The sequence below is a fragment of the Cydia amplana genome, chromosome 11 (assembly GCF_948474715.1).
Source record: "Cydia amplana chromosome 11, ilCydAmpl1.1, whole genome shotgun sequence".
Lineage (NCBI taxonomy): Eukaryota > Metazoa > Arthropoda > Insecta > Lepidoptera > Tortricidae > Cydia > Cydia amplana.
The window spans coordinates 9,165,479-9,453,836 of NC_086079.1; the positions used below are offsets into that span (position 1 = coordinate 9,165,479).

The 288,358-nt window shown below is 36.8% G+C and overlaps 12 protein-coding genes across 14 annotated transcripts; 5 read left to right on the forward strand and 7 right to left on the reverse strand.

Moving 5' to 3' along the window:
• The first annotated feature begins 2,001 nt into the window (after nucleotides 1-2,001).
• LOC134652323 (uncharacterized) lies at nucleotides 2,002-7,371 on the forward strand. Its single transcript, XM_063507495.1, has 4 exons — nucleotides 2,002-2,413; nucleotides 3,855-4,043; nucleotides 6,787-7,036; nucleotides 7,224-7,371. The coding sequence occupies exons 1-4, from the start codon at nucleotides 2,365-2,367 to the stop codon at nucleotides 7,369-7,371; spliced, it is 636 nt and encodes a 211-aa protein (XP_063363565.1). The 5' UTR covers nucleotides 2,002-2,364.
• A 1,924-nt stretch (nucleotides 7,372-9,295) lies between these two features.
• LOC134652449 (RNA exonuclease 5) lies at nucleotides 9,296-11,292 on the reverse strand. Of its 2 annotated transcripts, none has more exons than XM_063507637.1 (2): nucleotides 11,150-11,292; nucleotides 9,296-11,078 (listed from the first exon to the last, which is right to left on the reverse strand). In XM_063507637.1, the coding sequence occupies exons 1-2, from the start codon at nucleotides 11,202-11,204 to the stop codon at nucleotides 9,400-9,402; spliced, it is 1,734 nt and encodes a 577-aa protein (XP_063363707.1). In that variant the 5' UTR covers nucleotides 11,205-11,292; the 3' UTR covers nucleotides 9,296-9,399. The 2 variants fall into 2 exon arrangements, with proteins under 2 accessions (XP_063363707.1, XP_063363708.1); XM_063507638.1 differs by having other exon boundaries at nucleotides 9,296-11,072; nucleotides 11,150-11,291.
• Nucleotides 11,293-14,557: 3,265 nt separating this feature from the next.
• On the reverse strand, nucleotides 14,558-20,560 carry LOC134651989 (acyl-protein thioesterase 1). The gene is made up of 5 exons (XM_063507139.1): nucleotides 20,403-20,560; nucleotides 20,286-20,317; nucleotides 19,990-20,203; nucleotides 19,026-19,199; nucleotides 14,558-14,842 (listed from the first exon to the last, which is right to left on the reverse strand). Exons 1-5 carry the CDS (start codon nucleotides 20,451-20,453, stop codon nucleotides 14,651-14,653), a joined length of 663 nt encoding a protein of 220 aa, XP_063363209.1. The 5' UTR covers nucleotides 20,454-20,560; the 3' UTR covers nucleotides 14,558-14,650.
• Nucleotides 20,561-21,199: 639 nt separating this feature from the next.
• Nucleotides 21,200-22,669, forward strand: LOC134652450 (uncharacterized). 2 transcript variants are annotated; one of them, XM_063507640.1, is made up of 2 exons: nucleotides 21,200-21,264; nucleotides 21,825-22,669. In XM_063507640.1, the coding sequence occupies exon 2, from the start codon at nucleotides 21,833-21,835 to the stop codon at nucleotides 22,472-22,474; it is 642 nt and encodes a 213-aa protein (XP_063363710.1). In that variant the 5' UTR covers nucleotides 21,200-21,264; nucleotides 21,825-21,832; the 3' UTR covers nucleotides 22,475-22,669. The 2 variants fall into 2 exon arrangements, with proteins under 2 accessions (XP_063363710.1, XP_063363709.1); XM_063507639.1 differs by having other exon boundaries at nucleotides 21,208-21,358; nucleotides 21,825-22,668.
• Nucleotides 22,670-27,515: 4,846 nt separating this feature from the next.
• LOC134652451 (UBA-like domain-containing protein 1) lies at nucleotides 27,516-34,423 on the reverse strand. Its single transcript, XM_063507641.1, has 4 exons — nucleotides 34,233-34,423; nucleotides 33,133-33,207; nucleotides 31,004-31,246; nucleotides 27,516-28,586 (listed from the first exon to the last, which is right to left on the reverse strand). The coding sequence occupies exons 1-4, from the start codon at nucleotides 34,341-34,343 to the stop codon at nucleotides 28,560-28,562; spliced, it is 456 nt and encodes a 151-aa protein (XP_063363711.1). The 5' UTR covers nucleotides 34,344-34,423; the 3' UTR covers nucleotides 27,516-28,559.
• Nucleotides 34,424-34,725: 302 nt separating this feature from the next.
• Nucleotides 34,726-42,732, forward strand: LOC134651925 (sodium/hydrogen exchanger 8). The gene is made up of 7 exons (XM_063507038.1): nucleotides 34,726-36,032; nucleotides 36,118-36,274; nucleotides 37,461-37,615; nucleotides 38,446-38,597; nucleotides 39,431-39,559; nucleotides 40,987-41,079; nucleotides 42,459-42,732. The coding sequence occupies exons 1-7, from the start codon at nucleotides 34,814-34,816 to the stop codon at nucleotides 42,609-42,611; spliced, it is 2,058 nt and encodes a 685-aa protein (XP_063363108.1). The 5' UTR covers nucleotides 34,726-34,813; the 3' UTR covers nucleotides 42,612-42,732.
• Nucleotides 42,733-44,994: 2,262 nt separating this feature from the next.
• LOC134652196 (probable prefoldin subunit 4) lies at nucleotides 44,995-45,929 on the reverse strand. Its single transcript, XM_063507363.1, has 3 exons — nucleotides 45,801-45,929; nucleotides 45,481-45,702; nucleotides 44,995-45,179 (listed from the first exon to the last, which is right to left on the reverse strand). The coding sequence occupies exons 1-3, from the start codon at nucleotides 45,831-45,833 to the stop codon at nucleotides 45,027-45,029; spliced, it is 408 nt and encodes a 135-aa protein (XP_063363433.1). The 5' UTR covers nucleotides 45,834-45,929; the 3' UTR covers nucleotides 44,995-45,026.
• A 5,747-nt stretch (nucleotides 45,930-51,676) lies between these two features.
• On the forward strand, nucleotides 51,677-138,196 carry LOC134651944 (uncharacterized). Its single transcript, XM_063507072.1, has 11 exons — nucleotides 51,677-51,856; nucleotides 59,615-59,827; nucleotides 73,684-73,851; nucleotides 97,061-97,242; nucleotides 97,749-97,892; nucleotides 104,417-104,582; nucleotides 129,104-129,259; nucleotides 132,504-132,569; nucleotides 135,915-136,064; nucleotides 137,250-137,436; nucleotides 137,603-138,196. The coding sequence occupies exons 1-11, from the start codon at nucleotides 51,764-51,766 to the stop codon at nucleotides 137,686-137,688; spliced, it is 1,611 nt and encodes a 536-aa protein (XP_063363142.1). The 5' UTR covers nucleotides 51,677-51,763; the 3' UTR covers nucleotides 137,689-138,196.
• On the reverse strand, nucleotides 120,476-121,517 carry LOC134652453 (uncharacterized). The gene has a single exon (XM_063507642.1). The coding sequence runs from the start codon at nucleotides 121,187-121,189 to the stop codon at nucleotides 120,788-120,790; it is 402 nt and encodes a 133-aa protein (XP_063363712.1). The 5' UTR covers nucleotides 121,190-121,517; the 3' UTR covers nucleotides 120,476-120,787.
• A 2,245-nt stretch (nucleotides 138,197-140,441) lies between the features above and the next one.
• On the reverse strand, nucleotides 140,442-141,806 carry LOC134652197 (uncharacterized). The gene has a single exon (XM_063507364.1). It carries the CDS (start codon nucleotides 141,494-141,496, stop codon nucleotides 140,459-140,461), a length of 1,038 nt encoding a protein of 345 aa, XP_063363434.1. The 5' UTR covers nucleotides 141,497-141,806; the 3' UTR covers nucleotides 140,442-140,458.
• A 2,239-nt stretch (nucleotides 141,807-144,045) lies between these two features.
• Nucleotides 144,046-144,559, reverse strand: LOC134652198 (uncharacterized). Its single transcript, XM_063507365.1, has 2 exons — nucleotides 144,471-144,559; nucleotides 144,046-144,337 (listed from the first exon to the last, which is right to left on the reverse strand). The coding sequence occupies exons 1-2, from the start codon at nucleotides 144,480-144,482 to the stop codon at nucleotides 144,077-144,079; spliced, it is 273 nt and encodes a 90-aa protein (XP_063363435.1). The 5' UTR covers nucleotides 144,483-144,559; the 3' UTR covers nucleotides 144,046-144,076.
• Nucleotides 144,560-166,335: 21,776 nt separating this feature from the next.
• Nucleotides 166,336-283,776, forward strand: LOC134652022 (BAI1-associated protein 3). Its single transcript, XM_063507174.1, has 25 exons — nucleotides 166,336-166,449; nucleotides 182,820-183,114; nucleotides 186,255-186,459; nucleotides 201,717-201,909; nucleotides 203,076-203,295; nucleotides 208,048-208,273; nucleotides 216,378-216,556; nucleotides 233,803-233,966; nucleotides 238,445-238,683; nucleotides 238,843-239,064; nucleotides 243,227-243,310; nucleotides 248,799-248,963; nucleotides 249,234-249,285; nucleotides 249,871-249,967; nucleotides 250,475-250,613; nucleotides 257,649-257,731; nucleotides 268,280-268,343; nucleotides 271,600-271,760; nucleotides 273,416-273,506; nucleotides 279,911-280,073; nucleotides 280,511-280,736; nucleotides 280,954-281,119; nucleotides 281,380-281,539; nucleotides 282,298-282,532; nucleotides 283,425-283,776. Exons 2-25 carry the CDS (start codon nucleotides 182,958-182,960, stop codon nucleotides 283,517-283,519), a joined length of 3,786 nt encoding a protein of 1,261 aa, XP_063363244.1. The 5' UTR covers nucleotides 166,336-166,449; nucleotides 182,820-182,957; the 3' UTR covers nucleotides 283,520-283,776.
• The last annotated feature ends 4,582 nt before the right edge of the window (nucleotides 283,777-288,358 follow it).

The window sequence follows — 288,358 nt, forward strand, 5'->3', positions numbered from 1 at the left end:
GTCTGTGCTCTAGCTGAGCTTATCCTGAAACACGGCTTTGACCTCGCATGGAAGCACACCTCACTGGGGAACTTCGGATTTTTAGGCCCCGCCCGGCCTTTTTAACACGCTTTCACAATTATTTCACAAAAAAATTCGCGCTCGCTGCGCTCGCGTTTTTTGCTGCTTTTCAGGTTGACTCTGTACCTACATGCTAGATTCACTGGCGAATGAAGTGTCATTTAAACATGGAAAGTCTATTCGCTAGGTGAACGACTGGTGCTGCCCTCATTTTGGCAGACTTTCTACGTTAAATCTTATGGAATAAAATTAGTTCAAGCGGCTGCCGCTAGTACTAATGGCGGACATTCCATAAGATTACCTGTGTTTGTGACGATCAGCGCCACTTCCCCCTCCACCGACCTCGCACCTTGCCAATATTATTAGGTTAATTTTAATCATGTGGTTCGGCGTATGGTCTTATGGTCGGACAATCGCTGTTCAGCCTGGCAAGATATTTAACTACCTATTGAGAAAAAAAAAGGGCTCTCCCCACACTTGACACAAAAAGGAATCGGCAAAAACTGATAGAAAAAAGCTTTATGTCCACGCAATAAGAGCGAAAAAGACATCGCTCGGCATATTCGGATCGGCTCAACTGACACCTGAAGATTGAAATTAAAATCGCAAACTTACATCCTTGTACTGAACAACTGAACATTATGTATGTAGAATTGACTGTAAGGGGACCCCGAGCATTGCACTGCCTAGGGGCCCCGACATGCTTAATCCGGCCCTGACTCCCGGGATTTTCGGGACTAAAATTTCCGGTATAATATTTCCCTTTGACTGCTTTCTGTTACTTAGCATGAAATATCATGTTTTATAAAGAAAATAAATATATTTTATCAATCTAAGGCTGATGGTAATACTTTTACGGCTGACCACTACATTAAAATAAATTTAAAAAAGTCAATGGGTATGACAATGCCGACAATATAAAATTGCGTAATTTGATACTTTAAGGGCATAAATGTTAGTACGATAAATAATTTTATACGAACAATTAGTTATTTCATATTTATATACTAACTAGAAGCAAAAATAGAGACAATTTTGTAATTAATAAAATACTACTTTTAATTCAAATTCAAACACGGTATAAGAAACTCACATATGATAATGATATTTTAAATGAATTAATAATTCTGGCTGAATAATTTCTTGATTTGTCGTATTGATAGTTCTGTTATTAGGTATATGTTCGAATTCGAAGGTCCACAGCCCATTTTGAACGCATGCGAAAATTATCAATTTTTTTATCCTTTTTCACAAAACGTCTTGCATATTTAAAAAAAAATGATGATATTATTGAGCCATAATTCAGTTTTTGCCAATCAACAAAGATAGTAAAAATATCATGTAGTTTAGGAAAAAAAAACAAAATATATTAATGATTGTGTGACTTAAAGACACATATTATGGTACAAAAGAAGTGTGTACCTTCACTGTGCTACTTTTTTATTGTTTTAAGAAAGATTCGTGGTCGTTTTACGCTTTTTTTTTACTGAAAATTGATGTGAAAACTGATTTTTGAAGGCAGTCCCGAAAGTACCGAAAATACCGGGAAATCCCGGTTCCATTTTTGCCCGGTACCGAAAATCCCGGTTCTTTTAAACAGTACCGGTTCTGCAATCCCTACCATGCAGGAGTCCCAAACTAGTCCCTCAGTGGTGCAAAAGGCAAGGGCAAAGGGTACTAGAAAGTGAGGGTGAGATAAATTTCTGCCACGCAAAGTACCTATTATACATATTCAGTATTAATTTTGGGGAGGTTCAGCAAGAAGCTAACTCAAATGGACGCTTTGTATTTTTAGGGGTATCACAATGCGCTCTACTTGAAATGTGTAGCCTAAAAATAGGGACCCATAATTGGTGGTGTAGAAACATTTGTAGGCAGTTGGGGTGTTAATCTTTCTTAGAAGCGGGGAGGGCACAATAGGAATACGACGTCACAATTTATGAATAAGTTCATCATGTAGAGAAGCACAAAGCCTTCACATTGAAATTCCGCCCGTGGGAGGAAAGGTCTCGCTAAATATGCGCGTCAAAGTAAAGGAATGTATTACGTTGGTTTAATTGGAAAAACGCGATGGGGGTGCGAGGTCAGTTGAGTGGGCTCCCTCCTCCCATAATAGGCAGTTACGATACGATCTCAGGGCGCGCAGTCGAGCTGGGTGCTCGGTGCTCGGCAGTGCCGCGCCACTCACCCCAGCGGTCGCGAACCACCAGTTCGCCGATTGTCACCAAACATTGGCAATATCCGAGTGTAAAATACAGAAACAACTCTACGTATGGAGGTCGGCTAGTACTGGACCCATGAATCATGGGCTGCACGAGCAGCGCTCCAAGTATGGCTCCACCGAATGCCACAGGTTTGCATTGGGGTGTTCTATTTTTGTTTGTTTTGTTTGGGGTTGACCTTTGAGAAGAAAGTCTTAATCCCTTTGTATTGAATATTCAAGGCTAAAAAGGGTTTACAGTAGCAGAAAGGAATTTAAGCTATTTAATTAATAATTTGTAAATACTTAAAAAAAAGTACCTATAATTTGTTAATTAAATTACTTTTCTCGGTTAGATAATCAGTGTTAAACTATTTCTTGTAGACTGCAGGTTCTTAAATTAAAATTACCTACTAATTCACAAATACATACCTATAACATTCACATATATCCAATAAAAATTAATAATGCTAGGTAATCTTAAAATAAAATACTAAAAACCATCCCCCTGCTGGTGCTTTATAATAAAATTTACCCACTTTGCAATAAAATAATACATTACAAAAAGTACATGAACGCAGTAGTAGCTCTAGCTAATATGTAAGCCCTTGAATTGTAATTCTTTGTTTGTTTTGGTAATCAATGTATTTTTGTCGCTCTTGAGTTGCTAATTGTAGCAATATTAAATGAAGTTGGCCCTTTCCGCCACTTTAATTACGTCCTGTAGTTCTGTATGTATTTACATATCTGATATCTGATTAGGTACTTGATTAGCTACCTTAGTAATTTCTTTATGTTATGAGTTTGTCCTTGATTGCGCGTAAAGAAACTATATAACATTTGAATTTTATATAAGTTGTTATACCTATAATGGTCAATTAACCCGAGGTTATTTTTACTTCTCCTATTCTATTAGGTACTTAACGCATTCACTGCCAGCAACCCGTCAGGCGGGTGCATTATCCATAGTCGCTTTTCGCTACATACGGTTTTTCCCATGTTATCGGCTACGCTCGTAGCGCGTAGCAAGCGAAGCAAGCTGAATGTGCTAAGCCTGTGTGCTAAGCTTATCTCGTAGCGCTACGCCGTAGCAGGTAGATATTACCCGCTTTGTAGCAGAGGCGTAACACGTAGCCGTCGTAGTGAGAATGAGAACGTAAGCGCCACTTGCACCATCCCAGGAACCCGGGATTAAGCGGTTAAACCGTTAACCCAGTGTCAAATTGTACTGGTAACTATGGTAACCCCAGGTTTACCCGGTTAACCCCGGGTTAGTGGAATGGTGCAAGTGGCGCTAAGTGTAATAGTTTTACGTATTTACGATGCAAGTTCGAAAAATAAGAAAATTCGCAACGAGTGGCGAATTTTAAAACACGACCGAAGGGAGCGTTTTAATTTAAATCGACACAAGCTGCGAATCGCACGTGTATCGAGTATCAACGTTTTACAGTAGGTACATAAATATGGTAATAATAGTATGGTATTACATATAGGTACATTTTCGACGTAGTTACGTAATGTGGTTATTATAGCACAGGGAGTCGTAAATGGAGCATCATTGAAGATATTAATTACTAATAATTCCGTTTTTCAGAAAGAAATATATCATTTGCAGACGAAGAAGAAAAGCCAACGGAGGAGTTAAAGAAAATGGAAACTGAAACACGAGCCATTATTGAAAATAAGGTGCTTCCTAATATGTGTGATAATTTAGATGAATCAATACTATTATCTCAAACCGGCAAATCTATATTAGACACTGCAAGTCAGCGAATAGATAAAGGTGAGTTTGTGATAGGTGCCATCTAATCTACGAGTAAGTTGCAACTGGTGAGACAGTAAGCAAAATTTTGGTAGGCACTTTTGATTAAACCTTACAAAAACACAAAAACTTGAAAAAAAAAATACTTTCGAGGCTTTAGATAAACTTTGAAAAGTTCGAACAATTTTAATAATATACTTATTATTGTAAAAACAAGCGCCGAGAAAATACGAAACATATTATTAGGTATTATATTTTCGATCGGACCGTTCCAATGTATTTTTAAATAGAATGGATCTAATATATAAATCGTCGAATCTACTCCATTATAACATGAACATTTGTAATTGAATTTAAAAAATGCCGCAGAACACCAATTCTACAGTTAGACCAAGATAAGTCTGCAGCGATTTTATAGCCCAAACTGTGCAATATTGTCAAAATTGTATTAAATTATAACGTATAAATAACACTTACAGTCTGTGCTGTTAAAATCGTTGCATAATTATCTTGGTCTAACTCTATTCCAATTCAATTCCAATACCTTTGCGCGTTCTGGAATAACAGGTGACGATGAGAACTAATTGGTGCCAACAACATTCTACCTATAGGTACCTACCTAAATTCCTTACTAAACCACAAGCACGAAATCCGTTCGTAGGTATAGGAACTACCGCTACTTGTTAAAATATTACAGGCATTTAATATTGCAAGGAGCACGAACACTATTACGAACAGCGATCTTTCGCGATAGCTCGCCCTCTTCTCCATTAAGCATTAGGTCAAATTATTTATGAGTGTATTTAGATTTAGGCACATTAGCACGCTACACGTTAGTAACTAAGTTAGCTTGTAGACTTGTACTAGGTACTACAACATCTAAGAACAATTATGCTTAAATGCTACGCCTGACAATACCAGATAAGTAGTCTAACAAGATACAGTCATAAACCAAGCTCCTTAAATAACCTTCATGTCGCGTCGATCGTCATGCGATTTCGTTTAGAAACTGACATATACGCTAAATGTCTACGTAATTTACTTTACGTAACCCTAGGCCCCTAAGCGGGACTTTTTCCCCGCTACGCGAGGAGAAAATCTCACTTCCTGGCCAAGGCAAGACGTAAAACTTTATACAAACCACGGGCGGTAATTCGTAAAGCCCCAGATCGCATATTTATGGCCCTCACCTTCGGTTCGGGCCACAAACACCTGCGATCTGGAGCATTCAGGAATTGACCTCCCTAGGTATGTATTATGTAATGTACTATTCATACATCACATAGCGTTTATGTCAGTGCCAAACTGGTGGTAGCCACATAATAGGTATACTATACATATGTATACCTACCACACTTATACTATACCTACTTCTTTCTTCCCCTCTGAACACATTTCCTAATGGGAAAATACTTAATAGACAGTACTTTAAGTTTACATTTTACCATTAAATGAAGTAAGTTACTAAACTTACTAAGTGCGAAAATGGAAAACGACGACAAATACGAAGACAAATATGATAGTGGCCCTTAAGAGCTGCCGATTTAACCCCATGGAAATTCAGCAAAAAAAAAATCAATGCAAAAATTATAATAGAGTTTGTGTTCCTGCTGAACCGCGTTAATCTAACTTTTGTAACGAGCGTTTGCATTTAAAAATATATGAATTAAAAAAATGGTCGGGAGACTACCGCGAAAACCGAAATTCAATTTTCGCGGTTATAACCCAGGGCCCACTCAATATTCACTCGCGACCCAGAGTTTAGGAAATGCTGCCGTAGACAATCAAGTCAATCAACCAAGTTTCAAAAACGTTGAATTTTACATATATCAACTTTCTTATGTATAGGTATCACATTAGTCTGGAATATTTTCACGACCTCGTTAACCAGACTACGTCTAGCCCTCGCACTTGTTTTATTTCATTCATTTTATTTCGGTATGACGTGACGGTATATTTTTAAACTTCGCCACCGTAAACCCAGCAAAGAGCTGAACAATTATATGCAAATTTGCCTAACGCCTGCGAACCGGGTCGACTTTTACAGTATCTGTTTTTACTCTACATTTTTTCTTTCGCTGTTATTTAGTTTCCCCCGTCTCACGGCGTCCGTTTTTAATTGAAAGTTTAATTTGGCACGTTTTCCTCTGGTGTTCGGTTGAGCTGTAGTATTGCAGAGGTTCTGCAATTACCAGCAATAATATTTTTCACATCGCAGCGCGCAAAATGTATGGCGTGCTCTTACGTCTCTACGAATACGACTATACATATATGTGTGGGCCCTTCGTTGTGCAAGAAATTATTGTAGATGGTGTACAACAAATAAAGAACTGCTCTAATCTAATGATCTGATAAAAGCCCAAGGTTAGATATCTAATATGGATTCACATCCCTGTAATAATAAATAAAGCAACTTAACCCCATCGAGTATGGGACCTTAGGCACAGTATAATAAAGAGTACTAGCGTACAGTATGGACACTCCCTGCCTCCCGTTGAAAGTGCCGCCCAACCGCTCTCGGTTACCTCACAGTTACCCTACAATGTGTGATCTCACTCACACAAGCATGGTACGCGTTCACCTACACGAGCTTAGGCTGTGTGCGTAGGAACGCGTTTGTTTCATACATTTGATCGCCAGTGTCCGAGGTGTGCCTTAGGTGCAACACAAGTCTTGCAGTGGCAGAACACAATTAATAACAACGTATATTTATTAAAATTTAAAAGTGACCTTATCTTTTTGACCAATATGTTTCTTTTTTTAGATGTACAGACGGATAGTTTTAGGATAGATAACCAAAACGCCTGGGATGAAAGTTTTAGATTAATGCAGGAAGAAAAAGAGCACACTCCAAAATTAGAAGAAGTGGTCGAGCAAGTGGTGGAGATGTTGCATTCAGGCAACAACACTGAGAGTGCGAGGAGTACTCCCGAGGAGCCTGACGCTCCCCCCGAGGTCGCGGAGGCTAGCGAACAAGTCGACGCTGCGAACACTGCAGAACAACTAGATAACAAGTAAGAATAAGTATATCGTTCTTACGAATTTATTACAATCATCATACCTACGTTAAGCATTAAAAAAACAAGTACCTACGGTAACCTAAGTACCTATACAGTTGGTTCTAATGGTCGAAAATGAGCGTCGAACGTCGGAAATATTATTGTCCTATACAAATGTAACATGACACAAACCTTTTTCCAGTTGCGAGCATTTAGAAGCAATGGTCAGCCCGAGTCAGTCGGAGAGCAGTCGGGCCACGCGCTGGGAAGCGCTAGCGGACATCGCGGCAGAGCTTCCACCATCACTCGCCGTCGACCCTCTTACCGGACAAATCTACACCTTAAAGTGAATAATGCTCAAGCGCTGGTTGACTTCAGGGCCTAGCTAACGCGGGCAACCTTATTAAAACTCTAATTCAATCTACCTATAATATATTCAAGTGATAGTTTGGTAGGTATATACCTACTGCGTCTTACGATGTCACTCCGGCCAGTCTGAGGAGTAGTTTTGAGACCCCAATTTAATACCATGCTCAACAACAAAAGCTGACATCAACGACTCCTTTTCAAAAGTTAATTCGATCAATAGCTGGCTATATTTTAGTAAACTTAGGCTCTTCCGAACTTCTCGGTGCAGAACCAGTGCAATAGATATGCATTAATTCTACCCGATTGGCGCGGAACGCAGGAACGGTGTGTAACATTTTCAATTAGGCACAATCACACAGGCACTGGATCTCGGTCTCAACTTCTCAAGCTATACTTACCTGGGATGCAATCACACATGTAAATTTGAATTGGATATATAAGAGTAGATAGGTTTTTAAAAAGAATGATTTATCTGTGTACCTACCAACGCATTCACTGCCAGGGGGCGTGGCCTAGGAACAAACTTGTATGATGGTGAAAACATAGGTATATGCGTTGCTGGCAAACATCTATGATGTGCCGAAATTCACTTCGTAGTTTTTTATCGATTTGCTTTTGTTGTAAGATTTATGGACTTAAGAAAGGTAGTACTTAAGGTTTGCACGACGGATCCGAAATGTATGGGAAGATCCGCGGATCCGGATCCGGATAATTTCATACCATTCGGATCCGGATTGCAAACCCTAGTAGTACTCCATAAAAACGTAGTCCTCATTTTCCCCCCAGGATTATGTGTATATTAAATTGATGTATATGTCACCGTAAAATTGTAAACACTCGTCATATTATAATCTCGCTAGTTACATTATAAACTGACGGTAGGGAGATTATAATCTAACCTAACCTAACCTACGTTAGATTATAAACTAACGGGTTCACAATCTTACGGTGTCATATACAGGTTGTAACAAAAACAGTGGGGATCCGTTTAAGGGCATATTCGGTATCGTGTTCCGATGCCCTTAAACGGATCCCCACTATTTTTGTTACACTTTGTATTAACCACCGCTAAGCCCCTTTATTTGTTTTTATTTTTCAATTATTTTATTGTTAAGAGATGTTAATTTGTATGGAATTTGTTTTTTGCTCCTAACTCTTATAATAACCAAAAAATCTAAAAAAATAATATCTAGGGAGGAAAATGGGGACCTTGTATGGAGAAGCGATACGATAGTGGACGTATCGTATTAAGGTAATTAAGGCCGATCTGTTAAACTTTCCTAAACATACAAAACGAATAACAAAAGTAGGTTGCTTCACTGAAATGCAACGCAATACAGTAGAAACACGAAGTGAGTTGCGGCAAAAGGATAGCAGTCTACGCAAAGGTAGTAAAATTTTTAATATGTACAATGATGAAAATATCTATGTACATTTTTATGTAACCTAACCAGGAAATTATGTATTACTTAGTGTTGCTGTTGCAAAAATAAAAAGATTTAAACTTTAAAGATGTTAGGATAAAACCACTAGGTCAATATACATTCTCGTTCCATACTGTGTGTTTTATTCTACCAATCTAATAGTTCATTTTACATTGAAGGGCCTTGTTACCTAAGTACTTTATGAATAGATACTAGGTATAAATGAGATAGATTGAGGGTGTATATTACGTATTGTCTGTATAGAGTGATTTTGAAATCGACACATTTCCTTTAAGGTACTAATACTAAAGTTAATTTGCGACATTTAAGTTAGATTATAATATATTTAATTAAACATTATTTTCTAATTTGCCGTCGAAAATTGAAAGGGCCATGTCAAAAGTTGTAGAAGAAGAAATAAACTCTAATATTAGCCTTCAAAAGTTATCTATCCTAGAAGAGAATTTTAAATAATGAAATTCTTCAAATGTTTTAATACCAAATATATATTTTGGTACATAGATACATGTTTCATTGACATAAATCAAATGTGTTCATTACGCTTAATCTATCATATTAGGAAAGCTACAAACTACTTTTGATCTTTATCATAGCAAGTCCATTATCATCAGAGGTCCCACCAAACACCACGGCACACAGAGCAGCATGTGGCAGACTGCTCCACACAGTTTGTATCCAATTATCTATTTGCTCTATTTGTTTACTCTCATTTTCACTATCTATGTCTAGTTTTAAATGCGCCATAGAAAAGTTGTACTCCTTTACAGATTCTGCTAATGATGAAATCACTTCATCAACCCCGTCAACAGTTTTCAGTTTAACCCTTTTTGGTTTAACTTTTTTAAATTGTGAACTTAAACTTTCTTTAGCTTGGGTCAGGTATGTGTAATAATCACCTGTTATGTTGTCACAGCCAACAACTAAAGAAGTTTTCTTTTGCTCTATCATATGGTTAAAGATTGATAAAGCATATTCTTTTGCAATTGCCAATTTAAAATTCTCTTTGTATTTTTCCCTGTTGGTATGCACAGCATCTCCAAATTCTATGCTTTTACTAAGTTTAAGCTGTACTAATTTGAGTGATGCCAGGGAGTCTTCTACAGAGCAATGGCCATTCTTACCTGATTGGATATCCAGTTTCAATAATTCTCTCGCTAATGCTTTGAGCTTAGGTTTGCGAGTTCTTTCTCCAGTAAAATTGAAAATTACACTGGTATCTATTACATATGGATGCATCATCCTCAAAGCATGTAAATCTAAGTTCAAGGATTGTCCAACTAATATTGCGTCTGCCGGCAACAGTTCTCTGATATCCTTTTGGACATCTTCAAGCCGCTTGGTCACTTCACTCAATAGGCTCTTTGTTATCCCCGAATACCTAGTTAAATAGTCTGTAATATCATTATATGGCTTTACAAGAGAATCATAGATCATGTTGTGCTTTTCATCTACCAAGGACACGCGAGTCAACTCGGAGCCTGCATCGGTAATGCACATTTCACAATCTAGACCAAACATGGGTGATTTATCTGTAACTGGCATATACTGATCTTTTGTCATGACATAATCTGAGTAAGCACTCTCCAGCTTGCCTTTTAAAGGAACCGGGTAAGATTCCTCTATCAGTTGCCATGCTGATAGCATTAGTTGTGTTCTTGGGAATTTATCTTCTGAACTGATTTCAAGTGGCTCATTGACTTCACCTGTGATGGGAAACACTGCCCTCATCATAATCATCAAGTCTTTTCTTGCTTCTAGAGCCAAGTTCATACTTCCATACTTTTGTATCAGAATTTCTTTTTCATTTTCTGACAGAGGAACTAATGCTAGTTCTTGCACTAGAGAGCCTTCATACACCGATGGTGTTAAGACTTCCACATAATCTTCAAAGATTTTTTTAGTTTTAGAGAATTTATCTTGTAATTTATCCCAATGCTGTATAGAAATGCCCTCCAGAACGAGACATGTAGTTTGTTTGATATTATTGCATTTGTCAAGCACATACCACCGGGGTGGTTGCGCTAAGTTTAGATTCCCCAGCAATGAGTGCAGTAGCACGTACTGTATATCAGTCAGGGTCAACGGGATTCTTTCGCTACTAGGAGTAGACAAGGAAGAGGTCTCACCTGCAGTTTTTAGCCTAAACTTAGGCATATGCTTTGGACGGGCCCGTTTATTCTCATTTACGTCTACGGCGGAGTCACCGGTTCCATTTTGAGTTTCTTTTCTTGAAACATCTTGCTCTGAAAGGTTAGAAATGTTTAGAACGTTTACAAATTTCTTAACAAATTCAGACTAGCCTATGATTACTTACGTTGGTTATTAACGTTGCCTTTACGGCGTTTTTTTGGTGTTGGACAGTCTACCATTTTTCAAGAAATCAATGTAGAATGCCCTCAGAATATATTTTGCTGTACTTTATTTTATACTAATTCGTAAGTATCGTAAACATTCAAACCAAGATCAAGAGAACACGACATGCGGTCAAGCTGCCAGTGTCAACTGTCACTGTCAAGTCAGCACATTCAGCATGCCACAGACTACATAACATGTGTTAACTCACGGTCGAACCGAACGCGAACTTGGTCCGGTCCGGGGCGTGTTCGATCCTGTGTAGTGGTCCACCGTACGTCCGACGCTGCTATAAGTGAGAGCGAGAAAGATACATTATGTACAGCCCATTCCGTGGAGTGAAGTTCGCAGATCTGCGAAATGGACGCCACACTCGCGTTCGCGGCTTCGCACCGCGATTCGCGCAATGACGTATAAAAGAGTGGACTCGGCATATTGTTCTATACATGCAATCAGTTATACAAATACCAAGCATTTCGATGCAGAATAAGTAAACATTATGTTGTCACTTTCTAACCAATATATTTTCTCTTATGTGGAAAAGGATAACAATACTTCAGTGCGTTCTGCTATGGCAACATTTTTCATTTGATGGTCACGTGACATGCCTACTGTGGCCGGTCCGCCATATTCAGTTCACGTTTTCCATGGTACATGAAGCGTCAAAGTGTTCTGTTATTAAAATAAAATATTGGATATTTGGAAATTTTGCGAATATTTCTGTTTAATAATGTGGTGTAGTGGTTAAGGACAAGAAAGGACATAATGCCTAAGTGCAGTTTTGTTGGATGTGGCTCAAGAAAAAAGGAAAACCGGAAAAGTTTGTCGTTGCACCGGTATGTTTACATTTTAACTAAAATATTTGTTATTTCATAGATGACTGCCTTCTTATGGTGTGTATTTAGTTAATAACTAGCCAATAAATACTATTTGCGATATACTGGAATAAATTAAGGATTTATTTTCGATATTTTCGTACTATAGAAATTAGTACATTTGACAGCTAGTGATGTGCTTTTATATCGAATTTAAGAAAAGTTTGGGGAAGAATCTTAACATGTATTTGAAAGATTTTGTATGTACATTTATATTTTCAATTAATTAGCAAAAATTGGACCAATCTCATTTTACGACGGACGATATCCCTTCGCGCCTACATTTTTCAAATTTGCCGCCTTTTTCTACTGAAAAGATCTGGTTGACCAAGTATATATGTATGTATATACTTAAAACCTGTATCCTGAAAGCGGTTGTACTGAGGGAAAGTAAGTAATCATATATTATATAATATTTTTGTTTTTTCAGGTTACCGAAATCTGAACTGAATGTACGAGAAAAAAATGGTTAGAAACCATTGGAACAGAAAATATAAGGCAAAACACAAACTCTTGCTGATGAAAAGTGTAAGTAATTCAAACTTACCTTGATGTACGTTTCCAATATTATAGAAAAAACAAACGGAAAAAGAATCTTTCTGGAACTACCTGAACAAAGTTGTATTATTCCGAATCAGAAATGAATAAAGAATATTTTTGTGTATGAATGTTGTTTTATTCTACATAGGAAGAATAATCTTCTTATGTTATATTTAACTAATAACGGTACCCTAGTTCACAATACCGCTAATTATAAATGGTCAAGCAGATCTTGTCAGTAAAAAAAGACGGCAAATTTCAAAAATGTAGGCGCGAAGGGATATCGTCCCATAGAAAATTTGAATTTTGCGCGTTTTTCTACCGACAAGACTTGCCTGACCATCTATGCATTTATATTAATAATTAAATTGCAACTTTGTGATATCTGCACTATCGTCTTAATTAATCGTAATTAGTACGATTATGAACTAGAGTAGGTATCGATAATGCAAACGGCCGTCATAAAGACTCATAAGCCAACAAATAGCGTTCTCTCAATTATATGTTATCTTAAGTTACAGGCCAACATCAACATTTTTTCTGCTTTGCGTTAAGGTGGACTGGTAGAGAATATCATAAGACGTATAAACTCCGCCTTTTGTACACTATGTTTTTCTTGTCTTTAAGTGGATCTAATAGGTTTATGTGTTTAAAATGATGACAACTTAGTTTATCGATATCCTTGTCAAATATCAACTTGTCTTACAGCACTACAGACCGCCATGTTCAGTTCTCGGCAATATGGCGTCGGCCACACTTTTTTTGTAGGTATGTCGCTTCCATATGATTCTTTTTTCATTGGATTCGCGCACGAATGTGGAGGAGGCTTACGGTACGCCCATCTGCTTATAAGCTCCCTCCAGACTATGTGCGTGAATCGCGCACGAGTGTGGAGGGGGCTATATAACCAAATAGAATAGATAGTATAGAGGGGGTAAATTTTGTAGTCACCAATGTCACCATGTATTACTGAATCGCGATTAGAAAGGGCACAGACTTGTCATTTTCGCGCTCGCGCTGAAAGGGATTGAGATAGCTGTCAATCCATATTGATTTTGACGTAAGTGTATGGAAATCTGTTATTTCTAATCACTTTCTGATCGCGGCATGATAATAGTCACATGGTATCCCCGGGTTTGTGACGTCATCTATGTCTATCCCTTACGGGGGCACGCGGTAGGCCACATCTATAGAAATACTACCATCTATGTAGTCACAGTAAATTTACTGCCATCTATCGACACACGATTAAAACTCAAAATGAAAATGTATAATACTATAAAAAAATATATATATTAATATAACCAAACGGCCAGTAACGGAGTAGGCGTTCCCCTCTGACGAAAATAGGCGGCCAATGATCAAAAGCCCCCTCCGCACTCGTGCGCGAATCGCGGCTTCGTGCCGCCACAAAAAAATGTGAGACTGTGACAAGGAGTCAAGGACAAACAATAATAACATTAATAACGCTTTCTCTGCTACTCTTACTGCCAACCATTCGAAGGCCGCAAAAATATAATCAAACAGACAGACAGACATGACGAATCTATAAGGGTTCCGTTTTTTGCCATTTGGCTACGGAACCCTAAATAGGCCAAATATATGATCACATGATTTCTTGGCGACCCCTTATCTTATTGGAATTCATTGGTTTGGAGCTGGGGTTCGAACCTGCGACCTCCTCACAGGAGTCACAGGCCTATTACCATTTGAATAGGTACTAAATAGATTAAAAAAAAAACATTCATTTAGATGTAATCCTTGAACTTTATTTTGTACTAACTTCACGTAACTCAAAGATATCTAATAATTACATGTACTCATCATACTCATAGATATAATCATATAATATACTATATTTGGTAAGTCGCGTCGCGTCGCGTCGCGTTCGTTTAGACCAATTGGATCTCGATTAATGGATTTAAGAATGTGCTAATACATTTGGTTACATGCTATTTCATTTTTGTAGGTCAATTTTATTTCATAAGGATAAAAATAATTAACTTTCTTGAAGCCAATGCTTCGAAAAATAGTATACTTAGTATTGTTTATTTAGAGGCAGGTATCGTCCTTTCAATGAATGCCCGCATGTCTTTAAGTTCGGCCTCTGATGAGGAGTGTGTCAGTCCCTGATATGTGGTGAACTCGATATTCTTCATGAAGGTCTTGAGAAAGGAGGCGGTCATTTGACCCCACTTGAAGGGGACTACTGGGTCGCAGTCACCGTGGGCTTGGAATATCTGAAATAAGAATGTTCATATTCAACAACTGGCTATACAAGTGTACAGGATTAAATCCTGAGGATTTCGTTCCATAACCTCCACAGGTAAGTGTACCTTATGGCGGTTGGCCCTTACGCTATTATAGGGAATATTACGCGAAACTCTGCGTAGAGGGCGCCACTTCCACAGTCCATCACATAGAAGGTAGGATCCTATAGAAGTGGTATACGCGTGCCTCCGTGAGGGACAAAACATAGGCAATGCGACACTATGATTGGTTGAATTTATTTGTTGCCCACCATAATCCATACTAATTTATGGTGGGGAATAAAAAAAATATGAGACTGTTACAAGGACAAACAATAATAGCGCTTTCGCTGCTACTCCTACTGAAAGATACATAAGATTATCCCGTTCGATCATTTTCCCCCACCCCTCATGCCTGATCCAGTTAAAATACTAGATTCATGGTCCATCACAATCTAAGGGTCTACCGCAAAAAAGAGAGTAGAAATTTTGCTATTCAACCTCTCTATCACTCTTACATATTCGAGCGATAAAGAGGCAGATACTCGTAGCTGAGATTCGCGTTTCCCGGTAGGCCCTTTGTAAATAAACCGCCTTGATGTAGTATCAATGTAATAGCCGGTTTAGACTCTCGGGTCGCGGCGCGTCTCGTGGCTCGCCTCGACACACTCGCGTTCGGCTTGTCATTCGGTTATAAACCTTATGCCGTGCCGTTAGTGTTTAAATTATATTAGCTCGACGAGCTTGCGAGCCACGAGACGAGCCGCGAGCCCACCGGTTACACTCGCGTCTCGTGGCAGTCGTGGCGCGGTTCGCGGCTTGTCTCGTGGCTCGCGCGAGAGTATAAACGGCTATAATATTTTATTGTCTGTGAAAACTTGTCAAAAAACAGTTTAAGGTACAGTATGTATAAGTTACTCCATGGTTTACGAATGTTTACGATGGGTGCTAGTGCTACTCTGGCGGCAGAACATTGCACTAAGGCCTCCTACTAACGAGCGCTTTTTCAATGCGCATTAAAAAAGCGCTTGAATCCGTCCACACGCTAAATTCGATTTAACGACCAACGCTTAACGTCGAAAATCCAACAATGCTTGATAAAAAGCGCCACCGCTGTCGTGTGAATAAATACACATGTATCCATTTGTGTCAATGAAACGCTTTTTTAACGCGCGTTGAAAAAGCTCCCGTCCGAATGGGGGCTAATACCCCCTATTGATGACGTTCCAATACTAATGCAGTGTTAGGGCTCCCATACACGATGGGCCAGCGCTGGCCACTCCAAGGGACGCAGCCATGCGGTAGAATGAGATAGCAAAATCACTCTCCCTCTAACGCATGAATGCGTCCCTTGGAGTGGCCGGCGCTGGCCCATCGTGTAGAGGAGCCATTACACGACGTATGCGTCGACCGCCATAAGGTACCTTTAGCAGTTGAATGTCACACATAAACTTAAAGATATTCCTAACATAAGAGGATCGCTTTTTGAAAGGACTGTATGCAATATTTGCTTCTAATCTAATTACTTTTTTACAAACTCTTTCCCGAGAAGTGATTCTTTATGGGATATCAGCATTTGTCCAAAGGCTAAGGTCACGTTGTATAGGTAGGTACCTAGGTACATAAAATAGAATATTTGCATAATTAATAATTCAATACGCCAGGTCTTAGGTCTTGGTTGACTGCACTAACTTGGCCTTGGAGGCAAGTGCATTTGAATGCGTACAATAGAATTTCAATAAGTAGGTACGTAAGGAAATTGAGCACGAAGAATTTCGTGCATTAACCAACCTGTTCCTATCTTTATCTCACGCGTATAATTATAATATATAGCTATCACGCTGGCACACGCACACTCGCACAGCGGCATTGACCGCCGGTATCATCGGGGGATCGCAATATAATTATGCGCGTGCGATAGAGATAGAAACAACCGGAACAATGTACGAAATTCTTCCAAAGCCGCTCAAATGGCGCTCTCGACTATTATGGTACAGTACATTTTGTGTATGGAATTTGGCAATGCCATTGGATCCTCCTCAAATTTCTTTTACTTCCTGTATTGCGGAGCTTGAATGATTAATTGCTTCCAAATCCTGAGGGTGCATTATGATATTGATTCGTGCTTGTAAAACAATAAAATAATATTTAATAGGTTAACTTTGTCTTTGTCAAATTCCCAAAGCTTCCCGAATCCCAAGAACGTGCGCAGGCGCTTTTTTCGATTTCAGTAGCTTTTTAGGGTTCCGTACCCAAAGGGTAAAAACGGGACCCTATTACCACAGAATAAATAATAGTACTAAGTACAGAAGACTCACTCTCTAACAAAACGCGTCTGTTACGATCAGCACAGATGTGGCCGCTAGGTGGCGACAGCGCCACGCGCGGCTTATGGCTTTCCCCAAAATTGGGGCCGAACGAATGTACTTTTAGCTACCTGTAGCAAAGCGACGAAATCGCGGAGTGAGACACGCCTGCTATTACTAAGACTCCGCTGTCCGTCTGTCTGGCACTAGGCTGTAACTCATGAACCGTAATAGCTAGGTAGTTGAAATTTTCACAAATGTTGTATTTCTGTAGCCGCTATAACACCAAATACTAAAAACAAAATAAAATAAATATTTAAATGAGGCTCCCATACAACAAACGTATTTTTTTTTGCCGTTTTTTGCGTAATGGTACGGTACGAAACCCTTCGTGCGCGAGTCCGACTCGCACTTGCCGGTTTTTAGGGTTCGGTACCCAAAGGGTAAAAACGGGACCCTATTACTAAGACTCCGCTGTCCGTCCGTCCGTCCGTCCGTCCGTCTGTCACCAGGCTGTATCTCACGAACCGTGATAGCTAGACAGTTGAAATTTTCACAGATGATGTATTTCTGTTGCCGCTATAACAACAAATACTAAAAACAGAATAAAATAAAGATTTAAGTGGGTCTCCCATACAACAAACGTGATTTTTGACCGAAGTTAAGCAACGTCGGGCGGGGTCAGTACTTGGATGGGTGACCGTTTTTTTGCTTGTTTTGCTCTATTTTTTGTTGATGGTGCGGAACCCTCCGTGCGCGAGTCCGACTCGCACTTGGCCGGTTTTTTTTGTTATCATATCTATAAATCTTATAAATCCTCCCACAACGTCTGCCTGTCTATGTTCGCGATAAACTCAAAAAGTACTGAACGCATTTTCATACGGTTTTCACCTATCAATAGAGTGATTCTTGAGGAAGGTTTACGTGCATAATTTATTTTATTATTTTTATAATTTGTTAAGGTTTACCCGTGCGAAGCCGGGGCGGGTCGCTAGTTTAGGTACATACAAATTTCACAGGCGAATTTAGGCCTTTTTTTGTATGGCTGGCCTTCAGGAGGATAGTCGATTTTCAGCACAACAAGTGTTAGTTTTTGCTTATCTGTTGTAGTTGCAGGTGTCCATAGGCTATGTGTCCATAGTGTTGCATTTAGTTGCCTAAGAATCAGCTTGCCCTAGGTATATGTTTAATTAATTAATTTAAAAATTTACTTTAAATAGTTCAAATGTCACTATTATGTCACCTGTCCTAATACAATGCATATTACATATTTAGCTATCAACAGTTAAAACTGTGAGATTCAATTCAATTATCATTTTAATTAACATCCCAGAAATGGAACAATAACCATAAACAAAATTAATGACATGGCCGTAAGTAACTACTAAACACTTAAAAGATTAATTACAATAAGTACGTAATTAAAATGTCATACAAAGATTTCTTTCAAAATCAATGATTGAAAAATAATAATTAGATATGTGCATTGGGGTAAATGTGAAGGCGGGGTAATTTCGAAACTGGCAAATATCTACTAAACTAGAAACACTTTCTACTGTAGCAACAGTACGCAAGATGCCATGTAAGCGTTGCAGTGGCGTAAGTGTTGCTAAAGTATGAAGTGTTTCTAGTTTAGTAGATATTTGCCAGTTTCAAAATTACCCCGCCCTCGCATTTACCCAAATGCACCCTAGTGTGTCAATAATACTAAAATTTTCGTATATGTTCAATTATTACAAAGACCTAGACTAGCTATTTAGTTGTCCATAGTAAAACACACAATATGTTAAAATGTTTTCAGCCAGAAACTGTTTTACTATGGATCTCTGGCTAGAGCCTCTGTGACCAAGATAATAAAAAAATCATACCGGTAAGTCCAAAGGAGCCTTGACCGCGTCAGGGAAGTAAGCATGCCGCGGAAGCCAGCAAGACAGAGAGATTACTCCGGCGAGTGGTTCAGGGTAAGTCAGCGCAGAATGTAAAGCTAAAGCACCACCTTGGGAGAATCCACCGAGTAGCACCCTGTTTGCAGGAATGCCAGCCTGTAAAAAATAGTATTGATTATTAAGTACCTATGTCCTTAATCAAAAATTATTATCGTAGTTTAGGTTTAGGCAGTTCATGTTAATGTTTCCCCAACCTGTGGGTCGTGACCCAACAACCCATTGGTGTGTCGCGAGCGAAAATTGAGGGACCTGAATCATAAGACAACATGCCAACCAATCAGATGAACAGCCGGTAATAATAAAAATTTCATGCTCCCTATTTAAGACAGCAAAAACAAGATGGGTAAAAGGCCTAATAGAAATAATAGGAAAAGACTGGAAAGAAATGGCAATAGATAGACAAGAATAGAAGAAAATGTTGGACAAATACTTAAATATATTAGAAAAAGGCGATTCGGAAGAGGCCTGGGTCAAAATGACCTTACGAACATGCATAAAGAACTATACATACACATATAATTGTTAAATGAAATGTTAACAGTTCGTATAAGAAAGGCTTTAATAATAATCATAATAATAATTTAAGATGGCCAAGAGGTGGGTTCGAATTTGGCAGTTTATTAAGGGTGGGTCAGAGCCCAGTCAACTTTTGGAACCACTGCATTAACATGTAGTTATTTAGTCATCTTTGTATTAGCATTATAAACATTTCATTGGAGTATGTAACAATTCTCAGGATTCATTGTTTTATTCCGTAGTTTTTTAGCACACACAAAAACACTTTACTTATAATATTATTTTACGGTAAAAACAAAAAATATAATAAACTATTTGTAAAAGACAAATCTTTTGTGTAATAATAACAATGACTTTCTATAGTACTTACTTTAATCTCATCCGAAATCAAACCATGAATTAGGCCCGTTGCCCTCATGATTCCATCTTCATCTTCAGGGGCAGTTGCGTCCAGCGTCCGCAGGTCGAACCACGACGGCATCCGGAACCCAGCGTTCAGTGTCACTGGGATTGTGGCAGCCGTCGGGCAAATTACTTTTACGTGAGGCCCCCTTATTGCGGCGATCGTGCTCGCCCATCCGTGGCTAAAAAGTACTTTCCGATTACATCTTGTTATTCACGAAACTTGATCTATGATATAATATCAAATCATTATACAATACTAACCCAGTATCACCAAGTCCGTGTAAAAAAATAAGCTGAAACATAACACACCATAAAAACAGGACTTTAGTCTCGCTAATTTTATCTCATATCACTAAAGTAGTATTTCATGGGACTTACGGATGCTGTCTGTTTTACAGTCGCTGCAATAATCACAGGATTTGGTTCCATTTCGTAATGAAATTATCGAATTTGTGATAATCAATACAGTTTTCCGCTACTGCAAGTACTTCAGACTACACTGGCTAGACAGCGGACGCGGACCAGCGGAGGTGCACTGCGCTGTGAACTCTGTCTGAAAGGAACTGTCAGTTTTGACTTTCATGTGTAGTCATAGACCTAGTATTATATAGACGAGCTATACGCCTGCGCCCGTGAGACCTCGGTGCGTCGAACCAATGAGAGCGAGAAAGAGATATAGTAGTGCGGTAGTGTGTTATGGCTTTTACGGCGGGGAATAAAAGTGAGACTGTGCCAATGAAAACGATAATAGCGCTTTCTCTGCTACTCCTACTAAAAGTTCTATAAGTGCATCTCGTTCGGTCATCTGGCCTCTCCCCCATTTCATCTCTCGTTCCTCTATGTTTGTAGTCGGGGCTCAGGGCCTACCGCGAACCACGTTTGACGTGTTGCCTCCCTGTCACACTTACGTACGACTTTACAAGAGCGACAGAGAGGCAACACATCGAATGTGGTTCGGCGACGCATTTGACCACAGAGTGAAAAAATCAAAGTTGGAAACAAAGAGAATATACTACGTTTTGTTGGAAATACGATACGACCAACTAATGAATAGAATTTATCACTCTGTTGGTATACCTGATTGGCCGTCCAAGATATGCGTCCAAGCGACAGATTCATCCACTTCGTGATATGCATTTTATCAATCTTCAATGAATGTTGCTAGCTTGCTTTGTAAGTTTGTATGTAATGTACGTAACAACAACAACGATTCTTCATCTGTGGGAGTGATAAACAAAGCGTACGATATTGCATTTCCTTAATTATTCACTGATTTTGTGGTTATTTATAATTATAATTAGCGCTGGCAGATTATACGACCTTTTAATTAAGCGGTAAGTGACCGGACAAATATAATATCACGATAAGAAAACGGATCCGTATGATTTGTTCTAGAAGTTGACAGATATTCGTAGAGTCGTATTTGCTTCCTCAATACTTATAAACTATTTTTATCTTGCATGCTATTCAAAATTAAGTGTCATTTGTATGAATCATTATATGCAAATGTTTACAAAATTACCTGCCATAATCCTGACAAATAGTACGCGGGAAACAATGATGTCTATGTGTCTATTTCTTACGTGTTGTTTGTCCCAATTGACAGACATATTCATTCATTTATTTCACATACCTACTCGACCTACAACACTTTCACAAATCATGTCATGTTTAGTGTTTACTAGATTAGCGAAACCCGCCATGCTGACTAAATTAAACTGTTTATAAATTTGAAATGTTTCATCACATAACCAATGTGTTTTTTATACGTGGTATTTTACCTTAAGTTTTTATTTGCAGTTTGTATAATGGCTAAAGAAGACATATCACTACCAGTGGAAATGGAGAAACTTGAAATTGAACCTGTGAAAAGCAAAAACAATACTGACGCTAACCCATTTTTTCACTCACAGCCACAGCAAAGAAGACATTTGCTCCCAAGAGGCACTCAAACATTAAGGTGCCATTGCTCGACCCAAAGAAACAAAAGTTCCATGTCAATCTGCAAAAAGAAAAATACTAACAACAAAATTCTTAAAAAACCAGTCTTGAAATTGCTACAAAACTATTGTAAAGATACTGAAGAATCTCACAACTGCTGTTCATATCCTAATAAAATAGTGACTCCACTAGAAGGTGTAAATTCGGAAAATTCTGTCTTGTGTGCACTAGTGCAAAACTGCAATCAATTGAGAATATCTTCTGAACGGGACAATGCTGCAATTGCATCGTCAAGCAATGATACAAAATGGTGGAAAAAAGAGTTACCTTGCAACAGTATTCAGAGCAGAGAATCAGTAACAGACAAAGGTAGAGCCGGCCCCTCTTGTTCCCAGCAGGCTCTGAATCCACCATGTGATGTCACTATTGATGAATTAGCTAGTTACTTTGAAACATTTGTCCACATACCTAAAAAAATGTCTTCTATGGCTGAAATGATGTATATTTGAACTAGGTTTACTCACAGTTAGACCTTGTGTTAAATTAGTGGTCCATTTTTACAGGCCATTTTCTTCAGTTTTATTACTTGAAAAACAAACACTTGTTTGTTTATTAAAATTAATTCATATGTGGTATTATTAATGATGGTATTTATTATTTCACATTTATGTAGAGTCTGTCAAAGCTAACTGTGCTCCAATTTGAATAGATTAAAGTGAGGGAGTGTCATTATAAACATCATATTTTCACAGAAATTTGACATTATGATGACATTGCCACACATTGCAAATTCTATGCAGAATTAGCTTGGTCTGACTATGTTACTCTTTATGTAAAGCAATATGAATTTTAATCTAACATAGTTCAATAGAATCTGATACTTTGATGCATGTAGATTTTGCAAGTAGGAAAAAAAGATGACTATTTTTCTATTGAAGAATATTTTGGCTGCTACACTAAAAAAGTTCTAATCATCAAGCATAATAAGGTTCGATTAGGTAATCAGTCTGAGCAGTCCCAATAATGTGTGTAGTTACTTTGTTTCAATTTGGTGCCACCTATGATAAAAGTGGCTTATGAAAAATTAAACACTAAATTTGTAAGTAGATAATCCATTATGCAAGTAATTATTTTCTCTCTGTCTGGTTCCTTTCCTTGGCTAGACAACTGAATCAATTTTGATTATTCGATGAAGATTAGCATTTAGAAAGCTTAAGCCCTAGGATGACATGGGCAACTTTATATTATGAAATACAAGGACAAGGAAGGGGAAAATTGACAGATAGTTTTAAAATATTAATTATGCAGATGAACACTGAAAATGTTAAGTGCAGTCAGTTGACTGCCAGTTTTATAATTGAATCAAACCATTATTAATTGAATTGAATGTGTAAATATATAGGTACCAATTGTTGAACAATAAAATATTTTATACAAAAGAAATACAATTATTTTATTCAAATGGCCTTGAAAAGGAGAAATTGCAATACTTATATAGATATAAATAATTCCTGGAATTAAAATGCAGCAGATGAAGCAGGTATAGCTCTTCGACTTTTTATACATATAAGTGAGCATATAAGCAGCTTATGCTATTTTAATCTTTTCAACGCCAAGAACACCTAAAATCGTCGTTACTAGTCGTGCCCACCCCGCCATGAGGACAAACTATAGGTGTTATCTAATTACGTACGCTGTCAAAGTAACCTTCACACTTTCAAGTAAGGTTTACATTAGCTCGCATGCACCCGGGACCTTGGCGTGTCAGTGACGTTTTTGTTTATAACGTAAAAAGCGTTAAGCCGGCCACACACACTAGGTTATAACCGATGGTTATGCCTGCACAGTTAACTTGTGCAGGCATAACTGAACGTGTGTATGACATGACTCCTTGCCTGCGCAAGCAAACTCCTTGCCTGCGCAAGCAAAATTGAAAATATCAAAATTTATATTTTTTGCCTGTCGGTTTTGCTTGCGCAGGCAAAACTGAACGTGTGTGGCTGGCAGGCTTCAGTAATCCAGTGATTGCCGAGGGGATAGGTCGCACGTCACTGTGCAACAATGTCGTCTCGCAAACGAAATGCAATTGTACAGGATTTTTAGTAGATATTTAGGGTTCCGTACCCAAAGGGTAAAACGGAACCCTATTACTAAGACTCCACTGTCCGTCCGTCCGTCTGTCACTAGGCTGTATCTCATGAACTATGCTAGTTAGACAGTTGAAATGTTCACAGATGATCTATTTCTGTTGCCTCTAGTACAACAAATACTAAAAAACCGGCCAAGTGCGAGTCGGAGTGGGGCTCCCATGATTTTTTTTCCGTTTTTATAGATAATGGTACGGTACCCTTCGTGCGCGAGTCCCACTCGCACTTGGCCAGTTTTATTATTTTTTAAGTGTGGAGTGGATTCATGGTTTGTATGCGTGTATGGCTGACGAAATATAAACCTAACAGCGTTATTGCGTCGACGTCAACCACCACTACCGGTGCCATGATGGTTTGAACTGAGAGTTTGTGCAGGTTTGTCGTTACGTGTGTGTGCCCTATGGAACTCGGTCGTGCCTGTTGGTTTTGCTTGCACAAGCAAAACCGACACGCAAAACCTAGTGTGTGTGGCCAGCTTTAGGGTTAAGGATTTCATAACTTGCTAACGCGAGTTATCATCTTAGCAATAGGTACTGCTATCAAATACTTGTCCTTACTACCAGCTTTTTAGTCAGTGCATTGATTCTTCTTTCTGAACAAGTTTAGATTCTACATGGCCTTGTAGCAATTCGTTTGATTCGCGTTGTTCACAACTTTCTTTAGCTTCACTTTGGCCTGTAGTTGCCATTTCATCACTCTCCACGCGTCTTGAACTACTCGAGTGTATGCTCAGTTTAAAAATAAGCTAGAATAAAAAAATAGACGTGAGAATGAGGAGAGGCGGAACTATCTGTAGGTCTACCACTTATTTCAGGCGGTAGGTAAAGAAGTTGCACTGTGAGGATATTTCTATAATAGTAGAAGGTAGTTTGGGACAAAATCTAGTAAGTTGCTACTTAATCTTCTTATTACCAGCCGCCTCAGTTAACGGTAGACCGCGTGTCTCACTCCGCGATTTTGTCGCTTTGCGAGTGCGGCAAGTGCGAGTCGGACTCGCGCACGAAGGGTTTCGTACCGTACCATTACGCAAAAAAAATACGTTTGTTGTATGGGAGCCTCATTTAAATATTTATTTTATTTTGTTTTTAGTATTTGGTGTTATAGCGGCTACAGAAATACAACATTTGTGAAAATTTCAACTACCTAGCTATTACGGTTCATGAGTTACAGCCTAGTGCCAGACAGACGGACAGCGGAGTCTTAGTAATAGCAGGCGTGTCTCACTCCGCGATTTCGTCGCTTTGCTACAGGTAGCTAAAAGTACATCCGTTCGGCCCCAATTTTGGGGAAAGCCATAAGCCGCGCGTGGCGCTGTCGCCACCTAGCGGCCATATCTGTGCTGATCGTAACACGCGTTTTGGTAGAGAGTGAGTCTTTGTACTTAGTACTATTATTTATTCTGTGGGTAGACTTAGAAACATATATTTCCTTTACAACTCTGCTCAAACGTCCAAAAACAGGCAAGCCGATGGGAGTCGGCTTTTATAGACGCGCCGCCACTGGTAGGTAGGTACCTATGGCCAAGCTTGCCGGCCACTTAAGTGCTGGAAACCTATCATAACGTCTTGCTTGAGCTTGGCACATAGAGAGCGATTGAAATTAGTGATAGGAGCTAGACGCACGGGGGTAGGTACTTTTGATGTGGGGTAGGTGTAGGTACCTATTCCTATTCTCTCAGATTACATCCTATCGGGCATTAGGAAGCCATCATACCTACTTCAGCTAAGTTCGCGTTCATCTTACACGCCGCGAGCAGCACTATTATAGAACAACTCATTATTTTTCATTTCTCATGCTCTGAAAGCAGGTCATTGTTGTTCTAAAAGTATTTAACTTTCCAAGTACGATTATTTAAATATTTTTAAAATAAACAATTTAAATTTGGTTTTAAATGGATTTGTTATACATTTTCCAATTAGATTTTTAACTCCCTATTCCATAAATAACGATTATTTTACCTAAATTGTTAATTGAAAGTACCCTCGAGAAACAGTATAAAAATGTATACTCAGTCATATTTTTAAAAATAAGTACATTCATTTTACTTTCCTTGTATTCAAAATGAAAACACTGCGTTCGAGCACCAACTACCTCGGCAGAAATGAGTGCCTTTCACCCCTTGGTTATCAATCTACTATATCGGTGCGATTCAATTTTTTCTAGGGCCGGAAATCTTGACGCTATTGAACAGCATTCTACTTAATTATGTATTATCAAAAAGTCGATTGAGAAGTAAGAAAAATAAAGCAATTTCTTTACTTATAGGTACCTTGTAAAATCTGGGTTTCTCGTATAACCATAACAATAAAACAGAGGCAATCACGATACTAATTGTAAAAATTAAATAATTAGTTGAATAACTATATGCATCAAGAAACAAATCGCGAAAGCTATTATTGTTTTTCATTTCATTTTACTTCACATTGCACGTAACTCATACGTAACTGATATGACAGAAGAAGTCCAACTGACTGATCACTTGCTATCATAGAGGTACAATAGATAATAATTACCTACCTATATGAAGATAAAAAAAAAACAATCACAAATCGGTTTCCGAGTGTATTCTATTAAGCAAAGTGACAACCCTAGTTGAGAACAGTTGGCAACCTTTGTTGGCAACTAAAGATAACGTCTATTTATCATTTGTTCGACATACAAATGAACTAATAGGAAATTTAAATGTTCAGGTAGGTATATTTATTTTTCACCTCAGCAGCTCGAACAAGGGTACTTTGCTACTTAAAAACAGTGAGCAAAATCGCGTTTTGCTCACTGAGTGAGACAAAATGAGCAAAATGCGATTTTGCTCACTGTTTTTAAGTAGCAAAGTACCCTTGTTCGAGCTGCTGAAGTGAAAACTTAATTGTTGGTATATCTTAAGAAAACATGAGTGAATAGAGGTAAGTGATGAAGAAGGAATACATTTTTCGGGTTCTCTTATATGTTCTCACTGCTGAGGTGAAAAGTTTTGTGAACTACACGAGATCAAAGTTATTTACATCTCGTGCGCTTTTGAGTCCCTTACTACGCTCAAGATTCTAAATTATAGTATAGAATCTTTCGCTTGCACGGGACTCAAAATAAGCACTCGAAGAAATATCAAACTTTGATCTCTTATTGTACAAATAACTATTGTTAACAAAACAAAGTTACTTTGTCTTAGGACCGGGTGACGTTGTTGTTTACTCCTCGTTCTTATATTGCGACCCGAACACGAGAAGATTCCAAAATTGTATCACGAGCGAATCGAAGTCGGTAGATCGGTCTTGGTCGTGGGAGCGACATATACTACCTATACATGGAAAAATTAAAAGTTGCCACTTCAACTAGCGAACAGGTTACTATAATAGTCAGTGTAAATACATATAGACACGTTTTGGAACTGGATAACAAGTAAAACTTCTTTTTACATAGGTACCTTTTATAATCGATAAAAGAAAATATTGATAATTTTAGGTTTTTTACACTCATGATCTTCAACACATTGACTAATTTAGAATGAATCTTATAAACATAAGATATCAAAATATATAAATTAACAGGAAGTACCTATTTAATTATAAGATCTGTTTCAAAGCTATGATCTAAAACATTTACAAGTATAACTACGTTACGTAGTATAGTATAGTACATTATACAATCGCCAAAACGAATATTAATTGAGCATAACAATTTGAAATTAGAAGTCAAAGATGAACTGGTAAGGTAACCTATCTGTTAATGTTAAATTTATTATCAATATGTAAAATTGTAATATTTGTAATGAATGCATATAAATTGCTAATAAGAAACCTAAAATTGTACAGGCTACCTATAACTTAAAATTGTACAATGCTACTTATAAAATTATTTCAAATCTGAGAATTATGCAGATATTAAACATTAACTGTGTAGGTGGTTGTAAGCGAGTATTAACATCCCATCAGTTTCTTGATATTGCATTGATTTTGATTACAGCATTTAGTATTGTCTTTTGCGAATCTTTTGCAGCTAAATCCATACACTCTGTTGCACCCAATGTTTTCTAAACAGTGTTTACACTTGTGTAAAAAATTTTCGACAGTATAACACTTACCAAATAAAATATTAACATTGATTTCAAACGTTTTACCTATTATACAGTAATTAATTATAATATGATTTCATATATTGTACAATACCAAAATATTAGGATCACAGGTATAAATTTTGATTACCAAAAACTGTAACACAATAATTAAATAGGATGTTCTTGTGCATATTGTTTCTGAAACAACTGTATATAATAAAGATACAATATTTTATAATATATTTAACATGATTGACTACAACACCCCGATAGTGCGCGAGCGCACCGCCGCAGGAAGTCTCGTAAAGTAAACATTTTCGTACACAATTCCACAGCTCACAATGCGCACCATTAGAAAAATAAATTATAGATGCTCCTAAACTACTACTTTCAAATTTATCTTGGCATGTGTTCACTGCAGACCTGAAACATAACAGTATTATTCATTAAATGGATTGCTTCTGCATCTTTAGCTTTCCATTACAGGTACCCATTCCCAAAGATTTTCATAACTGCCTGTAATATGCACTAGGGATAAAAACTGTATACTGTGTCAATTGTATGTATATGTGACGTCCCACGAGTAAAGGTACCTTATGGCCGTTGGCGCTTACGCTATTATTAACGCCGCTCCGCCGCCGCGCGCTATTATTATTGCGGCGCTATGCGACGTAAGCGCCAAGTGCCATAAGGTACCTTTTGCCATGGAACGTCACATATTTGTAGGTATGTATAATGACTATAATTGTAGGTATTTATTAGAAAATTCAAGATGCAAATTGTGAATCCATCATCAGCCAACACTAGCTTAATGCAAATTAGGGTTATTCGAGATGTTACTATCTTTGTTTCCAGTTATAACAAGTGTGATTTTTTTTTCTGTGAACAGTGCTACCGACTCAGAAAAAGATTCCCAGTAGTGGTGCCAAGCAATGTGAAATAATGTTCATATTCAATGTTAAATTCTCAGTGGGAAACCATAGTAGGATAGAAAAAAAATCAACACTAAAATATTTTCCTAATAATAAAATCAAACTGATCGACTTTTCGCCTTACAGTTTTCGAGAAATGATTCACAAATTTATAAACAATAACTACGAGGGGTATTCAAAATATTCTCGGTATGAGAATGAAAACAAACAAGTACGAAAAGTTTGATATTTTTATTTTTCAATATACTCCCCCCCTATGTTCATACACTTAAAAGATCGATCAATTATTTTTTTTAATCCCTCGTAAAAATATTTTTTATCTTTCGTGTAAAAATGCTCCTCCACTGCCGCCTTCAATGCTTCATCGTCAGAAAATTTATTTCCACGCAGATCCTTTTTAAGATTGGGGAGCAAAAAGAAGTCGCTGGGGGCTAAGTCCGGACTATACGGTGGGTGAGTAACAGTTTTAAACCCACGTTCAACAATAGCTGCCTTGGCAATATGAGCAGTATGGACGGGGGCGTTGTCATGCAGAAGCAGAATACCTTTGGTTAACTTTCCTCGCCTCTTTTCTTTAATTACATCCTTTAATTGACGTAGAATGTTAGCGTAGTACTGTCCTGTGATATTTACACCTTTTTCTTTATAATCGATTAGTAATACTCCTTCACAATCCCAAAATATCGTGGCCATGACCTTGCCAGCTGAAGGGATGACCTTCAACTTCTTGGGATGAGCTGAACCCTTAATGTGCCACTGCATGGACTCTTGTTTACTCTCTGGGTCATAATGATGAACCCAGGTTTCATCTCCAGTAACTATTCTTTGCAGCACCTCATCAGGATTTTCACCGCACAGGTCAATAAAATCGGAACAACAAGCTACACGCATGTCTTTTTGAAGCCGAGTCAGCATTCGCGGAACCCATCTTGCACTTACTTTTGACATATTAAGATGGTCATGTATAATATCATGTACGGTACCAATAGAGAGATTGGTTACTTGTGCTATAGATTTTACCTTCACTCGACCATCTTCCAATATAAGTTTTTCCACTTTATCAATATTTTCTTGTGAAGTAGCTACTACAGGCCGGCCAGGTCTAGGGTCATCTTCAATACTCTCCCTTCCGCGTTTAAACTCGCTTGACCACTTTTGAATGGTAGATAAAGAAGGAGCAGACTCACGGTAAACACAATCCATTTCCTCTTTTATGGTTTTTTGATTTTTACCCTGTTTTGTCAAGAATTTTATCACGCATCGATGTTCTAATTTAGTTAACATTGTCAATTCGCACAGGATGTTCATGTTTGTTCAGCAATTGCAGAAAAACAAAAGACTATCTCGGTTCGAATTATACTTTTTTTTAATGTCAATGAATAAACCTTAGCGGCCAGTAACGAAAGAAATTTTAGAAGAGGTCGTAAGATATCAATACCGAGAATATTTTGAACGCCCCTCGTAAATAGCTTATGGTAGACTAATATTTACTACTGCAAAACTACCTATTGGCTACTAGAAAATGAGAGAAAATGGTCGCGAATCATCAAATAAAATTGTAGAAATGAAAATGAATCAAAATGTACAGTACCCGAATTTATTTAATCTGTAAAGTAAAAGATGAATTAAAGAGGAAATCGACATACAATGATGTAAAACCTATAGGTACTTAGTTCGTTTTTTTAGCATTAGAAAAAAGGTAAGATTTATTGAAAAACACTTTTAAAAATTAGGCACGGCAAATATGTAACAATTATGAATCATATATGATTATTTACATTCTTTTGCTTTCATAAGTAATACACTGCTTTTTTTAAACCGTTTTTCAATAAAAAAGACACGTCAAGATCGCGTAGTCTTTTTCTAATGCTAATAAACAAACTATAAAACTTATCTGAGATTACTTACTGCGGTGGAGCAGGAAAGTGGTGCATAATTGTTCTGCGAGTTGGGTGAACCGGGGAACGCGTTCATCTGCACCTGCACCTGCGGCGGGGGCGGCGGGTGCGTGGCCAGCGGCGACACGGGCGGCGCGGCGGCCGGCCCGGCGCCGCCCGCCGGGCTGCCCGTCGTCGACAGCCGCGAGAACGCGGCCAGCGCGTCCGGGAAGTTGGGAGGCGTCGCTGGGGTATTGCAGGGCGTCATCAGTTGCTGGAACGGTTCGTTTTTTTGCAATTCAAATACAGTATAGTTTGTAGCTTTCTAATACACCCCGAAGGCTAATCCTATTGTTCAGTAAAACCGCACGTGCTACTTACCTGCAAAAAAGGGTCCTAATTATTCTAATTGGCACCTGAGCGCGGGCTAGTCCAACGCTCAAAAAACCAGTGTAAGTGCGATAACGTGCCTTTGTTACGCATCTCGATGACACATTTTAGACTGGTTCTGTAGCGTCCGACTCGCCGGCACTCAGTAACCGAAGTACCGATTTTTTATGCAGGTGGTTGTGGCACGTGGCACGAGCGGTTTTTCTTAACAATAGACAATAGGATTAGCCTTCGGGGTCTATTAGAAAGCTACAAACTATACCCGAAGATGTGTTAGGTCAGGGGTTCCCAAAGTGGGGGGCGCGGGGCCTCGGGAAATTTGAACAAAATTGCCTAATAGTTCTCCGTTTCCTTGCATCGAAGCGAAAAGGGGGGCGTGGGACTTCATTTTAGGCAGCAGGGGGGCGTGCCTAAAAAATGTTTGGGAACCCCTGTGTTAGGTTTTATAATCGGAAAATGAAACTGACCCTAGTAACTAGTAATAATTAAGTAAGTAAGTAAATTTGATAGGAATTTATACACTGAGGGCCAACATTTTCATACAAAAAGTGCCTGAGGAAAAATGGGCCGTGTATTTTTCAGGTTGATGTCGTTGTAAAGAAAATTTGTATGAATTGTCAGAAAGAAGAAGAGCGATTTTTTATTATATTGGGATATGGGGCAAATGGGAACTGAATTCTGTTTTGTTCACTTAAAAAATAGAAAATATGAGTTATAATCGCTGTTGACCACAAAGTTTTTATAACTGGTAATAGATACGACTTTTTTTTACAACGGTATTATTTTACTCAGCGTTTACCAGTGGTAGGTACTACGAAATTTGATTCCCAGTAGTTAACACAAAAGTGAATTGTATAGGTATTAAAAAAAATCTCGGTTGTTAATATTCCAGTGGTACTTAATAGTTGGGGAAAAAATCCTGGCTTTTGGCAGTGGTGACATCTATCAATAACCCAAAATGAATAGTGGAAGGGGCTCAGACGTATTATCCGGAGGTATTAAGAGATATAACAAGACAACAGTGAATTATGGCAATTAAATAGATAAGGCAGTTAAATAAAGTTTATTTCAACTTAGTTTACAAACAACAACTTTCTGATTCACTCAGTCAGTTTTGTATTTTAAAAAATTTGCATTTCTCTGAATCTTGAGTATATTTTAATAAAAAACTTTGTTATAAAGCTTCCTTTATATTAAATTTTTGTCTTTAACAACTAATTATTTTTCACCTGCTGGAACCTCATATGTGACGTTATCTATGAAAAGGGACCTTATTGTCGATGGCGGTTACGCCATTATTAACGATGCTCCGATATAAATACAATGCCGCGCGACGCTGTGCGGCGTAAGCGCCATCGACAATAAGGTCCCTTTTCATAGATAATGCCCCATATTATCTTTTTTAGACATTTTAACTTTTATATTATATTAACTTCAGCAATGTATGTACACTCACCTGCAATAATATCTTACACTATGAAGCTGTATAATTATATCTAAGCAATCAGTGTATACCACTTTATTGATCTCTCCCTTGAGTAGGGAACTATGTAAGCACCCATGAGGCTGACATGTTCACCTAGAGTGTCCAAAGCCTCAATAAAAATTAGATAAAAAATAAATAATAATAATTATATCTGTATGATGATACAAATAGTAGAGCCATAAAACATAACATATATTACTCTATATGTGACTATACATAGAGAGTAATATATGTATGACATGACATGGGGCCTCTCAAGGTTAAAACAATTAAGATGTATATACCTGACGAAAAGGTGCAGCAATGCCATTGGCCCCAGCTGGTAATGCAACCTCTTGGAAGAATATTGATAGTGCCGTCTGTAAGCAAAACAACAGAGATTAGTATGCAATATTTCACTTGATCTTACCATACCTCTCCTTGTCTCTTTTCATACCTAATTTATTATTTTATTTTATTCCAAAGTTATTTTAGAAGTCTCTTGACACTTAACATATTTTCTTTAGGTTGGTAGACAAAACAATGATGTTTTCTAGGGTACCTATAGTTGAAATTATCTTGATTGAAGAACAACTTTTACTGAACATTCAAATATACCCAGATTTCATAAAAATTGATTAAAATAGTAATGTTGTTTTTTTTTTAATTATGAAAGTTTTTACCATAATTTTTATTGCTATATGTTGAAAAGTGTCCCTCGGCACTAGGCAGGAAGCCAGATATAATTCATGACCTTGGTGAAATAGTACAACTGAGAGCACTATTTGAATAAGATTGAGAACTGCAACAATTATACTTTTCTGTTCATGTCTAATGTTTATATATTGTACATACATTTACATACCAATGTAAAATGTGCCTAATAACGAATAATGGATAAGTATATGTAATCTTTTGTGTTAACTCTTATTCAAATGAAATTAACTGCAATGTTTTTTAACCTACAAAGCAGATAAATAGAGAGATAAGTGCATTTTATAATTATGACCTCGAAATTATTATCAGGGGATTAGTAAACAGAGTAGTATAATTTTGGTTCAAAGAAAACTTCATATTAAAAAATGCATGATAAACATTTTACAGATTTGTTATCAAACATAACATTGTCAGTCGCCATGAATACACCTACCTACATACCTACTTATTGCGTATCATTTCATTCATCAACATAAATATATACAGATTGAGTAATGCAGGTGTGATTAGAGGAATTTTCCTATTGGGTTAATGCTCTATTTTCGCTGTTAAGTGAATTACAAAAATAAACAATCCAGGCGATACCATTAATACAACTATATCAAATCAAGGTTGTTGCAACACTTCGTCAAATTATGTAGCAGCCATTTCATGATTACTGTTTGTTTACATATACTAGGAAATTTACCTCAAATTGCCAATGTGCAGCTTGAAGTAGTTGTTTTGCTTGTTCTCGGGCACATCCTGCTGCTAAAACGAATTGATTTATCATAACTTGCTCACGTAAAGCTGAATCCATTGTACTAAAAATCAAATAATAAGTCCACCACAGCCGGAGTAGGAAATAAATAGTAAGCAAATGATGTCAATTTCTGTTGTACTGTGAGTAAGTGTGTAGGCGTACTATTTGAAATAATTGGCGCTAGTGAGATAGATAGAGTAACCTGGTGTAAAAGAGAGATCCGATTAGTACTAACTTTTGCCACTTTTCCGCAGCACAGACTAAACAAGGAATAATAAATGTCATTAAAAAAAATCTAGTGCGATTTAGCTGTAGAATTATCAGCAATATTAGTGTCTTTATGAGTAGGTGAAACAGCTTCCGTTATCACAAGACAGCTGTCGCTGTCACCTGCGTCATATATCTATCCCTCAAATCCCCCCACTAAAAAATGTAATCCCACTTGCTGGGCTATCAAGGCAAAATCAGTTATATTATCTTGCAGTAATTGTAAATAATACGATCGAGTAAATTCTACAACATTCAAAATGATCCAGTTTAAGTTTACAGTGATATTCATAAGCTTTTTTCTTGTGTTCAAGTTAACCTACGCAAAAGATACTAGTCAAGTGCCTACAAATGAGAGGAAAAACCGTGGATCGATATCCGAAGAGACATTACAGTCGCAATTGATAAATACTTACGGCAGCAAGTATGACCGTATGTTACAGAAACTTTCAAGGTCGAAAAGACTAAGTGAGGGTAATTCTAGCGAATCAAGTAGTATTGCCAGTGAAAATGGAAACTCGTCGAGCAGTTCATCTACAGAAAGCCCGCCCGTCATTTATGAATTCGGCGCCTCCAATACTTCCTTATTCGCGGTGGTGCCAGTTAACGCTTCGCCATCCGCACCACCCAATGCGTCATCCGTCGGGCCTTCTGACGCCGCGCCACTGCCGGAAAAGAGTTCTGCCGAGGATGAACACAATAGTTCCATGGCTATATTCTTTGTGTTGTGTATTTTGGCGCTTGGAATCCTCTTGATACACCTTATGCTACAAACTGGCTTCTCCTATCTGCCTGAGAGTGTTGTTATTGTTTTCCTTGGAGCCTTAATTGGAATGATCATTAACATGATGTCAATTCGTAACATCGCCAATTGGCGTAAAGAAGAAGCATTCTCTCCAACGGCTTTCTTTTTGGTGCTTTTACCACCTATTATATTTGAGTCTGGATACAATTTACACAAGGGCAACTTTTTCCAAAATATCGGTTCAATATTACTATTTGCTATTGTTGGTACAGCTATATCTGCATTTGTTATCGGAGCGGGGATTTATTTGTTGGGGTTAGCGCAGGTGGTGTACAAGTTGAGTTTTGTGGAATCCTTTGCCTTTGGTTCCCTTATATCTGCCGTAGACCCCGTGGCTACAGTGGCTATATTTCATGCCCTAGATGTGGACCCTGTGTTGAACATGTTGGTATTTGGAGAGAGTATACTGAATGATGCTGTGGCTATTGTTTTGACGACTGCTGTGCTCGACTCCAATGATCCATTTATGTCCACTGGAGAGGCCATTCTCTCTGCAATTAACAGGTTTTGGTTAATGTTCTTTGCATCAGCTGGTATTGGTGTCCTCTTTGCACTGGTTAGTGCTCTTCTATTAAAGCATGTTGATTTACGCAAAAATCCTTCCCTAGAGTTTGGTATGATGCTGGTCTTCACTTACGCACCTTATGTCCTGGCTGAGGGTATACATCTTTCAGGTAAATTATATTTTACTTTTATTTATGACTTATCAATAAACAAGCTATTATGTATGTAACTACAAATGCCGCTTCAATGTTCCAGGTATTATGGCAATTCTGTTCTGTGGTATTGTGATGTCCCACTACACCCACTTCAACCTGTCTACTGTGACACAAGTGACCATGCAGCAGACAATGAGAACATTGGCATTTATTGCTGAGACTTGTGTCTTTGCCTATTTGGGATTAGCTATTTTCAGGTAATTATACAGGGTGTTTGGCACATGTACCGACAACATTTTTTGGGGGATTTGTGGTGTCATTTCCTTCCCTTTCTTCCTTGGAACCTTGGTCCTAGGAGCCACGGATCTGGAGATACGATTTTTTATTTTTTTCATAGTAGGTACTCTTCGTTAGTGTAGTTAGGCATGACAATAGCAAAGTTAAAACAACAGTAACAAAAGTCAAAAATAGCAACGTAGCAAACAACGTACGTAGTTAACAATTGACCGACGCAGCACAACCACATGCACTTCCGTGACGCCACTTAAAATTTGACTACCCTCAGATTTCAACTAAACCTAGACTTTCCGTGTGTGCGACTTGGAGCGTTTCCATGTGTGCGTAACTTTTTAGAGCAACGATTAAACGATTACAAAGCGGATAATCGATTTTTGAACGAAACAATTAGGTACACGACGAAGCTACCAGTATCAGCTAAATTAAAATTAGTTTAAATTTAAATTCAGTTTATTTGTAATAAAAAAAAAGCCCATGGTTCGTTTTATGCTGAAATTTGTAACAAAAAACTAGTATTTGAAAGCAGACAGGCCTAATGTAAGACTAACAAACAAAGTATGCATTTAAGACCATAAAAAAAAGTTATGGGGCTTCGAAAATCAGATTTTGGATGATTTATGAAAAAAAATAAAAAAATCGTATCTCCAGATCCGTGGCTCCTAGGACCAAGGTTCCAAGGAAGAAAGGGAAGGAAATGACACCACAAACCCCCCAAAAAATTTTGTCGGTACATGTGCCAAACACCCTGTATAGTAGGTATCTTTGGAAGGTATATCAATCATATACCAAACTGTGTTAGTTTTGGTCTGTAAAATAAATGAAAAATTCATTGTATAATGTAATGCTGATTTCTATGGGTTATATTTTACTAACCAAGATATGAGTGTAACTTACTTGAAATAAATGATTTATTATTATTATATTATATATGTACATAATTGAAGGGATGTTTACAAAAACAACATAACTGACTACACTGGTTGACACCTAAAACGATTGACAATGTTCTTAAAAAACTGTCAACCGCTCTAAGCAGTTATGTTGTTTTTTGTTTGTAATTGAAGGGATGTTCCCTTCAATTACATACAACAAAAACAAAAAGACACCTACAAAAAAAATAGATTATTGTTATTATAATATTTTCAGTTTCAAGCACCGTGTGGAACCGGCTCTGGTGGTTTGGAGTTTGGTGATGTGTCTCCTCGGCAGAGCTGCAAACATATTCCCACTTGCACTACTGTGCAACAAGTTCAGAGAGCACAAGATCACTAAGAAAATGATGTTCATTATGTGGTTCAGTGGTATGTACTATTACTATTATAGATAGATACAGGATTGGACCTTAAAGTACCATCATTGGTCCATACTCCCCATCAAAACTCTTTCTTTTTAAGCTTGCTGTAAAGCTAGTTTCATTTGTGTAAGATTGTCCTATAATGTTTATTTATTTTATAATCTGATTACCACATATTTTCTAGCACTTATTTTGTATTCTATCAAAGTTAAAATCTTCTGTCTGATGGGACGGTTAAAGTTACTAGTTTCTACATACATATCTACATACATTTAGCGTAGGTACTTGACAACATAATTTTAATAGCTATATATCCTTTCCTCATAGTCATGTCATAAGACCCATGGCAAGCAACCTGTAGTACTAATTATGGGGTTGGCAACTGTCGAAAGGTTTTTAGACAGCATGGGTAGCATAAATATGTTTTGGCTGTCTCTAATTTTCTTTTATGAGATTTGGCTTAAAGCAGTGGTTCCTAACCTTTTCAGTCCGGTCACCCCTATGACTAACTAGAGAACCGGATTTTACCCCTCCTCCCAATGGTAATAAAAAATAAAACGTGTACGTTTGTTGTATTGTTAAATTTGGTTAGCTTATTACCCCCGTAAAATACCAGTTTTACCCCTACGGGGGTAATTACCCCCAGGTTAGGAACCACTGGCTTAAAGGTATGCTAGATCCAGGCCATAACATGAATTTGACACTATTCGTAAACCCTATGCTGTAAAATACTTTGGCCGGCCAACGCCATTGGAACAGCATTGTATTTATTTTGTGTTCACGATAGCTGCGTGCTGTGTACGCATAGCTCGGTCTTCACAAATGTTTTCTTGCCAGGACTCCGAGGCGCCATATCGTACGCGCTGTCCCTCCATCTCGGATTCTCCGACGAGACTCGCCACGTGATTATAACGACCACTCTTATTATCGTCCTGTTCACCACGCTGATCTTTGGTGGATCAACTATGCCCCTGTTGAAGTTTTTACGGGTAATTGCTATATAAGCAGTTTTTTTTACACTGTAGTAGCGTATCTCATAATCTTTTTACAATATTTCAATGAATTAAGGCTGAGAATTGTATACATATTTATGGCCTTGACTGTACGTTTTCTTTCCTGAGTATGGTAGATGCCTAGACGCATATCATAAATTAATTATTAAAATATCTAAGAGCTCAGAACCTAGTTGTATGCCAGAAATGCGCCACTGCCAATTTGCCATTCATTTAAGCCATGGACTTTTATCGAATAGTCAATAGCAGAAGTAGTTAAGCGGGCGAGTTGTTCGTAATGATCTGAGTACGAGTTTGTAGTTCAAAGAATAAGAATTTGTGCAGATTATTTTGAATACCTTGCCCTCTTAGCTAATTCTGCTGCTGTTTGTATCTTGTAGTAGTAGCCGTACCACGAGTTGACACTTGACATTAACATTAGAGAATAATCGTAAACTCGATCGCTGTCCCATCTCGCTCGCACTGATGAATTGGTGCAATAAAGAGGGAATGAGATCGATTTCACGCAGTCGCTAACGTAAAATGTCAAATGCTAACTCGTGGTAGCGTGAAGCTCTATTTTCGAAACAAAAATATGTACATGACCGTATAGTGAGACAATAAGTCGTGTATACATTAGGTAGTATATAAACTGATAGACTATAGGTACCGCAAAAATTGCAACCTCTTATATGCCTGGCTATCACTTGGTCGAATCGGTGTTTCAAAACTCGGATAACGTATATAAATTTCGAATCCAGGTATTATTGAATCACTCGTAATGGTTCCTTATACCATTTAAATGTTAATGTTTTATTTCAACATTTTAGGCAAACAAGAAAACAAAGAAATCGCGGTCATTGCGTAAGCAGAAGGAAGTAAGCTTGTCCAAGACAAAGGAGTGGGGCCAGGCCATCGACTCCGAGCACCTCTCCGAGATAACTGAGGAGGAACTGGAGGTAACCGACCACTAAGGGCTTATTTGAACGGCGCAGCAACTCGTATGCGATTTTAGTTACATTGCGGACCATTGAGGTTACATCAATTCAGCCGACCGATCAAATGACGCAATGTAATGAAACTCGCATGCGAGTTCTCGCACCGTCAAAATGCGCCCTAAGTCTAGTTGATAAGATAAGATAAGATAAAAGATAGTTTATTCAAGTAGGCATAATTACAATGCGCTTATGAACGTCAAATAAAGCTAGGTAGACCGGCTCCAACCCTACACCTTTGCCCGAGAAGATTTAAATCCCCCCTCAATTGGAGGAGGGTATCCCAATATGGGACCGGCAAGAAACTCGGCGGGACACATCTTTTAAAAAAAAAAAATCATATTCAACACATTTGTGGGTTCCCATGCGTCAACGCGCTAAGTATTTAGCTAAAGCGGGAACAGATGGGAAAAATCCTTTATATTTTTTTAATTTTGCTCGATTTGCGGTTAGTCCCATCAGAGAGTTATTGTAGATGTGTAAAGTCCACGAGTTTGACAGCTGAACTAGATGGCACTATTCGGCGCCATATGTATTATGGTTGTAGGCTGTAGATGACACACTGTTGCGGCGCTCCTGTGCTAAGCCTAATACTGAATTGTCAAACATCAACTTTTGACATTCACCGCACAATGTACCTACTCTGTAATGTACTCTGATATTGCAGGTGTCCAATGGGGGGTTGGTCTCGGACTGTCTAGAACACAAAATGACTAGTGTAATATTTTGCCTATATCCCTTTTAGTCTACATCGCAAACGGTCTAGGACACAAAATGACTACAATTATTTAGACCTTTATTTACCTACATTTCGTCGGTTTATCTTTACGTTAGCGATGTCGACGGAGCCCCGCTGCCGCGGGGCTCCTATTTCTGTGCGGTTTGGCTTTCGGCCATTTGAAGATACCTAACGAACCTAACCTACCTATATGTGGTCATTTTGTGTTCTAGACCGTTTGCGATGTAGACTAAAAGAGATATAGGCAAAATATTACACTAGTCATTTTGTGTTCTAGACAGTCCGAGATCAAAGCTCCATGGGCGACGGTAATCGCTTACCATCAGGCGATTCGTCTGCTCGTTTGCCTTCTATGTCCTTAAAAAATGTACGGGATTGTACAGCGACATCTAGCAAGTGTAATAAAAAGATATGTGTTCGGTGGATATCACACAAATGCGGTTTTCGGGTGCAGCACGAGTGTAATATGCGCCTTATTAGGGCAGAAATATATTTTTTAAGTCGACTTTATCCTAGAAGTAGAAATTATATGTTTTTGCATCGCTATTACATAATATCCATACATTAAACCGTTTGGTCATGCGCACGAAAACAAGCGTAACGTGACCGGAAACAAATTCAAGTGACGTCAGGTAAAAATTGCCATTTTCAGGTAAATTACTCGCATGCGACCCGCCTGCGCGGCTTCGTGAGACTGGACATTAAATACCTGATCCCGTTCTTCACTAGGAGGTTCACGCATCAGGTAATACGGGAAATGATGTCTAAACAAAGGTTTAAACTTGAGGTTTAGCAGTCACTTTTCGTTGTTTATTAATTAATTAGTTGTAATTGACCATTATATATAACTAGCGACCCGCCCCGGCTTCGCACGGGTAGTTCAACGAATTTACACAAAACCTTTACAAATTATACACCAAAACCTTCCTCAAGAATCACTCTATTAATAGGTGAAAACCGCATGGAAATCCGTACAGTAGTTTTTGAGTTTATCGCGAACAGACAGACGCGGCAGGGGACTTTGTTTTATAATATGTATTGATTGATATAACCGATAAAGGTACAGTTAAATGATAAAGGGTGATCATAAGGTTGGACTGTAGCAAAGGGGGGGCTGGGACTTAGATTTTTTTTTGACAAAGTGGTGTCATTATGACATTGATATTGTAATGTGTATATCACGTCAAAATAAGCATCTTTTATTGGAAAAACTTTTCTCTAAAATAAAAAATGGCCGAGTTAGACACCTCCAAAGATTGATATTTTTAAAGGGAGCTGGGACTTAGAAAATTTTCATTGAGAGTGGTGTCATTATGACATATATTTTAAATGATTTTAATGTATAGAACACATCGAAATAAGCAACTATTACTTGGAAAACTTTTTACTAAAACTGAAAATGGCGGAGATAGAGCTTAAGGCAGGCCAGGCTTTTAAGGCAGGTCGGAGTAGGTACGACGACGAGCGAAGCGAGGAGGAGTGTTAGGTAGAACTGCGACCATACAGCGCGCGAGCCGAGCGAGCGAAGCGAGCGTGCCGTGGCAGCGGCCGGCGAAGCGCCAGAACCGACGTTTTTATAATAATACAATTTTACAAGTCCCAGCTCCCTTTAAAAACATCAATCTTTGGTCGCGTCTAACTCGGCCATTTTTTATTTTAGAGAAAAGTTTTTCCAATAAAAGATGCTTATTTTGACGTGATCTACACATTACAATCATTTAAAAATAGTGTCATAATGATACCACTTTGTCAAAAAAAATTCTAAGTCCCAGCCCCCCCTTTCGTACAGTCTGACCGATCATAATAAACCATCTGAAATGACCTCCTGAGGTTTACAGTCCTACCTATAGTACTAATTATATTTACCTATCGTATTAATTCAAAGTTGTAATTTAAAACATTTTCAATTGATACAGAGAACATTTCTTTATTAGGTATATTTATTTCGTTCGGTTTCAAAATAAAACAATATTAACTTCAAATTCAACTCTAAATTATTTAGTACGATGGGCTTTAGCCCTGAAAATACATAATACCCGAGATCCATTTGGTATATAACACATAACAGATTTTACCAGTATATTATAATTTGGTAAAAAAACTAAATTTTCTTTTTTAAACCAGGAACTGAAGGACTGTAAAAGCCAGATGACCGACCTGACCAACCAGTGGTACCAGGCTATACGAATAACGAACGATCGCGAGACAGATGAAGAGGAAATCTTGCCGCAAAGCTCCCTTTCTAACTCCAACAGTAGTCTCCAGAGGGGTGTCTAAAATATGTGTCTGTAGCCGTGTAGCGCAATCCAGTAAGCTATGATGTAAGTAAATGCACAGATGAATAATGAAGACTACTAATCTCCATATGAACTCACTGAGATATTTTTACCAGGTGACAGAATACAGGGATTGCTTATCCCAGTTTCATGTAATATTTATGGATTATGGAACTAAGACCTGTGACGCCATCTATTGGAACTCTTTATTTATATTGAAATTGGGGAGTTTTTATCATTCACTCATCTGTTGGTACCTAAATATTAAAAGTATTGATTAAATCAATGTTGATTGTCTGCGCTTCTAATGTTGAACTTATATTTGTGATTTCTGGATTATTATAGAAATTATAATTTGTTATTATTGTATTTATAATTGAGTATTGTGACAAAGTCAGTGATTGTGATAGCATATTATTAGATTTTTTGAATAGGTTGTATATTGGAATTAAAACAGTGCAATGATAGCTTTATGTTTAGTAGAGGGCTGTAGGTTCAGAACTCTATAAGGGTTTAGTAAGAGTCATTGCATTATTTTCATATTATTTTATAGGTACCTAAAAGCTTTTTTCTTTTGGGTTTGTAGTTTTGTACATATTTGTACTTAATAATTGTAATTTATTTTGTATGTAACTTAATGTAATAAGATAGTTTTATAGTCATTGTGAGTACACAAATGTGATATAAGTTATTCTTTAAACAAGTGACAACCATTGTATTGCAAATACGTTCCTAATATTTATATTATATTAATTTATAAAAAATAGGCGGATATCTTAGTCCTAAACTGGACCATTTTATTTTGGAAGTGTGAGTGCAACAACATTGCATATTTGTAGAGTTACCATTGTTTATTATTTTAATGATGATGGCGACTTTTTTATATTTAATAAACCCAACAGGATTTGCACTCAATAAGCACTCTTTTCTGTTCTTGAATATCCCTGTTATATCATCATCATCATGGTTATAGGTACCTACCTACATAATATGATTTGTTTATGATTATTTATATCTATGAGGCTAAAAATCATTCTATCCACTTAAAACTATTGAAAAATTTTTAAAATATTCCTTATTTTAAAATTAGGATTAATAGAGTAATTCTGTTATTTTAATTTATAATTTTTTTTAGTCATGTAGTAATCAGATACACAGATACACTTGTAAAATCTGTATACTTGACTTTCAAATTAACAATTCTAAGAATTGGGTTATTTCCAAATAATATGATTTGACGATTTGATGCGTGCAATGCACTGAGATTAGATAGTAGCTATAATATAATTAAATATAGCTATAATTAAAATTCCCAGTGAATACAATTTTAACTTATGATTCGTTATCTGTCCCACGTTGCTACTACCCTACTTTCCTACTTATGCAGGCAGAGAGCTTATAATAAAACCCCAATTGCCCCCTTATTCATGTAACTTAGCATGCCTCTTTTATTTAAAACAAGTTTTGTCTCTTCATGACAAACACAAATTGCATAGATTATCGTATAAAGACTAACATATTATTACAGCAGTTTTCCTAAATATATTTGTCCACTGTAACTACAACTAAACAATTTTACATCTTAGGTACCTGCACGTAAGAAGGCTTATCATTATTTTTAATTTAATATGAAGCAGTTTTGTATAATGGTACTAGCCAACATGGACGCAACATTTGAACCCATTAACACTTATAAATTTCGAAAGTAGGCAAGCTTAAAAACTGGATCAACTTAGGCACAAGTACTTTTTTTTTCATATTATCAAAGAGTATAGATTTTATAGAGTTACTGTCATGGTCAATTATGTAGCCACAGTAAATTCACCGCCATCTTTTGACAGAAGATTAAAACTGTTAGAACGCCATTTGACTTTGATCCTTATTCTCTCACGGATGTGTAAATTTGTAAATATTGAAATTAACGCCATCTAGGCGAGAATAGGCCAAAGGTATGGTGCAATATTTTCGACAGTAACTCTATAAAATCTATTATACTCTTTGATATTATAAAGTATGTTTGAACAGCTTTTAAAATGTATCATTCATATAAGAACAATTTAATATAGTTTATATTTTTAGTGTCCATTTAGAATCCTGAATAAAATTGAGTAATAGGTTTCACTGGCACAAAGAGTTTGGGGGATAATAAAACAAAAAGTATTTGAAACTTATATTATTTAAGCATTAAGAAATTGGTTATTTAAATAGGTATCTTAGCAAATTTACAACATGTTGAATTGTTGATTCATATCTTGCTGTTATTGAGGCTGCAGTGGACATATGGCATTTCATACAACTTGTAAGAACATTGATACTAGTTATTGTTGTACAAGTCATAATAAAATGTATCTCATTAAATAAAAATTGTGACACTGCTGTGTTAGTGTTTCATTATCTGAATATTGCATTTGATGTGTCATTCCTCCTCATTTTCCAAATTAATATGGCTTCCGAACTTTCCGTAAAGGTGTGCCTTCAGTTCAGCCATTTGAGACTTGAGTTCCTCACATTTTGCTTCTAATTCAGCTATTTCATTTTCTTTTTTCTGTTTTGATTCTTCTAATGATTTCTGCAAAAAACATTCCTCGTTAGAATTAATTTATTTTTATTAATAAAATTACATGTGAAGAATGAAAGAATAAGAATATTGCACATTAGGTGACTTGACTATAGTCACAGTCAGTGCCGGCCCGAGTCCTTGATCACGGTAGAGCGAAATCGGCCTTTTTCGGTCGGTCTTTTAAAACTCTTTTAAGTCTTTTTTCTCATTTGCCATTTTGGCGCCCCCCTTGCCATCCGGCGCGTAGAGTGGCCGCTCCACTCGCTCTACCCTAGATCCGGCCCTGACTATAGGTAACAATAATATTTACCATGGTGTCTTCAAGACTCTGGCAAATGAATACTTCTCCAACAAGGTAAGGAATCTTCTCGCTGTCGTCAGCAAGCGCCAGCTCTTCGACTGCTTCTTCCAAATTCTTCATGTCGTTTTGTATTACTTTCAGCTCATCTTTGAAATCGTCAACTTTAGCGTTCAGCCGCGCAAATTTGTTAATCTTTTGTTGGTCTTCAAAGGATATATGGACGTCAGAGTCCTGAAATTACATAAATATTGTTAAATCAAACAAAAATGAGGACAGGTGTAGCAATGTTGAGGAAACAGGATTTAGTGGAATTGCTATGTAATACTAACCGGTCGAAATGTTCCTTTTCCTGAATTAGCCATGGTGCTTAATAAAGTATTGATCTGACCGACCGAGGTTCTTCTAAATTAAATTTCCACAGGATTTTCTCGTTTCGAATATCAAAAGTAACCTCTGAGTGATGTAAAGTTTGACGTCTGGCAATTTGACAGTTTCATTTTTTTAAACAATTATAGCCTGGATGCGAGTTCTTTAAGCCAAAGGCAATTTGTCATTTCTTTTGTTTCTTTTAAAGATAATTATGACCTTGATGAGAGTTCTTTAAGCCGAAGGCAATGGCAATCTATACTTGGTTAAGCAGATCTTGTCAGTAGAAAAAGGCGGCAAATTTGAAAAATGTAGGCGCGAAGCGATTTCGTCCTATAAAAAAATTGAATTTCGCGCCTTTTTTACTGACTAGATTCGCTTGACCAGCTATAATAGCTTTAAGGCGTTTTAACAAGCGACCGGCACGTGATAATGTAAGTGCACTGCATAGATAAGATAAGATAAGATAAGATAAGATAAGATAATCGTTTATTTGATAAAACACGAGTTATACATAAGATGTCAATATAATACAAATTCAGTTCTTTACATGTCTGGCTGGAATTTCAGCATTCAAATATTTATTACAAAATTAAATTACAAATATTCATGAAGTTATATTTTTTAAACTGGAGCGAGTTGTCACTTTTTTTGCCATACTAATTTGAACCTTATCACCGAGACAGAAAGTTGTTCGTACCAGACTAGAGAAAACGGTCCACTTGAGATAGAAAAACCCGAGCCCTGTGTCTCACTCGCACATGTTGCCAATGTTAAAAAGATACCATTATGGTAGAAATTATATCAATAAACTACTGAATTTAATTACCTTCTTATACAATTTTAGTGCTATATTCAGACTACAGTTCTGATATCTTTTAAGTAATTTGTAAATAATTATGATGCCAATATTATTAACTGATTAAACCAAGCGCATACACAGCAAAAAAAACTAAATTTTAGTATGGTAGAAGTTGTAGTAACTTTAAATATTAATTGGTATCCCCAACTTGATGACATTTCTTCAAAACACGTGAATGCGAAATTTCTTAAAAATTGTGAAGAAATGTTGTGTTAAAGGTTGTTGGAGTGAAATAATTGCTAATTGTGGAATATTGTTTCACAAGAAAGCCACAATTATTACATTTTACTATAAAAATACAAGACAACATTGTCAAACTCATTAGGGTGACTATGATGTCGGCACGTTTTGAATCGGTCTCACAGAATTCTTATTAGTTATTATTAACGTAGGTAATGTAAAAGTAAGTTTAACATAATAGGTACCTTATGTCTTTATTTCGGCATGTTTAATTTAAGATTTGTTGTAGAACAATTGAAGGGATGTTTACAAAAACAACATAACTGCTTAGACCGGTTGACACTTTTTTAAGAACATTGTTAATCGTTTCAGGTGTCAACCAGTGTAGTCAGGTATGTTGTTTTTGTAAACATCCCTTCAATTGCCAAAATTTAAAACCAAAGTGCTTAACTCCTTAAACATTAGAGACTCTCATTTATACATAATATTTTGTTAGGTGTGTTAAACTGTTTATATATGACATCGATTCTTTATAGGTAGGACACATTTCCGTCAATAGAAAAAAGGCACCAACTTTAAAAAAAACGTCATATTTGCTAAACAGATCTTCAATGACGCTTATACTTAAAAAAAACTGAAGTGGACAAAAGGGAAGCCTACCTTTATGAACATACCATGAGTGAGTGCGAAAGAGGCCGACTACATATGAAAAAAAAAACCTGACCACTTAAAATTTCACTTTATTTAGAAAATGACACACCCTACTGATATATTCCATGTTATCCTAATATCCCACATACAGATGTCTTATGGTCACCCTAATTAGAACGAGATGCAGGGCTCTAGTTTGACTTCTCATGTGGACACACTTTTTGGTCAATGTACTCGATCCAGTTTATTAACTCTAAATCCGTGCAAATATTAAATAAGCAGTATAGAATCATGTTGAAGAGAAAAAAAATGTCAATGTGTATCAATGTCAAATTACTGAACTAAATTATCTAAATATTGTTAATTATAAATAGTTGTATTAACGGACATACCTTTACATACGGAGCATGTTATTGTTACATGCGCAGGTTATGGGCTATCAACCTCACCTATACGGCTTGTGAACGTTGATACAATGCTACATTTTGATCGATCGATTGAATTCGCCACACTTTAGTGGTTGGCAATGTATTTATCGAAAGTGGTGTGCAATTAATAATGGGTGATGTCTGTAGAGTCCATTGCTTGGGCACGACTTGGGCACGACACGATTTATCGACAAGATAAGTAGAAAGATTTTTTGCGACAAATATAGGTAGGTAGTCTTGGTTTATCAAATGTATCGTTAGAAAAAAAGGCGTGGTTAAGTATATTACTTCCTACCTATCTGCTTTTCCACGTGATTGTAATGTATTGTTTTTTTTTATTTAAGATAAATTTATAAACAATGATCTATTTATGATGCAACTCTATAGTAGTACCTATTGTCTTTGTAATCAACAGGTGACTGGATAACTATAATGACATACGAGGGGTGTTCAAAATATTCTCGGTATGAGAATGAAAACAAACAAGTACGAAAAGTTTGATATTTTTATTTTTCAATATACTCCCCCCCTATGTTCATACACTTAAAAGATCGATCAATTATTTTTTTTAATCCCTCGTAAAAATATTTTTTATCTTTCGTGTAAAAATGCTCCTCCACTGCCGCCTTCAATGCTTCATCGTCAGAAAATTTATTTCCACGCAGATCCTTTTTAAGATTGGGGAGCAAAAAGAAGTCGCTGGGGGCTAAGTCCGGACTATACGGTGGGTGAGTAACAGTTTTAAACCCACATTCAACAATAGCTGCCTTGGCAATATGAGCAGTATGGACGGGGGCGTTGTCATGCAGAAACAGAATACCTTTGGTTAACTTTCCTCGCCTCTTTTCTTTAATTACATCCTTTAATTGACGTAGAATGTTAGCGTAGTACTGTCCTGTGATATTTACACCTTTTTCTTTATAATCGATTAGTAATACTCCTTCACAATCCCAAAATATCGTGGCCATGACCTTGCCAGCTGAAGGGATGACCTTGAACTTCTTGGGATGAGCTGAACCCTTAATGTGCCACTGCATGGACTCTTGTTTACTCTCTGGGTCATAATGATGAACCCAGGTTTCATCTCCAGTAACTATTCTTTGCAGCACCTCATCAGGAATTTCACCGCACAGGTCAATAAAATCGGAACAACAAGCTACACGCATGTCTTTTTGAAGCCCGAGTCAGCATTCGCGGAACCCATCTTGCACTTACTTTTGACATATTAAGATGGTCATGTATAATATCATGTACGGTACCAATAGAGAGATTGGTTACTTGTGCTATAGATTTTACCTTCACTCGATCATCTTCCAATATAAGTTTTTCCACTTTATCAATATTTTCTTGTGAAGTAGCTACTACAGGCCGGCCAGGTCTAGGGTCATCTTCAATACTCTCCCTTCCGCGTTTAAACTCGCTTGACCACTTTTGAATGGTAGATAAAGAAGGAGCAGACTCACGGTAAACACAATCCATTTCCTCTTTTATGGTTTTTTGATTTTTACCCTGTTTTGTCAAGAATTTTATCACGCATCGATGTTCTAATTTAGTTAACATTGTCAATTCGCACATGATGTTCATGTTTGTTCAGCAATTGCAGAAAAACAAAAGACTATCTCGGTTCGAATTATACTTTTTTTTAATGTCAATGAATAAACCTTAGCGGCCAGTAACGAAAGAAATTTTAGAAGAGGTCGTAAGATATCAATACCGAGAATATTTTGAACGCCCCTCGTATGTTATTGTTACGTAACCGAACGCCTGATACGAAATAAAAAAAATATCATACATTTCAATTTCGCAATACATTTTTAAAGTACGTGCCTTTACTTTTAAAGCACTTTACGTGCCTATGTCGAAAATTATAAGGCCACAAATGAATAAAATAAAAATAAATAAATATGTAACATATTTGAACCGTACTAGGTAGGTCCCTAAGAATAACAAATCAAGTTGTGATTAAACTTCAAATAGGTGTGCGTGGGAAGATGAAGATGATTGATGAAAACTATCATATGTCCTTCCTCGGGACTTGAACTATCTTCATACCAAATTTCATATAAATTGGTAAAGCGGTTTAAATGTGAAGGGGTAACAGACAGACAGAGTTATTTTTGCACTTTTTGCAGAGCCCGCGATTTCGTCTGCGTGGAACTAATTATGTAGACATCACACTAAGTATGTGACAATCACCATGATTCGAATGTCGAAGTGCAGTCACATTTATCAGAGGCACGAGAATAAAGTTGATGTCATTTGTTCTATAGACTGAGTGTCGTATAGTAATTAAATGCATATATATTATAGTTTTCTAAATTGTTGCATAATGAGTAAGTAGGTATAATAAAATAAAAATAATTATAATAATTTGAGCCTATATACGTCCCACTGCTGGCCACAGGCCTCCTCTCATGTGCGAGAGAGCTTGGGCTATAGTCCCCACGCTAGCCCAATGCGGATTGGGGACTTCACATACACCTTTGAATTTCTTCGCAGATGTATGCAGGTTTCCTCACGATGTTGTCCTTCACCGAAAAGCTAGTGGTAAATATCAAATGATATTTCGTACATAAGTTCCGAAAACCCGAGTAGGTATAATAAGTTAACAAAATCGATGTATAATAATTTTTAAATTCTGTTAGACGTGGTGTAAAAGTACCTACACTTAAAAGTTTTCTATTGATATTAAATTTGAAGCTTTAATTAAAAGATAGAAATAAAGTTTATATAAATGTTTATATTCATGGAACTAAGTGGTAAAATCAATCTAGAAAAAAATTAGGGAGGGAAAGGCTCTTACCCTTAAAATACGTGTAAGGGTAAGAGACTTTCTATCTTAAATTTTTACGGGGTGGGGATTTAATACACTAAACGTAATTTGCTTAAGGCTTAAGGTAAGGAAAATCACAAGTCTCAGGGGACACGCAGAATACGGATGGCAGCTGTAGCTACCTAGTACCTACTGTCGAAGCTCTGTCGTTGTGCAAGTCTCTAAGGTTTACCCTCAAGCAGTCGGAACATCAACGTCGCTCATAACTTATAATTTGATTTACGACATTTCTACACTGAAATTGAATATTTAAAATGTTTTGCGCGTTTTGTCTACTTTCGACTTTGTCGAAAACATGTTTTCATCTCAACAGCTCGAACAAGGGTAGGTACTCGTGCGCTTTTGAGTCCCTTACTACGCTCAAGATTCTAAATTATAGAATCTAGAATCTATAGAAATAATACTATATAGGTAATCTTTCGCTTCCACGGGACTCAAAATAAGCACTCGAAGAAATATCAAACGTTGATCTCTTGTTGTACAAATAACTAATGTCGGTACCTACGCATTATAACTATCCTAAATATTATTCCTAATCGAATGTAGGTATGTTTCCCCAGTCGTGTGTCTGATTGATATCGGATCGATGCTATATTTATGTCATCATAATTATATTAACTTACCTTCATAACAGATTTTAAAATTTACGCATTGGTGGAAACCGTTTTACCTACCTACTTAATTATTACTTGAAAGTAGGTATTTTTACCTACACAGACCATATGAAAACTGACGGTTCACAGAATATGATTTTGACTGAATCACAAATAGCATGATGAGCCTAGGAGCTGTCGATGACGGCCTATGTGACATCGGCAGCTAGGGAAGTGGGCGCGGGCGCCAGCGGCCCCACCACGGCGCTGCGCCTACGCTGCTCCGCAACATTCACCCGCGCGCACTTCTACTTCGAACGTCCAACATCGCGCGCGCATACAAACATTTACCTTTAAACGTGATCAGTATTAAATTGTGATGGAGAAAGAGCATCAGCCGGACTCGATGGCTACGATCACCATGAAGCCGGAGTACCCGCCGTCGGAGTATAGCGCCTCAGAACCGCCACCGGTATGAATTTACCCGTTACCCGCTTTGATTTATGTTAAGCACGTAACGCTCACGGATCTACTTATTGTCATCCAGTTTTTTGGGTTGTGACACTGTTCTAAGACGAAGGTTTGTCATAGAGTTGCAGGTTGAATAGACTCGGGATAAAGGAGTGAGACGTCGGTTGCGAAGTAAAACGGTTCGATGCGGGAAAGCGCCTTTCTCTTGCGCTGTGCGGAGCTGACGTGTTAGTGGCTACTTGTTTGTAAACAAGGGTTTAATTGCCCTTGATATACCTACACACATTCTAGTAGCAAAACTGTTTGCATCACTTCAGTATTACAAAAAAAAACCTTGCATTAATAAGTCCATGTTTAATGTAACTTAATTAACTCACTTAGACAATGTTAAACAGTTTTAGTAGGGTACCTATTCAATTCAAAGTATGTAGAGCTGTAGGAAATAAATCTAAATAGACATTCACGACATTGATTATTGGTATAATATTTTATATTATATATACGTTATTAAATTTAATAGGTACAATAATTTCGATTAATATTGCTTAGGTATATCTATCCTATGGTCATTTGAAAGAAGTACTCAACATACTTTTGCCGAGAAGGCGCAATAACATTAACCATTATGGTACTCGTACGTGTTTCATAATAGCTCTTAAGTCTATTGACTCCATATTTAGAGTCGTCAGGGTTTTCCTGCGAAAGGTAGCGGCAGCCACGGCCAAGTCAGGTATTATTTTATTTGTCTGCGTTAAACAAAAAATAAATAATAACATTCATTGTCAACGCATTGTACCTGCACAGAATTTCTATAAACAGTTTAATTTATCTAGGTAAGCTGACATTAAATAGTATTTAGACATAGGTCAGCTTAATGGGCAATGGCTGTTCGTGACAGATTTTATCCATTACTTCGTAACAAGTGGGATGTTTAGCCATTCACAACAAAGGCCGGTAATAACTATGACAGTAAAATTCAAGGTTGACGACTGACGTGTTACAAAACTATAGGGTATTATGAAAACTAACCTTTGATGTTTTCCTTTTCTAGACAATGTCTACAGTTATACCGGAGTTATACTTACTTTACTCTTTGTTCTACAGTCTATTCGTTTCCATTAGGCGTTTGGGTGATTTATGACATTTAGTAAGTAGTCTAAGTATGAAATCGATTAAAATCTAAAAATATTGCTAGCAATATTATAGCTAGGAATTATGGCAGAATAGTTTCAACTAGATAAATGAATCTAGCATGTTTACTACCTAACCGTTGTTCGGTCATATATAAATATAAGTAATATACAATCACATAAATGATCAAATGGTACCTATTAATAAAATTTAAGTATCGAAGTATTTTTTTTTCAGAATAGAACTAACTATCTTCGGATAGGAATAGAGTAACGGTTTTATTATGGTGAATATATACATATTTAAATTGGGTATTATAACTAAAATAATAAACATATGACGTTTATGAGCAAGAATAGCAAAAACGAGTTTACTCGGCATACTTACTTAAATTATTTATGATCAAGTTTGTCTGTTTGGATGTTTATTGTTCTTGTATTTCTTAATCGTGAATGTAAGCAAATACTTCAGGAATTATGATAGCGGCTCCCGTCCCGGTCATGCAAATGCGTTTGACGTAGCCCCGTAAATGAATTCTTAAGCGTTCCTTTCCGAGAATTGCGTCGCGTATGAATGTGGGAATATCATTGTTCTATTGTCCATGGCCATCCATTAACATTGCCACTTATCACGCTTCTGCAGCTCACGTATTTATCCAGCCATTATATTCCTGAAACTTCGTCTTACTTAAAAATCATTACCCTCACTTAACATATAGTTATGTTATAGGTAGTTTCTAAACAGATATGGTACTTACCAAAAAGTCGGTAAAGCGTCTCGAATTGATATATATCATTCATTCAGTTTTGTATTTAAGGTTGTTAACCAAATACCCACAATATTACATACTTGCGATGTTATTTAAGGACCTATTTAATGTATCCAAACATAAAGGAAAAAGATAGGTAAGTACCTGTCTGCTTAACTAAACATGTTTGAGCAACTATTAGCCAAATTATTCTCCAATTCAGAGGTGTGAATTTTAGCACTTATTGAAAACGGGTTCGCTTGCAGCAGTGGAGATAAACACACAATAAAAGCAATTGCAGTGAAATCGTTACTAGGACAGTTGACCGAACGTGGCCGCAGAGCTGCCGCGGTCTTGCGTCACGTCCGACTGGCCAGCTATCCACACCACAGCCTGCTCAATGTAGGTGTACAAACAAGTAGTTGTTTAGGGGATTCCGAAATATTCCAATTTTATATTAGGGCGTTTTCTAAAATAAATATTGAAAACCCGATTCTCACGAATCCTGGCGTTTTTGGGTTCTTTTAACTCAGAATCACTAGCATATTCAATCCTGATGATAAAAAAAATGGCCCAAAAATTTGTATGAAAATTGTACATTCCACATGCATTCCACGTCCATACAAGTGAAAAATTTTCTCATAATACCTAAAACGTGACGTAATGGAATGGACATTTTGGGACATCTTTTTTTAATGGGAGGGTGGAGAATGCTGTCGATTCTGAGTAGAATGAGCCCAAGAATGGTCAGGTTTGAAAGAATCAGGTTTTCGATATTTATTTTAGAAAACGCCCATTAATGCCAGTCGCAATTATTACAATTAATACTTTTCCGTGTTGTAATTTCAAACGCTCAAAAAATACAGACGCTTCGCTTTAAATGAATGGATATGGATAATTTAACTTTATGCAAATCATACACATTTCTATTAGGAAGCTACCTGGTCTATTAGTCGAACAAAAATAATATTTTTAAGCAGAACCAATTTCCACAGCTTGTTGTCCACAGATATATCTACCTAAACAGGTACCTGTTTGGTTTTCGTGACGCTAATATATTGCTGGTTTTTACACCGTCAACGTGATATAAACATATTACCTACAGTACATATTAATTCGATCGTTGTAGGTACATTGAACAATCATTATGAATATCAATAAGGCTGTTTATTCTACACCGAAGCGCACAGACAATGGTCGAGAGACGTATTCATATTTTACAAATAAGATGTTAGGTACTTCGATATTTACCTATATCATTTCGTTTAATACGAATATATTTGAGTGCGAGCGACAGCTGAGATAAATATAAAATCAAAATCAAATTACAAGTCTTAATACGCCGTCGGCTCTATACTTAGTGCGTTGGACATGTACAATATGCACATATTGCACATAATGCTAGTCACCCAACACTCCAACGTCTCCAACCAATTACAAAGATAATATACTGACACCTACCGACCACTGTCACTACTGTCAGGGTACCATTATAAGTCTGACCTCCGATTATTGAGGCTTGTTAAGATTGGTGAGGTCAAGTTACACTAGTTTCGAGTAGAGACAAAATGTTTTGAGAACAGCTTGAGTAGAAAGTGGCTATTCTTAATATGGCTGTTGTTATGATGCACGTGATGGCTTTATACTATGTTAGATAAGCCTCTACTGGGAGCGATCTTTATTCAAATATTACTTTAATATGATACCGAGACCAATTGTTTATTTTTTCACCACACCAGCTCGTAAAGGCTCTCTTTATTCTTCAATAACTATGAGAAAGTTGCAATACACGGGAGTGGCAAAGTATTTAATATCATGCTAATTTCGAGTTGTTTTCTTGTGTTAACTAGTAGAATTGACCTGAAGTCATGATTTTGAATGATACATATTAAACAGGTTTGGTGAAAAATTATGCTTTTCACTCGATGGCAAAGTTTGTTCAACCCTCGTGCCTTGAAACCCTCGCAACGCTCAAGATTCCTCTTTTCGAAGATTCAAATTTTGGAATCTTTCATGCAAATTTTCAAATATTGTCATGTAGGCAACTTCTTAATGCAAGTGTACCCTTCTTAATCACTTATTTTAAATATATTTTCGATCTCTGTCACAATACAGAGGGGCTACCGCAAAAACCGAATTTCGCAAATTGCGGGCATTTTTCTCTGTCACTCTAATTACGCCTTCATTGGAGTAAAAGAGCATTTTGCGAAATTCGGTTTTCGCGGTAGCCCCTCAGAAGGCCTTTACCTACCTAATCCCTTCGAAATGTCAGGGTCCTTTTTGTTTTGACCTCCTCCCCATTATCACTCTCTCAGCTAGGCAACAAGGCAACCCTTCACGATGCAGTCGCGTGTTCTTTCGCTGAGAAATATAACTTCGTTTTTTCACAATACAGTCAGCAACAGAAGTTGCTAAGCGGGTGAGCTGTTCAAAATTACCTTGACACGCTCTTATTATCTGAACAATAAAATCGCGTCAAGATCATTTTGAACACCTCGCCCGCTTAGCAACTTCTGGTACTGACTGTACCTACATTAACCGGCGTATTCGGAGTTTAATAATTACATCTGGATCAGTTATGGATCTGATCCAGATCTAATTATTAAATTTTGAATACGCCTGTATGCAAGTCGATGTTCGACAGTGATTTTTGTCTTTTCGTGCATTAAAATATTATGTGTTCTGCGTTTCTACTCTTATGGAGTTGGACCAAGATAAGTCTGCAACGATTTTGATAGTACACCCAGTTCAAGTGTTATTTATACGTACCTAATAATTTCATAAAAGTTTGACGTTTAAAATAACACTTGCACTGCGTGTGCTCAAAATCGTTTGCAGACTTTTCTTGGTCGAACTCTATCTACTTACATAATTTAGTTTTCGATACGTGCAGTTTGATAATATTCATCGCCCGTCCGTGCGTGTGTGTTTTAAGTCCAGTTAAACATGCATAAAATGCACAGCCACCTCAATGAATATTTCTCTTTCGTCATTCAATTTAATGAACAATTATTTCGCGATTTCTCTTTGCTAAAAATAAAGGCCTGTTATGTAAAAAACAAATAACTGACTGTCATGGAAATAATTACCGTCTAAATGTGACGGTGATAATGTTTACCTACTTAGGTATAGGTATTTACAGATGAGAATATTTAACGAGCTTCCATAATAATACATATTATCAATGTATTTTGTTTAACTATACGGAAATTCATTAGCAGTTTCTGGTTTCCTACATCGTAAGGAAATATTGCACATAAGCTTAACGTTTTATATAAGTTAAGCACTTTTGTAACCGTTAAACAACTGCGAACGCATGGTTGAACGCATAACTTAACATGAATTCTTTAATTTACAAAACATCACATTTATGATAATAAAATATACAATATAATATGACTGATTCGCACTAGTTGCAAGGCAGTTTAGCAGAGCAAATTGTGAAGATCGAAATCGACGCCGTTTGCACTCACGAAAGATGTTGATGGATTTCTCGAATGCAATCGTGGAAGTACTTTCACTGGCCCCTCTGCCCCCCCCCCCGAGGCCGGCGCGACTTCGTCCCTGCAGTACGCAAGTTATGTAACACTGCAATTCTGTGGAAACCGATTCGGAGTTGTTAGTAAACCGTCACTTCATTAACTTTGCCCCGCTAAAATAACCATGGCGTTCGAAGTGCGAATTGGTTCTTTTGTGATGAGCTCCGTGGGTATTCAAGAAAAGTGAAATACTTCGCGTGTTTTCGAACGTAATTAATGAGAATTGCTTACATAAAACTATTATGTAATCTTTAGAGCTTTTAAGTTTCGATTAAAACAACTACGGGTCTCTGACCTACGACCTTATCCACATCAGTACCTAGTCGTTTTGTCTTTAGAAAGTACTTTTTACTTTATTACTATTTGTCTACCACTTGAATGCAACAATAATTATTAACGCAAAGTACTCCGCATTGGAATCAGCTTATGACTTTGTGCCGGTGGCTATTGAGACGGCGGGGCCTTGGGGTTTAGAGGCTCGCTCCTTCTTCAGGGAATTAGGGCGTCGTCGTTTGCGTGAGAGGGGCTGCGATCCTCGTTCTGGGTCGTATCTGGTTCAACAGGTATCCATTGCAGTTCAGCGGGGAAACGCTGCGGAAATAATGGGTACCTTTGAGCCAGGTACTATCCGACGGGTTATTTTAGATTTAATTTTATCAATGTTGATGGATGAAATTTTATGTACATTGTATTTTATTCTTTTAGAATTTGTTGCTTATTTAGTTTTTAGGTATTTATTTATTATTAATTGTATAATTTTTGACTTTGTAATTGTACTTGGTTGCAACGAATAAAGATTATATATATTAAAAATTATTTGAGATAACTCACAACTTGATATTTTTAAATAAATAGAAGCCTTAGATACATAGCATACTATACACTACATTATTTTGCAGTGATGTGGTAGGTACGCCTACCTCATATTTGATTTTAGGCTTTGTTGTACTTACGTTATCGTTAGTTACCAAACTAATTAATCGAAATCATCGAGGTACAACGGAACTACGTAGTCATATTTATATCGTAGAAGAATTAGAAAAGATAATTATTTCAGTTTATTTCAGAATCGCAATCAAGCCAAAGCTAGCTGAACTGAGTGTTAGCGATCGGAAAGTGTTGCTACGGCCAAAACTAATCGATTTTAAACAATGTTTTTTTATTAAATTGTTATTTTATGATTTCTACATTAGGTATCGGTTTTGATTAAAATTGCACATTCGTAGAGTCGTAACATAATTATTATGTGTATGTATTTTGTATGTGTATGCGTTTTTGGCGCGATTAACATATTATACTCATGAAAAATTTCAGCTTTCTATTACTATCACAGAGCTAAACCGCGGACGGGTATAGGTACAGACATGGCGAAACTATAAGGGTTCCTAATTGACTACGGAACCCTAAAAAGATGTGTTAATAAAAAAACCTTTCTAAATAGTAGTAGGTAATTAATTTCGTTTATCGTCTTCGTGCCACTCATATTTCGTGCATACATTGCTATACATAAGTGTTCGTCTTTTTTATGTCGGCAATAAATGATATTATACTAGCCCCGCCTAAAAAAAATCAAGATAATATGTACCTACCTACATATTATTTTGTATTTAGAGTGACACAGTAATATAGTTACTTTATAGGATATGGACTAAATAACCCAACTGACCATTTATAATATAAGTAGGTATGCCGACACAAGTACCTACAACCAAATTAATGTTAGGAACAAGCAACAATGACTTTGATATTATGTACATTATTTGATTATGCTTAGAAATAAAGGAAAAGTGGAAAATTTCACTGTCTCTGGCGAGACTCGGACTCGGGACTCGTTTTAATAAGTTTAATACTCTTACGGTAGATGTCGCTAGGTGCCTGGTCCCTAAGGCGCAAATGAAGAATATGGAGGAAATATTCGCTACATCGGGTAAGTCTCGGTAGATCAGTTGGCAGAGCGATGGGGTAGTGATTATGAGCCGCGAGTTCGAGTCTTGCCTGAGAAAGTGAATTTTCCACGTTTTCTTTATTTCTAAGCATTGTGTTATCGTTCGCAGACGTTTCTGCTTAATACATAATTAATTTAAGAATAAACTTAAAAGTGGAAAAATTACTGTCTTGGGTGAGACTTGAACTCACGGCCTCTGGATCGATATTCCAGCGCTCTGCCATCTGAGCCACCAAGACCTCATCTATAGCCAGCAAATAATAAATAATAGCATCGGTCGCAGACGTTTCTGCTTGTAAAAAAAAAAACAAAATTAATTGTTTGATTATTCTTCAGATATTAGGTAATTTTGTTTAGAGAAATCGAATAGCGTTTAACATTTGTGCGTGTTTGTAGGCATACCGACAGCGGCATTCGTCCTCGGTGCAGATCGCGAGGATCGCGGCGCTGACGGTGGTGGCTGCCTCCTTCATCCTGGGCTCGTTCATCCTGGCCTCGAGCTGGATCGCCGCCCGCGCCTCTTGCCACCAGCTGGAGCAGCTCGACGCCATGCTCGACAAGGAACTTGCCCTTGAAGGCAGAGCATACGGAAATGATGCTCTTGTGGCGGTGAGTACTTACTTAGTCATTATTTTAGGGTAAGGGTGGTAACACCTGCAATAAGTCGTGTCTGATGATAAAAATTCCCGTATGGACGCTACCAACTCCAAAATAGGTTGATCAAGGCAACTATCTCCTTTCTCGACAAATCGCGTGCTATATAATCGTAAACCTGGAGAAAGCTAGACCTTGCAGAGCATTCAAGGATAACTTCTCTAAAACCCACTTTTCCATTCAGTTACTGGAGTTAATTTCTTTTAAAATTCTTAGGATTGTGGCAAGTATTGCTACAAGTACATATACATATGTTAATATGTGTTATCAATGGTCTTTGACGTAACTTCTTACCTGAAGTTACCTATCGGTAATTTAGGTACTGCACATTGTGAAAGAAATTTTAATGTTTTCATTTGCAAAATAAGTAAAAGCTTTTTAAATAACTTCAGTTGATGCAAGACATTTACATACGTTGAAGGACTCGTATAATTCCGGCTTCTAGGCACATGATTGTATAAAAAAATACTAGGTATAGCCGTGACTAATTCGTGCATCTCGTCTTTATTGTGTTTGTACACAAAAGTAGGATGTGCCGGCAAACACAGACAAGCAATCTCGTTTAGCTTAGTCGTCAGCCTTGAAAGTCGCCGCTTACGAGCTTTTTAGGACGCCTCATATCGCATTATCCACAGACACTACTGACGGAATTGCAGAGATTCATTCTGTGTCAACGAATCTTGTTATTGTAAGAGGGATTATTTACTTTTTATGCTGGTAATGTTATGTTTGCCGGAGTCATTATGTAATAGTTGCGAGTCTGTCACAGTCGTACATATGTCAGAAGGTATACATTAAACTATTTAGCGTTGTGATTGCTACACGGAGATGTTCACTCGTAGCACATTCGACGACGCAGCGACTAGTTCACCTTGAATATATTCTCGAGTGTTACGCAAAGATGCGATGCGAAACATAGTTTTTTGATTTAACTCCATTGATGGTGCAAAACGATAAAAGGTTAGTTATTTAAATAAGCGCTACCTACACGACCATTAACGATAATAGGCTCATTGTTTACATGCAAAATTTAATAAAGACTATGCAGAGTTGTATGTGTTCTATATTCAGTAAGTTTTTGCCTTAAGTGCGCCGGGTCTGCATAATGTATTACCTATGTGAATTGTCCGACATTGTCGTTTTTCTGGCGAGCGATTAGAAGTCACTGTTAGATTGCACACAAACAAGTCGAATGACTGTGCGTGAGAATAGAGGCAGACTAAAGATTTAACGATGTTAAGTTTCGAAACTTAAAATTTGGGCATCACACTACTTTCATTTCCAGATTTGGTATCCAAAATAGTCATAGCCCAATAGTAAACAAATGCAACCACTTATTTCCGCTTTGTTAACTTGCAAACACGGCACTATATTTAAGACAAACATTAGGTATATATTTATTAAATGTGCATCAGAGTTAAAAGGCACGTACCTACTCGTACCAATACCTGTAAGATTGCATCATCAGTGCCGGGTACAGTGAAGTGAAGTTAGTCAAAGGTCATGTCAACCACTAATGAGCTTTTATGGGATTAATGGCTACGGGTTATTATTATGTCTGACTTCATGCTGGCGACATTGCAGCGAAAGTTGCGCCGACTGGCCATTGAACCCAGGTCGCCAATCGCGGATGCATCTTCGTCTCCGGTACACAATTTCTTGTGCATTTCGAATATAGCACTTGCGTGTAAAACTCCGCGTGAAAGTGTAATTATTTAAGTATATTTATCACATACGTTTATTTGAAAGGAGACGAACGAGGGAGCGCATAATACAATACCTTCTATATAAGATGTCAAGAGGATTGTTGACATTTTACCTATTGTATTTGTACAGCAAATTGAATTTAAACTGAAGAACATGTCATAACATATCTTCTCAGTGATTGTTATCATTATATTTCTCTGAAAAGCGGATAATATAATGATTGTCTACAACTTCTACAAGGGACAGTTATCCACCTAACTAGAACTGTGCTCATTCACGCCTTTTGTAAAACCAGTTATGGCCCGCATTGACTAGCATAGTGTCTATGTCGTTACAGTTATCCGTGCATAGATTAATATTGTTTTCCTATTTTAAAAGAGTGGACATACTTTCTTTTCCTCGTTTATTGTTCGTAAGTCGGCTACGATGTAAGCGCTTACACTTATTGTCATGCTAAGATTGCTAAGTGGCTGGCCAGTGGCGGATTTGCAGTCTTTGCCGCCCTAGGCTCAGACCCTGTAGCCGCCCCTTCAGCATCAGCAGCCATCATATTGACTACATTTAGGTCAGGCAACGAAAAGGTATAGAGGGTGGCTTGGGACACATTTTTAACTTATTAACTTTGTTTGGACTCTGTTCTTGCTCTTGAATGTCTATAATTTTGCATTAAATTTCCATCAATAATATTCACGATGCTCACGAGAAAAGGAACCCGAAAGATTTTAACAGTGTAGCAGATCTGCGAAATCGACTCCACACTCGCGTTCGCGGCGATTCGCGCACGAGTGTGGAGGGCCCTATACAAGCCCCCCTCCAGACTATTGTGCGTGAATCGCGGCGCGACTTCGCCGAGCGAACATATCGCGACGTTGACGTATGACTCCACACTCGCAAACTTCTCGGTGATTTCGCAGTTTAGTTCAGGCCAAGATGGCTGAAAAGCATCAGCTTATCGAGTTTAACTGTCATTTATCTAAGGCATCATACTTGCTGTAGCTATTTTTCCATTTTGTTTTGTTGTAAAACCGTATAATATAGCCGCTATGTATAATAGAATTAATATTTATCTTGCAACTGATGAGCCAAAATAGTGTGTATTGTGGAGTCTTGCAAGTTCGCGCTTCGCGCCTCCTTTGACGCTGGCCGAAAAACCGACAAAAAACGGGGAACAAGGCGCGAAGGCGTGAACAATCTGTGAAATCGACGCCACACTCGCGTTCGCGGCTTCGCGCCGCGATTCGCGTACAACTGTGGAGGGCCCTCAAGATATCGATAAACTGTACTAAATAAAACTTGTAGCAAAATTATTCAGCTTTCATTTTGTACAATGATGAGTCGTTAGAACGCATAGTTTCCGAGGGTTGTCTATTGTTTGTCCGAAAATTGTATAAAATAATACTCATATGCCCGAATTTTATTTGCCCGAATTCTTTGTTTACCATAAAAATGATGTGACATACTCTTTGTTTACCCGATTATTAGATTTCAGAACGTACGAGTGCCATACGTGTTGTTGTCCATATTATTAATTGTAATAATACTATTTAATAGAATATTTAAACGCCATACTAAATAATGGTTTTTCCCCGAATCTATCTAGTCACTATAATTCTGGCATACGATTACGCAGTCCGCCCTCAGAGCCGGAGCAAGGCGCGCAAAAAAAAAGACCTAACATCGACTTCTGAACCTAACCTATCCGAGTCGGAGTGCCCCGGAAAGTCTTGCTCGCTCCCTTCGCTCGCTCGCTTGTTCGCAGTTCTAACCTAATCTAACCTACTTTCTGGTAGCCGTTTTATTTTGTAGAAGGTCACAGTTCTAACCTAACCTAACCTACTTTCTGGGAAGCAATTTGAATGGCAAATTTTATCATGGCTACAAAACAAACAAAGTTTCTGGCACGTGACTAATATCGTAAACAATAAGTATTGCATATGTAATTATGGGAAACAATATAATGGCTGTTGACTATTATGACAGATGAAATTATGGCAAATGAAATTCTGGCAAGTGGGTGTATACCGTTTCCGAGCGAAAAACCGAAAAATAGGACCTTCAAACCTCCCTCTTCCCCCGGCTCAAGTGCTACGGCCGGGGACTTTTGATATGTTCTCCTCCTAACTAGTTCAAACAAAGTTACGAAGTCAAAAATTGTGTTCCAAGCATTTCTCTCTATACCTTTTTTTGAGAATTCGTTGCCTGGCCTAATTTTGTGTTATTTCTTGTTATCATCAGCGATTTTTTTGCCACAATTTGCCGCCCCTAATATCTCGCCGCCCTAGGCTCGAGCCTACTGTGCCTTATGGGAAATCCGCCACTGTGGCTGGCTAATACAAGAGCGATTGTCACGCCACTGCTTTTCGTTAATTTCAGTTAATTTTGGCACCTGACGTCAATATTATGGATGGGAATTTAAGAAAAAGCGGTTTTAATTTAATTATGAGGAATTCTGCCTATCAAGATGTCAAGTCTGCTTGTTTAGATTCAGGATCAGATAAACCAAACTTTTTGCAAATAAGGCATTTCACTTTTGCAGCAATTTTTAACTATTTAAAGATTTTATTAGGTACATTAAGTAAAATACGAAACGTAAAATAATAAAATAATTACGTACCAAGGTACTTACAAAAATATATTGTATGTACCTACGTAACACCATGTTTAATAGTTGTACAGTTAAAAATGTGGCAAACCCATAACATTATAATACATTGTATATAAACATTATTAGACAACCGTGAAGTCCTTGATTTACCCATCGTGAATATCAAATGCGTATAGTATATTCTGCTATCAGCATTGGATTGCTATGAATGTACATATGTACATCACGTAATTTTTTGCCTATTTTCTTGAAAAACTGTTAAACTATTTATCCTAAGATTAAAAAATATATATATATATATATATACATATTTGAGATTCTTACAATGAGCTTTCATTTGATATGTAACACGATATAGTTTGAAAAACTTTATTTTTTATTTTTTTCATTTACCTCCCAAAAATGGCCTCCATATTTAGAATTAATTTACTTATTTATATTACACGTCCATCTTTGGGTCACAAACCTACATATGTGTGCCAAATTTCAACTTAATTGGTCCAGTACTTAGTTTCGGAGAAAATAGACTGTGACAGACGGACAGCCAGACGCACGACAAACAAATTAATTTTAAACATAGGTGCCACTATTGGTGGGTAAATCAGAAAATTTAAAAAGAAAGTTTTTCAAACTGTATCTTGTTACATATCAAATAAAAAAAACCGGCCAAGTGCGAGTCGGACGGGTTCCGTACATTACACAATTTTAACAATATGTTTTTTTAATGAAAAGTGAGTAAAATGTCTTTAAAAAACCCGTAGGGGTCGGATAAAAAATAAATAAATAATGAGCCTATAATATTTCCCACTGCTGGGCACAGGCCTCCTCTCATGCGCGAGAGGGCTTGGGCTATAGTCCCCACGCTAGCCCAATGCGGATTGGGGACTTCGCATACATCTTTGAATTTCTTCGCAGATGTATGCAGGTTTCCTCACGATGTTTTCCTTCACCGAAAAGCTACTAGTAAATATCAAATGATATTTCGTAATTTTATTTAAAAAAAAATTGATTTTGATATTTCGTACATAAATTCCGAAAAACTCATTGATACGAGCCAGGATTTGAACCCGCGATCTCCGGATTGAAAGTCGGACGTCATATCCACTCGGCCACTAGCGCTTCAAAAACCACCACCACCAGATCAAAAACTAAGTACTGTCCGACTCACGCTTGACTGCACATTTCTAATAGGTTTTCCTGTCATCTATAGGTAAATAACTATTTAGTGTGTTTTTTTTTCAAAATTTTAGACCCAGTAGTTTCAGAGATAAAGGAGGGGGGGGGGGGGAATGGTCATTTTTTGCCTATTTTCTTGAAAAACTGCTGAACTATTTATCTTAAAATTATAAAATATATATATTTGAGATTCTCAAAATGAGCTCTTTCATTTGATATGTAACACGATATAGTTTGAAAAACTTTATTTTTTAATTTGCTCTTTTACGCCCTAAACCCCTCCATATTTAAAATTAATTTGTTTACGTTACATGTATTTTTAACAATATGTTCTTTTTAATGAAAAGTGAGTAAAATGTCTTTAAAAAAACCCGTAGGGGTCGGATCAAAAACTAAGTACTTAAGTCCGACTCACGCTTGACTGCACATTTCTAATAGGTTTCCTGTCATCTACAGCTAAAGGACTATTAAGTGTATTTTTTTCACAATTTTAGACCCAGTAGTTTCAGAGATAAAGGGGGGGGGGGGGAATGGTCAGTTTTTGCCTATTTTCTTGAATAACTGCTAAACTATTTATCTTAAAATTATAAAAAAAATATTTGAGAATTTCAAAATGAGCTCCTTCATTTGATATGTAACACGATATAGTTTGAAAAACTTTATTTTTTAATTTGCTCTTTTACCCCCTAAACGTGGCCTCCATATTTAAAATTAATTTGTTTACGTTACATGTATTTTTAACATGTTCTTTTTAATGAAAAGTGAGTAAAATGTCTTTAAAAAAACCCGTAGGGGTCGGATCAAAAACTAGGTACTTAAGTCCGACTCACGCTTGACTGCACATTTCTAATAGGTTTCCTGTCATCTACAGCTAAAGGACTGTTTAGTGTATTTTTTTCACAATTTTAGACCCAGTAGTTTCAGAGATAAAGGGGGGGGGGGGGAATGGTCATTTTTTGCCTATTTTCTTGAATAACTGCTAAACTATAAAAAATATTTGAGAATTTCAAAATGAGCTCCTTCATTTGATATGTAACACGATATAGTTTGAAAAACTTTATTTTTTTATTTGCTCTTTTACCCCCCAAAAGTGGCCTCCATATTTAAAATTCATTTGTTTACGTTACATATATTTTTAATAATATGTTTTTTTAATGAAAAGTGAGTAAAATGTCTTTAAAAAAACCCGTAGGGGTCGGATCAAAAACTAAGTACTTAAGTCCGACTCACGCTTGACTGCACATTTATAATAGGTTTTCCTGTCATCTACAGTTAAAGACCTATTTAGTGTATTTTTTTCAAAATTTTAGACCCAGTAGTTTCAGAGATAAAGGGGGGGGGGAATGGTCATTTTTTGCCTATTTTCTTGGATAACTGCTAAACAATTTGTCGTAAAATTATAAAAAAAATATATTAGAGATTTTCAAAATGAGCTCTTTAATTTGATATGTAACACGATATAGTTTAAAAAGAATTTTTCTAATTTGCTCTTTTACCCCCCAAAAGTGGCCTCCATATTTAAAATTAATTTGTTTACGTTACATGTATTTTTAACAATATGTTCTTTTTAATGAAAACGTTACATCTCCGTCTTTGGGTTACAAACTTACATATGTGTGCCAAATTTCAACTTAATTGGTCCAGTAGTTTCGGAGAAAATAGGCTGTGACAGACGGACAGACGGACGGACGGACAGACGCACGAGTGATCCCCTCAAAAAGAAAAAACGGAACCCTTATAGGATTCCGTTTTTTTCCTTTTGTGGTACGGAACCCTAATAAAAGAGCTCATTGTGAGAATTTGAAATATTTTTTATTATTATTTTAGAATAAACGCGGATTTATATTGGGCTAGCGTGGGGACTATAGCCCAAGCCCTCTCGCGCATGAGAGGAGGCCTGTGCCCAGCAGTGGGACGTATAAAGGCTGAATTATTATTATTATTTGTATGTCGTTTCCATATCACGACACCATGGGGTCCCGGACCTTTGGGAGGCGTACGTGGGGCCGAAGCCAACAGCGCAGAGGCCCTTTAAGACACTTTAATCTAAAAGCAAGAGATACACGATATACGTGGCGGATTAGGATAAACAGTTAAGAAGTTATTCAAGAAATTAGGCAAAAAATATCCATTCCCTCCGACACTACTCGGTCTAAAATTTAAAAAAAAAAAAATTACACAAAATAGTTCTTTACCTGTATATGACAGGAAAATCTAGAAATGTGCAGTCAAGCGTGAGTCGGACTTAACGTACGGTACCCTTGGAACGCGAGTCCGACTCGCACTTGGCCGGTTTTTGTACTTATTTAATCCCCGTGGAGCGCCCTAACAAGACACGTGTGCTAGTAACTAGTATAGGAGTTCCATACTACGGTAATTCTGGGGCGCTCCAGGGGTTAATGGCAAAATATTTATGCATCCAGGCATCCTCTACGAATCAAACATTCGTAGAGGATGCCTGGATTAGTTGGGTGCAAATTCGAAGGATGTAAACAATACGCAGATTTTTCACGGCGGATCGATTGTTCAGTTGAATTTACACAAGCAACGAATGTTGTCATGTTTAGAATATACCTACTGCGTATATGCAGCGCGTTTAACAATTCCATCTTGCCAAAAACAATGTACGAATTGGAATGTCACCATATTATTAGCGTGCGTAGGTAGGATTGCCAGCGGAAGCAGTCGATTTTCCGCGCCCGCGCACTACAATGATCTTCAGTCACATCCGTCCACGTCCCATCGAGATGCAGTCATCTGACTAATTAATGACTTGCTCCGAGCACTAACCGTTGGTCAAATGATGGAGTAGCCCGCAATGATACGATCACGGAACGCCACGTTAAACTTGTGCGTTGTAGGTAATTAAAAATAGAAGAATCATGCTCTGTGACCGTGTGCAAATGGCGTTTCATGTTAATGTTTTTAACCATGTCGCCGATTATTGAAAGACTGCAGTAAAGAGACACCGGGAAATAAATAAAAAACTACTTTGAGATAAACAATTTTTTTTGGGTTCCGTAGTCAAAAACGGGGTTAAAACGACTTTAAGACTCCACTGTCCGTCTGTCTGTCACCAGGCTGTATCTCATGAACCGTGATAGCTAGACAGTTGAAATTTTCACTGATGATGTATTTCTGTTGCCGCTATAACAACAAATAACAACAAATATAACAACAAATACTAAAAACATAATAAAATAAATATTTAAGTGGGGCTCCCATACAACAAACGTGATTTTTTTTGCCGCTTTTTGCGTAGGTCCGACTCGCACTTCGCCGTTTTTAGGGTTCCGTAGCCAAATGGCAAAAAACGGAACCCTTATAGATTCGTCATGTCTGTCTGTCTGTCTGTCTGTCCGTCTGTCTGTCCGTCTGTCTGTCCGTCCGTATGTCACAGCCACTTTTCTCCGAAACTATAAGAACTATACTGTTGAAACTTGGTAAGTAGATGTATTCTGTAAACCGCATTAAGATTTTCACACAAAAATAGAAAAAAAACAATAAATTTTTGGGGTTCCCCATACTTCGAACTGAAACTCAAAAATTTTTTTTTCATCGAACCCATACATGTGGGGTATCTAGGGATAGGTCTTCAAAAATGATATTGAGGTTTCTAATATCATTTTTTTCTAAACTGAATAGTTTGCGCGAGAGACACTTCCAAAGTGGTAAAATGTGTGTCCCCCCCCCTGTAACTTCTAAAATAAGAGAATAATAAAACTAAAAAAAATATATGATGTACATTAAACTTCCACCGAAAATTGGTTTGAACGAGATCTAGTAAGTAGTTTTTTTTTATACGTCATAAATCGGCTAAATACGGAACCCTTCATGGGCGAGTCCGACTCGCACTTGGCCGCTTTTTATAATTATAAGAATTAGAACATGGCTTACAATTAGTTGTATACCTAGGTGCCTATTTTTGAACATCCATTTTTATCTTTTGTCTTGAAGCTTGGTCACGCTTGTTATAAATGATTGTAAGTAATTATTACCTATCATCCTATTATATAGTCCGTCAACCAAATCTTGTCAGTAGCAATGTAAAGCAAACTAAAGTAGGGCAACACTCAAAGAGCAGTATTGCGCTAAGAAAAGCAGCAATGTACGTCGAACCAAAAGAATTTTTTTTTCCGCTGAGCGCGCCCTGCGTACGTCAATTCAAATTGTCACTCGCGGTTTATTGAAAAAATTTGAAACGGACGGACAATTTAAAAGCGATGTTAAAACAATGTTAATCAAAATGATGAACAAATTTGAAGATATCAAAAACAACTCCCTATCGTAGTGCTTATATTCTCTTTGTTCCCTATCTATGTCTTCTAAGTTTACTAAAATAAAATCATATCAAAATGCAGATAATTAGATAGTGCATATATTTGTTATTTACAATATAATATGCCACTTGTTAATGTAAATTAGTGTACTCTTCTGGTTGAATATGACATACCTGTGTAATTTTTTTGATTGGTATATATTGTAAAATAGGATTACATATTGAAAATAAAACAACTGATATTTGGGTGTTTATTTAATTTAAAGGTAAATAAGATAAGGGTCACTTTAGCTTACACTATAATTCAGGTCATTATTTGAAAAAATATAATGAAGTTACCAATGTTACCGGGTCACTTCAACCAAGCATAATACTCTGTAGTATTCTATTGCATCTTAGTCACAACTGATTGCTGAAAATATTAGACATGTGGGCCTATGGACGGTTTCCAGGACACAATTTATGGTCTTGTTGGATAGATTTAGGCATACGTTTTAATTTTATTTATGCCTTTTAACCCTAAAACAAAAAAACTGAACATAATCTTAAAAGTTCGAAAGAGTTCTTCCATGTACTTGTCATAACCTCAATTTTTAGTAATGTTTACCATCAACGAGCATGATTGTACATTGTAGGCCCCTTAGCTTTGCTTATTCTCATTTAATGTATGGTGACAGCAGAAATATCTCTTGAAACAGAAACGATTTAGAATGAAAACCAAATGAAAACAAATAAGGTGACGGCTGTCGTTCACGAATTTCACGATCCACATTCCACAGATAAAACACAGATGACACGCATTTTGGAATTATTCGAACACAGTGTTGCTAACCCGCGATTTTTCAAATTTGCCGCCTTTCACTACTGACAAGATTTGGTTGACGGACTTTAGTTTCAACATAATACTGTGACATTTCAAAAAGGTCGCTATAAACTATAGAGTCTGTTCGGAAAGAGAAGAGTCGTGGAATGTATTAAGCCCCATACATTCCACGACTCTTCTCTTTCCGCACAGACTCTACCTAGTTTGTCAAAGGACTGTCTCATTTCAAACATAGACAGAGAGAATCATTATATCTTTGTCTTACACTAGTACTAGCACCCAAAAGAAAAGGATGAGTATGGTTTTCTTAGTTCTTACTGACTGACAAATTGGTTTGACCAACTATATTTAATTATTTTGTTGTATGACTTTAGTTCTCCTTTATATTTTTAGTTTTGTCCAAACTTCTCCATTTCTACGAAATTTGGCAATAACCTTTGAAATTCTTCTTGATTGCCGTCAACTTTTAACTGTGGGTGTAAATAGTTAGAGTGGTAATTAATTAGTTTTACAGTCCCTCTTCCAGTTATGATTGACTTGCGGCTCTAGCTTGTGAAATGGGTTGGTAATAGGTACAAAGACTACAAAGTCAACTGTACAGTTGGCAGGTACAAACGGTCAAAGCAAAGAACATACTCGTAATTTTAAGTTGGAAACCAAGAGTCTAGTGCGTGGTACACGAATCACAAGATTCATGCACTGATATTAAACAAGCGTACTTACATTCACACAACACAATCAAGTAGGTATTATGTAGGTACCTTAAATTAACTAAAAACATACACTTGTGCAGTTATTTTTTAGCCACCGTGTATACATATACATATATTATATATTTATAGCTGACTGTACATTGCATGTATAAGATTTTTGCAACGTGGTTACAACTGTTGGTAAACTTACGTCTGAGAAAACATAGACGGTATCTTAAAGTTTCTCTCCAACAGTGCAATTTCCTCGTTACCACGCAACTCAAGGCAGACGACAGCAGCTAAACGCCTTAAATGTTTCGCAAATCCAGTAAAAGTGTTGTGGGCGTAGTGCACAATGCGACAATAGTGCCAGCAACGTAATCGCTGTTTTCTATCGGTTCGGTTGCGGTGCGGTGTCGCGCTCGGCTGCGTCCCCGTCAACGCTCGTCACTTCATTTTCACACTGTTTAGCTTATTCTACGAACAGAAAGTTAGGTACTTAAGTATTTTTGTAACGTTTTATGATAGACCCAGACAGCAAATTGCGTCGACGTCAGTGAGACGAAGTTGACGCCTTTGTGAGGATTGATGGGAGACTGCTGAAGGTCAAGATAGCAGGTGGAATAAGGAATGAGAGGGCCATAAAGAAGCATGCATAGTCGATGTTCGCAGATCCTCAGTGGGATCTTTTATCCCCCGAGTTCCCACAACGACAATATGATTTTTCACATTGTTTTTCGATCACAATTATAAAGTTTATAACTAATGAAACCGACGACTGACGAGGCCGCGCGACCTTGCACTTTTCCTACGGATGTTTTTTAAATGCTTTGCATGATTGCGTTGTTGGTTCCAGTGATTACCAGTGAGAACAAGCAATTGTCATAAACAATGACTAAGCTCCATAGGCAGATAAATATTTCTCTGTGCGCATTGAGCCACTACTATGTACCTACCTACCTAACTACAACTGCATAAAATGCGTGTTGGTAGGTATATACATACCAATTTAAGTACCTACTTGCGGGTTATCATGCAAAAGGAACCGCCATCTTACAACGACCATTTTGATGTTTATTGCGCTAAAAGTGAACGGGCTTGCGGCCAATGCTTTGTAATATTGGCAAAGGTTCATTAGGTATTTGAGAAAAACTTGGTTATGGTTTCGTAAATCAATTGTTGGTTATCAATCAGTCGCGTTCAGTTTGCACAAAAAGTGTTTAAATGAATGTATTTGTTTGACAAGGTGTCTAGTTTTATTTAATGTATTTAAGGGTACCTTATTATTATTTAAAATAATTTTATAGTTTCACCCTGTCTGTCTCTCTGTCCGTCTTTGCTCTTGAATCGTTAGTAATACTGGTACTTACTAGAAAAAGGAAATATGGCAGGGGTATTTATTTCAATCACACGTGAGTTAAACCTTTTATTAGCTTAAATTTAATGACTCACGGCAGTTTAAATTCGATTACCTTATCAAAGGAACTTGATAAATGTGAAATCTGACATTGCATAGTCTGAAAATAGTAGGTACCTACTTAATCGAATTAATCGATGTAGAGACGAGTTGTTAGGTACCCGCTCCAATTAAGGTCCCACTCAGATGAGCAGATTCCGTAATATTCCCTCCGAAATCGCGCCAAACCTGTTAACTGGCAAAAAGATATTCGCATGAGTTGTTTCGACATTTGGATTTGGACTCTGTTGGTACGAACAAGATGAAATATCAAACTCAAGGTTTTAATGGTCTGGTCTCGGTAGAAGTAAGTACGTATTTTATTTCTTAAAGATCTTTTGGTTTACAAAGCGGTCTCTTTTTGACTATCAAATTTGAATCATTCACTTGTTTAAGGATTCATAATATTATTAATTTATTATACACTCCATAAAATAAATTAATAAAATAGAAACAACAATTATACATAATTACCTTGTGTAATACCTACCTAGTCTACATAATTATCTAACTTTAGAAAACACTAGTACTTAAACGAAAGGAATGTAAGAAACGAAAACACGAGGCGAGAATGACGAGATAAACTTTTTGTCTGTGACTCCAGGAATGTATGTTACCGGCGCTGGACATTTTTATGTTGGCACATTAAAGATTTAATGAAATAACAAAAGGTTTAAGATACGAACGAGATAGAAACATTGAGAATGTTTTATTGTTCTAGTAACAGGAGGTATTATTTACAGCTTAACTAAAGCTGTTTTTGACATATGAAATAGTTTAGTCTTTCAGTCTTCATTTTCTTGCTGCAATCAGCCAGACGTCTTTCTGGTTGTGATTATCAATCTACTTAGTACTTACCGATCTATACAAAAATATACATATTTTCTTGAGTCAGAAAATCTCCATGCGGCGTTAATTGTTGGATGGAATTCATGGAATACGTACCTACTGCAACTAGTGCAACGTGCATCATGGTCTGCAGTCTTCAAAGATTTAGATTAGTATTAAGTACTTATATATGGTTATTTATGCTATAAATATATTTAACTTAAATATTTATTCGTTTGTTGTAGGATGAGCCGCTGCCGATCGCCAATGCGCACGCGTTGCATGGTGTTCCGCCCCCGGCCGTGTCAACGGCTGAGGCGCCGGCGCGCACGCCCGCCGAGTCCGCCGCCAGCCACACCAAGGAGGATGCGCTCAACCAAGCCGAGTCTAAAGTAGACGAGGACAAGTTGCAGGTATTTATCTTTCAATGTTGTTGTTTATGTCAATTACGACAGCCATCGATCGCCAAGCGCGGGCGCTGCACGGCATCCTGCCGCCAACCTCGACCGCCACCGAGGGCACCGAGGCTTTGCTTTTCCTTCGTCCGCCAATTGAAGAGAGGATCCAATATACAACGATCTTCATCTCTGCCAATAATAATCATCAAGGCAATAAAATCTAATCGAATTACGACGACTATAACTTGGACAAAGTATTTTTCACCTCAGCAGCTCGAACAAGGGTACTTTGCTACTTAAAAACAGTGAGCAAAATCGCATTTTGCTCACTGAGTGAGACAAAATGAGCAAAATGCGATTTTGCTCACTCAGTGAGCAAAATTCGATTTTGCTCACTGTTTTTAAGTAGCAAAGTACCCTTGTTCGAGATGCTGAGGTGAAATAGTTATTTGTACAACAAGAGATCAAAGTTTGATATTTCTTCGAGTGCTTATTTTGAGTCCCGTGCAAGCGAAAGATTCTATAATAGATTCACGAGCGTAGCGAGTGAATCTAATTTAGAATCTTGAGCGTAGTAAGGGACTCAAAAGCGCACGAGATGTAAATAACTTTGATCTCGTGTAGTTCACAAAACTTTTCACCTCAGCAGTGAGAACATATTAGAGAACCCGAAAAATGTATTCCTTCTTCATCACTTACCTCTATTCACTCATGTTTTCTTAAGATATGCCAACAATTAAATTTTTACTACGGACGTCTGAAGTTACCTTCTACGGTTTTGAATTTAACCTTTATGATTTAATTGTAAATTGATTAAGAACAGCTCTTAAGCTGAATTAGAAACGTTCGGGTGCCGTAAAATGGGGTGAGTAGGGTCAAAACTGAAATTCAAACCTCGATAACATTTTATTTTTACATATGAAAACTGAATGGTGTATATAATAAGTGTTCCGGACGTTTGTATTATAGTTTTTATTTTATTTTGGGTAGTTCCATTTCATAACTTTGACGATAAAGAGGAAAACCCACCCCGTAGTGCCTCGTATTTCGGGTGAGAGGGGTTTTATACAAAGGTGATTTTGGAAGATTGTTGGATCGACTTTTTTTTATTATGCGTATTACTATAGCTCCATTTTAAATTGGAATACATTATTTTTGTAGCAGTAGCCTTAAAATCCCTTCTCACCCCGCTCTCAAGCCTTCTCTCCCCATTCATAACCCACAGGTTGCCCATTCAAAACCTCATAGGTACAAGTCGAGTTTTACCTTTGGTTTGGGGGGTTTTGGCGTTATTCATAAACGTACTACAAGCCTCAATTATAGCTACTAATCGCTTGTCTTAATCAGTCATTTTGGCTTAGGTACGTATTTGTAAGAAAGGGATAAAACATAAATTAACAAATTCAGGTCTGTAACGTTTAATTAATAATAAGGGGGTTAATCGTCAGTCGCTTCTAGAAAAACTAGTGATACCGCCACCAAAGGGATATTGTATTTAATTACTAATAATATATTTTTAATTAGTTGAATAATTATAACATTATATAGGCTTCTAAGTAGGTTTGTAGTTAGATATTAAAATTATTTCTTACTATTTATTTACATAAAATGACAAATCATTTTTAATTGTGTATTTAAATAAAAAAAATCAAATGTTTTTAGTTTGTTCCCAAAAATGTACAGAATTCTTTCGTTTGCAGAATGCAGAATTTCGAAGACTCGATAACGTTGATGTTTTGTTTTTCTTGTCTTGTTATATTAATATTATATCTGTTGGTTGGTATTTACCAACCAACACATATCGATCGCCTCGTAAGTCTGGTACTTGTACGAATGCCTAAACATTTGATAAATCTTTCAATATCATCAATTGCCTGCGGCAATTGGAAATCGTGAATACTTATCGTGTAATAAATATTGCGAGTAGACGTTCATATTAAACTTCGAAATTAAGCTATCAGTAACTTATCTCATTAACACCGTTTTAGGCAACTAAATAACCCAAGTTATTAAATTGAACCGATATCCAAACGGCAACATACTTAGATTACTTAGCAAGTATGATTGTCTCTAAGTACCTACCTAAATTGTACAGCGTATAAGGTCGGGTCATGTTCAGTGTAGGGTTCCGTGTCCGTTGATGTTCGTCCATACCTATATCCTTAAAGAAAATATTAACTAAGTATTACATAATTATATTAAACAATATTTTTGCAGACCCATTCTATTTTTTAAGACCTATTATTTTAGATATACCTATGCGTAAATTCCAATACACGAGTAACAGGTCAGACTATCTAACGCAAACTAAAACATAAGTGTGGCGTTATTTAATAAACCCCCGCGTAAGAAGCCAAGTGAAGGGCGTTTAATCTCGGCAAAAGGAAAGTCTGTTTGAAGCACTTAATAGCCCGAGCCGAGTGGGCCTAGTTTCCACAAGGGAGCAGACGCGTACCTATGGGCGAAGCCCGATTAAAAATAGTCACTTTGAGGATTGTTTTTTTTATTTTTTATTTTCTTTATTGGAGAAACAACAGAAGTAAGTACAGTAAAAGTTAATGATAAGATATACAGTTCAGAAGATGTGCAGTATGTGCACCTACCTCCTAAAACGCTCTCACTAAGAACTTATGCATAATATAGGTAAGGTAATGCTACAGTAAACTTAACTAAACTTAACGCACACGTTATAAAGGATAGTTTGTTATTTATTAGCGTTTAAGCCGACTATAATCCTCATAAAATTGGTTGGTTATTGGAATATTAGTCTACCTAGGCCTAGCCTACCTATATATTTTTTGGTCTAATGTGGAATTTCACATGAAATCACACAATTACACAATATAGGTACATATGTGTTTTTCGAGGATATTTATTATATTTGTAGTTTACTTACTGGATTTTTCAGATAAAATGTCCTGAGATAAGAAGCTTATAAATATGTCAAAAGTACCTTTATTTTTATTAGGTATATATTGAAAAAAAAAAAGGTAAAAGTATCTCATTTCGACGATATATCTCATTTATTCATGTTTTTAAAAGCGTTCCAAGAATAATAAAAAGTGAGTGAAACAAATGATAATATTATGCATATTCATATTTCAACGCGTTGCCAAAAATATTAGTTACCAACTCATTACACTTTGTAAAAGTTACAAATTAATATATGTAAAAGTATATTATTTAATACTAGGTATATTGTATTGTGCTAATTCAGAGTAACACTGCATGAATGTATCACTGTATCTGTATTTAGAATTGTAATTGTGAAGCCAGCTGTCGATATTAACGATCATATTGTGAATAACAATAACCATACCTATTATCGGAATTCGATTACGCGCAGATGTTCATGTAACAAGGCGGCTAAGTAAATCCTTGGTAACTTCTGCATTGTAGTTAGCTGTTTGTATGTGCAATGAAGCGCAGTGATGTGTGATGTCACAGTCACAGCTTTCACTCGCCGGGCGGGAGTCAGTTTTATTGCTTTGTCATTTTTATCGCTTTGCGACTGCATCAGTTACTTTCGGAGAATTAGTAGCCTGTCTGTAGCCTACATACACTCTACAGGCTTATGTTGTGAGAGTCTAGATGACGATAGGTATATCTTATAAGTTCCTTTAAACGAGCAATTCTTGTTTATATATATATTTCGGGGACCTCGGAATTGGCTCTAACGATTTCGATGAAACTTGCTATACCGGGGGTTTTCAGGGGCGAGAAATCGATCTAGCAAGGTCTTATCTCTAGGAAAACGCGCATTTTATATGTTTTCCGACCAAAGCTCGATCTCTAAGATATTATAATTTATAGATAAATACTTTAACACATAGAAAACATGCATAACTCTACAACAAATATTCGTGACAAACATGCCAATAAAGGCAGTTAAGTACCATGATTCGACCAGGACCAGGCCCTCCAGGCTCCTCCGTATCCTTTCTTCCTTCGTAGGCAGAGTCACTACTAGCTAGGCTAGGAAGCCGTTAGATAACAACTACTTATACATTCGTTCATACCTACCTATTCAGGCTTATACGTTTAGTAAGCGAGGAGAATAGCCCAACCCGCACCGCAGTTGCACTGCGTGAAAGCTACTATCGTTTTATTGCTTACCTACCGAGCCAAAATTGACCAATTTCAAGAAATGTCTATACGATTTCATATTTACTTAATGCGGATTGACACTAAACTTGTCACGCAAGTAGCATAATGGAAAGAAAGTGGCTATTTCAATTTTATATATGTATTGTTTTACCACATATAAGTATTGCTGTATAAATGCTAAAAGTCTTAACTAAAAAAACTCGGTTAAATCAGGTTGCATTGCAATTATGTAGATTGTAGAAGTATTTGTAGGTATTGTTTCTTTGCCCACTCTATATTTATAACTACTATATCCATATAAGTAGATAGAACCTGTAGGAGAACTATTGAATACTGACATCAGTTGAAAAATAAAAATTGAAAATCCCATTTTTATATGTAGGTACTTATTTATACTACTTCCTACTGAAAACTGGCATGATCAAGCACCTAATTACTGAAAAGGTTTAATAGTAAATGTTTTTTGCATGTTTTGAATATAACTCTTATTCTAGGACAGGTATGTTAAATACATAAAAACATGTTTTATATAGGTATTTGCATAGGTTAGGTTAGATAATAACATCACCGAATAGTTTTATTGTTGTGGGCTCAATTTTGCTTCCGTCTGTATTATCTTTAAAAACAAGGTTTTTTTTATTCGTAGTATTTAGATATGATGTTATTTATTTAAACTTTATTGCACACTAAAAATAAGTGCAAAATGGTTGACTTAATAATGTCTTAAGGCATTCTTCTACTGTTATTAAAGTTTCAGATTTCTGTGATTCAGAATCGCGTTTTTAGGTGTGGTCTGGTAGGCTTTCGATTAGACAACAATTTCGGTAGACAACAATCGATTATTTTACAACATAAAACACTCGGTTACTATGTAATAGTTAGTGGTTAATTTCGGGCATTACACTGGTGACCGGGTGAGTGGAGCAGCAATATTTCGGCATAAACAATATTCCCCGATACAAAGCCAGGCTAGCCTGTGTTGGTACTGTTGGTAGTCAAAGCCCCTTTCAACAACAGATGTTAGTTCGGCGAAACATCACTTGTAGCATCCGACGGGTTTGCTTTAGTCATTTATTATCAGCTCGAAGCAAACGTGATTGCCCGTACGTTGTAATTGTAAGAGCGGTTCCGCACTACGTCCGATCCGAATCCGATCCGAACCCGTGAAAATATGGTACCAAAGAATAGTCTACGGCTACTTCGGACCATATTTTCACGGGTTCGGATCGGATTCGGATCGGACGTAGTGCGAAATCGCTCTAACTCGTCATAAGTTTCGTAACAAACTAGACTTGTTCGTTATAAACTTGAAAATGGCAAGTTGCAGCGTTAATGCAGTACATAAATGGTACTTAATACTATGCTATATGACTGATTGTTGTAGGTGAAGTCCAGATCGGTGTGTTACTTAATTAAAATTCATTGACTAAAGTAATTGATTTATTTTTGCAGTCGAAAGTATTTATGGATCGCATTTACTTGGCTGCTAAATATTAATTAAATATTGTTTAATACTGTCGTACCTAGTTTCGTTTTATCATATATTTGATCGAAATATGATTTGGTAGGTACCTAACAACCCATATTTCTCTTATTGGTCTGGAAAATTGGTATAATTCGTTTTGTAATGTTCTAATTTATTAAAGCCTTTCTTGGGTTCGTGTAGGTACATGCTTTTTTGAGACCTATATAGGATTTTTTTATAGAGAATTGATATTTTAAGCGGAATCCTAGAACGTCCAGAAGTTTCAAAAATATACTCTATCGCTACTCTAATTAACGTTTAAAACTTATATCTTTGAATTATTCCGTAAAAACGCTGCACCTTATTTAAACGATAGTATTAACCTCCCCCTGGTAATTAGTCAGATAGGAGAGCCGTTACTAAGACTTACAGTAACGACGTACTAAAGCACTAAAGTTTTCATGGGGTCACTGACCGAATAAAATTTTAAATGCCGAACCAAAATTATGACTCGTTTGGTGGTCCGGTTTAAACAGTGAAATCTGGATAATGGATTCCCTGAAGTCCAGCCGTTCAGTTGAATTTAATAGAAATAGAAAAACTTTATTTGGTGTAAAACATAAAACTTAACCTATAATACATCTTATTCTAATATATTTTAACACCAAAATGGATGCCACTCAGCATATGCTGATGTCTAAGATACTTAGCCATGGCGCTGGTTTTCAGGGCAACCAGGATTTAAAGGGACTTCGCTATGTGCACTCGGGTAATAACAATTAACAGTCTAGCTTACCTGTATATGAAACAACGAGCATTTCCACTTTATAAATTATAGCATTATACCTATTTAAACTGAAGGTAGTTAATAGTTAAGTACCTATTAACTATCATAGACAATGCATATTTACGCGCGGTTATGTTCTCTCATTATTTAGAGACTTGAGTAATGAATGGTTGGAAGGCTTGCGTCATTATTTACATAATTAGCCAATTCGTGGTGCATGCTGCAAGCGGTTTAACTGTCAATAAATAACCTGACATATTTATTTTATAATGGTTATGTATTCAAGCCACTTTTCAATCTTCATATCTCTAGCACCAGCACGCGACTTCGTAATAGTACTTCATACGCGTGGATGTCGTTAAAATACAACTCATAATTATAGTCGGATTATTCCTATTTGCATTATTTGACACATGTCACTCACAACAGCAATACAACGTAAAATGTCTTGCAAATCGCAATCACAAAGGAAGACAATTGCACTGCGAACGTTTACGTTCTACGTCTTTTTTTTTAATTTAGGGTTGGCCGGACACCACCGTTATGAATCGGTAGTCGTCTGAGTAAATCGATATAATTTTTTTATTTTAGGTCGCAACAAAGCATTAATTAAATTTATTATAATTTCTTATTATTATTTATTAACTATATAATTCTAGCTTTATTTAAATCTCAAATAAAAAATCATTAAACGTCACAATTCGATACCTCAGTCTAGCTAGGTGCCATCCAATCGTAATCGCTTGCTGTGACAATCGATTTGGGTTACTTACATCTTTATAAACGTCAGTCATAATGTGTCAAATAATGCAAATAGGAATAATCCGACTTCTCATAATTAACACTAATAGCCACATGCATAAAACTCTAGTTCGTAGTTTATTAAAACTGGATGACAGCCGCCGGCGTCATACTTAAGATGAAAGGGGACTGCCGTTTCTACATATACCAACTTAAAAGTTCCCATTTTCCTCTCTGAATATTGTCATTATGGAAAATGTTTTTACATAATTTGCTGTATATTAACCATAGCTATGCCTCTAAATTCATTCAATAGAACTTTGATAACTATGTAAACAAAAGTTACTAGTAAATTGACATTCAGTGTCAATTTTAGTATGGAGGTTTGTGTTCATATTTAGCAAGTTGTATTGAATGACACTTACGTTTGACTTCTTTTAAGCGAAAAACATTATTTATTCAAATAATTAAATGCTAGGAGCTCTTATATTAGTAGCTAAAAATTCGAAAACAAACAAACGTAGGGGCAATGAGTCATAGCTGTCAAATTGTATTACAATATTTTCAATAATGTTAATATCAGTGTTTCGATTTGCACATGATGCATCTCGCCGTAACACTGCATCTAAGTAAGTTTAAAGGCTTCGGTTTTCAAGTTTCAGGTTATTTTAATAGGGAATGTATCGAAAATAAACTGAAATTTTGAACTTTTTGTGAAACGTGAGTTACCGTAAAACGGGGTGAGTAGGTTTCGCGGGGAGACGTGGGTTATGAATGGGGAGAGAAGGTTTGAGAGGGGGGTGAGAAGGGATTTTAAGGCTACTGCTACAAAAATAATGTATTCCGATTTAAAATGGAGCTATAGTAATACGCATAATAAAAAAAATCGATCCAACAATCTTCCAAAATCACCTTTGTATGAAAACCCCTCTTACCCCAAATACGAGGCACTACGGGGTGAGGTGGGTTTTCCTCTTTATCGTCAAAGTTATGAAATGAAATAAAAACTAAAATACAAACGTCCGGAACACTTATTATATACACCATTCAGTTTTCATATGTAAAAATAAAATGTTATCAAGGTTTGAATTTCAGTTTTGACCCTACTCACCCCATTTTACGGTACTGTTATGAAAACGCAGCCTCATCATTGTTGTAAATAGAGTTACCTATTTATAACTATATTTATATTATATTAGCATTTTAACTTGGTAATTTGAACAATTTCAAGAAATCCCTTTAGCAGGCAGACGAAGCCGTGGGCGAAACCTATATAAACTGGTCGTGCAAAGTAGGATAGTGTTTATACTTGAACATAGGAAAACTCCGTTCTGCCATTTTGCGTGGTTATCCTTATTTTGCGGTTTTGTAATTAACAGAAAAAGGAAAATGTTTTTGCCTTGTACGAGTAAATAGTAGGTATAGATAAAAAATAAGATTAGAAAAAACGGCCAAGTGCGAGTCGGACTCGCGCACGGAGGGTTCCGCACCATCAACAAAAAATAGAGCAAAACAAGCAAAAAACTGCAAAAAACGGTCACCCATCCAAGTACTGACCCCGCCCGACGTTGCTTAACTTCGGTCAAAAATCACGTTTGTTGTATGGGAGCCCCACTTAAATCTTTATTTTATACTGTTTTTAGTATTTGTTGTTATAGCGGCAACAGAAATACATCATCTGTGAAAATTTCAACTGTCTAGCTATCACGGTTCGTGAGATACAGCCTGGTGACAGACGGACGGACAGCGGAGTCTTAGACAAAATTCCTGATTTCCGTATTGGGGGGGGGGGGGGTCTCTAGCCGTTAGCGATGGCCATCATCCGATTTGAGCCGAGCCGCGCGCGTCATGTATATGTATGCTTGATTAAAGATTTACAATGTTTTTGATTAATTGATTAATTTAAAAATAAAAAGGTACTTTATAATAAAGTCTATCAATTCAAAAAATTCCTGACATTTTCGTATTCCATCCCCATTCCTGACAAAAGGCCAAAATTCCTGACATGTCAGGAAAATTCCTGTCATCTGGTAACCCTATACGGAACCCTAAAAAACGGCCGTTAAGAGGCTGTCCTTAAATGGCAGGTAAATATACATTTTCCTGTTTTGGTTTTAAAACGATTTTAGAGGTATAAATATGATGGCTATCTGGACCAATTATGTCACTAGAGAGTCGTTGACCTAACGATATTCCTAAGTATAATTGGAAATTAAACGAACTTACCTGTAAGTGAAGTTCATTTCAATTATATTAGCTGCACAAACTTCGAAATGATATATAACTATGTAGTACGCGCTTATCATTTTAGCCTATTCCATGAATGTTACAGAGAGGCAAAGCCAAAATTAAAAATATGTATCTGATTTATGAACGTAACTCCTACGTTGAACGGTTCCCGCGCTGTCAACTGTCAATGTCATTTAGTTTAGAGTAACAAGCCAAGACATAACACTTTCACTGCCAGTAGCCCGCTAGGGTTCTCTATTCTTAGGTACTTATCGCTACAAAGCGGAAAAAACATATAGTATCCGCTATGCTTGTAGCTCACGCTGGCAGTGAATATGCCAATAGATGGAACAACTTGGCCCCCAATTCAGCAAAGCCAATATTACCATAACTTTGACAGGGATTATAGGTACACGAATCCCTGGTTGTCTCAGGACAACGTGGGTACTGGGTGGGATGGGTTATCATTTCGAAGTTTGTGCAGCTAATATAATTGAAATGAACTTCACTTACAGGTAAGTTCGTTTAATTTCCAATTATTATTACGCTGCACAAACTTCTTCAATGATATATAACTATGTAGATGTTTAGAGATAAGTATTCAAAGTTTGTTTTGGCTTTGTATTATAACAATGAAATCGTTGATTAACAATGATTTATTATTTCATTTTAAATTGGGTACCTTTTTAGTTATCTGTAACTATTTCCAAAATATAGGTAGGTATGTATATTTAGTTTACAACATTATTTAGAGATCTAGTGATATCATTTCATCAAACTGTCTATCGTATAGTATATAGATAGTTGAAACAAAAATAATTTGATCCTTATTTAGTAATAGGTAAGTATTTTCATTTATACCACCAAATACCACATAAAAACTTAATTATTATAGGAATATCAAAGAAATCAAAGGATAGCATGAGATGCAATTATTGGCGAATACAACAACTAAGTATAAGCAACTCTTGGCAGTGTGTTGCTGGTTACACCTTTAAGTAACACTTATTTTCTCATTTATCATAGTAAGGATTTACCAAAATTATTGGATGGAACCATGATTATGAAATTGAGAAATATCATTAAGTACAAGAATCACTCCACCTTGATGTTTTTCTTCCACTAATATTAACTCCTAAACGATTTACGGTTGACACCAACACATAACAGGTTAAATAGGTGGTGAAAATAAAAATAAATCTTTTAAGAATTGACTTAATCCCTCTACAAATCGTTTGGGAAGTGATTTTTTCATGATTTTGAGGGCAATAAATAATCACTAACAAGTTAATAACTACCATCACGAATATTATTGTTCATTATTTATATATAGGTAATCAATGTTTTACACCTCATTCAATTTAAAATTAGTGTTTTCCCTGAAAAAAATAATGCTATGGATAGCATGGGTTGCTGAAATTTATCAATCAGAATAACAGTAAAGTTTGATGTTTTATCAAGGACAGGGTTTTGCACGTTGTGTACAATCACAACAGCTAATAAAAGTGATAAAGTAATTTCTTACTTTTTCTTAATACTGTAATGAATAATTGGAAATTAAACGAACTTACCTGTAAGTGAAGTTCATTTCAATTATATTAGCTGCACAAACTTCGAAATGATATATAACTATGTAGTACGCGCTTATCATTTTAGCCTATTCCATGAATGTTACAGAGAGGCAAAGCCAAAATTAAAAATATGTATCTGATTTATGAACGTAACTCCTACGTTGAACGGTTCCCGCGCTGTCAACTGTCAATGTCATTTAGTTTAGAGTAACAAGCCAAGACATAACACTTTCACTGCCAGTAGCCCGCTAGGGTTCTCTATTCTTAGGTACTTATCGCTACAAAGCGGAAAAAACATATAGTATCCGCTATGCTTGTAGCTCACGCTGGCAGTGAATATGCCAATAGATGGAACAACTTGGCCCCCAATTCAGCAAAGCCAATATTACCATAACTTTGACAGGGATTATAGGTACACGAATCCCTGGTTGTCTCAGGACAACGTGGGTACTGGGTGGGATGGGTTATCATTTCGAAGTTTGTGCAGCTAATATAATTGAAATGAACTTCACTTACAGGTAAGTTCGTTTAATTTCCAATTATTATTACGCTGCACAAACTTCTTCAATGATATATAACTATGTAGATGTTTAGAGATAAGTATTCAAAGTTTGTTTTGGCTTTGTATTATAACAATGAAATCGTTGATTAACAATGATTTATTATTTCATTTTAAATTGGGTACCTTTTTAGTTATCTGTAACTATTTCCAAAATATAGGTAGGTATGTATATTTAGTTTACAACATTATTTAGAGATCTAGTGATATCATTTCATCAAACTGTCTATCGTATAGTATATAGATAGTTGAAACAAAAATAATTTGATCCTTATTTAGTAATAGGTAAGTATTTTCATTTATACCACCAAATACCACATAAAAACTTAATTATTATAGGAATATCAAAGAAATCAAAGGATAGCATGAGATGCAATTATTGGCGAATACAACAACTAAGTATAAGCAACTCTTGGCAGTGTGTTGCTGGTTACACCTTTAAGTAACACTTATTTTCTCATTTATCATAGTAAGGATTTACCAAAATTATTGGATGGAACCATGATTATGAAATTGAGAAATATCATTAAGTACAAGAATCACTCCACCTTGATGTTTTTCTTCCACTAATATTAACTCCTAAACGATTTACGGTTGACACCAACACATAACAGGTTAAATAGGTGGTGAAAATAAAAATAAATCTTTTAAGAATTGACTTAATCCCTCTACAAATCGTTTGGGAAGTGATTTTTTCATGATTTTGAGGGCAATAAATAATCACTAACAAGTTAATAACTACCATCACGAATATTATTGTTCATTATTTATATATAGGTAATCAATGTTTTACACCTCATTCAATTTAAAATTAGTGTTTTCCCTGAAAAAAATAATGCTATGGATAGCATGGGTTGCTGAAATTTATCAATCAGAATAACAGTAAAGTTTGATGTTTTATCAAGGACAGGGTTTTGCACGTTGTGTACAATCACAACAGCTAATAAAAGTGATAAAGTAATTTCTTACTTTTTCTTAATACTGTAATGAATAATTTTCATTAGTTGGTGACATTGTTAATCAATAATTTAAGACCGATTAAGGGTACTAGGTCACACTTTAAGGTTGAGTTTTGTGTAATCGAAAAAACGTTCTTCATAAAGTGTTCAATTCTATCATTTGAGGAGAGCCTATTCTCCAATAAAAGCACAAGAGCAGATTTACAATTATTTACACATCTATACCTAGCTCCCTCATTACATAAGTAATGCTATTAAAACGGCAAGCACTTCTGAAACAGATGCCATAAAATAATTAATGTAATTATTTTTACATAACATACACCAGTATTTCAAGTGTGTGTGTGTGTGTGTGCTTGACGGTGTAGGGCGCAAGGGATTACACTGTACTGTACTCCTTTCTCCTCTTCCTCTTCTCCTTCAGTGATGGCTGATGGCACTTCCTGGATAACACTAGGGTAACCAGGATAAAACGCTGTTGAAACTTGAAACCAGTTAATAAAATATGCTTTTATATATGAGAGCTGGGGCGCAAATCTATACAATTATATGTAAGTACATAGGTATGCATATAAATATTTCGTAAACTGAGTAGTTACAATGACCGTGCCTTGATGCCTTCTACTTTTCCTAAATTTTAATACCTTAGATTTCGTTTCAGTTGGAAGGAAAACATAGATAAAATATTTTTTGCAAAAGCATCTAAGTACTTATGTAGAAAAAACATCTGGGTTACTTCACCAGGATATTTGTATAATATCCAATAACTCGGTAGGTATATGGATTTCCAAAATGTTGTAAGAAATTTCAAATTTAATTTTCGTTAAATCTGAAATCTTACATTATTTTCTCTCAATCAGCTTATGACACTTGAAGCACATATAGCATTTAAGTAGAATATTGTAATGTCTCTTTTCACACCACTGCTAATGTTCCTAGACATAAAAATACTGTATTTCATTTCACCGGTTTATAAATAATTGCGATAGCTGTGTTGTCTTCTCTCAGATGTATCTCAGTGTGGTAAACCGGAAAAGAGGGTCTTTAAACATAAACAAGACCACCATAACCTGAACAAAATTAATGTACCTAATGCATTCTATTAGGCTCATTTAATAATTTCCACACGGGTGTAAGTGTTACTGTAAGTAATTAAATATCTGCAAAAAATATATATTTATAACCCTTTATTTTAATTAGCCATCAATATACGAAATTCAGTATAGGTACTTTTATCTATTCAGCTCTTTAAATACACACATAACCATATTCATTGGCCAAACTTGTAGCTATAGGTACAACAACCCATTTATATGAGCAAAGTTCATTAAAACTAATAACAATGCGACCAATATATAAAGGACTTTATCTGTTGTTTAAGTTTGTATTTGTCCTTATCGGCTAAAGAAATAATTCTAGTATTACCCAGCTTTCTGAGGTAAGTACTAAGGAGCTAGTTTCATTTGATTATAGCTGCATATAGGTAATGGTATCAAGACTAATTAAGTGTATTTTGTATATGTATGCACCTACATAGTATAAAAAACATTTATAATAATGAGCTTCAACAATAGATATATAATCTAAACAATTGCTCATTATTTGACCTCTAGATCTTAGACACTTCATGAAAGGTCTGACACATATCGACACCTAGTCTAATAGTCTAATAATTGGACTTATGTTGTCATTACTTCATTAGTTTCATAACAGTTCCAATTCCCTGTTGACAACCTGTCAGATCCCACGGCTCAGATTTGAGCCAGAACGCTTATGGGTGACGTCACACCTGGGAGTTGACGGGTTAAACTGCTTAGTTGCAATAAATTGACTTCTTAAATATATAGGTATCTGTATTTATTTCTCTTAGGATTTGGTAGAGAAAATATTAAAGTCAATATTAAACTGTATAAAGTGTACATTATTTTATAAGAACATCATAGGCATATACACACAGTATATATCACAGTCACATAGTTTTCTAGTATTTGACTATCAATTTCACAGAATTGATCATATTTCGGAATTGTAACCTTCGGTATTGGCACTGACAAAAATTTAATTTTGTATGACAAAATCCTTGTAAATATTGAATATGATGTCACTGCAATTAAAGAAGTGTATTTAAATAAACCACAGCTTTTGAGAATTTGTTCTAAATGAACACAGGCTGTTGTAATGTCACTTGAGTGCGACCACATTGTGACTGCAGAGAGGAAAGTGTTGCTCCGCTTCTTTATCGCTGCTTTTGACCAGGGTTTTTGTATGTTGTAATGTTAAATGAATACTTTATTATATGAAACAAATACAAGTAACAGCAAAACATACATTGGAAAATATGATTGATAATTGAGCCCTTGAAGTTGAAGTACCGGGCCGTAAGCCATTCGTTTTTCTGCTAGATTTTCTTATAATATCACTTGTCGACAGCATGTTTAAAAATAAAATAAAAAATCTCTAATGCCATTTATTGTGCTTTAGTATTTAAAGGACCACTGCCTTAGCGAAGATTCTCAGTGATGATAATCACACAAAAGACGGTCAGTCACTTAAAAGCGACACCAGCTTGTCATAGCCGGTTTCAGCACAAAATTGATTGAGAGCTAAATCATCACAGTTAGCAAACAAATACTTAGCCTTGTTCCTTACTGACAAGCATCTCACCAATAGAGCACCAATAAAATTTTTACAGCGCAGATTATTTTGCATAATCTTGTTTGGGTCATACTGGTTTTGTAATGTTCTTAATTGTACATCTGAAAACAAACAACGAGGTTGTCCTATTAGGATTTTTCCATATCCAAATTTCTGGTGCCTCCGTCCCATGATGTCAAGATTTACTCGCTTAATTCCTTGCTTGCTGAAATAAGAATAAATGTTTTAATTCACCTACTTGAAGTCATAGTACATACCAAGAGACGGCCTAATTTTGCATACCACATTGATTGACTCATGGGGTTAAGAGCCGTGTCTAGTCTACAAAACCCAGTTCTAGCAAGACTTGTGGCCTTCCACTGCCATTGGCAGGTAGGATATGAGCCATATCTCAGTGCTGTTAGTAAGGAATAAGTGACAACACCACAATGCCCCAAAGATACTGGCATTGAATGCACCTAGTATTAGTATGTGAAAGATTGCCAAGTCCAAATATCATCAGAGATACCTAGGTTAGTACTCCAAAAAGCTTAGTATAGCTATTTTGCAAACAGATGCACCTAGAATAGTGCTCCAGAATGCAGTGCACAGCTCAGTCACCATGTGCAGTTAGCAGACAGACACACCTATAATAGTGGCCCAGAATGCACAGTGCACAGCACAACCACCGTGTGCAGGTAGCAGACAGATGCACCTAGAATAGTGCTCCAGAATGCACAGTGCACAGCACAACCACCGTGTGCGGTTAGCAGACAGATGCACCTAGAATAGTGCTCCAGAATGCACAGTGCACAGCACAACCACCGTGTGCAGTTAGCAGACAGATGCACCTAGAATAGTGCTCCAGAATGCAGTGCACAGCTCAGTCACCATGTGCAGTTAGCGGACAGATATACACCTAGCTAGAATAGTGTTCCAAAAAATCCAGAATGCACAGGTTAGCACAAACGTCGAAAATCATGAACAAATATTTCTTACCTTGCGTTTATTTTCTTTCGGAATTTTAGATATGTACATTCGGTCGCTGGCGAGCGAGGAGGGCACAGATTGCTTTTTATACGCCACGCGAAAATCGCTTTTTTCTCTACGCCGCTGGCGGAGATGGAGATGATGATGCTGCTAGATTCTTATTTTGATATGCAACATGTCCGGGTGGATAGTCATGCTATCCACGAAACGACGCCGCCTTTGACCTTGGTCGCGAAAGTAGCATTTTCTTCTTCAATCTTCTTGTATTTTCTTCCAATTTTGTAATTGGTCGGACTGTCGTACACTAATATTTTATTTTTTCACATATTTATTATATATTTACTATTATTTCCTATTAAAAAAGTTATATTTTATTAAGCCCTAATGGTCTAGGCTAACATGAATAAACACAATGACATTGACAGTTGACAGCGCGGGAACCGTTCAACGTAGGAGTTACGTTCATAAATCAGATACATATTTTTAATTTTGGCTTTGCCTCTCTGTAACATTCATGGAATAGGCTAAAATGATAAGCGCGTACTACATAGTTATATATCATTGAAGAAGTTTGTGCAGCGTAATAATAATTTTCATTAGTTGGTGACATTGTTAATCAATAATTTAAGACCGATTAAGGGTACTAGGTCACACTTTAAGGTTGAGTTTTGTGTAATCGAAAAAACGTTCTTCATAAAGTGTTCAATTCTATCATTTGAGGAGAGCCTATTCTCCAATAAAAGCACAAGAGCAGATTTACAATTATTTACACATCTATACCTAGCTCCCTCATTACATAAGTAATGCTATTAAAACGGCAAGCACTTCTGAAACAGATGCCATAAAATAATTAATGTAATTATTTTTACATAACATACACCAGTATTTCAAGTGTGTGTGTGTGTGTGTGCTTGACGGTGTAGGGCGCAAGGGATTACACTGTACTGTACTCCTTTCTCCTCTTCCTCTTCTCCTTCAGTGATGGCTGATGGCACTTCCTGGATAACACTAGGGTAACCAGGATAAAACGCTGTTGAAACTTGAAACCAGTTAATAAAATATGCTTTTATATATGAGAGCTGGGGCGCAAATCTATACAATTATATGTAAGTACATAGGTATGCATATAAATATTTCGTAAACTGAGTAGTTACAATGACCGTGCCTTGATGCCTTCTACTTTTCCTAAATTTTAATACCTTAGATTTCGTTTCAGTTGGAAGGAAAACATAGATAAAATATTTTTTGCAAAAGCATCTAAGTACTTATGTAGAAAAAACATCTGGGTTACTTCACCAGGATATTTGTATAATATCCAATAACTCGGTAGGTATATGGATTTCCAAAATGTTGTAAGAAATTTCAAATTTAATTTTCGTTAAATCTGAAATCTTACATTATTTTCTCTCAATCAGCTTATGACACTTGAAGCACATATAGCATTTAAGTAGAATATTGTAATGTCTCTTTTCACACCACTGCTAATGTTCCTAGACATAAAAATACTGTATTTCATTTCACCGGTTTATAAATAATTGCGATAGCTGTGTTGTCTTCTCTCAGATGTATCTCAGTGTGGTAAACCGGAAAAGAGGGTCTTTAAACATAAACAAGACCACCATAACCTGAACAAAATTAATGTACCTAATGCATTCTATTAGGCTCATTTAATAATTTCCACACGGGTGTAAGTGTTACTGTAAGTAATTAAATATCTGCAAAAAATATATATTTATAACCCTTTATTTTAATTAGCCATCAATATACGAAATTCAGTATAGGTACTTTTATCTATTCAGCTCTTTAAATACACACATAACCATATTCATTGGCCAAACTTGTAGCTATAGGTACAACAACCCATTTATATGAGCAAAGTTCATTAAAACTAATAACAATGCGACCAATATATAAAGGACTTTATCTGTTGTTTAAGTTTGTATTTGTCCTTATCGGCTAAAGAAATAATTCTAGTATTACCCAGCTTTCTGAGGTAAGTACTAAGGAGCTAGTTTCATTTGATTATAGCTGCATATAGGTAATGGTATCAAGACTAATTAAGTGTATTTTGTATATGTATGCACCTACATAGTATAAAAAACATTTATAATAATGAGCTTCAACAATAGATATATAATCTAAACAATTGCTCATTATTTGACCTCTAGATCTTAGACACTTCATGAAAGGTCTGACACATATCGACACCTAGTCTAATAGTCTAATAATTGGACTTATGTTGTCATTACTTCATTAGTTTCATAACAGTTCCAATTCCCTGTTGACAACCTGTCAGATCCCACGGCTCAGATTTGAGCCAGAACGCTTATGGGTGACGTCACACCTGGGAGTTGACGGGTTAAACTGCTTAGTTGCAATAAATTGACTTCTTAAATATATAGGTATCTGTATTTATTTCTCTTAGGATTTGGTAGAGAAAATATTAAAGTCAATATTAAACTGTATAAAGTGTACATTATTTTATAAGAACATCATAGGCATATACACACAGTATATATCACAGTCACATAGTTTTCTAGTATTTGACTATCAATTTCACAGAATTGATCATATTTCGGAATTGTAACCTTCGGTATTGGCACTGACAAAAATTTAATTTTGTATGACAAAATCCTTGTAAATATTGAATATGATGTCACTGCAATTAAAGAAGTGTATTTAAATAAACCACAGCTTTTGAGAATTTGTTCTAAATGAACACAGGCTGTTGTAATGTCACTTGAGTGCGACCACATTGTGACTGCAGAGAGGAAAGTGTTGCTCCGCTTCTTTATCGCTGCTTTTGACCAGGGTTTTTGTATGTTGTAATGTTAAATGAATACTTTATTATATGAAACAAATACAAGTAACAGCAAAACATACATTGGAAAATATGATTGATAATTGAGCCCTTGAAGTTGAAGTACCGGGCCGTAAGCCATTCGTTTTTCTGCTAGATTTTCTTATAATATCACTTGTCGACAGCATGTTTAAAAATAAAATAAAAAATCTCTAATGCCATTTATTGTGCTTTAGTATTTAAAGGACCACTGCCTTAGCGAAGATTCTCAGTGATGATAATCACACAAAAGACGGTCAGTCACTTAAAAGCGACACCAGCTTGTCATAGCCGGTTTCAGCACAAAATTGATTGAGAGCTAAATCATCACAGTTAGCAAACAAATACTTAGCCTTGTTCCTTACTGACAAGCATCTCACCAATAGAGCACCAATAAAATTTTTACAGCGCAGATTATTTTGCATAATCTTGTTTGGGTCATACTGGTTTTGTAATGTTCTTAATTGTACATCTGAAAACAAACAACGAGGTTGTCCTATTAGGATTTTTCCATATCCAAATTTCTGGTGCCTCCGTCCCATGATGTCAAGATTTACTCGCTTAATTCCTTGCTTGCTGAAATAAGAATAAATGTTTTAATTCACCTACTTGAAGTCATAGTACATACCAAGAGACGGCCTAATTTTGCATACCACATTGATTGACTCATGGGGTTAAGAGCCGTGTCTAGTCTACAAAACCCAGTTCTAGCAAGACTTGTGGCCTTCCACTGCCATTGGCAGGTAGGATATGAGCCATATCTCAGTGCTGTTAGTAAGGAATAAGTGACAACACCACAATGCCCCAAAGATACTGGCATTGAATGCACCTAGTATTAGTATGTGAAAGATTGCCAAGTCCAAATATCATCAGAGATACCTAGGTTAGTACTCCAAAAAGCTTAGTATAGCTATTTTGCAAACAGATGCACCTAGAATAGTGCTCCAGAATGCAGTGCACAGCTCAGTCACCATGTGCAGTTAGCAGACAGACACACCTATAATAGTGGCCCAGAATGCACAGTGCACAGCACAACCACCGTGTGCAGGTAGCAGACAGATGCACCTAGAATAGTGCTCCAGAATGCACAGTGCACAGCACAACCACCGTGTGCGGTTAGCAGACAGATGCACCTAGAATAGTGCTCCAGAATGCACAGTGCACAGCACAACCACCGTGTGCAGTTAGCAGACAGATGCACCTAGAATAGTGCTCCAGAATGCAGTGCACAGCTCAGTCACCATGTGCAGTTAGCGGACAGATATACACCTAGCTAGAATAGTGTTCCAAAAAATCCAGAATGCACAGGTTAGCACAAACGTCGAAAATCATGAACAAATATTTCTTACCTTGCGTTTATTTTCTTTCGGAATTTTAGATATGTACATTCGGTCGCTGGCGAGCGAGGAGGGCACAGATTGCTTTTTATACGCCACGCGAAAATCGCTTTTTTCTCTACGCCGCTGGCGGAGATGGAGATGATGATGCTGCTAGATTCTTATTTTGATATGCAACATGTCCGGGTGGATAGTCATGCTATCCACGAAACGACGCCGCCTTTGACCTTGGTCGCGAAAGTAGCATTTTCTTCTTCAATCTTCTTGTATTTTCTTCCAATTTTGTAATTGGTCGGACTGTCGTACACTAATATTTTATTTTTTCACATATTTATTATATATTTACTATTATTTCCTATTAAAAAAGTTATATTTTATTAAGCCCTAATGGTCTAGGCTAACATGAATAAACACAATGACATTGACAGTTGACAGCGCGGGAACCGTTCAACGTAGGAGTTACGTTCATAAATCAGATACATATTTTTAATTTTGGCTTTGCCTCTCTGTAACATTCATGGAATAGGCTAAAATGATAAGCGCGTACTACATAGTTATATATCATTGAAGAAGTTTGTGCAGCGTAATAATAATACCTATTTTGGTCTGGTGACCGAATATTTAATATATTGTTAGGCCAAAAATCAGCTTTCTAGTATTTTCAGGATTAAATTTAAAATTAGCGTTATGGTGCTCCCAAATTGGCTGTTATAAAACATTATACAACAGCGTGTGATAGGGACAACATAATAAAACTCTATCAATACTATCATGTTGTCCCTGTCAAACGATGTCAGAATTTATATACCATTTGGCGACCGGTCTGGCCTAGTGGGTAGTGACCCTGCCTGCTAAGCCGATGGTCCTGGGTTCGAATCCTGGTAAGGGCATTTATTTGTGTGATGAACACTAATGTGTTCATCACACAAAAATAAAAATAAAAAATAAATAAAAATAAAAATAAATAAATATTAATTTGTTCTGTGTAAGATGTCCCCCAATATTTATTTATTTATTTATTTTATAACAGCCAATGTGGAAACACCATTAGGTTAGCGACACGCTGATGGAACGCTTCGCCAACGCGTTTAATACGCGCTGAGGGCCTACCGCGAACCACGTTCGACGTGTTGCCTCTCTGTCGCACTTGTGAATTCGTACGTAAGTGTGACAGGGAGGCAACACGTCGAACGTGGTTCGCGGTAGGCCCTCTGTTCATTCTGTACCTAGCTTTTTTCCCATTCTTCAACCTCCTCAATTTCCGGCTACTCACTTGCTTGGTGTGGATACCTGTCCATGTGTCGATATAGCGCCCAACACGTGACCAAGAACACCATAATTATCGTTTGATAGCCTCGTATTACCGGTCCATTTGCGTTCGCTACATAAGTACCTACAGTTATTACGAGTACGACGTACATCTATCGATGTAGTTAAAAGAAAATTCCTAATTGGATTATTAATGTAGTAGCCTGTTTGCTTCCTTATTTTTATCGATCGTGTAGATATTTATTAGAAAGCGGTGGTAGCTGCTAGCAGTATTGAAGTATACTAATATACTAGCCTCTGCCCGCGACTTCGTCCGTGTATAGAAGTCGTGAAAGTCATCAACTAGGAACGTCACTACTTACTGCGTGCTACTGCAACATTTGATTGTTGTAATTTCTAAAAAATAGTCTTTGCCATAATTAATAATAATATTCATTCATGGTATTAGATTATGTAAACCTTAGTGTTATGTAATGTCTCCAAAGAAATTAAACTACCTAATAATATATAAAACAGAGGCTTTCCTTTTCGTCATTCAAGTGTTATTTAAACGTCATAATTTCATAGAAGTTTGACGTTTAAAATAACACTCGCACAGTCTCTAGGCTGGGCTATCAAAATCGCTGCCAACTTAGCTTTGTCTAACTCTAAAAATGATATGTATGACTTCACAGCATATTGACTCCACCCAGTCACCCATCCATGTTTTGATAAGTGATAAGAGTCGGTGTCAATTTAATTGCGGGTGATATTTAGGAGCGAGGGAACAATGGTGCGCGGGCGCATTGTTCGGACAGGATGTCCGAGCCATTGTGGCCGGCAAACAGCACAGAACGAGATCTAGCGTTCACGTTTCATGCTGTTTCATTGACTGTTTAATGCAATTTGATGCATGTTTTTTTTATGTAGAGATGTTTGTTTACGCTCATTGTATTTCGATTTTAAGTGTTTGCAACCGAGAGCAATGGAGCAAGCGAAATATGAATTTGTTACATCTTGTAGGCATATCAACTTTCAAAGTACGGCAAATTTTAATAACTTACATTTACGATGCTTGACTTTACAAGAATTCGGAAACGCGCCACCTAAATCTAAACTGTTTGACCATAAAACACCACCACCATGAGCGTGACAGCGATATGCACGTATATAGCAATATGTCCCGGTCGCACACCGGCGCGACGTGCGAATTTGCATCTAATGTGATGCGGCCTAGCCTAGCCAAGGTGACAATCGCTTGCGCTTCGCCATCGAATCACTTTTTGTCTCTCTATCACTCTTCCACATTAGTGTGACAGTGACAATTGTGTTTCGTTCACTACGGAGGGGGCCAGTCCGAAGAAGACTTCCTTGATATCTTGCAACTTTTCTTATTATTATATCAAATATGTAGATAATTTACTTCGTAGTTACGAATTTTATGTTCACCCGGTATCAAGTAAAATCATTTTCGTAAAACCAAGAAATGTTTATTGTTAAAATTAGCTAATGTTATAATAATGAGCAAATAAAGCACCAATGCACGACTTTAAAATTGCAGTCGTGAATCAGATAGAGGTACCTTACCTACCTGCTGAGACTTTGTACTCAAGCTACGTGGTTTTACAATACAATGCAGTCGTATTTATACTTTTATTATACTTACGCCTGACGTACGTGTTAATCGAGACTGGTTTTTCCACCTTCTGGGTCCTTGGCATTCGTTCGAGTAAATAATTGATGTCATTTGTTTTTCAGAAAATTGACGATGTCAATCCGAAGTTTGATGCTCCGAACTCTGAGGGAGGTGAGGACAGCTCCGAGTCGGACAGCTCGGCTGAAGACGACGAGGATTTGGATGCTGTGCGACCCATGTTCAAGCTGCCCATCCAGTTCGACCTCGACGAGCTCGCTGGCGCCTTCCTGGCCAACAACCAGAAGTAAGTACATACCTACCCGTCAAATTAGATTGTTTTGATTTCCAGAAAAACGTGTTAGAGTACTTAGAGTCTGCGGAAAGGGCCCCATACACTCCACGACTTACCCCCATACACTTCTCTTTCCGCACAGGCTCTATTCTATTTAGAGATTGCAGAAATTGGTACCTATCTAGGTACATTAAAATATATTAATTAGTTTCCAACATTAGCCATTGGTACCTAGGTTTTCTTAACATTGAGTAGGGACTTTACTTATCTAAATAATAAATGTAAACAAACAAAAATATCCCAATCAAACCATTTATTTACATTATACTACATATCTCTAGGCTTTAGTAACTATTTCAAATGAGCACAAGTTCAGAGCAATTTAATTAGTTGAATAGAGAATTCTTAGACTCCGAAAATTTCATATTTTCTTAAGCTCAACAGGTAACAATGCTGGACTGCCACCCGAATTGCCTCGGTTATCCAGCCTTAATAAAAAAGGAATGTTTATATTTCAGGGGCCGCATGAACTGCGTGGTGGAGCGCCGCCGCGACGACCCCATGGAGAGGCGCTTCCCATTCAACATCCTCGGAGCCTTCGCCCCCCGCGCCGCGCAGGCCGAGCGCATCGCCATCATCTGCCATGGCGGAGATGAACCCAGGTACATATTACAAAGAGGTTCTAATTAGGGTGTTTGGTACCATTCGTTGTCCATACAAAATCAGTCCCGGAATGAGGAATTCCCGGTTCTCGCCATACACTTTTACTTAGCCTGTAAAAAAAGGCAGACAATATCTTTTGGTTGGGGAGCCGAATAGGGGATTTTTGTAATTACTCGAGCGCGTCAGGTTAAATACAGAAAAAAACTACTATTACATACTTATATACTGTTAACTAAACTACTCATATCAGTCTAAAAATGAGCTCAAGGAGTGGCACACGGCAGCTGGCGGGTGGCTGGGCGATCTCTGCGTAATGAATGAGGTAGGTAATGTTAAAAGCAATGCATGAGTATATAAAAACTTTCTTTCCATTTTCACAGTGCTTTTACATACAGATTTGTAGGTACGCATATCTATGAGATGAGCCATTGTATCGAGTTACAATGAAGTCCAAATAAGGTCAAATTTGCGTTTCTCCTCTAGACGGTTGGTCCCCAATGATATTCGGTATAACCTTCGATAAGTATATTATTATTGGAGATAAAGGCATTGACCGGGAGAGTAAAGCTTGAGCTGGGCCCTTTGTTATCCGACTGGCGAGGAGGGAGGAGTTTTAGAATGTCTAAATAGATATACACAATGCATGTCTCCATTCTGTGATGTTAACCGATAGGTAATTAATTAGGGGTAAGCAGGGGTCTACAACCCTACAGTGTAGAATCTATGTTTGTCCGAATATTGTAGTTTAAATAGGCCGATTGTAACCAATGGATGGTTGCAATAAACGCTAACTCCTAATGAAACCAATGACTTTCTAGTGCTGTAAGCTGTAACCAAATTAATGTTATATATATAGCTTACCAAACTCCTCTCTTAACGCTATTTCTACTTTCACCTTACCTACTCAAGCAGATAAAAAAAACTAAAGATTGAAAATACAATTACCGCAAAAAATATGTTTACCGGGGGCAAACATGAAGGTTTTTAAGGATTTGACTGAAATGTTTACATAGGTATAATATTTTTCGAGGTCAAATATCTTTCAACCTCAAGTTATTATTAACCGCAATTCACGGTGCACTTGCATTACGGAGCGTATGGCTGACCGCTACGCGTTCGGCGTCGTCTATCCTACAATTCCTACAAAACGGTTGAGGATCTGAAAAAATGCCCGGAACATGACTTGTCGCTAATTGTATGCTCTACAATATTCATTCATATGTAAACGTCATTGGAGCTATGGAAACCTTGATATTCGTGATAAAGCAATTTTTGGGACCTTTGACCTTGAATAAACTCCGGCGCGAACACGAGGTTTTCAGTGACTTTTAATACGACACAATCGTACCAACCCTAGTGTTGTGAATAACGCTAATTTAATTCGAGGTTTAATACTCGAACCCTTAAGACTCTCGAGGCTTAACGCCTCAAAGGCGGCAAAGACGATTTCTTAAATCCATAGGCGTAAAATAAATAAATGTGAAGTTATCTATGAAAAGGGACCTTATTGTCGATGGCGCTTACGCCATTATTAACGATGCTCCGATATAAATACAATGCCGCTCGACGCTGTGCGGCGTATGCGCCATCGACAATAATTCCTTTTTCATAGATAATGCCCCAAATACAATTCTCAAATATAGTCGAGTCTTCAAGACTTACGTCTCAAGGACTCAGGACTCTTGAGGACTCAAGTCTTTAAGCCTAAAAATAGGCGTTGTTCACAACACTGACCCACCCGCATAGATAGACTGCTAAAATCATAAAGCTTTCCGTAATCGGGAAAATATAAAGATAGGTAATTCGAAGTATTAAGATTCAAAGTAAGCTTTTCATTTCAGAAAACGGTCAGCAATCGAATACTTATCTAGAGGAACGTACCTCGCCTCCTTTTTAGGGTTCCGTACCCAAAGGGTAAAAAACGGGACCCCTATTACTAAGACTTCGCTGTCCGTCCGTCCGTCCATCCGTCCGTCCATCCGTCCGTCCGTCCGTCCGTCCGTCCGTCTGTCACCAGGCTGTATCTCATGAACCGCGATAGCTAGACAGTTGAAATTTTCCCAAATGATGTATCTCGGTTGCCGCTATAACAACAAATACTAAAAATAAAATATAATAAATATTTAAGGGGGGCTCCCATACAACAAACACGATTTTTTTGCTCTATTTTTTGTTGATGGTGCGGAACCCTCCGTGCGCGAGTCCGACTCGCACTTGGCCGGTTTTTTTTTGATAATCGGTTAAAAAGGTCGGGTCCGAAATAATCATTACTTGAGATTAATGTACCTAATGTCTAGGGGGCAATGAATTACTAAGATATTAAAAAGGCAAGAAATTATATTAGAAAAGAAAAGGGCCACTTTACAAAATTTTAAGTAAGTAAGCGCACTTATTGAAAACACTAAAACCTAAACTAGACGTAGTAAGCTGATTTTATAATAATCTTTTTTTATTTCAGTTATTGTTTAGTTCTGAGTTCTGAAGCAAAAACATTTCCACTATACATATATTATAAAACAAAGTTCCCCACCGCGTCTGTCTGTGTGTATGTTCGCGATAAACTCAAAAACTACTCAACGGATTTTCATGCGGTTTTCATCTACCTATCAATAAGTGATTATTGACAAAGGTTTAATGGGTGTATAATTTACTAGCTGTTGCCCGCGACTTCGTACGCGTGGATTTGTCTATTGGTGGTTACATATTCTACATTAGCTTAGAACAATGATGCAGCAAAAGATAGCAGTAGGGACTGTTAATCATTTGTTAATTATTATTTATTATACACAACCTCTGGCTACGAAGTTTCAAGCCCCTAACTGAATAAAATTGTTCTCGATATTCGCTAGGTGCACGACTGGTGCTGCCCTCATTTTGGCAGACTTTCTACGTTAAATCTTATGGAGTAAAATTAGTTCAAGCGGCTGCCGCTAGTACTAATGGCGGCCATTCCATAAGATTACCTGTGTTTGTGACGATCAGCGCCACTTCCCCCTCCACCGACTTCGCACCTTGCCAATAATCCCTCTCAACCTCCAGCATATTTTCAAGTCCACTATTTAGTAAAACCTACTACCTAACTACCTATTTACGAAGTTTGAAGTTCCTAGCTTACAATAAAATTTGAACCCCAAGACAACCTTTCATCCCCTTTTTAACCCCATTAGGGGTTGAATTTTTAATAATGTTCAATTAATGTTATTTTATTATTTAATGTTACGCGTTTATAAGAAGTTTCAAAGAATTCGTAATGGATTCCATCTTTCAACCCCGTTTTAACCCTGTTAGGGGATGAATTTTTAAAAACACTGAAATTACTTTTCTTGTATTTTAATAATATGCCCATATACAAAGTTTGAAGTCCCGCATTCGAAAAAAATTTCGATCTCCATACAAACTTTCTCCCCCTTTTTCACCACCTTAGGGGATGAATTTTCAAAAACGCTGAAATTAGTTTTCTTGTATTTTAATAATATATTTTTTAACGAAGTTTAAGTTTCCTAGCTCAAAATAAAACTTGAACCCCATACAAACTTTGGACCCCCATTTCACCCCTTTAGGGGATGAATTTTGAAAAATCCTTTCTTAGTGGACCCCTAGACCTTATAATACTTGCCAAATTTGGACTTTCTAGTCCCAGCGTCAGTCAGTCAGTCAGTCAGTCAGTCAGGCCTTTCACGTTTATAATATATAGATAACAGCCGCTTAGTCTTAATAGTCGTTGGTGACCATACCAACGAAGATGGTGCCTAGGTTCGGATCCTGGCAAAGGATTTTATTGGTATGATATGACGTTATGGCACTTATAAATATTTTCTGTGTGTTTAAGTACCAATATCTGGGATACCGAGCTTTGCTTGGAAAACATTAACCCTTAAATGCATAGTGATGCATTTATACACACAACATAAACATCAAATGTTATGCATTATTAAACAAATTCTATTTGTTCTTGTATATTATTTCAATAGTAAAACTAATAAATTTTCCGAATTATTACATAAATTTACGCAGTATTTTAATTTATAAAAGTTACATTTGTTTATAGACGAAATGTCGGAACTTGGAAAAACCTGGAAGTTGATGATTTTTAGTATGTGATTTTGGGCAGATTTTTCGGGGTTTGTAATTATTTTATATTTACAAATTTTATCATAGGAACATCACAAATAGTGTACCTTTCTGTTGGCAGTTAAGATTTTTCCTATACCCCTTACTAATAGCTATATATTTCCAAAAATATGATTTAGAGTATGCAACTTTTAACACTGATTTCCCAGTGAAAATCGATGATATAATTTTTTTTACTATTTTTCCTAGAAACGGCAAAGAATTATGTGATATATATATTAATTTCGGGCAAAACGAAAAAATCATGTATTTAAGGGTTAAAACCCCCATATAGCAAATTTCATCGAAATCGTGCCCCCGCCAAGACGAGCAAAGCGAAGCGCAAACCTACCTTTTCTCGAAGCTCTTCGTCGTTTTTTCGAATTTCTCTAATTTAATCCCGTAAATCATCCAGGAAAAGACAAAATTACACTTTAGTCTAGTCACTTAGGCATGCATGTGTTAGTTCAGTTATTACCACGTACCTATCTCAATTTTGCTCCTAAGAAGGTGACACAGTTCGAGGTTTCTACATCGGTAGTTTCTCATATTTCCGCTAAAACTCTGAGCAAACTGTAAACCTATCTTGTTATAGACGCATTACAGTTTTCAAGGATAAATCGCACGTCTCTATATAAACTAAGTTCTCCGTAACTACCTTACGATTTTATGCTAATACCTAAGTCAGCGTTTTTCAACCTGTAGCTCGTGGCTCCTCGGGGGTCCCGACGCCATTAGGGGGTCACGGGTGTGACGAGTGTTGCAAAAAAAAAGTTTATACAAAGGGGATCAAATCATGAAAATGGTAAAAAAAACTGGTCTATGTTAATTTACAATGGGCCAGTGAGCCGGCAGTTTGATAGTAGGTACTTAAACTATAAGATCTTTGGATAAGTAATTGTCTTTGAATCCATCATCATTTGTTATTAAGTATCGTTCGTTGTCTTGTTTTATAAGGTAAGCTAATAAAATGTTCAAGTATTTTGCAATAGCGCAGAGTGATATAATAGGTACCTACCCAAATAGACACATACAATCAAGCTGCAAGAATGGTAGACAAGTAACACAACATGGCATGGAAGAAACCGGACATGTAGTGCGTTAATGGATTTCTAATGTCAATTGTAAAACATCCATTTGTTTCGGTATGAGTACTTACACATAGTAAGTAATTTGATAGCAAATAAATATTTTGATCACGGCATGATAGAATGTCCATTACCGAATGTTACAATTTGACTTTCATAAACCTGTGGTTTGCTGTTAAAATGTTTTTAAGCAGATCAAGGACCAACTGCAATTAGCATAATATTAGTTATTTTAGTATCTGGGATGTAAAAACAGAGTTTACTATTAAAGTAGGAACGGAGGCTCAAAGTTTGACAATCCCAGTCAGTGTATAATATAAAACCATTCATTTATTTATTCGTATGAAAATTGAAAATACAAATAACACATTATCTTGGTGACGGGAATAATTATTTTATATTAACATATTTTACGTGAAGAATAAACAAGTAGGTACTCTTACCTAGGTATAAATTGTTTTTGAAGTGAAAACTTCTTTAGCGGCGCTGTGCACTTTTTAAGTTGGGGAAAAAATGGTAAACTCGAGACAGCGTAAGACGATCACGTGACCGTAAGATTTAGATGGCCACTCATTTAGATGGCATTTAAATCAATAAAGAAAAACTCAATGACATTAGGTACATGAAAAACTGTTACATGTAATGTCATTGAGTTTTTCTTTATTGATTTAAATGCCATCTAGTGAGTTTAGCTCTAACTGGTATTAATATAACTCGAGTACTAACAGTAATGTGCTTTAGGGGGTTCAAGTAATTAACGCTAACGCTAGATGGCGTTAACCTCAATTATAGGCAGTGGCGGATTTCCCATAAGGCACAGTAGGCACGAGCCTAGGGCGGCGAGATATTAGGGGCGGCAAATTGTGACAAAATATTTTCACCTCCTAACGAGTCCAAACAAAGTTACTAAGTTAAAAATGTGTCCCAAGCATTTCCCTCTATACCTTTTCGTTGCCTGATCTAAATGTAGTCAATATGATGGGTGCTGATGCTGAAGGGGCGGCTACAGGGTCTGAGCCTAGGGCGGCAAAGACTGCAAATCCGCCACTGATTATAGGTACATAGTGCTTTTTGCACTAGACATTGAGTTTTCACTTTTGCTGGCACTTCCTGAGTGCAACCCGTTGTTTTTTTTATAAATTATTAGCCATTCAATTTATTAATCGTTAAAATGCAAGGATATCATGGTAGCTTGAAATTTACTTTGGATAGGCAATAAAATAAATACAATAATTAAATTGGATCAGTACTTATATCAATTTTCTATTTTCTTTCTTGTATCTAAAAAGTGGAACTTCTCAACTGACGTAACTGTTTTGTTCCAGGGCGATGAACTTCCCAGACCCGCAGTCGCAGGTGTTCGCGTTCCCGCTGTCCGGGCCCGTGAGGCTGCCGCTGCGGCCGCAGTCCGAGCGCCCCATGCCCGCGCCGGAGCCCCGCATGCCCTTCGCCCCCATGAGCCCGCAGCACCGCGGACCCTTCCCCCTCCCGGTAAGTACACTTTGCTTTTATGAGTTTCATGACACGCTGTACCTATTGGTTTAAGAGTATTTATGTACCTACCTGCTATGGTGAACGAAAAAAAATCGACATCAACTTCATCTTGCTATCCTTTTCTAAGAATTACGTGCATTTCGTACCTACCTCCTGAATAGGATTTTTTAATAAACTAGCAAACTAACTCCTCAAAAACAAAAACAGCTTAAGTGCTTAAATCCCAATCCAAATAATGAAAATGGAGTACTTATTGCATTACACATAATGAGCCGAGATAGGACTGACTGCAAAGAGTCTTTAATTTTCCTTTAAATTACTTTTACGTAAATATCAAAATATCATTTTTTCTGTATTGTGTAAAAGAATAATGGTCCAGTCGCGTGGCATATAGCCGGAGCGCTCGTCACATGTCACATGCGCCCCTGAAAAGGAAAATAAAAAGGTAATAGGATTTCACGACGTTTTCCTTCGTCGTAAATCAAGTGATATACTCGAGCATCTCGCAGGGTTGTTAGCTCGACCCATACACGAGAAGTACTTAGCTGCTTAGGTATATTAACTTGTCACTTACCTAAGAAATCGGGAAAATATTTCACAACGCGTGTATTGGGGAAATCAACTTTTGTCGCTCGTGTTTCGGAACGTAAGTGATCATTCTTTAAAATCGCAAAAAAAAAACAAATAAGGACAATGCAATATTTCAGCGCAAATGTTCATATTAATAAGTATGAGTGTGGTCTATATGCACCTGTAGGGTCTATATTATATACACCGACTGCCACTGGATTTAATTTTCATCACAGTGATTTTGAATACAACAATTTTAAATTGCAAACGTATTATTTCATTCGTCAGTGGCTCTTGTATACCAATCCACGTTGAGATTCTATGTGTACCGGTATGAATAACTAGTGGTTGTGAGTACAATGACGTTATGATGGTCCCATCATGTATATCCGGATCAACAAGTTTAGTTCCATCCATTGTTTCGAGTGTTCATTATATGATCACAACAGCAACTATAATTAAATTGATTAAAGTACTCATATGAACTTAAATATGTGTGTATTTTTATGACTGAAATTTTGTTAAATGCAATGACGATATACCTATTAATCCAAACTGCTTGTGTAGTTTGGATTAATAGGTATATCGTCATTGCATTCTACTTTACTAACATTGAGGTCTCATAAAACGGATAGGTAAAGGTACTACGCAGGCAAGCAAGTAAACTGTGTGAGGTGTGTAGGTATTGTGCAATAAAGAGCATTTTATTGTATTGTAAAGGTTTTTAATACAGTTTCACTGTATCTTCTATAGTTTTGGATTTCCCCTCAGTATCCCATTTAAGAAAACGCTCTGTAAGTAGGTATATATTATTTAAATCTTTCAAACAAATATAATCTACTTTAATAAGTTGAGTATTTTGAGTAACTCTACTGGATGATTTTGGGGTCGTGATCCCAAATGTCAAACATGTATTAAGATGGTCAAGTGAACAAGGTTTCCTATGGGACCGATATGAAAATCGTGAATAAATAAGTATACTCCTGGGCCCATACATTTCGTTCGTCTACTTTGGGTCGCCTAGGGTGTAGATTTATTTTCGCGATTTTGTGGTTAGTCCCAAGGGGAAATTTGTTTATTAAGACCATTTTTCTGACTGTACAACGCGGCCTTGTCCTTTCAATTGTTAACCAATGATGTTAATATAATGATACAATATTTGCTCATGAGATATTTACTGATTTTTAAACTCATGTTATCATTATCACTCACGAATAATAAATATTGTACTATTGTCGGTATTTGCTCCCAAATCTATTTTTAAAATATCTAACTACATACATCTATAAGCGCCACTTGCACCATCCCACTTACCCGAGGTTAACCGGTTAAACCGTTAAGCCAGTGTCAAATTGTACTGGTAACCATGGTAACTCCAAATTATGAGCAAAAGATCCCTGTTGCAGGCATGAGGTGCAGGGTATAAAGGAACTTTTGTTACCCTCAAAAGAAAAACATAGTCCAAACGATCGAGTCTCAGGTATACCTACATATAAGTATACAGCGTTTCTATATGAATACAGCTTGCTTGCTTTGAATCGTAAGTCATAAGTCACAACCATAAGCATCCACCACGTGTATAGTATCTTTCAACTATTTATTTAACTCTTTCTAATACTTATCAATAAGCACTTTGCATAATGTTAATAGTCATTAATTTTCTTCAACCATGAATCACACACCTTCGTAGCTTCGCCACATTTAATGATAAAAGTTACGGACAACTTGGAAAACTTCGAGAATTCAGAAGAGATAAGATAATTTTCATAATTAATTAACCGCGAAGCTGTGACTTGGCGTAAAGGAAAATAATTTTATATGTATCTACTTATTCGTAATTATGTACCTAAGAAAAGTATTTTAATATAATTATTAATTTAAAGTTAGATGTGCATTGTAATTGTTGAGCTAAATATTATATAAATTTTATTACTTTAGCTTGTATTTATTAAGTATTTACATTACAAACATAAAGCTATAAAAAACAGAAATAATACTTACTAAAATCTAAGGAGATAATAATAATATAGTCTTGTGTTCATTTAACTGTCGTAGTTTAAAACGTTCCATAGATGATATCAGGCGAATATGTTCTTTTGCGGATGTGATAGCCTTACAGGAGACATGGCTCTTGCCACATGACCTATCATTTTTGAATAGTATAAGTGACGAGTTTGCCAGCACCGGTACGTCAGCTGTGAGTACGTCGGAAGGAATGCTCCGAGGGAGGCCCTATGGAGGGACCGCGCTTTTGTGGCGAAAGAAAACGTTTCCGTGTGTCTCTGTAATTTTGTGCGATAACGCCAGAATCAGTGCTATTAAGATATCATCCGGGAATAAAGATATATTAGTATTTAGTGCGTATATGCCGACCAACTGTGTCGATAATTTACCTGAATTCGTGCAATGTGTTAGTGCAATGAATGCTATAGTTACGGAAAGCGGCATCGAAACTGTATATATGTTAGGGGACTATAACGCGCATCCCGGTGAGTTATTTAGTGACGAATTGTTAAGTTTCTGTACCGAGCAAGGTTGGATTTGTGCCGATTTAGCTAAACTTAACATTGAATCTGACACATTTACGTACCTTAGTGACTCACACGGAAGTAAGCGCTGGTTAGACCATTGCATAACTACTGCCGCGGGATGGAACTCGATAGTTGATGTTTTTGTTGATTGTGGCGTTTATTGTTCCGACCATTTTCCTCTAGTCATTAAGTGTAATTTAAATCTAGTGGTACCTAAATTGTGTAATGTGAATTTGCCACCACAACGTAAACAAATAGTATGGGGTGACAGGAAACCGTGTGAAATTGATAAATACACCGATAAATGTAACGAGTTGTTAAAATCGATCGAGTTTCCTGCCGAACTACGAGACTGTTGTGGCAAGTGTTGTACAAACAGTTCATTTCACATTAATATTCTTGATGACATGTATATAAATATTATTAATGCATTGAGTGAGGCGTCTGTATACAGTAAGGACATTGCAGGTGGTACTGGAAAGAGAAAAATTGTAGGATGGAATAAGCATGTCAGTGAGGCCCACAGGGAGGCCAGACTTCACTTTCAAAACTGGATATTATGTGGTAAACCAAATACGGGTCATATTTTTGCCGCGATGCGTATTAGTCGGAAAGTTTTTAAATCAAGGCTGCGTTGGGTCCAAGATCACCAAGATCAAATAAAGATGGACATGCTCGCGACCCATCATAAAAAGTGTGACTTTCGTAACTTCTGGAAGCTTACGAAGAAAATGGAAGTGAAGACTGGACTCTCAGTTAGTGTCAACGGCATTTCAGATACCAAGGGTATCGCTGACATGTTTAAGAACCATTTTAATAATAAGGTGTCGTCTGTTGTAGGGTTGGAAGGGTTGCGGGTGCATGACGATGAGGTGGGGAGTGACCTGCAGATACGTTATAGTGCAAAAGATATAACTAAAACATTGCGGGATATGAAAAGGGGAAAGTCTCCTGGTCACGACTCCCTAAGCGTCGAGCACTTGCAATTTGCTGGCCCTCACTTGCCTAGAATCCTAGCAATGTTCTTTAACCTGTGCATCGGACACTCATATTTACCTAAGCATATGACGAAAACCATAGTGGTACCTATTGTTAAAAACAAAACGGGCGATATATCTGATTTGACAAATTACAGACCTATTTCTCTGGCAACAATCGTAGCCAGAGTACTTGACAGCCTACTTAACGTGGAATTGGACAAATGCTTGCAATTACACGACGCACAGTTCGGCTTCCGAGCCGGCCTGTCGACGGAGAGTGCGATCATTTGTCTAAAGAACACTGTTGAGTACTATACTCGGCGTAATACACCTATTTATGCGTGTTTTCTAGATCTCTCGAAGGCTTTTGACCTTGTAAATTACGATTTACTTTGGCAAAAGCTTGACGAGACAAATTTTCCTAGAGAGCTAACACGCATATTTAGATACTGGTACGCCAGCCAGAGAAATAGTGTCCGATGGGGAAACTTTTTGTCTGATGAGTACGGATTGGATTGTGGCGTCAGGCAAGGCGGACTAAGTTCGCCAAAATTATTTAATCTGTATGTTAACGAGCTTATCGGTGAGCTCAGCAGCACGCATGTCGGATGCCACGTGAACAGGGTAGCATTCAACAACATAAGCTATGCAGATGACATGGTGCTGTTGAGCCCATCGGTTGGCGGACTGCGAACCCTCATCAATATTTGTGAGTCATATGCTTTAAAACATAATTTAAAGTATAATGTGTCGAAAAGCGAGTATATGGTTTTCAAGGCGGGAACCAAGTGCCCATCCCATGTCCCACCCATTCGCTTGAATGGCGAGCAGCTTACGAGGGTTAATTCGTTTAAATACCTTGGGCACTTGGTAACCGACGACTTGCGCGACGATTCGGATATCGAGAGGGAGCGAAGAGCTCTGGCGATCAGAGCTAACATGATAGCTCGCAGGTTCAGTCGGTGTACAGCGCAAGTTAAAATTACACTATTCCGTGCGTACTGTACATCGCTGTATACCTGCAGCTCGTGGGCTAGATATACGCAACGCTCGATCAATAAATTGCGGGTGCAATATAATGACGCGTTCAGGGTGCTGTTGCGGCTGCCGCGGCATTGCAGCGCGTCTGGCATGTTCGCGGACGCTCACGTTGACAGTTTTTATGCGACGCTGCGCAAGCGCTGCGCCGCGACGCTCCGCAGAGTCCGTGACAGCCGCCACAGCCTCCTGAGCGTAGTAGCGGAGAGGTGGGACAGTGGCCTAATCAGGCACTGGTCCTCGCTTCACTTAGGTTTAGGTACTAATATAGTTGTTTAAGTATTTTTTAGTTTTTTTGTTGTTACTAACAAACTATGGACACTTATAAGTCTGAAATAAATGCATTTTATTTTTATTTTTTTATTTATTTTTTTTTTTTTTTTATTAATAAATTATATAAATTAATTAGCAAAAACAAAAATAATATAGGTAGGTACCTACTTATCTACATACGATTCTACTCGATCGTATATAATTCGTTAAAGTTGCGATCAACAATGTGGTCAACTTGCACATATATTAAATTTTCTTTACCTCGTGTGATTGTAGAAAAATAAAGTTGAAATGCCAGTTGGTTCGCCCGAGGCATTTAAAGCGAGTCAATATTATTCCGATCGACATTGCCAGTGACCAACGGGCCGTTTGTGAACTTATAACTAAGTACTTAGTTGTTGAAACTCTCGGCACAGTGATTTAAATCCAATAATAAGCATCTTTTTCACTGGAAACTTAATATATTCTTATCAATCATGTTTTTTTTCAATAGATATCTCTCATAATTTAACTACCTATAGAGTCTAACTTACAAATCACGAATGTAAACAAAATGTAAATAAAAAAACAGGAGGTAGGTATTAAATCAGCTCTCAGGCAATTTAGCGTAGTAAGACGGTTAAGAAAACAACAACATTTATCGAATGCTATGGTGATTGTTTTCAATTTTATTGTCGGAACCGTGTTCTTTGATAAATGTAATTTAATAGATAATTTTAGAGGTTTCGTTTTTTGCGATGTCGGCTCCGGGGCTCGTACGTGCTGTAACGTCAAACCGAGTTGCGGTGTAATTAGTGGCTGCCAGGACGTGCCGCATTGTGGCTCTTGTATAACTTACTACTTCAATTAAGTTATGAGCTGAGTATTAGAACTCCAGCTATAATATTCATTGCTTGTAGATCTCGTTATTAAGAAAGTAAGTAAGCGTTCATGAGTTAGTAGGAGAACAATGGGTATAAACCGACTGGGAATAATGAAATAAAACTGAGTTACCTTTTATAGGTAACTTACTATGAAGTTCATAATATCAATATCCGTAATCGTTTAAACTTCTTTAAAGCTACGGGTATCTCAAACGATGTTTACCTACCTACAAGAGGTGTAAGATACAGTATAATTATTTTAAGTCCAAGATATGTTAAAGTCAATGTCCTCAATAAAATATTACTTAAATATTTATCCACAACCATCTGGCATCACGTGAAAATTTCAAAGTCATTGCGCCTTCACCAGGAACTATAGGTAGGTAATACTTTATGTCCGTACCTGAGTAATTCTCAAAACAGTGGCATCTACAGGTTAAAGTTAAAGTATTTTTTTTGTTTTTATTTTAGTTTTAAGAATGAAAAATGTGTTTTAATACTTCAAGTAACCCAAATTTCTAAAAGGGAACGAAGTTATGATGAGTTGATGTTTTGAGATTTTCACTACACAGGTTAGGAGGGAAATGTATCATGTGAAAGTGAATTTTAATATAAAATAATCTATAGTCATATTGAAAGTCTGAAATCACGTTCTGCGTTTCCTGTGTCTGAACATCCAGATGGCCTGCACGAGCTGACGTTAATAATGCTTCTAATAGCGGTAATATATAGACTGAAAGGTCTTGTAAATATATGTATCGGGATAGAAGTCACAATCACCTGCCAAGACTTACGTTAACCTGTACATTGATCACAGGTTAAAGGTAAGCAGGTTACAGTGAAAAATACATTCTTTTAAATTTTTTATCTTAAATGGATAATAATACGAATGTCGCACTTTTAGCATAGATGAATATACCTTAATACAATATTAATATAACATTATTACATGCCCCTTGCCAATTTCGTAAAATAATCAAGACAAGTTAAAGTTAACATTTTGTTATAAACTCCAGATTCCTGCCTTTAATCACTTGTATCTCTGAAACTACGGCACTTGGGTCATAATGGTTCCCTACGGTGGTTAGTTTGATACTTACCTAATATTTTGCCATAGTAATGATCTTAATATAATTTTCTGTGTTTGAGTGAGATGCAATACCGCGGATGTACAGGTTACAGTAAAAATATCCTTGGACAAACTTCGAGCATGAATATTGTTGTACAAAAATTATGAGCCCGATTCGGATTTTGAAATAGATATCTATAAGATATCTTTTAAACATTACCAAGATACGATAACGATATTTTTAGGATCTAACCTGTCAAATTTGACATTTCCGTGATTCTGGAGATACTCCTAAACGATTTCCACAAGATATGGCTTAGAGATCCAATTCACATCTAATAGATATCTAACTCTATCTAACGTAAAAGTGACATTGGCTGCTGAATTGCGCTGTAAAAGAGAACTAGTTGAAATCTAAACTATAACGTATCTAGAATGGATCTAGTACGTATCGTCTCTTGTGAATATCTTGAAGTTCGAATACGGCAGTGCAACGACCAGTGCAACGTACATTTTAAAAGAGTTTGTTTATGTTATTAGATAGCATGCTATTTTATTAACATCAATAATAGGTGCTTATAAAATCTTTAGAACTAAAACTAGAAGAGCGATGCATTTGGACAAGACAGGTTACAGTGAAAAGTGGTACTCTTAATTTTTTTTAATATAAGTATTATATAAAAATTTAAATAATGACTTGGCCTCATATAACATAATTTATCAATAAACATTTTTGTTCCATATGAAAAAGAGCAATTAAGCATATTACATTCAATCCAAAAACTCGATGACAGATTAAAATGCCACTTTTTTGAGAATATGTCTATATTTTATTGCAGTTAGGTACCTATGTGTCCAATGTATCCTTTCACTGTTTTGCCCGTTTTCGACCCACGTATATACTCAGCAAATTGTTCCGTTATGTGAAGGGCGTTGTCGTGATTCTTTTTGCAAGTTTTTAATTTTAATTTACAAAAATCAGCGGTATGCGGTCGATGCACCCAATCCGGTCTTACAGACTGGTTGCAATGAAATTATATAATGTACCTACTCATCCGGTTTGGGACAGCATTATTATAAAGTTATCGTTTGGTTATTGTGGTAAACAAGCAGAGTTTTTTTTATTTTATTTTTATTGAAACCATAATATATATTTACAATATTTACACAGGTATTACATACATTTTAGACGAAACCTAATGTCACCTGGGGCATAGTCCCCAGGACACTGGCCGCATTTCCCCGCTGTATTGTTAAACTCAGCCTTTGGGCAAAGTGGACAGAGTGGACGACAAAGATAATAGAATAACCTATGGTGCTCCGTGACAGCAATCAAAGTTTATAATTCCAATTATCGCAGTTGCTCTAGGAGTTTGCCTTCGGGGCTTCAGGCGGCAGAAGTGCATTTGTATTGTCGGCATAGATCCATACATTTGCAGTGTTTCCCCGTATGTACCTACTTAAGTGCTTGTCTATTATTCTAGGCAAATATCTCAATTTGATTACTTACTAAGAAGCGTTTGCGCTACCGTAAAAGTATAAAACGTTGCTCTTTAACATCCTTCACTACGTTCTGATCAAAGTGAAGATAGTGTATCTGTAACTACTTTTAAGTTATTTCGCTTTTATTGAACTGTGACGCGGTGGGCAAAATTATGTTAAAGGGCAAAGTTTTATACTATTACGGTATGTATGTAGATACATGAATATGAATAAATCAGCTAGTGTTTGGCCCCTTATTTTAAAAAACGAAGTTTAAGATTGTTGCAGATGTAAAATTCTGCTCTGTATAATTTTGAATAAAAAGCTTACGTATAAATTTAAGTACATTTCGGATATTCAAAATCGTGAATAAATCGTAATTTACAAGCAATAATTACAAAAAATAAATACAACGTGTATGCATTATCGAGCAAATATTATATTAGGTGACCTTTGTCTTTCTACCAGCCCAAGCCGAGAAATTCTCATTTTATTGAATATTTGACGCCACATATTATAGTAAAATAAGGAATGATTATGAAACCTTGGTATACTACGTAGCGTAAAGTTGATTACAGTAAATATTTCTAATGATAGATGTTTTATATTTGTTACCAAAATATATTTTCTCATATGTAGTTATCTATGCTTAGATGATACAATCTTAAACAAAAACAAGGACCGAATCTACGAATCGAGTAGAATAAGGAAGGCAAAACATACAAATGATTCATTTACGTTTTACGGATTTAAGAAAAAATAATGAACAGGTACTAACTAATTCAAAGTACTTACCTACGCAATAAAACTCAACTGGACTGTCCGAGGTGTTCAATATAGATACTTGCATATTGTAGCATCTTGAACTTAGAAATCCGCTAATCCGCCATCCATCGAAAGTCGGGTATCTTTTCATTTTCACTTAGTAAAGTGTACGTAATGATTATAATTGCCTCTCGAATTTCGTCCCACAAAGTTTAATAAATTAACGTCTTGTGGCAGGGTGCGGTAAAAATGAAGGCGTCTGAAATTGGAAAGCGTAGCATAAATTAATGTAAACGTTCTCTTCCATAGCAAACACGCGTGCCTCGGCCGTAGCGGGAGGAATTTTTACACTTATTGGTTAGGAGTTTGGGTTCTTAAACATTTTTGCGTCGAGCCCCCTTTGTGCAGAAATATATTAAAAACGCATTGGCTGATCGTGCTCACTCGCCCTTTATCCTATTGAATTTGATGTATCTAACGATGTATTGAATGCTAACCGATATTAAAAAGGAAAACTGGATGTGTAAAAAAAAATAGATATTTATAAGTATCGGTAACTCAACATACGGCACTCTGAATGACACATATGGCGGTATATGCGACGACTGTTTCGATATAGGTACTCGTACCTTCTGTTCAATAATACTTGGCCCTAGGTATATTATATAATCGTACTTCATAGGTGCGTGATTGTTAGGCCTTGGTTTCATGGACGCATGACTCGCGTCATATCAAGTTCTAGACGTTGCTGACCGGAGCGTTGTCGCTAGCGTAGCAACGCAGACGCTGGACACGGCGTCGTGCGTTTACAGGCGAACCTTACGACTTCTGTGTGAATTTAGAGTAAAGCTTGAAGAAAATTATTTCTTTACATAAGTCTCTGTTCAAAAGCAACACCTTTAATTAAATAGTGCTTAAGTGAAATTCAGTACGGTTAGTAAGAACCCAGCTCCGCTCGGGTAAAATTCAAAAAGTCGCGTTAATATTTGCCTCACGACACTAGCGACGGCATATCTTGTCGACAGTTTTTGAGCGATCCCTTAAAATTCTTAAGTTTATACTTATGGGCTCTACAGAGGTCACTGAAAGTTGCATACGATTTTAGAAACGATGCCGACTACTGAGGTGCAGCGAATTCATCAATCGATCAAATGCCACAATTTATCAAAACACGCATGCGATTTGGTGAGGTTTGCCCTTTAGCGCGTGAATCACGCTCCAGATCGATGCTGGCCGTCATAATTACTAGGTTGGATATTAGTATTCCAAAATATAATTAAATCCTGAATAATGTAGTACCTACATCTCAAGACTTTCTCTCAAAGCCGTAACCAACTCGCGTACCTACTGCACGTACTCTCGGCCCTGCAAGTACCTACCCAATTCCTGTGTTCATCAAGATCGTATTGATGCCGCGTGGGTTCGTTAACGAGTCGACAAGCAATAAAAACATATCGGAACATATCGGTCCAAATATTGGCGCGGGGACGCCGCGGTGTACGTGATCTCGTTATTAGAGGCTGTGGGCTCGTTCTCATCGGTTTCTAAGCATTTGTCTCAGGAGAACCAGTCTAAGTATGATCTGTTCCAGATCTCGAAACAACTCTTAGCTACTCTAGCTTGCCTGAAGTAATATTCTCGCCTGTGTTCGCTAAGAGACGACAATATAAAATCGTGTTCTGGTACTTGTAATAAAAACAGTACCTACCTACTATACTGATTTACAGTTATATATATGATGAACAGAATTTTATCTCATCGTATTTCGTTACATAACCACTGGGGTATGACTCATCAGTCATATATGAATGAAAAAAGTGTCGTTATTAAATATAAGATCATTAACATAATGATGGATCGCTTAGTGATTGCCATCAAGATGTCATGTTGGTGCGCATTTGAGGCACCGCTATCGCGACGCTGTATCAACTTTTTCGTCGTAAAATATATGTCTTCGATTTGCACAGGTTTTTCTGTGGGTATAATTTAAGCATTATACACTATTATTAAGTACGAGTATTAATTTTTTTTAATTGTCTTGTCATCGATATAAAAAAAATGAATACTTACATTCGTTGTTAAATTCGAAGCGCGAATTTGTCTCAAAACTTTACATATCTAATACAATCAACAAATCTTTTATAATACGCATGTACGTACTACCATAAGTTGGGTGGAAAAATCTTCAGTCCCATCATAGGCGGAAAGCTTTTTTAATTGACACGACTAACTTTCCGAATTTGTTTCGTTTAAAAAAAATATTAATCAAATAGGTTACATATTCTCATCTTAAAATGAAATATGTTTTACTATCCATATATCCTCATTGTCGGAATAAAGTAAATACTTAGTGTTTAACTCGGGTGAAAGTATTACGACGGTCGCTTTTTATCCTCCATAATATTTGTGGTTTTAATAATGTTATCTTTCAATATCAAACTGCGTAGGTATAAACATTTTTCGCAACGTTAATTGTAGTGCCTAACTAACCAAGATAATTTAGTATAGTAAGCAACTATAAATTATATATGTGTAGTGTACCTATTACGCAGTGTTTTTTTAACGGTTAAGCCTGCGCCTTTCAAACGAAGTGTCCTGGTTTCGAAGTAGAGGCTTGTGCTAATGACTTTCAGAACGAGTCATATACGAGTTTTATTTTATACCTATATGTACCTTCATAAAGATCTCGTTGAAGATTTCGTGTATTCGTATGTTCGTTCTCCGAACTTTCACCAAGTGTTTTCGATGCGTCTTTGAATTCGTGATAAATAGTTTGCATTTACGAGTAGTAAGCCTTCCCCGGAACGCAAAACTTTTATGAAGTTGCATGTATACTTGCGAGTATGTACGTACCTACTCTTCGTTTTCTGCGAAGAAGAGATGGTAACAGTTATTCAAACCCAAATGTTGTTATCTAATTATATCCCTACATATAAAACAGTTCCGTTATATAGATTTAGATAGGTACCGATAGACAACGCACAGTCTAAACCGTAAAGGTAGGATCTTGAAACATACCTGATACATAAAATAACCTTTAAATGTTGTCGAGCTAAACGAACTAAGAAGTAAAAAATGTTTAACGCAAAGGGTGAAAATTGGGATAAAAGTTTTTTATTATCATCGGTGTGGGCGAATGTAGGTATTATATTAAGTCTTTTGCACAAACATGGATGGTAGGTGTGCTCAATTTAATTCTTCAACAACCTGCCCCAAAATGTCTGCCCCCTTTATTAGTTTAATGCCTGCATTATTATTGTAAACGGTATGTTAAGTATAATATGTAATTTTAGTACCCTAGTTCAATGCAAGTGGTGTTTACCTATAAGTAATTGTTACGCTTAGCATAATTACTCAAAACGTTTGTTGTTGTACTTTATATAGTGTAAACTATTGTTGGTGAACCAATAAATAAATAAAAATATATATATATATAAAAAAATGACTGTTTATAGGTACGTAGTGTAAATATGTAACTGTTACTGACACTTCGAATTATTTGTAAAGCATTTCGTAATTGTAGCCTTCACTTCACTGGGTCACACAAACAATTGGCAGCGGAAGCCATGCCTGAAAGCTGATAGTATTGAACAATTAAACATTGAAATAAACAAACAAAAGAGTACGTAGACTGGACCCACTTACCTTATTAACGTAGCTATGATTTAGTGAATTTTTGTTTGAACAGTTGATCTGCCACATAAAATATGTTGCTTTATTGAATATCGCGCGAGTACTTGTATTTTTATCGGATTCAAATATTTGTATCTTATAATTTATTTTGCACAAGATTAGGTACTCTTCAGGTAACAGTTACTTGCTGTAGGTATATTTGAGTATCTATAAGTTCATAAATGTAAGCAATCAGTAAAAGCTTTTAGTGTAAACCGGATATGGAGACTGTCAAATATGAATAATATTATAGCAGAAGGATATACTGATTGTTTGTCGCCACCAGTTGATATGCTTGTATGACTATGGCTTAACACGTGAGAGTAGCGGTACCGGGTCGTGAGTGAACATTAAACAATTACCTAGGTGTCAGTGGAGCAGCTCAAATGATTGCTCATCTACAGTTGGTTAACTGTACATGACGTTGATTTTCTCAACAGCTCAATAGTTTTGGCTATCGAGGCCTGTATTAGAAATTAGTCTGTGATCATGATAACAGTTTGCGTCTGGGTCATGATAATCAAAATTAATAAAAAGTACCTGCGTCAAACAGCCGTAGGACTTATTTGAATAATGTGGTATAATAATCAATTTATTTATTTAGTAAATAGTATTGGTATTATATTTATTAAGTTAATACGATACGATATTTATTTAAAATATTATAACATTTATAACATAAAATGAATGATGGAGATTTTAATATCGTGTTCATATATGTATCGCAGGGTTATATTCCGTGCGGTTGAAATCGAAAATGAAACCCATGAATACCTGATCAATGTACAAATATGTACTGATATATAATGAATTACATAATCAATTATAAATATAATCAACATATGCACGAGACAAGTCACGTACTCGTATCTATAACAACATTAACCACTAATAGGCATCAGATCAGTTAGCATTACTTTGCGCATCGCGATTTTTTTTAAGAAGCTACTGGCATTGGGTACACGAAGGGTGGGTATAATGCTATAGTTCATCTTATATAGAGCAGGATAGGGCATTGCCATGAAGAAAACATTATTATGACAAAGTGAGGCGAGTGGCATCAGGTAAATGGTTCGGTCAGCGATCCCGAGTGCTCACTTAGCGACTTACAACATGTGCCTTATTTTCAAAAGACGTAAGCCTTATCAAAATCCTAGGTATATACGACTTTATGCTGTTATTTGAGAACGCAGATTCCATCTAAAATGTGCAAGTTTTATCTTAGTTCTGATGTACATACTATCTTTTATTGTTATCCTGCTAATGCCGGGAGCGATCCTCAGACTGCATGTCTGTCATTCTGCCAAGGTGTATTAAAAGAACACGGGATCATTGTCTCTTAGAATAAACAGTACACGTGAAATTGCTATGGCATATTTTCATCGCGAGGCTTTCTTAGCAATTCTACAATAAAGCATTGTAGCTCCGGAAATGGTCTTAAAATTCAAACTAGGTACAAACATGCCTTACCTAATAGATTCCTTTATGTACTAAATACTTTTGACTTGTATATTATGTATTGTATGTACTCGTAGTTAGGTACCCATAAAAAATCTGAACGATTAAAATCTTAATTTAATATATTAGTCGCGGTTTTATGGGATTAGTGTCGAGTAATGCGCGGAACTCTTATGTTTTTAACTGGTTCGGTTCCAATCACATTGGTTAGTGAAATCTGAACGGGTCTAGCACGGAAATGGGCAGTGTTTCGTTGCTGTTCCATGACCGACGTACCAAGTAGACCCCAGAAACAATTGAACTGTGTCTGATTGTTGCACCGTTTACGACATTTCAAACAACAAATTGACAGGGCAACTGCTGCGCGCTGGCTGGGTTTTATGCGTGAATTTATCTATGCATGCAGCAATAAAAAACCAAGACGCAAAGTATTATTCCTGGTTAATTTATCGAAGGATGACAAATTTCTGTCTTGTCGGGGTAGGGATTAAATTCCTAGGATATTACAGCGCCTTTGTTATTCCTTTTACATAGTAGGTACAGTGGTAGCACCCCAGTGCTGGCTCGGCTTTAGATCGCTAATGTATTATTAAAAGTACCTACCTATTGTTCCCATTGCAACACGATAGACTCTAATTACTGTAATGTTCTCTAAGTACCAATCTGCTGCACTTATATGCAATACGAATAATATTATGCATATTACTTGTAGGCGCTTATTGAATTGAAAATAATTTAGTACTCTATGAAATTTATTATGTCTGACTGAGCATATATTACTGTAAATATAACATGTATACAAATTGCCTATGTGCAGCGTGTATATATGTATCTTAATTACTAAATGTATGTGTACAGGGCACTGCACATAAAGTTGCTTAATTTTGTCATTAATTTATATAAATGTTTTGATTATTATGTCAGGCAGCCTAGATTTTAACTCTATAAGTAATAACAAGATTCCATTTTTTAATGCAGAACAAATTGGTAAATATTAGTCGCTATCAGCATCATACCAGGATATAATATTATCCAAGTATAACTCAACAACTTTACTTACGTTAAATTTTTTGTTTAACCTTCGATATAAATGAAAAAAGTTATCAATTCTTGGCAAGAAACGTTTTGTTTATTTATACTTAAGTCGAAAAACGTGTTTGACCAGTCGGTGTAGAAACATAAACAAAAGTAACATCTTAAAATACTTTATAATACCATTATTGTTTACAGAATTAATTTATTTGTATACCTAACTTAAAAATATTTCTAATTAACGTTATAATGTTCTCTATCTATCGTTATTTCCAAACCACTCGAGGAATGGCAGAACGGAGCGTCAGAACACAGCCACTTCATAATTAATATAAATAACAGTCTATGAGTGTCACTCGCCCGCGCAGGGAAGATGCGCTCGAGCGCACAGGAGGCGGGCTCGCCGCCGGCGAGTATAGCATCAGCGCGGCCTTGACATTTGAGGCGCGGGCGACGCGGGCGCAGGCCACTAGCCCCAGCGGCGGACGCGGTAGAAGCGCGCCACCGGCAGGTACGGGTACCGCGCGGGCACCTGCACGTTCTCCAGATTGTACCCACGCCGCCGCCTCACCAGCTCCTCGCTCACATCGTTCCCAAGATCCCTTTTCGCCGGCCTCACGATTTTCACCACATTCGATTCTAACAACACGTCATCTGCGATCACCGCCTCCTCGGGTCTATGTTTCGTCACGAGCTTCGCTCTGTTCTTTTGGGCCGCCAGGTACTCGTCGTTGAGCACGTAGTCCAAAAGCTTTGGCACTTGGTTGTATCGCGTGGCATCGATCTCCCGCTCGTAGCCGAGCCGGTCCCGGGGAACCGCCGCGGCGAGCGCGACGATGAGCGCGGACGCGAGCGCTAGGTATGCGTGCATTTTACGTTGTGTGCGTCGACTGTTTGAGCCGCGCGCGATCAACACACACTTTATATATGCGAGTGATCGACACCATTCGTTCCAAATTTGAGTGTGTATTTTTTGTGATCGACATAAGCCGGGGGCGCTCTTGAACTTGATATCGGATGAGGCTGAGATGCAGGTGCGCTACGTCTAGCGGGATTTCGTGTCCATTGGAGCGGTCGGGTCGTGTCCAAGCTCGAGTAGGTACTGCAATTACTTGTATAATTTGATGCACCGCAGCGCACCGGTGGCTACAAACCTACGAACGCTCATGAACCTTGTTCCACATACATTAGCCGACATTACCCGACGTGGCTCTCGACTTTACAAGGTGACCACCACGGCGTATAACATGCTTATCATTATCATGTTGTTTACTCCTTGCCCTGTCTTTAATATTGCCTTTGAACACATAACAGTAAAAAATTATGATATAGCAAATTACACCTTAATCAACTTGTACCTAATACCATAGCAGAATTATTTGACATCAGTTGGGCGTAGGCTATTAGGTACCAGCTTATAATGATCAGCAGAACATGTCTTGCTTTAAATACTGTTAAAAAGTAGGAAGAGTTTACTAGATAGGTAGGTAAAAAAACCGAACTAAACAAAACTAAACTGAAGGGGCTTTAACGTTAATTTGTTCGCTTTACTGGGGAGATAATCAGCACAAATTGCCCATTTACATAGTACACGACTCGTTCAAGGATATCTGTCGTCTTATTTAAAACATTTATGGATGAATACTTATTACGTTAGAACAGCGTTATTATGATGGGTTACCACAAAAAATACGTAGCACTTATTAAAGCTGACGTCACGAATATGCAGGTTTCGATCACTATACCATGTTGTACCGTTAAGTTATTATCTGCTAATTGGTCAATAATGATCAATAATTGAGCAATGTTGATTTACTTGCTGACTACTTCCATTGTAGCTTTAATATGCTCTATTTGCATTTTAATGACGCTATGAATACTTCCTTCCGAATTAATAAATGTAGTAGCAACTTAAATTAAAATACGAATGTCTTGTAAGTTGCGTTTTATTTCTAGCTTTACTAGTGAGCATGGCGCGTTGGTCGCCGATGGTGTCAAAGACAGAGATGGTATAATTTATAAATTTCTCTAAAATAGTTTCTTGAATTTATAAAGGAACTTAATAAAGCACTTTCAATGCGATTTTTTCTGTCTTTTATGCGCGTTTAAGAGATTTTAAGAGAGAGCTTTATTTATTAACATAGGCGATAAGATTTCGTGTCAGGTATTATGCATCGTTTTCAAATGCCCAGATTCATTTATATGTATATCGAAATTGAAATTGTGTTTGAATGATAGGTAGAAATAGAAAGCCAAACAGACGAGTTTATCCGGAACCAAAATTCGAGGTCATCTTCGAATACATGTACTTAATATAGAAAACCAGAATAAATAGCGGAAGCCATGAGTTACCAACCTTCTGAGATTTGTTGGTCAGGTAATGATCTGTGTTTATTACAGTAATAACATGTAACTTGAATAAGTAACCGCTAAAAATTAAATTTTAAAATTGTAACAATTCTTGTTGATAAAGTCTATTTAAAAAAAGTGCAAATAGTTAAGTTATGTAAGCAATTTTACAGATTTAGGCATTACGTCTATAAGTATAAGTGAATAAAACTCAGGAGGTTGTGTTGTTTCAAGTTCAGGAAAAACCCTATTGAAGAAAGTCCATCTCTATCACTCGTGGAGCATTCCAGTGATAAGGATGCAGATAGTCAATTTTCCAATTTTGATGTTTTGATGTTGTTGAGCTGGGCGTCCTAAATAAGGTGAAGCGATACTTCACACCTGGACAGCTTCTAACACTTTATAAAGCTCAAGTCCGATCGTGTATGGAGTATTGCAGCCACCTGTGGGACGGCTCAGCTAAATATCAACTCGCCGCTTTAGACTCAGTGGATGTTCCCGGTAGCCCCCCAGATCTAGCAAACGCAAACAGGGCTATAACCGCGAAAATTTAATTCGCAAATTGCGGGCATCTTTTTCTGTCACTCTAATTACGATATGACAGCCTTCCATGAGATGTGCCAATTAGGCGCCCAATCTGAGGGCCTACCGAGAACACCGACGTTTGCATCTTTCATCTTTGTCTTTGTCTTTGGCATCTTTGTCTTTTATTCCAATTAAGCCGTAATTAGAGTTACAGAGAAAGATGCCCGCAATTTGTAAACTTTGGTGTTCGCGGTAGATCATCTGAAGCAAACATGCGTTGTTGTATGTTGTATGTCAGGACATGCACAGTCGTAACCTGCATGACATGTAAGTAACATAAAAACTTGTAGTCAAGGGAATTATAATAAACCATAGCATATTTAAACCTAACATTAAGCAAATTAAGTGATATCAAGCACGTGTTCTTAATTTAATTGCGTTTAGGCCTTGCTATACTAATATCATTATAAATCAAGTCTAAAACTGGTTTCGATTATTTATATGCACATTTAATTAAATGAGGCGTGAGAGATTTACTTCTACGAGATGCGCTGTCAGTATTAGCCGAAACAAAATTATATTGAATAGGTAATACCTACTCTTAATTTTTTGAGATGGCTTCTTCTCCAATTTTGTTTTAATTTTATACAAGTGATCCTCGTAAACAGAATACTAAGAGCAAATCAAGATTACCTTAAAACAATATTCAGGGCCAAGTACATGTACAATGATATTTCCAAAATGTTACATAATGTGTCATTTGTTTTAATAATACCTATATGTATCACATAAAAAATATTTGCAGAATTAAATTAAATTCCCTTTGTTATTGTTGAAGACCTATTAAAATTATATGTAATTCACAAATCACAAGTCCATGTGTGTATTTTGTAACTTTTTCAGTGGCTTACCACGGTTCGAACTCTAACTTATATAATTATGAAAATTAAGGCCGAGCATATTATAAATGTATCAAAATAGTTACCACTTTAGTACGATTGTATTTACATAGTAATGAGGTTTATCATGTAGTAAAACCGCGGAAATAACTTGGAAGTAAACGGAAGTTGCTCGATCTGAAACTCAATGTAAGTAGGTAGGTACTAGAGGCGTATTTGCGTCTCTCAAGGCAAATCTGAATACCCGCGCAGCTGTATTTATTCGGCTACGGCTTCTGAAATGAGGCAACATTTAGCGACACCCAATGAATTTCGAATTTGGTTCAAATTTAATCTGAACATGAGTGCGCTACGTGTTTTACGCATTTGTTTTTATGTGCGGGCATTATAACAGCTATAAAATAGCGAAATTGGAGTTAAGGTTTTTTTATTTATATAAATCATGCGTTTTCTTGAGACAGAATACTTAGAATTTTCGCTTTTTCCGCAAAATAATACCTAGCAGCATTTTTGTTTATTTACTGTAGATATTTAAAATCTTTATAAAATTTATCAGACTCCCCGTGAAGCTTCTCAATTGTGTTTAATTTGTAAATTAATCTCAGACTCGACGATTTGAAGTGATCGTTTTTGCGTCTCAGTCAACGATTCAAATTGACTTCGATAGTCAAGGAAATGCAAATTTGAAGACCCTGTCGCTTAATCAGAATTAATCTAAAGGAAACTCTTTCGCAGATTTATATCTTTTCTAAATATGTCTTAAATTGAATACAAAATTTAAATATATAAAAAACAATTTAAATACAGTTAATAAACGGTTTTCTATAAAATTCCCTCCAATAACTAAACGCATAGTTCATGAGCTAAGTACCTACAGCTAAAAATAAATCTGGCAAAAATCTGTTACGTGTAGATACTTTAGATTATGCAGGTAATCTACGCAGTACATGACTGTATTCGCTAGGTGCACGACTGGTGCTGCCCTCATTTTGGCAGACTTTCTACGTTAAATCTTATGGAGTAAAATTAGTTCAAGCGGCTGCCGCTAGTACTAATGTCAGACATTCCATAAGATTACCTGTGTTTGTGACGATCAGCGCCACTTCCCCCTCCACCGACTGCGCACCTTGCCAATAAGATAATATTAAAATAATTAATAAATGATTGACTTCTTCTTCTTCTTCTTCCTCGCGTTGTCCCGGCATTTTGGCCACGGCTCATGGGAGCCTGGGGTCCGCTTGGCAACTAATCCCAGGAATTGGCGTAGGCACTCGTTTTTACAAAAGCGACTGCCATCTGACCTTCCAACCCAGAGGGTAAACTAGGCCTTATTAGGATTATGCCGGTTTCCTCACGATGTTTTCCTTCACTGAAAAGCGTCTGGTAAATATCAAATGATATTTCGTACATAAGTTCCGAAAAACTCATTGGTACGATCCGGGGTTTGAACCCGCGACCTCCGGATTGCAAGTCACATGCTCTTACCGCTAGGCCACCAGCGCTTCAACTGATTGACTATATTCCAGAAAAAAGTCCTAGTCGGTTAACAGTGAGCGTTAGAAACTCATTCCAGTACTTAAAAATACTTATCATTATTATACACACCGCCGAGTACACTTAAACCGAAAGTAGACCATTTGGACTAAGTGCTAAGATGTTAGTGGCTCAATAGAACTTGAGCGGATTATGAGCGATCTCTTGCTGACTTATACACATTCCTACTACACTAGCACTAGTACAGTCGGCAGCAATAGTTGCTAAGCGGGCGAGGTGTTAAAAATGATCTTGACGCGACTTTATTGTTAAGAGAATAAGAGCGCGTCAAGGTAATTTTGAACACCTCGCCCGCTTAGCAACTTCTGCTGCTGACTGTAGCACTGTTCATTTGATAGTGATAATATTGATAATATTTACCAAATACGCACTTACGTTGCCGACACATTTTCATGGATTGCAACGTGTCGAGCTTCCGAATTTCAAGCATACACATATAGGGATGCATAAGACCGCTCATGTTCCGTGATTTCATACATAAGTGGTAAGCTGTCGTGTACATCAACGGAGCCTTGCAGGCCAATTCGAGTTTTAGTTATTAGATCTGATTCCAATAATGATACTGATCTGTCAAAGTGACATTTCTTCAACCAAAAACGTTACTTTTGACACTATAAGATCAGTATCATATCAGAATGAGACCTAATAACTAAAACTCGAATGACCCGTTAGACTGATGCGTAATATTAGCGGTGGCAAGATGTTTCTGTACAATGCTCACCAAACGACACCCGCGCAAGGACCCGCGGACAATGCGTGTAACGATAACGTCCCTCTTCCGCGTTAGCTCGTTCCGCATTTAATCACACCAGCATCGTTCAGAATATTAATATTCTTCAACCAAATTCGATTAACTCAATACACATTACCTTTGTATATTGAACGTGCCGTGGTCGTGGTGTCTTCAAATTCAGTATACTTTAGAACTGTCATACTAACATTATAAAAGTAAAATATAGAGTCCGTCTTAAGAAGCTACATTTTCATCGATTTGAATAGAAACAAGTTAAGTGGTGTCATTATAAACGTCATATTATCATTTGACTTTAATAATGACATGGCCACACTTTGTCATTGCAAATGCAATGCAGAGTTAACTTGGTCCGCCTCTAGTAAGGCTGTTTTTCGTCAATAGTTAAATACGGCTTAGAAACTATTATAACACATACCCTAAGAGGGTATATGTATTGGCATTGGGGTGTGAAAATTTGTGCCATGAACGAGTTTCATACGAACTATTTCCCTCGAAATATTTTCTTTCGGAGTCAACTAAAACTTGATTTACGTTATACGACGAATACAAAAATGATTTACGTTTTTAGGGGTCCGTAGCCAAATGGCAAAAAACGGAACCCTTATGGATTCGTCATATCTGTCTGTCTGTCTGTCTGTCTGTCTGTCCGTCTGTCTGTCCGTCCGTATGTCACAGCCACTTTTTTCCGAAACTATAAGAACTATACTGTTGAAACTTGGTAAGTAGATGTATTCTGTGAACCGCATTAAGATTTTCACACAAAAATAGAAAAAAAAAACAATAAATTTTGGGGGTTCCCGATACTTAGAACTGAAACTTAAAATTTTTTTTTCATCAAACCCATACGTGTGGGGTATCTATGGATAGGTTTCAAACATGATATTGAGGTTTCTAATAAAAAAAATTTCTAAACTGAATAGTTTGCGCGAAAGACACTTCCAAAGTGGTAAAATGTGTGTCCCTGTAACTTCTAAAATAAGAGAATGATAAAACTAAAAAAAATATAATTATGATGTACATTACCATGCAAACTTCCACCGAAAATTGGTTTGAACGAGATCTAGTAAGTAGTTTTTTTTTAATACGTCATAAATCCCCTAAATACGGAACCCTTCATGGGCGAGTCCGACTCGCACTTGGCCGCTTTTTACTTAGGTGCTTTTGCTCGCTCAAGTGTTTTTGATGGGTTAATACTTACCTACCGAAATTTGTCAGCTTTCGGTACTTTGTAAATATAATAATAGAAACCTTAAATGGTATTTATCCGACCCATTAGTGAACACATTCAAAACCTCGCGCTTTGATCTTTATATGACGATAATTTGAGTAGGTATATTATGTTTAACAATTTTATAAAATACTTAAATGAATAATCGATGAGTTTGTTTGATGTTCAAGTTATTTATAGTGTCTTGTTTAATTATTGTATTTTAGGAAATATTGATATTACTTGAATTCATTATTAATAGATTTCACTTCGCAGTCGCTAAAGGAAAGTGATCAAGTGGTCCGGTGGTCGAGGAAATTGAACCAGAAATCCTACATAGGGGCTTATTTGATTAATGATGTTATATTGCACTGACAGTGGGCTGAAGGTCGATATTGATAAGAACTATGCGAAATAAATAAAATAATATCGTACTCATAGTTCGAGCACTCCTAGTTTCTTTGGAATCGAATCGCCTTGAGCAGTTTATTGTGCAACGAAAACCCACTATAATTTTATGCCCCTAAAAATTTAATCCGACTAAATTTCTTAGAAATATTCGTCTCAAATAATAACTACGAGTATACACATTGGGCTAGCGTGGGGACTATAGCCCAAGCCCTCTCGCGCATGAGAGGAGGCCTGTGCCCAGCAGTGGGACGTATATGTATAGGCTCAAATTATTATTTATTAATTATTATATCTACTATGGGTAACCGCTTTGGTTGGACGGGTTGGGTTGGTGCTCGGCTGCTTGTCCTCGAGTGTCACCGGCACCGGTCATTGCTTCCTGATCAGCGGCCTGATGATGTCTCACTGCGTTTGCGTAACGTCACCATGCATTATTCATCACATAACCGGCACGATGCCGCTATTATCCTTTGTTCTCCAGTAATTTCATCTCACAATGCTAATACGCTTATCATCGTTTTGTTGCGTGCCGTCGGTGTATTTATTCTATTACAATTGTTCTGTTAAAAGTTGACGCTCGCGTCAACTTTTTATTGGAGTAATTTATATTTTTTTATAAGTAAACATTTTAATGTGGATCTGACTTACAAATTTACTAAGTTTGAATTTCTCTACCTACACTATAGCGAAGGGCGCTTAAGTACTTCTGAGTAAGAAAGCCATGAAAATAAAAATATATGATAATAAATAAAATAAAATATATGATATTTATGATTCATAATTATAAGATATTTTTTAATTTTCTGAGGTAGGTCCGTGGCTTCCTTGAATCCAAATGGATAAATCAACTCAGTGCCTTTTTCGAATAGATAGCTCGTTGTTGTTTGAGGTACCCATGCGTCCTAATGTCAGATAGTCGATCCATAGTTAATCGATGTCTCTTTGTTTTTATAGTTTTATATCTGAAAGATTTCGACTGTATTTCAATTATGGTTCTATTTACAAAATCTTTACCAGAGTCCACAGTTCCTTATAATGCTGCTTTACGTCTGATTCTTCTAGAAGTCTAAACGTAAGTTGTTGCAGATGCCATGGGATTCGTCTGAGGAGCAGACTGGCGCCCCTCACATGCGCATCCACGTGCAGCGCGTGTTCGCCATCCCCGCGCCGCACAACATGCCGCAGGACAACATGGGCCCCTTCGCGCCGCCGCCGCCACCCCAGCAACAGGACCACAATGAGGTAAAACTTTTCTCTTCTTCCTCACCTACTGCTTTGGAGCGCAGAATCCGTTAACGAGTTTGTTGTTATTTCGTTTGTACTAATTGTCTGATTGCCGCTTCTATCTTAAAAATATATTTTGTTTTATATTACTATCTGTGAAACTCTATCGAACTTATATATTGGTGCAAGCGAAATTACAAAAAGTGAAAAGCGTCCACGGGTTTTGTCCTTTACAGTAGGTACCGAATTCCGATATTATTTTAAAATCAATGGAAAAATCCTGCTACTACGGCTACCGACTGCAGGAGGAAATTAATCTAAAATCATACCAACAGGCGGTGCGTAATCGTTGTGTGGTTGAACGCCCTGCAAACTGCGAAAGTTGTTATGGTAAGCCGTGGGAGTCATTTTTAGGGTTCCATTACCCGAATTCGACTTAGAATTAATATGATAATCACTTGAACGCCGTTATCATTGAGGCTTATCTTTAAGCCAATCACAAATAATCATAATGTATCTCTTAGTTACTTAAAGGTTAGCTGGAAGAGATCCCTTAACGGGATAAGTTCGCCTTTGTACACATTTACTGGATTATCTCTGTGTTATGTACTTGTTTTGTGCAATAAAGTGTTTACTACTACTACTACTACTACTACAAATAATCAAGGTTTAGATCAGTTCCTCATACAATTTCAAGATTGCAAAAACGGATAGGAACATTAATACTGTGCATCCGGTTATTTGTGACAAAACTTTATAAAGACTAGAATAATATAAGTCATTAAACTATTCCAACAAAGGCTTGTTAATAAGAATTAAATTTAATGCATCATTCAGGACGTATAAGTGCCTACCTACTTGTAATCTACTTATTTACTTGAATTCGCCTTGTCAAAAATAAATTTAAATTCCGTCGCAGGCTTCGTGTTGACTTATTTTAGCACCCTTTCTTCTACTTCATAAAGTGGCATCCAAGGCTTACAAACTATAGAAAGGGGAAAACTATTCTTTGAAGTTTCTTAAATTTACTTTTTTCTGTTTTTAAAACATTTATTCAGGACATTAAGATGAAGGAGGTCAAATCTTTTCGCTGAGAATATTTAGCGCGTAGAGCCGTAGACACAAAACGTTAGGTTAGGCTAGTTAAGTAAATATTTCGTCCTTACAATGCATGCTCAATGCATTCTTGGTATTTTTATGTCATTCCGGTGTACTCAATTTTAATTTTAGATATTATTTTAGAAATTGCTGCGTATCTTCCTTTCATATGTTTTTTAGCCGTAATATTCAGATATGGAAGGAGTAAACTGCCATTTGCGTGCGTGTGTACTTAACATTTTTTTTTTCATAGTACAATCTACATTTTATTTTATTTTATATAAAGTAGGTATATATTAAATTACCCTATTACTTAGGTACATGTTATCTTACATTTTTAAAGCAAATAAATGGAAGTAAATGAAATGCCAGTGAGTAGTTAAGAACCGTTATACCGAGACGCTTCTTCATTCCCCGGTGACTTCTACCAATTTTTTTTCCATAAGAAAGTTGATTTTGGGTTTAGGCTTGGGCACAGTGGGTCACCTTGTGTTTAAGCTCAAACCTTGGGGCTTTTAGCCAGGCCATATGCTACCTAATTATGTGACTAATCGTTGATTTCTTTACTGATATAAACGTTTATTTTCAAGTATGTAATTGTGTATTTTTCATTGTTAGATTAGAGATATCTGTGTGTTGTTGTATTCATTATGCATTTTACACGGTAGTTGCCTAATATGCCTACTAATCTTCAATATTTCAAGTTCCAACTTAGGGCGATTGTGCACTACAATGAATTTTACTGTCCGGCAGTCCGAGTTTTTACGGTCCGATATGGCACGCCGTTAAATATATATAGTAGCTTGTGCACTAGACGTAATTTTACCGTCCGACATTTTACTTTTCCCCATTCCGGACAGTTTTTTTCCGGTCCGAGATGACAGCCATGAAAAACGTATTTATGCTTGTGCACTGCGTCTGGAATTAGTATAATTCATGACTTGGCCGAGCGGGGGCGGGCCTCTCTTTTAGTAAAAAGACGGACAAGTGCACAAGCCAATCATCCGTTTTTTTCATGACACTGCGCCGCACCTGCGAGTAAAACGACGGACAAGTGCACAAGCCAATCATCCGTTTTTTTCATGCCATATCGGACCATGAAAACTCGGACTGCCGGACAGTAAAATTCATTGTAGTGCACAATCGCCCTTACGTACACAGTCCGTAGTTTGACCTTTACTTAATACTAGGAATGTATGAAATTATCCGGATCTGGATCCGTATCCACTGATCTTCCTATACATTTCGGATCCGTCGTGCAAAGCCTACTTAATACATATCTACTCTGTATTCATTTTAAAAGAAGCTTTTCATAAACGTGTCGCAGCGTACAACTAAGTTTACACGTCATATCTATTATTGTGATTATGTTCTTAAGTCTGCCAATGCTAATTTATTAAAATAATCTTGTTTGCTTAAGAATTGAATGATTGGTAGATGTATCTTGGTAGGTATTTAAAACTTGTATTTTTTTGGAAATGTACTTACATTGCGATAGATTGAGTAAATTTATTAGCTAAACATTATAATATTTTTAACAGATTAGTACTAACTTTGGGGGGCGAAAAATCGATCTAGCTAGGTCTTATCTCTGGAAAAACGCGCATTTTTGATGTTTATATGTTTCCGAGATTTCTCCCAGATATTATTATATTAATTAATTGCGTAATTTAAACGTCTCGACAATGACCGATGTCTTCGATAATCTCGTCTTTTATTTTAGTAATTGCAAATAAATTGTTAATAAAGACGAAGGATTTCCCCTTTATAAATGTAATAATGAAATTAGTTTTACCGGAATATAATCGTTATAAAAGATAATAAGTATTAAGTACATCGAAGTCAGTGAAGCGTTTTCTCTCTGGAGGTTAAAGAACTCTCGACACTTGTTAGCATACGAATGCCGTGAATATTTACGTTCATTTACAAGCGCATTATATCAACGTACTTTCACAGACTCGTATCTCTCATTTATTTCATTGTGAATTGTGTTATATATTTCTCATGGTAAAGTTCATTGTACAGCTAACTTTTCATCGAGATACGAATGTGTCAGTGAGCTGACGATTAGAAGCTCGAGTGTTTTCAAGCATTATGTGCTCGCAATGAATGGTCTTTTACGATTAATAAAGTGTGTAATTATTCTGTGTCTCTGTCTCCGCAGCAACCCACCGTCCTTCACCAGTTCGTGCCGCAGTCCGCTCCTACGCAAGAATTAGAACAGCCTGAGGTAACAATATTAATTCGAGCCCTTTCAAAGAAGGTCGTTTGTAATTGATAACACGTGCATGTTAACATCGCTACTTCGCTACGCTTTATTTTACATTAGGCAGCCCCAAAAGAATAAAAAATACAGGATAAACATCCTAAACTATTATTAAAAAGTAAATATGTAAATAGGAAAATGTTATAATACCCTTTTAATTAACACATACATTTTAACAAAATGTTTAACTGGCTACTATCATAGCCAGCATTTGAGTATTTTACTTGTATAATGTTGTATTATTATTTTAATAATTTTTTTATTAAATTGTCAATGTGTAGTATACTATCCATCGCTTAAAAACACATTTTTCTACTGTAATACAAGCTTGTTTCCATACTTTTAGCCGGGAGTGTATGTATAAACTTTTTTGTTCAAGATATTGGGTACGGAATTATATTTTTCATGAGAAAAAATTAATTGCCAATAGTTACTAGCTCATATCTTAGACATGTGTTGCTGTCTGTTGATAACCCAGAGCTAGGTCGATTTATCGCCTTTGTAAACTTCTACATCAGATATTGTCATATTATCAAATTCATTACAGCCGCGTTTTCGTGAGCTCATACGACAAATTAATAAATATACATAGTTCATATTATTATGACATTATTATTTCCAGAGTATTTTGTGGCATTCCAATAACTAATCAAGAATGGTCTTTTTTCAACTATTTCCTATGGGCAGTAGACACCATAATTATTTTTAATGTTTGACCTCAGATGAAGTCCTCACTCCAGTTTGGACAAATCGGTCCGTAATCGACCAACTGATCAATAACATCAAATAACACTATTTAATTCATATTGAAATCTACCGTTCGTTTCATCACAAACACTTTAGAAAACACAGTCCACTGCCGCGTATGTCTGTTTGTGTGTATGTATGTTCGGGATAAACTGAAAAACGACTGAACGGATTGTCATACGGTTTACGTATACAATTTGTTAAGGTTTTGTGTAACCCGTGCGAAGCCGGGGTGGGTCGTTACTTCGTTAGTATATTCTATAAGTACCTATAAGTAGTAGGGTGGGTCACTTGTGTATGGAGAAAAAAAAAGTATTAGTTATCCTTCGGGCATAGTTACAAAAAGTTGCGTAATAATGCCAATAAACAGTGTTTCAAATTATTCTGTAATCGAAATTCATTTTCTGCCTCCGGATCCATTTCAAAGTTTTCATATAAATATTGTTATATTTTGTATGGTCAGCGGAGTACATTTATGTATCGTCTCTTTATTCAAACTTTAGCTAAAAAGTTATACCATTATTAGCTCGAAATAGCATGGTAAAGGTTCAGAGCCATAAATAAATAAAAAAAGTACTCAAAAAGAAACATTTCTTTTTCACAATGTCCCTACATTTAACAAAAATTTTAACTAAAATCCGGAGGCAGTAAAATTAAAGCTAAAAATAAAATAAAAATACGTGCAATAATTAATTACCAAATGGCACCTTTTTTAACTGTGCCCCCTAATAAATAAAAAAAAAGTAAAAATGACCCACCCTAATAAGTAGATACTTGTACTTACTAAGTATCTATAATTAATTTATTACCTAAGTAAGATAATCTTAACATCTTCAATTCAAGGTGATATCCATTAAAAACTTACCGTCTAGTCAACTCGTCATTAGCCTTTCGATAAATGAACTAATGCTTCCATTGTTTCCCTTAATGTTTTGTTAAATTGCATGTCAGAAAATCGCTCTATCATGTTGTTGAGTTCGTGCTAACTTGTGAATTATTAACGCTTCCAATTAATCTTAACCCTTTCGATGTCAAGAAAACTTAAGTTGTTGCGAGTTGTCTGACCCTTAGTGCCAAATTCGAGTGTTGTCTCGTAGTATAAACTTATCAAAGTACTCTCATGCTTACAAGTACTGGTACAGACTAGTATTAAGCCCCATAAAAGCCATAACAGAAATATCATTCTATTTTTTATACAAGCAAAAATAAATTAATGAAGGTCAAATGCTGTCTATAAAATAATTCATGAACCTAAGCGATCCTAAAAGTAGTTCTCAACATATGTAGAAAGTTTATGTTTGAATAAGCTGTCTTTTGTGATATTAAATACATCAAATAACTAGGAGTTTGCAGTAGGTATTGGAAAACTACCTTTATCAAAGCTATCTCTTTTGCATGCCAAAGGACTTGAAGGTTAAAAAGGCATTTTCGATAGAAATAATTAAATTAGGTACTTTTAAGCCTTGTTCGCCTTTAAGTGACCTAATTCTATTCAATGATATCATCATCCCGGTCATCTACTAGCCTACAGCAATAAGTATTTACTCAGTATTATACAAGTTGTTAAAGTAAACGTAACTATGGAATAACTGATAAAGCATTCCGTCCAATATTAGGTACGATTACATATTTATTTGTTGATGCAGAATAATAACATCAAACATAAACTGCTGAAGTCAAACAATTAATAAATTCCATTAAAACTTATTCATTCAGAAACGGTTTTCCTGTTTTAGATATATCGGAAGTTGGGAGACTTTATAAGTTTGGTTTTAGAATATGGAGAGAACTAAATGAACGAACAATTTAATATTTGTGGTTTGTGGAAGATAATTGAATTGAGTATAAAACAGTTGACGACTGAAGTTATTATCTACGATTTGACAAATTCCTAATTTCATAGAGGCCTGATCTGGTTTTCGATTTTGTTTATTTTCTTCACTACATAGTATAAAACAAAGTCGCTTCCCGCTGTCTGTATTGATGCGGTTTTTTTTAAATAGATAGAGTGATTCAAGAGGAAGGTTTATGTATAATTTGTTAACCTGTGCGAAGCCGGGGCGGGTCGCTAGTGTTAAATATAATAATAGCTAAACATGGACACGCTGTACATCACACATTCACGAGAAATTCTGCGTGTCAGAAAAATAAATAGGAGGCATTAATGGGACATTGTTACAGCACAGTTACTTGACATACATATTACATAATATGTAGGAAAGTTAGGACTAGGGTCGCTAATGGACGAGAAGAAATGGGTTACATCTGTCCGGTAATCGGAGATAACGGTCCCAGTGTAACTAAATATAGTCAGCATTCTGCAACACATTTTTACTTTACATCTACATAATAAGTATACCTTCTACCACTAAATACAACCTATACTGAGGCTGTATTTAGTGGTAGAAGGATTACTGAGCAACACACTAAGTAATAAGTAGATCTCATGATCGATATAGTAAGCTAACTATAGTCTTTCAAGCAATTTCCGTCAGTAAAAAAGAGCGGCAAAAAATGTAGGCGCCAAGTGACAAGGTTGTTTAACCGGATATATGTATTCAGGTCCAGAAGGTGAATATGGAGGGCAGCCCGGTGCAGATGAACCTGCCGTGGGGTCTGACGCCTGAAGACATCCACGTGATCCACCGCACCGCCGAGGACGCCGCCGCTAACCAGCGCCACGAGACTCAGATGGACAATGATATGCAAGAGGTGAGCTAATACAATTTATTCATCCGTCTTATTCCTGCGAAGCGAAATTCAATTTTAGCTTTATAGAAATAGAGTACATTTTATTAAAGTCTTTTGAATGACTCCCCTCGTATAAAAAAAAGTAACTGAGAAAGAACACCCAACATATTTAACTATGTGTTTAATATTCCCAATATTTATACCCTCGGCTACTCTCTACTACGAGTATTCCGATTGTTTTGGAAAACTCTGTCATAAAGTCCATGGCGTCACCTTTATAATTCAAAGTGATTCAAGTAAACATGACTTAACATTAAAAATTTTACTCATAGTTAGTAGTAAAATAGCGCGTGCTGACTATGAATTTGAGTCATGGTTTTCATAAACACAAATGTACAATCATTTCTTGGGGAAAATAGTTTTCATAAATCGATTCTGTCATATATCCTTTTATCTTGCTGCGTGACAGCAAAAACCGAGGGACTGCAAAGGAGTTATATCCTGCAGGTAGCTTTATTTTTCATGTATCAAGATGTTAGGAATTTTAGGATCCACGAGGGAATTCTATAGGGATAGGCACATAGGTACCTATACTGGTGATTTAAATATTTTTGATAGCAACTTATGCATGACTGATAAATGATAATATCTACTATAATAACGACTATATAACAATTAAAGAACCGAATAAATGAAAGGAAGAGCTTAATTTGTAAAAGTAATAATATATGTATATATATTATACATAGAATGTTTATCTTTGAATAAGCTGTCTGTTTTAGTATTACGTCAAAGAAAAATAACTAGGAGTTTGCCGTACCGACCGAGACTACCTACTTGGTATTGGAAAACTACCTTAATCAAAGCTATCTATTTTGCGTGTCAAAGGCTACGAAGGCTAAAAAGGTATTTTAGACAGAAATAATGAAATTACTTTTCATCCTTGTTAGCGTTTAAGTTACCTAACTCGAGTCAATGAAATCCCGGTCAGCTAGTGGAATGCAATTAAGTGTTTACTCCATGTTTACTCAGTATTTATAATCAATAATCATCCTAGTTAATCAATTAGTGTATGATTATTGCTTTCATAGGTACATTTTACAAGATGGTACATTTTATTTGTTCAGTAGGGCGTATGTTTGATACTCACTTCACACGAAGTTAAAATTGCATTGACATTGAATTCATAAATGCTCATATTTTCAGGTGAAAACGATCGTGAACACGTTGGCTGCGGCAGCGGAAGCTGAAGCTGAAGCGGAGGCGCAAGAGGAACAACGCCGGCAGGCCGAGGCGCAAGCCACCCCCGCACAGGACGCGCCCGCGCTTCCCCCCCGCGCGCCGCGCACTCTGCTGCTGCCACAAGAAATGCCAATGGAGGAGAGACCGCATTGTAAGTAACACATGCAAATAAGGTCACTTATTTATTACTAGCATCTCTTATAAAATAAATATTTAATGGGTTTGACTTGTGATAATGTTACCCTTATGATTTATTGCCAATAATCTATTTTGCCTAACTAGGTAATATGAATTATATTTCCCTGTTTGTATTTCAGACATGCAGCCTCGCTCAGTGCGCAGTGTGGACGCGCTTTTGCAGCCTGAGAAGCGCGTGAAGCGTTGCGCTTGTAACTGCGCTTAAGCGTTCGCGCTCGCGTCCGCGTCTGCGACCGCGCTTACTCGTACTGTGTGCGAAGCTCAGCGCGCCCCATCCGTCCATCTCATCACCGTGACATTAACCCATCCTCGGCTATTCGTACAGATGTAAATAAAATGTCTCAGTTCCGAAAAGTCGTTATCAAATACAAAGGTGGTTGGTTGTATAAATACGAATTTTAATTATTGTTAAATAATTCATATATTTATAATTCGTTTTCTTAGTAAATATCGTTCTGTACAGTTTTATGATGAGACAGAAATTTGGCATTGACGTGAATCTATGCACTTATCGTGTATCTGACTAATGCTGGCATTCTAAGATAGTGAAATATCATATTAAGTAGGGCTGACGTGCATTTCTCGATGATAAATATGTAGTATTAAAACGATTGTTCGCGCCAAACCACAAACGGCTTTTAAATTATGATAGTTTTAATCTTAAAAAAACATATGTTCCCTTGTGATCCTACATTAAATTTTTATTTTATTCCCACAGTTGTTTATTTTGACTAGAACAACCTTAACTCAACCTTATTTTGTCCGACTACCCATAAGTAACATCAGCACAGCACAGCTGACTTACTTGCACTAAACTCCATATATATGGACCACAATTGGTACTTATATAAGGAGCGAATCATGGGAAGGTTACCTGACATTACCCTATTCCATTAGCGTTTTTCTCGAACAACGAACAAAATTAATAAATTCATCGACAAAGCAGCGATTGCTCTTACTTTCAGGCAATCAAAAGCAAATGGTTTTTTTCCTACGATTGAAAATCTAAGAAATATACTTCGGTGGACGGAATAGTCTCTACGACGGAATTAGCCTTTCTCGAATCTTTGTCGAAAGGTTGTGAGTTGTAATCCCAAGTTTGAAATTTGATGTAGGTACGTGCGGTACCGTATAGGTATGTCGAGCTTACTTTGATTTGTGGGGTAATATTGATTATTGAAAACGCGAATGTACCTACTGATGTAGGTCCAACCTTAACAGAATTTATGAAAGGTGCCCAAAAAAAAAATCCTTGTATAGATGGCCAAGCAAATCTTGTCAGTAGAAAAAGGCGCGAAATTCAAATTTTCTATGGGACGATATCCCTTTGCGCCTACATTTTTCAAATTTGCCTTTTTCTACTGACAAGGTTTGCTTGACCATCTATAGTTTAAAAATGCCACGATTACCTTACGAGCTACAGTAACCCTTAGTCTACGATACTAATGAAACGCAGCTTTATGATATTTTATTAATTAATTATATGAACCAGGAAAACAATAACCTAACTAATCTGTACTTTAAGGGAAATATAAATACTTAGCCAATAAGTTCTTTGAAATATTTAATTAATGGTGACGTACAATCGTAATAAATACCTACTAGACATTGACGCACGTAACTGCGGTTGGGGTATTTGCCATAGCGAGATGGTTGAAAATACGTAAGTACTTTACTCAATTAAATTTTTGTTTTTTGTATTCATAAGAATACAGGGGGCCGATTATTGGAATTTCGAGCGCTTGCATTTCGAAAATTGGCCCCCAAGGATGCTTGTGAGATGGTTAAGATATATTTTTTCTACTCCCGTACTTTTATTTGTCATTAAAAGGGTCGTGGTTGTCAAGACAAGTCTTTAGTCTATTCCCCATAAAAGTATTTGTGCATACACGCAGTATCTTTTTGGCACTTTTACGATACTTCGTGTAATCACCACTTAAAAAATATTGTATGAAATAAATTGTTACCAACCTAATTTTAATTGTCATCTCTGACAGATGAGGAAACCATAGGCATGTTTTTTTTATGAAAAGGAATGAATGAAAAAAAAAACATGTCTATGGTTCACTTATTTGTCAGAGATGACATTTAATATAAGGTTGGCAACAATTCATTCAATATTTTTTAAGTGGTCATTACACGAAGTATCGAAAAAGTGCCAAAAAGATACTGCGTGTATGCACTAATTATTTTTTGGGGAATAGACTAAAGACTGGTCTTCACAACTGTAAGGTAGGGTTTTAAAGTTGTGTGCACGACCCTTTAAATGATAAATAAAAGTACGGGAGTAGAAAAAATAATTATTAACGCCACTTGAAGAGCGAAGTCGTGTTATTGTCATCTACTCAACGATATTTAAATCTTATCCTATCTCCTGTGACTTCAATTAGGAAATAAATAGATACAATTATTATAACCGAATACTAATGTTTAGAATAACTTAAAAATGGAAAAATTCAATGTCTCGGACGAGCCTCGAACTCGCGACTCTGGAACACTAGCCCATCGCTCTGCCAACTGAGCTACCGAGACTTCATTCGAAAACAGCGAATATTTATAAGGAATATTACAGAATGTATTTATTTATACAACACAAGCCTTTCTATTTTGTTTTACAGTAGTTCTAATGCAGCACTTCTCATCTTATCCCAACGTACCTTACAGGATCTTTAAATGAAATACAACCACCTCTTAAAACAAACACAAAAAATATACTTATCTACAGTTATTTTTATTGCTGCACTTAAATACACAATACAATACCTACATCTAGGGATAAGTAACAATAAATGACATTCAGAATTACATAAATAGGCATTTTTTAAAATATGTGTAAATATTTTTAGACGTAACCTAATAAGTATGAAAAATAAAACGTAATTTATTATTACATACATACTCTGTTACTGTATGCAATTCTGAACATGATTGGAGTTGTAATATTAAAAATGCCACGATCACAGTCTTATAACTTTTTACTTAAAATTAACATCGAGCATTATTTGTGACTCAAGTTTCACAGAGTATCTCTCCACACCTGGTTGGATCTCTTTGTTTATAACACCCACGCTGTAGTTCGAAATGGCGTCAGAATGTTTAATACGATGCTTAAAATTAGATGATATAAGTGCTATGTACAAACATAAGACAAGACTATTTAAAATGAAGCCAGTTATATGTTTAATAACCAAAATTAAATAACACCGAATTAATCTGGAAATATCTGTTGTTATCGCATACATATTGATTATTAAACATAACAAAAATGTAATGATCGTCAAACTTCTTGCAAACTGTCTACATTTATCTTTCAAGATCTTGCGTAAAATACAAATGTAGAGAATAGTCCCCATTAAAGTAAATGTCCATTTCAATAAAGTACAAAATATCACGTCCACCAAAAACTTGTCGAAAACATCATAAACAACGAATGCGACCCAAGTGGTAGTAAGAGGAATAGGAAATAGCCATGCAAATATCGATACTTTATAGAAACGGTTTTTGCTGATTTTAACAAATATCACTATTAAAGAATCATACATGTGTTTAATAAGAAAGAATACAAGAAATATTATAACAAAATTGAAATAAGTAATCAAGGTAAGATACGCTAGACAAGGTTGCTTACTATTATCGAAAATATTTGGCTTCTTTTCCAAAAAGATGGCGTAGCTCAAGATGCGTTGTAAAAGCCGCGCCAAGCTAATTTGTGTCAACATCAGGTTCCTGTAATTTCTTCTCCATTGTTTTAGTTTTGCAATTGCTAGAAGTGTCAATAGCAGTTCTGCAAACATCATAATTATTGCCACTATGTTTAACACTTCGAATGTTAGTTGTAAGTCCGGTTCTTCAGGAGAAGCAAATATGGTATCGTTATAACCGCTTTCTGGTGATGTACCATTTTCTCCTGGGTCTAACTCTAATCCTTCAAACGGCGGAGTTGAAAGCGTTGTTATTGTGGCATCTTTTGGTAGGTTATTGGTTTCACTGTAGTTTTCGGTTGTAATATTCATTGTCCGTTTAGTTTACTCTTCCTTGTCATCACAAATGTCTGTTTTCACTTAATAACTTATTAATAATTAAGTCAACACTGAACAGGTTTCAGAATTAGGTAATTATTTCATGAACACGTCTAACGTCTTAAGCTTTCAACCTGCAACTGGTGATTTTGCTCCAGACTGCTTGACTGTGGTATAACAGGAAATAAACAGTGAATACTTACTAACATTACTCATTTATTATGACTGTTCGTTGTTTATGTTATGAGAAATCTTGAAGTCGGTTAAAAAGTAAGAATGGATAAAAAATAAAAGCAAGAACATTCATGGTTTACGAGATTGAAGTTTTATCAGTTGCTGTTGTCTTATTAAGTTATTAGCTAATGATTATGTTCCTTTTGAGGATTATATGTATATCTTAAATATCTTAAAGATGAGACGCTTTTTAAATTTTATTTGCGTTTGAGTGACTGTGCGAGGGAAAACGATGGGCAAAGTCGAGAGCATAATAGTGTTCTTATCTCATTGGATCCCAGCTGTGGGAATTGCCTGGAAGTGGGACAATCTACTTCGTGGTTTTCGTATCGGTTTTCTAGAATACGTAACTCTAAGGATATAAAAGGTATACTTTGGGATCCACATAACATGATAGCTTCAGCTTGTTTATGCATCTGAACTATGTTATCCAGTACTCTGGATACTGGATTGGTACTCCTAAAGAAATCCGAAGTAAAAAAGAAGATATAAACGGGCTTCTCTGTTTAGATTTCGTGCAGTACCTACCTAATGTATGCGATATAGGTAAGTATATGAAAAGTTACACGTTTAAATAGTCTGCTAATTAAATAAATTTCTTAGTCACTGGAATATTTACCATAATGAGTTGCATGTTTACATGAATAAGTACCTAGGTATAGCTACGCATATAAAATGATGTCACTGCCTTCAAAGAATTTGTAACTACCTACGTCATATTTGAAACATGTAGGTAGGTTTCTGATTGAGTCGACGTATTTTTGATGCATTTTTTTCAATTTAAACAAAATATTAAGGGTTTTCCTAATAAGATAAGGTATATAAGAGCTATTAATGCTCTCCTCGTTCCATGGGGGAGTTTCAAATTCAGTTATAATTTAAAAGTAGCTTTGTATCATTGAAATAAGAATGTAAATAGTTATCTACTTATTACCTATAATGTAATAGTGGCTAGCAGCTGGCACATTGAGACGATACTTTGTAGGCGACCGCTCTCCACACAGACGTAGTCACCATTGACTTCCCTGGATATTGACATTATGGAAAATATTATTATTATTAACCATATAGGTACATAGCCCTTCGACTTTTATCGATTTTGTGCAAAATTATAAGACTTCCGAAAAAGAAATACACACATTTTTTAAAAAGCTTCTGACTTTTAAATAAATATCTGGGAGACCGAGCTTTGCTCGGAAAAAATATAGAGACTCAAAATTGTGCGTGTTGCCAGAAATAAGACCTAGCTAGATCGATTTTTCACCTCCGAAAACCCCCATTTAGCAAATTTCCTCCTCCTCCTCGCAAAAATCCTCGAAATATATTAATATGTATATATACTCGTACCTACATATATACAAGAATTGCTCGTTTAAAGGTATAAGATAAAAAAAATCATAGCAGTAGTTAGTAGTTAAGCGGTGGTGGCCGAGTGGATATGACGTCCGACTTTCAATCTGGAGGTCGCGGGTTCAAAATGTTCAAATCCTGGCTCGTACCAATGAGTTTTTCGGAACTTATGTACGAAATATCATTTGATATTTACCGCTAGCTTTTCGGTGTAGGAAAACATCGCGAGGAAACCTGCATACATCTGCGAAGAAATTCAAAGGTGTATGTGAAGTCCCCAATCCGCATTGGGCTAGCCCAATAGTCCCCACGCTAGCGTGGGGACTATAGCCCAAGCCCTCTCGCCTGTGCCCAGCAGTGGGACGTATATAGGCTCACATTATTATTATAGTTATTACTCGTAAAATGGGGTGAGTAGGGTCAAAACTGACATTCAAAACTCGATAACATTTTATTTTTACATATGCAAACTGAATGGTGTATATAATAAGTGTTCCGGACTTTGTATTTTAGTTTTTATTTTATTTTGGGTAGTTCCATTTCATAACTTTGACGATATACAGGAAAACCCACATCACCCCGTAGTCCCTCGTAATTGGGGTGAGATGGGATTTCATACAAAGGTGATTTTTTTTGGAAGATTGTTGGATCGATTTTTTTTATGAGTATTACTATACCTATAGCTTCATTTTAAATTGGAATACATTATTAGCCCTTCACTCCCCATTCATAACCCAACTCTCCCCGCGAACCCTAATACTCACCCCATTTTACGGTAGTAGCTGTGTGTGACACACAGATGTACACAGGAACAATATTTTCTCATTCTGTTCAGTTTGCTTCAGGGTTGTCTTCATTGTTGTTTTATCTAATCCAATAAGGAAGCATACCTACTAATTTTGACATGAGTATTTTTAAAACAAAATTCCGGGGTAAGCAAACTTTATTCCAATTTCCAAATATCACAAATGAGTCATCGCTAAGTTCAATTTAAACGGCGACAATGGGAGCGGAGTAAGGATAAGCCGCAGCAACGTAGGGCGCCGCGACGTACGGAGCCGAGGCCGCCACGTAGGGCGCGGACGCGACATATGCAGCCGGCGCGGCCACGTATGCGGCCAGCCCGTTGTTGAAGCGGTGGTAGTACTGCGAGCTGGAGGCCGTGACCACGGGGGCCGCCACCAGCGGCGCAGCTGCCAACACGCCCGGCTTAGCCGCGGCGATGGCGACCAGGGCAGAGACGATAACGATCTGAGAAATTACAAAAAAAAAATGCCATTTTCTAAAAATATTGTAAGAAAATTTTGGTTTTTAAAAATCCCATTTAGTAGAAAGACCCCCGATTATACATAAATGTAACTTATACTTATACATATGCACTTACAATCTTCATCATTTTGTTGGTTTTGTTTTGGTATTGCTTGGTCGTTGATGATAAAGCAAAGGACTGATACTCTAAGATCGGCAGCGCCGGGTTTTATAAGAGCTGCGCTACACATGGCGCAACGTGTGCCCGTCTGCGGCGAAGACTCTGGCATTGGCCGGGGCGTGATCAGAATCCTACAGCGTTTGGAGCTTTAGAAGACTAATGTCACATTTTCCACTATGTTTCTTAACCCATGTGACATTTATACTGTTCTGTGACACGAGATCTGGCTAGTAACTAAGGATAAATTACTATCGGTTTTATTACAGAATACTGTTACAATTTAAGGATTACGATATCCCATAAATTTATGTCCCTATCTAAAATACACTTAAGAGCAAAGAAAACGTTTGCTTTATACATATGGATAGTTCCATGCAAAGTGGCCCGTACTCTTTGGTTCTGAATGCTTCGAAATATTTTCTTCCAGGTAGACCTACTAAACGTTCCTGTGCCGTTAGTATAATACTCAACTACTTATAGCTACATACAATTCCTGTTATTTTCAGCTCTCAGTTGCAAGGAAATGTGCTTTGTTCGTCGTAAACAAAACCTAGGAAAACCCAGATACGTGAATTGCTCGGAGCACAAGGGTTACGATCTCTCTTCGTTTCAATTCGAATTGAACGGGGGAAAATGCTTGGAAATGTTGTATCTATATCTATAGGTACTTTTCTTGAAACTCTTCAGTTTTAATATCTGATTCTATTTCCTTAAGAAGTCGTCAAAGATTGACTTAAGAAAGTTTTGAATGCCGGGAATATAACTGTTGTAAGATTTATATATTATACGTTTTAATAAATAATATTCTTTTAGAACAAGACATTATATACCTAACTAAGAGATTTCCCTCCTTATTCATAACACTTTAAAAGCCTAAATTAGTTAATTTATCCCTTTTTTACAAATGACAGAAAAAGACAAATTATTATAAAATAGCTAATAAATTGAGGCTTGTAGCGCGTTAATGATTTTTTTTTATTTCCCTTTTTTTCGTATGGTATTAAAGTATGACACCTTCCATTTTGTTTAGTTCGACACGCACATAGCCGGTTTATTGTGGATATATTTTTCTAAGAAATGGTTACGTTCACATGCTCGTTCCTCTCTGGCGGCTGTTAAACATCGTGACAAGAAATAATGAGGTTCATGTCCCATTCTTGAACTGTGAAAAATATTCAATACCGCAACAGGAAAAATTCATCATATATGACACGATACCTACGAATGATTCAGGTTTACTTATAAATCTTATAATGTACCTTAAAATGTTAAAATTTATTTTAGTATTTACTGCATATATCTTGTTTGTAAATAAATGATAAGATAAAAAAAATGTAATTTTATAATGTAAAATAATTTTATATTTTAGTAAATTGTAAGAATTATAAATAACATATGGGTCTCGGTCAATTTAACGCCAAAAAAATTAGGTCAAAGAAGAAACAAAAGAGAGGCCAAGTTGTATTTTAAACAGTTAGGGAAAGTATGAAATTATATCATATTTCATCATGAGTAGGTATGGTTCGCTAGCAGTTTTACCTAACTTACTTACTTACTTTTTTCCACACTTAAACTCGATCAAATGTTTTAAGACATAGCTACTTCGCTGCGTAGTTATACATCAACAACCGATTTTCTTTAAGAGGTATGAGACAAGCTTAGCGGGCCAGTAATCGTTCAAAGGAATCGCCTTGTGTCAGCACCCTGAGGTTTTATTAACCTTCATTTTCGTTCCCGAGCACCCGCTTGCATACTAAGTTATACGGTGATTTTGAGTCTCAACCGGGCGGAGAAAAGTACGGCGGCAATATAGCATATTGCTCACTTTGCATGCATAATTTGAAGCCAACTTTTAATCACATAATGAATGTTTTTGGTATGCTTTATAGCTTATGTTACCTACAGATACAATTTGGACTTACAAAAATGTGTCGTACATAAATTTAGGCGTACACAATTGCTTTCTGAGAGATAACCAAAACATCTAGGTAATAGTTCCCAGCATATTTTTTCGAAATCGTTGGAGCCGTTTTGAGAGATTGAAGATATAGAGTCGACTAACAATAGGTCGACCGAAAGTAGTGCTGTTGCCATGAGTCTTTTAACTACAATATTCCTTTATGCTGAGTGAAAACTGTGCAGTAGGTATGTATGATATAAATGGTTAGGGGCTACGGAACTCTAGGAAGGTACCTAATCTGATTATGCCTAGACCGTGCTCTTGGCCTTTTTTAACGAGCTCAAATCTGTCAATAACACATCAGAAAGAAGGTGTGGATTAAGTTAAAACCACTCTTTATTTTTTAACCTCTGTAAAAAGAGAATTTTGCTCTGTAGTACAGTCACCAGCAAAAATATATGACTGTGGGCAGCCGTGCAAAAATATCTGATGCTCCATTGGAGGCATAAGTATATGACGACACTACCTCGGTAAAAATATGTGATGCTTTGTGGCCGGCAAAAACATCGTTAGTCTGTATCCGCATAAATATCGAATCGGGTCGCTTAAAAATATTTGACGCCTCATAAAAATCAAAATTATGTGATTACTCTCATCTGGCATAAATATCGCTCCACTGTGAATGCAAATACATGGGATGGCAGACGGACCGCCTATATATCTGACACGAAATTATGAAATATGTATGTCATCAATCGGCAAAAACGAACCATACCTGGATAGCATAGAGCCTTAAATTGTATGAAGTGATTTGACAATTCACGAAAAGAGTGCAGACTTGTCATTGCATATGTCTGTCTCACGTATTTCATTTGCAATTTTAAATTGTGACATAATTCAGGTAGACTTTTAATAGAAGATGTGTAATAAAACTAATAAACCTCCTTCTTACATAAAAAAGGATGATAAAGAAGTCAACTTGTGGACTGTGACAAGGACAAACAATAATAGTGCTTTCGCTGCTACTCCTACTGAATGATACATAAGACTATCCCGTTCGGTCATTTCCCCCACCCCTCATGCCAGATCCAGTTATATACTAGATTCATACGTTACGTATACGTTCAAATTTACAAAAAAATTATATCCATTTTATTCCGTCAAATCGATGATAGAATATAATGTGAGACAGACATATACAATGACAAGACTGCACTCTTTTCGTGAATTGTCAAATCACTTCATACAATTTACGGCTCTATACCAAACATGTATGGTTCGTTTTTGAAGGTCGATAACATATTTGTGATTTTCCAACGTGTCAGATATTATAATAGGCGGTCCGTCGTCCATCCGATGTATTTGCTTTCACAGTGGAGAGATATTTAAAAAAAAACCCCGTTACAAATAGACTTCTCATACAATAACATAAAACTAGAATGCGTTGATAGCTTTACACTTCTTGGCTTGGATATCGACTCCAATATAAATTGGAAAGCGCACGTAAAAAAGATTGCAAATAAAATGTCTAAATTCACCTATGCATTAAGAGAACTAAAAAAAACCACTGACCTAAAATCTGCCCTTGCAGCTTACTACGCGTACGCCTATTCATGGTTAAAATATTCTATCATCCTATGGGGGAATAGCACAGATGCAAACGAGTTGTTTATTCTCCAAAAAACATGCGTAAGAATATTAGCAAATATCTATTGCCCTGACAGTTGCCAACCCTACTTCATAAAATTTAAACTCTTAACCTTAACTTCAATTTATATCTTTGAAATTTGCAAATTTGTACGTAAATACCCCGCTCTATTTAAAAAAATTGCTGACCAACCTAGACGATACGAATCGAGATATAAAAATAACCTTATACAGACAACAAACTCAAATCTGAAACTACATAGCACAAGCCCACAAAATATGGCCATAAAAATTTATAACAATTTACCTAACGAAATAAAAGACATCGAATTGGAAAAAATATTTAATAAAACTTTAAAACAATACTTAATCAAAAAATGTCATTACAGCTTACAGGAGTATTTTAATGAAAATGAGTAAACAGCAAATAAATATTAGGTACGCTGGTCTAACTTCTAGATACCTACTTGCGAGTAAATATAGCTGATCCATTTTACATAATCGTACTTGTGTGTACCACGGTCTCGGTGCGAAAGAAAAATTTACATACCTACTAATTTGTATAATTCTAGAATATTTACTATTCAACCACCCTGCAATTGATGAAATTATGCTCGAAACGACTAGTATTGTTTACATATCTACCTGATTGCTGCGCCCAACAGGGTTTCATGTGTCATTTGTGTACCTACCTATACTCTTAAGTACTTGGAAAACCTGTAATGTACATGTGAATTGCAATAAATAAATACAATACAATACAATATTTATGCCAGATGAGAGTAATCAGATAATTTTGATTTTTATAAGTAATCAAATATTTTTAAGCGACCTGATCCGATATTTATGCGGATAAAGACTAACGATATTTTTGCCGGCCACAAAGCATCACATATTTTTACCGAGGTAGTGTCGTCATGTACTTATGCCTCCAATGGAGCATCAGATATTTTTGCACGGCTGCCCACAGTCATATATTTATGCTGGTGACTGTACTGTACTGTAGAACTCATATGTATATTACTTAGGTATATGCGTTATTATATTTAGGCGCGTAACGCATATGTTATTTATATAGGCGCGTTCACAAAACTTACTTATGTCTCAGTATACTCATTTATGCGCAATCCGATTCATAAATTATATTTTTTGGATTTGGAGCCTCTCACGAAAGGAACGCGCTGAGATTGATATCAATCAATTTCAAACCAAATCTGCCTAGCACGGCACAGAAGGTGGGTAAATAGAAGGCAAGTGAGGCGGCAAAAGCGGCCGCGAGTTTCCAGTCTCCGCTCGCCACGCTCATTTCCGGCCGGCAATCGATAATACCCGTAATTTACATCGACGTGCACTCCACCGATAGAGAGCGGTTTCGCACTACATCCGATCCGAATCCGATCCGAACACGTGAAAATATGGGTCTAGAAAACTCTGACCGAATTCGGATATTCGCTTACGCACTAGTCCTATCCGAACCCGTGAAAATATGGGTCTAACTCGGACCGAATTCTGATATTCGCTTACGCACTAGTCCTATCCGAACCCGTGAAAATATGTTTAACTCGGACCGAATTCGGATATTCGCTTACGCACTAGTCCTATCCGCATACCCCGCCCGCCCCGCTGCCCCTCTATGCTCGTACGCAGTTCGGCTTTAACTCGGACGCAGTGCGCGAGCGTTCATACAAATAATACTAAGGCTACTTCGGTCCGTCAAAAATCTTCTCCGGAATGGAGATTCTAGAATGACGGAAAGAAATCGGATGACGGATATCGGATGTAGTGCGTAACTTACCATAGAAATAGTTCTACGGCTACAACGGACCATATTTTCACGGGTTCGGATCGGACGTAGTGCGAAACCGCCCTGACTTCGCACTCCACCGGGTCCGTCCTGAATGTCGTCGATCATCGTCGTCGTGTAACTAAAAAGCGGCCAAGTGCGAGTCGGACTCGCCCATGAAGGGTTCCGTATTTAGGCGATTTATGACGTATAAAAAAAAACTACTTACTAGATCTCGTTCAAACCAATTTTCGGTGGAAGTTTACATGGTAATGTACATCATATATTTTTTTTAGTTTTATCATTCTCTTATTTTAGAAGTTACACACATTTTACCACTTTGGAAGTGTCTCTCGCGCAAACTATTCAGTTTAGAAATAAATGATATTAGAAACCTCGATATCATTTTTAGAGACCTATCCATAGATACTCCACACGTATGGGTTTGATGAAAAAAAAATTTTTGAGTTTCAGTTTGAAGTATGGGGAACCCCAAAAATTTATTGTTTTTTTTCTATTTTTGTGTGAAAATCTTAATGCGGTTCACAGAATACATCTACTTACCAAGTTTCAACAGTATAGTTCTTATAGTTTCGGAGAAAAGTGGCTGTGACATTCGGACGGATAGACGGACAGACAGACATGACGAATCTATAAGGGTTCCGTTTTTTGCCATTTGGCTACGGAACCCTAATAAAAAACAACGGTCTCCTTACTGAGACGGCAGGTTCCCCGCCTACGAAGGTCGGCAAGGTGGGGGAAGGTCCTGGGTTTGAATCCCGGTAAGGGCATTTACGTAGTGTTTGTGTCATTGTGTCATTATCATCTTCCTCGCGTTGTCCCGGTATTTCGCCATGGCTCATGGGTCCGCTTAGCAAATAATCCCAGGAATTGGCGTAGGCATTAGTTTTTACGAAAGCGACTGCCATCTGACCTTTCTACCCAGAGGGTAAACTAGGCCTTTATTGGGATTAGTCCGGTTTCCTCACGATGTTTTCCTTCACCGAATAGCGACTGGTAAATATCAAATGATATTTCGTACATATTTAAGTTCCGAAAAACTCATCAATTGGTATTACGAGCCGGGGTTTGAACCTGCAACCTCCCGATTGCAAGTTGCACGCTCGTACCGCTAGGCCACCAGCGCTTTTTTATCAGAAATATTTGTTCGTGATTATCCTACATACTTAAGTATTTTTATTGTATGTATAGTCTACCTAGAGTACCTAGTATTTAAGTGTGCACCGTCTATTCAGTCTGTTCTACTTTATAAAGTAGGTATTAGGTAGGCAGTATTTTACTATTAAGAAATAAGAAGAATATCAAGTTACAATGTCAATTTATATTTTATTTACATGGGACTGAACAAGAATTCCCAAGCTTGTTAGTTGTATTCGATTTTTCTTTACGTCACGAAACGCCGTTTGAAACCCTTATCACGTTACATTAGGTACCTACTTTATGCTTCACTGACAAAGCAAGAAAATGGCGCTCATGATTTGATCTTGAAAATTTTAATCCCTGTTATGTCAAAGTTGCATTGTTCGATTGATTCTAAGACCATTGTTACAGAACTATTGAGTAATTTGGCTTAACTTGGAACTTTTCGGTAAACTTTTGGTCCTTGGGGGTTAGTGTGAGTTATAAGTTGCTTAGAGAAAATCCCCAAGGCCCATGAGGTCAATATAACAAGGTAATAGTTAGCCACGAAAGTCTCGCGTATGTTCGTCGACTTGATTTAAAATGATCACATAAAGCTCTGGTGGTCTAACCATAGTTTGAATCTCTTAATACAAAAAGTAAAAAAAAATATCGTTCTTGTCTCTTTTAATAAAATGTACATACAAAGCGCAACGAGCACTTATCGATCGGGACGAGGCAGGGGTCACTCCTAGAAAATTAGTTTGAGTTTCTTGTAGCTCTCTTGAAATTTCAAGCGTCATTCGGTAATAAATTATCTTATTTTAACTGGTATGGAATTAATTAACTTTTGAACTTCATTAATTAAGAACGCTGCTATTTTAGATTTGAAATGTGATTGTTAGGCTGCTATTTAAATGGGCCAATTTCCGAAAACCCGTTTCCAGAAAGTGTAAATAGTTACTTGAACTTTAATAGCTGTCAATAGAGTTGAATATCATATCCGCCATTTGTCTTCGTAATATGCGGTAAAGGGTTAACGCAAATTGAAAAAAAAAAAACCGGCCAAGTGCGAGTCGGACTCGCGCACGGAGGATTCCGCACCATCAACAAAAAATAGAGCAAAACAAGCAAAAAAACGGTCACTCATCCAAGTACTGACCCCGCCCGAAGTTGCTCAACTTCGGTCAAAAATCACGTTTGTTGTATGGGAGCCCCACTTAAATCTTTATTTTGTCACCTCCCACTACCTACTTACTTACTTACTTAACTAACCATAATATAAACACCCTCTTTAGATTTACCCTTAGAATATGGCCATGTGATTTAGTCGTGATCGTCTAGTCTAGCGTTAGGACCCCTCGAAGTGAACCGCGGTACCCTAGGTTCTTTAATGAGTATCAGCTAAATTTTGGACTCTGATTTTATTTACAATTACCTGGACTTTGGGAAAAATATATTATGAAATTGGAAGCACATTTATTATGATGTTAACGAGTAACTTACTAGAGTAATTTATTAAAATACAGAAATAGTACTGAAAGTTACCAGAATTTATTATTGTAATGTAAATGTTGTTATATTTTACTTCAAATAATGTTATTTAGGTAAATGCAGCATATATGATAATATGAATATAAAAGAAATATATTTGGTAAAATGAGTTTAAAAATGGGGTTGGTAAAAGCCTGCTACAATCTATTAAGCCTCCGGGATAACATATGAGTAGCACTCCTGGGGTAAGCCCATTTACACCCTAGCATTTAATATTATTATCTACCAGCTTCTATTCGAAATATGCTACCCATACGCTCGATGCAGGATTGGGGGCTCCTAGTCCAATCAGCAAGGTCAATTGGAACTCCTACCCTACCTCTTTAGCCAGACGGGCTATGACCAACACTTCGGAACCTATGCGTGCCTAGATGACTATGAAGAGAAGTGTCAAAGTATCCATCAGTCATCAAAATTACTATTCTTTTTTATTTCAAAAGCTAGGGATGCGAATCCCATTTCCATTCCCCAGAACTAAAATATAAACTGTATTTCTAGTTTTTTAGAAGTATGAACGAAGTACTAAGTTTATTTGTTAAACTATATACTAAATTTTATGAGACTGAAATATCAAGATGAGCATTATTTCACTCAAATTATCCTTTGGATTACTCTTGCCTGCCAAAGGTTCCCTAAAACAGCTAGTCGTCGATTTTCTATCTCCGAATAGACTGTGTTCCTAATCCCAACTTGATATTTATGATTTTATTGTGTAAATACCTTAGAAACATAATTGTAATTCTCAGTACCTCGTCTTTACACCAGAAAACCAGAACTTCATAAATAAAAATAGAGATAAGATTTTACGTTAGTTATTTTCCCCAAATAATTTAAATATTGGAAGATCTAAGCAATTCAAACCCTATACCTATTTACGCACAATTTTAGTATAGCGAGACCGTAGTTGAAGTCCCTTAAGAAGAAAAATACATCAGTTTTACAGACCAAGACTAAAACGAACCCTAAATTCCGAATAATTAGTGTGTGAATTTACCCTAAACCTACCCTTGTCCCTACTCTAGTATAACCAAAGCACAGTTCGTACTTACCATAGACCTGGTACTTTGGAATATACGCAAGTGTATCCCTACTAAGAAGCTGTAAGAGTTCGGCGAGCGATTCCGAGAATGCAACCTAACAGCTCGTGGACTTGTCTCCCCCCATGGCGGGTTGCACAAAGGCAGGGTGGCAACATGGGTAAGACAGGGCCCTATTATGTATATAAGTGGTTTAAATAAATATATTTAATATACGAAGCCTCCAAATACTGTAGATTTCAAATGGGCCCAGATTACTCCGGATGATGCGCACGTGACATCCCCATTATTCATCTAACAGCTGGACATTGGAGAGCTAAGGAGGGAGACGTTTTTCATCCTCTATGTTGGTAAAGAGAAGGTGCCAAGATAACCCTCATCTTGGAGCAAAAAGACTCCTAGACAGCTCACATTTAACACCGCAAGGGGTGAGCTGCCCAGCCGGACAAACAGTCAGTCCAAACAATGATCTGGTTTTGAAAAATATAGCAAAAGACCCCATAGTAAAACACTAAAATAACTAGGTTCTATTTTACGAACCAAACTCCACACAAAATTAAACTAACTAAACACAGAAGTGAAATCCCCTTAGACACCGTTATCTAAGTTCAGTTTTATGACGATATTGTCCCCATAAAACCAAACACAGACACGCCTTCCAAGCTCCTGTTATGCAACGATATTGTCCCTGCATAACGTGACGGCACTTAGAAAACACAGTGTAGAAAACTTCACTATAACACCACACAGTAGCAAAGAATCCCCGCAATAGCCTAAGTTCAGTTTTACGACGATATTGTCCCCGCAAAACCAAACACAGACACAATTTCCAAGTTCCTGTTATGCAACGATATTGTCCCTGCATAACGTGGCGGCACTTAGAAAAACACTGCATAGGAAACTTCACTATATTTAAATCCCGTACTCGGTAACAAAGAATCTCCACAAAAGTCTAAGATCAGCTTTACGACGATATTGTCCCCGTAAAACCAAACACAGACACCATTTCCACGTTTAAATTCACCAGGATAATTCCCGGCAAAAACAAACATAGTAACAGTAGTAGATGAACTTTGCTCACCGAATGTTTAAACGCCCGAGAACCAGAGTCACTGCTAGCCGATGGTTGAAGAATGAATGAATACCGGCGGTCCGCTCCTGCCTTTTATACTCTTTTACTGGCGACATACTGGCGACACAATGGCGACATACTGGCGACATACTGGCGACATAACGGCGACATAACGGCGACATAATGGCGACATAATGGCGACATAATGGCGACATAATGGCGACATAATGGCGACACAATGGCGACATACTGGCGACATACTGGCGACATAACGGCGACATAACGGCGACATAACGGCGACATAATGGCGACATAATGGCGACACAATGGCGACATAATGGCGACACAATGGCGACATACTGGCGACATACTGGCGACTGGCGACATAATGGCGACATAATGGCGACATACTGGCGACATAACGGCGACATACTGGCGACATAATGGCGACACAATGGCGACACAATGGCGACACAATGGCGACATAATGGCGACACAATGGCGACATACTGGCGACATACTGGCGACATACTGGCGACATACTGGCGACATACTGGCGACACAATGGCGACATAACGGCGACATAATGGCGACATACTGGCGACTGGCGACATACTGGCGACTGGCGACATAATGGCGACATAATGGCGACATAACGGCGACATACTGGCGACATACTGGCGACATAACGGCGACATACTGGTGACATAATGGCGACATACTGGCGACACAATGGCGACATACTGGCGACATAATGGCGACATAATGGCGACATACTGGCGACTGGCGACATACTGGCGACTGGCGACATAATGGCGACATAACGGCGACATAATGGCGACATAACGGCGACATACTGGCGACATAACGGCGACATACTGGCGACATAACGGCGACACAATGGCGACATACTGGCGACATAACGGCGACACAATGGCGACATAACGGCGACATATTGGCGACACAATGGGGACATAACGGCGACATAATGGCGACATAACGGCGACACAACGGCGACATAATGGCGACATAACGGCGACATAACGGCGACATAATGGCGACATAACGGCGACATAATGAGACAAACATTAATCAGAAAGTACCAGGATACCATGACTGAGGAAGAGGTCATTTGCCCCGTACCTATTAGCGATATGCAACCGACGACCAGTGATTTATTAAGACAAATGTTTACCAAAAGTACCAGGCTACCATAACCGAGGAAGAGGTCAAAAGTCGTAAAGTTCGATGCTACCAAGATCTATCCCTTTCACGCTTGCGTCTTAGAGAAAGACGGAGATATTCTCAATGACGTCTACGCACACATTCACAGGCAATAATCGGGTAGTCAGTTTGAGTAGACTAAATTATAATAAAAAGGAACGCTTTATGGCCCCTCTACACGCACGAACCTGCAAGTATTATTTTACTTTGAGATACTTTTAGTTTCTTTCCGAAAAACACTCCTGTGTGGAAGTATTTTACGTTTATTAGTAGCAAACATACTCAAAACATAGCGGGAAGTTTAAAATCTTAGGCGTTTTGGACTGTTTGTATTAACTCTGTACTAGGAGTTCAGACTTCAATACGACCGAACGTCACGCTGTCAATGTCACTGTCATTCTAATGTCAAAAGTTCACATATTTGGGTTAGTTTCAACTTGTGATGGTTATTTTACGCAAGTTATTAATCTAAATAGCAAAAAATTTATAGTGGGTTATATATTTAATGAAACCACAAGTGGTGAAATACGAAACGTGCACTTCAAGTTGTAATTGTGACATTATTCATTGGAATCATGCATGAAATACGCGACTGAAAGGGATTTTAGTTTCAAGGTATTTCTTTCTAGTTTGTGTGTTTTGTAATGAACAAATTAGGTTAATGTAATAGGCATACGACCAGTCACAATTTTATTCTGTTTTTAGTATTTGTTGTTATAGCGGCAACAGAAATACATCATCTGTGAAAATTTCAACTGTCTAGCTATCACGGTTCGTGAGATACAGCCTGGTGACAGACGGACGGACGGGCGGACAGCGGAGTCTTAGTAATAGGGTCCCGTTTTTACCCTTTGGGTACGGAACCCTAAAAAACATACTTAAGAGGGGCAATTATGATACTTCGGTGCAATTACTTACTTCGAAGTCACAGTCTGTCAGCTTACTCCATTTCGCTTGAATGATTTTTCTAGCCGTGGGAGTAGCAATGTCATTTTGTAAAATTCCCACGAGCGAAAGTATTTTTCAGTAGCTCGGTACCTACAAACTAAAAGTTTAGGGACTTTCGTAACGTTGTAGACTTACTTATGAACTTATAAACACTAAATATAATCCTCCGAGAATAGCTGCCTAGAGTGGGAACAATCTACCTATTTAACGATTTAACTCTACATGGCATTTGCAATAACAATGTCATATGCAGGGGTCGGACAAAAAGAGCCGATGACGTAAAAATGACGTAATCTTGCACACAGGATGATGTTTGAGTTTGTATTTAAACTTCCGTGTGACATGTAGTAACAAAGTAGTATTAATGAAGTAACAAAATAATCGTAAATAAATCCATGGAATTAATAATACAGGTGGTAGGGTGATGTAGTGAATAAAATAAATTTCTTCGTTGGTATATCTTGATTACAGCAAGAGCAGTATACGTGTTTGTCACGTACCTCCAAAAACGGAAAATTGCCACAATATTCGAGTACAGATGACATTTTAGAGCGTTTTCTTATACATTAGTAAATATACATTTTAGCTAAATATAATCGTGAAGATACAATAGCTAAACAATAACGAAGTCAATTTATTGTTCATCTGATTGACAATGTGTCAGTCAAAAACGTACTTACTCATTTCAAGTGGCGATATCGTTTAATAAAGAGGTTGATAAATGATAAGTGATAATTGTTTATGAAAATCAAAAATACTATTTGAAATCATCCTATAAGTGGTTTGACGTCATCCGCACTTTTTGTCCGACCCCTGGACTCATATGGCATCATTAATGTTAAATTTCTCTGAAAATATGACGTTTAAAGTGACACTACCTCCTCCTCCAGTCAGTGCTTAGTTAGCTTAGACCAACTTTAATTATTCGTTTGCTCCTTTATTTACTTTATTATTGTTTAATGGGTATCTATATTTTTATGAATGTTATGTTATTAACTTATTGTTAGTTTACTATCAGGATTGAGATAAATATAACATATATGTATTGTTTACGTAATCTTGATGTACCTATATTTAGTGTTATCATCACCCTATATATTTATTCCGATAAAAGTCATAATCATGGCTGTCTCTGATATTGAACTTTATATTTCTCTATACCTATCTTTCTACTCCGTCAGAATACATGGGGCCCGATTCGGATTTTGAACTAGACATCTATTAGACATCACCAAGATACGATAACGATATTTTTAAGATCTAGCCTGTCAAATTTGACATTTCCGCGATTCTGGAGATACTCTTGAACGATTTCGATATTTTAACGGAAAAGTGACATTTGTTGCCCGAATTGAGCTGCAAAAGATAACTAGTTGAAATCTAAACTACAACGTATCTAAGTCTATTTTTTTATTCGGTAGACTGAAATGACAGTTAATAGTATGAAATGACATTTCATGTTCATACTATTAACTGTCATTTCAGTCTACCGAATAAAAAAATAGACTTTAGTAGGTACATAATTATCGTATCATTCTCTAGTCTAATACCGCGGATGTTTATAAAACTTTAAATCGAACCATGAAATGTTTTTATGGAGGTGATTAAATACTAAATCGTGGAGACTCGGATTAGTTTAGGTACTTATAAAATTATTCACAATTATGATATGAAGTAAAAGTTAAATGACATAATACTATCCTAACCATTAAACGAACACAGGGTACGTTTACGACTCTGAAGGTATCTACCAGCCTACGAGGTATAGGTATATTTGCATACAAATTGGTATTTCTATGAGCATTGAGTAAAAAAATTATTGGATCCACTGTATACATATAAGCAACTTAGTTATATTTTACTATGTTTATTAACAATCAAGCAGCTCGTCAAATTGGAAGCTTTATTTATTAGTTTATGGCGACCAATAATCGTCGCTGTCGTCATATTTGACGTCAAGTAACGTGTTATGTCGTTAATTACCCACTCGGGCTGTAAAAATATTACCTTGGTAGTTAAATGCTTTATATTGGTGTTTTGCCTTCGATATAGCTACTAACTGTAATCCATACTTGGGAAATATTTACCGGTACTGCATTACACAAATTACCTACCAAAAATGAATGCACAACATACCTTTTATTGATGGCTGGTAGTGAATAAGCACAAATTTAAATGTTTAGAAACGGGCTCCGCTATTAAACATACATTGCTAAAAGTTATAATATACTCGTACGTCTCGTTCAGTTCAAATTAGCTTATTTTGTAAACTATTTCAATATCAATCTGAAATTTCGTTTATGCACAGAAAACTATTCCAATCTTTTATGTATTTTACCGTATTCAATTTGTCTACGTTGGCCAGAGTTGATCAAAGTTCATTTTTTCATTGTGTCAGACGTCTGTAAATACAATTTATGAACCAATTTATCGTTTCGCTAAGATGATTGCTTTTTATTATTCGGAAAAATACAAGAATAGAAAAAGAAAAATACAATATTGGTTCCTCTTCGAGAAAGACGCTTGTTTCGCTAACTTATCGCCCACTTTTGCCTTAACATTATCGATAGGGCTGTAAAACTTTGCTAATCACCAGTCGAGTTGGCACTCGTTTAAGAATAAATTACTAGGCGGGACTTGGTGAAGCCACAGATCACATACCTACTGCGTCCAACATGACATAACTTGCGGTCACGATACATGGCTCAATTCGAACAATTCTTTTAAGATGTCACAGCGATACGATACCGATCTGTCAGTGTAAAAAGTTACGTTTTTGCTTGAAGAAATGTTCGAATTGGGCCGACAGTGGCGCTCCTACATTTATTTAGAATTAGAGTGCAAGCTTTCATTTCAGTTGCACCCATGAACATTACGACCATACACACACAGTTCCTATAAATAGTTCCTAAAAAAGTAACTAACCTCATGATAAACGTAAATAAGGTTCAACCTCATCTATCACTTGAACGACCTCATAAAAATCAACAAAACTTGTGGTGCACCTGTAAATAACGGTCAAACTATGTAACTGTGTAATAAGAATAAGCAATAGGGATGATGACACATGTTGAATTTTATAACAAAATCTAGTAAAATAGATAGCAAACGAGCAATTTATCACAATAATGTGGATATTAAAATAAAATATTGAAAAAATACAAAATTACAGGACCTGAAAGTTTCAAAATTTAAGTTTTTTTTAACTTCCAAAAACGATAAAAGTAAGGGTACCATTCGATTCCTTACATTTCATCCAAAAAATATTGTATAGCAACTATATACATAAACGCAATATTTCACCGACAAAAACGCAATTTTCTTGTTGATGATGGGCTCCCAGAGACCTTGACGTCACGGCCTCTGGCCGTTTTGTATAGGGCGTTTCGCGAGTGAAATGCGACTGTCGGCCTTTGACTACAATTTCAGACTTTTGTGTTACTTTAATGCAATGGGTCCCATATAGACATTTGATCCTAAAAACAAACCCGATCGATTGATACAATAAAAAACAAGTGCGAGTCGGACTCGCCCATGAAGGGTTCCGTATTTAGGCGATTTATGACGTATAAAAAAAAACTACTTACTAGAACTCGTTCAAACCAATTTTCGGTGGAAGTTTACATGGTAATGTACATCATATATTTTTTTTAGTTTTATCATTCTCTTATTTTAGAAGTTACAGGGGGGGGACACACATTTTACCACTTTGGAAGTGTCTCTCGCGCAAACTATTCAGTTTAGAAAAAAATGATATTAGAAACCTCAATATCATTTTTGAAGACCTATCCATAGATACCCCACACGTATGGGTTTGATGAAAAAAAAAATTTGAGTTTCAGTTCTAAGTATGGGGAACCCCAAAAATTTATCGTTTTTTTTTATTTTTGTGTGAAAATCTTAATGCGGTTCACAGAATACATCTACTTACCAAGTTTCAACAGTATAGTTCTTATAGTTTCGGAGAAAAGTGGCTGTGACATACGGACGGACAGACAGACGGACAGACGGACAGACAGACAGACAGACATGACGAATCTATAAGGGTTCCGTTTTTTGCCATTTGGCTACGGGACCCTAAAAATAGTCATGTAGCCTATTGTAAAAACTTGTAATGATTTATGTTAGTTTATTATAGTTGGTAAGACATAAAAATGGAGAAATATTTTGAAAAAAGTAAATTAAATACTTACAAAAAGGTTAATCTCTATGGTTTTTATCATCATTTAGTTACCTGTATATTCAATAAAAACTACCAAATATAGATTTAACTTCCCTGTAGCGTGCAAATTATTTTACTAGTCCATCTTTAAACTGCTCCTAAAACTTATTACTTGACGACCTCGCTAAGCCTCGACCGTCAAAAACAGCTCCGTCAAACTATTCTATATATCACGGTATATGAGCAGCTATTTAAACACGAATAAGAATCTTGAAGAATATGAACATTTTATAGGGGATTTTCAAGGGGGTGGTGGGGGGAACAGCACCACTTTTCAGCCCGGCAACATCAGGTTTCTTGTAGCCTAGGAGCCCTACTGCAAGGATCAGAAGTCAAACTGCGGTCTAACAATTATGCATACGACACTCTTCTAGAGATCCTGGTCTAGTTCTTATAAATTAGAAATATGGCTAAAAAAAGAAAATTCTTGGCATAGTATTTGTGTGTGTGTGTGTGTGTGTGTGTGTGTGTGTGTGGAAACAGCGAGTCTACGTGAACATTTCACTTCATAATGCGAAGTCTAGGGAGGAAGTCTATGGGAGAAATAATGAAGTTAAGCGGAGTCCAGCTGATACTTACGCGAGCTCAACGTATTGGAAATCGGAATAGCCAAAACAACAAAATGACTAATGAGATTGCTCTTTTTCTACTCGTCGACTGCAATGCTTGAATTAAGACTTCGTATACCAAAGTGAAATCGCATACTTTTTTTCACTATGGGACCACAACTCAACTATAATATTCATTTCGATACAGTTTAGTCAACTATAATGAAATTGACCAATCACAGCTCGCCTCGGTCAAGAGGACGAAACAAAACGATAGCTCAAATTAATTATTTTAGGTTGTATAGTAGAAATAATTGCTTCATAACATAAGTCAGAAACGCGCATGTGACACCCTTCATATAGCAATATTCATAGACTACGAAAACCGCTTAGCGTTGCTTGTTAGTCTCCATAGGCTACGGCGGCCAAAATCGAAAAAAAAGCTGTCCAAAAATTGAATTTAGCGCGGAGCAAGTACCAGGGCCTCATGACGAGTTACAAGAAGGTGTCGTTGACCAACCGGCCGGGGGGCGCGGGGCGCGGGGGCCGGGTCGCGTACGAGTATGAAGGTATCGCGGCTGCTCGCGCATCTTAGCTGTATACTTTTGGTTTTTAGGGTTCCGTAGCGAAATGGCAAAAAACGGAACCCTTATGGATTCGTCATGTCTGTCTGTCTGTCTGTCCGTCTGTCCGTCTGTCTGTCCGTCCGTATGTCACAGCCAGTTTTTTCCGAAACTATAAGAACTATACCTACTGTTGAAACTTGGTAAAGATGTATTTTGTGAACCGCATTAAGATTTTCACACAAAAATAGAAAAAAAAAAATTTGGGGGTTCCCATACTTAGAACTGAAACTCAAAAAAAATTTTTTCATCAAATCCATACGTGTGGATTATCTATGGATAGGTCTTTAAAAATAATAATGAGGTTTCTAATATAATTTTTAACTAAACTGAATAGTTTGCGCGAGAGATGCTTTCAAAGTGGTAAAATGTGTGCCCCCCCCCCCCCCGTAACTTCTAAAATAAGAGAATGATAAAACTAAAAAATATATGATGTACATTACCATGCAAACTTCCACCGAAAATTGGTTTGAACGAGATCTAGTAAGTAGTTTTTTTAACACGTCATAAATCCCCTACTAGTTTTAAGTATTTTTTTTTGTTACTCGTAGAAAAAGTATTGTATACAATAGTGATAATCAAGCTTTTCAATGTCGTACCTTACTTAGGCAGCTCAGCAAGCTTCGTTGCCTAAACACGGTACTCGACTGATAAGCTCTCCATTATATCACGATTGTATAAAATACTATTTCCTATATCTGAAAATATATATTTTATTACCGCTGTGCTGAGAAAAAAAGAAGAATATTGCTAGTAGGTTTAGCATTACTTGGCCCTCTTCGCTTTCTGCTTCGGCTAAATTGTGTTTTTTGAAAAACACATTATAGCCAGCCTTTTATTAATGTAGTATGATACTTTTGGGTATGGTGCTTTACGCACACTAGATGTTAATTCATGAACGACTCTTTAATCAACTCAGACAGATAACCGATTTTGATCTAATTTTGTTTGTGTTTAGTAAATATGGGTTAACAATTTCCACAAATATCATTGACAAACGTTATACAAAGGAGCTATCGTACTGTAAAATTGAAATAATCAATAATATAGAAGCCAAAGATAAAATTAGTCTCAACTCGTTGGCTTTATAACATCATTCATAAACTTGAAAGGGCTCAATAGCAATCTTAATACCTATCTAAATTAATTAATAAATTTAATAAAGACGCTTTATAGACGATTGGACACTCATTTATTTTGATGGCACAGGCATCATGTTGATACTGTTTTTCAACTTAAGTACTAGTACTTACAATAATTCGTAAAGTAATAAAAACATTACGTATGATGTAACTACAGGCTGATTCATGAGACGTGAGCAGGACTAATCCTGCACACTCAGTAACTGATAATTGATCGATCACCGTCGTCGTATTTAGGCGAAACAACCACACTTTTTCCTATTTTTTAACTTTTTGGTGAGGGCGAATTTAATTCTCTACAATCATGGTCACCCTACAAGACCTAATTAATAAACATAAAACCTCTTTAACCGTAATGACAGCATTTTGATTACGAAGAAAATAAACTGTCAAACTTGAGTGAGATAAGAGTTTTCAAAAGTAACCAGACCATGATGACAGTGATGACGTTCAATTTGACACAGAATATAGGTAGTTTAGTATTCTTATTTTAGGGTGACCATGCATGTCGTAAATAAATTAATAACTTTTTTTTCAACACGACTAGAAAATTAACGTTTACCTCATTAATAGGTACTGATACGAAACAGTTGCTTATAATTTACGAAATGCGCAGTGTTAGTCTTGCTCACGTCTCCTGAATCACCCTGTATACGTGTTAATATAGACAAAACATGGACTCGACTACTTGACTACTCGTATAATATTTTCATTTAAGCATAAAATATTTCCACGGGTAGGTAGTATTTTATGCTTAGGGTAGGCGTATACCTACATAGTATTTTTTCATATACCTTTATCACGGATTCCATTTAGCTAATGGCCAATACAGTCACTATAAAGCCTCACGTATGTATGACAATGCCCTGACATAATAATTGACCTGAAAATAGCAGGGATCATAAATCACGAGACAGCAATCAAACGGTCTTCAAAGCGGGTGAATTAGCTATACGTACCCGGTTACTTATACCTACGATTTAGTTATACCTGGCTATCTGTACATACGTCATTTAACATTCGATGCGATGGATTGAAAATGAGTTTATCTACACACATGTCATTAGTGCTCTATAATGCGTTCAGAAACCGTAGGAAATGACCAGCTTTATTAGAACCAATTTTACTATGAGAACTTTCTTATCTGTGGTAGTAGATAAAATCTGTACTTTAATGTTATTACATTAAAGATTTTTTGTAACGTTTTTTTTTCTCGTTTAAAGTAAGAACTCATTTATTGTATAATAAGTGTAATAAAATGTAATATAAAACTAAAATTAACTACTATTAAGATAACTAAAGCTAAAAAATTATAAATACCTATTAATTATATTGCGCCTATGGTAGGGTGCCCATCACGCAGGCAGCGTTTCCGCGCTGGTTTGAGTTTAAATTTGGAACAGCAGTCAAAACTCAAGTGGGTCTCTATTCTAGTATCCATAGATATTAAAACAGTTATCGATTCGAAACGTCAATTTAGTATGTTTTGTTTATATAAACCGCACGATATTTGATCTTGAGTGACATGAGAATAGGGACTTCATTCGTTTCGTTTGTCTAGGAATTAAAAAAACTACGGTTGTGTGACATGCGTGAAAAAAGTTTTCATTCACCGCCATTTGAAGTATGTACAGTTTATCTTTTAATTAGTTTTAAGTACCTATGTGTTTAGATAAAGTAGTGTATGTAACTGTACATAATTAGGCATTAAAACACTCGTGTGATCCTATTAAGAAACTTAGTAACGTTCGTTTCTTAAACCCACACTCGTATTTTAATGCCTCTCATTATGTAGCAGTCACATAAACTACTATTAGAAATCAAGCATGCAGTTATGGATTAAATTGTATGGCGTGGAAATACTAAATTAGTCTAACAATTAGGTAAACAATCGACTTTCAAAACCACCGAGTTTTAAACTAATCATTGTTGTCGGATGTTCGCATGTATACATCTTCTCTTCCGACGTTATTTATTTATTTAAACTTTATTGCACAATTTAACAAAAAGGGTACAAACAATTGAAGTGGCGCACTTAAGGCTTTCGTTATGATTCAACCAATAGGCTAAACATAAACAGTATAGATTAAAGATATATCGATTAAAATTAAAGTAGACACAAATCGAGACTATTTTGATGATATACTTACACAATTATACATTTTAAATCGTTATGTACCCATATAGTATTCGAGGCTGATTCGAGGCTAGTTCTATTTTGAATTTATCAAATTAATTTTTGAAATGGAAACTAATTTGACTTGTGATTACTTTTTGCATAAATAAGTAAATCTAAGTACCTATTCATCTTTAAAAGGATCTTTTTGGAGATTTGTAAATCCAGGTAAGTATGATTAATTTGAATACTAGTTCATTTTAAGTTGTAATAAAAATAAATTAAAAATACGTAGCAAAAACATTTTAAATTAATGGTACAAATATTTACATTTGTTTGAATGTAAGTGCCTTCTGTAATTAAATTAAGAAGCAATATTAAATACTTAAGAAAATATTTGTTCTTTAGTAATACGCAAAACCAACTAATGAAATAGGTAGGTATTTAATAATATTTTATTTAAGATATTAATGCCTTTGCTTTTTCTACGAGCTAGAATAAGAAACGTTTATTTACCTATATAACTACTAAATATGCGTAAATATAAAACAATTAATGTACCTACAGACAATTAATAAACATCATAATTAAAAAGCATCGCTACTATTAAAGGAGTTCTGGATCACCTGTCGCGCACTCGGCGCGGGTGATGGAACGAAACACGGCCCACGATCAACAGGAAGAGGCCTCGCTCCGAGCCTTCAGGACCCGCGGACGGAGCGAGGACGAGGACGCCAGTCGTCGCCCAGCCGCCCGCCCGAGAGCGCGCCCGCCCGCGCCGCGCCCAACACAACAATACAACTACAAACACCAACGCATCCACACGCGCACTAACAACAATAAAAACATCTCCACCCTGTACCTACCTTCATTGGTAGTAGACAAAAGACTACACAAATTGAAGTTTACTTATTAAGTGCGAAAGGATAGCGAAGGATTCTCTTAGGGTCCTTAAAAGCGTTTTATACTGGAGGCGAGGTAAGTTGAAAATCTATTGGGGAGCAATTTTTATTTTACTTACCGTTCGTCAATGATTTAATCGACAATAAAGGGTACCTAAGCTTTCAGGGATCAAAAGTAATTCGATTAAACTAGAAATACCTGATTTAATAAACGACTACATTTCAATCGAAAGGAACTTTTGTGACAAACGTTTTTGTATTGAACTGTAATGAGCTTAAACCATGATAAGTTTATAATAATAAAATAAGTATAAAATTTATTTTTTTCCTCTCTTCATTTTTCTTAAAGATGTTTATATTGTTGCCACTAGTATTATTGTGGACATCTGTTACTGGCTTTGTTTTCTGTTCATTGTGCTATGTATCAATAAGAGTCATAAGTGTTGCGATGAATAAATACTGAATATGTCGAATAAAAAACACATTCACAACTCGCTCAATAATGATTTTAGATAAGTATTTAAGATATTATTTCATTATATTCAGTTTTTCCAATTAAATACCTACCTAATTGAATAACAAAGTTCCTACTGTTATTCCTGGCAGGCTATCATTTAAAGTGAAAATCTACTTCTTAAGTTTAATTTCTGTAGGAAGATACATATTTATGTTCACACCTTTACACCTTACTCCTTTGTAATAAGGTAAAAAAATGTAAACATGTCTGTGACGTCGACTGTACGATAAAATATAAAAAAAAAACATGATGAAAAATTATATTACTACAAGTAGCGATAAAAATTGCTCACGTTAAATTCGTAAAATTGTATCATAATCATAACGACGGTGTTATGTACCTATGACATTAGGTAGGTACAACCGATTTCAGGCAGGCCACTTGAATTTAGGTAGGTACTTTTCTACATCTTCTTAAGTCTAATAGACATATAGGTAATAAGGTTTTATCGTGTGGGTGACTTTTAATACAGTTAAGGGTAGGGAATAAGTATAATAATAGGCTGTGGGCGGCCGTCACACCTTTCCCTAAAATCACAATTAAGTATTTCTCGTATATTTATAGTCAAAACATAACCTAACCTACCTACTTTTCTGCCGTGTGTGTACCATACACCATATCATACACGGCAGAAAAGTAGGTTAAAGATTAGGTTATTTATATTATTTAAACCTTTAACGAACCAGATTATAAGAAATCCTTTTGCTGAGGGAAAAAATACAAGAAGATGACTTTGTAGAGTGTTAATTTTCTCATTATGATATCTGAATGTTATTGTGCCGTTTGTGTCCTATAAATTAAATGATATATAATTTAATTTATAAAGGGTTAAGTACGAGTAGGTACATTTTTTATATGTCAGCCTCTAAAAAAAAATCTTGGTGTTTGTTGTCGCCTAACCACAATATTAGTACATTGTGCAACATGGGGCGTAAAATGAAGTATAAAGACAAAAAACTGTTAATTATGCTACTAGAAACTTCATTACTCCCTAGGGAAAACGCTTTTTCTATTACTTCCGCTAAGCGTGCGTGCAATTCCACATTTACTGAGCGAGTGTGATGAAATAGTTATTTGTTTAACAAGGGGTGAAATATTGTTGTGTGTGTTCAGTGTTGTAACCCCTCGTGCTAATATTGACATCAGAGCAAGCGAAAGATTAAGTAGCAAGTGGAATATTGAGCATTGCGAGGGTTTCAAGGCACGAGGGTTAGGTACATACAGCGTGTATTTTTAATATTACCTCAAATTTTAACCAGACGTAGGCGTTCGTGCTATGAACCGATATTGCAAGAAAAAATCTCGTTAACTATTAATATTTTTCCCATACAAAATAATTCAGCACGCAATGTATCGCTACTTTGCCTTACTGGCGTGACATCACAACTGATAACAGAACTTTTAACTGCTGTCAATAATAGCCGACATTGAGTTTGTAAACGTACCCTACTATCTGGAAATCGCTGCCTGTAAAGCTATGGCTTGCCGCCCACTTCGTCCAGTTTCGCCATAAATTAAAATCATTTCGGCTAGTTCCTGAGAACTAATATTGATGGTCTTGGAATTGTGTGCGGAAGTTATCGACACCGATTTACACGACAATTACACCAATTACAAGTCTGTGGATTTACAAGACAATCTACGTCAAAGCAAATTATTTTCTTTTTTGTGCTTAATAGCATCATATCTTACCAGCCAGTAAACAGTAATGAGTAGTCTGTCGAGTTTGCTGAAATTAGTTCAATTCAATTCCAATTTATTTATTTCCTTTAAATACAATTTTAACATTACAACATGTTATCTTTAGGTTGGTAGTTTGTATTAATACTTTACTTTAATTTTGAATGAAGTGAATTGTCGTGAATTGAACAAACTTTTTATTTAAGTAAGTAGGTAGCTATTTCTGTGGTAGGTATCGGGTTGAAGCATAGATGGTAGTATTTGAAGGGTGGCATTGACGTTGACTTGTCAACCGATTGTTGATTATTTACTATCTTCTTTACAGTGCTTAGTCATTTAAAATAATGCTAATTTAATAGTAGAATCATTGGTTTCATAGCATTTTCACAAGAATAAAAAAAAAAGTAGTATGAGATGAAACATTATGTGATTTGTTCGTTGCAAGACAATGTTGTAATAAAATGGTAAGTATTGTCATGATTGTTTTCTAATAAGAATTCTTTGCCTATAATTTGGCTAGTTAATATTATTAACATTCACGCAATAAGGATTCGGTTTTGGCTGCCAAGCAGTCTCATGTAGGAAATACGTAACGATAATAACTAAACAATACTAGACATTTCTTTTCTTCCATGTGTCAAATAAGTGTACGCAATACATTGCTGCTCGATAAATTTTCAAAAATTCATTACGCTTTAGTGGTTAAGACTAACTTAAAATTACCTTGCAATATCGGCTCATAGTACTAAAACCTACGTTTGGTTACGGTTTGAGGTAATATTAAAAATACACGCTGTATAAACACACTTTGCTACCGAGTGATACGCAACATTTTCACCACACCAACGCGAGGAAAATACTTACTGTAAAACAAATTGATTACATTTTATTTGCAAATTAACGAGGTATCCAATATTTATCATTCAAACTCTTAAATCATAACATAGATGTCAATAGCACAAAACCACTGACAAATATTTTAAATGTCTGAAATAGATACAATTTCAAACAACAAGAACCTCTAACACAATTCTGAATTAACTAACCTTAACTGTCCAAATAATGGCGATGTATAAACGAACCGAAATTGGTATTCACTATGTGGACTCGGTGCGCTGAAAGTTAAAAGTTCATATAAGCGGCTTAGAGCAAGGCCGCGTAGCCTGACGGTCACTTTTAATTTGTTGTAAGTGGTCACCGCTCGCCGGCGGCGGCCGATAGCGACGGGACCGTGAATGGGCACGGAACTAATTTGTTTCGCTTCTACTATTCGTTATCAAAGCTTTATTCGTAATAAAAGCTTGCATAGGTGAAATCGGGGTTAAGCTCGGACTTTCTTGGAATTTATGAAGGTTTTTTTCAGGGTGTTTATTGCATATTACTTTTAATACTCGTAGATTAATAGATGACAGTTTGTTTGACTTCGATATCAAAGAAAACACTGTGAGGAAATAGCTTTTAGCAACCAATTAATACAATCCCTACTAATATTATAATTGCGAAAGTAACTCTGTCTGTATGTTACTTCTTCACACTTAAAACTGTTCAACACCTTTAAATGAAATTTGGAGATAAGTAGTTGGAGACTGGAGACCCGGGGAAGGACATACGAAAGTTTTTATCAATCATTATCATCATTCAACGCAAAGTCGCAAACCAAGTCGCGATATTTCAATGCTTAGTCATGAGATAATGAAATGGGTATCAAATGAAAAGGTGTGTTGAGAAAAACGAAAAAATAAATGATTTCACTCTAAATCTATTTATAGCGGACCTCCCAGCTCAAGATGGCGGACTAGTTATTTATTACACATTCTTATAATATGGGAGAAAATGATTGGTTTAATGCTATGACTTCTGGCGAGATGGGCGTCGATAGGATTGGTTTTCAACCTGTCTAGGAGAAGGAAAGCCCCAAAATCCTAAGGAGTTGGAAATTTTCGTTGGAGCCAAGCTAATGCTGCGTTACAATGTAGAAGTGTCGAAAGGGATACTTGGTTCATTTAATCAAATTTTATTATATGATTACTTTTCGAACGTTAGTTAATTTTAATTGTACATTGGTACCGAAAGTGCGTACCTATCTATATATTGTACACACTCGTCCGCCCGGTACTGATTTTCTATACAAAATAGGTCGTTCAATCGGGAATTCTCAGTTCACACCATACGAATTCACTAGTCACGACTTCACGAGGTAGGTAGGTGACATCAAAATGACATTCGAATGAGGCACGATAACTAAATGACAGCATTCAAATATCATTCTGATTTCAGTGTACGTTCGAATTGACCTGAAAGGCCTGGGTATTAGCTATGTATAGTATTCATAATAGCGGCGTCAAGATAACAATGACAGCCGACAGATAGTAAGCTTACTAAAATGATAAGGACCTGTTTATTGAATGCTAATGCAGATTGCTATGCTCGTATCAGTAAGGTTTAGATATTATATGTAGGAAGATAAAGTATTCTGCACTTTTTGACTAACAAGTGAGCGGCAAATATTTAGTTTATTGCAAAGAAAAAAACTTTAAATGGACATTAGAGGAACGCAAAAAGAGGGTTTAGTAATTAAACTTTTTTCCGTTTCTCTAAATTTGTCCATGAGTATAGTTTCGTGCGTTTAGAACTCAAATCTGCCTGCCTGTCTCAAACCAAAAGTCTGCCTATTGGTCTCATAAATTCGGTATGACCGTGCAGGTTATGACGTCTAGAGCGTGACGACTAAACTTCATTTGTTATGCAATGAATCATAACATGAAGTCAGGTTTGAACGACATGTTATCGAAGTAACGGGTAATTTAAATATTAAATAATCTGAACTGCGTTATTAACGTCGATGAGCGCTGGCATTTCGGTATGATCCGATATTTTCTGGTTAAAATATTTCAGGTTATCCATTAAATCGTTAATAGACAATAACACAAATCATTGACCAAGGAGCGAAGTATGTACAATCAACTTAGGACACCTGTCGGCAAAAGATTTTTTTTTTTATTTTTTTATTGTCTGTTCCGCGGTTGCTATAATAGTAAAGATTTTCTGATATTTTTGAAATTTTGTAGTAAAATAGATAAGACCAAAGAAACTTTCGAATTTCTAACATGCACAGGTTCGAGAGAGTTATGGAATTAGGAAGCCTGAAAGCGTATAGCTCGGGGATTTGTACTACCATCACTCCACTCGTATTTTATAACTATCCTTTAATCAAATTGCCTCAGACAAACATTACATTCACGTGCGTACAAGTATGCAAAAAAGTAAAAATGGCTTCTTCAAAAATATTGCACCCTGCTCTACAGATAGGTTTAAAACATTGTTGCCCGAATTAATCCTAGAAGCGTTTAAGTCTAAAACTCCGAGTATGCTCCTATCAGTTTACCATGTAAAGTAGGTATTTTAATTAAAACTTAGCTAGCGTCTTAGTGTTTTATATTTCTAGGTAATTAAGGCGCAGGCTCATTCCGACCCCTAGTACGGCTGGTCGCGCACCTCGTTTGCCCTTCACCTCGCTAAAAATACGCCCTGAGGTTGTATAACTTATATGTATAGGTATGCATACTGGATTTATTTTTGATTGGTACGTCGATGAGAACAATGATATCGCGTAAGTAAAGAAACAGCTAATATCAATTTAACCATAGAAGGTAGCATCCTATAGAAGTGGTCTAAGCGTGCCTCCGTGAGGTAAATTCGACCAATCATCCATACTAATTTATGGTGGGGAATAAAAAGAAATGTGAGACTGTGACAAGGACAAACAATAATAGTGCTTTCGCTGCTACTCCTACTGAAAGATACATAAGGGATAGCCCGTTCTGTCAGTTATCCCCGCCACTCATGCCCAATCCAGTTTAATACTAGATTCATGAATTTAACAATAAGGACTCTGTGACGTATTCTGCTCTAAGAGGTTTTATATACAGTGTTATTTTATATTCATAAGTTTATATTTGGTTTTAGAACCTTGTCACTGTAGAATAATTTGAATGTTACGTTGCTATAGTAGTCTACAAAACATCCTTGTCTTACCAATACCTATGTCGTGTAATTTTCTCTGTAATAAAATTGTGTTTCGTATAAAAGGTGTTCCCGTGATAGCGTAACCATTACAGACTAATTTAAGAAACGTGATCAAGTTTTGAGCATTAATTTGATACATTTTGTTTTGTTTTGTTTTAGAAATTTTTATTACCATATAATTGTATTTTAATAGATTTCTTATAACTTTTACCTTAACAAGGAAATTCTGCTACTCATTTTGATTTATTAATTACTTAAAACATGTAGGATGATTTTTTTTGGTTGGAAAATAGATCACAATTTTTATTCCAGAAAAAGAAGAAGTAAGAAAAGTAAACACAGTTTGTAAGTAAACATTACTGAACCGGTGCACGAACTCAATCATTCCTTATTTTCGACGAAAACAGAACTAATCCCGTTTCAGAAAACCAACGAATATCTGTACCATCGATATCCAGTTTTATCGAATTGATATCAATTTTAAACCTTTTATTCCCTAATATAACAACCCAGCATTTAATATTTCATACTGCCTCTTAGTATTTGCTAATTGCTAGTGTCAACTCCAATTTTCGTAGAGATAATAATTTTGAGTGGCAGTTTGGCAGCCGGTCCTACCCTGGGTTTAAAACACTTTTCGACGAGGCCCTTTGTAAACAAATGCTACTTTTAGACACCCGATAATGAGGGATGAGGGGTGAGGGACGAAGTAAATTTTGATGCCAAATCAATTAATAGTTACCTAACTAGTTATAGCAAAGACAACAAAGTAATATTCATTACAGTGACTTAATTTAATTAGTACTTGTCAAACATTTCTATTTCTATAATAGCCAACTGTACCTACCTATTATTTAAGATACATAGGTAGGTACTGATCTTAGATATTCCTTAAGACAATTCAAACGTAAGGCAAGTATAGAAAAGTCTAGAAACAGGGTTTCGTGGGTCTCAGAAATGAAAAATATTTACCTATACTTAAAGGAAACATTCAAATTGTGATAGCATTGCGTCGCATAGCTGCTGCAGGTTGCATTTTTGCATAGATATTTCTATATTGTCTAGACATTTCGCGAATTGCAAAGCATAAGTCGAACAATTAAAAAAATAAAACTGTTTAAATAATTTAAATACTTAAATTCTGAATGAGATTCTATGTTCTATTAAGCAGATTTTGTGAAATCATGTGCCTATTAAATATAACAATGGCCTTGAAAATATAATATATCATGAATATTAACATAATTAAATATATTTTCCCTGCTTCACTATCCCAAATAGTTACTGACAGTATTTGAAGGTCACTGGCAGTCCACCCCTTAAATACATGCTGCTTTCTGTCCTATACAAATACAAAATATAGGTACATGTACTATTACATGTAGCCACGAGCCCTGAAAGTTATCTACGATACGAACAAATCGGGGTGGATAGGTAAATCTATTGCGGAGTAAAAGTAACTTTAGTGCAATGTAAAGCGACACTCGTGATGTTTGCTTACCCTTTAATCTTGGATAACAACGAAGTTAAATCTCGCTGGGAGTTGCGTTTCTCCTCCAATTTCATTCCGCTAGAACTGTTCTGAGGAGTAATTAATTCCATTGTTTAAAAGTATCTGGTCGTTTGAAACTGACAGCCTTGATTCGTTGACTGACTTTTCCTAGTAATTCAACCTCAACAGGATATGAAGTTACAATTATCTAGATCTATAGGATAGATTCCTGTAGGAAGAACACATTACAGTCGTAAATTTAAAAGCAATGCCACGAATAACGAAATCAAACTAGGTGGAGATATTTGTTAAGAGACCTTTAATGTAGGTACAAGTTAACCACCCGTGAGAGCAAGTCGCGTTCTTAATGTCGCGTCTTTGTCGCGTAGACTTCGACTCGCGGTTTGACCAGAGAATACTTTGTCTCAAAAAAGGCAATTGTGCTACAGATTTTAGTTCAAAGTCGCGATCTTCTGTCTTTTTCTGACAATGACATTTGATCGCGACTTTGTCATTTCTCTGGCGCGTGAGTTGTGCTGCCACCTCGCGACAAGGCATCAAGTCGCGCTAATCTATCTCTTCTCGCGTCTGTCGCGGTAAGTTATGCTAGCAGTTCTACATCATATGACATTAAGGTTATTATGTCACTGATTTGATATCATAAGCTATTCATTTTCATGGAATGAGATTCTGTAACTAAGTAGGCTCTTGATCAGTTCGCCTGGCTCTACCTTTATAGGGTAGTATTTGAACCGCAATAAGCAGTAAAATGGTGAGGATCTTCTTAAAAGAGACTTGTTTCATTTTTATGTTGTATTCCCTCGTAAAAATGTACCTAAATCCAATGAAAGGGTTCACAAAAAATATAATGAATGATCGATAACAAGTCAGTAAAATATAATTTAAAAAATTTAGGATTATCCTCGTGCGACCCAATGTACATTAGGATGAACACTCGGTTCCGATGGAATGTCAACCTTATTCAAAAACATAGTAGGTAGCATTTCATTTGTCTCGTAAAATTTTCGAACAAATGAAATTCAACCCAATTGAAAATACAACAAGATACAAACTTCCTTGGCTATAATTTTGTATGGTAGGCGGCACGAGGTTATAAACTTACGTGATAACTGCAAACAGTCCATAATAGTTTTACGTAAATTAGAAACCAAACCCTCAGTAAGGTAAACGTACTGGTGCTCGACGCGGTCCCAGTACATGTCATCTTGAAACATAAGTCATTGTCAATAGAGGTGACAACATCTATTGGGCATTAGCATGTCGAGCACTAGTAGTACGTTTACCTCATACAAGTTCAACTTTTACTTGACTAGTTTATAATAACATGCCCATCAACGTGCACACTAGCGCCACTGCTAAATAATCGTGTTTATTTAAATTTTACGAAAGATATTGAAAAAAAGCGGCCAAGTGCGAGTCGGACTCGCCCATGAAGGGTTCCGTATTTAGGCGATTTATGACGTATAAAAAAAAACTACTTACTAGATCTCGTTCAAACCAATTTTCGGTGGAAGTTTACATGGTAATGTACATCATATATTTTTTTTAGTTTTATCATTCTCTTATTTTAGAAGTTACAGGGGGGGGACACACATTTTACCACTTTGGAAGTATCTCTCGCGCAAACTATTCAGTTTAGAAAAAAATGACATTAGAAACCTCAATATCATTTTTGAAGACCTATCCCACACGTATGGGTTTGATGAAAAAAAAAAAAATTGAGTTTCAGTTCTAAGTATGGGGAACCCCAAAAATTTATTGTTTTTTTTTCTATTTTTGTGTGAAAATCTTAATGCGGTGAACCGCATTGAACAGAATACTTACCAAGTTTCAACAGTATAGTTCTTATAGTTTCGGAGAAAAGTGGCTGTGACATACGGACGGACAGACAGACGGACAGACGGACAGACGGACAGACAGACAGACAGACAGACATGACGAATCTATAAGGGTTCCGTTTTTTGCCATTTGGCTACGGAACCCTAAAAAGGGGGCCGCTACGTACTTTATCTTGTATTAATGTACCTTTTGAATATATCAAATTAGTTTTTATGTTGCTGGATTCGTCAATCTATGCATCCAAAGATAAAACGGCCGTTTTAGTTTTGAGTTCATACATCGACGAATCCAGCAATATAAAAACTAGTTTCATGTATTCAAAAGGTACTACGTGCAGGCATAAGGTACAAGATGCAGTACGAAGTACGGCCCCCTTTTTTAAATATATTTCGTTAAATTTAAACAATCACGATTATTTAGCAGTGGCGCTAGTGTGCAAGTTGATGGGCTCTTAATATCCTTATTATTTTTAGGCACGTATTTAACCGGTCAACTAATTAATCAAATTTGGGTAGTTTAAAAAAAAATTAAATGGGTACTAAAATTAATAGATTGGCAACAACAACGGAGCTAAATATGAGTTGTATTTGAATACCGTTACAGCTTTTGATTATTTTTAGGCAGGTACCAAGTACTATTTATGAAGCACGTTTTAAAAAGAAAACGGCTATCTAATAATTCAGAAATGAAGTTCTTTTAAAATATTTTGTTTGATCCCTACACGGTCAACCTAACACGCTCCTCCTCGCTTCGCTCGTCGTCGCACCTATCTTTTGTCTCTGGCAGAACACAGTGATAACTATTGAAATTAGTAATCAAAAATTGAAAGATCTTATGGTATAATGGCCATTAGGTGTTACATGATTACCTTTACCTTTACCTCTACCTTTACCTTTGCGCATCGGTAAATGAATTTGAGATGTTTTGTGTAAAAAGTGACCATTACTCATTAAATTTAACTGATTTTGTATTAAAATACTACCTGAAATGATACTCTTAATATGATTAGGTACTTAGGTGTGAGCAACTAGATGACAACCAAATTTTATGATCGCTTTACAATGTTAGTTGCCAACTTATTATTATTTCTGACGCCAATTTATCACTTCATGTGCCCTATATATTTTTTGGCTGGCTTGATTTTGCTGCCAGTTTTTTTAATAATATGATGCTTATATTTGAGGCTAATATAAATTTATTGGCGCTAAAATATTAATGCACAGCCAAATTATATTATTATATATCCAATGAAAGTTCCTGTTTAATATTTTAGTTGCCCGGTTAATAATACGCCTTATTTTTACTATCTACTCTATAAATAACGTAATTTTGCAAGCGCAACTATATAAAACAACCGAATGAAGCGTGCAAAAAGGTTATTTGGCAACAATCTACCTCTTAAAAGGTTGGCTTAGAAGAAAAGGAATCCATATTGTTTTGTCATTTCTGCTGAAAGCCGGAGCTTGTTGGAGCTCTGTTATATATGTAGTTTGACATGGGTCAGCTTTACTATCGTTTTCAATTCATCATAGCCCACCTTAGTTTCCGGAATTTCCGGTTGTCTGTGAGGATTATTGTTCAGGCCAACATTTCTGGAACAAAAGCGGTTTAACAAAACACGTGCGCGGCTTTTTTGTTCGTTTCATAGTTACTATTTAAATCTCTAAGCTCGCAGAGAAATCACGAAATCAAATATATACAAATATAATGTATATAAGTAGGTACATATATATAAATGTTTCATAAAATCGTGGAATCTATTTTCGTGATTGGAGTGTACTTTTTGGTTAAATCCTTCGTACATTTTGTTTAACTTAACATCCTCTGAAGGAAATCATGGCGGTGACAATCCATCAATCATGCTGCCGGCTCTATCAGTCATTATTTTCGGTCTATGACAGACTAAGTACATCACTCTTATTTCGACCGTAAAAAAGATATTTTTAAGTTGGGTAATTTATTCCAACAGTTTTAATATTCGCTTTTAGATTGACGTATTTTTCGTAGAATTGTTATGAATCTTATGTTATGAATTATGATGCCCTACATTGCTAACTCAATGGTTGTTTCAGTTGGGAAACCCGAGGGTAGGTGAAAATAATACACAAGATAAGTTATACAGATTTTACCTATCTTGTGTATTATTTTCAAATAAATAAATATTATGGGTCAGTCTTACATAAATCGACCTAGTGCCACAGTACCTAAGCTGCTAATAAGCTAATGATGCTTGTGTTGTTGACGACGATATCCCTAATTATGTACGAGTATGTAAGTACGAAAACATCGATTCGAAACCAGGACCTCTCTTCGTAGGCAGGATCTCTACCGATTAGGCTATGAGGCCGTTAAAAGGATTTTCTTTTTTATAACCTGGTCGGTGGCAAACAAGCGTATAGCCCGCCTGTTGGTAAACTTAATTCCCGGGGCTTTGCGACTATTAGATAACCTATAGGTATCCTTCTTTATTGAAAGAACCCCATAGTCAACAGAGTTCATTGAGTTAGGGCAGGGATCTAAGATACAAATTCTGTAATCGCACGGGACATTTGGGGGTGTGCTTTATTATTTAAGTACTCAAATTTCTATCTGTCACACAATATTAGGTACCTATGTCATAGAAATATCACTGAAGTGCGGCGGTATTCTGATTTAAAAAATGTTTTGCTATCATCATAGTCGCTTATGTCACTATTAATAACAATATAACAACAAGAACAATATCTTTATTTAACAATAAAATAAATTTAACAGAGGCACATTGCAGTGAACCACGCACTGATATATTATCTATTTACACTGATCAAATTTTCCAAACGGAAACAACTTTTGCTTTCCCGAGCATGATTTAAAATGTTCCACTGCGATAAGCTTCATTGAGAGTGATGGAACTGATGGGATTCTTTATATAATTTATTCAGATCATCAATTTGACGGTAAGTGACTATTTTCCGCGTGTCCTGCGAGCGATGAATGGAAGAACACGTTTATCTATGTATCTTAGAAATGAGTTTCTCGACTTTCTCGTAAAGCTGCTTTAAGATTACAAGGATAAAATTTAGCTCGTGCATTTTTAAATAAGGAAGACGCTTTTTGTAGGTTTCAGCTCAAATTGTTAAGCAAATTTATTACTTGATGAAACTTTGTAACCATTTGTTACAAGTTCGATAGCATGAACATGCTATTTGTGACGTCATAATGAATCCACCTATACATTGATGACCGTTATGTTGATTTGAATTAAGTAATTAAATCACAAATATGTTTGATCTTGTTTTTTCAGTACCTATATTTCTGTAAATTTGATGTTATGTATGACCGCTGTGAAACAAGTTAATAAAATTCTCTAAAACAAAATTTAAAGAAAATTAACAACCATAATACATATTCTTAACATCTAAACTGAGACTACAGGCGTAGATTTAATAAAGTAATACAATAATCAATTATTTATATTACTAGGATTTGTAAGCATTAGTTTCTCGCCTCGCACCTCAATTATAATCCATTTAATTTAATTATAGTTCTCGCCCACTAATAGGTACGCATTTAGGTATAGTAGGTACAAAAAACGACGGAGACATTTTTCGTGATAATTTCGCGGCGACCATAAAATGTTTATAACTTCAACTTATGAGAAAAAATATTGCGGCTATTTCAACCCCGACCCTTAATTTTAATAGCTCGCATTCTTGACTCTGTGTAAGTTATGAAGAAGGGAATAATAGCGCCCATCGAAACGAAAATAATAAAACTCTAATGAAAGAAAAGAACAGAACTGAAATATGTATAATTTTTTTTTTAACGTATTGCCATGGATCTTTAATTAAATATCTTTCTACACATACTAATACTATGCAATATACGGTATATTAAGATTATTCCGTAAATGGGATACTTCAGTGGGATACTTCCAAAAATTTAATAGTTTCTTAAACTAAGCGAAACTGGTATAATTATGACAAACTAGTCTCGAGTGTCTCGACGCTACGTTTACCTGACCTCAAGCTGTTTTTACTTCCAGTAGGTATCTAGCATTAAGTAAGTATGCATATGTCAACTGTGATCAAATTTCAGAAGCAACAGCTGGTTAACATTTTTAGTCTCATTGTGTGCCTTAACTTATAATTAATTGCATACCGTAAAATGGGGTGAGTAGGGTCAAAACTGAAATTCAAACCTGGATAACATTTTATTTTTACATATGAAAACTGAATGGTGTATATAATAAGTGTTCCGGATGTTTGTATTTTAGTTTTTATTTTATTTTGGATAGTTCCATTTCATAACTTAGACGATAAAGAGGAAAACCCACCTCACCCCGTAGTGCCTCGTATTTGGGGTGAGAGGGGTTTTCATACAAAGGTGATTTTGGAAGATTGTTGGATCGATTTTTTTTTAATGCGTATTACTATAGCTCCATTTTAAATTGGAATACGTTATTTTTGTAGCAGTAGCCTTAAAATCCCTTCTCACCCTCCTCTCAAACTTTCTCTCCCCATTCATAACCCATCTCTCCCCGCGAAACCTACTCACCCCGTTTTACGGTAACAAAAAACTCTAGCTGTTTGAGTTTTTTTCTTCATCCAGTGATATTTTCGAACAATGACTAGTATAAGTATCTACCTCAAACGTCTCGGCCATGAAACAAAATCGCCGACGCCATACATTTGTTTTATTCGATCATCGAATTCCGATGTTAGCCTCGAGCGTGTATAATTGTATATGTACGCTCGGAGCGCGCGTTCTAAGGCCAGCGGGCTCAGCACGGTTCCATTTTTATCGACTATCACTATGCCCGTCACTTTCGAACTTACATACTTGTTAGAACGTGACAGGCATGGTGATAAACGATAAAAATGCGACCGTGCTACTAGGGCTGAGGGTTTTCAGTTCGTTCGATGCGATATCGGATGTCAGATACCTCAGATACCAGATCACAGAAAAGTAAAATGTATACCCCAAAAGCCCAATGGTTGTCTGGAAGAGATCGCTCTTCAGCGATAAGACCGCCTGTTGTCTACCTCTATCTTTATTCAATTGTTTTCTTTAAGCTGTATCTTTTACTGAGGTGTGCCATGGGTGTACCAATAAAGAGTACCTAAGTACTTATTCTATTAGTTGTATTATTTTAAAAATATACCCGAAATAGTAAGACTTGTGATATATGTCCTTCATCCGACATCCGAAAACGTTCTTAAGGTTAAAAACTTAAGATACTACATATCTTTCTGAATACATACTACACTGTAAGATACTTTTTCTGAGAAAAAATTGAGCGCTATCTGATGCCGTCGGCCGTCCGCGATTTTGAATGCAAAATCAAGTTACGAATTTCACTTTGACGTTACGAGGGTGACGTCTAACATGATTTGTAATCATCAGTTAGATTATCGAAATTGGGTCATGGTCTTCGGATAAACGTTGACACACGTATAATATGGATATATTATACGTTGTGTTGTAATAGGTACCTACTTACATATTACAACAGAGTTATCGTTATCACATTTGGGGTTCGCATAGGCACCTATACCTACGAGTATGTTTGTCTTGCTGATAGAGTCAATAAGTAGCTCTACAGTTACGAGGAAAGGGGACGACCGATTCTCCATACAAATGTAGTCCCCATTTTCCTTTCTGGATATTGATAACAACAATTTGATTTTTTTTCAGTTATTTGTTTATTACCTAGCTATGCCCTTTTATTTGATTTTTTTCTATGAGAATATAATGTTTATAATGCTACATCCACACTTTGTCACCGCAGAGTCGGTGCAATAAATAATATATTTTTTCTACTCCCGTACTTTTATTTGTCATTTAAAGGGTCGTGCACACATCTTTAAAACCCTATCTTAAAGTTGTCAAGACAAGTAAAGACTTGTCTTGACAACACACATGCATGCACAAATGCACAAATGCTTTTTTAGGGAATAGACTAAAGAGTCTATTCCCTAAAAAAGCATTTGTGCATACACGCAGCATCTTTTTGGCTCTTTTACAATACTTCGTGTAATGGCCACTTAAAAAATACATTGTTGCCAACCTTATAGTCATAACACACTGTCGCACCGCAACGCGACCTTGGTTCGTCGCACCCATAAGTGAGAGCGAGAAAGAAATATATCTTTCTCGCTCTCGCTTATGGGTGTGAATGTCATATCTGACAAATAAGTGAACCATAGACATGTTTTTTTTTTAATTTCATTCATTCTTTTCCCGCTCGTACCCTCCATTCTTTGCTACTTCTTGAATATTGTGAATCTTGAATATGAATACTATTGTGCCTGTCGAATGAAAACTTAACGTTTGTATTAAAAAACAGTGTGTATTTCAAGTTAAAATGGATGAAGACAAAAACTTAGTGTCTACGCCTGAAGAAATATCAGTAATAGCACTAAAAACAGGTAGATACCGTAGGTAGAAGTCCACTAGATGACATGAAAAATATTTGTTAAATTTACAATTTTATTTCAAAGTAAGTGTTTGGTCGTAGAAAAAGTATTGTATGCAACGTTGTTTAACTGAGTCAAAAAATACTCGTGGCGTATTTATTAACAATTTTCGGCTTCGCCTCAAATTGTTACTCACGCCACTCGCCCCTCTTAAACAATGGTTGCATAAAATACTATTATGTCACGGGCATAACCTATAATAACTCCAGAACTCTTATTTGTAATGTACGATTCTCACCGACCGGCTGGAGTCGGCGGGACGCGCCGGAGCGCATTTTCAATTTGCCTATACATTATGAATGGCGAAGCGATGGATCCGCCCGAGGCCGTCCGCGACCGCGAGGACGCCTCGCATTAACAGCATCGTTCGCAGACGTTTCTGCTTGTAAAAATTAAAATTCTTTTTGTTTCAGATAAACTTCAAAACGAATTGACAATGTGCAGTAAAAACGGTTAAACCAGTGCCAAATAGTGATTTATACGTTTAAAAAAGCTAGCACGCTAGCAAATGAGTTATACGTTACATCGTGTAGTGAAGTGATATAGTGGCGATGAGTTTCCTGACGTCACTGGGCCAGTACGTGGCGGGTGTGGCGGACAGCGTGGCCGGGCTGGCGTTGTCGCCGCGCCGCGCGCCGCCATCGCGCCACCGCTCCGCCGAGGAGACGGCGCAGCCGCCGCCGCAGCCTTCTACGGTTACCATGAGGGGTAAGTCAGTTTCTTGATACCACTGAGCTAGTATGTTGTAGGACTGGAACTGTCGCTGCACCGCGTGACGCCTTCGTCACCACCGCTCACCGCTCGAGTCAGTTTTCTGACATCACTAGGCCACTACTATGTGCACCGCTTGAGTCAGTTTCCTGACATCACTAGGCCACTACCTACGTGGCAGGGCCGGCGCTATCGCTGTGCAATACAATACGTCACCTTCACGCCACCGCTCTCCCGAGGACTCAGTCACTCCGAGGAGTCCATTACTTTAATGAAATAATTGAGATGTTCCGATCCAGGTAGACGCTGATGACAACTCAGCTAACTGGCTGTTAACTACCCAATAGTAACCAGCTTTTATGAAGAATAAGTCAGTGCTGACATTTAAACGTCTTTTAGCTAAACATATTACTTACCTTGTATAGTTGGTGATTTCCTCGGCCTCCACTTCCACGCCGTAGTCAGACTTGCGCAGCAGTGATGCGTCTATATAGTTTTCTAAAGAAGAAGGTAACGTTTTAAGGTAATTTGAGTCCAGTTTTATAAAGAAGAAGGTAACGTTTCAAGGTAACGTCTAAAACCAAGCACAGTATCACTCTGGCAAGAACTTAGCAGTGTTAGCGGTACCTTCGACAGATACTCAGACTTAGGTACCTACCTACTTCATCTCAGCCTTATCGGCTCTTATTGTTGGTCAGGTCCGTCACGGGCGCTTGTATGGTAACCCCAGACTAGGAATCCTTAGGAGGATGTCTTGTCTGTGGGCAACCCAAAGTTGCCATGATGTGCTCTCTCGCACACGAAGCTAGAGCCACTGTTGAGAGCCGCACATATCAAGTCTATCCGCCATTCACTTAGATCTGTATGGAAAAAGAAGAGTCGTTAAACTTAATGGTTCCCATAAATTCTACGACTCTTCTCTATCGCACAGACTCTATTTCATATATTCAAATGTCCGTGTCACATCGAAGTTATATAAGCAGAACCTCTATGTTGTAATTGTAAAAGAAATGTAATAGATGTGTACCTAATAGGAAATATTACTGCAATGTTTTGCCGCCCGAATGCACTAAGGACGTAAGTATACCATAGAGTAACTCATAGTATAGATAACATGTGTTTTTACGTGATCTTCCATTTTATGTGAGTTAATTTAGAATGAAAATAGTAAAGTTTTCTTGATTCAAGAAATAAGAAGCGCAGAAACATAAGTCCGTGACAAAAGTTAGTATCCCAGTGCCTCGAAGTGGCCTCGAACTAACTTATAAATACAGACAGTATAGAATGATACTTACTCACATATACAGTGTGTGGCCTGTAACACGGGCGAATAATTAAAACGTAGATTCTACTCCTCAAACAATAAAACTTTTGTTCAACAACTTTTTGAAATTATGTAGTCTTAAAATTGTGCCTTTTTCAAACAAACTAAATAATATTTTCAATGTACTTTAAATTCCGTCTAATTGACATTGCCCGTCAGTCTTGTCACCGCACATGCATAATCAATTTCGTAATACATTGCGTGTTCGAATAAATTTTAAAGTGTTTTAAAATACAAACCACAAGTTATTTTTAAAAGTCGCTGAACAAACATTGTCTAGTTTGAGGAGTAGAATCTACGTTTTAATTTTTCGCCCGTGTTACAGGCCACACACTGTATACTTTATGCTTTCAAAGCATATTCGGAAAGTTATATATACCTAAATCAGTGTATAAATCACAAACAAAACACTTTGGAAAAATTTTATTATTCCAAAGTGTTTTGTTTGTGAAGTTACAATGACGAGCTTGTGAAAGTTTACACAAAGATGAGCCGAAAGGGACTATTCATTTCGACTTCACTTGCCCTACTTAGGCCCTACTCAACTTGACAGTTTAAATAGGGATGATGACACATGTTGAATTTTATAACAAAATCTAGTAAAATAGATAGCAAATGAGCAATTTGTCACAATATTGTAGATATTAAAAAAAAATGGAAATAATACAAAAATACAGCACCTGAAAGTTTCAAAAATAAAGTTTTTTTTTTAATTTTCAAACACGAAATAAGTAAGGATACCATTCGATTCCTCGCATTTTGTCAAAAAAAAAACAGGCCAAGTGCGAGTCGGACTCGCGCACGGAGGAACCCTCAACCATCAACAAAAAATAGAGCAAAAAATCGTGGTTGTTGTATGGGAGCCCCCCTTAAATATTTATTTTATTTTATTTTTAGTATTTGTTGTTATAGCGGCAACAGAGATACATCTTTTGTGAAAATTCCAACTGTCTAGCTATCGCGGTTCATGAGATACAGCCTGGTGACGTTCTGTGCTGGTGACAGACGGACGGACGGACGGACGGACAGCGAAGTCTTAGTAATGACAAAAATGCAATTTTCTTGTTTTGTTCATACAAGATGCGCTCTCAGTGAACTTGACGTCACGTTCACATAGCGATTTGTTAGGGGCGTTTCGCGAGTAAAGTACGACTGTCGGACTTTGACTATTATTTCTGACTTTTGTATTGCTTTAATGTAATGGGTCCTATATATACCTACATTTGATCCTAAAAACAAACCTGATTGATTGATATCATAATTGAAAATTTGTCATCTAGCCTATTATTATGTCCACATAATAAAGTTATTTTCGAGTGTTAATTGTGTGATTACAAGCATCTGTAAGTTCCGGAAGTTCAGTTACCTAGTTTAGTGTTTTAGTATATCGTAACCAATTTGAATAATTGTATGCATGCTAAGAATGTGATTAATAGTCATCGTAGCTAGCTATCGTAGCTGCGAGATTTCTGTTTGCGACTATGACACACCACTATCACACAATTATTGTTATATTATAATCTCACCATGCATCAATAATCATGAGTACACTTTAATATTTTACATACTAGCCAAAAAATCTGGATTCTAATCGATGAAGTCACTAGAGAAAATTCTCCAGATTGCTAATTCAATTTTTGGCAACCTGGTACTTTAAGTTTATTCTACCTATTTAGTTTACGAGGTTCCTGAGGTGAAATTAGGTGTTAAGTTCCGAGTGTTCTGACAGTTTTGATAATGAGTTCTTCTGGGCCTTAATCAGCCAAGTCAACCTTGCCGGTAATTTTTTAGAAAAAAATGTTTTTATGTGTAGGTTTTCCCCGAGTGGTGCCAACGGAGGGCGCGTCGGCGCTGAGCACGCGGCGCCGGACGCTGGACTGCCTGGCCCCAGCGGCGCCGGTCCGCCGGGGCGGCTCGCTGCGCGTACCCCGCCAGCCTCTGCCGGCGGAGAAGCCCGCCATGGCCTTCTGCAAGAGGCGGCTCTCGTGGCCTGAAGTAGATAGCTCAGTGAATTCTGGGTAAGTGGCGTGGACATGCATTTATAACTTATTGAAGTGAAAACTTCTTTAGCGGCGCTGGGCACTTTTTGAGGTGGGGAAAAAATGATAAACTCGAGACAGTGTAAGGCGATCACGTGACCGTAAGGGGCGTAAGGTGATCACGTGACCGTAAGGGGCGTAAGGTGATCACGTGACCATAAGGGGCGTAAGGCGTAAGGTTTTAGATGACCACTCATAATTTAAATGGCATTTAAATCAATAAAGAAAAACTCAATGTTATTTGACATTTATGTTGCGGACTCCTTTTCAAGAATCTTTACCTATGTTCAAATAATTTGAAGTTGTCATGGCAGTATGTAAATAAACATGTCAATGAAAAACATGTCAGTGTGATCTTATTTGAGAATGATAATAATATATAATAAATAAATAGAATACCTCCGCTAAACGTATGTATCGTGTTACCGGGCGTCGGTAACATAGTGAGGCGAGTTTTCACTTCTATCGGCACTCCCGGAGTGCAACAGTTGTTGCTTGTTTTTTTTTAATGAGGCTTTGGACACTCTAGGTGAATATGTCAGCCTCATGGGTGCTTACATAGTTCCCTACTCAAGGGAGAGATCAACAAAGTGGTATACACTGATTGCTTTGTCAGATAAAGGCTCTGCCAACCAACAATTGATCTGTCCATTGTGTATGGAGCCCAAACTACCAAAAAATCTTTTTCTCAAGTCCGAATTCCGGAATTTCTAACCTTAAGGTGTGCCTTAAGGTTACGTTCTTGGTCGCAGGAAGATGGCGAGAATTCTATCAACATGTAGCTACGCAGGTTTATCGGGCTGCCCGCATTTGTTCTTATTATTTATTTTAGGTTTAGGGTAGGTACGACGATTTAACGGGCTCTGAAAACTTATGGAATATCTAAAACTAAGGAAAATAATTTGTTCATTTATCAATAAATGACGATCTTAAAACACTATTTGTAAACATCTGTGGAATGTACAAGATAATAAATTATGCCCCTTAATACCAAATTATTTTAATTGGTGACGCTCTTATGGTGTGTAGGTATACACAGTAAGTAGGAGTATATGTTTGTTTGTAGTTACTGGTTTATTATTCATGTATACGTACAAAGAGTATTAAACTTACTAAAACAATTTATTTTCATCCGATAAGGCAACTTATTCTTTATTAACACCGTGGGAATCGCAGCAGCAATAAATTCCTCTTGGACGTTGACGGCAAAACAAAGGTTATCAAGATAAATAACGATACCGGGAAGTTGCGGAGCCAAAGGATATTAACGTGTTCCGAGGGAAGGGAATTGCAAATCAGCGGCAAGTCTTCGCGGCAGAGGCAGAGATTATGTAATACTAGCTGATACGCCACTCCTATGCGGCGGGCTGTTGGGCTTAGAAAGAAGCGACCACTTATATACCTGAGTGAATCAGGATTTTTCTCAGATAAGTATAGCCAGAATAAGCCAGAGCTATAAGTAATTTCTATTTGGTAGTAGGTAGTTAATCTCCAATAACATTATTTGATCTGTGGTTATGGGTCCGGGACTCTGTTTTGTATCAAGGCCGCTTCAGTTTAGTTAACGCCGGTGTTAAATATATCCACGCGACCACGCATTACCCTTGAGCACAGATTTCCTACTCGTACTATATAGGTTCTCAGTCTAATCTGGTTTAATTAACCAAAAGTCGCTCGTATAGCACGTTTCGTCATTTGGATAAGGATGTAGGTACATTGTTGTAAGTATGGTTACCACTAACAGATGCAAATTATATTGCTTTAATTAACTTAATTTTCTAAGAAAATCGGTACATTTATTCTATATAGCCATGTCATGACTATAGGGATGATGACACATGTTGAATTTTATAACAAAATCTAGTAAAATAGATAGCAAATGAGCAATTTATCACAATATTGTATATTAAATATATGGAAATAATACAAAAATACAGCACCTGAAAGTTTCAAAATTAAAGTTGTTTTTTAACTTTCAAAAGCAAAATAAGTAAGGATACCGATATTCGATTTCTCACATTTTACCCAAAAAAAGATTGTATGGCAACTATATACATAAACGCAATATTTCAGCGACAAAAATGCAATTTTCTTGTTTTGTTCATACTTCAAGATGCGCTCTCAATGACCTTGACGTCACGTTCACATAGCGATTTGTTAGGGGCGTTTCGCGAGTGAAGTACGACTGTTGGACTTTGACTATCATTTCTGACTTTTGTAATGCTTTAATGAAATGGGTCCCATATAGACATTTGATCCTAAAAAAATAAACCTGATTGATTGATACCATTAATGAAAATTTGTCATCTAGCCTATTGTCTGCGGTAGTATGCATGTCAGATCTGACTGCCTGAATTTGCCAACGTAAGTGCACTTGTTTCAATAGGGAAAAGGTATAATAATGTGCGATCACGGTGCACGGTGTTTGGGCCTTCTGCTACCTACAATATGCGTTATTTGTACTTTAGAGAAAGCTACGCAGCTCTATCTCATGGGGGCAATTTCGTGAACTTCTGTCCATTTATTAAGAACTTTTTTGCTTAGAACTCATAAAGGTAATTTTCGTTGAAAGTATTTTACAAGCTTGTATTTATCTTGTAATGTTTGTATGTATATATTTATGCATGTATGTTCAGGTCAAATTTTGCAAGCTAAATTAGACCCACTTCCCATTATTCTATTGAGCTGAAACTTCACATAAATATGTAAGTTGGGTGATTGCAATATTATGGTACAGTCGTGTTGATCTGATGACACAGGAACTCGGTGATTAAAACAACGCAGCCTAATTATGTTTGGGTTTGTTAAAATTGTCTCGATAAGTATTAGTTGCCTGTTGAAAGAAAGGTACAGTCGGCGATAAAAGCTTGTATGAAAATGTTTTTTTTTTTACAAAAGTTATCATTTTCTCGTTACATACAACCTTTGGCTGTTAAAAGGTGTCTAAAATATATATACGTTGGTATGTAATATTTGTTCAGAATCAAGTAAGTTTTGAACTCCTGTCGCATTTCTGAAAAGAAAAGAAAAGAAGAAACCCTCATGTCTCATGAATCATAAAAATCCTGAAGCCTGGTCTACAGGTAACACGAACCTAGCAATCCCGTCGACGCTCGTTTTAAATTAACTTTATTTAATTCAGACCTGAGCATTCGGTAATGGGCTTCAATAAACAAAGTCGGTGAAAAGCAGGCGATCTCCCGTCTGGGTAGATGACTCGATTTATCAACGGGGGTTTCATTTGGCCGAATAGAATATTTGATTAAATTCGGGCCCGATTGCAACTTTTATGTATTCCATTTACATCTGGCCCCTATTTGACATGTAAGTACAACTGTCAGATTTCGCGTCCACACATTCAACAGTTGAATAAATCGCATGTTCATCAAGTGCGGAAAATATCATTTGGTACAACCAATAATTCAACAAATATCAACTTTGTTTTATTACTACAAAGGTTTATAATGGTTTGGTTTGGTTGTCACCTAACTGTGGATTGCTGATGTCAAATTTTGACACGGAATTGTTCAGATTCAACGGGAGTTCAACACGATACGTCAAACGTCGCTTGTCGAATAAGGCACCTTAGCAATTCTTGTGTTGATGAAGTAATTTCCGGTCCATTATTACAAGTTACGCAGAAATATATATTCAAGTTATTTTTCCGTATACTAGAAGTATCAAAGACGACTATTGCGGCTGGCATGACTATAGCTGCGAAGTAGTAAGTAAATTGCGCGACATGACGTCGTCTGTCTTTGATGTTCTTCGTCATAAGTTGAGCCTAAATAGTCACGTACCTAGGATATTAATTTGCGACATACCTTAAGCATGATTTCGATTAGTTATGTAATTATTATGCCATACAATTTAATTCTTAGATCACTATCACTACCTATCTGCATCGTATCTTATGCAAGATTTTGTCTGTAATTTGTGCCTGATATAGCTCGTCGATTAATACCTAAATCGATTTGGAATCGCAACAATATCGAAATTGACCCTTGCATGCAGTCACCGTGTGTAAACGACCGAAGATACACTTACTCGTACCTAGGTAGAGGCATTCGGTCGCTTCCTCCACGGGACAGGGTGATTGCCTCGTCGTATAGGTACTCCTAATACGAGCAATTAAGGATTGCGAGGCCCATCTCCTGCACAAGGGAAATTCAATTTGTTAGGCTTGATACAGTTTGCTTATTTACTTACGTTGATAACATTCAATAAACCCAGAACACATCGTATGGTTTAGAACCTGTTTAGAACTTTGTTGTAAAATCGATTTTGTATAAGTCATCTTTAGTAAGAAAAATAACCGATTTCTCAAAACAGTTAGGCCTTAATTTTATGGTCTCCATCTGTATTTCCAACTAATCGAATGGCGCTTTCCAAGGGCTAATGCATTAGATACTATAAACTTAACTGCTGCTATTTTTATACTGCGCAAGAAGACATGAGCATGCGGTTTTAGCATGATTATACAAAACAACTTAGGTACTTACTGGCTAAATAATATAGGTCATCAAGCGACCTGTTGCGCTGTAACCCGTGCTCGCACTGCTCGCGATCCTCATGATGCCCGGTTGCCCGCCCCTTGCCCCCCCCCCCCCACTCTCTAGTATAATGTACTCTATACTCGGACGCACTAGATTATGTATGTAAAGTCGCCATCTATATCGGAGCGGCCAAGCTGCTCAAAAATATCTAAACAAGCAAAATGAAACAGTCCCTTGAGTTATCAATATTGTCCCTTAGTTTCCCTGTGTAACACTAACCCTCTAAAGGGTTGGCAATGCGCTTGTATAGTACTATTAATACTCTAAAAAAGAGTAGGTACAGCTTTCATAGGCTACGGTGACTGCTTACCATCAGACGTGTTGTACTATAGATACTACAGAAGGATCTTAAGAAAGGAATACCTTGAATAAATACCGAATAAATGGCCTGGCAAACAATACCGGTTTCAGTAATGTAGCTTGCAATAAATTAGTGGCATAATAGGTATTTTCTCGCTCGCACTGTCTGTGGTTTATTCTATTATTCAGACGTAACTATTCAGACGTGGTGAAACGAAACACCGCAGGAATATGTGTTTCAGTAAAGGAACGTTGTGACGTGTAGTCCGTGCCAATTTTTGCCAATCTGATTAAATTGTCTGATCAGGCCGCGTAGCCAACATAACATGCCAATCGCTTACACTCCGTAGTGATCGAAACGCAACTGTCACTGTCGCACTTAAGGCCTGTCCAGACGAGAACAATTTTTCGCCAATCTGATTAAATTGTCCGATCAAATTAGGACGTGGGGGATGCAAACGCCAATTTGGCCACTTTCACCAATTTAAAATTTATGGTGAAATTTGTCAGCTCTAAATTAAAAAAAAAAAGCCGGCCAAGTGCGAGTCGGACTCGCGCACGGAGGGTTCCGCACCATCAACAAAAAATAGAGCAAAACAAGCAAGAAAACGGTCACCCATCCAAGTACTGACCCCGCCCGACGTTGCTTAACTTCGGTCAAAAATGACGTTTGTTGTATGGGAGCCCCACATAAATCTTTATTTTATTCTGTTTTTAGTATTTGTTGTTATAGCGGCAACAGAAATACATCATCTGTGAAAATTTCAACTGTCTAGCTATCACGGTTCGTGAGATACAGCCTGGTGACAGACGGACGGACGGACCGACGGACGGACGGACGGACGGACGGACGGACGGGCAGGCCTTGATATAGAAGAGTGAAAGAGAGACACAAAGCGTTTCGTTGTCGAAGCGATAGTGAATGTCACATTGTCTAGGCGGACAGGAGGTGCGGGCGCAAGAATACCAATACCAGTTTTCACGTTTTTAAATTTAGAGCGCTCAATTATCACCATAAATCTTAAATTCTCATTCTAAATTTCAAATCGGTCAATTTGATCGTCCCGTCTGGACTGACCTTTATGACCAATAGGTCGGGGAGTGTGTCCGGCTAACGAGCTATGAGATTGCAATTCGAAGCATCTTCGTTATGAGCGACGACGGGTCGTTACGGGTTTATAGGTAGTGCAAATAAGTGGCGTGTACTCGTAGGTGTCAGGTGTAAATATACCCAGGGCCGGATTAACCCTAAGGCAGAGTAGGCAACTGCCTATGGGCCCCGCCTCGGCTAGGGGGCCCCGCCTCGGTTAGTGGGCCCCGCGCGCGTCAAAAAAAAAAATTGTTTCTTATCGTAAAAAAAAAAATTATGGTACCTACTTATACCTATCAATATCAGTTTCTCAGACACACAATCATTAGATGATTATGTAAATTATGTTATTTTATAGCTTTTAAAGTCTGTAATGTCGAGCACGAATTTCAGGCTCCTGAGGGCCTAAAACCTCATCAATGGAACTTCGGCCCTCCGAGTAACTCTTGTACATATGACACATATATTATTGTTGAGTAACGTTTGAGGATTGGTTCGTGTCAGAGCGCTGCACGCTACTTTCTTACAGCTCGATCCTCGGCGTCGCTTTTTAACAAATATCAACATTGATTTCAGAAGCTTGGCCTTTTGCCTCGCATGAAAGCCATTGAAAGCTCACCTCGCTTGTTATAAGTACGCTTTGGGCTTTTTAAGTAATGTGGAGATTGCTGAGCTCGACCTTCAGCCAAAAGTGAGGCTACCTCACATTTTGGTTTGTCTTCCAAATCTCCTCTTCTTCAGCTTAGCCTTTGGTCTCGCTGCGCCAAGCTCGGGCTGCGGTCTCGCTTTTAAATACAATGGACATTCGTTGGCGTCTGTGCTCTAGCTGAGCTTGTCCTGAAGCACGGCTTTGACCTCGCATGAAAGCTCGCCTTACTGGGGAACTTCGAATTTTTAGGGCCGGCCCGGCCTTTCTAACACGCTCTCACAATTTTTTTACAAAAAATTTCGCGCTCGCTACGCTCGCGTTTTTTGCTGGTTGACCACCCTACATGGTAGCTTAACTGGTCAATGAATACATGGAAAATCATTATTAGTAGTTTAATTAAAGTTATCTTTTAGTTCTGACACTTAGACATATTTACACCTCTAAATAAGTAGATTTTTTTTCTCCATGTATCTGTTTTGTTTTTATTTTAATATTATTATTATAGTTTTTTTTATGTAATTCGACATTAGGAGACCTTATACATCTCTAATTGTATTACGTTAGTTTGATTTGGTAGTTGTATTTTATAATTGTTGGTGTATTATTATTATTTTTTTGCTTGTATGTAAATTCAATGTTGACGTGTAAAAGTGCCCTTGTGGCCTATTTGTTGAATAAATGTTGAAGTTTGAAGTTCGGATCGTCTCAACCGACACCTGAAGGTTGAAATTAAAACCGAAAACTTACTTCCCTGTACTGAACATTATGTATGCAGAATTGACTATAAGGGGGCCCAGAGCATTGCACTGCCTAGGGGCCCCGACACGTTTAATCCGGCCCTGAATATACCCATAACATATAACAGATGTTGATTGTATTACTTATGTATGCAAATTGTAAGCTGACCTATATCTATAGTTAGATTAAGATGACAGTCCATTTCCAACCGCAGCTGCACTACTGTTCATTTTACTATGGAAATTGACAGTAACAGCGACGCGTTCAGTACCAGTAGTGCAGCTGCGGTCAGAAATGGAATGTTACCCTTAAATTGATAGTGACGGCCAAAGTGGCCAATATATCGTAACACACCTTTGTTAGGTACCACAGAAATAAAGATGTCTCCTAATACATTTGGCCACTTTGACCGTCACCATTTGTTTGATGCTGACTGTACAACAATTATGGTGTAGATACATAAAATATATGTATTGAATGTCAATATTGCAGTGAGATCAAGAAAGTATATTAGTCTAAAAACCTATAATTACGTTTTATATACATATACCTACGTAATTGTAGGTACGTAAGTGTTGGTAGGTAGGTAGGTAGGTGCACTATCGACCAGTGGTAGTACAGTTGCCAATGGTGTCCGGTAAACACTAGTACCATCATCACCCACACCGTTAACTGACAGTTCGTAAACCTGAGGGCCTACCGCGAACCACGTTCGACGTGCTGCCTCTCTGTCGCACTTGTAAATTCGTACGTACCTTATTACAAAAGGCATAAGGTCCACCGATAGACAGTTACAGTGTTGCTATTTGTACCTATAGTATCTATTTATGCATACCTACCTATCGATCTTTGTGAGCTATGAAAAATTTTGCTCGGCCTAAACAAGCCTCAGATGCATATTTCAGGTGGTTGCTGTGCTATGAATTTACCAAGCTTTCGTAAAGATTTTCGCAACATTGAAATAACAATGTTAATTGAATATTGAGCGGGATAACCAACATTCGGAAGGAAAACGTTTTCCATTGACGAAACACGACGAGGCGGAGCTGAGGGCTGAACGGGAACTTCGATACTGATTTAGGATACCTACCTATATTTTGTAATATTGAAGGACTATAGGTAGGGTTCGTGCCTGAAGGTAAGAATAGTTCCAAATGTTGCAATTAGTACCTAAGTAGTTTTACCTACATAATCATATCAAATCTTAAACATATTGTATGTATAATGTTAAATTTCCATTATTATGTTGATATTGAGATTAAAGTTTATGTTCCGTAATATTATTAAGTAGGTATATAGTAAGTTATATATACTTAATTTACAGTGCCCTTACAGGTTTCATAGCTTGTTCACCATTCTAATCAGGGATGTTGCGAATATCCGCATCCGCATCCGCAACCGCGGAACTTCCGCATTATTTTTTTGGAACAGCTCGGTACAGGAACGTCTTAGCTTCGGCGTAAGTGCTAGACTGCTAGGTAATTTAGTCATTAACCAAAAAAACCTATTAGAAATGACCAGTCAAGCGTGAGTGGGACTTAATGTACGGAACCCTTGGAAGGCGAGTCCGACTCGCACTTGGCCGGTTTTTTGAAATAAAATTTACTAAAATGTAATATTTGACGTTTTTTATGGTACTATCTTGACATCCGCATCCGCGGATGTGAGCCTTTAAAAACTCGTATCCGCATCCGCATCCGCGGATGTCAAAAAATCGGCATCCGCAACATCCTTGATTCTAATGTAAGACCTTATTGTACCTATGAAAGCAATAAATTACTAAATTACTGAATAATTTTAATACCGTTTCTTGATACCTTAAGTAAGTAAGGTTAACCTTTTCACGTGGTAATATAATCGGTTGGAAACTAGCGATCCTCGACCACCCAGTATCTACTACTAGCAACGCGCATTACCGAAGTTTCATTGGCGGCGAATCCCTTCGTATTGATTGCCACATCCGGGAGTCCTTAGCTGGGAAATAGCGAAAACCTCGTCCCGGTCAAGTAAATATTGATAGAAGAAATGCACAGCTATACTAGCATATATAAAAAAAGATATATTCAACGTAACATTATTTGATAGACCGGTTTGACGACCGGTCTGGCCTAGTGGGTAGTGACCCTGCCTGTGAAGCCGCGGTCCTGGGTTCGAATCCCAGTAAGGGCATTTATTTGTGTGATGAGCACAGATATTTGTTCCTGAGTCATGGTTGTTTTCTATGTATTTAAGTATTTGTATATTATATCTATCGTTGTCTGAGTACCCACAACACAAGCCTTCTTGAGCTTACCGTGGGGCTTAGTCAATTTGTGTAAAAATGTCCATTAATATTTATTTATTTATTTATTTTATTTATTTATTTATAGGTACTGAAATAGTAAGTAATAAATAATTAATATAACGACGTTAATAATTAAAGTAGCATATCTGCGAAACGATGTCTTCAAAATAGAATGAAATTGTAAAATAGACTAAATGAAAAATTAAAAGGTCATCAGTAAATTTAATGCAAATAAGAAATCTGTTTGTTTTCGCAGATCCTCTCTGCAACCAAAACAAAAAGTTTTACTCTGTAGTCTCTGTATAGTTGGCCCCCTCTTTACCCGGAACATTATGTTGTCGAGTGTTGGGGTCATTAGGTTGTTACCTTTTTGTTTGTGTAACATTCGTTTATTTGATCTATGTACATACACTAATCGCCACTTGCACCATTATGTTTTTTTTTAACGATTTAACCGCTTAACCCCGGGATGGTGCAAGTGGGCCTTAAAGTATTGTGCTACAAATTTCAAGCTATGAAGAAGAGTTATTAACCGAATTGATAGTTTTTTTCCAGTATTCATAATGAAAATATCAGACGAAACTAATCTTGGCTCTTACCTATACCTATACTAGAGTCAATAAAACACTATAATAAGTAGATCTCTCTCTATTTTATTTTTATAGAATTAGAAAGTAAGTAGATATATCGTTACATATATCTATATCGAAAGTTGTACCTAGTTATGCAAGTAAGCAAGAAACTACTGTACTACGGTAAAATAAAAGCAAAAGTTGTTTCCTAGTTTTGATACGCATGGGAAAATAAGTTTAGAATACTCGTAGTTTAGATTAGCTAGATAGTTTTTCCCCGGGTTAGTTAAGTAGTTGTATTATAGAGTCTGTGCGGAAAGAGAAGAGTCGTGAAATGTAGGGGAGCTCATACATTCTACGACTCTTCTCTTTCCGCACAGACCCTAATCTAATGAATGTGTAAATGTTTGGTAAATAATGAGCACCTCGTAAATACCTACCTTTTCTAAAAAAATCACGTACAAATAATAAATACCTATATTTTAGTTGTTTGTTGTATTTTCACGCTCTTATTAAATCGTGCAGATATTGTTTAGGTCTGTAATTACGTTACTTGCGTAGTAACGTAAGTATCGTAATTTTTAAGTTCGTTTTTTAGCATTAGAAAGAACTTGAAAGAAGGTAAGCGATTTTGGCATGTCTTTTAATTGAATAACACTTTTTAAAAATCAATAACTATTACTTATGAAAGCAGAAGACTATAAAAGATCGTATTAGATTCATAATTGTTACATATTTACCGTAACTTATTTTTAAAATGTGTTTTTCAATTAAAAGACACATCAAGATTGTTTACCTTATTTCTAATGCTAAAAAAACGAAGTATTAACAATGTTCATAATACAAATACAACACGAGGAAAGATACCTTTTTATTCGGGCCGACACAACTGTACATGCCTGGGCAGTGCATATATTATGCACAAAGTTAACAACGTGCACCACATGCGATCGTACGAGTATACCACTTCGTGACTTGGTGTTAGGTATTTTCCCCGCAGTTGATTGCAATAGTCAGGATATTTGTCAGGGTTTTGTACTTATTTTACACTGGGTCACCGACATTCGTTTTACAAAGCTCAGGTTCGATTCGACCTCATATTCTTACCAGTTTCTCCGACTCCGTCCATCTAGTCATCGGGCAGGTTTGTTCAAAATCTCAAGTTTACTAACGGTTTAATAGAATCTCTTAGCCTCCGAAAAGACATTTGATGCCCATTCTACAGTCAACGGGGAATGCTCTGGGTTTTTTTTAAATTGGGTAACAGTTTTGTTTTATCACCGCATCTCCCGCCAAAGACACAAAGCTTATCCCCTCTTCCTAGATACTTGGCATACCAAAAAAAAAGCGAGCATCACGCTCATTACCTTGATCATGTAAAGCATAGAATGAAACTACAGCCTTAGATTTTCCTTTGTGAGTATTTAGGTCGGCAACATTTGGATGACAAATGGAGTACAAATGTAAATAACATTGTACAGCGAGTTGCAAAAGTGCATGGACATATATTATTTACGGAATTCATTAATAAAGTGGCTATTATATTTTGCGGCTCGGTGTATCTGTTTAGAAACTTGAGTGTTTTGAAAGCGCAAAGGGAAATTAAGCCCAGGCCTTAATTAGGCCAAGAATTATAAATAACAAAAGACCGTTTATTAGAATAAACTAATTGGGTGCTATTGGTTATAAGATGAACACAGCATCATGGATATATGTTACCTTAGTCTAATCGGATTGAAGGTAAGCTCGAGGGGGTAACAAGTAATTTTAATCGTTCTGGATCAATGAAATTTACTAATTAACTAACCGGGACCAAAGACGGAAATATTGGGAAACCACAAAGCTGGCTGTTGTAACCTAATTAAACCTAGGCAGCTTTGCATATAGGCAATATTGGCTTTGAATCTGTGGGACAGGTAATCTAAAATATACTATCGAGGTTAATTCGATGATGTTATAGGGTAGTTAGTGTAAACACAGTTTGTTGTTATTATGTAATATATGATACCTAAAGTCGAGATGTCGTTGATCGAATTTTACTTATAATTGACATGTAATATTTAATAAAAAACATAGTAGGTAAGTATTAACACTTATAAGAGCTGGAGCTACTACGTAATATTGATATAAACAAGCCCACTGGGGAACATGGCCAATCTGCGCACAATTTTTAATTCGCGTATCGTAATATAATGTAAAACATCCCTCCTACTACGGCACCAGAACACTTGCTGTTTTCATAAAATGTTAATGAGTGCACATAGGTTAACATTATTTGATACCTTTATTTATTTTTTCTACTCCCGTACTTTTATTTGTCATTTAAAGGGTCGTGCACACACCTTTAAACCCCTCTCTTATAGTTGTCAAGACAAGTCTTTAGTCTATTCCCCAAAAAAGTATATGTGCATACACGCAGTATCTTTTTGGCACTTTTACGATACTTCGTGTAATCACCACTTAAAAAATATTGTATGGAATACATTGTTGCCAACCTAATGTTAATTGTCATTTCTGACAGATGAGTGAACCATAGACATGTTTTGGTTAATCATCATCATCATCAATTTTCATCTTTATAGGACTGTATCTCCTAAACCGTGCGTCGTAGCGCAAAAATAATCAAATTTTCGTTCCCCTTTGAATCCCAGTAAGTAATATTTTAAGTAATATTTAAAAAACACAAAAAACAAAAAATAAATAAAAAAAAAGAAATAAAAATGTTTATGGGTTGTATCTCCTAAACCGTGCGTCGTAGCTCAAAAATAATAAAATGTTAATTCCTCTGTAAGAAACCCCTAATTAATATTTAAAAAAAAAAGAACAAAAAAGAAAAAAAAAGTTTATAATGCTGTATCTCCTAAACCGTGCCTCGTAGCGCAAAAATAATCAAATTGTCGTTCCCCTTTGAATCACATAATTAATATTTAAAAAGCACGAAAAACAAAAAAATATAAAAAAAAGAAAGAAAAATGTTTATGGGTTGTATCTCCTAAACCGTGCGTCGTAGCGCAAAAATATTAAAATGTTCATTCCTCTGTAAGAAGCCCCTAATTAATATAAAAAAAAACACAAAAGAGAAATAAAAAAAAAAAATTATAATGCTGTATCTCCTAAACCGTGCGTCGTAGCGCAAAAATAATCAAATTTTCGTTCCCCTTTGAATCTCGTAAGTAATATTTAAAAACACACGAAATACAAAAAAAAAATAAAAAAAGAAAGAAAAATGTTTATGGGTTGTATCTCCTAAACCGTGCGTCGTAGCGCAAAAGTAATAAAATGTTCATTCCTCTGTAAGAAACCTCTAATTAATATTAAAAAAAAAAGAACAAAAAACAAAAAAAAACTTTATAATGCTGTATCTCCTAAACCGTGCGTCATAGCGCAAAAATAATCAAATTTTCGTTCCCCTTTGTATCACGTAAGTAATATTTAAAAAACACGAAAAACAAAAACAAAATTAAAAAAGAATGAAAAATGTTTATGGGTTGTATCTCCTAAACCGTGCACCGTAGCGCAAAAATAATAAAATGTTCATTCCTCTGTAAAAAACCCCTAATTAATATTAAAAAAATTATATAAAAAAAAAAAATTATAGGGCTGTATCTCCTAAACCGTGCGTCGTAGCGCAAAAATAATAAAATTTTCGTCCCCCTTAAGAATTCCACGCACTGAACAACCTATCATATTAGGAAATTAAACAATCATCATCATCCATTTTTATTATTATTTCATTGCATTTCAAAGTAAGTGCTTGGTCGTAGAAAAAGTATTGTATGCAACGTTGTTTAACTGAGTCAAAAAATACTCGTGGCGTCTTTATTAACAATTTTCGGCTTCGCCTCAAATTGTTACTCACGCCACTCGCCTTTTTTGACCCCTCTTAAACAACGGTTGCATAAAATACTATTAGCATTCGCCAGTACGCCACTGTCGCTATCGGTTCATTTTGAGGGTTCCGTAGCCAAATGGCAAAAAACGGAACCCTTATAGATTCGTCATGTCTGTCTGTCTGTCTCTCTGTCTGTCTGTCCGTCTGTCCGTCCGTATGTCACAGTCACTTTTCTCCGAAACTATAAGAACTATACTGTTGAAACTTGGTAAGTAGATGTATTCTGTGAACCGCATTAAGATTTTCACACAAAAATAGAAAAAAAAACAATAAATTTTTGGGGTTCCCCATACTTAGAACTGAAACTCAAAATTTTTTTTTTCTTCAAACCCATACGTGTGGGGTATCTATGGATAGGTCTTCAAAAATGATATTGAGGTTTCTAATATCATTTTTTTCTAAACAGAATAGTTTGCGCGAGAGACACTTCCAAAGTGGTAAAATGTGTGTCCCCCCCCCCCCCCCCCTGTAACTTCTAAAATAACAGAATGATAAAACTAAAAAAAATATATGATGTACATTACCATGCAAACTTCCACCGAAAATTGGTTTGAACGAGATCTAGTAAGTAGTTTTTTTTTAATACGTCATAAATCGCCTAAATACGGAACCCTTCATGGGCGAGTCCGACTCGCACTTGGCCGCTTTTTTTTGTACCGGTTACATTACATTTGCTCGTATATACGTGCACCAATAATGACGTCATGTATAAGAACTTCTTCTAGTTAAAAGTTTATCGTCAATCGAAGTTTTATATCGCTTACTGAACAAATAAATGACTTTCTTTAACAAGGTAGATAAATCTGCCAAGTAGAACTTCAAAGAATCTTCATTTAACTTTTTTTTCAATAGTTCATCGAGGTGATCAATTAACCTACTCGGAATATTGTCGTTGTTTATTTATGTGCAGAATGATAGTCGAGGTTCAGGCCGATTTGGGTTAATTTACAATGGTTGACTTTCCGAATTAGGGAATAACCGAATGGTTAGATAGTTCGCTCGATAGATTCACATCGAAAATGTCACACGTTACCTTGGTCGCTCCCTTGCTTTAAGACGTCGATTGACGGACCGCCCAACGTCAAATTTAGCGACCACTTTAACGATGACAGACGGTTTGGTGCAACCGAGCGTTAATCTAAGCATTTTGTACAGGGTAAAAGAAACAGACGGTTCCTACTTCGAGGCGTTCACGGCACTATCGTGGAGGCAAGAGAACCGTCGGTTGGCGGCGTTGCGGCTCGCCGAGGCGCGTGCCGAGCGGCCGCCGCCCGCGCCGCACGAGCTCGGCCTGCCCAGCGTGTCGGCACAACTGTCTCACAAGGAGCATGAGCATCTTTATACAGAGGTATTCAAAAGTAGAACATGTAACGTCAAGTTTAATCTATGATGCCACGTATGTACGCACGTTGTTTGTAAATATACCATGCAACATAGCATAGCCCTTTGAGGCTAACAACTAGCATGACCATCTTTCAAGTTATCTTTTGGTTCAATGTCCTATAAACTTAGCAGTTCTTTCAATCATAAACTGGTAATTATTACCTATTATGCCTTATTAGTCTTATTACAAATAAGTAAGGTCTAACATTGATCAGTTAATTGTATTGTTGTAATATCTTATAAAATAAGTTGTCGTTAACCCTGCCAACGCTAACGGTCTCCAGGCACGCGAGTCCCAGTTCCACCTCGTCCTTTCTAGCACACATTCCTTTACGTCGACATTTTTTCATTAACGGGCTACCTCAAGCTTTACCTGTGACGTAATTGTTTTCTAGATCCGCGTAAGGCCACGAGATATGTTTTATAAGGCTAGTGCCATGCACGTGTCATGTGGGGATCATTGTGTGTGAAGTTTCTGTCTAGTGGAACAATTATTAATTATTGTTGTGTGGAAGAATTATTAAATTGCTGTTTGCCGTGCAAGTATGTGCTAAAGCTCAAATCGCGGAATAAATCAGATATTGTTCTCATTTGAAACACTCGTCGCGTTTATTTGTCACCGGTTTCACTCCCAACGCTAACTACAATGGAGCTTAGGCTTAACGGAGCGGGTGGAGTGGTTACCGGCCGAGTGGTATTGAACTTTCTGCGAGGGGTTTGTGATTTTGCACTTGACCGGGGCTTTATGCGACTGCTAAAGGGCGTTTTAAATAATTGCAGCTATAATAAACTTTATTTATTAGTTACTGATTTTTTCTTAAATTTTTCAATTATTTGTTCTAGTCCTGATAACCTGACACAATAACATGATATTGGGACAATTTATATTTATACCTATTGGAAACAAGAATAGGCACTGAAAAAAAATTCTGTAAAAATATTTATACCTTTATTGCTTAGAGAGAGAAGTACCAGCTATTGAGAAACATACGCAGAGGTCGCAGAGATGTACCTTTTTCCCGTTTATGTTAAAATCCACTGATGCTGGTCAGATTTTTTATCTTACAGATGACAAACAAACAAAAATTGCTCGCTCTCAATCGCCAGCTGCCACAAAAACGTTTGTTTTAGGTGTTGTATTGCATCGAGAACGCAGTGGGAGCGCCGGCCCCGGACGGGCAGTTCGCGGCTTACAAGGAAGACATGGTGGAGTACGCTCGGCGCGCGTTCAGGGTCGCGCCAGAGGTGCACGCTCGGGCGATCATGGCGGCAGGCAGCGAGCGCCCGCCCACGGTCGTACTTGGCTGCACGGTCATCGAAGCGGATGGCTTGGAGGCCAAAGATGCCAACGGTTAGTCTCAAATATTATTTTTAGGGTCAGTGACGCACAAAAGGCTTAGCAAATTATGAGAATCAAAAATCAGTAGGTAGGTACTTAAGTCACTCGAACAATGATATAGGTAGATTAGAAATGCTTTTGTAGTAGGTACATGCTCGACAAGCGTAGCACCCTGGCACGTACCACATTGTCTATAATAAGTATGAGTAATTATTGAGCTAATATCAAGTGAACTGTTTCTACTCCTCCAGTCTAAGCTGATACCTGAAATGTTACCTAATATAAGCTCTATAAGTAATACTATAGGGAATCAGTAGGATATACCTATTTTTTTTTCTCAAAATGTTTCTATGATGAAAACACTGTTCCATGTTCGCATTAAATGCTTATTCAAAAATATCTCCTTTTAAATTTCATTCAAGTAACGTTGAAAACAACGAGCTGCAGGTATCTTTTAATCTTTTTCCGTTATGGACATTAACGTGAGTTAAAAAGGAAACGTGAAGGCCAGTCCGAGGCTGCCGCGCTGTTCATTTAGATGCAAATAGGTAGACAGCACGGACGGCTTTCTCCGGACAGTATGTGCATCCCTATGATAGACCAAGGTTGCTATTCCCAATAGGCAAGGCCCTAAGGCATACCGGTACATATGTACGCCTCGAAATCCTTACCAAATGTGCGGTTTTTTTATTACAGCCTGACCTCGTTGGGAGAATATTCTAAACACTTTAAAATGATAATATACCCTAGTCTCGCTTGACGACATGTGACGACAGAGCGTATATATATGATAAGATTGATAAGGGTCACTGGCAGTAGCAACCTATTCACTTTTGCTTTAAAGAGACTTTGGACTACATCACACAAGAGCGACAAATCGCTCGGCAGTCCACCTTAAGAATTGACGAAGAATTTTTTCTCGTGCTTCGTCACATCCTGAAGATACAATTGAACGCAATTTTGCAAAAGGGATCCAACGTCACAATAAAAGAATTGAATATCGAACCTCAGTGTGAACATTCATTTGAATGAAGATTTAGTGCCGGTTGGTTTCCTTTCTCAGAAACACGTCCAATTATTTATGCTGGTCTGTCTTTGTTAAATGCTCGCCTGAGAATAATAAGACGAGAAATACAGGACCAGATAACAACTGGGTCGCAATATTTAATATCCGTTTAAATTGTACATCGGTACCTATCATTTGTATTAATGATCAAGCTTTGAGTAGGTAGGTAAATACCTACTCAAAGATCTTTTCTCGAAAGTTTATTTATTTAAACTTTATTGCATAAAAGGAAATTACCTAGTTTAAATACCATATTATAAGGCTTTTCTCAAAGATGTATTTTATTTTTGAAATTTGATACATCGAATATATTATTGAGCATTTACCGTAACGATTATGATTAATTAACGAAATGATATCTTTTGATAGCATATACTTTATTCGAATATTGTGCTCTATTTACAGAATGCTGGTAATATTTTATTTTACTTTGAAATTTCAAGCATACTTAGTTAAATTGGAATATTATCTTTTTTAAAAGAAGCATTCGATACAGAATTACAATTCCATCTGCGTTCGTCGCAGGAAAGAAAAGAAAACCGTTCCTCTGTTTCCATTGAAGTTCGGTAGGATGTATGGGTGGAGTGATCTTTACAAAGTTTTCCACTCTACGGGCCAGCCAGGGGTCGGTTACGTGCCGTGCATAGACCGCTACACGAAGACTCCGCAATATGAAGCATAGGTAAATTAACATAGGCTTGTCTATGGCTACGCAATAATCAATATGGCACGCCCTTTATGGGCATTTTTCTACCAGAAACAGTAAGGGGCAATCTTTAGAACTAATTATTATGTTTTGTAATATTTTTTAACTTTCCGATACAATCACGCTTATATACTCAAAAAATAAGTTATTTATTATTAAAATCCATACATAGATAGTATGTCGTCAATGTGACTGCGAATAAAAACTATTAGTTAACCTTAGTGCAGCAAGGTTCTTGAATGGTTACTTTAAGAGTGTTGTACAACTTCATCCAGTGGGTACCATGTAGGTAAGTGATCTGTGATGCAGGTACGAGTAAAATCCTGCCTTTTCCTCGCGCACCGCAGCCGGCTCTCATCATATTCGTAAATTATAAATATGTAGATGTATGCTGTTCTTTTTGTTCTTTGAGGATAAATAAATAGGGGTATTTTTGCTGTTCTCTGTAGTTCAGGCAAGCTCCCTGCAGTTCTTAGAAGGATAAGGGATGACTCACGCTAGACCGGGCCGGGCCCGGGCCGAGGCGTCCGACACGTCTTTTTCTATGACGGCTGATCGGTGATCATGTGGTGCTTTCCATAGAAAACGAAGCGCCGTAAGCTCCGGCCCGGTCTAGCGTGAGTCATCCTTAAGACGCTGGTTGTGATGTTCCTACTTTATTTGCATGCAACATTTACTTATAAGTAAGTACATACATATTTGATGCATGATGTCAACTGAAATATTGCAACTACTTAATATGTAAATATTTATTTAATTACTACATACTAATACAGTAAATATTTATTTAATTACTGGAGTTCCTGTAAACCACTTTTATAATTTATAAAATAAGCGGTTTCCCGGTGCATATTAATATTTATTTACCTCGCTCAAGAGCATGTAATACAATTTCCGACAACATTTCAGAACCAGGCTGCATCATGTTAACTTTGATTTTCCACTTTAAACTCATGTTTTTGCTAAAACACCAACAGCTCATGCCAGTAGCTTTATGTAGTATAGGTAAGCACATATATTGTACGATCACCTTCAGATATCTCTTAGCTACCAAGGTGTTCACAAATCTCTTAATATTATCAAGACATTAAAGTGCATAATTTTGAGCACTTTGCCCGCTCCGAAATACCTGACGGTGACTGCACTGGCCCACAAATTCGCCCACATAATTTTATGATTGATGGCAAACATTTATATTAAAAATTGTTAATGGCCCCTCCGTCTTAGCATAGATCACATTTGAAAAGTCATAGTAAAATGCAAAAGAAAGTAAAAATCAAATTTTCCTTGACGAAACCTCGTTACAACAGTTTTCGAAATGTTTACGAAGTTGAACGTCATTCAATTACTCGCTAGGAATTTAACAAACCGTTTTTAATATATTTATGCACTGGGTGTCATGATAAAATAAGAATGTAATGAGAACGTAATATATATATACTGTTTTCTGTTTACGAATGTGACTCTTTTCTAAGGTTACAGAATTAATGATATTATGTAAAAAGACTACCGAAAGCCAAATTTTATCATCATGTTCAAAATTTCATTATTTGTGGTTGACTCTAATTATTTTTATCTAAACGCAAATGCTAAGAAATTTATCAGATTTTTAAATTTTAAATAGATGTCTCATTACATATTATATGTTTACCCTAATTACATAAATTGGGCAAATATGTACTTCGTTTGCAATTGAATCTCGGCAAGCATCACGAATTTAGTTATCTGTTTTTGTTTAATGCTTTTAATCCGAGAAAACAAGCCTCTCCCTTTGGTGCCCTTGCTATTGTTTTAGTATTAGGACCAAGGGCCGACGTGAACACGTGCGCTGTAACCCCTTTGTTCATGTTTATTGTGAAGGAAGGAATGTTCTAATTGATTACCTTAAACTTCTAGGATACCTAACGATTATAACATTGTTCAATTATTATTTACAAAGTTTCCTAACTTATTGGACTCGTGCCAATGGGGTAGTTATCAAACAAAAAAACAACGGGTTGCACTCCGGGAGTGCCGACAGAAGTGAAAACTTAATGACTAGTCCAAAATGTCTGCAGCACTATGTATAATTGACCCATCCTCCTTTCTATTGAAAAACTTTAGTTGCTGGCCGAAATTGCTGGTCAGTGAGCTTGTTTAAAATTCGAAATTCAAATTGGTAGCGTTAATTGTTTAAAATTCGAATAGAAATTGTAAAATTACCTTGCAGACCACGCATCTAAATATATTTGGTCATGATATTTTGAGTTTTATTCACCAGTACTAGAGTTCACTTTTATTAACGATTTCATCAAGATGTAGCTTTATTGAATTATATTTGAGTGATATAAAGTTAGAATGTAACTGTGAAATCCTCGTATTTTAGCCCTTACAAGATTAGAACCTTTTTCATGTAATGTCATTGAGTTTTTATTTATTGATTTAAATGCCATCTAAATGAGTGGCCATCTAAACCTTACGGTTACGTGATCGCCTTACGCTGTCTCGAGTTTATAATTTTTTCCCCACCTCAAAAAGTGCCCAGCGCCGCTAAAGAAGTTTTCACTTCAAAAAAATTGACTATGCTCTATCTATCTGTGTAACTGGTAGGTACTTACAAATACCTACCAGTACTACAGTTGACACGTAAAAGTAGAAGAAATATTTTTTTGCGCGAAACATTTTTGGCCTTTGTATGGAAGGTTGGGTTGGCCGAATTGGACGACAAAGTACGCAGTCGGCGAAATATGTACGACGACTATGCACCATAAAAATATCAACTTTCATGGGACAACATCTTCTCACGGGTGACTGAATTATATGGGAGTTGATATTAGGGCCACCCCACATCTAGCGTCTTTCGAGCGTCGGCGTCTGGTCAGCGCTATGGAAAATGACGTCGCTGCGCAGTTGCGTCGACGTTGCGTCGAGCAGCGGCCATAGAGTTGTAGACGCCGACGCTCGAAAGACGCTAGATGTGGGGTGGCCCTTAAATAGTCTTTATTATGTCCAGGGTTCAGCGACCCGTACTGCATGCTGGGCATCCAGCCTGCGTCCCTGCCGGCGTCCCCGCGCGCGTCCGAGGACGAGGGCCGCAAGCACGGGTTCCGGCTCAGCTTCAAGCGCCGCGACGGCCGCCAGCAGCGAGACAGCCTGGGCCGTCTGCCCGCCAGATACATCAGGGCCACTAGCGTCAGGCCGCATACGCTGTCGCCTAAGTGGAATGAGAGCTTTAAATTGTGAGTGCGATTAAATTTTATAATATTTAGGGTCAATTGGATAGTCAGAAGATGATATTACGAGATTTCTATATGGATGATTTGCTATCCGGCTTGAAGGTCCACTCTTGTTTGGTAACGTAGCAACTTGTTTCAACAAAGTCACCAAATCGTCTCTAAATTGAATTGTACCTATATGAAGTTTAATAATGTTGGCGCAACCGGCCCTTACTAAGCGGACCGAAACAACGGATGCCAAATGACTAGTATTTTTCAAATATCTTGGGTACGGTCACAGATGACATTAACATCTGTCACCGCACCCAAGTTTTTTGTGAAATACTATACTTAATATGCGTTTTACTACCTACCAAGACGTCAATACAAAATAATGTAATACCAATACCATTACTTTAGCTAACAACATTTGTAAAACCAATAATTGCGAATCTGAATGGGAGTATATGACAAAAACTAATGTAAGGTATATACTTAAAGGCGAAAAGAGTATTTTCTGAATAATAGTTGAAACTACTAACTAGGTTGTTACAGTTAATTCGAAGTTCAATTAGGTACCTAGTGCAAGCGCTCAATCTATTATGTTATCAGCCCTAGTAGCACGGTCGCATTTTTATCGTTTGTCACCATGCCTGTCACGTTCTAACTAGTATGTAAGTGCGAAAGTGACGGGCATAGTGATAGTCGATAAAAATGGAACCGTGCTGAGCCCGCAGATTTCTTAGGCAGGTTTTACCTTGATTCTTAAAAGGCACCTAGGTAGGTACATATATGATACTTTAAAGCTAAAGCTCATTATCTCAACGTTTTGTTGTCTCTAATGGATGTGCATTGTGCATCTTACATACATGGCTTGTTGTAATACGATATGATATGCATGTAAATAAAGCCTTTTTGTTGCCTACTATTGATTGATTATCTATGAGTACTTATGACACATATGTTTAGACATCAAATGTCATAGGCTTTATTCAATGAATAAATTATATTGAAAATAGATATTGATTAAAATACAAAGATATGGAATATTAGCTTTAAATGTTGTTTCTCTTTCAGGTAAGAGTTTTAGTTATTATTATTTCAGTCTGTATTATTATTTAAATATCATTGTTTGTAATAAAATTTCCTCTTTCAGAGCAACACAATTTAGTTTTTATTTCGTCGTGTCTCAACGGACACTATAACTTATTATAAAACAACATTTCTACAGCTATTCTGAACCACCATGGAAAAACTTAAGTTTGAATTTCTTGTGAAAGCGGGCGAAGATCCGAAAACAAATGTATGCTGCATGACGTCGATTACAAATGCGGACAAGAATATTTTTTTGATTCCGGAAAAACTGCAACCAGTGAGACTGCACGAGACGATTATCAAAACCCCAGCATACGAAAAAGTCAAACTTACGTTACAAAAAAGACATGATAAGAGACAAGTATGGATATCAATGACACCAGAACAGATAAGTATTTATATGGATGAAGATGGAAATATGCAATTTAAAGGATATTTGTTAGAAGAAATTACACTTGAACCTCAACTACAGGCGCCAGCTGCGGGTATTTCAGAAGAGGCATTGGCAAAGATCTTGGAGAATTTTGTTGATAAAAAGAGAGATATATCCAAGAATCAGAACATAAAGAAACTGACCGAGAAAATGGTTTTAGAAAAATTTACGAACAAAACGACAAATGCAAGTCAATGGCTGACTACTTTTGAGACTGAGTGCCGTCGTGTAGGAATAGAAGAGGATACACAGAAGATCGAGACGCTTAGGTTGTTTTTGGAAGATTCCTGTTTGGACTGGTACAGGTCAATGATAATTAAATTTACAGTGGACTCGGACTGGTCGCAATGGAGCAAAATGTTTTGTGAAACTTATGCCGACAAAGGTTGGTCGCCGGTCAGGTATGCAATGTTTTTTAAATATAGACAGGGATCTTTACTCGAATATGCTATAAAAAAAGAAAGGCTTCTGCTAGAGATAAATAAAAAGATGGATAAATCTACGTTGATAGACCTTATTGTTATAGGGTTGCCAATATTTGTAGCTGATAGGATAGACAGAGAAGATCTAAAAGAAACTGAGGATTTATTTAACAATCTTAGAGGTTTAGAACACTTGGTGAACAAGAAGATTTGGGAAAAAAAATCGGTGAGTCTAGAAAATAAGAATAAGGAGAAGAATGGAAAAGATTATCATCCATGTAGAATTTGTGAAAAAGAAAATAAGGGAAACCGGTACCATCCTGAATCGTTGTGTTGGTTTAAAAATAAAAATACTGATGGGCCAAAACGGGAGCAAATAAGAAGCGTTAATCATTCCGAGTTAGAGGTAGAATTAAGTGAAATAGATCCAAAAAACTTGTGATTCCGCCATTAATTAAAACTGAGCTATTGTTAAATAATACTTTACAACTTCTAGGAGTTTATGATTCAGGGTCTAATGTATCTTTAATAAGTTCGAAGTTGTTGCGTATTAAAAATAATACAATTAGCAAAAAAGGTGTAACTGCTTACTTGAGAACAATTGATGGCGTTAAAAAACCTATAGGAATGGTAACTTTAAAGATAAAGATTTTTGATATGGAACATGACGTTAATGTGTTCGTTGTAGATGAGAAGAATTTTAACTATGATTTTTTGATTGGGTTAGATTGCATAGGGAAATTCCGCCTCACCCAACATGACACTTTAGAGATTACACAAAATACACAGATGATAGAAAATGATAAAAATTTCGATACCGGAAATGCTATAATGTATCCCGGTGTATCAGATTCCGAAACAGAAGAAAAACAAAATATAAGCTTAAAACATAATGATTTGTGTTTAGAAGAAGAAACTCGAAATGAAACAAATAACATAATATATGAAATAAACTTTAATGAGCACATAGAGGTTAAAAATTTTGATGTTGCAGTGAGTCATTTGACTTCGCAGCAGCAATCTGAAATAGACGAACTGATTAGTAGATATAAAACCCTTTTTGCAAAAGATAAGTTTGATATAGGTACGGTGAAAGATTATGAGGCACACATTGACCTACAAATAGAGAAATATTGTAGTAAAAGACCTTATAGGTGCACATTTGAAGATAGGAAAGAAATAGAACAACAGGTATCACAGCTATTACAAAAAAAGTTGATTGAGGAGTCGTATAGTCCTTTTGCCGCGCCAGTAACATTAGCTTACAAAAAAGAAGACGGAAGAAAAACAAGGTTGTGTATAGATTTTCGAGACTTAAATAAAATTGTAGTTCCTGAATCACAACCGTTTCCATTAATTGAAGACTTAATGGTTAAAACAAGAAAGTGTAAATTTTTCTCGGCATTAGACATAAACTCAGCTTTCTGGTCAATTCCTATGAAGGTTGAAGATAGGAAAAAAACTGCTTTTGTCACTCAAGAAGGGCATTATCAATGGACCTGTCTCCCTTTTGGTTTGAAAACCTCACCTGCCATTTTCCAGCGAATACTGAGTAGTATTATAAGAAAACATGGATTATCAGATTTCACGGTAAATTATATTGATGATATTTTAATATTTTCGGAAACATTTACAGACCACATAAAACACTTGTCTTTACTGTTGGAGGCAATATCAAATGAAGGGTTTAGATTGAAATTCTCAAAATGTAACTTCGCACAAGATTCAGTTAAGTATTTAGGTCATGTCATACAAAATAATACAATATCTCCGCTAAAAGATAATTTGATTGCCATTAAAGATTTCCCTATACCAAAAACACAAAAAAATGTTCGCCAATTTTTGGGTAAAATAAACTTTTACGGAAAATATGTTCCAAATATATCAGTAATATTAGACCCATTACATAATTTGTTAAGAAAAGGACAACTATTCGTGTGGTCAGAAAGATGCCAAGAATCATTCGAGACTATAAAAAAACTATTGTGTTCACAACCAATTTTAGCAATCTTTGACCCAGATCTGCCCATACACATTTACACGGATGCATCAATCCAAGGCATAGGCGCGATTTTGAAGCAACCTCAGAATAATGCAGAGGAGAAACCTTGCGCATATTTTTCAAGAAAATTAAATGATACTCAGAAAAAGAAGAAAGCTATATACTTAGAATGTTTAGCGATCAAAGAAGCAGTAAAATACTGGCAATATTGGCTCATAGGGAAGAAGTTCACAGTTTTCTCAGACCATAAACCTCTTGAAAAGATGAATATTAAGGCTAGGACGGATGAAGAATTAGGAGACCTAACATATTACTTATCACAATTTAATTTTGAAGTAGTTTACTCTCCAGGGAAATACAACATAGAAGCAGATTGTTTAAGCCGGAATCCGGTATTAGAACCAAATGAGAATCAAGATGAAACATTAAAAATCGTAAACTTTATCAAATTAGAAGACATAATAGATGATCAAGATAATAATGAAGATATAATACAAAATAGAAACAAACTGAAGTTAAAAGATAATGTATACTATAAGAATATTCGAAAAAAAGATAAAATTATTCTAACAGAGGATTTTTGTAAAAAGATAATTGAAAATACACATAATTATTACTGTCACATAGGCATAAAACAAATGGAAAAGAAAATAAAACCTTTCTATGTAGCGAAAAAATTATCAAAACATATCAGGGAATTTTGTGATAACTGTGAAATTTGTATAAAAAATAAATCCAGAGGAAAATTTAAATTTGGATTAATGTCACACTTAGGTCCTGCTACATTCCCGTTTGAAATAGTGTCTATTGACACTATTGGTGGATTTGGGGGCTCACGCTCCACAAAAACATATTTGCATCTACTTGTAGATCACTTTACAAGACATGCCTTTATTTTGACATCTAAAACACAGAATGCTAGTGATTTTATAAAGCTTGTTCAAAAAGTTCCTCAGGGTAATAAAATTGGCACGATTCTCTCTGATCAGTACCCAGGTATAAATTCAAGAGAATTTAAGCTCTATTTAGAAAATGAAAATATTCCCATTATATTTACTGCAGTAAATGCCCCATTTTCTAATGGATTAAATGAGAGACTAAACCAAACTCTGGTCAATAAAATCCGATGTAAGATTAATGAAAGAAAGGATAAGTTAGCATGGACAACTATTGCTCACGAATGTACTCAAAGGTATAATGAAACGGAACATACAGTGACAGGGTTTTCTCCAAAATATTTGTTGGAAGGACAAAGTGTAGATATTTTACCGATAGAATTAAAGCAAGGAGGAACGAGGAAGAACTTGTTAGAAGATAGAAAAATTGCGTTAGAAAATACTATAAAGTCACATAATTATAATAAAAAACAATATGATAAGAATAGAAAAATGTGTGATCTCAAAGTAGGAGACTTAGTATTTGTTGAAAACGGAAATCGCTTAAATAGAAAGAAACTTGATGAAATAAAAGTTGGTCCATATAAAATCTTAGAAATAATATCAGACTCAATTTATAAGATAAACACGGGACACAGGAAATTAGAGTCAAATTTTTTTCACATAACGAAACTTGTTCCAATATCAAAAGAATCTTAAGTGTGCTATAATATAGTAGGTATATTTTCTCATAAATATCATAATCATAATATATTTATGAGTGGGGGGGGGGGAGATGTAAATAAAGCCTTTTTGTTGCCTACTATTGATTGATTATCTATGAGTACTTATGACACATATGTTTAGACATCAAATGTCATAGGCTTTATTCAATGAATAAATTATATTGAAAATAGATATTGATTAAAATACAAAGATATGGAATATTAGCTTTAAATGTTGTTTCTCTTTCAGGTAAGAGTTTTAGTTATTATTATTTCAGTCTGTATTATTATTTAAATATCATTGTTTGTAATAAAATTTCCTCTTTCAGAGCAACACAATTTAGTTTTTATTTCGTCGTGTCTCAACGGACACTATAACTTATTATATGCATACAGTTGGAAAGAAAACTCCAGACAGTAAAACTTTAAGCTCTCTACATGCATGACGCAGCGTATTCAGATCGATTCCAAGATGTCTTCAACATGTCGCTTAGAATAAAAAATACTGTCATTATTACGTAGGTATTGCAAATTTAAATAAAACGTCGATCGTCTACCAGTTCAATTGCTCGACGACATTCAAAAGATCGTGGGTCATTATTTCGGTTATTTGACCTATTTGAAGCCATACCGGGATTCGTGTCCCATTTTATACTTACGAAAATAGCGTAGGTAGGTACCTATACTAGGATTTTTGTTATAGATAGAAATTATCTGTAATGTACAAGCATTAAACTATACTCACAACCCGATTTAAGAGCTCCGGGAAAGTCCCGAGGCAGCTGTTGCGGAGTTTTAATTTTACATGCCGTTTACACCGCACCGTACCTGCGATGCCCGAGGGGCCCATGTCTACTCCACGAATAGGGTTCATTTAGACGGCGCGCGAACTCGTATATACGATTTGAGTTACATTGCGGACCATTGAGGTTACATCAATTCAGTCGACCGATCAAATGACGCAATGTAATGAAACTCGCATGAGAGTTCTCGCGCCGTCTAAATGCGCCCTAGCTAGCGTTACATGTGCGGCGGTAAACAAAAATATTTCATGTTTCTTATGAACGAACAACGCTCCTGATCACTTTACCTTTTTATCAGAATATTCCATTATTCTCGTAGTGACATAGACGACATTTCATCGGAAATTTCATTTCATTCAGTACATAGTTGACTTTCGTTTATTTCTGTTTCTAGAAAATATTAGGTACAGGTTTGAGCATCTGTGTACAGTCAATGACCTTTTCAGTACTTTGTCACAGTGCCAATGAATATGAAAGTCGCCAGGGACCTCATACTATTGTCACTGTGACAGGGTACGAAATGCTACTGAAAATAAATTCCTCGAACGCACACATTGCTGGTTATTGTTACCGCTAGGACGGCAGTTCAATATAAATAAAAACGACTCGTTTAGGTGCTGGGCTAATATTGAAATTATGTAATACCTAAATAAGCACAAGCTAAAATAAATAGATCACAACATATGTGACGTTATCTATGAAAAGGGCCTTATTGTCGATGGCACTTACGCCATTATTAACGATGCTCCGATACAAATACAATGCCGCCTGACGCTGTGCGGCGTAAGCGCCATCGACAATAAGGTCCCTTTTCATAGATAATGCCCCATATCTTCGCTGTATTCTTATTAAAAATGGGTTACGTTTTCCATAATTTGACATGATGCCAACGGCAGCTTTCTATCACCGCACCGCTCGCCATCGGCAGGGTGTTCATCCACACACCCTAGAACCTAAATGGTCGCGTACTGTGCGGTTTAAGAGAAATTTCCTCCCGCGGACGCTCCGGCTGTGGAATGAGCTCCCTTCCGAGGTATTCCCGAGGGTCTACAGCAGGGATGTTGCGAACATCCGCATCCGCATCCGCAACCGCGGAACTTCCGCATTATTTTCAACATCCGCATCTGCATCCGCATCCGCATAAAATCGATGCGGAGCTTATGCGGATGCGGATGTCAAACAAATCGGTACAGGAACGTCTTAACGGCGGCTAAGTGCTAGGTAATTTCGTCATTACCTATAACAAAATCGTCTAGATCCAGAAAAGTCGGCCAGGTTACCGTTTATTAAAATATAACGCACCTATATTCTTGCTCAATAAATACTAAACGTTTCGTTTTTTTTTTTAAATGATACTAAAAATGTAATATTTCACATTTTCTAAGTACCTAATCTTGACATCCGCATCCGCATCCGCATCCGCGGATGTGAGCCTTTAAATATCCGCATCCGCATCCGCATCCGCGGATGTCAAAAAATCTGCATCCGCAACATCCCTGGTCTACAGTATGGGGTTCTTCAAAAAAGGAGTGTACAGGTTTTTAAAAAGGTCGGCAACGCGCATGTAACTCCTCTGGAGTTGCTGGCGTCCATAGGCTACGGTGACTGCTTACCATCAGGCGGCCCGTATGCTTGTTTGCCACCGATGTGGTATAAAATATATATATATATATATATATATATATATATATATATATATATGTATATATATATATATATTATTACTGTATGAACAACCCCTTTTATCAAAATTTCCTACTCTTATGCTTGTAGTGACATAGACGACATTTCATCGGACGTCCTGCACCTGGACATCTGGGACCACGACGACGAGAGTTCGGTGCTGGACGCGGTGTCGCGGCTCAATGAGGTGCGCGGCGTCCGCGGGCTGGGCCGCTTCTTCAAGCAGGTCTGCCAGAGCGCGCGGCAGGGCAGCCAGGATGATTTCTTAGGCAAGTTGTTACATTTCTACATTACATACATACATTCGATCAGAGCTTGTTGTTTAAACCCCTTACTGCATGTGGGCGTTTTTTTTTGTTGTCCCCTACACTTTTTTTTCAAATTTGGGATTTTTTATGTTATTTCTACTCAGAATCACGAGCTCTTTCTATCCTAATAGGAGAAAAAAAGTGTCCTAAGGTTTTTATTTCCATTACGTCACCATTTTTCATAGAGTTTGTATGGCGGTCGCGGAATGGAAAGATCGAAAAATGTATGGAAATTTTGGGACACTTTTTTCTCCTTTTAGGATAGAAAGAGCTCGTGATTCTGAGTAGAAATAAAAATAACATAAAAAATCCCAAATTTGAATAAAAGTGTAGGGGACAACAAAAAAAACGCCCATGTAATAACGAAATATTTGTTGAAATTTGAACTTTAATAGCTGTCAATAGAGTTAAATATCATATCCTTATATGGCTTCGTATGCGGTAAGGGGTTCTTTACTGAGCTATATTTCACTCATAGTCTTGTGTTCCTGCCGGTATATAAGTAAGGTTGCCAGAACTCAAGAGGGTGCGGAGTGTTAGGGTCGGCAACGTGTATGTAACACCTCTGGAGTTGCAGTCCATAGGCTACGGACATTGTTTATAATCAGGCGGACCGTATGCTTGTTTGCCACCGATGTAGTATTAAAAGTAAGTAAAGTAAAAAGACGTAAGTTTCAATAAAATACACGCTTGTGACATCGCGAAAGTTCGGTAACCACGACCATTTCTGGACGCCTTTCAAGTTGAAAAACAATTGGATTAACACATTTACTGGCAGCGACCCTCTAGGCGGGTTCTCTGTTTGTAGGCGCTTTTCGCTACAAAGCGGTGACACGTATTAACGGCTAGGAACGTAGGCAACGCGTAGCTCCCACTGGGTAAATGCGTTAATGTCAAAAAGGCTTTAAATTAAATTCAGAGTTATCTTAGCAGAATATCAAAGTAACTTATTTGCAGAAGGGAAATATTAAATCCAATTTCACTAGGTATTTATAAACTAGTAGATTATTTACAATGTGCCTCAATTCCTATGATATATTCATAACTTGTTAGAAAATGAATCATTATTCATTAATATTTTATGTTAATCGTTCACTTTGTTCGGGACCGAAGCTAACTACTATTTTTTCTCTTACATGGCGCTTAAAAACATGCGTTTAAACATCAAATACTTAAGGCGTAATGTTATTTGGAGTCCATAGTGCGAAACACCTATTTTATGGTCGGGTGGAAAAGCATAATTCGCGTTTCCTCATGTGTAAGTACCGCACGCTACGGCTTATTTGAGTTGTCCAAGTGCTTAATGTTGTTATAGTCCCTATATCAGATTTAACGCGCGTGTGAACAGGGTGTAACAGACACCTGTGCCAGTCATTTTCTGTTCCCGAGCTTTTCGCGCGCAGGGCGGACGCAGACAGGTAAAATGTTGGCATCTGAGCTCTCAATCGACTCACGAAAAATAAATATGGTTTACCTATATAGAGGCATATAGGCCTCTCGTATTTACACTTCAGTGAAAGTAATTGACAAATAATGAGTTTGAAAGGTGTGGATGTTAATATATAATTAAAGTATAAAAGTAAATCGTTAAGTGATGTTGTCAGATGCAGTACGGTTACCATCAGTTTGTCACTGACATAAACGCCGTCGAGAACGTAATTTACTTTCTATACATCCCGTTTGCACGAATATACGAGTGCGAGCGAGATGTATAGAAAGTAAATTACGTTCTCGACGGCGTTTATGTCAGTGACAAACTGATGGTAACCGTACTGTTTTAATTTTTTCTATGAAGCTAGTTCTTAACTTTATGATTTGAGAACCATTCTGTATTGTAAAACTGCTATTTATCATATATTAACTCACATTTATAGACAGGTCCATCGCGAAATTTATTTTATTTTCGCGACAGACCATAAATGTGAGTCTATATAAATATGAGTTAATATGTGTTCAAAACGTGAAAGTTTTAAATGCTATTTATCAGTCAAAAATTATACTTTCTTGTATGTAAATTTGCGTTGATGCATACGTATTCCAATATGAATATCGGTTAAATAAAATTAAAACTGTAAGTTGGTAATTTGCAAGACTTATAGACCAGATTTAAATTACTCTCCCTAAGTTTTTTATAGCATCTGCTTTAAATAGGATACGACATTACAGATTGTGTCCATCAACCCCACATATGAATGACAAAGTTAGTAGTACACAAACCATCATCATCATCATCATCTTCCTCGCGTTATCCCGGCATTTTGCCACGGCTCATGGGAGCCTGGGGTCCGCTTGACAACTAATCCCAGTAATTGGCGTGGGCACTAGTTTTTACGAAAGCGACTGCCATCTGACCTTCCAACCTAGAGGGTAAACTAGACCCGTATTGGGATTAGTGCGGTTTCCTCACAATGTTTTCCTTCACCGAAAAGCGACTGGTAAATATCAAATGATATTTCGTACATAAGTTCCGAAAAACTCATCATTGGTACGAGCCGGGTTCGAACCCGCGACCTCCGGATTGCAAGTCGCACGCTCTTACCGCTAGGCCACCAGCGCTTAGTACACAAACCATTGCCACATAATCGCGTTATTACGAAAAAATAATATAATGGTGTTCTACTTGTAGCGCTAACTGTATCGTCGACGTCAGATATTATCTGACTTATCGAAGCGGGCAAAATGGCTAAAAATATCGAGCAGGCTTTTACGCTATACTTTAAAAGCTTGTTTCAATATTGTGAACGTCACATTTGCTGCATCGGTTTTAAAAGTCTTTTCACGTATATGTGCGGAAACATTTCGTTTTTGATACTAAAGTTGTAAACAGTAAGGTAACTGCTTAAGAAGATATTCTATAAAAGATAATAATGATGAAATTGTTTTAAAAATAAAATAGACGAGATATAGTCGTGGATATAGTTAGATGTAAAATGAGATTAAACTTTATATCATATTCAGTCAAAATGCCAAAAATAACTTCGTTAAGTTTGTAAGTTATTTGCACTACGAAATCATCTAAAAAAAGGTTTGTTCGCCCTAATTGCTTTTTAGGAAATATTTTTCTGAAGGTAGATACTCTGTGAAGCGTTTGACTGGACCCCCCGTGTGCGATATGGGAAAACCCAAGCAAATTAAATGTCACACCTTACTCAGGCCCTGTCAACTGAAAAACAACTATTTCTTTAACGATTTCGTGTGTACCCAATTTTATTATATGCCTATTTCATAGAGACTCGCGTTAAGGGGACGGTATATGACGTTTTCGATTTAGACCTCACTTTGTGCAATCAATTTGTTCAATGAATGATTAATAACTGCATTAAATTATACGCAAATCTGTTCACGAAGAAGCCGTGTACCGGCTCTTCACGCCATATTTTTTTTTATTTCCTGTAATTCTCTACAAATCGACACTAAAAGTGTCCAAAAATCAAAATATGGAGTTCCGTTTGAGCAAGACGCATTACAGTTTTGTCTTTGACAGTAATTGAGTTGTTGTGGGATTTTGAAGGCTAGATAACTAAACTACCAGATTATTATCTACTTATATTTTTACTCACAAATACAACACAGAAATTCAATCCCAAATGTAAACTTTCGTATAATTTCCATACATTGACGTCATCACTCAAAACTCTTCTTCGAGTCAGATGGCCGTTGGCCTTGCATCGAAGCAGACGTGTACATCGTCATAGCTCGTTTTTGACATTAATAAAGACATTTCATCATATACGCATACGAAAATGTATACCAGTAGATAAATTGTATTTCATAAAATAGGGTAAATAAATATAATCACGTCGAGCTCCAGTCAAATTTTAAATGTGAGTTGTTGTTATTTACGGGTCGTAACGGTCGAAAACAGCAGTAAATTATCCTAAAACAATACGATTACAATCGAATTTAAGTAACTTGTTCCTTCAAAACCCGCTTAAAATGAAAAAAGTTTAAAAACTCGTTTTACTGATTGGGATTGATTTTCATTATGCTGGTATCAATTTTGCGTCATTATAAAAATGTATATGACTTCTGTACGTCAATGACTTTTGATGTCAATTAATTGTAATCTTGTATTTATGTTAGAGAATATTATATGTTCATTTAAATATTACTCATCTATTAATACGAAGCGTAATTCGTTTAATACCTAAAGACTTGCAGTGTCTACACCTACGTTCGTTCCGTCTATGTATGCGATTACGTAACGTGCTGTTCTGATAATCTTCAAGAATCAAGATAATTAATAACGGCAAGACCAGCATTTAGTACCAGCGAGTTTTGCGGATTTGGAGACCGAGATGAAGCTTACAGGCCAATATCGCTGCGGCCTGGCCTGCTTATTGTTATGTGTATAAATCGAATGTTATATTAATTTACTATAAAAAACAATGTTTTATTTCAATGACATTCTGTGCGTAGAGGTATGTATGTTTCGGTGATTATAAGAATTATGTCCACACAATAATCGTGCAAAGCAGAGACTGCATTATTTCTTTACGGTATAAGCGGTAAGGAAAAACTCATTGGTATCCTGGCTCGTACCAATGAGTTTTTCGGAACTTATGTACGAAATATCATTTGATATTTACCACTAGCTTTTCGGTGAAGGAGGAAACATCGTGAGGAAACCTGCATACTCGTAGTGCATACATTTGCGAAGAAATTCAAAGCTGTGTGTGAAGTCCCCAATCCGCATTGGGCTAGCGTTGAGATTATTGTCTATACAGGGTGGTCCAAACCGTGACGTCCAAAAATCGTGGGCTATCATAATGTACCCCATATGTATGTTAGCCGATTTTTCGTAGTTTTCAAGTTATGATTTTTTAAGCTTTTAACTTTTCCTATGTAGGTAATATTCTCCGACCGTCCATAGTCTGGGACCGGTCTGAAAACCAGCGCCGGGCACCTAGGCCCGGCACACGCTGAGACTGGAACCCTGTGCCTAATACAAAGATCTTCTCACTTTTGTTTTGTATATGATAACAACTGTTTTATTTTATTATGTAAGTAATTCTAACTCTATTTTATGTTCATGTATGTGGCAATAAACAATTCTTATTCTTATTCTTATTCCTATGAAATTCCGGGGTTCCCATACAGAGTGGCTGAAAAATAACTGCATTCCGTTGCCAGGGAGGTGTTGGGATTATACTGAGCAACTTTTACAACCTCCCTGGCAACGGAAATGCAGTTATTTTTTAGCCACTCTGTATGGGAACCCCGGAATTTCATATGAAAAGTTAAAAGTAAAAAAAAATCATAACTCGATAACTACGAAAAATCGGCTAACATACATGGGGTATATTCTGATAGCCCACGACGTGAGGAATCTAAAAAAAAATTTTTGGACGTCAAGGTTTGGACCACCCTGTATATAGGCTGAATTATTATTATTATTTATAGGCGGTACGGTACCGTTATTATTAATCAATACCGCTTCGTTTTGAAGGTACTATACCTGTTGAAATATAAAGTACGGTACCGGTATAAAATTGCAGCAGGTACAACAATTTTTTATAGGTGTACAGTCAGCTGCAGAGAAAAGGTACCACCCCTGCATACAATCTTCTATGCAGGGGTGACCTGCAGCTGACTGTACCTAAACCATCACTGACCGAGCGTAGGCGAAGGTCTCCGTTTCAGCTTGGGCAAAAATACTTTCGTTTGTTCGAATGTTCTCCTTTGCATATCACATTTCTCAAATATCTCGAGAAAATTTGTAAGCAGGTTCGGTAGTTGGATATAATTACTCGGTTTCTTTTTTTTTATAAGTTCTAATAGGCAGAGATTGGCATAAAGGACTTAAGCGACAGTAGGGTCTGTGGTACTTAGACCATTGTGATTATTCGTAGTGTCCGACCGAAGATTCGGTTTCGGTTTCGGTTTCGGCCATAAAATCATGTTTCGGCCGTAGTTTCGGTTTCGGCCAAAAAACGGCCGAATCTTTCGGCCTGGCCGAAACATACGAAATAGTACTTCGTATTATGAAACTAAACTATGTGACAAAGACCAAAAGTTGGCGAGCAAGTAGGACAACAATATTTATATTAGTGTCCGACCGAAGGTTCGGTTTCGGTTTCGGTTTCGACCAGTTTCGGCCAAAAAATCATGTTTCGGCTGTAGTTTCGGTTTCGGCCAAAAAACGGCCGAACCTTTCGGCCAGGCCGAAACTTATGAAATGGTACTTCGGACAAAGACCAAAAGTTGGGGAATAAGTAGGACAACAATATTAATACCTGCATATACTGATTCATGTATATTAGGTACAGACATTAATTGGTTTATTATAAAACACAATTCCACTAATGAGGGCGCCACCTGGACGGTTGACGCAGTCTTAAGAGGCTGTCAATACCTATAAGTGAATGAGATAGCACTGTCGCATGTTACTGGGCCCTGGGCAAGATAATAATAAGAAAACTAGCCTCACTTTTTACCTCAATTTACCATTGGTTTGTGTTCCACATGTCCTCTACTTCAGCTTAGCCTTTGGCCTCGCTGCGCCATGCTCGGCCTGCGGTCTAGCTTTTGAATACAATGGACATTGGTTGGAGTCTGTGCTCAACTACTTATCCTGAAGCCTTAGGCACGGCTTTGACTTCGCATGAAAGTTCGCCTCAATGGGGCACTTCGGACTTTTCGGCCCAGGTGAAGATCGGTACCCGGCCTTGCGATATTCTTAACAAAAAATTTCGCGCTCGCTGCGCTCGCGTTTTTGGTTGACCCTGTGTCTACATGTTAGCTTGACTGGTGAATGAATAGAGTTAGACCAAGAAAATTCTGCAATGATTTTGATAGCATACGCAGTGCAACTAGTGCAAAGGTTATTTATACGTCATAATTTCATAGAAGTTTTGACGTTTAAAATAACACACTGCGTGTGTTATCAACTTATCAAAATCGTTGCAGAATTATCTTGGTCTAACTCTAGTAATTTTCATAAAAAACTGCTTAAGTAACATCAATTTCAAGGACATTGGGTGTTGACAGCCCCATAATATGTGTGTAAAAGCGGTTTTATGACATTTTTTCAACGATTTTAACAAGTCTACAAAAGTTTCGGTTTCGGTTTCGGTTTCGGCCGAAACTAGAGCCAAAGCCGAACATTCGGTTTCGGTTTCGGTTTCGGCAAAAAAACATGTTTCGGTCGGACACTAATTTATATATACAGAAATTTGTGTTTCGGTCGGACACTAATTATTAGGTACTTACTGATTACGCTGCGCCGCGTGGAACGTGAGGTGCGTTGGGGTAAGTACATACAAATCATTCAAGAAAAAAATCCCTTTTAAGATCACTCGTGTGTCTGCCCCTAATAGACTAATTCAATTGAAATTTGGTACACATTTTTCACATATGACAAAGAGTCGGTGATCCAAAGATGGACTAGTAACGTAAATAAATAAACTTTTAACTTTGCGGCCATTTTTTTGTATCGTGTGATATATCAGATATTAAATTGTAAGATATTTACTAATAATAAGCATTGGTCACGTAAATTATTTTTAGTCTTTTTTTGCAAGTATGAATGATATAGAACATTATTTCAATTATTTTTAAAATTAAGCCTATCCAAAGGCGACTTGGAAGATGTGTCATGGGGATCTATATTCGTTGGGTGAAAAACAAGTTTTTTTGTCTAATTATCGTTTAAAACACAATCGATCGGCAATAACGCGGGCACATAAAACAAAAAACTTCTTTTTTCACTCATAAAACTCCTTAAACCTAATAAGAGCTAAACAAAAACAAGTGCGAGTCGGACTCGCATTCTAAGGGTTCCGTATATTAAGTCCGTCTCACGCTTGACTGCACATTTCTTATAGATTTTCCTGACATATATAGGTAAAGAACTACTTTGTGTATTTTTTTCAAAATTTTAGATCCAGTTGTTTCGGAGAAAGTGGGCGGAGAATGATCATTTTTTGCCTATTTTCATGAATAACTGCTGAACTATTAATCCTAAAATTATAAAAAAAGTTATGTTTGAGATTCTTACAATGAGCTCTTTTATTTGATATGTAACACTATATAGTTTAAAAAACATATTTTTTAATTTTTTCATTTACCCCCCCCCCCCAAAAATGGCTACCGTATTTCAAATTCTCTAAAATACATTTTATTTACGTTACACGTCCATCTTTGGGTCACAAATTTACATTTGTGTGCCAAATTTACATATGTGTGCCAAATTTCAACTGAATTGGTCCAGTAGTTTCGGAGAAAATAGACTGTGACAGACGGACGGACAGACAGACAGACGCACGAAGAATTATATGTATATGCACTTATCCCAACGCACCTCTCGTTCTACGCTGCGCGGGGTTCATTGCCGCTCCTACCGCCGTAAGTGTAAGTACAACTACATCATCAAGGCTACGATCGAAGATAATCAGTTCAGCACTGAAATAATAGCGGTGGAATGCCAGTATAATATTTAATTATTTATTTTAATTTTATAAATTTAATAGCAAAATAAATAGCGAATATAGGATACTCGTACAAGTAAATCTGTAAAGATCTTAGGGGTACATCAGCCGACATATATTATTAAATTTTATTTTGTCGGCCTTAATTAAATTTCCACCCTACCGAAACTTTATTTATTTAAATTTTTAATTGAATTGATTTTTCGCCTTATGAATAACCGTATAGAGTAGTAAATAACATTTTACATCTGACTTAATGACATCTGGGTTTATTCGGTTTAACTTTACAAAACGCGTATCTCGACAAAGCCATAATATGCAGAAAATAGTTAACAATCAAATGAATTAAATTAGAATTTAAATACGTCACGTGTGACATGAACAGACAAGGAGAGCAAGATTTAATGTATTGTTTCTCTTTCTTCTTTCAATGGAACGTTTTTACAGTTTCTGTTCCTCAAAAGAGATCAGTGGTTAACACTAAACTCAAAACGCAATCTTAAAAAAACTTGATGGGTCAATGACCTGTCCCAGTAAAGTGAGGTAGTGTGCGTGAAGTGCGCTTGTGTGTGAAATGGGGTAAATTGACAGAATCTGAAAATTTACCCACCTCTACCGTCACCTTAAGCCGGTATTCATTTTAAAAAGTACAATGAAGGAAAATATAAGAATTCCTTCGAGGTTTCAATTTTAAATATTGAAACAATGCCTTAATTTTGTAAATTGCCCTTTTTGGATTCGTTTGTAGCTTATGCCGATGAGGGTTTTTACCTTGGTCAGTTTATATTTAACAGATTTTGGAACTGCCAAAAATCCTCAGAAATACAATTGGTTCTAATTTTTATTAACAATCTTCCCAAAAGTAACCATTGCCAGAAAGGAAAGCCAATGTTATTCTGAATGGATTGTTGATTATATTGTTTAAAATAAACTGCATCTTCTTATTATATATAGTTTTATTTAATCTTCTTCTTACACACACAGTATCTTTAGATTTATTATAAAGCCTAAATAATTTCCACAGCTTGTCATTGTGATGCAATCTCAAGTGCCACAGACTATATATATAATAGAGTAAATAAGGTAAAGGGGATGTACAGACATTGTACTTCAACACTCTCCCTCAATGTTTGTACATCCTTTTAACATTTGAACAAATTAAGTAAATTACACAGTTTTACAAATTTTTCACCTGATAAAGGTTTAGTTAGTATATCAGCTATCTGATCTGTTGTAGTTACCACGGATTTAGAGTTAATAAACTGGATCGAGTACATTGACCAAAAAGTGTGTCCACATGAGAAGTCAAACTAGAGCCCTGCATCTCGTTCTAATTAGGGTGACCATAAGACATCTGTATGTGGGATATTAGGATAACATGGAATATATCAGTAGGGTGTGTCATTTTCTAAATAAAGTGAAATTTTAAGTGGTCAGGTTTTTTTTTCATTTGTAGTCGTCCTCTTTCGCACTCACTCATGGTATGTTCATAAGGGTAGGCTTCCCTTTTGTCCACTTCAGCTTTTTTTAAGTGTAAGCGTCATTGAAGATCTGTTTAGCAAATATGACGTTTTTTTAAAGTTGGTGCCTTTTTTCTATTGACGGAGATGTGTCCTACCTATAAAGAATCGATGTCATATATCAGTTTGACACACCTAAAGCTTTGGATTCCTCCGAAAACGGTGCCGTCATATGACGGCCGTCATATAGCGGCAGCAAAAGACGGCCGTCTTTACGGTGGCGACATGTGGAAAGTAACACGGCGTCATAACACACCGTCATCCACCAAGGTCATAGCGGCAAATTTGAAAAATGTAGGCGCGATGGGATAACGTCCCATAGAAAATTTGAATTTCGCGCCTTTTCCTACTGACAAGATTTGCTTGATCATCTATAATTCACTTGGAGGATGAAATATCATCAGACAAGGAAAATAATCGTAGTACGGAATCATTTATTCAAATCTCGTGTCATATATTCCAAAATGGCGTCACCGCTATCTAATAAAACGTTCACGAAACTATCGACAAGGTCATGACGGCCGTCATCTTACGTTACGTTGACAATCAACGTAACGTAACGCCGTCTAGGAAACCGCGCCATCTTGTTTACATAGACAACGTTCTAGTGACGTCAGTCAACGCTATATAGCGGCCGTAATATGACGGCACCGTTTTCGGAGGAATCCAAAGCTTAACAAAATATTATGTATAAATGAGAGTCTGTAATGTTTAAGGAGTTAAGCACTTTGGTTTTAAATTTTGGCAATTGAAGGGATGTTTACAAAAACAACATACCTGACTACACTGGTTGACACCTGAAACGATTAACAATGTTCTTAAAAAAGTGTCAACCGGTCTAAGCAGTTATATTGTTTTTGTAAACATCCCTTCAATTATTCTACAACAAATCTTAAATTAAACATGCCGAAATAAAGACATAAGGTACCTATTATGTTAAACTTACTTTTACATTACCTACGTTAATAAGTAATAAGAATTCTGTGAGACCGATTCAAAACGTGCCGACATCATAGTCACCCTAATGAGTTTGACAATGTTGTCTTGTATTTTTATAGTAAAATGTAATAATTGTGGCTTTCTTGTGAAACAATATTCCACAATTAGCAATTATTTCACTCCAACAACCTTTAACACAACATTTCTTCACAATTTTTAAGAAATTTCGCATTCACGTGTTTTGAAGAAATGTCATCAAGTTGGGGATACCAATTAATATTTAAAGTTACTACAAATTCTACCATACTAACATTTAATTTTTTTTTGCTGTGTATGCGCTTGGTTTAATTAGTTAATAATATTGGCATCATAATTATTTACAAATTACTTAAAAGATATCGGAACTGTAGTCTGAATATAGCACTAAAATTGTATAAGAAGGTAATTAAATTCAGTAGTTTATTGATATAATTTCTACCACAATGGTATCTTTTTAACATTGGCAACATGTGCGAGTGAGACACAGGGCTCGGGTTTTTCTATCTCAAGTGGACCATTTTCTCTAGTCTGGTACGAACAACTTTCTGTCTCGGTGATAAGGTTCAAATTAGTATAGCAAAAAAAGTGACAACTCGCTCCAGTTTAAAAAATATAACTTCATGGTAGTTACATATTCAATGGTAATTAAGCCTTCTTCAACCTTTTCTTTTATAAAATTACATTTCACATCAACATGTTTCAAGCGTTTCTGATCAGGATTTTGAATAACTCTTATAGTACTCTGATTATCTTCAAATATAACAACATTATTAATTTGAATGTTAAAATCTGTCATTAGCTTAATTAGCCAACAGGCTTCAACAGATGCTTCACATAAGGCAACTAGTTCGGCCTCCGTAGTACTCAAAGCGACTGTACTTTGCTTCTTTGACTTCCATGTCACAGTATTACCAAACAATTGAAACAAATATCCACTTGTGGATTTTCTGTCACTATCACGTGCAAAGTCTGCATCTGCAAAACCTATTAGGCTTTCATTTTTACATTTACAAAATATAAGATTATAGTTAACAGTTTGTTTAACATATCTCAATACACGCTTTAAGGCTTGCCATAACTTTAAAGTTGGTTGTGTTTGGAATCTACTCAAATATGACACAGCTGTTGCTAAGTCTGGTCTGGTGCTTACCATAGCATACATTAAAGAGCCAATAAGTGATCTACACTTGTGTTCTAATGTCAAGTCAATTTCACTCAAGTCAAAGTCCAGTTTGAAAGTCCATAGGTGAATTGACACCTCTGCAATTCTCCATATTATAAGATTGAACTACTTTCTGCAAATAGTTTGTCTGGTTAAGATAAATACCGTCATGTTTCCTTTGAATATTAATGCCTAAATACATGAGTTTTTCATTACCCAAGTCTTTCATATGAAATTTTGAATTTAGAAATTTCTTAACACTCTCTATTTCAGTCACACTAGGCCCTACAATCAACATGTCATCAACATACAAAATCAAGTATAATTCCCCTTTACTATAAAGACAGTAGTCATTTTGCGAACGGGTAAATCCATATTCAGTGACAACTTCAGTGAATTTCTCATACCAATACTTAGGACTCTTTTTTAAACCATATAAGGATTTTTGTAGTTTTAAAACATGGCCATCAGGAACTGTCAGACCTTGTGGGGGTTTTAAGTATACTGCTTCATCAATTCTTCCATACAAGAAAGCACCTTTGACATCCATTTGGTGTATTTCATAATCTTTCTGAGCTGCAACTGATAAAAGAACTCTTAATGTTTGTAACTTCAAAACCGGTGAGTATATATTTTCTAATTTTTCTTTTTGTTGGTAACCTTTCACAACTAATCTTGCTTTACATATTTCTTCTTTTCCTATATTCTTCTTTGTAAGGACCCATCTGCTATCCAGTAATTTTTCATTCTTTGGTACAGGTACAAATTTCCATGTTTCATTTTCTTTTAAAGTCTTTAATTCTTCATTGATTGCCTTTTTCCATTCATTTTCATCTTTTCTTCCTTTAATGTCATCATAATTTGTAGGAGCATCCTGATAACCTGTTAGTAATGCATATAATGCTGAATCATCCTTGTCCAGGTCCATTTCGTAATCCCGTTGCCATACTGGTTTTCTTACTTCTTTCTTTGCTCTCCCTCTTTCTGAGCTTTCTGTCTTCTCTGTTACAGTCTTCATCTGGTTTTTGTCATCTTGATTTTTACTCTCTTCATTTTCTTTGTTCTTTATCTTCTCTATTTTCTTTTCCTCATTATTTGTTAGTTCATTTTCTTCTTCGGTTACCTTTTCAATTTCTTGTTCATCTTTACTCACTTCCTTCTCTGTCTCTTCTGTCTTGTCTAGTACATATTTTGTATATTTGTCACAATCTGGTTTTGTCTCATCAAAGATCACGTTCCGTGCCAATATAATTTTCTTTGTTTCAGGATCGTAAAGTTTATATCCGGTGGTATAATATCCAATGAAAATCAGTTTTTTACCGGAGTTGTCCAGTTTATGTCTTAATTCTTTAGGTACATGATTGTACACTGTACATCCGAACACTCGCATATTAGATACATTTGGTTTCCTACCTTCCCATAGCTCTGCTGGCGTTTTCTGTTTCCCTTCAGTCGGGCTCCTATTTGTGACGTACGCTGAAAATAATACTGCATGGCCCCAAAACTCCTTCCTAAGTTGTGAGTCAATTAAAATAGTCTTAGCCTTTTCCATTAAGGTCCGGTTCATACGTTCCGAAACTCCGTTCATTTCTGGGTTATACGGGACTGTATACTGCATCTGTATCCCCTTACTGTAACAAAAGTTCTGAAATTCTTTAGAAATATACTCTCCTCCGTTATCTGATCTTAACTTCAACATGTTAGCATTAAAATGGTTTGTCACATAGAAATAGTACTGTTTAAAGTCAAACACTTCACTCTTATTGGTTAGTAGGTATACCCATACAAAATGGGTATAGTCGTCAATAAACGTCACAAAATACTTATATCCTTCTTCAGTCATTGGGGTAATTGGTCCGCAGACGTCAGTGTGTACTAATTCAAGGGGTCTAGTCGCTCTACGTCCAGGTCTGTTAAAAGGTTGTCTTGTCATCTTACCTAACAAGCATGGCTCACAAACAGGAATATTATTTTTAAATTTAGTTAGTAAAACCTCGTCCTCTTGATGAAAAGCTCCGTTCTCTTGATGAAAAACCTCGTTCACTTGATGAAGATCCTCGTTCTGAGTAACCTGTCTGTCCTTGATATCCTCTTCCACTTGATGAGCTGTGCTGCAGCTGATGGGCACCTCGAGCGCTATGATAATTTTGTCTTTCTCTACATTCATATTTCTTATGTCCCTCTTTGCCACAACTAAAACATAGAAAAGCTGATTTGTTGTACTCAGGTGCGCGTGGCATACTCTTATTTCTCTTCTCTTCTTCACCCAGCAGTCTATCCTTGACTATATCAACTGTGAAGTTAGGTATCGACTCGATCGCTGTCACTATAATTTCATAAGTGTCTGGCATGGATAATAAAATAAAGTTTATCTTCTCTTCATCTGACAGTGCACTCTCGGCATCCTTTAATTGTCCAAATATTTTCGATAATGTCACAAAATGTTCTGACAATGGCGTACCTTCTTTGTATTTTATGTCGTTAAGTTGGCGTCTTAAAAACAGTTTACTGCGTGTACCTTTCTTCATAAATTGTTTCTCTAGTTTTTGCATCATATTGTACGCCGTCTCTTCCTCCTGTATATAATCAATGTGACTGTCGGCGACGCCATTTATAATGATAGTTTGTGCTTTCGCCTCTACACTCTTGTTTTCGGGCACGCTCGCGAAACCCGCTGTCTCAATTGCTTTTATGCAGTCATGTGCTCTTAAAATGCTGCATATTCTAAATTTCCATATTGCGAAGTCTTCTCCCGCAAATTGTTTTATTTTTATTGAATTAAAACTTGTTTCTGACGACGCCATTTTGCCGGCTTACGTTGCGTACTTTAATATTTTCCCGAACTACGTTGGAACCACGCTCTGCTACCACTGTTGATTATATTGTTAATAAACTGCATCTTCTTATTATATATAGTTTTATTTAATCTACTTCTTACACACACAGTATCTTTAGATTTATTATAAAGCCTAAATAATTTCCACAGCTTGTCATTGTGATGCAATCTCAAGTGCCACAGACTATATATATTATAGAGTAAATAAGGTAAAGGGGATGTACAGACATTGTACTTCAACATGGATGTGCTCAATAGGTATTCAAATAAATGATTCTCGAAAACCATACTACCTATCAATTTATTATATTTTTCAAGTGAGATACCTACCTAAATCGCTCCGCTGGACCTGATGCCCTTTTTCACCCGCGATCGACATCGGCTCGCATTTTTCGTCCTAAATCAGATTTCGGCACGGACCAATGAATGTTCGGAAATATTCATATAGGAGGACCAGTATTCACTTTAATTTTAGAGTAAATTGTTCTATTTTTAATACAGTTTAATTGTGTAGATATGAATTAGTTACCTACTACGTTATACGTCAATTGGAAACTTATGTATTTAGTCATTTTGTAAGCTGTTGTAAGTTACGAAGTTCAAACGCAATCGTAGGTATCCTTCCCATATTGTTTAGGCGCATAGTTTGCGCCCCGTTTGCCCCAATTCACACAAGTGCGCTCTGTTCACACATCCATGGTTTTTTATTAGCAGCAGACGCTGCGCATAAAACAGTTTGATTCATTTAAGTCTGTGTTGATTCTAATCTAATGCTAAAACTACTTTTGTAGAGAGAGAATCCAGTGCGTCCGTCCGTGCGTCCGATAGCGGTTCGCCAAAAACGCTGCAAATGGTGTTAAAGGTCTAAAAATCGGTACGATTGATCGTTCGGTCTTTCAATTTTTTTTTTAATTCCATACAAAAAAAGATGACGTCATAACTCCTCTCGTTTTTTTTTTATTTGTTGTATTTCAAATTGTTTCAAATGTCCTAAAGATCAATCGTACCGATTTTCATACCTTTAACATCATTTTCAGCATTTTACTGAATTTTTCGGTGTACCGCCAGTGCTATAACTTTTGGGAATAGACAACAGGCCAGTTGTGTTTGATGAAATAACTACCTAGTGCCTCACACCCTTCTGTCCACGACTTCGTCTGCGTGTAATGATGACTTTTGTGTTATGACGATCCTATGTTCTTCCCGGGACTCAATCAATCTCCATTTCCATACCAAATATATCATCTACTTAAATCGGTTTGACGTTTTTAACGTGAAGAGGTAGGGAGGTAACAGACAGACAAGGTTCCTTTCGTATTTATAATATTAGAGTTAGAGACTAGAACGCCAAAATAAAACAGTAATCAAATAATTCAGCTTACCCCGGTTTATAAAAGTGTAATCCCTGAAAATATCTCCCCAATAAGAGTTAGTAGTGCGTTCTTAATCTTGTGTTGGATAACATCAAACATATTGGAACAAAAACTATCGCAAGTTTCATTGGGCCGAAATCGGCGAGCTTCGAAAGTGCTACCCCAGCTATCTATTCACAAATGATTGTGACCTTTGTGACTTCGTCTCGGCATCTAAGTTGACACTTGCATTGGCAACAACTATACGCACTCGGAGGTCGTAAAATAAACGACTTCAACTGAGGCTAAATGCGCAGTAAACTTTGAGACTAACAGTCCAGACTGCCATATATTCCAAAAGACGGAGCAAGCTCGGGAAAGTAGAGTTCTTGGGTATAGGTAGGTAGGTACTTATTATGCAGTGTAACGTAACAAATACGCGAAATCGTACATAATAACATTGTGGTGTGGGAATCTTATTACTCCTATTAACCTGATTTATACTATATTTTTTTAAATATTTTGATTCTTGTTTAGTATCCAAAATTTACCATATCGTTTAGCAAACATCGCGTTTTTATTAATATTAGACAAATCAATTGAATACCTATTTGTATAGTTTCAGATTTAGGTTGGTCTTTTCTGATATAATTTAGACTTAGGTACATTTTAGACAATTCTTAGTGATAAAAAAACATGTCATTTATCATTATCAGTATCACGTTTGTAATTTCACACCCTGACACTGGACAGGGCGTGAATGCTAAATTCAATTTAAGACCGACTTCACAAATATTTATAACACAAACATGCTTTGTTTACATTACCGCGCAGTATAGTATTATTCTTCGATGATGCGGTTCACTGAACAATAGGCAGGCAATGTGTTGTGTGTTATAAAAGACAGTCAATGAGATATTGTTTGTGCAGGGTGCGTGAACATTCCGCTTCGCGAGATCCCGTCTACGGGCGTCGAGGCGTGGTACAAGCTGGAAGCCCGCTCGCAGCGCTCCTCAGTCCAGGGACGCATCAGGCTTCGGTTGTGGCTATCGGCGCGAGAGGCAGGCAGACATGACGACGACAACTGGCAACAAGTTTGTGCCTTTTCAATATATTATAGCTTGATTTGGAATTCGTGATAATATTTTTAGGCATTGTCCCATTGTTCCAGCACAAAGCAACAGGACAATTTCTAATATTACTGTCACTGTCTCTGTGTTATAAATTATAATATCTATGGTTGCGTAGTTTTGCGAAAAGTGGATAGAATAATGCTTTGTGTATCATGTGCCATCGCTTTCGCACGCAGCTAATTGCGACAGTAGATGTATCCTTATTATATTTCTATGTCGTGCCCGTCACGCATTTTCGTACGGACCCCCACGTCGTCGTCATCAACGCCTGCGTCTGATATTTTTATTCCCAATTTTCCTATTCTGTTGATTGTTTACTTACATTTTGCACGTTAATTATTTTTTTCGCCCCGGCTCTGGTGTTGATTGTTTTGTCGTCGTGGTTATTGTAAACGTCAACAACAGCCGAAAAGCAATTTTTGATTGTTTATTTCCTTCATTTAGGTATTTACTGTTTTTATATACTGTTATTAAAAGCTTAATTAGTCCTGTTTACACTACAGTCTTAAATTATCTGTTACCGGAAGGTTACCAACCGACTATTATTATTTTTTCTTTTTAATAGTCTATCAAGTAGTGTGTCCCACAGCTGGGCAAATGCCTCCCTCCCCTCTTTCCCGCTAATTTTTATTTACCGACTAATTAATTTGCTTTATTAACTTTTTTACTCAAATGCTGTTGACACGACATATGCGACCAATGTAGTGATACGGAATCCCAATGAATATTGCGACGTCAAGCGAAAATGAAAAAGGAAACGTACTTTTCCGCCCGAATGGAATAATAGATTCGGAGCTTTATGTGATTTCATGATTTTCTTGCCACTGCTTTTAGTGTTATTTCTTACTCCAGACCTCTCGATATTAATAACGCCAAATGATCTCTTAATATCCAGTAACGTCCTCGCTGGTGCCTAATGGCCAAAGTGCGTAATATAGCGGTACTGTGTCTAATAAAATAAGGATTACTGAGTATCGGACCAATATTGCTAATCTGCTGAGCCACTGCACTGGACATAAACTGTTTTATTGAGGTTTTCGTATCGGCCCATTAGTTGGTTTACGCGTTCCAGCTGGACTGCATAAATAGGGAACCGCGGCGCCGGTTCCGGCTAATGCCGAATTTTATGGCTCTCGTGGAACTCTGATTAAATTTTGGTTAGTTAAGACTACGTCCTTAACGTCACAGACAGGATAAGCGATATACCTACAAGTCAAATTGATGTAATAGAAGCGGAAATTAAAGTAAGGGAGGCGCGATTTAAAGTTCACAAAGTGCCTTCGTCAGGCGGCTTCACAGGCGTGCATATAACCAATTTAATTTAGGCGGTTATCATATAGATGTGGCTTCCAGTTTGATCAGTGCGAGCGTCGCACACCGACATGTCGTGCGGAAACCGCATCAGTTTGGAAAGCGCCTAAGGGTAGATTAGAACTTAGAAGTCTGCCAATTTTTTCAGTAAATAAACTCGGCATATTAAAAAAGTGTATTTCCCGTACAAAATATAAATTTTCCAACAGGTTTGCCCGACTATACATAGATTATTCAATTATTATAATGCATAATTATATTTTTCATCCGTTTTTGCGATTAAAGCTGTTTATTTTTTATTAACTTTTATTTGTAAATACCTACTACTTACTAGTCTTACTACCTAGATTTTTAGGTCGTGATTAAATACCGTTGTAATAAATACATAATAACAAAAATTGTTTTGACAGTTAAGTCTTGAGCAACCTTCATTAAAATGTCCAAAGGATCCAACAAAGTGTAGGCTTTAATTAAGCGTGTTTGGGAAGCTTTCTCGGCACCTTGCGGATCATGTTAATTTCGTAAAGGTTAGCTTTGTCACACAAATTGCTAGATTTATACGGGCGATGAAATCGCACTTTTAATGATTGTAAAATACAGTACCTAGCTAAATAATAGCTTGGTTTTTATATTTAATAATAAATTATCATGAAATTCATGAATCATTATTAAGGCAAAAGGGTTAAAAAGCTTCCTTATACGGTAATAATTGCAGATTTAAAGTTTATAAACTTAATAAAAAATATTAATAAATTTAAAAGTCATGTGTCGATGCACTAATAGTTGACCACATTTGAATTCTCGAAGTAAATTCAATATGTTTTGTACCAAGCAACGAAGTGTAGGTACTTATTATTATTATGAATACCTACCAGACAAATTGTTAAAATAGAAGATATATTATACAAATAATACGCCTGTCTGAAACAATTTTAGCGCAGACAAATAATGTTCTTCACACCTGATCTACTCGTAGCTTATTGTTCAATGTGACCTGGCGTAGGTACACGTGTGTGGTATTAAATGATGCGGTGCGTAACTACAGGCTGGCCCAAAGATACTTTGACAATTATTTTTTAGGAATATTTTTCTTACTTACGCGTATAATACTAAATATCATTACAATAAAAACTACAGTTATTTAACTAACCCAGAACGTACCTATCTTCAAAATATTCTATGCAAAAACGCAAAGGCTGTTAAAATTATCAACAATATGACGCAGTAAATTATTTTTCACCACACCAGCTCGGAAAGGCTTACTTTGCACTTCAAAAACGGATAGCAAAGTTGCACTTTGCTATCAGTAATTCACATGTGAGGCAAAGTAATCAAATGCAAATTTTGAGTTGTTTTCTTATGTTTGCTGGTAGAATTGACTTTTAAATGATGATTTTGGATGATAAATATTTAATACCATTCATTTGAATTTGATTTTGTTTGATATTTTACATTTAATATTTGCTTCGGGTTGGTGTGGTGAAAAATTTTGTGTTTCACTCGGGGGCAAATTTTGTTTAACCCACGTGCTTTGAAACCCTCGCAACGCTCAAGATTCCATTTTTCGAACCTTTCACTTGCTCGGGTATCGGGCATCGGGTATATTAGCACGAGAGGTTATATAAACAACAACTTTGCCCTCTTGTAAAACAAATAGCTATTGTTAATATATTTTTGGGCCATTCCGTAAAACGTACCGATTGTTTAGCGTCGTATAATCATCGGAGTGAGAAGAACGATTCTCAAATACCAACGTACTTCTTTGTCAAAGCTAAATCCAATTTAGTCTCGCACTCACACACCTAGTACATTGTATGTATACACATATATTCTACACACAATTCTTCCACGGCAAGACTCAATGACACGGCTTTTTTCGCTCCACAAAAGTTTTCACATCCCCTTTCATTATTCAGGGTTTACGGCCGCTGTTATTTCCTCCTTTTTTAAATTGAGTGGATGATCTTTTTTCATGCCAGTTCGTCTTTAAGAAGTAAATCTTAATCACACGTCGGCGTTTATACATGCTCTACCGCGTTTTGAGACTCCCTCCATTCATTTGATGCTAAAAGTGTTTGCGAGCTCTTGAGAGTGCTTCGTATTGTAAGATTAGATTTCTTCGCGTTTCTCAGCCACCTGCTCCGCCTTAAAGGAAATTAAATTTGGAAATTATTTTGAATAATATTTTTAATGAAACAAAGTTTATACATAAAATTACGTTCCAAACTGTAATCGTAATAAATCCGTGATAATAATATTTTACGTCTCAAGCATTTTACGTGTCAGTTTAACAAAACTGTATGCTAACTTGTTTACCATCGTCGAGAAATAAATACGAACGAACGTAGCGGAATTGAAAAGTTACTTTAAGTTTACTTCGAGGTCGAGGAAATAAGAAACTAAGCTAAGGAAATATTTAACTTCATCTTTAATTTATAAAGGTGAGACTTCGTAATACCGCCTCACGAGGTAGAGACTTTTTCACTCCCGCTTGAAATATATATACATAGGTTTCTTATCTCAAGCGCCACTCGCAAACTTTACATCGCTGCAGTCAATTTGTTCGGCTTGTTGGTCTTTTTATATTCCAATAGGTATTTATATTGACATATAGTAGATATTTACAATTTTACATGTTCATGAACATAAGTGACAAGATATTTTAAACTTTTTAAAGATATAATGGAAAAGTTCTTTTGCAACCTATAAGTAATCTAACAATCATCGCATGGCTTCAGTTTAATAAGCCTTTCAGTTTAGTTTGTGTTTCTTATAAATTGGTACTGTGGAGACTTTCATTCAATTAGATAGTTGAATGTTGTCACTAACATCGCCTGTTGCCTGCTGATGCTGCTACAATGCTGCAGCAATAACGTTGCATCCGCAATGCTGCTGCTGTAACTTTTATTTGTTATTTTAAGTAATAAGAATTCTACTTCATCTCTGCCACTACATACCCCTAAAAACGAGTTCATAGTTATAGTCTTCTTCATTAGCATAACCAAAACACTAAAATCTTGGATGCAACTTTTTGTCATCCATGGAACCTCTATATTACCTGTTATGTATAAGGTAATTTTGTCCGGATGTTGTGTCCCCTCCGGTATAGTATGTTATTTTTTATATAGGTCCGCCAACATGAGCGTCTATTTGGAGTGCTACTGGCCAACGAGGTGGACTCGGCGAGCGGCGGGCCGAGCGGTGCCGAGAGCGAGTGCCCAGCGATGTGGGAGGGCGAGCTGTGCGGCGCGGCGCAGACGCTCCTGCACCAACACGCCGTTCAGAGCGACATGAGCACTCTACAGGCGGCGATAGCGCGCTTCGCCGCTGCTTGCAGGCTCAACAGCGATGTACCGCTAGATCCCAAGTAAGGAGATCATGAGGTACTTCGCTCTCGTGCTCTTTATAGATGGTAGTGATTTCTTCAACGTTAATGTCCTGAACTAATGTCCCGAAAACTCAAAATTTTGAGGTTTGAGAGCCATTCGATTTCAACACAACAAATTTAGTATTTTTTTAAACACAGATACATGTACAAGCTCCTAACCGAGCTAGAGCGTACTTGGTGCGCGTCAGAGGGGATGCCCCTGCGAGCCGAGGCGTGCCCCGGCGCGGGCGGCTCGTGCGCATCGCGGGACGAGGAGCGCTGGCTCGCCGACTGCTTCGGCGAGTTCGTCGAGCGAGCACTGCACCAGCTGCGCCTGCACCGCGACCTGTACCCTGTGCTACACCACCAGAGTCTTAACAAGTTAGAGTTAAAAAAAGTTTTTGGCACAAATCTCATTTATGGTACAAGCTTTTACCCCTAAGTGTAAGGCCTGAGTGGACGCTCGAAGCGGGGCGTTCGGCGGGGCGTGCAGAGTGGCGTCGAGCTCCCAATGGATTTGAGCAGCGTGCACTAAGGCCGCTACTATACGTTTGCATTTGTTTAACATGCACGCCGCACGCCCCGCTCCGCTGCACGCCCAACTCGAGCGTCCACTCAGGCCTTACACTAACTGTATTTTCTTTCCACATGAAACTAATACTCATCGAGACAATTCTAAAAACCCCAAACACTATTAGGTTGCGTTTTTTTTCTATCATAGAATTCCTATGTCTATCTCCTGTCTCCATCATCAGATCAGCTCGATGGTACCATACTATTGCACTGTCACCCGACTTACAAATTTTCAGCTTCACCGGAAACCGAGGGTCTAATTTAACTTACTAGATTTGATTAGGTATAGACAGATACCAGGAGATAAATAAAAGCTTGTAAAAAACTACAGCCATCTTGAATTTCGACTTTTTAATTCAATCGTGTCGAAAGTTAATATATGTCTATGAATCTACTCTATAGAGACTAGAGCGAAACGTGAGTTCTCAGTTCAGGACGAACTACTATAGGTACCTATGTAATTTACATCATTGTAAATTACTATTATGAAATAAAGAAATCTAAATCGTGTTTTGGTCTACGTGGCGTCTTTTTATACGATATCTTGTATAGGTACCTACCAAAACACTAGTATTTGTCCCAATACTTGTGTCGCATCTCATTCCTTATCGCAGCAATATATCGCTACCGTATAACTGCAATACGAGTACAACAGCTAAGTGTGTTCAAGCACGCACAACGGGCACCCACGAGGATGTTTAATACAATTAAAAGCCGAAACTAACTAAAAGGCTTGAATGTTAAACGTAAATTGCCCTTATCAGGGTGTAGTCAAAGTTCAGGGTTACATTGTGATTCGTGAATATTACATGAAGTTCAGATAAAATCCATTATCTCTAAGTAACACGTAAAATAAAGGTATCTCTTATAGGATAGTACAAGTAACGGACTTAATGACTTATTTAGTACATTCTATAATAGGCAACCGTTTACACTTTACGTAACACGAAAAACACGCATCCCGATTTGCGGCGATTTCATCAGCTGGTATGAAAACGAGCAAACTAGTAAGTGAAATATTCGACGCATCGCTTTGTACATAAATGGAGTTTCAATTCGTTGTCTTTATGCTCGCTTATATACGCTTATATTTATGCTTATAAGATATATTTTTTTCATTCAGGCGGAACTATCTTTAGAACTCCTTGAGTTCAACTAAAATGTCCGTTAATTCCACAAGATTTCTATTATACGTTCCTGCCACGTCTAAGTTGATTTAACTAATTAACTTTCTCAATTATAAGACGAGATAACTAATAATTCAGTGAGCTGCAGGGAAACTTTGTAAAACTTACAGATCCAATTGAATGAGAGATTTTCTCTTTCACTAAAGGACTTTCAGAAAATAAGACTTAAAATTGCGCTCGGATCTAGACTAATTTCTACGATCATTGTGTTGACATAGCTGTTCATTGGAGACGTAATTTAAATGCAAAGTATTAAAATAATACTTGTTTTTTTTTTATTGCTGTGACAACTACTACAATATCCTTAATTACATATACACCTTGGTTAGCTTGGTTTGAAAAGTTAGCGTGACACTTACTTGTACTTACTTAATCTTACTTAATTAAATTAAATTAACTATACGCGTTCTCAAATGCTTGCAAACTCATTATTGGTAAAAGGATTTCAACCGGAATACATAGGTACTTATTGAATGAGGAAAATGGTAATTCGTGACAAGACCTTGAACAATTAACACTCATACCAAAAATGATACCGGTAACTGACTTAAAACATTAATTGTTTGTCTCATGTAAATATCCTGAGTGTACGCAGCAAGAAACATTAACCGTCCCTTGTGATTTAGGCACTGGAGTTAATGAACGAGCGCGTATAAAGCGGTGTTTCATTAATAATGTCATACAGAGTAATTGTCCTATAAAAGGGGCATGTAAAAGGATACCTATTTGGAGTTTTTTGGTTGGGGTGAATTTTGTTTTAAATGTTTTTTTAGCATTAGAAAGAACTCCACAGAAGCAAGCGTGCAGTTTTTATCAGGCTCTTTAATCGTTCATAATTATTGAATTATCTAATGTAGCATGGTCAATACATATAATTTACTTCAAATGATTACCGCTAAAAGTGCCGGATTTGGAACCACAAGCTTACTTCTGCGAAGTTCTTTCTAATGCTAAAAAAAGTAGACATTTTAAGGTTCGGCGCCGCTTTTGCAATGCAGTTATTGCAGATTTTATATAGGTAATAATAGTCCCTAACTACATTATAGGCCGGGTAACTTTAAAAATACATTTAAAAAAAAGTGACTTGTTCTAATTGCCTGGTTTAAATTTATAAAGTGAGATTGTTATTTTTCAAAGTATTTGAATGAAATGAATGAAAAACTTTATTTTCAGGCTACTATTGGCCCATAGATAAATACCTTAAAACTAGCATACATAATTATTATGATAAAATATATCTTAAAACTAAACACACACAATATTATGGCTGCAGTGCGTAACCCCGCAGTATCAGGGAGCCGGCCGCGGAACCGCCGGAACTTGACACTCTTCGGCCAAAACTCCTCCTTGGTGAAGGTCGCTAGGTGTTCAGTCGGAACGCTGACCACAAAGAAATTAAAATTCACAGTGTGTCGAGATTCCAACTTCACGACCCTCAGGATGAATCCGGACTTAACTCGTACATAAGTACTTTACACTTTACGATCTCCTCGACCTTATTCGTAAGTAGTATTTAAATTGAACTGCACAAGGATAGTTTGTCCCCTCCACTTTTCCTCGTCTACATATTATAACTAGGGTAGATATCAAAGCATACATAAAATTCTAGCTGTTAGTTAAGGTAAAATCAATACAAAATTTACCTTAAGGAAATAAAACCGCAAAACGAGTTTTTAGATCGGTTTCAGACTAGCGCTTTATATGCGCCTAGGAGCTCGTTTTTGGAAGCGCGTGTAGGCGCGTATATACAAAACACAAACAAGACATCCTCTAGAAGTCTAGACTGAGCATAGTAACGCCCTCTGACACAAATATAGGGTAGTTTTACTCCATCTTCGAGTCAAAGTGTCAGAATCCCGTGCCGTGATTGGTCCGTATCTTTAAACGGACCAATCACGGCACGGGATTCGCTCACCTCGTCCCCCGCACCCCAGTATTTTTGGCAGCATCGGTTTCATGAAATAATTGCTCTAAACTCCGTCTAGAGGATTCCTAGTCTATGATACAAAATGTTGCGAAATATAGCGCGCGTGCTAGCGCATAACGACGAAACGATCGATACGTATACTTATATCATAAGCAATGGTGAAAAAAGGTCTCTTGAGCTTAAAAATCATTCGATTCGCACTGTAAGCTGTGTTTGAAGAATTGAAGGTGAATGTTATATAAGTTGAGTTGAGTTGGGTTGTGAAGATCAATCGAGATTATTTACACGTGTGCCTATATTTCTTCGTGAGCTAGAGCTTTCTTTGATGTCGCCGGTACCTAACTACCTATCTGTGTATCTGTATTTTTTGGTCAAATGTTTGTCAAATCTTGAGAAACCCTTTTTCCATTTTTTTCAAGGTTCTTTTTAACTTGCTATGTTAGTGTGGGTCTAAAGGTATTATTAGATGCAAGGTTGGAACCCGTATGTCTGATAAGATGTAATATATCCACCTACTTAAGTTGACTAAACTAAAATATGATCCTATCTTATGACGGAGACCGAAAGGTGTCCGTAGGAACTCTGTGATGAAGCAACGCTACCTTATTGAGTTTGAGCTCGTTAGAATTTTACCTGATGACTGATTAAAGAAAAAAACACTTGGCGATAAAAGCTTGTAACAAAAATTATTAAAACTGTTGCTTGTAATTGAAACATTGAATGCTGGGTGAGGTTTCATTTCAACTTTAGATGAAGCGTAGTATTGTAAGAATTTGCATTTTTATTTCACATTTAATGAATAAGAATAACTTTCGTGAGTCCTTGTGGTTGTAATTAATTTTGCATAAATTTGCAGGCTGGAGTTCCTTCTGCGGTGCCTCAGCCAGCTATCGCAGATGAAAGCCTTCTGGCGGTGCTGTCCCTTTAATAAGGAAATAAGGTAAGCCAAGATTTTCACCTACCTTTTAATAATGCACAGATTTTGCTATAAGCCCTCGTCGCTCTGTTTATCAATGAAAACGCATTTTTATACCACGTAGAAAATATACCACGTCGGTACTTTATAATTTCCAGGGCGAATAAAAATGTATAAATAAAGAGTGCTTAAGAAATTTACTTCAAATATTTGCGGATTTTTCTGAAGCTTGTGCCCTATTAGAGAATTTAAAACAATTAAAAAAAAACGAACTTTTATTGATTTGTCCCCTGGACTCTTCATTCATTAACACATAAAATATAACACATTCAGACATATTTATACATATTCAGATAAACATTATTCGATTATTTTTGCACATATTTAATATCAAGAAAATATTAGGGCAAGCTTCAGAAAAATCCGCACAATAAAGTGCCAAAATGAATTTCTTTTCCGTCAATTTCTCTCCGCTATTATACCTGTGAATATAATATAATGGCAAAAAGGCGAGGACCTTTTGACGAGAAAATGACGCATGTAAGTATATTTGAAGTAAATCTCTTAAGCACTCTTTATTTATACATTTTTATTCGCCCTGGAAAATATAAAATACCGAGGTATATTTTGTTAAAAAAATGCATTTTATCATTGATAACTACTAAGCCAGTACAAAAGTTTACCTACCTACATTTTAGTTAAGGTTTGAGTTTGCAGTAAGAGTTTATACGTGTAAAAGGCCAACTTCTTGTAGGTTTAGGCACTACCTACTACGGTTGGTTGATGCTGGGTGGTTGCGCGAAATCGGCCCAAGAGTGTATAAGTTTTTGGGCCCGATTCGAATTATGTAATAGACATCTATTAGATATCTCTTAGACATCGCCAAGATACCTACGATAACGATATGTTTAAGATCTAACCTGTCAAATTTGACATTTCCGCGATTCTGGAGATACTCTTGAACGATTTAAACAAGATATTACTTAGAGATCTAATTCACATCTAATAGATATCTAACACGATCTATCGTAAAAGTGACATAAATTTGACATTTCCGCTATTCTGGAGATACTCTTGAACGATTTAAACAAGATATTACTTAGAGATCTAATTCACATCTAATAGATATCTAACACGATCTATCGTAAAAGTGACATTGGTTGCCCGAATTGCGCTGCAAAAGAGAACTAGTTGAAATCTAAACTATAACGTATCTAGAATGGATCTAGTACGTGTCGTCTCTTGTGAATATCTTGAAGTTCGAATACGGCAGTTTGTCTTTTCCGTACACAGGGACAATATCGGGCCAATTTGAGCTTTAGTTTTAAGTATTCGATCTATGTCCGAAATGGTACAGATATGTCAGTGTCAAAAGTGACATTTATTTTAACAAAAATGTCACTTCGGAAACAAATAAGATCTGTTTCTGTCAATATCATTTCGGAAACAGATCGAATAACTTAAACTCGGATTGGACTGTGTGACACACAGTCCCTGACATAAACAGTACCAAATAGTAAAGTCCCTTTCGAAAAATAACGTTCCTTAAAACTAGGTACTTAACTAGTTTTTATATGATTATAATAAATAATAATATATTACGACGACCGGTCTGGCCTAGTGGGTAGTGACCCTGCCTGTGAAGCCGCGGTCCTGGGTTCGAATCCCAGTAAGGGCATTTATTTGTGTGATGAGCACAGATATTTGTTCCTGAGTCATGGTTGTTTTCTATGTATATAAGTATTTGTATATTATATTATATATATATCGTTGTCTGAGTACCCACAACACAAGCCTTCTTGAACTTACCGTGGGGCTTAGTCAATTTGTGTAAAAATGTCCATTAATATTTATTTATTTATTATTATTTATTACAATATTATAACACTAGTGGCTCTGTGAGCTGTAGACCTCGCGAGCAGAGCTTAAAACTGAATAAATGTATGGAAAAAATATTTATTAAAATATAGGTATAGTACATGTAATATAAACAAAAAATAAAAAACTACATAAAGCTACAAACAAAAATGCGCTTAACCCGCGCTTGATAAATAAAAAATACAATTTTTTTAATTTTTTCAAAATAAAAAAATTAAATAAAAAACTATACGAAATTTAAGTATAAAAAAATACAAAAAGTTATGTAGCAGTATACAGTTACTGGGGATGGAACCAATGCAAACAAAATAAGCGAACGTTTGCAAAATACGCCATTATAGTTCTTACTAAAGCTGACGAAATTTAGCTACTCATTCTCAAGTAAAAACTAAATATCTAAATACCGCCAAAACCAGCGATACAATATTTCTGAATTTTTGGCCATTTAATCTATAAACATATCTCAAAAAGAAAAAACTCTTATGATACCGATATGACTATTTGTTTAGGCGGGAGCTATCACGACTCCGCCATTTTGAAAAATTTCCAAAAACCGGATCGACAAAAAATTTTTATTTAGTCATAGAATTCGGTCACAAAATTTCACGAAAATCGGTTAAGAATTGCGACCTGTAGAGGAGAACATCCGGACATACAAAAGCAAAATGCCCGAGTCAAAACGTAGACCTTCGCTACGCTTCGGTCAATAATATAACAACTAACAACAATATTTTATCGTACCATATCATATCGTACTAAACTAGCCGCAAGAACTTCATCGTTTTCAGTTGATTGAATCGGGGCGTATTCGTTTACTTATTAGAGATATAAAATATATCTACAACGTTATGTCCCCAAGAGATTAGGTCTGCAATACAATCTAGCTTGGTATTGTTTACCATCGCTGTTACTCCCCTGCTGCGGTTTCATCAGCGTAAATTGAAGCCTGACTACAGCACAGATGAAGATAAAAATATAAGATGGCGATTTCTTGATTAGGAATAAACCCGTAGCCCATAATTACGGTCCACGGAATACTTTTGAGCCCCAAAACCATGTTCTTCCTAGGGTTTTTTTGTTTATTTAGGTTATGATACTTATTAAGCTGACTTATTATTCTTGTTTATATAATCATCTGTTCCGTAATTTTATTTCACTGAAAAGGATTTTAGAAATTTAAAATAAATACGTATTATCAAATTCAAATTATTTCTTTATGAATCGTGGCCGTGGGTAAAGTTAAATATTTAATGTTATAAATTTATTTTGCACTAAAAATAAGAATCTTCAATTCAATGAAATGAAAGTTGTCATCATCGTATGAATTGCATTTTAAGTTAGGTACCAATTTAAGTTAGGTTAATTAATGTAGATTTGTACGAACGTTCTGCATCGGTGATATTGAAATCAAAATAGTTTCTTATTCAGTAACAAATGTCATTCGGCTCTAAATTACTCTTCCAGGATGTTCCCTGCATTATTATTAGGTATATTATTTTGAAGTCATGCCGGCGCTAGAGTTGTCAAAATACTATTTGTTTATCTACCGAACAATTCGTCAACAATGAATTGAAATACTGAACTATTACAAAAGTTTAAATATTATGTTGAGACGCGCAAATATTTTTGGGACACGTGTACCGCGAAATGAAAGTTTTTACATACCATCCGCAACGAGATTATTCTCGCATGTCGCCTTTGACACTCACGGTTTATTGCAGCTTCCAAAAATATGAATATTAATTCCCTTATACCCCTTAAATCAAACAAATATCACGTTCACGTCAAACGGAGTCTTTTTTTATTGAGTTTATTAAAACGAGTTACTAAAATGAAAGTCATAATAGGAAAATGAACACGAAGAAATGGTACATGTTATGAATGTTGTGATGTGACTGAATTTGGGGTTTGTAGAACAAATCTCGTCCTAACGAACCGTCCATCAGGGAATCCATAATGTACGAGAACATATACATGTACGACTGTACGTAGTATATACAAATAAATTAGTAACTTTACCTAACACACGGATAGAACTAATTGTCATCCGGCGAAGTCCGGCGGCATTGTAAATGAAGTAAAATAGTTTTTGCCCGGAAATTATTTCCCTTTGTTCCTACCCAGTTATTGAATTTGAACAGAAACTCAATTGTTCCAAAAGAGAATGCTTTCACGTGTAGAAAATGGTTTTGGAACGGAAAAAATTTATGAACGCTGTTTGAAAATAACTAAGGTATTGGTATAATTAAGGTATTATATCTTTATGTCAAAGAGATTAAATACATTCGAATAAAGAAACTTCTCTTGAAAATATAGTTGATAATATTTAAATATACGAGAAACAACAAAACATCTAACGGTCACTTTAATTATAATTATGTCTTAAGTATGTTACAGATTGAAAGGTTGAAAATAATACCAAGAAACAAATGACTTATCGTTCTACCTACTCTAATGTATGAAAATACGAAACGACTTTCTCCCCGTTTCAGAGCTAATATGTCACTTGGATGGACGTTATCTGTGACGCAATGAATTGCACTCTTTCTCTCTTTAGCGGTCGTATCATCTGCTACAGCCACTTTATTTTCCAACTAGGTACGAGTGTTACAAGCGTACCTAATTGTATGATAATACGTAGAAATTTCCCTTAGGATTTCGTAGTTAACAAGAAATAGTTATAGTTTCGCCATGTGTGTTTTTCATTATGAATAAAAATAGAGTAAGATCAAGCAATATTGCTAAGCAATATTGAAAAGTGATATTGCTTCAACCAAAAAACGTTACTTTTGACACCGAGATATCGGTATCGTACTGCTGTAACTTCTTATAAGCATTGTTCGACCCGTGCCGTTATTTACGCATCCACTCCCTATAGTGCTGTTGTGGGCATGTCGCGTGTCGTTTAAAATAGTCACGGGTGTAAGAAAATAGTTCTTTAATTATGAAATCCACCGGTTGTACTCCTTAAATATTAAGCTTTATACAGCTTTTATTACATTAAATTTACTTTTAATTATACTGCAAGTTGTTAGTACTACATGACAATGCCAGGTGCAGAACAGTTATGTTATATCATAATTATTTAGGTACCTATCACGCTATTAGCCTAATCGAATCGATCACCTAATGACGCGTTTACACAGTGAGATAATTAATCTCAATTGTTCGCCCGGCAACTGAATATCACGCGTTCTTCATGTTAGGCCATCAAATTGAGTTTATTGTTCATTTTACGGCTTGTTTGTTGTTCTGAATGGCACGGAAATATTCCATACAAATTACGACTGGTGTTCGTGCCGCCACATTTCCATTCCAGTTTACGCTTTACTTCTGTGCACAAATATAAAATAACGTAAAATAAAAATGCAAGGGCTGTGGAATAAATCAAATTATTTAATTATTTTATATGTTGACTTGTGTTATGTATAAATATGTGATTCGAACCCGCGTCTTCAGTACCTATTTGCGGAACGTCTAACTTCTATATAGCTATTTTCTGGTGTCCATGGGCGACGGTAATAGCTTACCATCAGGCACTCGTTTGCCTCCTATATCATAAAAAACTGTTCAAAAATAATTCTATATAAACAACATCATTAGATACCGTCACAAAAAGCTTGCTTTGTTTTAGGAGTGAGATCGTCGGATCGCTGCGTAAAGGTACCTCCGAGTGGTATGAGGCGTTATGCGCGCAGGATACGGAGTCCGAGCGCGGCGAGGATTTGGTGAACTTGATCACGCTTGTCCAAATTGACTTGCAACAAGGACTCACCTACTACCATCCGCTGTTTGAGACGTAAGGCTATACCAATATATTATTCATGCATTACTTACTTTCGTATACTTATAATAATATTTTTAGTGTGCTTGTGTTCCTTATCTTTATATACTTAATACAATGTAGTACATTGTTTTTATCGGCTCCCACCGAAAAGCAATTGTTTTTTCATTAATAATAATGCAAGGCATTAGGAGTTACATAGTAGCAAAGATAGTAGCAACCACGGCTATCCCGAGGCTATCCCACTACACTCTTTGTAGTAACACTGTTGTTTCAACTTTTTAGAACCAACAATGTGCCCTACTTCAACGTAGTCTTCACACAGATTGATAAGATGGTAAGTGAATGATTTTGAATTAAATATTACGTAATTTGAATACGCTTTCTTCTATCAGGCGCGAATTACTTTCATTGGCCTAATTTACATTCTACTTTGACCATTGTTTCAATGGCTCCTAACCATTATCGATATTGAAGCACAAATTAATGGACAATTTTATTCTCGTACATAATGCATGAATTAGTAACGCACGTAAGCACTCTACATTATTTGCATTTATCATTGCATATAGTCATGAATTAGTACCTAATAATAAACCTAGAAATATAACAGTAAAAGAAACTATTTAAAAGGCCAATGACCTTTTTAAAATAAATATGTAGTTCCCGGAAATACACATAATTCTCATAGACTTAATATGTGACTGAAGTATAAGTGCGAGATAATCTTCACTATTTCTTTTCCAATACATATGCTCTGCTCGTATTTTCTTAGCAAATGATTCACGGATAAGGAATTGTCAATCGGCAGATTACGTACTTGTTCGAGGAAAACAAAAGGCGACCTTTCTGTGATTTCCATTTGAGAATGTGACAAAGTGATATCTACTGTACCTAATGTTTGTCTTTTCGTGCTGTTCAGTTGTCTGAAGACGTCAGGCAGTGCGTGGAGCTCTGGGTAAACGAGGGCTGGTGTGGCGTGGCTGAAGAGGAAATATACGATGAACAGGGAAACGGAGGTATGACTTGGAAGCTTTTACGAGTATGGATAGATTACGTGGTGTAATTTGTAACATTTTATACCTCGACGAATTATTACACATTTATATTTGTTTATATTCATCGTCTTTATATTTATAATATAATATTTAATTTAATCGTGTTAATTTGATATACTTATCCGTGTGTGTATAAATTGAATTTTGTAAACTGCAATTCGGTGACATGGCGAAAGGAATTCGTTAATGAAAAAACGCAATGATTAATATTATATAGTGTTCGCTTGGCGTATCAATAACATATAAAATATACAAACTAATATCAATCTCTCGGTGAAAAAAAAGAGTACCTAAAGTGTCACTCATGACTCAATAGAACTTGCTAACTATGTAAACAAACCGCCATATATACTAAAATTGACACTGAATGTCAAATTACTAGTAACTTTTGTTTACATAGTTAGCAAGTTCTATTGAATGACACTTTACCAAGAGTTTAGTTTTTCTTGCATTGAATGTTGTTTTCAGTATGCGTGGTGTCAGCGAAGACGTTGCCGTTCGAAGTGCTGGCGGCAGTGCGAGAGCTGTGCGCCGCAGCGGCGCCCGCGCCGCCCACGCATCCCTCACATCCACACGACGCACCGGCGCAACTGTTGGACGCATATCTGTAAGTAACTCGCAGAGTGTGACTGGTGTCAGCAAATTATACGTTACTGTTAGAGAGCTGTGCGCCGCAGCGGCGCCCGCGCTGCCTGCGCATTTCTCACATCCACACGACGCACCGGCGCAACTGTTGGACGCATATCTGTAAGTAACTCGCAGAGTGTGACTGGTGTCAGCAAATTATACGTTACTGTTAGAGAGCTGTGCGCCGCAGCAGCGCCCGCGCTGCCTGCGCATCTTTTGCATTGCATACATAGAAGAAATGGGTATCGTCAATTTCTACTCGGCAAATATTCATACACTTTGGTCCCTAACCCTATTACACTGGCGATTTGCGAGCAACTTAAATGCAAGGCGAGCACGCAGCGAGTTCGCCGCGAATGCGCTACGAGTTAACAAATCGCCAGTGTGATAGGGTCCTTAAGATCAGTCACAAGACAATTTATTTATTTATGTGTACATAAATCTAGTATTCCCTTTATAGTGAATGTCACGAGAATTTAGGTTGCGTAAAATGTGTTACTTAAGATTTACATAAATATTAAATGAAATAAAGTGCCTGAACGTTAAATTATATATTTAAACGGTATTAAGTACTTAGCTTAATGTATTGTAAATATTTTTTTTCTGAAACCTCCGTGCAAATTCAGCTCTAGTCCCCCAGATGTTCTACAGACATCAGTCCAATTAAAAAGGCTTTTCAAAGATTAGCGGTGGCTAATAGGAGGTTGAGATGCTTACCTACTCGGTTTCGAGGACTTAAAGAAGCGATCTTAGGATTACGTGGGGACCAAAGTACCAAGAAACATTTTCTGTCATTAGCGCAGTAGCTAATGGATATCTAATAGTTTAATACTTCTACAGTTACCTGTCAGATTTTATGAACTAACAATATTTATAATACTGGTATCACAAAAAAATCTAGCTTGTGTGCGCTTGTGTCATGCGCATTTCTAATGATAATAAAATAAGTTTTTAACAAAAATATAAATTTTGGTAATAAAGCTGTTATCGCTGACTGTACTTTTTTAACACAGGCAACTAATACTCATCGAGACAATTATAAAAACCCCAAACATAATTAGGTTGCGTAATAGGAACTATGGCCACGTCCTATCTCCACCATCAGATCAGCTCGATGGTACCATAATTTTGCATTGTCACCCGACTTACATATGTACCTACGTAGCTACATACAATTTTGACCTTAATCGGAAATCGGGAAGTACCTGGGTCAAATTTGGGTTCCAATATTTCACCCACACTAATTCAAACTAGTAACAAACCATTTAAAATACTAAGAGGGCAAGTTAATTAAAAGCTTGTAAACAAATATCAAATAACTCTTAGCATCCATGAGACCAATCCAAACTTACGATGTGACATCAAAATTACCTATATTATATTTATCCAAGTATGATATCAGCCGCGAGCGAGACGCACGTGCGGCTAACATCACTTAACACCTGTAATACCATGGATTGATGAAATGATTATGATTATGATAATTTTTAGGGTTCCGTACCCAAAGGGTAAAAACGGGACCCTATTACTAAGACTCCGCTGTTCGTCCGTCCGTCCGTCCGTCTGTCTGTCACCAGGCTGTATCTCACGAACCGTGATAGCTAGACAGTTGAAATTTTCACAGATGATGTATTTCTGTTGCCGCTATAACAACAAATACTAAAAACAGAATAAAATAAAGATTTAAGTGGGGCTCCCATACAACAAACGTGATTTTTGACCGAAGTTAAGCAACGTCGGGCGGGGTCAGTACTTGGATGGGTGACCGTTTTTTAGCTTGTTTTGCTCTATTTTTTGTTGATGGTGCGGAACCCTCCGTGCGCGAGTCCGACTCGCACTTGGCCGGTTTTTAATGTCATAATGTAAGTTGGAATTGGCCTCCATGTCAAAACCAGGGCTAGATAATGTCTTCGAATATTAATGCACGGGTGAGTGAGTGCAAGCAAACAATACATATAATGAATCTACCAACATTGTTTCGTTAAAATGTTCAGTTGAGAAAAACAGAGGGCTTTTACGACGTGCTTAAGCTGTTTGCGTTTGTGTAAGCTCTACATTGAGTGGCCTGTGCTTACCTGAACTTAATTGGTCTTGCTAGTCTCCGTCACAATTAATTAATGTATATTACCTACTGCATGTAATGTCTTATTACAGTTTTAACACTGATTTAAACTTTCACGATTATTACACATTATTAAATTGTACACCGGGACTTAATCGCGTATCTCGCGTCTCGGAGACCACGGGGACAACGCCGTCCTCGAAACGTCGGAGGTAAATCTTAAAACTAGATACGCGATTAAGTCCCGGTGTACAATTTATTACAGTTTTATTGAGCACATTAAAACTGTTACTCTACGTTTTATTTAAATTCTGTGTAAAAAGTACTAAAATAGGTTTGTGATTTTACAATGGCACTCTAAATAATGCAATAAAAGTATCAGGACTCACGATGCGTGGGCCGGCTGATAAGTATAAATAGATAGGTTACTAGGTCAAAGATAAATACCAATGCCTTTGTTTACAAAGTTATACATACTTATTCACATAGCTAGTTGTAGGTTTCAAATATCAACAACTTTTTTAACATAGAAGGTAGGATCCTATAGAAGTGGTATACGCGTGCCTTCGTGAGGGACAAAACATAGGCAATGCGACACTATGATTGGTCGAATTTATTTGTTGCCCACCATAATCCATACTAATTTATGGTGGGGAATAAAACAAAATGTGAGACTGTGACAAGGACAAACAATAATAGCGCTTTCGCTGCTATTCCTACTGAAAGATACATAAGACTATCCCGTTCTGTCAGTTATCCCCACCACTCATGCCCTATCCAGTTACTAGGGATCATCCATTAATTACGTCACACGAATTTCTAGGTTTCGACAACGAAATCGACAATATTAACTCGGCATTATTTTTTTAATAAAAAAATATTTTTTATATATAAATATTAGTAATTTTATAACACAATGAAAGTTACATCCAAAATCTCATTATTTAACTGTACAGCGAATAAAAAAATATAAATTAATTTTCGGTTACTGATGAAGTTAAAGTGACATCACAATGTTTGTGACTCCCCCCTCGCCCATGTCACAACATGTCACATTTTCTTGACCCCCTCCCTCCCCCTAAACGTGTGACGTAGTTAATGGATGACCCCCTAGATTCATGTTTTTTAAACTTCAAATAACTAACTACCTCCTGAGTGAACGTGTTTTACCTATTTATCTAAAGATATATATTATAAAATCACAATTATCTTTTATTTATTACCGGCAATTACAACAAACATTCAAACACCGCCGTGATAATCGTCTATACCTATTAATATTTTCCTCGCACAAATCACGGGAATTACTTTCATTATTCCACAAAACAGGTAGGCTTTTCCTCATCTCGTTTATTTTGTAATTTAGTTAATGAGTTGTGCTCTGTTAAAAATATCTTTACTGGAATTTTCCCAGTAATATATTTAGCTCCATTGATACGCAAAAAGCTTATACAAACATTGGCAACTCTAATTAAATTTTATTGATAAATGACTATTATAATGTTTCTAGCTTTTATTTAATATCGACATATTTCACATGTGACTTATTTTTATTGTGGAACCAGTATAGAAGAACAAAAAGCTTCAGGATTTTATTTTTTTAATACTAACGAGTAGAACGACTGTCAAAAAATATGGCTAAGACAAAATGTTAGCCATTCGAGCTACGAAACTCTAAAAAAACTATGGGCCCGATTCGGATTTTGAACTAGACATCTATTAGACATCTCCAAGATACGACAACGATATTTTTAAGATCTAGCGTGTCCAATTTGACATTTCCGCGATTCTGGAGATAGTTTTGAACGATTTTCACAAGATATTATTACGATATTTTAACGTAAAAGTGACATTTGTTGCCCGAATTGAGCTGCAAAATAGAACTAGTTGAAATCTAAACTACAACGTATATAGTACATATCGTATCGTTCTCTAGTCTAGAACGGATCTTGTTTTCCGAATACCGCGGTATAAAATAGACAATATTTTGTTGAATATGCAGTTTGATTCTCTTAAACAGCTTATTCATTAAACCCTTTTGAAATGCAACGAGATATTGGGGTGGAAGAGTTAGAAGCCAATTAGTTTGGTTTAATTAGACAACTTGTGCATGCTACGTAGGTTGCTCTATGAAGTGTATAATTACGAGATCTGTTGTCTTGTCTTGTAAACAGAACTATTGCGCTGCATTTCGAATTGAAGGGAGTGAAATACACGTTTCAAATGTTGATTGGAGTTGAAAATTCTAAGCTGGAATTTTATAAGCATCACTAGGTATGTTCTTACAAAATCGAGTATTTATACGTCTACCTAGAACGTATTTATATACCTATGACTTAAGGTCGGGTGGGGTAAGAGAAACATGGTTTCTTTTCAAGAGTCAACAGTAACAGTCTGAGAAAGACCTCCTGTTGTCTACCGCAGCATAATTTATATGCTTAATTTGTATGTCATATGTGACGTTATCTTTGAAAAGGGACCTTATTGTCGATGGCGGTTACGCCATTATTAACGATGCTCCGATATAAATAGAATGCCGCGCGACGCTGTGCGGCGTAAGCACCATCGACAATTAGGTCCCTTTTCATAGATAATCCCCTATATTTCTTTAGATATTGGTGAGCAATAAGTAATCATCATCTTCCTCGCGTTATCCCGGCCATTTTGCCACGGCTCAAGGAGCCTGGGATCCGCTTGGCAACTAATCCCAAGAATTGGCGTAGGCACTAGTTTATACGAAAGCGACTGCCATCTGGCCTTCCAACCTAGAGGGTAAACTCTAGACCTTGTTGGGACTATACACCTTTTGTGCATGCTACTGTATTCTTAGTGATTATAAATGAATTTAAGTATTCTTATTCTTCTTATTTTATTAGTCCGGTTTCCTCACGATGTTTACGATGATAGAAAAACTACAGCTAAGAACATTACAACTGTAATAAAATTTCACAGGCATGGAGCATTGGGAATTGTAAGTTTCATCTACGTGATGAAAAACGTGCGCAAAAATAGTCGTTCATTTTCCAAAACGAATTTATAAAGCGAAGTGCCTCGTTTTTTTTTTAATGTGTTGCCTGTAAATGGCTTTAGGTAACGTTCGACCGATGCCCGTGGGACTTGTACGTAGGCAGGGTATAAACATCGTAATATACTTATTCATAAATATGATACTAGCAGGGCTGAAGGATCTAGAGTGGAGCCAAGGTTTCGCGATGGAAGCGCGTGCAGCCAATGTCCTGACTCCTTTTCGGAAACGGCTAATAGCCTCGCCCGTTCGTGGTTGTTATGGCAGTTTTATAGTAGGAGTTGGTGTTGCGTTTTTATATTTATGACGTCCCATGTTGCTTGGCTAGATTTTTCCTCTGGTACCTGTTCGATGGGATGGTCTGCACTCCAAGCCGATTCAGCGTCCGCCAGGCACGACACCGACACATTAGTGGTTGAAGGGGTACGTAATATACCACCAATGAGGGTGAGCCTGCTATAGGCAGACGACAAAAAGGCCGGGAGAGCTAAACTGCCCGTCAAACGGATACCAAGACCGCCGTATTTGATCGGGAGGGTAGCTTGGATCCAACTGGGGGATGTGAAAGTTACGTTCAGAATTTTACTAACGGTGTCCTTTAAAATTTGGTCAATGTTTGCAGTAATTATGGGGAATTTCCAAAGTGGGGCGCAGCGAAGGATGTACAAAAATTTGGGCGAGAAAAGGCATAGTCGTAAGATGTAGAGGGCCATGTGTGGGTTGATTTCATAAAAAAGGTTCGAACACTTAAAGAATTTTTCTATTTTTGAATTTATGCATAACGGGATGGATTCGTCTAAAATGGGGGCTCCTAAAAGTGTGAGGGTTTCGCGGGATAATATGGAAATATTATTATTATCATTCATTTATTTATTTCTATTTATAACAATATGATATTGTGTTAGAAAAATCTTACAAACTAATACATGCACATAATAAAATTATAAAATAACAGCGGGACATGTCAAGAAATAAATAAAATTCCAAAACTTCAATCACAAAAAAAAAGGTTTTTAAGGTTCCGTCCTCAAAAGGAAAAAACGGAACCCTTATAGGATCACTCGTGCGTCTCATCAAATTGATATCAGGGCGTAATCAAACCAATCCAAGAGAAGCTAGTGGAAGGCCGACTTACTTAGATGGTACGGGCATGTAATGCGTCGCCCACCCGAACACATAACACGACAAGTACTCGAAATGTTTCCGGCGCCAAAAAGAGGAAGAGGGAGACATGGATAGCTACCATAAACAAAGACATGAAAGATGTCACATCTGAGACGACCCGGGACAGAGCGTCCTGGCGAAAAAGGACGATGGGATAAGGCTATGCAGAGAGAGAGAGAGATAATCAAATTGATATCATTTTGTTATTATTCGTACGTGTGTCTCGCTCGCGCCAATACATATACGGACAAGTATTATAGTTACGAGCGAAATGCACACGCGAATGATCAAATGATATAATTTTTATGTCTAAATGTAAGTATGAACGGAGCAGGAATCCTCTACTGAAAATTATAAGAGTGGAGATGAAGACAGAATATATCTCTATTTTTATGTAACTCCTACCTACTGTCTCCTCCATATATTGTTTACGTCGACATAAATCTTACTCCATAGACTAGGAATCCTCTACACGGAGTTTAGAGCAATTATTTCATGAAACCGATGCTGCCAAAAATACGGGGGTGCGGGGGGACGAGGTGAGCGAATCCCGTGCCGTGATTGGTCCGTTCAAAAACACGGACACTTTCTGCCACTTTGACTCGAAGATGAAGCAAAACTACCGTATATTGTGGCAGAGGGGGTAGCGTTACTATGCTCAATCTAGAGGATGTCTTGTCTGTGTCATACTCAGACGAATTGGCCGTATACATATTTACAACCGGTTTAATCATCCCTGTCAGTACATATTGTGTTGTTCGCAGGTGGTTTGAGCCTCTGATCGATCGCTGGCTGGCCGTGACCAAAACGATGGCACTGCAGCGGGTGCGTGCGGCCGTCGAGCTCGGTGAGTGATTAAACAACAAATTAATTAGCACTTTCTGTAGAGGATAATGTACGAGTATGTGACCTTGGAATAATTAAACTCGACCCAAACTGTGGGTTACCACCGTTACTTTTTACGTAGGTACTTACTTATTTATAGCTAGGCGGTTCGTTGAACGCTGACTATTCAGGCTTCTTTTTTATCTACAGTACAGTATCTACTACAGTATCTACAGTACAGGTCGCGGGTTCGAACCCCGGCTCGTACCAATGAGTTTTTCGGAACTTATGTACGAAATATCATTTGATATTAAGGCGTTTTTTTTTTGTTGTACCCTACACATTTTTTTTTCAAATTTGGGATTTTTTATGTTATATCTACTCAGAATCACGAGCTCTTTCTATCCTAATAAGAGAAAAAAAGTGTCCTAAGGTTTTTATTTCCATTACGTCACCATTTTTCATAGACTTTGTATGGCGATCGCGGAATGGAAAGATCGAAAAATGTATGGAAAATTTGGGACACTTTTTTTCTCCTATTAGGATAGAAAGAGCTCGTGATTCTGAGTAGAAATAACATAAAAAATCCCAAATTTGAAAAAAAAGTGTAGGGAACAACAAAAAAAAACGCCCATTTACCAGTCGCTTTTCGGTGAAAGAAAACATCCAACCGGACTAATCCCAATACGGGCCTAGTTTACCCTCTGGGTTGGAAGGTCAGATGGCAGTCGCTTTCGTAAAAACTAGTGCCCACCCCAATTACTGGGATTGGTTGCCAAGCGAACCCCAGGCTCCCATGAACCGTGGCAAAATGCCGGAACAACACGAGGAAGATGACCCTCACTTCGAAATATTGTTTGCATTATTTAGTTCGAATATAACGGCAAATACAGGTTGATATCTAATTTCTCGTAGTTTCTTACTGTGTCCCCGATTTCACCCCGTGTTAATGCAAGGTTATAGCGTTGGTTATTGTGACCGATAAGCCGTGCGCCGCTACGGGGGCTCACCGGCGGCGTCTGACTCGGGAGATTAATTAACCGAAGCTATTGTTCAGGATAACAGGTGACTTGACTCATTAATATAGATTAACTTCGAAAAATAATATTGTTCAATAAAGATTATATGTAAATTTATTAAATCAAACTAATTAATTAAGATTACAAATATTTTTTTAAATGATAAATTTAATATTGCTTACATTTTGTTTTAGAGAAATATTATGCTAAAAAATTATCTAGCTACCGGCTAAGAAATATACGCAGTGAAGCCAAATAAAAGTGTGTAGAAATAAATCCCATACATTACCTACCTACTCGTAGCAATTGTATCCAATTCCAAATCATACAAAACAAGATTACGCTAAGAAACTTAAGTCATGCAATTTAAGTTACAAATTATATTTACATAATATCTTTTTAAAAAAAAGGGAACCGCCTTCAAAAAACCAACCCACTGAAAAGCACAAAATAATTTTTATATGGCACCCCTATACGTGTCCAGTCCCTATCCCGTCGTAAATCAAATTTCTGCCAAAAAGTAATCAATACCTAATAATAAGAAAATTAATTATCATCCGGGTAATTACTTAGTTTTTGAAATCGGTGCCAAACCAAAATTTTAGAGAACCGATATGTTATTAGACAACGTTAGTTTACTCATTCTTGTAGGTACTACATACTCGTTTTTTTTCTGATTAGCAGCAAAGAATGTTTTTGTTGGTTTGGCACCGCCTTCAAAAACTAAGTAATTACCCGGATGATAATTAATTTTCTTATTATTAGGTATTGATTACTTTTTGGCAGAAATTTGATTTACGACGGGATAGGGACTGGACACGTATAGGGGTGCCATATAAAAATTATTTTGTGCTTTTCAGTGGGTTGGTTTTTTGAAGGCGGTTCCCTTTTTTTAAAAAAGATATTATATGTATTAAGTTATTTTGTTTCGGTTTTCTTTTTGTATATTTTTAATTTTTAATTCTTTTTTATTTATTATATTTTATTTTTTACTTTTTAGTGATAGGTACTTCATTTGTTTTAGGTTTTGGGCTAAAATACTAGTTTGTTAGGCTCTCCATTTAGTTTTAACGTAATTTAGTATTAAGTTATTTAGTTTTGTTATATTTTATCTTTTTGTTTTTTTTGTTCTAGTTTTATTTATTTTATTTTATTTTTTACTTTTTAGTGATAGGTACTTTATTTACTTTAGGTTTTGGGCTAAAATACTAGTTTGTTAGGCTCTCTATTTAGTTTTGGGAACTACCTACTAATGTTGGTGATGGCCTAACTCGATGTTAAACGCGACAAAACATAATATGACGTTCCGGTGCTAAACGATTTGTATGTATATTGCTCCCACTTCCACTGCCACTCCCATTTCCAGTCCCAGTCCCACTTCCACTCCCATTCCCAGTCCGAGTCCGACTCCCACTCCCACTCCCACTATTTTATCTAAATCAGTTTTTGCAACTTTGATGGTAAGTATACCGATAGCATCGCCACATACCGGGTCCAATTGGTTTTTCCATCCATGTACTGTAGACTAAAACCTTCTCCAGAATGTACCAAACACTTTTCTGAAAACCGCATCAAAATCGGTTCAGCCAAACGCGAGATAATCACGAACAAACATACATACATACATACATACATACATATGGGTCAAACTGAGAACCTCCTTTTTTTAAATGTGGTTAGAAGAAAGTTGATTGACCCACCTCGTGGAATTCTGCAACATAGGCACACGACGACAAGTCGGTTAACCAAAACAATGTGTGCCTATGTTGCACAAAACTTGAGTTCCACTAGGTACAGCCAGGGTTCAGCATCAGCTCTATCTTGGGTACTGCTCTCCTAAGTGCTCATCAAGGCGCGTCGGATGACCCAAACAGCGTGTGTCCATGTTGCACCAAACTTGAGTTCCACTAGGTACAGCCAGGGTTTAGCATCAGCTCTATCTTGGGTACTGCTCTCCCAAGTGCTCATCAAGGCGCGTCGGATGACCAAAGCAGCGTGTGCTCATGTTGCACCAAACTTGAGTTCCACTAGGTACAGCCAGGGTTCAGCATCAGCTCTATCTTAGGTACCGCTCTCCCAAGTGCTCATCAAGGCGCGTCGGATGACCAAAGCATCGTGTGCCCATGTTGCACCAAACTTGAGTTCCACTAGGTACAGCCAGGGTTCAGCATCAGCTCTATCTTGGGTACTGCTCTCCCAAGTGCTCATCAAGATGTGACGGATGACCAAAATAGCGTGGGAATATGTTGCACCAAACCTGAGTTCCACTAGGTACAGCCAGGGTTCAGCATCAGCTCTATCTTGGGTACTGCTCACCCAAGTGCTTATCAAGATGTGACGGATACCAAAATAGCGTGGGCCTATGTTGCACCAAACCTGAGTTCCACTAGGTACAGCCAGGGTTCGGCATCAGCTATATCTTGGGTACTGCTCACCCAAGTGCTCATCAAGATGTGACGGATGACCAAAATAGCTTGGGCCTATGTTGCACCAAACCTAAGTTCCACTAGGTACAGCCAGGGTACAGCATCAGCTCTATCTTAGGTACTGCTTACCCAAGTGCTCATCAAGGGATGTCGGATGACCAAAACAGCGTGTGCGTATGTTGCACCAAACCTGAGTTCCACTAGGTACATCCAGGGTTCAGCATCAGCTCTATCTTGGGTACTGCTCACCCAAGTACTCATCAAGGCATGTCGGATGACCAAAATAGCGTGGGCCTATGTTGTACCAAACCTGAGTTCCACTAGGTACAGCCAGGGTTCAGCATCAGCTCAGATCTATGTATACTAAAACCTTCTCCAGAAGGTAACAAACACTTTTCTGAAAACCGCATCAAAATCGGTTCAGCCGAACGCGAGATAATCGCGAACAAATATACATACATACATACATACATACATACATACATACATACATACATACATACATACGGGTCAAACTGAGAACCTCCTTTTTTTTTGAAGTCGGTTAAAAATGTTTGCAAACGGCCTTATTTGAACTTTAAGATAAGTCAAAAATTTGCTTACGTGTCTTAAATTTCGACTCAGTCCGAAACTCTTGAAAACTTACTGAACTCAAAGAATAGTACATGGTATCATTAAAACTTTACTGAGGGTGTGTCATAATTTGTAAATAGTCTGCTGGGATTGAAGCGCTGGTGGCCTAGCGGTAAGAGCGTGCGACTTTCAATCCGGAAGTGGCGGGTTCAAACCCCGGCTCGTACCAATGAGTTTTTCGGAACTTATGTACGAAATATTTGATATATACCAGTTGCTTCTCGGTGAAGGAAAACATCGTGAGGAAACCGGACTAATCCCAATAAAGCCTAATTTCCCCTCTGGGTTGGAAGGTCAGATGGCAGTCGCTTTCGTAAGACTAGTGCCTACGTCAAATCATGGGATTAGTTGTCAAACGGACCCCAGGCTCCCATGAGCCATGGCAAAATGCTGGGATAACGCGAGGAAGAAGAGTCTGCTGGGATTGCTGTAGCAACTTTACCAACATGAGTTACACCTCCCTCGACTTGTACCTAAGTAAATGGCTAAAATTGCAATTTCGTTCACATTTCTATGTTCGTCCCCTAAGCATTATTCCAACCAAATGAAATGTTTCAAAAGATTACTCTTTTATTGCTAAAAGAAGAGGAATCTTGTTTCATGTCAATACGAGTTTTATGACATTTTGATGTTTATTGCTATGCAAAACGTATTTCCGGTTAATAAAACAAGGCATAAAGTCTGTGAGGCAAAATTACGACAACGTATTAAGACATTTTGAAACCACTTGTTCATAAAGTTGACTAGAGGTTGGGAACCGTTTGCGAGATAGTGGCATGGATCCCCGCTCCGGGTCATTCCTGGTGCAGAGGTTGTCCATCGCGATTCAGCGCGGTAATGCGGCGAGCGTTTTGGGCACCTTTGCGCCTGGGATGACGCGGGGTGGGATTTTTGACTGATTGCTGACTGCTTTGTTTTTGACTCGTGTTTTTTTTGTGTTATGTAATTTGTAAAAATGTAGTGTGTAATTATGTGATGTTTTATATAATTAATGTAATTTTGGTGATAAATATATTGACTTCCCCCCTTCGATCAACACGGGCTTCCGGCACGGAAGGGATAGGCCCAAGCGATATCTTGACATTCAAATCATTCTGCCATTTTTCGCGGGGGGGAACGTGCACACAGTCGCACTTCTCACACACTTACATACAAAATCTAATCTGTAATGACGACACAAATACATAGAAAATGACACCCTACACAGACAAATCTTGCACACCTCGATCTGTTTTTGTGTACGGACGAGTCACAAGTGTCACAACACGCACACTAACACATTTTCGTCAAAGAATTTTATCGTTTTCTGAGAGATGAGAAATCGGATTTGTCGCTCGACCGATCCGCAATTTGTACTGGGCGAGGAAAATCGATAAATCCAGCAATTACATGAGACTAAAATATAATAATTGTGTTTAAATGTAATTAAACGTATGACATGTAAAAAAAATATTACATGTGAAATGTAAAACCTTCTTTTTGTAAATTTGATGTCCCCGACCTCTTTTTACAACAAAAAACCGAGCAATTAGGCATTTTTTCTGCTGCTGTGTTCACTCGCGCGTCTGGACTCGGTCTAGTTAAAAATCCGAGCGCAACTAGTTTTATTACCCGCGCTAGATCAGTTGATCTCGTACCTAGGCAGAGGGGAAATAGTGTGAATGCCGCATCCCTTCCGTGTTGATCGAAGCTTCCCCCTCTTAAAATTATAAATAAAATATATTTGGGATATCAAGTATGCTTACTAATATAGGTACTTACTTAGTACCTAAAGTATCACTTGATCAAATAGATCGAAGTTTTCCTTTGATCGTAATCGTATGAATAAGCAGCGTAACGGATTGTTATCGAAACATTTTCTAAACACGAATAATATATAAAGGTAGATTTCCCAGAAATTCTTAAGTAAGTACCTATTATGGAGAATAATAGAGCGGTTTTCAAACTGATGAACATAGTGTAGTACTAATAGTGACCGTTTTCAGAAACGAGTAGCTACTAAACTTAGAATAAATTCAAAAGTGGAAAATTACTGTCTTGGGTGAGACGAACTCACGGCCTCTGGATCGATAGTCCAGCGCACTGCCATCTGAGCCACCAAGACCTCATTCATAGCCAGCAAATCTTTCCACCATATTATGGGTCTAGGAGACCCTAGCGACATCTACCGTAAAAACGAAGTTTCGGTATCTGCCTCTCTATCGCTCTTCCATATTCGTGCTAAAGAGAGGCAGGAGGCAGATAACGAAATTTCGATTTAATTTTTCACGAAAGGCCCTCTGAGCTCTAAAGCGTGTAAATTTTCGATATAATTTCCAACCGTCAGAGGCGTATAAGAGAATAAGGTCCAAGGTTCACACCCAATGGTTGGGCAAGCGTTTAGATAAGCATCGCAATCTAAACGATACAACAACACGAAGGCTTTTCAGTCCCACTACGCGTAACAACTCTAAGTTACATAGAAAAACCAGTTTTAATGCGTAGTTAATAAGGCATACAATTAAACGAGATGCGTTGTGGAGTATTTTTACAACTGCCATTGGTCAAGAATTATTGGCTTAGATGAAACAGGACTGATATTGAGAATATATATACAGCTATAGCTACATATGTCCAAGAGGGTATTTTTCTATTAGTCAAATCAGTTTCTTTTTAAGAACTGTCAAAACGATTTGCTAATATGGAATTTATATGAAACATTACATCGTGACGTCACGGTCAACTCACCACCTACTTTTTATATTTCTATCCGATTTATTAAATAAGACTTGTGCTTAAAAATAACTGCTATCTATGTTTTTCTAATAATTTTTTGGTGCTTTATTTCATGCATGGTGTGAAATAATTTATTTTGAGTACAGGAAAATATACCCTGTAAGTATAATAGCGACCGCAGATTGTACTCATGGTCCATAATTCGGACTTTGTTGTTGATTTTTGACCGGTTTGTTTGCTTGCTTGAGGTGCTGGTGGTGCTGCCCACGACAAACCATGACTACCTATAATCTATTTTTTTATTGTTAACTCAATTTACCCTAGTATAAATAAACTGTTATTATATTACACACTACTGTACTTTCTTAGCATGCTTTTTTCAATACCATTGTAATTTCTTTATTTTAAAATATTAAATTAGGTGCATATAGAAAAAACTTATACAAAAATTCATAATAAATTAACACAAAATCGTATTAAATTTAAATTAATAATTTACATTATGATATTATTTCACTTTTTGCGTTTGTATTATACCACGATCATATTACCATTGAATTCCACGAATACTAAATTCATAACTGAAATTAATAGTTGTTCAAGATATTGTGAGCAGTTTATATTTCATGTTTTATGTTATTAATTTGCTTTTTAATGTTTAAACATACAGCAAGTGTTTAATTAATTTTGCGTCAAATCAATTTCTCATTATGTAGCCCACTCCGTACCATGAAATATTATAATATGAAATTAAATTTTCGCTGTGGAGTAGACCAGGGATGTTGCGAGTATCCGCATCCGCATCCGCAACCGCGGAACTTCCGCATTATTTTCAACATCCGCACCCGCATCCGCATAAAATCGATGCGGATTTAATGCGGATGCGGATGTGGAACAGCTCGGTACAGGAACGTCTTAGCTTCGGCGTAAGTGCTAGACTGCTAGGTAATTTAGTCATTAACCAAAAAAACCTATTAGAAATGAGCAGTCAAGCGTGAGTGGGACTTAATGTACGGAACCCTTGGAACGCGAGTCCGACTCGCACTTGGCCGGTTTTTTGAAATAAAAATTACTAAAATGTAATATTTGACGTTTTTATGGTACTATCTTGACATCCGCATCCGCATCCGCGGATGTGTGCCTTTAAAAATCCGCATCCGCATCCGCGGATGTCAAAAAATCGGCATCCGCAACATTCCTGGAGTAGACAAAAGCTCTGTGGATGTTTCATAATCATTTAACAAAGTTTAAATTATGCAGTGAATCCTGTTTCCGAACCTATGGTTTCCTTATTAAAAGCTTATTCATTATGAAACATCATGACACCTACCAGTTTTGCTCAACACAGTAAAATAAAAATAAAACTTGCAAATACCTTTTTTCATTGCTCCCGACTGGCATTTTTTCCTACTCTTGCATACTCCATAAATGTTGTAAAACTCAAACTACGTTAAATAAGCCGGTAAACTGAATAGATAAAACGCCAAAAATCTCCGTTGTTTTCAAAGATTCCTTAAAAATACACAACGCCGACGAAGTCTTCTCGATTACCAACACAAAGCGGATGCCCCACACAATAAAGCAGAGATATTAGCATTTTTGCGTGACAGGAGTTTAGCTTATTTCATTTCAAACAAGCGGCGACGGGGGTATTACCTTGGCTATGCTAACAATGCTGTTATGACGTGAGTGTGGAGAAACTCACAATATGATTTATGTTAACGTTTGTAAGCTACAAGAGAATGGAATTATCCTATTTAAATAAATACTATTGAAAATAGACGCAAAAAAATAATTTCACATACATTCATGATACGATATTACCAATTATTCAGAACTATATAATGTCTAAATAGTGAAAAAGATGTGTTGTGTGTGTTTTGTGTGACTCTAGTTAATAATGTAAAACATGGAATGAATCGAAATACAATTAGTTTAAATTACCCCGCAGTCTAAATTGGCCCCCCTGCACCAAATAATATTGATAATCATGAAACAACTTCTTATAGCATATTGGAATAAAAATATATATTTACATCTACCCCGAGGGAGCGATGTAAGATAAGAGCAACGGCCGCTAGTGGAAAATCACAGCGGGGAAGCCCTCAAAAAATTAGACCGACGATTAGTTTACGATCGCAGGAAACCATATGATGATAACAACGCTCAACGCTATTCGATGCTCGTTCATGGTCTTTCTGCTGAGTTCCGATATAATGGTGATAACTCAAATTGTAACCAAGATTGATGTGCAGCGTATGGTTGGGATGTAAACTAACTGTTATCTGGGTGGAGTCCTAATCGGACGCGACACGAATTTAATTACTGAGCTGTCGGCGGGTATGTATCCATCTCAATTAGGCCCGCGTGTACGTGCGTCTCTATTGATAGCAACAAGGCAAAACAGCCTCAAATTAGACTTGAATCATAAACCTCTATAGCTCTATACGTATTATGGGTACGAGACAGCGCAGTACTGAGCAAATTAAGACTAATAACACGCCGTAAAAGGGTATCATAATGATAATGCTTGTTTACTCGTTTGTAAATGTATACATCATTATTATTTATCAATCAGGATCAGTCATGCGTGTCGATCAAGTCAGTTTAATGTTATGTTTGGAAGTTATAAATTAGTAGCAAGGTATCTAAACGTTTTGAGACGCAAATTACGAACTAATATGTTAAAATAATATTTAACGAAATCTACATTAATGTGTATTCTCACTGGTGTTGGTCAGTCTATTTTCAAGCTCTGTTAAATTAAATTGCGGGTTTACGCATAAGCAATATACAAACAATACCGCTTGAGATACAAGGCTATGGCCTACGGCGTAACGCGGGGCGGCCCGTAGCACCGTGGGTGAGCTACGGCCGCCATTGTTATTATTACACGTGGAGATAATATTCTCATCCCCGTTGCTTTTCGTTTGCCCCTACGTTTATTATAATAATATTCCTTGTTCAACCATAAAAGGTTTAATGGGGTTAAAAAGCCTCTAGAATTAATAGCGCAAACAAACGAATTTTAACTAAAATCATGTTGACAAGTGACATAGGGTAAACAATTAGTTAATTATCAATCGGCTACATAGTAACATAGCAAATAATTTTATTATAAGATTTTACACAATCACTAATGTTCAAACAACTTGTCATTTTACTATTGATGAATAACCATTAGATTTTGTACAATCACGAAACTTCATAAAAGACTATTTACTTTAATTTACACTCGTTATAGCGATATATATTAGCTTCAACATTTAAGATCTTCAAAGCTGAAAACTATCTTGAGCAGAGCTTATTTAAACTGTTGTGAGACATACTAACATTTAATAATTTTACGGTTTAGACTCACTTATTTTAAGTCACTCGCGCGACATGTTTCGGAGAGCCTAGGTCTCCTTTTCAAACAATAACAGTGCGAGCAGCGTTCACGACGGCCGTACGGCCGGCAGTACGCGATACACGGCCGTCATGAACGCTGCTAGTGCTAGGCTCTCCGAAACATGTCGCGCGAGTGACTTAAAACAAGTGATTCTAAACCGTAAAATTATTCAATGTTGAGCAGAACTATTATTACCAGTTCTTTGTCCTGGTCCAGAAATGTCACTTCACTGTCAACAGATTCAGAACAAGAAATTGAAGTCAGAATAGAGCTGAAACAATATTTATTGCATTCTTTATTGCCCGTTGTATAGACGTGTTGTACACCAAGGTGGTACACGTAATAAGGAGTATATTCCAGTCGTTGATCCTATGATATTGTTACAGACCGGCTGGTGGAAGGCGAGCACATTGTGAAGCACAGCACGTCCTCGGTGGACACCGCCGCATGGTGAGAATATCCTCGCTTTATCACTGCTCTTGTTTACTCTGTTCATATTATACTCGGTCACGTTTTATGGACTATCGTCTGCAATTTATACGTTCGACTTTACCGAGGGCTTTATTATTAGTTATTACCACTTTTTTTTAGCTCTAACCTAGCCCACACGTGACGTAAGAGCAAGGATTGGGACATATTTTAATGCGACCTATTTACATTGAACAAGTCTCACACCAGTCGCACAAATTATTGACCATCAGCTTTTAAGGGGCTTACAACTACATAGGTATCAAACTATAATTATATCAAACTTTCTATTTATTTCCCAATTGTTTTGTATATAATAATAATAACTATGCTAAGATAAACGCTTCTAGGTTATATTTTTAGGGTTATATAACTACACCAGTCCACCGCCGCCGCGTCAGTCTGTTTGTATGTTCGCGATAAATTCCAAAACTTCTGAACGAATTTTCATGCGGTTTTCACCTAAATATCAACAGATTCTTGAGAAAGGTTTAGGTAGATAATTTGTCAAGGTTTTGTTCAATCCGTGCGAAGCAGGGGCGGTGGCTAGTATAAGATAATAACGTAACTGTCATAAGAGAAAATACTATTAAAACTTTGTTAAGTGTGCTTAAAACTTGTACCTTACTCGAGAGACATAAAAGTCAAGAAAAAGGCAAGTCAAGAAAAAGATTATGTTTTTTTACGAATTGGTATTACATTAAGATTGTTCACGTCATATTAATAAAATAGGTAGATCGTCATATTAATAATATTGTAAACCAAAAATACAATTTTATAACACATGTCATAGCAATGCTTCGATAGCTCACTACAGTGCCAATCTAAGTTCCATGATACAACATTTTACCTCCACAATTTTCTGACAGTATTGACAGTTTCATCACAAACAAATAACTGTTACAGTATTGCGGATCGTAGGTATAAAAAAAAACAATACCTCCTGTATTCAGAACTGACAAAACCAGATCATCCCGCGCTTGTAGGATTGCTATTATTTGCTTACTAGGTACGTAGGTAGAGGTACCAACCACTGGCCGATACTGTGCTTTGTTTCAATAACTTTATTTTTATTGATGCATTTTGCATTATCGGGAATTCTTCTAGTCTATGTAGTTGTAGAATACTGACGAATTCGTAGCTCGTAGTTTCACATTATAGGTACCTATACGACATGTCTACTATTAAACTGAAAAATATGGTATAGCTGTGGCGACAGTTATTTTAATTATTAGTATTTTTATAAATAATATTAAGATACTTAATATTCAAATGCCGTTGCGTCTCCGCGCAACGCGAGCGCAGCGTACGAGTACATGCCTTATCGCTCGGTTTGCTTCGCCGTAGATCGGCGGCCCGAGCGCGCATTCGTGCGCGCTCGGAAATCCCAGTCAGTCGGCAATTTACCACTCTCGAGGCTGGACGCATGCGCTCGCGCCGCCCGAGCTAACGGTTAATGCTTACGCGCCGACTCGCTTGCTTTATATTCGGTTTGCGTGCGCGCCGAATACGCTTATAGTTTTGCCTTTTTATGTAAACTTTCTTTATGTGCTTTTCCTATCTTCTGTGCTTACTCTGACTATCTCTTCAACTATACTGTGCTGTGCTTTGTACTCTTACTTCTTTCCTTTGTGCTTGTGACTCTTGTGTGCCGTTATTTGACAATATATAATTAATGTGGAACTAGCTTGTTTCTCTTATCTCGTTAGGCTAGTTCACCACATAGCTACTTAATTTATGCGGTTTGCCACGCCAAGCACCACTAATGAACCCCTAAGAGAAAACGCCCATACTGAAAAATACTAATTTATCAGACTATAGATAGTATATAAGTACTCAATGTGGTAGTAAATATATAATATATTTTAGATCATAAAGTATTTAAAAGAATAACTTTTAAATACTTCTACACTACTTTAAATCTGTCAGCTCCCACGGCTCATATATGAGCCAGAACGCTTATGGTGACGTCATATCGTGGGATTCGACAGGTTAAAATAAAAAAAATGTAAACCATTTGAAATTATTATCATTTATTACGTTTAAACCCAATACGTTTTCTGCAGATGCATAAATTAATTAGCATGATAAACGAGAGCAGATGCATAATAAAAACACAATTATTTAGATTTGTAAGATGCTTTATGGTTATATAACTCCGGGTCACCTTCCATACATGGCGTTCAATAATTAAAACGAAGCAAGAATACAATACAAACTGCATGAATCGTAATTTTAACGTTAAACTCATAAAATGTTCCAAGTCGTCAGGCGGCACGATTTATACTGCTCATCAATATTCCTTAAATACTAAATACTGCGGCCGTTTAGAATACAGCCAAGATAAAATGTATTTTAGTCAAATAACCATTTTAAGGTAATGTAATTAGTTAAGATAAATAACATGGCGTTAAAATAATAATTCAGGTAGGTAGGTATAAAAGCTGCTTATTTAACGTTTTAATTGAATAGATTTGTTATGCTACAATTTATTTCGAGCATTTTCACACTAAAATTCAGTTCAGTTAAACAGAACATAATTTTATATCCGTTAGCATTAATTAAAAATACATAATATTAAGTAGAAAATGTTGCATCCAATTGTGTGCAATATGCCGGATACTGCCCTAATAGCCAATTACCTTACTACTATTGACCCGGAATCCTCTTATATGTTACGGCTCCGGCGTCTTAGAGGTAACAGGCGTTAACGTCGATATTTCGAATTATTCTATTGAATTGTTGTATCTAAAGATAGACACATATCCACAAACGGCATCTTGTAACGATTTTATTTATAATAAACTTAACACTTTAAACTCTCGCGTTTTGTACACATATTTAATTACACAAACGGGTCTACCGCGATATAATTTAATTGTTTTTACCTTTAATTCTAATTTCGGGCTAATTTCGGGTAGTTTAGTGGTATTTTATTAATATCTCCGTTGACATTTGTTGGGACGTCAGTCTTTCCGTGACCACAGCTGGTGCAACTCAGCTAAAACGTCGGAATTAAAGGTAAAAACAATTAAATTATATCGCGGTAGACCCGTTTGTGTAATTAAATATCAATATTAACATGATTCTCATCTCTCTCATGATTTTAAAGTTTTTGAAATGTAAATACATGAGAATCATGAATTTCGTGACCCTACCTTATCTTTCACGTAAGATCATATTACTCGGTGCTGCGATCGATTTACTTTAAAATATTAAAGATCAATATGTTTGGCAGCCTTTACTACATGCGACTGGTGTGGCGCGGGATCGGCTCGGTAGAGGAAGGCACGGTGGGCGGCGGTATGCGGTTGCTCGAAGCCGCGTGCGCCACTGCATTGCACTACGCCGACTTGGTGCACGGCGCGCTCGCAGACCAGGGCTACTATGACAACCACGGTAACTTAGCAAAAAATAGAAACATTTCATTAACCATTGAACGGTCATTCTCGAAAAATGTGTCTGCGGTCTATTTACAAAATGTATGGCTCTCAAGCCGTGGCAATTATTAGACACAACCACAGATATATTCTTAGAGAATAAACCTAAAGGTCTTGACTGGTATAAACCGCATAATTTTTGTGCCTGATTGCTTTTATAGGATCACTGGCAGATTTTAAGGCAATATCTCAAGAGAATTAGGTATCTAATGTTGCAGTTCAAACTCATGAAAGTTGTAATGGACTTATAGTATTCTTATGCAAACCTTCGTGATTAACACGAGCAGTCAAAATGTATTGTTGAATTGCGTCTTTGTACTGCATGGTGCGACCGTAATAACATAACCAACACATGATTAGGACAGCCGCCGCAAGCTACGGCGTCTAACTCGTCTAAGCCAACTGCTTTGTAACGCTATCAACACGCCTCTCACTCCATTTGTGGCAATCTAGCCAACCGACGTGCCAACCACAATATAACAGCAAATATACACACATTATGCTACAATTTCTACAGTCGGAAAACAGTAATTTACCAACAGGGTAAATATTATATCATAATTTCTAACTAGGTATTATATCAAAGGTCAAACAAAATACAAAAGGTGCGCAACTTAATAATGGAATGAGATAGGTAACTAATTATGTGGGTCACAGAATTACAAAAAGGTAGATCTTACAAAATGTTAAAATTATGCATAGGTTACGGTTACGACACACGTGCGGCACGTGGCTTTATCACAACAGTTCCTGGGCGTGTGTAATTGTATATGTTACAAAGATCACTTTTGTAGGCACCTTTTAGATCGAGCATACTAATAAAGACAATTCGCGCTTACAACGCATTCATAAAGTATAAAATAGATGGAAGTCAATTTCTAATAAAACGGCTTCCACGATATGGGCCTCTGTGCGCCCCTAAAAATATGCGCCCGTGTAGGAAAAAAAAGTATATAGCAACCGAGGGTTGTTTACTTTCGGCGGAGTCTATGTTAGGGAGTCTGTGGTAAGTGAGCGTTACAAACCCGCTACTACTCGTATATCATGTTACCGCTTACCGCCAATTAGCTTGTACATTTTCAGACACATAACATAAACATGGAACGTTCTAAGTGTTACTTCACCTTACTTGGGGTCTAATCAGTCAAATATATCTGAAGCGTGTAAAATACCAATTTATTATGTTGTGGTCCATTAATTCCTACAGTTATTTCTAGTCATATATTTTCCATAGGTAGGAAGGTATATGTATAACTAATAAAGAATAGTCTATAAGACAGACAGTGATTACGTTTCTATTTACAAGTGTTGACAATTCTTTAAGGTCATTTACGTGCCTATTTTACGATTAAATACGTAACTAATTAATGTCGTTATCGCCTTTTCAACGAATAAAGTAGAAACGAATAAAAGAACAAACTTTTCTTTTATGCATAGATGCCTAGAACTTCTTCATTATTGAGGCGGAAAAAGAAAGATTTTATTCAAGTTAACCGTAGCTTTGCACTGCGGATTTATTTTACATTTTAAACCTCTAAGGATTACCGCTTAGTTGGTATAATCCTCAAGATAATGTTAACGAAGCTGTGGATTACAAGGATAATTTGTATGCAGGTCAAAACAAAACGACGGAGGAGATATGCACAATCGTGAACAACTTGGAGTACGTGCGACGCTCGTTAGCCGAGTACGACGATGAACATATGTAAGTGCGAAGTGGCGCAACTTGCGCATTGTAGGTTGAGCGAGGTACGAGTAGGTACAAGCTTGAGCACAGCCAATGCCGGATTGTGAAGAGTAGTATATGTGTGTGTGTGCGTGTGTGTGTGTGTGTGTGTGTATTTAGGTACCGTAAAATGGTCCTACTTTGGTCCAAAATTGGCTCCACTTTAAGGAAATGTTGAATATTTTTTAAACTGTTCCTTATTTAAATATTCAGACAAATTGAATATGAAGAAGAACATCTCATGTGATATATTTCATGGGTAAAGCAACTATATGAAATGTTGTTTTATATAAAACGAAGCATTGAATACGGGGCACAAGATACTCATTGTTAGGGGTATTTTTGCTCCAACCTATAGATAACTTAGAGGTGCTTGGAGGTGCAAAGTCACCCCATTGTGCGCCAAACTACTAGACCCCGCCAAGAAAAGAGATTAATTTTATGACTAAAGTAGCAATTCATAAAATATGTACGATTTCGTTTATCTGAGTATATAAATAATAATCAGTGATCGGAATTGGTAGTGCCATTTCACGGGACTTCGGTTTACGCACCGAAGCTTAGTATGGATATACCTTTTCACCCCGGGTTTTCATATTACCTACTTCAATTAAAGACATGCCAAGAAATAATAATAATAAGCCCGCAGCTTGTGACGAGCTGTTGGGGAGTAACGACCCCACGGACCCGAGTGATCAAGGTCTCCGTCTACGGCGTGTCTTCGTCGGTCGCAGTGGACCCCATGAGGACTCTCAGCTCTGGCTTGCCTTCATTGGCCGTCCAGAGAGGAGTTGTTAGAGCTATATGCTCCAGGGGTGGAAGTGAAAGATGCATAAGACGCGAGTTGGTGGGTAGAAAGCGGCGCACACTTCTCGACACCCCTGAGCCGCTCACACCGATGTTGCTCCTGGTCGTCTTCACGACGGCAGTTTCAGGAGCCCATCTAGTCAGCGGCAAGTCACCACCTGCCTCGATAACGTGTGTCTAGCATTGTTATGGCAGGTGTCCGGACTACTTTACTATAGCTCAGTATCGTCATGTCCACCCAAACTTCAATCCATAGACCGGTATACTGTTCACTTTTTCTACTATAGTCCCAATGCCTGCTGCGACCGGTTCATGGGTGCCTATTGTTGCACATGTGACCGAGTTCCAGCCTATCAAAAGACCAGGATTTATAGGCCTGTGAAGTCCAAAGTGGAGAAACAATAATAATAATAATAATTTGAGCCTATAAGCGTCCCACTGCTGGGCACAGGCCTTCTCTCATGCGCGAGAGGGCTTGGGCTATAGTCCCCACGCTAGCCCAATGCGGATTGGGGACTTCACATACACCTTTGAATTTCTTCGCAGATGTATGCAGGTTTCCTCACGATGTTTTTCCTTCACCGAAAAGCTAGTGGTAAATATCAAATGATATTTCGTACATAAGTTCCGAAAACTCATTGGTACGAGCCAGGATTTGAACCCGCGACCTCCGGATTGAAAGTCGGACGTCATATCCACTCGGCCACCACCACTTTATTTTTAAATATTTTTGTGAAAACGTAAGTCTTGGAATCCCGAGTCTTATCCATGTTAAGTACAATGTTTGAGGTCATTCACCCCAAATGGCACTACCTATTCCGATCATTGATAATAAGAAATATCATGGTTTTGGTTGGATATAATAAACGTTATGTCTATTTTTTTAAATTGGAGCATAGTTACCCACCAAGGAGCAAAGTAGGACCGTTTTAAATACGGGAAGGTATAATGAGAGGTACCTAGAAGTTTGAATTGTCCCAAAGGTTCCAATCAAAATGCGACCAGTCAAACGTAATAAAGTCAATTAGTTCGAAGTACACATTACACATGCCACTCACTGCACTGTCCGGACCAGGCATAATTGCGTTTACAAATACTCTGACACCGGTTTATCAAAGAAATATCAAACGTAGGCAAAGATTTGAATTCTAAAAATACAATTCTGCTGATGAATTGTGAAGATAATATCTGATATCTTACTTAAATAATTTACCTTCCTGAAACTGACTGGATGCGCTCAATTACAGGAAAATGAATTATAATTAAACTTTTAGGCCGGATTTAATTGGTGTTATATTACAAATGGTTGAATACTTTTACTGGAGTTATAAAGTGAACAGTTGTATAGACCTATTTGCCCTGCAGGCGAGGCGTATCATGGATGGCTTTTTCCGATAATAAGGGCCAATTTTGAATACCACGTGAAAAAGACAGACATTGTCAATCAATATCAAACTGTCACGATCATCTTATATCCGTAAGAAGTAAATAACCATGACTTAAAGGTACTTTTATTTAATTGGCTCACTTCCTCAATCTTAGTTTTATATATCTACTAATTATGCCTGAATAAAACAAAAAAAACTGCTAGTGCAATAAAAATAGAGATAATACACAAGACATAAGATCTGCTTTAGCCTCTAAATGGTTCACAAAATATTATGGAGCATTGAAATAATGGAATATTCCGTTTCAGCAGTTAATCTGAATTGAAAGCAGCTTAAAACTTTTAAACTGCTGACAATGGTATGATATGGTAATATTATATACATTTTGAGCTCATGTGGGTCAATTTCTGAACACGATTTTTTTTCTGTCCGTGATGAAAATCGCGGGTTAGCATCAGACAATACTTACCAATTTTTTTTTACATAAAGAAGTCACACTTTCACACCGAGTTCCATATGAATTCACTGATTAGTTGGTTTTTAGAGTACACATAAAAATACCTAAAGGCTCAAATTACTACTCCCGTGCCCTGTCCGGAATCTACTTTTGAGCATAATGAAAAATCCTACGAAAAATTCTACATTAGTATCACTAATTTAGTGTCAAATACTTAAACTAGATGATATTTACTATCACTGAGCGCATATACTATTAACTTCATTGTGGTAAATAACTCGTGATCGATGTTTAAATTTTGTCCGAGCGCGCGAGTAAAATTTCGTCGGCAAAACTCAAAGGGCTCTGACAGCCGACGTTTGTATTTGAACCGCCTCGTGTCCCGCCTCACCTGTACTGGCAGTATTCGGCTGTCTCTCAAAGCAAGCGGATGTAAGTCAAGCCGCGGCGTGTTCGAGCAAATCGCGTAAGTATTTCGGAATCCGGGTGGGCGACAATTTTTTTCTAATTTCGATGCCCCTTATAAATTTTATTTTCCACATAGCTTTTCAATAGCAATTGTCATATTTAGGAGCCCTTTATGTATCTTTATGTAAGCGATAACATAACAGTTTGGTCAAACACGATTTAAATTTTTGGCGAATTTTTTTATTACGAATTCTAATTTCCGTGCCCTAATTCCCATAACAAATTTACCTAAAAAAGCTGATTAAGTGGCACGGGAATTAGAAAGTATTACATATATTGTCAACAAATCTTTTATTGGGGGCACTGTAAGTTAATTGGCAATGTTTACGTCATATTATTATTACTTATATATATTGGCATTGAATATATATTATATGTAATAATAATACGACGTATATCTTTCTATTTTACATTTAAGGAAATCTTAAAGAATGCACAAAAATCTGTGAATAGTTTTTTAGTATAAGTACTATAGTACTTACATACAGGATCGACCCGAATAACCCGGGCAATTTTAATACGTAAGGTAAGGTGGGGTAAGACGACACCGGGGTAAGACTATCACTTGTATGGAATCCTTGTACTGTTAGTCTTGCCCCACCTTACCTTATTCATTGATCATATTATAACATTAAAATATTATATAAACATAAAACTATTTCTGGAATTATTACATATTATAATACCTGTACCTAAGGTTACATGAAACAAAATGAATCACATTTGCAATGTTTTGTTTTTGTAAATTTGACAGCTGACAGCGTATGCCGTATAAAGTTTAAATATCTGGGAGACCGAGCTTTGCTTGGAAAACATATAGGTACCTACCTACCTAAAAACTCAAAAATGCGCGTTTTTCCAGAGATAACACCTACCTAGATAGATTTTTCACCCCAGAAAACCCTCATATATGATAAAATTTCATCGAAATCGTTAGAGCCGTTTCCGAGATCCCCGAAATATATACAAGAATTGCTCGTTTAATAGATTAGTTGTTATAAATTAGCTTTTCTAATACAAGAAAAATTAAATATATCCTATTCTTACTATATTATAAATGCGAAAGTATCTCTGTCTGTCTGTCTGTTATCTCGTCACGCTTAAACCGCTGAACCAATATCATGTTGATGATATTTGGCATGGAGATAGTTTGAGGCCCGGGGAAGGACAAAGGATCTGGGGACACGGCAGTGCCGCCGCCAAGTCGAGCAAAACAAAGTGGCACGGTCAAAATAACATTTAATTTGAACATGTAATCTAAGAATTAATGCACTTTAAAATCCCTTAGTTTTGTCACTGACACAATCACTCACGATCATCATTATTCTAAGGTACTTCTAGCATACCCACAAGTTCCAAATTTGAAACGTAATTAGGTTTAAGCTTTTTAAGCCAATAAAAATCTAATAATACTGCAATATTAGTCACGTTCTAAAGATTTAATAACTGCATAAATAAGTTTGTAATCCTATAGAAATATGGAAAGGAAAGTAAAGGTACACTACGATGTACGATGTGAGTATGAATAAAGATGTATATAGTTATGATATGTATATACCAGGGATGTTGCGAATATCCGCATCCGCATCCGCAACCGCGGAACTTCCGCATTATTTTCAACATCCGCATCCGCATCCGCATCCGCATAAAATCGATGCGGATTTAATGCGGATGCGGATGTGGAACAGGTCGGTACAGGAACGTCTTAGCATCGGCGTAAGTGCTAGACTGCTAGGTAATTTAGTCGTTAACCAAAAAAACCTATTAGTAATGAGCAGTCAAGCGTGAGTGGGACTTAATGTACGGAACCTTGGAACGCGAGTCCGACTCGCACTTGGCCGGTTTTTTGAAATAAAAATTACTAAAATGTAATAACTGACGTTTTTTATGGTACTATCTTGACATCCGCATCCGCATCCGCATCCGCGGATGTGAGCCTTTAAAAATCCGCATCCGCATCCGCATCCGCGGATGTCAAAAAATCGGCATCCGCAACATCCCTGGTATATACATAGTATCAGTATGGTATGATTACCTGAAAAGAAGGACAGCCTACAAAAAGAGATGGGATCCTATCAAAAACATTACATGTAAAAAGATGCAAGTCTCGCAACGCAGTTCTTCTACTACAAAAAAGTTTTGAGATGTAATGTGAAACCAAGTCGGTTATTTTAGACAATGCCAGGGGGGTATTAAAACCGTAATACTATTAGATACCTTATTAGGGTTCCGTAGCCAAATGGCAAAAAACGGAACCCTTATGGATTCGTCATGTCTGTCTGTCTGTGATAGTCTTACCCCGGTGATAGTCTTACCCCACCTTACCTCATATGTGGTTAAACAATTGTTTGTGTTATGAATATATGAAGGCAGCATATTAGATTTCTTCAGATTAACTTACACAATAACTTCTTCTCTCTGTGCCCCTATTTATTTCTTAGTATCATTTCCTATACGGCCATAAAGCAGATCATACACCTTGTACCTATCTACATGCAGATACATAATGACACTTTTTAATGAATAGTTTTGTATGTAAGGCGGACATGTTTACGCAACTACTCAAAGTATTGTTTGGAAATATATATATTTTACTAAGAAAGAGAGATTAGTTGCCATTAAAATCAAGGAAACTATTAGTCAAATACGTAGTTTTTAGTGTATCATACTTTCGTAGATTTGTCGTCCGAAACTAAAATTAAAGTAGATAAATATGTTCGATGCCGCTTCAGTATGGTTGAAGTATATTATTGTAGATTAAAATATACATAAATAATAGTTTTAACTACCAAAATAAGCTAAGAAAACAATTCCTGTGCCATGTTCTAATTTCCGTGCTAGTAAAATCTAATTCCCATGGACACACTAATTCCCGTGCCCTGACCAAAATTTTAAATTGAAATAACTTTTATAGTTTTATGAATATTTTTACCCCATAAGAAAATTAATGTTTATTATATTTTTTATCAAATTATCAGCATATTTTTTTTTTGTGTAATGTTGGTATTTCAAAATTCCATGGGAATTAGACAAAAATGCTCGTTTGGTGAAATTGACCCATGTATAAGCTCCTAGAATTGCACAAGTTAACTCTGTACAGACTTTGCGAAATTTTTTTTTAATGATAATACGACGTTTATTATGGCATCCACACTTCGTCTCGTCAAAGTCGGTACAAAGATACCTAGCTTGGTCCGACTTTACGAACATAGAGCTAACATTTACCTATATCATAATTCCATAATGCATCCATAATCGTTTAGGGCGAACGACGAAAGCGCGCGTCAGCTAGTGCGCGGGGCGCTTGGCACGCTAGACGCCCGCGCGGCGCGCGCCGCTGCCCCGCTCGCTACACGCGCTCGGCCGCCACTTCGCAAGGCGGTCTTCCACCTGGCCTGGTCGCCGGATACTCTGCCTACGCCGCAGGTAAATCGACCTTTAACTTTATGATGCTTTATTTTAATCGGAAATATTTGTTTATATATATACTTATTTCTGATCCTGAAAACTTATTAAGTACGTAATGTTATCGGCACTCGAGCTGTAACAGATTCTGTACTTGCTCACTTACCATGTTGGCTCTGTAATACAAAGAGATGTTACCTTTTCACATAACAATCAGTTCTTCCATCGCTATCTGAGACGGTCACGCTTTTCATCTTACTGACGATTGAACTATCGGATAGCCGCAGCCTTATTCAACAGTATTTTTCTTGGTTCAACTCCTAATGTATTGGCTTGTCCGAGAACAACTTTCACGAGTAGAGTCTGTGCGGAAAGAGAAGAGTCATGGAATGTATGGGGCCCCATACATTCCACGACTCTTCTCTTTCCGCGCAGACTCTAGATTATTATATTAACAGGCCATAACCCCACTCTTGGAGTTCCTGGACCAGCATCTCTCATCACTGAACACGTGGCTGTTGCCGCGCGCATTCATCCGAGCCCTGGCCGGCTGCTGGAGCGCCGTGCTGAAGGAGGTGTCATCACAAGCCGACGCCGGTGGCGCCGAAAGGCCGAGGGTTTACCATTCTAGACTGCGGGAAGCGTTAGATTTATTAGCAGAGTTTTTCCACGCTGAAGGAAAAGGTAAACTATCAAAAGATAATAATTTAGTGTTTTTTGTTATTTTTCATCAACTTCTTTCTTATTTAATTATTCTTAAATAATTATTCTCTTATTTTAATCTAAAAGTTCAGTAAAATATCACAGCTTTAGTCCTCTTGGTTTTATGTGTTGTCATTTATCATAAGACAAAATATTGACTTAGACTTTCTTTAGACCATTTTGATCCGGTTTTTAATAGGTTTACCGATGTCGGAAGTTCACAACGCAGATTGGGGACGGGTAGAACAAAGAATGCAGTACCATCAAGCTCCGACTGACGAGCTGCTTGAGCTTTGGCTTGCAGACAGACTTGCAGAACAGATTCGGACACCACTGCCCTCGCCTTACGGATCAATATTAGTCAGGTAGGCACTATTTGACTAAACTAATATTGTAATAAGTTTTACGTCAAGAAAAACACATTTTGATATCAGTTTTTATGCTGAGTGCGTGTTCAGATATTTTTGAGCACAACGGCCGCTTGCATATCTGATGGCGACTTTCCGATGACAATGCTGAGACAGTGAGAAGGAAAAAAGGTAGAAATGCATGCAAGGGCTAAAGTCGATCATATTTTTATTGGAGTACATGTATAAATAATGAAAAATGGTTTAAATTGTTATAGGGTATACTTCAATCACGACTCATTGTCGGTGGAAGTACTATCAGCTCGTGATGTCATACCATTAGACCCCAACGGCCTGAGCGACCCATTCGTCGTTCTAGAACTGGTGCCTAAACGACTTTTCCCGAAAGCTCACGAACAAACTACTAATGTTCAAAAGGTTAGTCAATTACTCATTCTTCAAGTTGTGTCTCCTCAAACTTTATTGCTACCGATCTAAAGAAACCCAATTAAATCCAACACTAGAAGTGGCTTATGGATAACTTCAGACAGCAATTTAAACTTAAGAGTTTCAATCCAGTTAAATATTTATTAAAGGTATAAGCTGTCTAAAAATAAATAGATCACGATTTCCGATACGCAAATTATGTGATTGTGTTACTTACCGAAATTACTTAAAATATCTATCTAATACCTTTAAACGAGCAATTCTTGTTTATATATATATTTATTTCGGGGATCTCGGAAACGGCTCTAACGATTTCGATGAAATTTGCTATATGGGGGTTTTTGGGGGCGAAAAATCGATCTAGCTAGGTCTTATCTCTGGGAAAACGCGCATTTTCGAGTTTTTTTTATGTTTTCCGAGCGAAGCTCGGTCACCCAGATATTAGTTTTTATTTGTGGTAGCTATTATTTAATAATTGATTAGACGCAAACTGGTAGGCATATTTTTCCGTTTTGTCTAAGACCCCATCATCGGACTACCAACCGTACACAACACACTATATTATAGTAGAATAAAGTGTTGAATACGCGGTCAATTTCAAGTGCGTCGCGATTTCAACATACAGTATGCCGCATATACATGCCTGTAGGTAAATTAAGTACAAGTGTGTTAGGTTCCTCCATACAAAAATATTTCCTGTGGTGTTAGCTCGTCACATCAAACAACTTATACACAAATTAATTTCGCAGAAAACGCTGAATCCAATATGGGACGAGTGTTTCGAGTTCGCGGTGTCGCTGGAGTCGTGTCGGTCGCCCAAGGCGGCTCTAGCTTTGTCCGTATGGGATCGCGACGTGCTGACCGCTGACGACTTTGCCGGTGAAGCCTACGTGTCCCTCTCGCGGATTCCTGGCGTCAACAGCAATGCTCCTCCTGACCCGCTGCGACCCATTGAGCTGCCTCTCATGCAACTACATGATAGAAGTAAGTACCTCTACCTACCGCTTTGAATTTCGGATATATTGGCAATTGACAGTGTAATTGCTAATCAACAAGTTTATCAAAGATATCACATTTAGTAGAATCTTTTATTGCCAATTATGTTTTTCTTTCGAGACGATTCAAACGAGCCTGAAACGGAAGAGTCTGTTTCCATCATCAACACATCTAGTGGTCACGACGTTACGTTAGCCGCATAAGCTGAAGACGCGGGTTCGATTCCCGCCTCGGACACCAGTGGGCTTGATCACTTTTTCTTTAGTGTATGATGATATCTATTTCAGTTTATTATTCCATTATTGTCATATCAGATTGATGTTAGCATAATACTACATCGAACTTATGTGAATGTGTTAAATTTCAGCTCAATCGGAAACCGAGAAGTTGGTAAAATTTGATTTGTAATATTTGGTAACAAATTAAAAGTTAAAAGTAAAAAATATATATTTAGTAGGTTTAACTTTGAACGTTTACTTTATGCATTTTTAATCTATTTAAGGAATCAGTTAAATACTATTTTTAAAGTCATAATACTCATAATGTACCATGCATCTTAAATGTAATTAACGTTCTTTCAAACATATTCAGCGTGATTTCGAAACCACACGAGATGTAAATATTCCAAATTAACATTAACAAACTTAGGAATATTTTACCACATGCCTGAAATTTTACTCGAAAGTTACTGAATTTAATCGAAAGTTACTGAAGCTTCTGAAAAGTCGACAGGGCACTTAGCTTTTTCATAAAAACTAGAACGGCATTATAATAATTTACTAAATAGTTACAGGAATATTCTAGTTCAAAATGAGTAGATTCCGTTATTTTTTCTTTTAAATAAAATATGTTAATATGTGTATTACAATTGTTTTTACAGATCACCCTATATTGCAAATATTGGAATCGCGTACCACGGACAAGGTTGCTATAGACTTCGTCAAAAAACAAAAATTACGATTTGCAGAGCAGTAAAATAATATGAAAACAATGTCAATATTATTTTGTTATTTACTAAAAGAAGTTAATTTTATTGAAATTTCGACTCACAACGTCCATTATAATGTCGACAATATATTAAGAATATTTTACAAATTTTCAATACTTATGAGATCATATTTATTTATTTATATGAATATTTATAGATTAGGGGAAACAAATGGTGGGTTGTATTTTAATACGTCTAGTTAACTGATTTAAACTTTATCAGTTGCAGCTTGATATTTAAAAGTTTACTAGGTACTTATGAAAATTAAATATTGTTATAACTTTAATAATATATGTATGTAATAGTGGTTAATTTAATACCCAAAGAAAAATGGTAGTCTGCGCTTTACTTCCAAGTATGCGTTGTAACGATTGCCCCAGACATTTGCCAAAATTGTATTTTTGTTTTTCTCATTGTTATTCCGTTCTAACTTAAACAGAGATGTCGAGCGCATCAGTATTAATGTATTATATACTACAAAGACTGTAATTCTTCATTCACGAGAGAATTTTATTGTGTACGTGTACCTATAATTAGTATGCACCCTCGGAGCTTATGTCCCTAGTTGTAGTCTCTATTAGAATTCCTGACCAAGTACTTTAAGACTAGTCGTGAGACATTTCACTATCGGTTCATTATATATACCCGCTTCTACATCTACAATGAATACTACAGGCACTTCACGTTATTATACACAAACTGCACCGAGCTTGATACGCATAATTGTGGCTTCCTTCCATATTTGGTCACTTAAAATATCTATTTTATTACGTACTTTTACTCTTAAGTGAACCATTCTTCAAATATGTATAAAAAGATTTTGAACAAACTCCGCTTACTTAACACTGTCCCGTGTCCCACATACGGCAAGCCTCTATTAAAAGGCCGTATTAAGGTTGACAGTTAACAGTTGGGACAGTGAACGTGTTAAATAAAAATGAATACCTCCTCATGATCCGCGCAAAAAGATATACGTTAAATATCTATCATTGTAATCTATTAAATGATTATTTACATTGTCTTGATGACTGATTTTCATCGTTAGTGTAATTATTGTATGAAGATATTCAAAATTTTATAACTATAAGTGAAAATTGTTTATTGCGTATGTATACAAGTATACTTATTGTTGTTATAGAAGAAAGTGTATTGATGTTTACTATAACATAGATAATAATAAAATTCATATTGATTATACCTATACTATTTAACAAAGGAATAGTTTTACGTCACATTAAAAAGGATCTATATCGTGTCAGACTACTCAGTGTGTAGAAAATGTTTTACTTAATACATGTGCTTAGCTGTCAAACTTACCTGTAGGTATATTATCCTATATTTTCTTACTTCAGTATAATTTACGTTGAATTTGAGATAACCAACAAATACAGACATTTTAAGATGACTTTAATAAATAAATCATGAACGCCTTTTTCATTGTTGCATCTTGCCAATACTATACTATACCTAACAAGGCATTAGAAAGTCGACATATCCAAACAACCAAAAACCATATCACTGAGCTTTTAATCACACATTTGTATCTTTGTAAGAAACAGAAAATGTATTATTAAATCAAAATTTTACAACTTTTGAATAAAATCAAGACCATTCCATGAGTCAATTATTTAAAAATAGGCTTTTCGAAGGAACATTCTTTTACATTGAGCAACCATATTTTGGATCAAATTTTCTCGCCACAGCGAGCTAAGCTTGTATGTACCTACATGAATAAGGTTTTTTGTGTAGCTCCTTGCCAAATGTTTAAAGGGTCTGGTTGTTAGCGAAAATCGAAAGTTACAATAGGCTCATTACACGAATATCATAAATAGGTACCTACCTACTCTGATCTGGGAAAAGTTGTGCCAACAGGAATACGCGACCAGGATTGTTTGATGTTCAAACATACTCCCATACTCAAACATGCTTTAATCTTTATCAACGACAAATTAAAAATTAATGTGCAAATAATCCTCAGGGGTCTCGAATTTAACGTATATGTATACATGTAGATTCCCACCCAAAAACGAATTTCAACTGGGTAAAATTTCAAATTTGTTTAATAAAAACGTTTATCCCTTCCACCATCAGATAAACTTTTTTTTATTCGTTTCAATCTTGTAAATGCAATGCAGTCGTATTACTTATTGATTGTTTATTTTTCCCATACATTTTAATGTACAAGAAAGCCTTGTATGGACAACTTTTCCCAATCATATTACAAAATAAACCATTACTTTACAGATGATTGTACTTTGTAATCCAAGAAGCATGTTTTTACACACTTCCTAAAACTCGTCAGGAATATTGCTAACCCGTTTGTGATATAATTTGCCGTGATGTATGTACCTACTGTAAACTATTATCAACACTTGTGTTCCTGGCTTTAAATAAACTCTATGGATGAACGTTGTTTTACTAATTTATTTATTTCGCTCCTTATAAAGAAGATAACTTTCAAAACTATTTGAAACTTACATCATTTATATTTGAAATTGTCTTTTCAATGAAAAGACAATTTCAAATATAAATGATGTAAGCTGAAGAAGTTAAAGTAATGTTAAACTGAAGAAGTTATCAAGAATTATTATTATTGTATAATTTAATAATCACCTGAATGCTGCGGCATAATTCTGTTCGACGAACAACAAGTTCACCTACTTGAAGCAACCCAGCACATTACTAAATAATACCTAAACTCAATAAGTTTATTTCACTGGGTGTTTATCTGGATATTTTGACATTAGAAGTAGCAAAGATGTATCGTAGCTAACTGTCCCGGCGGCGATACAATTAATTTATTCTACTCATGAAAGGAATAATGACAACAAATCGTGTCAAGTATAAAATAAGCGTTTCGAAGTGACGAAAATTCAAAATGAAAACTAATATCTGAGGCAGATAAATTCATTTATTAATACTTGAAATCTGGAAAAGTATAAAAATATTATAACGCGTTTTAAACAATATGAATGAACTTATCAAAAACAAGCCAATTTCTGATTCCCATTGTTGATGGAAATGTAGAAGAGGTACTTAATAAAATAATGTCGTTTGAGAAACATGTCTGCCGAAAGAGAGATGAATATTCTTTGTATTGTACTTACCTACCTACAAACAATGGCTACAAAACACTCCAACACTTCCCAGAGGAACACGTCCCATATTTATTAAGTGTTCGCCTCATATTGTTTACCCTGTATTATGTGGATCATCGCTTAATTAGGTCAGGATGTCCCGTCAGGGGTCAGCACTGTTTGCAACTGCAATATGTTTCTCTTCAGCCTTTCGCGAGCTACGTGAGAAATTACGACTTTTCGGACTTGGTAACAGCGAGTAATGGGATGAAATAAATGATTTTAAAATGCCAACTTATTTGTGTGTGTAATATTTTTATGGTTTTTATAAGAATTATTTTTTCTAATAAGCAGGTAGAGTCTGTGCGGAAAGAGAAGAGTCGTGGAATGTATGGGGCCCAATACAATCCACAACTCTTCTCGTTCCGCACAAGACTCTACATCAAATACGTAGGTATTCAATTACTTAACCTTTTCGAAGCCGTGTCAAACAGAAAAGCTGTCACTCAGACGCCACGTCATTGAAGTGTCAAAACTGAAGTTGAACTTTATGTATATGCACGTAGGTCGATGTTGCTTTGTGGTCTGTGACCGATTAATCGGTCTTTGGCGTTGAACCTACGTGGTGGTTTCTTACAGAAGATGCCACGATCTGCACCAAAACATATTTGAAGATATTTTCTGAAGACCACTATGTTTTTTTTGTGACCACTATGTTAATACATTACATATATGTATTTAAGAATTTATATATAATCGATATTAAACTTTCGTGAGACATATTTTAAACTGTTTAGACGACAACGGTTTCACTCACTTGAATTTTTAGTCGCTATTGGCGACATGTTTCGGGCCCATGTCGCCAATAGCGACTAAAAATTCAAGTGAGTGAAACCGTTGTAGTCTAAACAATTTAAATATGATATACATATATCGTTGTTTAAGTACCTACTCATAACCCAAGCCTTCTTGAGCTTACCGTGGGGCTTTAATATTTTTTTATTTTATTTATATATTTGTAAACAGAGACTCATTATTTAAAAAAAAACCGGCCAAGTGCGAGTCGGACTCGCGCACGGAGGGTTCCGCACCATTAACAGCAAATAGAGTAAAACAAGCAAAAAAAACGGTCACCCATCTAAGTACTGACCCCGCCCGACGTTGCTTAACTTCGGTCAAAAATCACGTTTGTTGTATGGGAGCCCCACTTAAATCTTTATTTTATTCTGTTTTTAGTATTTGTTGTTATAGCGGCGACAGAAATACATCATCTGTGAAAATTTCAACTGTCTAGCTATCACGGTTCGTGAGATACAGCCTGGTGACAGACGGACGGACGGACAGCGGAGTCTTAGTAATAGGGTCCCGTTTTTACCCTTTGGGTACGAAACCCTAAAAAAGACGGGGTTTCGTTTTGTCATTATGTCAAAGCAATTATATTATGGTTTAATACACCTGATTGCTCTTTTAATGAAATCCATTAGACTGAAAATTGCATTGCGGTTATCATCACTTTGCTTATTACATTATCACATGTTTGTTTTTTTTATCATGATTTTTCTTTCGCGATTTTGGGTTTGGCCCCAACCCCATGGTAAAAGCTCGGTATGACCTATATGTTCACCTCGCAAAATGTGACTAAAAGGGTTGAAAATACCTTAGGAATATGTTTTTACACCCTGTCCCCCTTCGAGACCCACCAGAGATTTACAATCTGAACATTATGCCTCGAGAATATACATCGAGAAA

What these genes read in the sequence shown, in the direction of transcription:
- LOC134652323 (XM_063507495.1), top strand. Translation starts at nt 2,365, where the DNA reads ATGGGCTGCACGAGCAGCGCTCCAAGTATGGCTCCACCGAATGCCACA. An exon ending in GGCTCCACCGAATGCCACAG is followed by an intron (nt 2,414 to 3,854) that starts GTTTGCATTGGG and finishes TCCGTTTTTCAG; the next exon opens with AAAGAAATATATCATTTGCA. An exon ending in AAGTCAGCGAATAGATAAAG is followed by an intron (nt 4,044 to 6,786) that starts GTGAGTTTGTGA and finishes TTCTTTTTTTAG; the next exon opens with ATGTACAGACGGATAGTTTT.
- LOC134652449 (XM_063507637.1), bottom strand. Translation starts at nt 11,204, where the DNA reads ATGGTAGACTGTCCAACACCAAAAAAACGCCGTAAAGGCAACGTTAAT. An exon ending in AGGCAACGTTAATAACCAAC is followed by an intron (nt 11,079 to 11,149) that starts GTAAGTAATCAT and finishes CTAACCTTTCAG; the next exon opens with AGCAAGATGTTTCAAGAAAA.
- LOC134651989 (XM_063507139.1), bottom strand. Translation starts at nt 20,453, where the DNA reads ATGGAACCAAATCCTGTGATTATTGCAGCGACTGTAAAACAGACAGCA. An exon ending in CTGTAAAACAGACAGCATCC is followed by an intron (nt 20,318 to 20,402) that starts GTAAGTCCCATG and finishes GTTATGTTTCAG; the next exon opens with CTTATTTTTTTACACGGACT. An exon ending in CACGGACTTGGTGATACTGG is followed by an intron (nt 20,204 to 20,285) that starts GTTAGTATTGTA and finishes AGTACTTTTTAG; the next exon opens with CCACGGATGGGCGAGCACGA.
- LOC134652450 (XM_063507640.1), top strand. Translation starts at nt 21,833, where the DNA reads ATGGCTAAAGAAGACATATCACTACCAGTGGAAATGGAGAAACTTGAA.
- LOC134652451 (XM_063507641.1), bottom strand. Translation starts at nt 34,343, where the DNA reads ATGGATTCAGCTTTACGTGAGCAAGTTATGATAAATCAATTCGTTTTA. An exon ending in TTGCTGCACCTTTTCGTCAG is followed by an intron (nt 31,247 to 33,132) that starts GTATATACATCT and finishes GAACCGTTCCAG; the next exon opens with CAACTGATGACGCCCTGCAA. An exon ending in CACTTTCCTGCTCCACCGCA is followed by an intron (nt 28,587 to 31,003) that starts GTAAGTAATCTC and finishes GTTATGTTTCAG; the next exon opens with GTCTGCAGTGAACACATGCC.
- LOC134651925 (XM_063507038.1), top strand. Translation starts at nt 34,814, where the DNA reads ATGATCCAGTTTAAGTTTACAGTGATATTCATAAGCTTTTTTCTTGTG. An exon ending in CCCTGTTGAAGTTTTTACGG is followed by an intron (nt 38,598 to 39,430) that starts GTAATTGCTATA and finishes TCAACATTTTAG; the next exon opens with GCAAACAAGAAAACAAAGAA. An exon ending in CTAGGAGGTTCACGCATCAG is followed by an intron (nt 41,080 to 42,458) that starts GTAATACGGGAA and finishes TTTTTAAACCAG; the next exon opens with GAACTGAAGGACTGTAAAAG.
- LOC134652196 (XM_063507363.1), bottom strand. Translation starts at nt 45,833, where the DNA reads ATGGCTAATTCAGGAAAAGGAACATTTCGACCG. An exon ending in GAAAAGGAACATTTCGACCG is followed by an intron (nt 45,703 to 45,800) that starts GTTAGTATTACA and finishes ATGTAATTTCAG; the next exon opens with GACTCTGACGTCCATATATC. An exon ending in AGAGTCTTGAAGACACCATG is followed by an intron (nt 45,180 to 45,480) that starts GTAAATATTATT and finishes TGTTTTTTGCAG; the next exon opens with AAATCATTAGAAGAATCAAA.
- LOC134651944 (XM_063507072.1), top strand. Translation starts at nt 51,764, where the DNA reads ATGGAGAAAGAGCATCAGCCGGACTCGATGGCTACGATCACCATGAAG. An exon ending in GCGGACCCTTCCCCCTCCCG is followed by an intron (nt 104,583 to 129,103) that starts GTAAGTACACTT and finishes AAGTTGTTGCAG; the next exon opens with ATGCCATGGGATTCGTCTGA. An exon ending in AGCAACAGGACCACAATGAG is followed by an intron (nt 129,260 to 132,503) that starts GTAAAACTTTTC and finishes CTGTCTCCGCAG; the next exon opens with CAACCCACCGTCCTTCACCA.
- LOC134652453 (XM_063507642.1), bottom strand. Translation starts at nt 121,189, where the DNA reads ATGCACGCATACCTAGCGCTCGCGTCCGCGCTCATCGTCGCGCTCGCC.
- LOC134652197 (XM_063507364.1), bottom strand. Translation starts at nt 141,496, where the DNA reads ATGAATATTACAACCGAAAACTACAGTGAAACCAATAACCTACCAAAA.
- LOC134652022 (XM_063507174.1), top strand. Translation starts at nt 182,958, where the DNA reads ATGAGTTTCCTGACGTCACTGGGCCAGTACGTGGCGGGTGTGGCGGAC. An exon ending in CAGCCAGGATGATTTCTTAG is followed by an intron (nt 216,557 to 233,802) that starts GCAAGTTGTTAC and finishes TTGTTTGTGCAG; the next exon opens with GGTGCGTGAACATTCCGCTT. An exon ending in CACCACCAGAGTCTTAACAA is followed by an intron (nt 239,065 to 243,226) that starts GTTAGAGTTAAA and finishes ATAAATTTGCAG; the next exon opens with GCTGGAGTTCCTTCTGCGGT.